Source organism: Chenopodium quinoa, unplaced genomic scaffold, assembly GCF_001683475.1.
Source record: "Chenopodium quinoa cultivar QQ74 unplaced genomic scaffold, ASM168347v1, whole genome shotgun sequence".
Classification (NCBI taxonomy): Eukaryota; Viridiplantae; Streptophyta; class Magnoliopsida; order Caryophyllales; family Amaranthaceae; genus Chenopodium; species Chenopodium quinoa.
In genome coordinates, this window is record NW_018742205.1 from 7,574,132 (window position 1) to 7,783,332 (window position 209,201).

A 209,201-nucleotide genomic window follows, 5' to 3' on the forward strand; every position below is an offset into this window, starting at 1 on the left:
TTTATTAAAACTTGTGCGAGCATGAGGTCCACATATGCAATTGACGTTAATTTGAACACAATAACTTAGTGACCTTTAATACGGAGTATTTATATTACCCAGTATATTAAAATTTTCATTATAATATAAACGAATCTCTTAACCTTTATACTTCCTCTATTCTAGTAATATTGTAACAACTAGACTTTTGCACTATTCATCACGATTGTTTGAACACATATTATTAATTTATACGTAAAGTAAAATATAGTCATGTGGGGTTTTGTTAGATTCGTCTCGTAAAATACTTTCACAATATCAACTTTTTATAATTTTTACTCTTGTATAATTATGGATATTTAACACATAAAATGTGCTTTGGGATGCGTAATTTCATCCTTGTTGCAATATTTGTGGAACAGAATAAGTATAACTAACACATTGTCTTTTATTTTAACATAATAACCCTTTTTTTTTTATTAACATCTTTACCTTTTTTTTTACTGAATATATAAAAACCCTTAGGTTTAAATAACAATATATTTAAATAGAGAAATTTGTCTATAACTACCCGGAAGATAGGCTCATTTGTGAACAACTACCCATTTTAATTTTTTTTATTTGTTTACAACTACCCGCAAGTTTGAAAACATTTGGGTAGCACTACCCATTAACGTTTTCCATCCAAAAAACCGTTAGGGGCCCCCACATTGTACACGTGTCATTTATTTATTAGATAAAAAATAAAAAATGGATAAAAAAATAAAAAAAAAAGAAAAAAAAACCTACCCACCCCAACCACCGTGAAACCCTAGCCCCTACCCCTAGCCACCACCTAAAACCGGCCGGCGACCCTCCTTAACCTCCGAAAACGGCCGGCCACCAACCCTTCACCCCAACCCGACACGTACCAGTCCCACGACCCTCCCTCTATCTCCTTCGACCCACGACCCACACTAGGGTCACTCGCCGCACCGCCCTCTCTCTTCTTTGACAAGCCACCTGGATTCGAACCACCCTCCCCCAAACCCAGACCCGAAACCGAATCCCTTCTTACCAGAAATCGAAACCACCACATACAATCGAAATCGGGTCGGTGTTCAAAATGGTGTGCGATGGTGGGTTTTGGTGTTGTCAGAGGATAGAAAGGGAGGAGAGGCGGTGGTTTGGGAGGGTTCGTGGGTCTTGGGTTAGGGTCGCCTGCATTGAAAGGGGGTGGCAGTGGCTGGTAGGTTTGGAGATGGTGGCGTGGGTGGTTGATTAATGGTCAGGGGGTTCCGGCCGACCGTTTCGGAAGTTTAGGGTGGCAGCCGGCCGGTTTTTGGTGGTGGCTGGGGATAGGGGCTAGGGTTTCACGGTGGTTGGGGTGGCTGGGTTTTTTTTTTTATTTTTTTTTATCCAATAAATAAATGACACGTGTACAATGTGGGGCCCACTAACGGTTTTTTGGATGGAAAACTCAATGGGTAGTGCTACCCAAACGTTTTCAAACTTGCGGGTAGTTGTAAACAAATAAAAAAAATGGGTAGTTGTTAACAAATGAGCCTATCTTCCAGGTAGTTCTAAACAAATTTCCCATTTAAATATAGTGACCCTTGTTTAGGGTAAAAATTACCCTTGACACGTGGCCCTATAGGGGTCTGACACGTGTCATCACCTTATTGCGCCATGGGCATCCAACCAATGGATGCCACGTGGTATTGTACCCCCAATGGGGGAGCAGACCCATCTGCTATAAATAGAGGAATCTACCTCATTTATTGATATTCATATATACGCCCACAAAAACCCGAGCAATATTAATTGCGGAATCTCCCGCAATCCGAGAGAACCAATTTACCTTCCGTACGTAATTTCATCCGGAATCATACTAACTTGACCGTCGGAGGCGGAACTCCACCTAACCGGAGTTTCGTGGTTTTGCAGGTATAGAAGTCAGGCGTACATTCCCGGTGCTGTAACTCTCCCGTAGGACACCTAAAAAAACTCCGAAACATTTGGCGACGTCTGTGGGGAGAGTACCACTTGGATGGCATCTGAAAATGTACCAAACGTAGAGGGCAGCTGGCCCACGGCTGACCCTGAGGTCCACACGGACCATGAAGGCGGAAGTGGGGACGACTACAATGTCGAAACCTATATGGCCCCAGACGGGTCTTTCCGCTCTAGGCGCACCCGTTCCAAAGAAAAGAAGGAACGGGGTCAAGACAAGGCTTGCCCCAACAACCCAGGCGGCAAGCATACCGGACAACCCCAGGCGGCGGAGGGGTCGGCCCCCGTCACCAGAGAGGAGCTCATGAACCTCATGAGTAGCTTCAAAGGGGAAATCACCGACATCATCAAAAAGTCAGCTAGTTCCAGCAAGGGCCAGTCGGCCAAGAGGGCTTCAGTAAAGAAGCTAATCAAAGACCGGGTGCCTACTCCTCACCCGAAGCCTAAAGGGGGGGATGGGCCCCTAATTGACCTTTCAAAAATTCATTTCCCTGAATCAGGGCTGCGAAAGGCCATCCGGCAAATACAGCCGGGTGGGTCAAAGAAGACCTTCACAGATGCCCGGTTGTTTATCCAGGATAAGAAAGGTCAGAGTATGTCCCAGACGGATTTTACGTCGACATACCCAGACAGTTTTTGTAATTCTTCGATCAAGCATTCGGAAACTCACCCTATGAGCCAGACGCACGGCACGTCCGTCCGTACTGCTCCTCACGTGATCCACCAGGCTCCATTTGTGCCTCAGCAACCATATGGAGCTGGATCGCCATACATGCAGCATTCTCCTTTTGGGGGAATGGCGGCAAACACCGTCCAGCCCATGGACTGGCAGCTCAGGCTGCTAAACCTAGGGGAACAGCCTTCGGCTTTCTCCCGCAAAATAACCGAGGCGGCACAGCCGGCTAAGGTTAAGAATGTGTTGGTAGGTACCTTCGACGGTACCACCAACCCAGAAGACCATTTGATGGCCTACACCAACCTCATGTACCTACAGGGGTTGGACGACGCCGCTTGGTGTCGATGCTTCCCGGCAACACTAAAGGGCATAGCCCAACAGTGGTTCGGCAACCTGCCGGCTGGGTGCATCAATAACTTTAAGACGCTTGCATATTTGTTTGCGTCTAACTTCTCCATGAACATCCCGGCCAAGAAAACCAGTCTCGACCTAGGGGCGATCCGGCAGGGTGACAAGGAGGGACTTCAGTCCTATGTCAGGTGGTTCAATCTGATGAGAATTCAGATACAAGGACTGTCTGACGAAGTTGCGTACACAGACTTCTTCAAGGGTTTGAAAGATGGGTCGACTTTCAAGTTCGACCTAGTTCGCAAGAGGGTTGCTACCCTCTAGGAGGCACTAATGGAGGCTGAAGCCTATATACAGGCGACGGAGCTCTGTGCCGTCAAGCACCCGTCAGAACCTAGGCGGTCTGACGTAAAGGAAAGCCGGTTCCATCAGCCGACCAGAAAAGAAGAAAAGAAAAGAAAAGAAGTCTGGGCAGCTGACCGCCCAGGTCAGTCATCCCAGAAGAAGCAAAAGAAGTTAGAACCGTACGTCCCCAAGTACGAGTTCAACAAGGACTGCTCCTCCATCCTCATGGAGATAAAACACCGCTTGACCATTAAAAAGCCGGCTCCTCTAAAGAGCGCTGTCAAGAATCGGGATAAGAGCAAGTATTGCCAATTCCATGAGGACATTGGCCATGACACCAATGGTTTCTACAGCCTCAGGCTGCTATTGGACCGATTGGCTGATGAGGGGGCTTTGGAGTCCTATCTGACAAAGTCCAAGGGTAACCCTACAAATGGAGGGCAATCGTCTAAGAAGCCGGTGGTGAGCTCTGACACAGATGAAGAGCATATCTACACCATTGCAGGCAGCTTCGCTAGTGGTGGCCCCACCATTCGGGGTGCCAAGGACAACATCAGGAAGTTGTCCGCCTCAGAGGATGAAGGCCAGGCGTCGAAAGACGTCTTCCCAGAGGTCTTCATCTTTGAGAAAGACAGGGGTACGGTCAGGCGGCCCCACGATGACCCCATTGTCATCGAATGTAAAGTTGCCAATCAAAGAGTTGGTCGGATCCTAATCGATACCGGGAGCTCGTCTGACCTGATAAGCTATCGCTGCTTGGCGAAGCTGAAATACAAGCCCAACAATATGCACAAGGCCCCCCACCCCCTAGTCGGCTTTGGAGGTGGGGTAGTGCATCCGGTAGGTAGGATAGACCTACCCATCCGGCTGGGAGGCAAGGGGGAAGGGCGGCACATGGTCGTCAAGTTTTTGGTAGCCGAAGAGCTGACTGCCTACAACCTCATATTGGGACGTCCAACCCTCAATGAGTCCAAGGCGGTAATCATTCCCTCCCTCATGCTGATAAAATTCGAGAGGGATGATGGGTCAGTAGGCTCCCTAAGCGGGGACCAAAAGGCGGCTAGAGAGTGCTATCTCTCAGACGTTAGGCTGACTGCCCATGCAGCCGACCCCAACGAGGAACCTACTGACCTCGATGACAAAGAAGCCGAGCCTGTCCCTAGGGCAGGCGATACAAAGAGAAAGGCGGACCAATTGGCCCCCGCCAAGAAAATGAAATAGCAATCACTAGCTGGGGACAGGTCGGATGACCCCCGGCCCCAGCCGGCTGGTGAAAGCATTGATGTCGTCCTGGACGACAGCCGTCCTGACAGAACAATTAAAGTTGAGATGGTTGCTTTTGAAAAGTTGGGGGCAGACTTGCTCCAACTCCTGAGAGAGTTCAAAGACCTCTTCGCCTTTGAAGTGGAGGAGATGCTAGGCGTCAGCCCGGATCTAGCCGTCCACAAGCTAGCTGTTGATCCCAAAATAAAGCCAGTTAGGCAAAAGAAGAGGGATCATGGCGAGGATTGGGTAGCTACCAGGATTGGGTAGCTAATGTGGTCCTTGTCAAAAAACCGAATGGTACCTGGCGGATGTGTGTAGACTACACTGACCTGAACAGGGCATGTCCAAAGGATAGCTATCCACTTCCTAAGATAGACAATCTGGTTGACTCTACAGCCGGCCATGCCCTGATGAGTTTCATGGATGCCTACTCAGACTTCCATCAAATTCCCCTATGGAAGAAGGATCAGGAAAAGACGGCCTTCGTCACTGATCAGGGGCTGTACTGCTACACGGTGATGCCGTTTGGGTTGAAGAATGCGCCTGCTACTTTCCAACGAATGATCAACACGGTTTTCGCCCATCAAATTGGAAGGAATGTAGAGGTGTATATAGACGACATGATAGTCAAATCCAAGCTCCAGGCGGATCACCTAGCTGACCTCCGAGAAACCTTCACCACACTCAGGCGGCACAAGGTCATGCTTAACCCCAAGAAGTGTGTCTTTGGTGTTGAGTCTGGGAAGTTTCTCGGATTCTTGAATGATCAAAGAGGCATAGAGGCCAATCCGGAGAAGGTCCAGGCGGTGATTGACATGCAGTCACCCCGAACCGTCAAGGAAGCCCAAAAGTTAACCGGTTGCCTGGCGGCATTAGGAAGATTCCTCAGCCGGTCAGGCGACAAGTGCCTTTACTTCTTCCAAGCAATCAGGAAGAGCTCCAGGTTTGAATGGGGAGAAGAGGCTGAGGCGACATTCCAAAGGTTAAAGAAACACCTGCACTCGTTGCCTAGACTAGTTAGCCCCCTGCCCAAGGAGGTTCTCTACATGTATCTAGCCGTCTCAGATCACTCCCTTAGTGTCGTTCTCCTCGCTGAGAGAGACGGCAAGCAGCTTCCAGTGTATTTCATCAGCCATATTCTTAGAAATGCTGAACTCCGGTACCCAATGATTGAAAAATTTGGGCTGGCTCTCTACAAAGCAGTCAAGCGGCTGAAGCCATACTTCTTGGCTCATCCGATAACTGTCTATACTGATCAGCCACTCAAGCGACCAATGACCATCATGGAGTCATCCGGCCGAATGATCAAATGGGCTGTTGAAATTCAGAGCCTGGAAATAACTTTTGAGCCTAGGCGTGCAGTAAAGGGTCAAGCTTTTGCTGACTTCATTGTCGAAATGACTAGGCCCGCTCAGCCGGAGGATGCTGGCCAGGTTTGGAAGTTATTTGTAGACGGAAGCTCTACGGTAAACGGCTGTGGTGTAGGCGTAATTTGCAAATCTCCAGAAGGAGATACATACGAATATGCACTGCGGTTCAAATTTCAAGCTTCAAACAATGAAGCTGAGTATGAGGCCCTGCTAGCCGGTATACGCATGTGTAAGGCGGCAGGGGCAAGGAAAGTTGATGCCTGCTCCGACTCTCAATTGATCGTCAGCCAATTCAATGGTGACTACGAGGCCACTCATTCGGCAATGATCAAAAACTTGCAGGCGGTAAAAGAGGAGGCGGGGGAATTTGATGAGTTCCATTTGGAACAAGTGCCCCGGTCCGAGAACAACCAGGCGGATGCCTTGTCCAAACTGGCCTCATCCGCCACTTGTGACACGCTTAGGTCAGTCTTTTGGGAGGTCATGGAAAAAAGAAGTATCGAGCACGATCCCATTGGAATCTTAGACCGAAGCTCCACCTGGATGGACCCCATCCGGGACTATTTGGTAGACGGCACCCTGCCGGATGCCTCTTCAGAAGCGGCAGCGCTTTAAAAGCAAGCTCTAAGCTTTGAAATGTTCAAGGGGGAACTCTTTAGAAAGGGGTACCTCCAGCCGTTGCTGAAGTGCGTAACCCCATAACGGGGAAGAGAGGTGTTAGAGGATCTGCATGCGGGCTTTTGTGCTTCACATATAGGCGGCATGACTCTAGCAAGGAGAGCCAGACGGCAAGGTTATTTCTGGCCGACCCTTAAGGCGGATGCCATGGACTTAGTGAAAAAGTGTGACAAATGTCAGAAGTTTGGCCGTCTTATACACCGTCCGGCAACCGACCTGACGGCAATCTACAGCCCGGTTCCCTTTGTAAAGTGGGGCATGGACATCTTGGGTCCATACACGCCTGCCTCAGGAAGTAGAAGATATATTCTGGTGGCTGTAGATTACTTCACTAAGTGGGTTGAGGCCGAGGCGGTCAAAGGCATCAAGACGAAGGATGTCATCTCCTTTATTTGGAGAAACATCATCACCCGGTTTGGGGTGCCTATGTCTATGGTTTTTGACAACGGTCCTCAGTTTGAAACGCCTGCCCTTAAGTATTGGTTAGGAGATCAGGGGATCTCGCATTATTTTGCATCTGTTGGCCGGCCCCAAGCAAACGGTCAGGTTGAAGCCTTTAACAAGCTCATCTCAGACGGCATAAAAAAGAAGATCGAAAGAGCCGGTGGTCTTTGGGCGGATGAGTTACCTCACATCCTTTGGGCCATCAGAACGACTGAGAAAGGGGCAACCGGTGAAACCCCGTTTCTAATGACGTACGACACTGAAGCAGTCCTGCCAATAGAGCTCTATGAGCCAACACTCCGAGTCATGCTTTATGACGAGGAGGCTAACTGGGAAGCCATGCGCCTAGCATTGGATTCACTCCTAGAACGCAGGGGCAATGCCGCCTTACGTCATAAAATATACCGTCTGAGAATGACGAGGGCTTACAACAAAAGAGTATGCAAGCGCCCTCTCAAAGTTGGGGACTTCGTACTACGAAAGATGGAGGCCACTGGCAGGGCAAATGAGCAAGGGAAGCTTACCCCCAATTGGGAAGGCCCCTATCGGATATATGATGAAGTCAGAGGCGGCACCTACCGCCTGGAAACTCCAGACGGTAGGAAGCTACCTAGGACCTGGAATGTGGATAACTTGAAAAAGTACTACTTCTAGGAAGATGTAGTCATTTTTTGTAAATAGAGTAAATTAATGACAAATACTTTATTTCAATTTCTTTGTGTACCAAAGCCCCGATGTGAACAACACGTCCGGGTATTTTTTAAGATCGGGTAACCGTTTGCCCCAAACATAAGCAAAAAAACGCTAAGTACCTAACTTAGTCGGTTAAACGGCACAAAGCCTACAATAAACCGTCTGTTCAACCTCCGAACAGACATCCGGCAACGCCCATCCGGGTGAATTTGTCGAAGAGAACATCTCCCTTCCGGGTGGTATATTGTTCTAAGCGTCAAAACGTCGGACGGTCTTAACCGGCTAGGTTAAGCCCATGACCGTCCGAATGACCTATTGCAAACAAGATAGAGCCGGTTATTTCCCCCAAGGCAATACAGGCGGCAAAATTAAATCTTGTTGGGCAGACAACTATTGCCAAAAAGCAACCTAGCCGGCTAATGCGCCCATTAATCAACTTTTAACAGATCTTCACCGACTGTTACCCCATGGTACCCCAGAGGGGGAAATTACAATTCAAGCCACAGCCTTCTTTGCCTCAAGGCAACTAAGGCGGCGAAAATTTTATCTAATTTACTTCCCACCAATTTGGGAAAGATTCAATATGGCTGTTACCCCAAGGTAACCCAGCCGGTAAGAAGTCTATAGTCAGCCGGCATAGGCTGGCTCAGACTTCTCGCGCAAGCGGTCACATAGACCCCTATTTCGCTCTCTAAGTGCGACTCAAGCGACAATCAGCACATTAACATGCGTCTGACCTAAACCCGCCTGATCCAGATCGGTTGATTATTGATCTAGGACATGTATGGGCGGCTATTTGCTTAGTGTTTGCACTAAAACAATCACCCACCCAGGGGCAGGCATAGTCAACCCATTTGGCATTGTCAGTTCAAAAAAAAAAAAAAAAAAAAAAAAAAAAAGAGAAGCATACAAACAATGAAAAGCAAAAAATAGAACAAGTGTTGCAAAGATGACCGACTCAGTCGGCATAAAATTATATTAACATCAACTTTAAAACTTGTTCAATTGTTAGCCGGACCCTTGTCCGGTAAAAGATACAATGGAAACATACGGCACGTAGGCCGAAAAATATGACTAAGAGCTTAAGGCTGAGGAGGAGGTTGATCCTGATCCTGGCTCTGCAAGGCGACTCCTGGGACAGGAGGGACAATCTCCTCTTGATTCTCTCCCCCTTCTAAGCCGTTCTCCGCCTGCATGGCCTCAATTTGCTTTTGGACCCACTCCTCATAAGGCTCCGGAGCCGGCTGGTTCGTTTCTTGCGCATCAATGGCAAGATCTGCGTATTTGTAGGCAAGTTCCCAGACGGTGTATTCCGCGTCCGGATGGACCAGGGACCAAGCCTTCTTCATTCGAGCGATGCAGTCTTGCTCATTCTCTTCGATGAGCCGACTCTGTTCAGCCTCCAGCGTATCCTTGAAATTGTCGCTGGCCTTGGCTGCCGCCTCCTTCAAGCGGAAGTTGTCAGCAAGGAGATTTATGTTCTCCTTCCTAGCCACCTTTAGGAGTTTGGAAGAGTCGTTCACCTTCTTCAGCTCCGCCTCGGCATTATCCTTTTCCGCCTTGAGGTTGTGGATCTTGGTGCCGGCTTCATCGAGCGCCTTTTGGAGCCGCTTGATGTTGTCCGCCTGTTGCATGATTATGCTTTTAGTTTTTAATTCATGCATAATCATGAAATACTGGGCAACGTTATGGGCGTCAGACGCATCCCGTTTAGCCCGTCTTACTTGCTCACACTTGCGGGCATAAGCCTTCTTGAGCCCTTCCACGCGCAGCATTGACTTCAAAAGCCCAAACGGTGTCAGAAGTGACCAGGCGGCATAATAACTTAAAAAACAAATTGAAGGATTATGTACCTCAGACAGGCCGGCCAGAACCTGGTCGGCATTGAAGAAATGGATCCCTGGGATTGCCTCCTTCTCCTCTTTTGGGTTGGCCTGCAGCATGGCCTAAGCGTACCTTTGTACATCCGGCCAGTGAGGGGAGTGATCTGCACCAGAAATAGATGGTGAGAAGGCAACATACTTCCCTCCTATCGACTGCCGGCTGCCAGAAGAGTCTTCTGGCTGGAGCTGGGAGTGCGACTTGACCCGCATAGGCTTGCCAAGCAAAGAAGGGTTGAAGGGGTCAAGATTACCTTGGGTGGTAGGTTGAGGGTCGTGACTGCCCTCAGCCGGTATTGAAGCACCGGATGCCCTAGGCGGTGCCGTCTCCTTTTCAGGAACATTCGGTTGCCTCTTTGACATATCGAACCCCAGGACGAGGTTCTTGAGAGTTTTACCCCCAATCGTCAGACGGCTGGGTACCGTCAAAGAGGAAGTCTTCCTCGCCTTGTTCAGGGCAGGCGACTCCTCTCCAGGCCTAGGCCTGATTATTTTGGAAACGGAATGGGGCACCTTGCTCCCATCCTAAAAACAAACATAGCAATCAGGCGGCATCGAAGCCAAACAGAAATATATGTAAAAAGAAAAAAGGAAAAGCAAGATACCTTCTTCGCCGCCTGAGCAGCGAGTTTTTTCTCCGCATTAGCCTTGCGGATTTCAGCGGCTGACTTGGCGGGTGTCCTTTCAGCAGGCAACATTGCTAATCCACGCACTGCACAAAAGAACCCATCTGGTCAGAGAAACAAATAAAACAAGGAACAAGATATTACAAAATAAAATAGGGGCAATCTCTAATGTGACCTACGTTTGTCAAACTGAGTGCTAAGCTTACAGACGGACATAAACGCCTCGTCTCGAAGAAACTCGTGCCTAGGTACCCAATTTCTGGGTACACTTATTAAGTCCCCATTGGAGAGGGTGGCGGTGGTCTGTTCAAAGAACTTGGACTCTATTATTCACTCATAGTCCTCATCCGGAACACGAGGTTTTTTGCACTTGTGACCCAGAAGGCTGGCTTCCGGTTGTATACCCTATACTCCCGGTTCTCCGCCTTAGTAGGGGCGGAGATTAAGTAAAACCTGTTCTTCCAGTCGGACCACTTAGACGGTTTGTCTAAAGTCATCAGGTACTGGGGATAGGTGGTCAGTGTGTACCAGGCTCTCCAACCGCCTGGACTTCTGCTCAAGTAGTGCATGTGAGCAAAAGCCTCCCATCCGGGGTTGATTTCCTGCATCTCGCAGACGGCAATGTAACCCAATACGTTAACCCATGAATTGGGGGTTAACTGTCAAATACCAAGGCCATATCCTCGAAGGATGGCCTTTATTGTGTTATGAAGGGGGAAGCAGAGACCAGCTAGGAATGCCGCCTCATAGCAGCCGAAATATCCGTCCGCATTGGGCTGCTCGTCTTCCCAAACAATAGTGCCCAACTCAGGCGGCACAATTATTTTCCAGTCCCTCCCAAGCGGGCGAATTTTTACAAAGTCCTCCAAGTTATTGGCCATGCTTGCCCTATCCTTGGCAGAGACGGTGATGAGGAACGGGTCACCTTTATTATTCCAATTAGGCCTTTCCTCCGCCTCTCTATCAGCATCCGGTGTCAAGAGGCTGCTGCTGCTGCTGCTCTGCTCTCTACCGGATGAGGAGGCAGTCTCGTCGTCGCTGGCACCCTCTTGGTGTTCCAGCTCAACTTTAGAAGGCGAGGCGACATCTTCGTCACCTCCCATTCCTATTCCTAAAATCCCATCACTGGGAGTGCTTGGGGTGCGAGGCGGAGAATCTCTTACTCTGTCTGGCTGGGGTCAGGCGGCAGCTCGCCTGAGTCTGCCTCTCTGTACTCTGGATCGAAGGCAGTCTTTTTTGTGCGAGCCATTGCGTCCTGCACAGAGACAGAGACGGTCGGTTTCGGAGATGAACAAGGAGACTCCCCGTACCCAGAGGCGGCACCCCCAGTCCTAGACTCAGCCGTACCAGGAGACCGGCTGACCTCTAAATTGTGGTGTGCCGTGTGTGTGATGGGTGAGGTCATTATTAAGGTATTTACAGCCAAAGGATTCAAAAATAAACTCCAAAAAAGACAAGGAACCAAGACGTGACCTTGAGATTGGACAGAAGTTTGGAGACGGTTGTTGACCAAAGATACCTCAAACGGTATCACTTTGAGCAAACTGCAAATTGGCAAAAGGAAAATTAATCACCAATATTTCCCAAAGATACCACAGGCGGGAAAAGCCGGTTGGGTAAGATCGGCAAAAGCAAATAATCTGGGATTTTTATCAGATTGAGCAAAGATCCCCCAGTCGGCATAAACCGGCTGAGTTTCACAAGAAGACAGCTCAAAAAAAGAGATAAACCAACACAGGCGGCCAGAAGGCCGGCTGTGCATTCGTTAAGATGAGAAGACTGTTTGAAGGCACCCCAGGCGGCAAAGACCGGTCAGGGGTTCCAACAAAACAGTTTAGAAGGGAATTGCTTGCTCACCCCCCAGACGGTATGAGACTGGCTGGGAAAACAGCAAGGCAGGCCAAAAGAAATTCTGATCAAAGATACCCCAGACGGTTTACACCGGCTGAGGGTCTATTGAATGCAACTCACCAATGAGATTGCTTGAAGATACTCCAGACGGTTTACACCGGCCGAGGGTCTATTGAATGCAACTCACCAATGAGATTGCTTGTTTGATGCCCCAGACGGTGTAAACCGACTGAGGGTCTATTGAGTGCAACTTCAATAAGTGCCAGAAGATAACTCAGACGGTCTACACCGGCTGAGATTTTCAATAGACGCAATTTATAATAAATTGCCTAAAAAGCTCCAGACGGCAAAAGCCAGTTGCAGCATAATCAAACATCCAATCAAAGACCGATTGAGTCAGAAGGATACCTTAGTGAGACGGACTGCGTAACTCAAGCGGTATCCGGAAGAACGGCTGTTTGCACAAGTAAGCAGGCGGGGTCAAGAGCTCTCGCTTTTTCTCTCAAGAAATATCTCAAAAATGACAAAGTGAGAAATGAGAGGAGGGGGATGCCTATTTATAGGAGATCTCAGAAGGTGAACCGTCATCTCCTCTTTCTCCTTAGTTTGAAATTTGAAAAAAGAGGGGGAGGGAGGCGAATCGTCGCCTTCCTGCTTGGTTGGCACGTGTCACAGGTGCCACGTGGCATAGCCACGTCAGCACCCGTGAAGGGAAATGTTTAGGGTAAAAATTACCCTTGACACGTGGCCCTATAGGGGTCTGACACGTGTCATCACCTTATTGTGCCATGGGCATCCAACCAATGGATGCCACATGGCATTGTACCCCCAATAGGGGAGCAGACCCATCTGCTATAAATAGAGGAATCTACCTCATTTATGATATTCATATATACGCCCACAAAAACCCGAGCAATATTAATTGCGGAATCTCCCGGAATCCGAGAGAACCAATTTACCTTCCGTACGTAATTTCATCCGGAATCATACTAACTTGACCGTCGGAGGCGGAACTCCACCCAACCGGAGTTTCGTGGTTTTGCAGGTACAGAAGTCAGGAGTACATTCCCGGTGCTGTAACTCTCCCGTAGGACACCTCAAAAAACCCTAATATTAGTGGTGCACAATAAAATAGTGTGAACCGAGTATTTAAAAATTTGTATAGATCAAAGTATATTACATAATGGATATTGTCAATAAACCTGTTTAATAAGTCGAGTCAGAGGTGAAGTGGGTCAATTCTCGGAGAGTCACGAAAAAGACAGGTCACATTAAAATTTAATCGTTATATTGAAAAAAAAAAAAAAACCATTAGTATTTAATCGGGGTGGGTCGGGTCGAGACCTATCATTTTGTGAAACGCTAAACATCGCCCGCAATTTACCATATAAAGCCCACAAATATGATATGATTTGACCATTATGCCCTTTTTCTAAAATTGAAATAATCTCGGTGTAACAAATGTGGAGCCGTACTGGCTCGCCGGGGGAGACCGGATGGCAGGCCGGAGATGCGGGGGACGCCGGAGGTACGTCGTCGTCGACGGAAAACGAGGTAAGTCACCGTTAAAATTCACGGTTTACCGTCGGAGTGGCTCCGGCGCCTAGGGTGGACGCCCAAACCGTAGCCTGGACGTCCAAGCCGGACGCCACAACCACCAGAATGGCGTCCAGCCCAGACGCCCAGACCACCAGACTGGCGTCCTGGCAGACGCCACTCCACTGGGTGAGGCGGCCCTGCCAGGCGCCAGTCCAGTGGCTGTGGCAGCCCTGGCAGACGCCACCTTTAATAATTAATTTTTTTTTCTTTTTTGATTTTGTTGTTTTTTATTTAATTTTTTTGTAAAAAAAAAAAATCGAAAATGATTTTTTAAAAAAATTCGAAATAGGTTTTTTGTAAATTAAATTTGAAAATTCGAAATAGGTTTTTTTAAAATTAAATTTGAAAATTCGAAATGGTATATTTTTAAATTTAGTTTGAAAATTCGAATTGGGTTTTTATAAAAATTAAGTTTGATTATATATAATTATGTTTTTTTTTGTGTTAATTCTGTGGAAATATAGAAATTAAATGTATTATCCGTTAAATGTATATATTGTAATATATAATTGATGCAGGAATATGGTGGAGACGGAAATGATTACAGTGGGATATTTGGACATGATGGTCCATTCGAAGAAGCTCAACAGGCGATTGATTGGGCAAAACAGGTTGCAATTGCAGGTGGATTTTGCTTGGTAGTAGCAACTCATAAATCTCAACGGGATGGTAGAATGGATCGCATTTTGAGATGTGACCGTTATCGCAAAAGAGAAGAAAGAGATTTTCGTACAGCCACTCGGTTTGACACAAAGCGGAAAGGTTGTGGGTGTGAGTTCAGAGTAAAGGTTCGACAACTACGGAGTCGTGACGGTTGGGAAGTGAGAGGTTACTCTAAATGGGGGTATCACAACCATGAGATGATAGTATATGAAGAGGGTCATCGACAACTGAGCGGCTCCAACGAACCAGAACTTTCTGATTGGTCATGCAATCATCAGGGATGAGACGGCTCCAAGTTATTATTGGGTGTTGGAGAAGCTGAGAAACTACATCGGGCCTAATGTTCATCCAGCAGCCATCGTCAGCGACTGTGAGGGAGGTCTCTTTGCCCCCATAGCAGAGTTGTTTCCCGAATCGAACCACTTATTGTGCACATGGCACATCAACAACTGCGTGAAAGTGAAAGCCTACAACCTTTTCAAGAAGAATTTGGAAATGGCAGAGAGATTGGTGAATGGTAAGTGGCGGAAGATCCTACAGGCTACCACAGAGGAAGCGTATGAGCGAGCATTGGCTAACTTCAGGCATTCGTACCAGTGGTGTCCGGCACTGGTGGACTATGTGATGCATCAATGGGTCCCTCACAGGGAAAAGTTTGTCAAATATTGGACAAACCAGGTACTTCATTTTGGGAACACTACAACATGTAGAGTTGAGAGCGCTCATAGAGCTACCAAGGACTGGATTGATTCATCGACCGCTGCTTTGGATACACTATTCGCTAGACTGAACAAGTCAATTGAAACTCAGAAGAACGACATCAGGAACTCTCTAGAGGACTCCAGACGACGACATGGTACGATGTATAGCCATTTTATATTTAAGATTCTCCAAGGTCGTGTGTCGCACTACTGCTTGGGGTTGATTCTCACTGAGCTGAACAGGGTGAGGGACTTGGCTGACGAAGTGTATACTCGGTGTGGGTGTACTATTTCAGTAACTCATGGATTACCTTGCGCATGCACCATTCACCGCGTTATTACAGAAGAAAGGGCGTCGTTACATGTTGATCAGGTCCATTCATTCTGGAGGACGCTTGTTATTGGTGAGCATGCAGACAATCAAACGGCCGACCGTGAACAGGAGGAGTTGGAGCAGTTCCGTTCGATGTACGACCGAGTGTCCTCCAGCCATCCTTCTATTATTCGTGACGCTACTCATGTACTTCATGACATGTTCCACCCGTCTAACTTAGATTATGAGGAACCCGAAGGAGTTGACCGTCCTCGAGGTCGACAACGGCGGAACAGGAGTGCGTTTGAGTATATCCGTGGTCTTGGTCGTGGTCCTTCTCGTGGTCGGACATCGTCATCTAGTCGTAGTCAATCTTCATCGTCTGGGAGTGCATAGTCAAGCTTATTATCCTTGTACCACGGTTCTCCCTTGGCGGTCGCGTGAGACTGTCACCACACCGGTCAGAGAGCTAGCTATTGCGTTTCTTGGGTCGTCATACAGACATTTCATCCGACTAGACATGTCAACCGATTTTCCGGTGCCACCGATTATACCTCGGTGGTACAACATTCGCACAGCGAGCGTAGAGGGTTGGGATGCGCTATATAATGACCGGATCCACGAATGGAACACCCTAGCTGCATTTTAGTTTTTCATGTTTACATTCTTTATTTGTAATCTTATTTGTACGTTGCTCTTTTAATGAGAACATTAATATTTTATATTGTATTGCTTACTGCATTCTATATGTTGCATGGGTAATTTGCGCGGATCCACGAACGGTTATATCAAAATTTAAAAACAGCACTGATAATATGTTTAAGTTGGAAGCTAAAAGAACAATCTAAAATGTTACAATTTTACAACATAATGTCCAACATAATGCTCTATATATAAAATACAATAACCATCAGTAATCCCTCCTCGACGACGACTCCCACTGCGCAAGGGTCTGTTCCAGACTATCAACAACAGCTCTCCCTGTTGCACTCATGCTGTCCTTCTCAAGAGAGAGTTTCTGTACGTCTTGCATTATCTTTCCCATCCACTGCATACAACAAAAAACAGAAGATGAAATACAATAACAACAAATAAAACTTAATTAAAAGACAACGATAAATATAATAAAAGACATACCGCTTCCGTGGCAGTAGGCGGTGGCACATAATCATCATCGCTGTGGTCGAGATCAGCGATCAACCTCGGGTGCGAATACCGGTTGAACCATTCCATGTAGTAATGGTCACACATGGGAGTAACCCCAGAGGGCGGCCGCTGCAACTCCGCAGTCCATAAGCGGGCCACCATCGGAAACTGGTCCCACGTCCCGGCCATGATATCCGGCCATTCCACGACGTAGTCCCTCGACGATGCAGGTCGGACCGCCTTCATCGGGCACGCCGGGGGAGGAGGGACAACTTGGACAAATCCAAGCTGGCGAAGACAACGCTGGGGCATGTACGCCTCGACGATGTCACGATACTGAATGAGTCCCGTGTACAGGGTCCTGGGTACCCTAACACTAGGGTTCGGGCCGAAAGGCATCCAGTTCACCTGTACAATAACAACATATAAAATTTAATAACATGAATATAATATGTGCAAATAATAAAATGTAGACTCTATAAATAAACGTTACCTCTAAGGGGGACAGCCTGTCCAGCAATAACCGTATCGATCGGAGGCGGTCAACGGACTTCTTCTCCGAGCGCGGACTCCACGCACAAGCACGCGGCATCCCCTCATCAATAGGAACTGGGTCACGATGTGGTCGCAATGCAGGAAAGTACTCGTATATCCAGGTCTGCAATAGAGTCAGACACCCAGTGATACCTGCCGCGTCAGCCCGACTCGCAAATCCTAGTTGGCGATACAAATACGCCAACGTAGCCGATCCCCAGGAAAACTGGCCTACACTGTCGGGGTCACACGCCTCTACAATGTCGCGTGGCCTGAGCTTGTTTCCGCCGCTCTTATCTGGAAACAAGGTACATCCGAGGAGTAGAAAAACATAAGCACTCAGCTGTGCGTCGGGCGTCCTACGTGCACTCGGGTACAAACACCGCTGCAACACGGATGCGATCTTCACACCTCCGTGTTCCCAAACACCTAGCGCCTCGGTGTACAGTGCAGCCCTGTCCACCGCCAACAACTCCGCCAGCGAATCTGCCTGATCCGCATCAGCCACAACACAAAGTCGTTTACCCTCAACACGAATCCCCAGAATGGCCTCGACGTCATGTAACATGATCGTCATCTCACCGAACGGAAGGTGGAAAGAGTTTGTATCCGGCTGCCATCGCTCAATGAAAGCCGTGATCAGCGTACTGTCAATCTTATCGTGCATGGTGGCAGGAACGTGCTTCACCCCAGTGCCCTCCAGTCGCTCGAACATCTCGCTCTCCGCCGGCCAGGCCTCAGCCCATGTACGCAAAAAGCTACAAGTCTTTTCCCGGGTATGACATTTCAACAACCCCGTAACTGAAGGCCTCTCCTGGTCCTCCCAAATACGGGAAGCTATGTGTCCTAGAAAGCTAGGAATCACACTCCCGTCAACAGGCCCACCGGGCACCTCACTCCTAACAACCCAAGAATCATTACCGGCCCTCGACCGTTTCCTGATTGCCCCAGATACAGTGGACGCAGATGATGTGCCAGATCTACTAACAAACCTACCACCCCTACCCTTACGCACCTCCACCATATGCGTCTCGTACATGTCATCAACCCTCTGACTGAATGGACCGTAATCATCATACGGTCCACTGCCATCGTCCACATCCTCATCCTCATCTGCGCCCTCCTCCTGCTCCTCCTCCTGGTCACCCTCCTCAGCATCATCATCGTCATCGTCATCCTCATCCCGACGGTGGATCCGTTCTCTACGAACTGAGGCCGAAATACCACGGGATCTGACATGTCTATGCCCCGACCTCTCCACTGAATAACTTCTACTAAGAAGCTCTATATTCTTCCCCGCACCATGACGACCCAGTGAATTCTACACAAAATTTTAAAATATATAAACATACAAAAATTTATACGATAAATAATCATCATCGCAAATCAAATAAACTAAAAACATACAAATAATTGTAAACAAAATATAAACGTAGAAAAAATACAACGAAATTGAAAAAATTTATAAAAATAAACAACAAAATATAAAAACAATTCAAAATTATATTACAAAAAAAAAAAAAAAAAATGGGGGGGGGGCGCCCTGGCTGGACGCCCAGCCAGCGGTGGTGGCGCCAGCTGCAGACGCCGCCACCAGTTGGCTGGCGCCTGGGCTGGACGCCACAGCCACGGCTGCGGCGCCTAGAATAAACGCCACAACCGTGGCTGTGGCGTCCAGCCCAGGCGCCAGCCAACTGGTGGCGGCGTCTGCATCTGGCGCCACCACCGCTGGCTGGGCGTCCAGCCAGGGCGCCCACCGCGTTCACGACGGTTTTTCCCTTTTTTTTTTTTAAACAAAATGTACCTTTCCTCCTTGGGACATCCTTCCCTCCGCCGCCGCCGCCAATTCCTTGCCTTGCCGCCTCGACATTGCCGTTATTTGAATTTTTTTTTTTAGAGAGGTTGAAAGAAGATGAGCAATGAGAGTGTGAGTGATGAGAGTGTGAGTGATGAGAGTGTGAGTGTTTTTTTTTAAGGTCAAGGGCAATTTTGGCAAACCAAGTGAATTTTGTGGGCTTTATACGGGCGATGTTTAACAAATCCCATCATTTTTGCCCCGACCCTTTTACTTTTATTAACGGGGGCTTCATTGCTGCAATCCATTGAATTGCTCGTCTCTATCTCCTCCTCCTCCATTGAAGCGCACTCAACACGCACTTGACGTTCTCCATCACAAAATATTTGTTCTCAGCAGCTTCTGAGGTAAGTTGTTTCTTTTAGTAATCATCAAATCAATTTCACAATCTAGGGTTCATCTTTCATCTAATTTAATTGTCAAAAATCTGAACTTTTAGTTTTAAATACTAAGATTATGAAAGATGATAACCAGTGATTATGTTGCTAGAACAGAAATTACGAGCCTTAATTGAATCACATATCCCTAAAATTATGTGATAATTGAATCAAATTTGCTTGCTAATGTATTGCACTACCCTTTATTGTTGCTGACAAATTTTCTTATTAAATTTTTGGTAGAATTCTTATTGAAGAAGGCAAAGTAGAACACTGAATTGAAGAGAGTAGAGAAAGATGGGAGAAAGGAAGGTGTTAAACAAATACTATCCACCTGATTTTGATCCCGCCAAAATTCCGAGGCGTAGGCAGCCCAAGAATCAGCAAATCAAAGTCCGAATGATGTTGCCGATGTCTATTCGCTGCAATACTTGTGGTAACTACATCTATAAAGGAACCAAGTTCAATTCTAGGAAGGAAGATGTCATCGGCGAGGTATCCTATATCCTTCAATTTATAAACCTAAGCTATGTGTTGGAGTTTGGTTGATTTAGTTGAATTTCATGCTACTTGTAGGTTTATGTTGGTGTTTGATTTGATGGGTATGGCTTATTTTATGATAATTTGCATTACAAGTAGAGTAGATGTGATTCTCTAACTTGGAATTTCATTCTAAACAATTCAGACATATTTGGGCATCCAAGTTTTCCGATTTTACTTCAAATGTACAAAATGTTCGGCCGAGCTGGCAATGAAGACAGACCCACAAAACTCAGATTATGTGGTTGAGGCGGGTGCCACACGGAATTTCGAACCTTGGCGGGATAAAGATGAGGTGGGTTATGCTAGATGTCCACTGTTTTACTTGAGCTTTGTAAAATGATATTTGAGTTCTGAGAGTTTTTGGAATGTGTATTGTTTGATTCTGATTTAGAATATGTAATTTTTGTTGGCTTCAGGAAATTGAGAAGGAGAAAATGAAACGAGATTCTGAAGAAATGGGAGATGCAATGAAATCTTTAGAGAATAGAACTTTGGACTCAAAACGGGAAATGGATATACTGGCAACTCTTGATGAAATGAAGTCTATGAGGGTACCTTACCTGTGTCAGAATTTGGATATAATATTTGGTTTTATTGTATTTTCTCTACGGCAGATGTCTGTTTCAAGTTTGTTTATGTTAATCTTTACCGTGTTCTTTCCAGTCAAGGCATGCAACAGTCAGTGTAGATGCAATGCTAGAGGCCTTGCAGCGCACGGGTGAGGACAAGGTATAATTACATGCTGTTGCTTTGGATTTGGTTAATCATACTAAGTACAGGGGATCGTGTGCATTTATTTGTTTTAAGTTTGATTAATTGATTGATATTACGCTGTATTTTTTGGTTTTCCTCAAAATACACTGGCTCTTCCAAAATAAGGGGTGCAACCTATTTAATTTAGAATTCTTTTCCTGTTAATGCATTAGAAGTTTTATTGGTTTAAGATGGAGCTTCGTATTTAGAGAGACTTCAGTAAAATTAGGCAAGCATATACTAGTATATTCTGTTTCCTAAATTTACTATCCTTTTTCTATTAGGTTTCCGAGTTCTAATATTGGTGGTGGATACCGGAAACAAATCAGAGCTGATGTCGGTTGATTGTACCGTTGGATGGCAGCTTAAATGTGGAAATTAGCATGTACTCGTGTGTGTATTGGCCATATGGACCTCTTGGTATACAATCAGAAATGAATCTATATATGTTGCCTGCCCTTAACTGACCACGTATTGGTTATGGTTACACCTCATTTGTACTCATTAGAAAGTTTAAGATCTTGTTTGGGCTTAGGTGCTGGAAAACCAAATAGGAATTATGCATTCACATGAGAAGAGAGAATATAAGCTAATAAATTGGCAATCAGAGAAAGAAAAATACGAACTGAGCCCCGAATCCGGATTAGCCCGAAGGGTGAACTGGGTGGGAACACCAAAAAAAGAAAAAAGAAAAAAAAACACTATTCTATATATTTATTTCATGATTCACCCATGGTATTATAGTTGCTAGTGTTTTAACATGTTATAAATCATTCGTTAATGCACCGTAATCATACCAGTGTATATGCTAATTGAACTTATTTATATGATGAATGCATACATGCTTATTCTTGAACTGAGATGAAGCCAGTTGTAAAGTACTTAGAAGTTACTAATTCTTGTGGAGGTTTGACGATACTTGTATATCTTGTTCATGTTTATGTCATTTGTATCTGTCTTGAAGCTTACTTGCTCATCGGTTAGGAAATATGTATCTGCATTGCTTTGTCTATGTTTACCTTGCTCTGTTGATGTTACAACCCCCTTTCTTTCGCTTGTTTGTTAAGTAGTGAGCTGACCTAGTTGAACTATGCTACAGGAAAAGAAGTTGGATGAAGAGGATGAGGCCCTTATCAAATCAATATTCAATGTCAGTATAGGAATTGATAATCCTCTATGCCTCATCCTTTGGCCTTTAATATCTGTTCTTTTTTCATTTTGTAACTAAAATTTTCATTATTTTTTTTCTGGTGTAACATCTTTTTCAGGGGCCCAAACAGTATGTGCGAAGGATTGATGATGAAGAGTGGGATGATGACAATGATGAGATAGCAAATGACAGCGTGAAGGTATAGTGCGGTTTAGTTTCAGTCATAGTATAAACAGAACCATTCTGTGGTCTCTTTGTGATGCTGATGCTTTTCAGCTGGCCTTACTGATGTCTCATTGCGGTGTTTGCCTCTTTCTTTCAAAACACAATTATGTGCTACTCCCTCTGGCCACATTAGCTCAATAAGTACTATTCTGTAGTTATTGAAGATATTGTGGTTTTGCTTATCTATTGTTATTTTAATAAAAAATTAGATGATATGGGAGTTAGTGGGGGTATTTGTATGTTTATTTTGATGGAAAAGTCGGTGTGAAAAGGAGATGGTGGGTCCAAAAGAAAGGTAATAATTAATAGATAATAATTAATTAGCAAGAGATTAATGCCTTTACTAGAGGGAGTACGACTCCCTCTGTTTTTTTTATTTAAGTGCTCCATATGCCGATGTAGAATTTTGACCAATAATATCTTTAGTTATCAATATATATAAATTATAACAATTGAAAATCAACAAACTATCCATTGAGACGATTTCAACAATTTCCCACAAGACTATTTTTTCTTATGTATAGATAACTACATTTGGTCAAAGTAGGTAAGGTGAATAGAAGCTTGCCTAGGCGCAAGGCGTAGTCAGGCACGAGAGCTGGCACCTTAGCTCTGCCAAGTGCAATGACCTACAAAAGGCACATGCCTATACACTTTTTTGAAGGCTGCAAGGCTTTTTTGCCTTTGCGCCATATGTTGTAAGATCAGTAGCTGATGTGTAAGAATTTTTTTTTTTTTTTTAAATAATTTACCTTGTGACTTTTCAACGGTCATATATACCTTAAGTGATTAAATCCTTAATACTATAGTAGAGTGAAACCCCATATCCCCCAATTCCATTCGAAGAACCCTAGCTGTTGCAGGCCCTTTTACTTTTTGTCATAATTCTTTTTTTAGAATTTAATACTTCCTCCGTTTTTTACTTGCAACACTTTGACTTTTGCAGTATTCATATACTCCACTTTTACTAGCTGTAATGATTTATAGTTTAGGATAAATTTAGTCATGTGGGATCTTGTTAGTTTGTCTCGATTTATACTTTTATAATATCATGTATTTATAGTTTATACATATTGGTAATCAAATTAATTATTGATTGAAATAATGTATTGACAAGTGTGAAATAAGAAGTGTTGCAAGTAAAAAAAAAAAAAGCATTGAGGAAGTAGAAATTAATTGATAGTTTTGTATATAAATTTAGTGCTCCTCACCTACAAAAGGTGCACGCCTTCGCCTTGTGCCTAGGGTCCAAGTACTTTTGCACCTTGGTGTGCTTCATGCCTTTTAAAACAAAGGCTGTGTACGCTTTAACTTATGATAAGCTACTACAATTTCTCATGTAGGCCTTTAAATTAACTTTCCTTTTCTATTACAATTTACAGACTTTGATTGGAAAAATTAAATTTGCGTAATTTCTTATTAGCTTAACAAATTTCTCAGATAAGAAGGATTTTATCTTGTTTTTGTTTAAAGGAGAACGTAATGTTAAATGTTAAGCACAGAGCATTAACATTGAAAATACTTTGTTTTTCCTCCTAAGTGTTAAAGTTTATAAATTGCTATCTCCTGGAGTCCATATCAATTATTTTGGACACAGAAATGTATCCTTGTCTTTTATTTTTGAAACTTTCATGTCCAACTGTAGATCCACACACAACCAAGTGTGACACCTATTTCCGAGTTTGAACATAATAAGCTCTAAGGTTCAGTACTGCAGTTGTACTATCTCTGGTTCTTGATTGTGTGCTATCACTGCTATCTGCCCCTTCACATGTAATACGCTGGCTCCAATAATTGTTTGTCAAATATTTTATTAGTTTTGGTTCTATAGCTTGATGAGGAATTGTGGATTTCTGAGGTCAGCATCTCACTACATCTATTTCTTACATTGCAACTTCCTGCTTATATTAGAACAAGTTATTTAATTGGTAATCCGTACCTGTAAGAATTGCAATTGGTAGCAAATGAACCTAAGGTCACAGGTTGAAACCCCTACTGAATAAATTATGTTGCTCATGCGTACAAGTACTTTAAGTTGTCTAATAATGAAGCCTGTGTACGGTGCTGAAATTCATTCTTGGAGCATAGGGACATTGGTGTGAATTAGTATGCTTATGGTTATTGAATTTAAATAGTAAATGGGCTCCTTGTGATCATTCACATTTCTATGTCGAGTTATTGCATCTCACTGATTTAAATAGCAAATGGGCTCCTTGTGATCATTCACATTTAAATTCAATAGTATTGCATCCTAATTTAAATAGTTTGGTAATTTAAAGTTACATTATTGGGCTATCTGAAGCTATGGTATTGAGTGTTTAGTTTCATAAGCACAATAGTGTAAGCTTGGATAAATGTTGGAGCAGAAAGCTAAGCTATCTGATAGTTATAGATACTCTATATATATTCATCAATTTCACCTTAGAAGGGGATTGTGGGAAAATCATTTCTGTTGCTGATTATTGTGTGATCTATTTTATGTATTGTGTTGTGGGGGTTTCTGTATTTGTTTGTGGTGTTATCCTGCTTTAGTTTGTATATAGCTCCTTCAGCTCTTCTGTTCGGAAGCTTGTTCAATGGAAACTTAGTTTCAAAAATTCCAAGGTATGCCCTCAAATTCGATGCTCAAAGTGTGTGGTGAGAGGCAGAAGTGCAAGGTTTACAACAGTCACATAATCTAAGAGTTTACATTGACAAATTAGGATTTCTGAATTAAGGGAAAAGAGGATCTAAGGTTGGATATTGTTGTGAACTAGGGGTGCACCTCACTGATGAGATGCAATGGTCACCAATTCCTTTTGAAGGCGTGCCAACTAAGAATAAAAATGTTTAGACTTATTTGGGATTAGGTTAATAATCTTATCTTTGTGCTTACTAAGGTGTTGTTTGGTTCACATGGGAATTAGAACTTCCCATGAATTGCAAATTCATGGGAATTAATTTCCTATCATCAAATTCATGGGAATTTCCTAAAATTGTTTGGTTAACAATGAGGAAAGTAACTTCCCATGGGAATTTCCACTTACCTAGGAGGGGTTAGGTAAGTAAGTTCCTACATTTTGTTGGAACTCAAAATTCCTAGGAAGTTCCACTTCTCCCATTTCACCAAATTTTTGTCAACCAAACAACACATGAAACTTGCAATTTCTAGGAAGTTTCACTTCCCATGTTTTTTTATGTCAAACAAACAAGCCCTAAGAATAAATCTTTGTGCTCTTGAGTTTTGTGTTGAAATACAAAAAATACCCATGCGGACGTATTTCTGAGATGGTAACTGACCAATTTCAATCAATCCAGAAGATTAAGAATGCTTCTTTTTTGTTTTAACAATTGCCAATCTCCCCTCTTTTTATAGAGGTTGTGAGAGTGTTCTCTGCTAATGTGGAAACCAGACTTACCAGAGTATGAATTATTTGAATGTTAAACTTTTATCTCTACCTCGGTGTACTTGATCTATGCTTGTGATTTGTGAGAATCAGGCTATTGACATGATTCTTTGTCTATTGTGATGCAGAGACAAAAACTTTCAGATGATGCTAGTAAACCTACAGATGTGTTGACAAAGAGTAATATATCTGAAGATTCGAGTAACAAAGGTATAGTATTTTATTACTTCATCCTCTTCTTTGAATAACAGCAATTGTCACAAATAGAGGGAGGATTATTTTGCTCTTCATGTTTTGGATATACAGTGTAAGAAATGCAATTGAGGCAACAGAATGTTATGCTTTTAGAGGTGTGGCAAAATGGGAAGGAAGATTTAGCCCAAAATGGCATTGATCACAAATGTATAATAAACTCTGTTGGCCAAAAAGGAAACAATGGGTCATAAAGTAAGAGCACAATGCCATTTAACAACCTCAGGATTCCTAAATTACCAGTGCTGAATTCACAATGGATTTATTTTAGCGGGTTTTGTTGATTCCAAGAAGGAAACACTCGTTTAGCTAGAATGCTTTGTTTTAAGTTGTAGAGATAATTTTTTATTACTATTATTATTTTAAATTTTCTATATTTCAGTCATTCTAATTTCTCCACTGGTTCTCACACTTATTCACTATCCATATATTTTTTGATTTGTGTTACATAAGTTTTTTTCTACCTTCATTTCATTTTATGTGCAACTTTTACTAAAAACGGATGTTACACATTATGTGCAACGAATGTTTTCTTTCCTTTGTCATTTCTATCTCTCTCTCCTAATCACATGCATCTATATCTTTCTCTCACCATTTAACACACACACACACACACACATATATTTTATCTAGGAGTCCGTGTTTAGGCTTTTGTTGCACATAATACGAAAGGGAGGTAGTATATCGAATTTCATCATTGTGATTTCTACTGTCATCTGCATGACTCTCATTCACAAGTCATCGTATGCAGCCATTATTTTAGAGTAAATTGAATAACTTTTACAGCCCAATAATATAACTTGATCTTGCCAATATAGGGGTTTTGAAAGTCCACCTCTTCAGGACAATATAGGACTATATTGTTATGAACTGGATAATGCTGAGTGGATTAGTTGGTAAGAATTCTTAAATGATCTGGAAGTATATTATGGTGTATCTTTTGAAGTATCATGATGTCAGATTAGGAAAACAGAAAAAGATATATAGGTTTGCCAATGGACAGGCCTTGTTGGTTTGACGTTATTATACGAAGTGGTTGTCATAACCTGAAACCAACATAGTGCTTCATGTTATATCAACACCCCAGGCCTCCGGTCTTAAATTAGATAAAGAAATAAATAAATAAAAAGAAAAGAATGTGAAGCAGCCTGCAAGAAGTTTGAACTTCATTATCTGATACCATGTTCCACTTTTTTTGAGCAATAAATCATTCTAGAAGCTATGTCTGTGCTGATTGAGTTGTTTTTCATTTGTGTTTAGCAGAACCTTCAGATAGTAAACAACCCACCTTGCAGACTTCAGCAGTCAGATTCTTGGTGAAGAAGAAACTAAATACAGAACCTTTGAAAAAGGAAGATACTAAATCGCATGAAAGCACAACCTCTAATGGTGTACTCCAGTCTCTTTGTCAATATGACAGTGATGACAGTGAATAAGCACAACTTAGGACAGTTTGCACTAGATTGCTGTATTTTACGGATTCAGAACTAGTTGTCTTTCAAATTCATTTTAATTGGCTGTTTCTTGTATCTATGATAGCTTGTGCTGAATGCTGGGTAGAAATTGTACAATGCTTGAGGCATTAAGGATAAAGTTAAGGAAAAGATGATGAACAAAGAGGATAATGAGGCCCTTATTAAATCAATATTTTATGTGCGAAGGATTCATGATGATGACAATGGTGAGATTTGACTATGATTTTTAGTGACATGTTAGGGTTTGTTATTAATCCGTTTAGTATCATGCCTAGGATCTTGCTATCAATCATGTTTTGATGAGATTATATCCATTATGATGTTATAATGATGATTTGTTGTGTCAATTAATAATTATTACATTGCTTGATTATTTATTATTCATTGTTATTGCTTGATCACGTTCTTTTTGCAGGTTTAAAGAGAATTTGTACTTGAAATCACGCCTAATAAGATAATTTTTGATTTTAGGTTTAATATGATTTTAATTCAAGTGATCACCAATAATAGATTTATTTTTGCATTAATAATAAACCAACGTAGATTAAACAGGTTTAGGGCTAACTTGTTGGATGTATGTTGATCGGAAAGTGCACATGATTATTATAAGAATTAAGTAGATGTCGATTTAGGGCGGGTTTAATCTCTTTTAGGTTGGATTCGTACCATCATCCCCAAATATCTAGTCATGATTCCGGACCACTATGTAGTTAGCAATCTCCGTGATCGTGAATAGGGTGTAACCTTCATACCCGTGAACAGTTTACAAGTTCCTAAAACTTGTTGACGACTCTTTTATCTCTAGTTTCCTTCCCTTTGGACGTCACCATGCTTAAATGCATGATCACAGTGGGGCTCAAAGTTGATGTTTGAAATATTTCCTACACTCGCAAAATTAACAAAGAGAGCAAAGCGCAAGACTAAGTAAAAAAGGCAAGGCAAGTGGAAGAGAAAGCAGTGCATCTAAAGCAAATAGATTATGCTCGGATCACCGAGCTACATCAAATCAAATCAAGTTCAGGAAACTTAAGAAACCAAATACTAATCGGCAGCCGTCCACAAGACGGATAAAAGCAGCTGCCGAACTAAGTGCAAATACTCAAAAACTAAATAAAGAGTTTGTACATTAAGACAAGCTGAAGCAAAAGGGTTCAAAAGGCAAAAACAGATGCGACACATTCTAAAATTAAGAGCAAGTTAACCCGCAAGACTCTGTAGACGACTACCCGAGTTCCTATGCTTCAGCACTCGCAGGACCAGGCTGAGGAGCAACGACATCTTGGCCACCTGAAGCTTCAGCACCAGCAGCGGATGAGGCAAGCTGGGAAAGAGCTTTCTCAGGTTCTTTCTTCTGAGCCGCTTCCTTCTCTTTCTTCTCAGCTTCTTCTCGTTCTCGAGCCTCAGCTTCATCCTAGCGAGTCAAGAAATCAATCTCAGCTTGACTGGTAGTGGTTAGGTGAACATCCTTTTCATCTGAAGCCCAGACCTCCACTTGATCCCAGTCAATGTTAGGATCAACGTGGAATGCCAGACGCCGAGCCATATTGAATCCATTCTCATAACCCTCGTCATATTCGGCTTGGGTGTAGATTCGGACTGCTAGTAGCTTCTGAGCTCGAAGCTCGGTCTGAGTCTGGGCAACCCCCTCCTTCTGTGCATTCAGTAAATCCTGAGCCTCCTTGAGCTCATCTCGAGACTTGGAGGACTCCACCTGTTTGGCGTTCAGCTCGTTCGAAAGCCGCTGAATCTCATTTTGCAGCTCAGTCTGCCTTCTCAGCGACTCCTCGCCGGTAGCGATTGATCTTTGTTTGAACTCCTCAACCATGATTCGTTGAGTTTCCTCTTGCCGTTGCTGCATCTCCTTAATCTGAGATTCAAGGCCAGGGATGTCCTCAGCCCCATACTTCTTCAGCAACTTGGACCCCTCATCCAAAATAGGGAATATGTAATTCTCCCAGTTCTGGACCATGGTCTCCGAGGCTTACCTCGCTGCAGCAGCTTTTCCTCAGCAGCTTTGGCCTTGAGTTCAGCAAGACCAGCTCGAGCTTCGGCGTCATATTTTTTGAACCTTAGCTCCTCGTTCATCTCCACAGCCAGGGCGTGGCTTTGAATAGCCTGTAGAGGTAAAGAATCTGTCAGTCGAAGTAAAAAAAAAAAAAGCTTAAGTAAAATGTGTAAGTGTCAAACGCCTTACCTGCATCAGCAGCTTCTGAGTTTCAACAAAGGGATCTAGAACCCTCACAAAAGGCTCAGCTATCCCAGTTGTAGCTCGAAGGGACCAATTCCTTGCCCTCTCCAACTCAGATTTGCTTGACAGGTCGTCGAAGAAGTCCACGGCCGAGTCTCGGTGCGACCAGAGAATCTCCCTCGTGCTATCAGAGACATGGAGAAGAGGGGCTGAAGGGAAACCCATGTCAGCAGATTGGAAGGTCTTGAAAGACTGATTCGGTGAAGGTGAAGGCATTTCCTCGGTTTCTTTCTCGGCCTCAGCATCCTTCTTCAAGCCCTCATCATCAAAATCCTCTAGTTCCTCGCCCAGAACCTTCACATCGTCCTCGGGTTGATGGAGCAAAAGAGCATCAGTTTCCCATTGAATATCATTAGTGAAAAGTCCTTCCCGAGGCGAGGACGAGGAGCGCAGAGGAGGAGTCTTCCACTACAAGAAAACAGCTTGATTCCGACGGACAAAAAAAATCTGACGGAAACATCGGAAATTCCGTCGAAAAATGGTCTTCCGACGGAATTCCGTCGAAATCAGTCTGTCGCAAAGCCATTTGTAGGAAATTCGACCTTTTCCGACGGAATTTCCGACGTATTTATTTATGTCGGCTTTTTTTTACTTTAATTGAAATTCCGTCGCAATGTTCTGACGGAAATTTCCGTCGCAATGTTCTGACGGAAATTTCCGTCGGAGTTGGAGAGGTTTCCGACGGAAATTTCGTCGGAAGAGGTATATTCCAACAAAAAATTTCGTTGTAAAAAAAAAAAAAAAAAAAAAATAGCCCCACCCCTAGCCCACCCCACCTGCCCAGAAAAACCCCCACCCACACCCACCCACACCACCGTACTTCACCCACCCCACCTAACCAAACCGAACCCACCCCACCTGCACAGAAAAAACCACCACCACACCCACCCAGACCACCTAACCATCCCCCTAACCCAACCACCTAGAAAAAACGAAAAAAAAAACAAATCGAAAAAGCGCAAAAAAATCCAGAACACCCAAATCGTAAAAACCAAATCGAAACAAAAACCAAAAAATCGAAAAAACCAAACCCAGATCCACCCCGAAATCCCTTACCCACAACCCACTACCACCGAAACCACAAGCCCCAAAATAAAAAAAAACACCCACACAAAATAAATTCAGAGATCTGAAAAAAATTTAACAAAAACAATTGAAATCGAACAAAATAAATAAATATACAATTATCTTCTGAAATTAATAAAAAAAATTACAATTATATCAAAAATTAATTATAATCAGAATTGTTTTTTTTTTTTTAAAAAAAAAAAAAAAAAAAAAAAACCTAGATCTACAATGTTGTTGTTGTTGTCGTTGCTGCTGGTGTCGTTGTTATCGTTGCGATGGTGTCGTTGCTACTAGTGTCGTCGTTGTCGTTGTCGTTGCGCGGTGGTGTGGTTGTTGTCGTCGTTGAAGTGGTCAGAAAAGGGGAAAGAAGAGGAGAGAACGAGGAGATCGAAGAAGAGGAGAGAAGGAGGAGATCGAAGAAGATAGAGAAGGAGAATGAGACGACTAGAGAAAAAGAGAAGGGGAAAGAACGAGGAGAGAGAACCAGAAGAAGAGAGGAGAGAGAACCAGAAGAGAGGAGAGGAGAGAGAAAAAGAAGAAGAGAGGAGAGAGAACCAGAAGAGAGGCGGAAAGAGAGAATAGGAGAGGAATGAGAAATGAATAGGGCTGGGGGAGGGGGACCGTTTATTTAGGGTTAAGTTTTTTTTTTTTTTTTTTTTAAAAAAAAATTTAATTCCGTCGGAAATGGTTTAAAATCCGTCGGAAATTTCCGACGGATTTTAAATCTGTCAGAAATTTATTATTTTCCGACGGATTTTTTTCCCTCGGAATTTACTGCTTCCGACGGAATATTCCGTCGGAATCAGTAAATTCTCGAGGGAAAAAAAATTCGTCGGAAATTCCGAGGGATTTTCCGTCGCAACATACCTTTTCCGGCGGAATTTTCTGACAGACTCAAATTCCGTCAAAAAATTCAAAATTTTCGACGGAAATTTCGTCCGTCGGAAAACGACCTATTTCTAGTAGTGTTCTCTCTGGATTCAGTCTGCTGAACGCTGACCAATGGTTCAGGAGGAGGATTTTTTTTGCTGGACTTTTTCTTCGGCGAGAGTCTCTAGAGGAGGAGGAGTTTTCTCCTTAGTCTCTTCTATTTTCTCTTCCACTAGCCGAGGCTTCTTTGCTGGAACAGGAGCAACTTGAAATTGCCCCGGCTTGATAACAACTCTCCTCTTCCTCGGCCCAGACATTTCATCGTCTGAGGATGACTCTGGACAGTTTCAGCAAGTTCGTCCTCGTTCTCTTCTTCCTCGTCTGACTGCAGAAGAAGGAACATGGGGGGCAAGGAGCCATGTAAGTACAAAAAAAACACACAAAAAAAAAATAAAAAAAAAAAAAAACCAGTCAAGTTTGAAAGTTTATCGAATTTTTGAGCAGACGCTCGTCTTCGTCTTCACTTCCTTCAACTCTTGGAGCAGCTGTTTCAGCTCATTCGGCAACAGGAGCAGAAGTCCCAGCAGCAGCAGAGGCACGAGCTGCAGCAGCTTGCTCCTTGGCAGTCAGAACAAAGAAGGGGTCACTCTTCTTCCACCAAGGTTTATGTTGCTGATACTCAGCCGCTCTGACTATCTAAAACCACTTCTCGTGCAAACTAAGAGGTCGATCCTTCAAATCTGTTATTTTCGGAGTATTGGTGATCGGATTCCTCCTGAGTGATCTCGAGCACCTCGTAATCGATGCTCGAGTTCTCTTCGTACAACACTGAAAAGACAAAACAATAGTTAGCTTCGGCAAAGCAAATAAACATCGAAGAACAAAAAAATAGAAAATAGTCCTCGGCCTCAGCCGAGCTCCTTACCGCCTTGGTATCTTCGGCTGAGGCCGACGACAGCAAGCATCTTCTCTTGGAAGATGTAATGGCAACAGGGCAGCTAGGTAGTAGGGACAGTCTTCATTCGCCCAGCAGCCCCGCGCACGGTGGACCGGCCGAAATGTTCTATTTGCTTCTGGTCCAATTCCGAGAACACGTCAGGACCAATATTGGCCAATTCGGGATCAGGCTGCCTCAGATTCCTCGGCGCACCAAAGCAGTTTGGGTGTTCTTCGTCGTAAGGCGCCCTTACCAGATCCATTGACCCCTCTAGTCCTTGTCCGAAGTGTCATTCGGCCAAACCGAAAAGTAGCCTTTTTCGTCCTCAATCTGCCACCAACCAAGACCATGGCGCTTGTTGGCCTGAACATTCGGGACTAACTTATGCGTGCAACGGAAGCAATTGACGCTCGGCGTAAGCCCAAAAAACAAACACACTCAAAGATACGACATCAGCCTTCGGATGCACACAGGGGTTAGCTGGCACGACGAGATGTTGTACTCATTTAGCACCGAAGTTACAACAGAATGAAGTGGGAACCAAAATTCGTACTGCAACTGACGGGTGTAAACCCCAATGTAACCTGGCGGAGGGTGATGAATCCTTTCATCCAAAAAGGGTATTCGGCACCAATACCCATCTTCCTCCATAATTCTGTAGCAAATCTCAATCTGCTCGGCAAAGTAGAACTTGGCGTCGTTTCTAATCCACCAGCTATAAGAGGGAGACGACATGATGCCCGCATTCGCCACCGGGTCTAGACATTCCCTTTTCTCGGGAGGCAGAGGCCTAGATGCTGAAGCCATGCTTCGGGTGGAGGTGCTAGCCGATCCCAAGGCCCAAGGCGGCAGAGTCGTCAAAGGAACGACACTAATTGTAGAGCCGCTAGAAGCGACGACAGCACCAGTCCTAACCCTAAGGTTCTGGTCGCTAAGGGGAGGCATCATCGCCAACGGGCGGTTTCGTTGCGTAACCAACTGCGGAACCTCCTCCTCCTCTTCGATACTCGGCTCAGCTTCTACCTTTTTATTTCCACGGTCGCCGGCCATTGTCGAAGGTGGTTGCGCGAAAGAGGGAAAAAGAGGGGGTACTTGGAAAAGCAAGAAAACCGAAGAAAATTTGAAGAAAATTACCTTGGTCAGATGCGGAATTTGCCGATCTATAAGTTCGGAGCAACAAATTTCAATTTCAAGCCTCAGGTTGCAGAATATGAGTGAAAAAAGGAAAAGGGTTTAGCAGCGAAGATTAGCGAGAAGAAATTGGAAATTAGCAAAGTGAAATAAGGAGAAAGAATGGGACGAGTGGCTTAAATACCTTCCAGAAATGGGAATCTTGGGAATTCGCGCCAGTAAAACCCCAACTAACTCCACTTCAATGCTCCACCTTTTCGTCTTCTTCTCTAATTAACTGCCCACTAAACCATTCACATCCTCCATTAACTCCAAACATCCATTATAACCTCAATAAACTCAAAAATTTAAATGCTAATTAAATCATTTACTTCCCTCCAATTTTCAAGTCAAAACCCACTTCGTCACCATTCCGAACCGGGTTTGGGGGGCAAGTTGTCTAGGTCCAATTCACTCCAATTTGGCCAGTCCACAAATGATTCAATTACAAAGCCCAATGAAGGTTCAACTCTCCTAAAAACATGCTAGGTCAATCAAAGGCTCGGTCAACATGGCAAGCCCATTTGACTTCAAGGCCCAAGTTATCTATTTGAGCAAGGTATAAAAGTCTTGACTTCCCTCTCTCTCATTTCATTCACTTCAAGCCTCAAGCACTAACTCTCTTGCATAGCTTTCTCTTTCTAAACACTGTACTGACTTTGGCATCGGAGGGGCCTTCCTCGGCACAACCCCCGAGACCAGTCTACGTGTGTTTGCTGTGCAGGAAACCCTCGTCCCAGTCATCACTTGGGCCGAGTTCAGTCTTCAGCCCACAAGAAAGATCCAGGCGAAGGACCTATTGTTTTCACTCGAAACACTCGTAACAATGGAGCTCCTTCCCTTTCATATCTTTGGTAGTAAATTGATTTTTTTTTCTTTTTCTTTCCATTGGTAGTAATTATTAGTACAAAGCATAATGTATCCCTAAAATTTGAATATCATTTCTATTGGAAACGTTTAATGTGTAGAGGTACTTCTATGTTGAATAAGATAAGATGTAACTAATCACATAAGGCTCACTCTTCTTAAATATTGTGAAAAAAATTTGTGTTACAAGTATTAAGAAACGGAGGAAGATGTTATTGTTGTGAAGCATGGTGAGTTATTTGACTTTGAATAATAAGTAGTAGAGCAGCGATAACTAGTAGTATCATTTAAAGTTATTAAGGAGGATGTCCCAGTTTCTAATAGTAAGAAACAAAATTTGTTTCTCACATGACATTTTTGTAAATAAACCAACAACTTTATTCAACTTTATTCAATTGTGGAGCCCACAATAATAAAAAAGTTTTTGATTTATTCACGAAAATGCCTCCCTGAGAAACAAATTTCGTTTCTCACTAGGAAAAACAGGGAATTTTCCGTTATTAAGTGATTATTAATTTGATTATTTAATACGATTGAAAAATAATTAATACTATCAGCTGTTGTCTATGCATTACCAAATACCGTGATTGCATAAAACGGTAATGTCCAGTCTGTAGTCACTTGGTAGTTGTCAAAGGCGCCCACCACTTGGGAATGATTTATCATCTCCCCTAAACCAGATCTGAGAAAAGGATTTTCCGATTATAATAATCCCAAAAGATTATATATACATAATATGCGTGTAAGTATTACAGGCAGCATGAAGGTATAACAAAAATTAAAAGGGTGCAAATGTGCGATTACAGGAGAAAGTCAACCCCCTTTGATGAAAGTTTGGCGTGAATATTGACAATGGTGAGCAATCTATTTATTTAGGTTAGTTATTAATTTTTCAAGTAGGTAAGGAGAGGATGCTCTAATCGGATCGGAATTGAACCTTTCACATGTCAATCCGGTTGGATGGCAGTCTTTTTAATCCCAAAGTGTCCCTAGTGAAAATTGTTCATACAAACTCATGATTGTGAGATAAAATCCATATCACCCGCCAAGTAGTACTAAATCATATATGTGCAGGCCTAAATTTTTGTTGCTAGTCTAATACGCATGATTATGCACTACGCAGGACATTGAAACGCATGGGCCATATGGTCTGAACAGAGATCCAAACTGGAAATTGGTGCTTGACGATAAAGAAAGTGTAAAAGAAGTGATAATTTATGTTCGCAATGACAGTGGATTGGCTAGCGGGATTAATTTTGTAGTAGCTGATCATAATGGCAATTTAACCAATCAGCGGTTAGGCTACACTGATATTACTAATACTTACCCTACGACTTCCAATCGGGTAAGCATCTGCACATTTTATTTTTTTGGTAAAGTCTAGAATAGATCCGGTGCATAATAACTTATTGTACATCTAACCATCTAGTAATTTTTTTGTTAAATTGTTGACTAAACAGTTTTAAATTTTGTTTTGATACAGATTATCCTGCATAGTGGTGAATATCTAACACAGGTACACGGGACACATGCATTTAGAACTTATGATAGACAACCGAGCTTTATATATTCCATCGGCTTTTGCACCAACTTACGTCGATATGAAGCATATGGAAATTTAAAGGAATCAGCATGTCATCCGGACTTTTTGGGTTCACACAAAACTGTCAAGTATGAGAGTCCACTTCTATCAGTTCATGAACCCATAGTTGAAATTTTTTCAAAGTACAAGCCCGAAATTGGTATTTATAACATTGGAGTTCGTATAAGAAAGGTAAGATTTATACCTACACACACTTTGTTCCATTTACATTGATTTTTTCATTTGATGTTGCTTGGTTAAGCCTTATTTAATTCAACTTAAACTAAATAATATTTAGTAACAAGAATTTCGCAGTTCACTAAAAATTACACAATGAAGAATCAATAAAAACCAAGTTTTAACCATTAAAATTAATTTTAGCTAAATCTATTTTTATTTACTACACATATTGAGGCTCTACTAGTTTAGATCACGTGCCATGCACGGTTATTGTTAAAGTTATCATATCATTAATCATTTTGACTTAACAAAACATCTTATATCAATCACTAATTATAGTTTTATGAAAATTATTATATACACTCTGGTTCAAAAGTATTTCTTGCCCATTTGATAATTAAATGAACAATATTTTACAAAATACGCAAAACATAATCTTGAGTACACATTACACCCAAGTAAATATAAGAATCTCTGTCACTTTTCTTGATTTGACTTTTGCATAATTTACATACATCACATTAACCAACGTTTGTTATAATCTTATCAATGCATAGTTTTCGAACATTTATAAAAAATAGAGGGAGTATAATCTTCATATTTCAAAGGTTATTTAACACAGTAAATAAAAGAAGTTGACTCAGACAAAAAAAAAAAAGTAATATCCTAAATTCCTCATACATTAGCTATATTATCGACGACAATAATTCTATTGTAATGTACTCCGTAGCTCAGGTTGGATTATTTAAAGAATAATCAAAAGGTTTGATTATTGATCTAACCGACTAAAACTTTGCTTATTTTCGACAATTGTTTAATACAAAATTTATTTATATCCATATAGCAAACTCATGGAAAGGATTAATATTGCAGTAAAAACAATATTAATCTAAAAATACCTTAATAAATAAAATATTTATAATTTCCAAACTTTTATTAATATAAGATGTACTACTTTCCCAATCTATGTGATATTTTTCTAATATAGATCTACTATATTTTTTCATACGAAGTATAAGGATTTTTTAAGTTTTGTAAATTTAGAATATATAGGGGAAAAAAATCATATCAATAATAATATATTTCTTATAGTATAACATGTCATAGAATATGTCTAAAATCTTATCACAAAGTACCTTTTTATTTATAATTGTCATTATTGTATATTAAAATATACGGAGTATATTAAATCTTTTATTTTAAATGATTATTATATTAACGAATTGAAGATAGTTATTATGTGAGTAAAAGATCTTTTTAAAATTGTTTTTCTTAAATAATTAAATTAAGGACACACCAAAAAATGACACGTGTCATTATTGGTGTGTCTTTTAGTATATAGTTATTGATTTATTTAACGTAGTACATTTTTAATGAAAAATGTTTTTTTTCCTTTTTTTTATATAGAAATATACTTTCATGGAAAACCACACTATATAGCAATATTTTTTATTTCTTTTATTATTTTCCTTACAAGAAAACTATAGCAGATTGTTAAAGGACTAAATTAACCAAAAGCTTAAATTAAGCTGATAGTTAAGGTCCAGAATACACTACTAGAATTAGGTCGATTTCCGACGGACAGTTTTCGACGGACACGTATTTCCGTCGGAAAAATCAGAATTTCCGATGGATTTTTATTTAATAGGTATTCCGTAGGAAATTTCCGACGGAATATATATCCGTAGGAAAATATAGGCTTTCCAACGGAATATTCCGTCGGAACATTAAACTTCCCCCTAAAACCCATCGGAAGTTTCCGACGGAATACTCTGTCGGAACATTACACTACTAGAAAACAGGTCATTTCGGACGAAAATTTTCCATCAGAAACACCCTGAATTCCGTCGAAAAACCCGTTTCCGACTGAAATTCCGTCGGAACAGGTTGTCATAAAACTATTTGTAGGAAAAACGGCCTTTTCTGTCGGAACAATATTTTCCGACGGAATTAGCTCATCGGAAGAGGAGTTCCGGCCATCGGAAAGTCCGTCGAAAATTTCCGACGGGGTATAAATCCGCCGGAAACTTCCGACGGAAATTCCGTCGGAAACAGCATAAAAAAAATAAAAAAAAAACCCAGCACCACCCCAACCACCCTATCCAGCCACCACTTCCCCACCTTAACCCACCTCAACAGACCCACCCACCTCACCAGACCACCCCACCTGACGTAAACCCACCTCCCCACCTCACCAGACCACCCCACCTGACGTAAACCCACCTCCCCACCTCACCAGACCCACCCACCTCCCCACCTCACTAGACCACCCCACCTGACGTAAACCCACCTCCCCACCTCATCAGACCCACCCAGCATCACCCACCCAGCACCAACCCCCAGACCACTACCCACCCAGACCACCCCCCACCTACCACCACACCTACGAACCGAACTCCCCCCCCCCCACCCACCCAACCCAGATTAAAACCCACCCTGAACAACCACCCTAACCAACCACCTAACCCACCCATCGAAAAAACCCAAATCGAAACAACCACCAAAAACCAAAACAACAACCAATTCCCTTACCCATAAGCCCATTACCACCGAAATCACAACCCCAAAATCGAAACAACAACCAAAAATCGATAAAACTAAAAAAAAAATTGAAATCAAACAAAATAAATAAATATACAATTACCTTATGAAATTAATCAAATAACATTACAATTATATCAAAAATTAATTACAATCTGAATTGTTAAAAAAAAAAAAAAAAAAAAAAAAAAAAAAAAAAAAAAACTAGATCTAAAGGAGGAACGAGAAGCCGTTGTCGACTTGTCGTTGTTGCTTGGGCTCAAACCACCAGCCGTTGTTGCTTGGATACCTCACACCACTACACCACCAGCCGTGAAACGCCGGATCTAAAGGTGAGAACAAGAGGAATTTTATTAAAAAAAATAGAGAACTAGAATGAAGGAGAAGGAGAAAGTGGGGAAGAGGAAAGAGGAGTGAGGCGGCGAGGAGAAGCCTGGAAAGGAAGGAGAAAGAGGGGAAGAGGAAAGAAGAGAGGAGAGAGAAAGAGAGAAGAGAGGCGGGGAGAGAAGAGAAGAGGAGAGGAGAGGGTTTTTAAAGGTTTATTTAGGTATTTAAGGGGTTTTTTTTATTATTTAATTATATTCCGACGGAATATTGCGTCGGAAAATTATTACGACGGATTTTATTTCCGTCGAAAAATAATTGTTTCGACGAAATAATCTGTCGGAAATTTCCGACGGATTTTATTTCCGTCAAAACATTAAGTTTCCGACGGAATATTCCTTCGGAAAGCCTAAAAATTCCAACGGATTTGTATTCCGTAGGAAATCCATCGTGAATTTCCGACGGAATAAAAATCCGTCGGAATTTATGACGGAAAAAACATGTCCGTCAGAAATTGTCCGTCGTAAATCGGCTTATTTCTAGTAATGTTAAACTTCCTACAGAAATAAAACCCGTAGGAAATTTCCTACGAAATATTCCGTCGGAACATTAAATTTCTCACGAAATTTAATGCCTATTCTGACGGAATTTAGGCTTTTTTTTTTTTAAAAAAAAAAAACTACCTTAATTAAAAACCCGGAACCCTAACCTTCCCCTCCCCCTATCATTTCTCTTTTCTCTCTCCTCTCCTCACCGCCTCTCTTCTCTTTCTCTCTCCTCTCCCTCTCTCCTCTCTTCTTTCCTCTTCTCTTCAAATCTCTGTACTCAGCTCCTCCATTCCTACATTCCTTCATTCCGCCCTCTCTCTTCTCCTTCCTTATCCTTATTCGTCCTCTATGTTCTTCTTCGTCCCCTTCGTCCTTCTTCGTCCCCTTCGTCTTCTTCGTCCACCACAACCGGTGACGCAACAACACCACCACCACAGCAACGACACCAACAACGACAACCAACAACGACACCAACCTAACGGCGACACATTGTAGTTCTAGGTTTTTTTTTTAATTTTTTTCGAATCTCTATTAATTTCCGAAGATAAATGCATATATATTTCTTTTGTTTGATTTCATTTTTTTTTTGGTATTTTCTTCGGATCTCTATTGTACGATTTGGGTGATATGATTTTTTTTTTTTTGTTTTTTTTCGATTTTTGATTTTACGAATTGGTTTTTGTTATTTTTTTGGATTTGGGTTAGGCTGTTGGTGGTGTCTAGACAGGGTGGGGTAGGGTTGGGGTCTGGTCAGGGTGGTGGGGGAGCTTTAGTTAGGGTGGGTGGGTGGGTGGCGTTGGGGAGGTTTGGACAGGTGGATGTGGGAGGTTTGGATGGGGGGTCTAGGTGGGGTGGGGTCCATGGGGTGTGGGTTATTAGGTGGCTCTGGGTCTGGGCTGGGTGGGGGTCTGGGTGAGGTGGGGTGTGAGTTATTAGGTGGGTCTGGGTCTAGGTGGGGATCTGGGTAGGGTGGGGTGGGGTGGGGTGGGGTGTGGATTATTAGGTGGATCTGGATTTAGTTTGGTGGGTCTGGGTCTGGGTTAGGTGGAGGTGGTTGGGTGGTGTGGGGTTAAGCGTGGTGTGGGTGTGGGTGGGTTGGAGGTTGGTCAGGCGTGGTGTGGGTGTGGGTAGGTTGGAGGTGGTTAGGCGTTGTGGTGGGTGTGGGTTGGTTAGGTGGGGAAGTAGTGGCTGGATAGGGTGGGGTAGGGTGGGGCTGGTTTTTTTTTAATTTTTTTTCTGCTTTTTTCGACGGAATTTTCGTCGGAAATTTTTTGCGGATTTGTATTCCGTCGGAAATTTCTGACGGACTTACCGGTGGCCGGAACACCTCTTCCAACGAGAAAATTCCGTTGGAATTTCGTCGAAAAACACTGTTCCGACGGAATTTCCGTCGGAAAAGGCCGTTTGTCCTACAAATGGGTTTACTTTAGCTTGTCCCGACGGAATTTTCGTCGGAACAGTGTTTTCCGACGGATTTCAGTGTGATTCCGACGAAATATGTTCTATACTCTATCAATAATAAGGTCCTGTTCAATTCACTTTTTAAAAAAAAATAACATTTAGTAAAAGAAAAAAAATATTCATTAATAATAATTTCAGTTTAGTAAATTTAATTTTAGTTTGAGTGAAAAATTAGTAACTCTAATCTAAAAAGAAATATAACAGAGAGTGAAAATAATTTCAGTTTTTGCAAAAATAATTTCAATTGAGTAAAAATATGTTCAGTTCTAAAAATAAAGTGAAGTGAACAAGGCTTAAGAGTGAAAAGGTGAGAATGGATGAGAGGGGAAAATTTTCGGAAATAAGGAGTGAAGAAACTGTGGCTTCCATTCCCTTTTAAAGGTAAAATGTTTTCCAATTTTGATAGTGTAATTTTCCACCCATTCACAAGCCATATATAAAGAGAAAAATGAGGGGAAATGGGTATATAAATGTTGAGAGTTCATTTCAAACCGTTTGGAAAATGGGTAATTTATTCATGAAATCTTTGTACTCCATGACCCTGAAATTAACAAACTCCGTATGAGTTAATATAAACTGTCCTACTGCTTTAATTTGATATCAAATTCAGGGACCTAAGGTGGAAGAGAAAAAAGAAAACAAGGTAGAAGAGAACTCTGAAGAAAAGATGGAAGAGAAGAAAACAGAGAAAATACAAGTAATAGATACGGAAGAGAAGAGAGGTAGCCTAGCGTTCTTCGCAACCTATCGTCCACCGGTGCCATTAGACATCTACTCAGCCAATTATCCACCCATGTCGGCGAGAGATGAAGAGCTGATGACAGATGGAAAGTCGTACAACTACAATGGTCAAGTAATTCCACCTACGGCTCTCAAAACTATTCTTCAGCGTCCACTATTACGTGACTTAGGCACAGATCATGATGTGGATTCAGGAAGTCTATCGGGCATGATTTTTGTGTCTGAAAGAACACAAAACCTCGAAACCCTTCACATAGCTATCCTATTCCGAGACAAAGAACCCAAAGTACAAGTGTTCAATTTTGCTCAAGTTTACGACACCTTCAAGGGTGTTCGAATGGAAGATAGTGGTTGCATTGCTGGCAACTACCTTGTATATGTCTCTACTATGGAGCCTGCCTCTGAGCCTTGTTGAGTCCCTTAGGTTTTGATTGATAGTTTTGAATGATGACAAACAGCTAAGGGAAACAGGTCCTTGAAAGTGTTCGATACAGTTGGGGGAACCAGCTAACATAGAACACTGTTTTCCCAGACAAGTTATTACTTACATGAGTTTTCTTATTGAACTAACTTGTCTTTATACAGGGAACAGTTATATGATAAAAGTGTTATGTACTGGTAGGGAACCAGTATGTACTGTTTCCATGGTTGCTACGTGGTAAAGCAGTCACATACTCTTTATTGTGCATTAACCATGTTACATGTGCAGTAGTTGAGTTGATTCCAAGACTTGGAGCATAGAAGCCTTTCGAAGATATTTCGAAGAAAGATTGTTTGCTCATAATAGAAGTATTCAAGGAAGATTCAAGTCTTGAAGATTACATGAAGAAAAGACGATTTATGCTTTAATATGTTATCTAGGTTTTCATGTAATATGCTCCGTAGTATGCTTGCATGTTTGGGTTATATAAGTGCTTAAAAGTATATTGAAGTATGATATGAAATCTGGTACAAAGTTGGAACAGGTTTCATAACATGTTTCAATTCAGGGAACCAGGTCGGGGAACCAGGTTCACTGTATTCGAGCTGCCGTTTTGGAAAAAGATTTTACAAAAAGATTTTTTCGAAAAGATTATTTTGAAAATATTTTGTGCAGCTGGAAATAAGATGAAATATTCTTGGTTACCTAAAAACTAGGAGTATTTATCTTAATTGATTCTATCTTTGTGATTAAATCAAATAAGATAAAAACTTTCCTAAAATTACATTATATCTTATTCTCTAAGATTGTGTGATTTAAGGAAACTAGGTTTTAGGAATCTAAGCTTATATAAACTCATCTTATTTCACATATTTCGTGTGCCTCTCCAGAAATTAAAAGAGCAATTATTTGAGAGCATATACTTAAGCACTAATCCCATTCATCAAGTCATATACAAGAGCATTCTAGTACTTAAACGTTTTCTCTTAATTAGCTTCGTAGAAGTGAGATCAAAGGGGAGTTCTTGATTCTTGTATTGAGTCTTTAACAAAGGGGTTAAAGGCTGGGTGAGTGTTTGTGAGTTCAAACATATTGGGCTTACGAGTGTAAGTTGAGAGCACACTCGGAGTAGAGTGTGGGGTTTGCTGGTTCCCGGAGTAGGGAACAGCAGAGTGTTCTTTGTCTTTGTTTTTCGGAGTAGATCAATAAAGAACTTAGGATAGGAGGACGTAGGCCTGAGTTGGCTGAACCTCGTTAAATTTGTTGTGTTCTTTATTGCTTTGTTTCGTTAAATTTGTTGTCTTCTTTATTGCTTATTTATATTCCGCTGCGTACGGGAACCAGCACAACTGGTTCCTCACACATAATCCGAAAAGAAGCAAAATTAGCCAACGATTACTTAACACTCAATTCACCCCCCCCCCCTCTTGAGTGCCCATTGAACCTTCAATTGGTATCAGAGCCTAAGCTTCTCGAAAGAGTAACATCTAGAGGAGTTAAGAATGAGTACTCAAGAATTAAGTGCAATCGGTTATGACAACAAGTCACCCAAGTTTAATGGAAATAATTATGCTTGGTGGAAGAACAGGATCCAGAATGTTATCATGGGTATTGATTATGAATGCTGGCTCGTAGTTAAAAATGGTCCTAATATCATTCTCAAGACAGATGTTGAGGGGAACCAGGTTCCCAAGAAAGATAGCGAATTGGTCACTGCTGATTACAAGTTGCTGGAGAAGAATGCTAAGGCAATGTCAATACTACAACAAGCAATAGGTGAGACCGAAACAAATCGTATATCTGGCTGCAGTAGTGCTAAGGAGATATGGGACACCCTTGAACTTGCGTTTGAGGGAACCAGTGAGGTAAAACGGTCTAAAATTGATTTAATCATGTCTAAATATGAATTGTTTGCCATGAATAAAAATGAAAAAATCAATGATTGCTTTCGTAGGTTTATGACTATTGTAAATGATCTTAGATCTCTTGGTAAAAATTTATCTGACGAGGATCTTGTGAGAAAATTATTGCGTAGTTTAACAGATGCATGGACAGCCAAGGTAACAGCAGTATATGAAGCAAAGGATCTGTCTACCTTGTCTCTGGAACAGCTGATTGGTTCCCTTATGACTCATGAGATGCTGATTGACTCTAAGTCTGAGAAGGAACCAGCAAGAGGCATGGCGCTTAAGGGAACAGTAGAAGATGATGAAGATGAAATTAGCATGATTGCAAAAAGATTTGAGAGATCTCTTCGAGATCAAAGAAAGAATTTCAAAGGTAAGCATTTTAAAAACTATAAAAAATCTAACTCTAATTCTTCTTCTACAGGATGTTTCAAGTGTGGAGAAAAAGGACATCTTATTCGAGATTGTCCTAAGTGGAATGACAAACAGTCTAAATCCGGAGATAAACAAGCATACAAGAATGCCATGATAGCTTCCATGTGGGGAGACTCTGACTCAGGGTCAGATGAGGAAGAAGGATCACCCAACTCAGATGTTTGCCTAACTGCCTTTACAAACATCAAGGAAAACAGCACTGGTCCAGGAACCAGAGGGGGAACCAGTACATTCAACAAATGCTTTATGGCAAAGAAGGATGTACTACATGAACGCAAGGTAAGCTTAGAGCAAATTAGAGAAGATATGCATGAATATGATAGAGAAAATATGCTTGCTTGTATTGATTCCTTACTAGATGAATGCTATAAACTAAGTGAAACATACATAACTTGCAAAAGAGAATTAAAAGAAAAACGTGGTGAATGTAATATTGCTATTGCTAGTTGTGATCATCTAGAAGGAGTCTGTTATGAACTAAAAAATCAAGTAGCAGAACTAGAGGTTGAATTGGACAAGTGTAAAGTGGAACTAGAAAAGGAAAGATCGTTTGAACCAATTGATGGTGAAGAGGATCTGACCTCCTGGTTCCCTAGAGACTTATCAACCACTAGTGATACTCTTGATTTTTCAGTAGCTATAAGTAAAGCAAATTCGTGTACTAGAACTTCCTTGTTGAAGGCCTTTGAAACATTGGCTTACAACCTGGAAAACTCTCACAAGGAAATTGCTTCACTTAAAGCTGCACAGTTCACTGTTTCCCCTACAGGTACCAGTGTAGATGTCAGTAATACGATTGATAAGTATGAAAGTAATATTTGTGATTTGCATGCGGAAATCAATCAACTGAAAAAGGACAAGCAACCAGTGGTTGTTGACATGTCTATTGACTCTATGGTTTCAAAGCTTAATCTACAATTCGAAGCTTTAAAAAGTAACTTTGATTTTCTTAAAGAGAAAAACGAATTGTTAACTAAAACACTTGAAACCAGAGAAAAAGAACTTAATGATAGTCATAGACATGTGGACAAATTATTGAATGCTCAAGAATCCTTAAATTACCTGACTTCATCAAGAGGAAACAGAGGAAAAGTGGGTCTTGGTTATATTAGACAGAGAACCAGGACTAACTGGTCTCCCAGAGAAACCACCTGGATCAAAGAATATCAACGAGGCAAGTATGTCATGACTAAAGAGATGCATGTGTGTTTTCATTGTGGTAAAAATGGACATAAAATGCATGAATGTCCAGCTAAGAAAATTAGTGCTAATAAGAACAGCAAGGGTGTAAAATATGTATGGAGAAGAAAGGATCAACAAGATGTTAATGTTGTTGAAAAGGGACCCAAGTATGTTTGGGTTCCTAAAACTAATGTTTGATTTGCTCTTGCAGGCTAGAGTGAAGGGAGACACCTATTGGTATTTGGACAGTGGTTGCTCAAGACACATGTCCGGGGATAAAGATCAATTCCTTTCACTAGTGGCCTTTGATGGAGGAAGTGTCACCTTTGGGGATAACAGCAAGGGAACCATCACTGGTTTAGGTAAGGTTGGTAAGACACTTTCTAACGCAATAGATGATGTTTATTATGTTGAAGGCTTGCAACATAATCTCTTGAGTATTTCTCAATTATGTGACAAAGGTAATATAGTTGAGTTTCAAGCCAACCTATGTCACATAGTTAACTCACAAACAGGAGAACTTGTATGTGAGGGAACCAGGAAGCATGATGTTTACATCACCTTCTTAGATAAAATCCCTCAAGACAAGTCCATCTGTTTGAAAGCTGTTTCTGACAATAATCAATGGATTTGGCATAAGAGGTTTGGACATGCTAGCCTAACACTTCTAAACAAACTTAAAACACGTGACTTAGTTGTAGGCCTTCCTAACATTAAGTATGAAGCTGATAAAGTTTGTTCTGAATGTGTAAGGGGGAAACAGGTCAAAATCTCTTTTAAGCCTAAAACTGTTTTGAGTACCAGCAGACCCTTCGAACTTGTACACATTGATTTGTGTGGTCCCATGAGAGTACAAAGTCGAAGAGGTCATAGATATGTCTGTGTTATGGTTGATGATTATTCTAGGTACACTTGGGTAATGATGTTACACACAAAGGATGAAACGTTTGAAGAATGGGTAACATTGGTGAAACAAGTGGAGAACCAGCTCACCCACAAGCTGGTCTCGGTAAGATCAGACCATGGTACTGAATTTGATAATGCTAACTTTATTGATTATTGTAGGGAACATGGAGTTAATCACAACTTCTCAGCCCCTAGAACACCTCAACAAAATGGTGTTGTAGAAAGGAAGAATAGAACTCTTGAGGAGATGGCGAGGACGATGCTCATTGAGAGTGGTCTCCCAAAGAGTTTTTGGGGAGAAGCTGTTGACACTGCTTGCTATATATTGAATAGAGGTCTCATTAGACCAAAGTTAAATAAGACTCCCTATGAACTTCTTAAAGGTCGAAAGCCCAACATTACATATTTTCGCATTTTTGGATGTAAATGTTATGTGCATAATAATGGGAAGGACCAGCTTGATAAATTTGATCCTAGAAGTGATGAGGGAATCTTCCTTGGATACTCTTCTCACAGCAAAGCATATAGAGTCTTTAATAAAAGGACTCTTCGTGTTGAGGAGAGTGTCCATGTCATTTTTGATGAATTTAACATGTCTTCTGAGATTGCGCAGGTACAACCTGATGAAGTGATTGGATTGATGGATTTCACGGGGAACCAGTATACTGGTCCCACGGATGAAGTGCAAGCAGATCTAGGCCTACCAAATACTCCACCAGATGATAATGATGAAGTGCCTAGAGAAGAAAATGAAGATAATGAGGACTCTGAAGGGGAACCAAGTCCTGATGGTTCCTCAAATAATAGACAGGTAATGAGTTCAGGGGGAACAGAAGAAGGTACCACCCCTGAACCTGAGGTAAGTAATGATAGAGGAAACAGCATGAATGTGAATCCTCCTGGCTCCTCAGAAGAAGGAGAGATCCATGAACATGCTGGTTCCCAACTTAATGAGAAAGCACAAAACAGTCTTAATTTTAAAAGTTATAGATATCAATCTTCTCATCCCACTGATCAAATAATTAGTGATATAAATAAGGGGATTCAAACGAGAACAAATGTTTTTCAAAACTTTTGTGCTTTCTATTCTTTCCTGTCTAATGTAGAGCCTACTGACTATAAAATGGCATTGACTGATCCTGATTGGGTACTAGCTATGCAAGATGAGTTAAATCAGTTTCAGAGGAACCAGGTTTGGCACCTGGTTCCCCGTCCCAAGGAAAGATCAGTCATTGGCACTAGATGGGTCTTTAGAAACAAGTTAGATGACCTTGGTACTATAGTCAGAAACAAAGCAAGGCTAGTGGTGCAAGGGTACAATCAACAAGAAGGAATTGACTATGATGAGACGTTTGCACCAGTAGCTAGGCTAGAGGCTATTAGGATTTTAATTGCTTATGCTGCTCACATGAATTTTAAGCTGTTTCAGATGGATGTAAAGACTGCCTTCCTCAATGGATATTTAAAGGAAGAAGTATATGTGGAGCAGCCACCTGGTTTTGAAGATGCACTGTTCCCCCAACATGTGTACAAGTTGGACAAAGCATTATATGGGTTGAAACAAGCTCCGAGGGCTTGGTATGAAAGATTGTCCAATTTCTTGATGGCAAATGATTACAAGAGGGGAACAGTAGACAAGACCCTGTTCATAAGAACCAGGGGGAAACACTTGATTGTAGTACAAATTTATGTTGATGATATTTTATTTGGTGCTACTAATCAGGTTTTATGTGATGAATTTGCTAATCTTATGCAGAGTGAATTTGAAATGAGCATGATGGGAGAACTAGGATTCTTCCTAGGGCTGCAGATTAAGCAAATGGATGATGGAATAATGATCCATCAACAAAAGTACTTAAAAGAGTTGCTGAAAAAAATTCGGCATGGAGAACAGCAAAGCTTATGATACACCTGTTCCCCCATCTACAAAATTAGATGCTGATCTTAAGGGAAAAGATGTTGAAGCTTCTCTTTATAGAGGAATGATAGGTTCTCTACTTTACCTAACAGCTAGTAGACCTGACATTGTGTTTTCTGTTGGTTTGTGTGCTAGGTTTCAAAGCAATCCAAAGGAATCTCACTTGAAGGCTGTTAGAAGGATACTTAGGTATCTTGTAGGAACAGCAAATCTGGGATTGTGGTACCCCAAAGGCAGTACCATTGATCTTATTGGATACACAGATGCAGATTATGCTGGTTTCTTAGTTGATAGAAAGAGCACATCAGGTATGGCACACTTTCTTGGCTCTTGTCTAATTTCATGGGGTTCTAAAAAGCAAAATTCAGTGGCCCTATCCACAGCAGAGTCTGAATATATAGCTGCAGCTTCATGCTGTTCCCAGCTACTGTGGATAAGGAACCAGCTGAAAGATTTTGGTGTTATTTATAAAAGTGTTCCTATTTTCTGTGATAACACTAGTGCAATCAATATTTCAAAGAATCCTGTGCAACACTCCAAGACAAAACACATTGAAATAAGACACCATTTTTTAAGAGACAATGTGGAAAAAGGATTGGTGGAGATGTTGTTTTGTAAAAGTGAAGATCAAATTGCTGATATCTTCACAAAGCCTTTGTGTAGAGAGTCTTTTTGTAGGTTAAGAGTCCTTTTAGGTCTGGTTAGATTTTAGGTATTGGCTTCAATTACTTCCTTCAATGATTGGTTAGAATGGTATTCTCTTGTATAGTGTGTGTACATACTTATGTTGATATCTTTCAAGTGTTGTGTAGATGGTTCAAAATCTCAAAAGGATTGAGAATCATTGTTGTAAGAAACAGGTGAAATCAGGCTGAATTGCCAGAAACAGCGTGACATGGTTCTATACAGGTACCAGCAAAGGGAAACAGCAGACCAGCTCTGATATGTCATCCGATAATATCTTTTATTTTCGGAAGATTACTATAAGATATTTCCTTTTGGAAGGAATTTATCTTATTTCAGTTATTTAATCCCATATAAAAGGCAAACATATCATATGCCTTATTTATAGTTGGTTGAGATAATTATGGTAAAAGATAATTACCAAATTTTTGATTTCAATTTAAAAATATCCTTTACAGTTGCTTTTTATTGGCTCAACTAACTCTTTTCTTTCCTTCTTCTCTCTTTGTGCTTCATTGTTAAAAATATACACTAACCCTTTGTGCAGATCATCAATCATCATCACTCGAAATTCTCTTTCTCTCTCTCGTATGCTTTAAATTCATCATTGTTCATTCGGTTACTGTTCACTCAAGGAACCAGCTCAGTCTCAGGGGGAACATCAGAAGGAAGCATAAATGTCCTTAAGCCCGAAGTTGGAGGAAATTCAGAAAAGTCAGAGTGAAAAGGATGAAATAGAGGTTGTTGGTTATTATGAGGAGACACCCACTGCTAAGACCATGGTACGAAGTAGAATAACTCAATTAAAGAAGTTCACTGAGAAGGTGCAGGAGGAACAGTCCATTGACGCTGTTCCAGGAACCAAGAGAAAAAGGGTACCAGCAAGAACCTCTTTGCTTGATTGATGTGATGCTAGTTTTGCACTCGTTATGCAACAAGGAGAACAGTTTTGCACTCGTTATGCAACAAGGAGAACATTCTGAATCAGTACATATCTCTCATGCTTTCTTTAAAAAAAAAAAAATAAAAAAATAAAAAAAATAAAAAAATAAAAAAATAAAAAGAAATAGAGGAACCAGCAGGTCAGGAAGTGGTTTTGAAACAGATTGGGGAATCACAAGAATATGCTTAGCAATATAATGATTTTGGTTTAAGCAGAGCATGGTGACAAGGATGAAGAGGAATCAGATGATAATACAGAAGATGTTGCAAAGTTCGAGGAGGAGGAAGGGAACGAGAATGATGATGAGGAGTGATGCTGTTTCTGTTCTTGTTTCCTCACCCTCATGTTTATTCTAAAATAACTGATTTTGTTGGTCTGTCTACTTCTCTCCATTCCATGAACTTTCTTTTTGGATGGATTTGGGCTTCTTTGGTTGAACTTTGTTGGCTTGTATGAACTACTAACTCTGCTATGGTATGAACTGTTTGGCTAATCTCTTTTTGCAGCATAATGCTTGAATGGTGGTTGATGCCATTGTATGGATAAGCACATTAACTTGTGCACATTGCTTTTACTTGTGGATACTTTTTAATGATGCCAAAAGGGGGAAGTAGTCTGAAGTTGAAGCCTAAGGTTTAGCTAGTTTAGATTGAGTCAGTTTGAGTCTTTTTATTTCGTATTTTCTATTTTCTGTTTAGGGAACCAGTTGGCCTAACTGACTTGTTCCAAAGAGTCTTGAGTCCTTGAAGTTTTTGACGGTTTTCCTTTTGAGCATGTTCACAGGTTCAGGAACTTCAAAAGTTTGTCATCATCAAAAAGGGGGAATTTGTTGAGTCCCTTAGGTTTTGATTGATAGTTTTGAATGATGACAAACAGCTAAGGGAAACAGGTCCTTGAAAGTGTTCGATACAGTTGGGGGAACCAGCTAACATAGAACACTGTTTCCCCAGACAAGTTATTACTTACATGAGTTTTCTTATTGAACTAACTTGTCTTTATACAGGGAACAGTTATATGATAAAAGTGTTATGTACTGGTAGGGAACCAGTATGTACTGTTTCCATGGTTGCTACGTGGTAAAGCAGTCACATACTCTTTATTGTGCATTAACCATGTTACATGTGCAGTAGTTGAGTTGATTCCAAGACTTGGAGCATAGAAGCCTTTCGAAGATATTTCGAAGAAAGATTGTTTGCTCATAATAGAAGTATTCAAGGAAGATTCAAGTCTTGAAGATTACATGAAGAAAAGACGATTTATGCTTTAATATGTTATCTAGGTTTTCATGTAATATGCTCCGTAGTATGCTTGCATGTTTGGGTTATATAAGTGCTTAAAAGTATATTGAAGTATGATATGAAATCTGGTACAAAGTTGGAACAGGTTTCATAACATGTTTCAATTCAGGGAACCAGGTCGGGGAACCAGGTTCACTGTATTCGAGCTGCCGTTTTGGAAAAAGATTTTACAAAAAGATTTTTTCGAAAAGATTATTTTGAAAATATTTTGTGCAGCTGGAAATAAGATGAAATATTCTTGGTTACCTAAAAACTAGGAGTATTTATCTTAATTGATTCTATCTTTGTGATTAAATCAAATAAGATAAAAACTTTCCTAAAATTACATTATATCTTATTCTCTAAGATTGTGTGATTTAAGGAAACTAGGTTTTAGGAATCTAAGCTTATATAAACTCATCTTATTTCACATATTTCGTGTGCCTCTCCAGAAATTAAAAGAGCAATTATTTGAGAGCATATACTTAAGCACTAATCCCATTCATCAAGTCATATACAAGAGCATTCTAGTACTTAAACGTTTTCTCTTAATTAGCTTCGTAGAAGTGAGATCAAAGGGGAGTTCTTGATTCTTGTATTGAGTCTTTAACAAAGGGGTTAAAGGCTGGGTGAGTGTTTGTGAGTTCAAACATATTGGGCTTACGAGTGTAAGTTGAGAGCACACTCGGAGTAGAGTGTGGGGTTTGCTGGTTCCCGGAGTAGGGAACAGCAGAGTGTTCTTTGTCTTTGTTTTTTCGGAGTAGATCAATAAAGAACTTAGGATAGGAGGACGTAGGCCTGAGTTGGCTGAACCTCGTTAAATTTGTTGTGTTCTTTATTGCTTTGTTTCGTTAAATTTGTTGTCTTCTTTATTGCTTATTTATATTCCGCTGCGTACGGGAACCAGCACAACTGGTTCCTCACACATAATCCGAAAAGAAGCAAAATTAGCCAACGATTACTTAACACTCAATTCACCCCCCCCCCCTCTTGAGTGCCCATTGAACCTTCAAGCCTCATCAGCCTTGGACTGCCGTTTATAAGACCCATCTCAGGACTGGGAAAACTGAACGCCTCACTCTACAAGGTACATACTGTTGTTTTTATTTTATGCATAACAACATATAATTGAGTTAACACTATTACAATCAACAGGGCAAGCAGATATGAGTCCATCAGTCTCGCCGGATGGAAAGAGGATAGCGGTCGCCACATTCCAAATAAAGGCTGCAGGTTGGGATGGTGAAATCGAGGATTTGAGGACTAGCATTTGCGTTATGGATATAGAGGAGCCCTTAAACCGGGAGTTTGTCGTCATAGATGGAGGTTGGCCAACATGGGGAAGTAATGATGTCCTATATTTCCACCGTAATGTTGACAAGGTCAAAATCGAAAAACGTTGGGGGGTGTTCAGAGTACACCTTCACGAAGGTCCTACGTCTGTAACTCGTGTGACTCCCGAGGACATTAGTGCCAGTTGCCACTCTTCGTCGAAGATTCACATTCAATATGCAAGATGAGCGGAAAGAAAATCAATATCGACACATTGAGATTTTTGATACAAACAAACCAAAACACGAATCCATAGAAATTACTCGAAAGACTAGACCCAAGGCTGACCATTTTAATCCTTTTGTGATCAAAGACAACAAGGGTGGAATTAAGCGTATTGGTTACCATCGCTGCCATAGTGACAAAGTTAACACTGTATGTTACTAACAACCAACGAATCACTACTCACTTCATTCCTTAATTTTAGACTTTATACTATGTGTTCTAATAAAGCTTTGCATTGTTTTGTTAATCATACATGACAGTATAGCACCGTTGAGAAAGATTTCTACAAGCTACAATCTCCGGATCCCGAAATAGGAGTTTTCAGGGTGTCAGGAGTATTTCCATCAATTTCAGAATGCGGCAAGAATCTTGCATTTGTTGACAATGAGTTTGTTATAAACGGAATTGCACAATTAAAATAGTAAGAACAATGTTACCGAGAATAAGACTGAGTCGCGGACTATGTCGCTCTCTTTAGAACATTCGCGGCACTGCCTCAAACTTGTGCAAGCAGCTCGTACCAAACCGGATGCCCCCAGGATAAAACAGTCTTTCACAAGTATAAAATACCGGCGGTTTTTGCACCGAACCACCGGACAACGGAACACCAGAAAATCAGAAAGAAACTGCTCGACTGTTTTGAGAGGAAGAGAAAATATATAGGTAAAGATACGTAACAGCTTAAGCATGAAAACGGGAGAAAGATTAGCAACGTTTACTGCAATTAGTGTATCCGTTAAGCAAGAATCAAGGCATTAAATCAGTGTAACGGTGCAACGTTTAGCAATAAAACAGCAACGAGAATCAAGCAATGTAACGGAAAAAATTTAAACCAAAACAGTAAAACGTTTTGTAACTGAATATTAATCAAACTGGTAAACAAAAATTAAGTTTGTTTAATAACCCAAACCCGACCCAGCCCGGTTCGGTTCGGCGCGCGTGTGTGATATATGGTTTACCATATAGGTCCTCCTCTCCACAAATGTGGGTAGCCCAAGGGCCACACCCCTTTAGCCCACTCTCTATATTATAAAGAGAGTAAAACTCTCATTTCCCACCAATGTGGGACTTTTGAGTTTTTTCACAAAATTCACACACTACACACTTGTTGTTCCAACAGAGTTCAAGGCCGTTTGGGTAGCCGACGATACCGGTTTGCATATGGTTTACGAGGTATTATAAAAATCTATATCTGATGAGTATTGATTTGGTAATTACAAATGGAGTATGAGTATATATTGGTAGGAAGTTTTGTTCTTTAATTATATCTTCCCGCATAAACTTTTTCGTCGTACACAAAAATTATTGTAATAATTGACACATTGGACTTTTTTCACTACTTGTATATCCCTCCGTCCCACAATAAATTAGACGTAGAAGTTTTTTTTCACTATTCATATATTAGCTTTTACTAACAATATAATAAAAACATATTCTGTCATAAAATATGTTGTTAGATAGGTATAAATATAAAGTTTTATGATATAACTTTTATTATAGCTTTCATTAATGTTTAATTATATAAAAATAAGTATCGGCATGTGTGTAAAGGTTTACTGTGTCAATTTTATTTTTGGGACACATGGAGTATTAACTTTGATTATAATGTTATATTAACACGATAAATATGAGATATACTGTTAGATAAATATTATATTGATAGTCAGTTATTCTGGGACATAAACTTTTGTCATGTGGATGTTTATTGACGAGTATGTTTCGGTGTATATAAAAAGCCGGAGGACAAGAAGCCAAACAGCGTATTAGTGGAACCGCAAAAAGGACATACTTTATGTTTGCGTCGGACCTTCTTTTGACGCAAAGAAGACAGTTAAAATAGTGGCGATAATTGATGTTTCCACACCTAACAGAAAACCTATGGATCTAACACATGAAGGCTACAATAGTGCATTTCCATCGACCAACCCAGACGGTAATGTACAATATCCCTTAGAGTAATTTTACTACTACCTCCGTTAATTTTTTATATCTCACAAATAATAATACTACTTTTTTTGCAACTAAAAATTAACGGAGATAGTATAAATCTGTAATGCTTAATAATAATCTTTGAAGCAAGGTTTGAAAATTGGAATGAAATACAGGAACAAATTAGTTTATCGATCTACCAAAGGAAAACGGGCACAAGAATTTATACATAATGGAGAAGGCAGAATTAGGGGAGAAGCTGGATTAACAAGGACTAACAGAAGGAAATTGGACGGACACGCATTGCCAATGGTCCCCTAGGCAAGATTGGATCGTGTTCTCTTCTAACCGTTCGTATCCCACAGCAAAATAACTCGAAGACTTACCTGATGGAGGACACTTTGGGGTGTACCTGGTGAAGGTAAATGATAAAAATGTGGTGGTCAAAGTGATAGACAGCGGATACTCAAGAATAGGAGGAATGTTTGCAGGACATGTAAACCATCCATGCTTTAGTCCAGATGGAAGGAGCCTTGTTCTAACTGCGGATCTTGCTGGGGTTTCGTGTGATCCTGTATCGATGCCTCTGTTCGTGCACTCGGTAAGACCCTATGGAGATATCTTTATCATCGATATCGACCCAGATGACATCTATAAGAATAGTAATGTGAAGAGGTTCACTCGTGTCACACATAGTAGATACGAGAATGCTACGGCTACTTGGACTATGGTTTCTTCTAAGGATTTGCATACGAAATGGAAGGTTAATATTGCTGGCACTGATGTCAAGATGTATTCACCGAAATGTCCGTTTGTGCATCAAAGTGAAGCTGAAAGCTTTCACATGACCGGTCACTTACTCTTGCAAGCTAAACGTTGTTGTTGACTTCACTTCCTTAATTACTTTAAGATTTATGTTTTCTTGTCTTCCATTTCATTTGGTTTGTTTGAATTTGAAAACTCGTAAACAATGGAGCTCATATCTTTGGTAGTTTTTTCTATTTTTTTTTCTTTGGTAGTAATTGTTAGTACAAAGTATAATGTTTCCCTAAAATTTGTTGAATACCATTTCTATTGGAAATATTTAATGTGTAGAGGTACTTCTATGGAGAATAAGATACGATGCAATTGAACTAAATGGATAGTAAAATGTGTAATTGAACTAATCTGATAGACCAAGCAATTGGGTTAAACTATCTGTTGGGCTGTGTGCATAAAAGGGAGCTGGACAGAAGACTAATTCTTAGATGGTTTTAAAGCCCTGCCGTGTAGGCTCATGTGCCATGCTTGCTTGCCTCGTTCTCAAGCCTTAATCTTTCAAAACAAGAGCCCATGCATGTCCGTGCCATCCCAGTGGACCTCAATAAGTTTTATAGTTATGTTAACTCGTAAAAATTAAGCGGACTGCCCCATCGCGCTCATCTCAAGCTCACACAATTTTGTTGTTTTTAATCATTAAAAACTAAGTCTATTTATATAATAACATACATATTACGGAGTAATACTGATTATGGTGAAACAAAAAATAGATGATAAGCAAAGCATGTTAAACAATCAGGGACCAAAAATCTTGGTCTCTTTCTATATTTCGTTTAAGTTTGGACATGAGCAAATACGAACAATATGAGTTGTGTTAAATCCTACAAAATCTGCTTACTACAAGTTTACATCTCACAAGTCACCACGTGTTGTTGTCGCCTTTCCTTTCACCCCTTCACATTTGACACGACCTGCTCAATAATTTGTCAAAATTCATCATTTTATTTTGGGGACGAAAAGCCATCAAATTATTCTATTCATTACCTCGTATTTTGTATGTGTATTCGTTTTGGCCCTTCCCTCAAATATATCGTTCCGACTTCCGACCCCTTTCCCTCCACCATTGCATTATTTGCATGCTTCCATCACTTTCACATTTGCCATTGATTTCCTCTATCCCCGTCCTCCACATCTTCACCATTACCACAACCAAAAAAACAAAATTAAACAAAACAAAAACAATCAATCCAATAACCTACTACAACTGCGACAATTACCATAGGTCCATAAATTGTTTGTAATTAGATTTAAAAAAAAAAAACAAATAACTTGTTCTTGTTTTGGACCGTTGAAATTCTTATTACGGAAGGTACAAATACAATTTGAGATTTCGACCGTGCATCAATTTAAGTTTTTAGTTGAACGATAAAATATGTATATTTTATCGTAATGTTTCTTCAAATTAATTAAATTTGGATGAAATTCATCTTAATGGGCCCAATCTCTCCTACAATGAATGGCCCATTACACCCTAATTTTCTCAAAATAATTTTGGGAAAATTCTCAATGATGACCCCCAACTTTTACTACGCACCAATGATGACCTCCCTTTTTTTCAATTATACAAAATGACCCTAATTAAGAAATTTTTCTCACTTATGACATTATTGAGTGTTATCTAGAAAAAAAAAAAAAAAAAAAAAACTATGGTTAGCTTTGAAAAAAAAAAAAAAAAACCACCAATCAGCCACCACCACCACCTACATCCCCCACTAGACGTAGCCAGCAACACCTCCACCCTCACCGCAATCACCAAACCCCCTCTCTAAAACCTAACCTCACAACTCTCTCTCCTCTAACTGAAAAAGTTGAATTAGTTAAAGATTGAAGATTAAACTCTGGGTTTTCAATTGGTTGAAGATTGAAAATGTTGAATGTCAAATTGCTGCAATTGGAGACCGAAAATGTAATTGTTGGTGGCCAATTTGTTGATTGGAAGTCGAATAGTGGAGGTAGAGTGGTGGTTGTTGTGCGATTCGTTGTTTGGTGGTCTCGGTGGCTGGAAATTTGTGGCTGCCGTTGCGTGTGCTACAGGAGGTGCGCAATTGGTAGTGGTGGTGGTAGGTGGCTGGTTCGTGCGGTGGTGTGTAAGGTGGTTATTGCAAGTTGCACCAGGGATAAGGTGGCCAATTGGTGGTTGGGCGGTGAATGTGGTTGCGAGGGGATGAAGTAGCGTGGCTGGGATGGTGGTGATAGTGGTTGTTGCGGGGCTGCTTGCTGGGACGGTAAGTGTGTGGGCTGATGAGGGAGCTGTGGTGTTTTGTGTGGTGGTGCGCAGCTGGTTGGTGGTTTGGGTTTGGCGATCTAGTGGTGGTGACGGTGAGAAGGGAGGAGAGAGAAGGAGGGTCGTGGGTGGGGATTTGGGAATCTGAATTGGTGGTGGTCAAGGTGGAGTTGGCGCAGCTTCATCGGCGGTTGGAGGATCCTAGGGTAGTGTCACTGAAAAAAGAGATGGTGGCTGGGCAGGTGGGGGTGGCTGATTTTGGTGGTTGGGTTAATTTTTTTTTAGTAAAAAGATATAAATCTAACCATAGTTAATATTTAATGAAATAAGGTTACGAGTGAGATGAAATTATTAACTAAGATCATTTTGTATAATTGAAAAAAAAGAAAGGTCACTATTGATACGTAGCAAAAATTAGGGGCCATTATTGAAAATTTCCCATAACTTATCCATTCATACAAGTGGTTCCAAGTAATTTCTAATATGAACAGAAAGTGATGGATATGTTGGTACTAACTAATTCTCTAATACCGTCTGTCACACTCCCTTTCGCTTTCCTTGTCTAACATGAGGTGTTTTAGTTTTGGGGCAACTTTATCTCCATTCACTTTTTCTACACATTGTCCATGAAACTACCTCTGCATTTCTTAGCACGTACCCTCTACAATCTCTAATGAGTAATGATTGTTACATTTCATTTTTGGGGTCGTTTGTGAAAAACTTATCTACTACCTTCGTTTCATATTATTTGTAATTTTTGAATTATGAGTATTTTATGTCTCACAAATAATATTTAAAAAATACAAATAATATAAAACGGAGGTAATATAACTTTTTTAGTTGATACATTTAGTTACACTTTTTTTTTTTTTTTCTATATATATTAGATTAGACTACACGTACAACAACTAATTTACCCACTCTTTTTTTGAGCCACAAAGGCGAGTGATGAGAATCGATCCCAGGATCACCTGAAACCGGGAGGGGAACTCTAACCACCCATTTATTAAAGTAAAAGAAAGTAATAAGATAATTAATCTTTAAAGGACGGACAAAGTGCCGTGTCATAATATTAATAGCCCCATCAACAAATGAGATATATTTGGGCAACATCAAGATATATTCAGTAAAAAGACGCAATGAAACATTACATAAAGTAAGTATTTGATGTGAAATGTTCGTCCAATCATCTTGACTACTTCTTGTGGTTAATTCATCAAAAAATGGACCAACATGCGTGCACCTAATTAAAAAAATAATCTTCATAATATTTCGGTGATCTGTATGACTAAATTTCTTGACCTTGTGTTAATTAGGTGGATTATTGTAGGATTTTGAGTATCATAAAGCGGACAATTAAGCCAAATTTAGCAATACAAAAATATAGTTGATTACTTGATCCCACTTGTTAACACATAAATTATTCGTTAAGGGTCAAAATCATTCTTCAAGATTGGAGAAAAAAGGTTTAATTGGGAACTAGATGCATTGTCACAATTGAATTGAAGTGCCATCATTCTTCACCATTCTTGTACATGGTGATGGTGGCCTGGTGGGTCTAAGTTTCTACATGAAGCAGGTGAAGTATACTGTGTGCAAAAAGCAAAACAAGGAATTTGATCATATCTTGCTTTATATACAAAAGTCACATAATAAAGAAGAATGGACGATCGCAACCATATAGATAAGATTTTGAAAGTATATTTTGTGTAACTGTTAAAATAACATGCATGTTACGTTTATTAAAGATAAGATAATATGTATTGAAATTTATTATAATTAATAACATCCGTATATATAGACATAGAATATTGAGACAATTTTTTTGCAACCAAAACAACATCTTAAGATTGTACTACGTTACTCTATTACAACTTCAATAATCTTGTCGTGAATGTAGTGATTTATTACTTTGCATCTTTCATTAAAGTGAAATTAAAGCTTTTACAATCTGTGTAATAGGTGTTCAAATTGAAAATTTTATGAAAGAAATAAACTAAACTCTTTTGAGATTATATCTCTTTTCAATCATTATATGAAATCAATTTAATGATAAGAAACTCGTGTCATAGATGAGAAGAACAAACCATGGTGTTTAAGGATATAGACTTAGCTTAGCTTCCACATGTGACTTGGCTAGGCAAGTTAACATTATCTCAACTTGATTTGATAAGTACTAACCCGTCGCGAGTCAACCTAAAGCCAAGAGGAGGGACTCGAGCAAGTATTCTGATCTTTCATTGTCAAGAGTTTAAAATTATAATTTATTTTTTACTTCTCCTCAAGATTATGTAGGAAATTTTTTGGGGTATGCAAAACCATAAATTAATTGATGGGTGTTTACTGTATATTATTATGTAGCATAGGTCAAATATGTGCACGTCAACAGGTCATGCCTCCTTCTAAAGTTGTAATATAACCACGACGGATATATTGTTTGTCAGTTACTCTCTGTCTCTAGTTTTAATTATTTTTTTATTTTATTTTTATTTTTGCTATTATTATTATTATTATAATTAACAGCCGCCCACTATAATAAGCTGGGATCGGTTATAAATTTTTTTATAACAAAATTAAAAGGATAGATGGTCCATGTAATTGTATGTCTTGCTTGGTGGTCAGGTTTTTAGCGCAACAACGTTGTTCTGACAACTGACTCACTTGTAACAACTGCTAATGATACGGCGGGACGTGCCTGTCCATTTTTTTTCCTTTTTCTTTTTCTCACTTTATTTTCGTGTATGAGCGACCCGATTAGCTTTCAAACTCATACAATACACACTTAAAAAAAAGTCCCATGCGTAATACATTATTGAAGAAATGATACTAGTCCATATGAATTTATATTTCATACTTCGTAATATTTGCTTGGGCTTGTAAGTTTATCATCAAAATACTAATTAGTTTGATTTTAAGTGTTTTTTTTTTTTAACGTAAGAGGAACGACTCAAGTTTGAGGGTTAGCCATTTTGAGAGTGAGGGAATAGTAAGAGAATTCCAATTTCCCACCCACAAAGTGTTCTTAATGAGAATTGAACCTCTAACTTTAAGGTTGAAGGTTCTTTCCTTACTACTGGGCTAACAGTTGATTGGTATCTACTATTAAGCTTACCCAGGGAAGCTTGATCTAGTATGGCGTTTAGTTTGTAAAGGACGTCCTGTTATCCATGGTGCATGTTAGATGATATGAGCTAGCTAGTTAAAGTAAAGTATCAAGTATATGCATTTTTGTGATGTAAATTTGAGTCTCTTGCATACCGTGTGAGTTAAGGTGGGAAATTAACTAAGAACAGTATAATGGGGTTGCAAATTAAAAGTTGGACTTTATAATCTCAAATTGCATGAAAATTTCATATACATGTATATGCTTTTCACTATTTTAATCTAATTGCTTTATGAAAAGCACTGTGTCTTTTCTTTTCTCTGAGCTGTTATTTTCTAAACTTTTTGTTTTTAAAAAATACATAACTCAATTGTTAAACTCATAACCTTATATTCAATTAATTTTAAGATAAAACACCTTTAAACTCGTATTTGATTGTAAGACATTTGATCTTCCAAAGTTCTATAATACACATAGCTTTTGTATGTAGGACCATTGAAGATTGTCGAGATCTAATATGTATGTCATGTAGTATAGATTGCAGAATCTTGAATTTAAACAAGTGCAACATATTGAGAAATTATCACACATAAATTAATTTTACGCTATCAATTAATGAAAAAAAAAAAACTAGGAAACATAGCACCTCACAAAATTTGGTACATTCTACCAACATGTAAACTACATATCAAGACGAATCTTACACTAGATAGCACAATCAGTGCCAAGTACTCCTTATTTTTCTCCATTCCTTAGTCTTAGACTATTCTTAGATAATATACATGGTAAAGAAAAAAAGGGGGGCGGGGAATTTTTAAATATATAGCTAGGTAAATAATTCTAGCTAGATGAAATTTGTGGCTTTAATTTACATCATGTCCACATAAAATTTACTGCAAAAAAACTTTAGGTTTATGCTCATAAATTATCCAACAATCCATCAAGGGAAGCAAATTGATCCATGGTTAATAACTTGATCCAGTCGTTTTCATCCATATCGTCGTAGGATTCAGCCGTAGAGGCGTTAACCTCGGGCGCCAAAGACGAGTTCACATCGCCCTGCTCGGAAACAGGGGTTGATGGAAATCCTATGCTTGTTATATCAGAGGTTGGTGAGTTCTGGTTGATGGTTGCCCCTGAATGAGGATCATGGGTGGTAGCTGAGGGCGGCGACTCTACCTTGATGGGAGCGTACTCTTGTTTCACCATGGTAGTATTGGCATGGAAGGGTGATTTTGGGAATAAGGCAGGGTTAATGGGACGTTTGGCTACTAGGTGGTTGTTTGTCTCAAAGCTCAAGAAAAAGGAGGAGTTTTCTTCAAGGGAATCATCTATTATGATTGAAGGGGTTTTGTGGGGGTTTTTGCATGTGTGTTGACCTTGGTAGATGATCTTGTATTTTGTGGGGTTTTCTGAAATTTGTTGGACTTGTTTTAGTGCTTGGCAATTTTGATCATTCTTGTGGGTGCACCTATAATAATTCCTGTATAAATAAACATATAAAATTTATTAGTATAAGATAAATTATTAAAGTTTTCTCCATGTTATTGCCTATAAAATACTTCAATAGGTAAAGAATAATCAATTTATTAGTTGGGAGTGCTAATTAAGAGTTTGACAATTATGTGGCCTGGTTTTGCAAATCATAGTTTACAAGCTGTTCTATAGTCTATACATTGGCCGTCCATTAATTAGTCAGTTTATACAACTAGCTAAATTTCAACTAATGAGCCAGTGGGATTATTCAACTAAAAAGTTAGGTTGTATGTAGACAGTTTGTTAAAAATGTATAAATGAAATATAATGATTCAAATTGTTATTTATAGTATTAAAGTAATAATAGATTCTATGGTTCCATCCTTTAAGAAAAAGATTCCTATGGTTCTAATTGTAAATAGGATTAGATTAACTAAGCTCCTTATGTGTTATCACTTGCACACATAAGTGGTGTCTTATTATCAATATTGGACCAACAATCCACATAAATGCAGAGTCAAGAAAGGTATGTGCAATAAACATGCTAAAAAAAGTAATTCTTTTTATTATAATGGTATAAACTTTACAGGAAATTATAAGGATATTGATATACACAGAATATGATCTACATCTTGAACTCGACTTTCATGACTTTAACAACCAATTAAGATAATGATCAGCGTCACATAGATTCATAGTGATCAAAAGTGCACAACTTGAAAGATCAAGAATAATACCTTGGGTAATTTGTGTTGAGGATTCCTTTTTGCCCATATTTCCTCCAAGCATGACCATCATCAGTTAGATTGTTAACCTCCAAAATTAGTGATTGGCCAGTCTTCCTGCAAATCATATCAATGACAAACTTATTATTCCCTTTTCAAATATTATTTTGTTTCTTATTCCATAAAAATTATTGCTTACAATAACTTTTGTTAAGAATAATAAAACATTGAAACCCTCCAACTATAAAATGTCAAATTGTCTCTAGATATTAATTTGTATTCATCACTAGCCAATAAGTATCCATATAATCATTTAGACCAAAACACCCTTGAAATTGACAAAAAATTTTAATTCCTAACAACAAAAATATAGCCAATTTCCCCACATAATGAATTAGAAAGAACGACTCATTAACTCAGGGTAGGTCGGAATAAATTGGGTGAAACTTGATTTGCAATAACTTAACGGACCCACAGACTCGAACCCGGATCCTACAACAGACAAGACGGTCTGATTAGGTCCGGGTCCGGGTCCGGGTCTTAAATGAAAAAGGGCCAGGAGAGGATTGAAGATAGACATACCTCCTTTTGTAGCATCCTCTTCTTTCTTTAGAAACAACATTTCCACCACCAATATTATCCTCAGACTTAGACTGATCAGGACATTCCAACTCAAATTTACGCTTCTTGATCAAGACTTGATCATCCTGATCAATATCAGGAGCGTTCAAAATAGAAAGAACAGTTTCAAAAGAATTCAAAGTCGCCCAAGAATGATGATCTAAAGCCTCACGGTCTTCAGCTTTCAATCCTAGCCGTTCATTAATGAAGCTTCGAATCTGATGAGCAGATTCTTTGCCTTTTTCCAAAAAAGTAGTGATATTTTCCATCAAATCATTTTTTGGCGAAATGGGTGATGAAGAAGATGAATTGGGTTGCTCAATTTTGCTGACTACTTGCATTTTTTATTTTTTATTTTTTTTGTTGTAAGATTTTTTTTTGTTTGGAAATTTCAATGTAGTTCTTTGTTTTCTCTGTATTTTCTCAAGTGAAGTGGTAAGAAGATAAGAAGAGAAGAGTGAGTCTTAATTATAAAAGAAGTGGAGAGAGAAAAAAAGGTGATGATATTAAATTATTTGTGGGTTAAGCAAATTCAAGGGAAAGGGGAAGGAACCTTGAAAGAAATTTTGTCCTCCTACTTGGAAGGCCTTTCTTTATTTTTACATTTTGCAAGAACCACGCGCCCTACTGTACTTGTTTCTTGAACAGCAGTGTACTAGTGTTTATTCTAGATATTGAGAGGAGGATGATGTCTACCTTTGGGTTGTTCTATTCTTCTCCCATATAAAATTAGTAATTAAATTGCAGGATTGTAAGTAGTACTTCCTTTTTTTTTTTTTTTTAGTTGCAACAGTTTGACTTTTACATTATTTATGTATTCCACTTTGACTACGTTTGGGGTAATTTATAGCTATACAAAATTATAGTTATGTGGAATCTTGTTAGATTCGTCTTGATTTATACTATTTTAATATCAAATGTTTATAATTTTTACATATTGATAATTAAAGATATTAACGATTGAAATCATGCATCGACAAGCGTGAAAAGAGAAGTATTGCAACAAAAAAAACAGAGGAAGTAGATGATATAAACAATCGGCTAAGGCCTGTCAGATTGGGTCAAGGAGTCGGGTTCAGATTAGATTTCGGATCGTGCTAAAAAATCTATCTCAATTAATGTAAAACATAAATATCATTACAAAATTTGATAAATGGGTCAAATCGGGTTGAGTTTGGGTTGTTGGGTTAGGTTGAGATGAGTTCGAGTTCTCTCTTAGTAACTTCATAACGGGTCGAGTTAGGAATTAATAGCTCTACATGCAACTCTTTACTATCAATGAAACATAATTCTGAAATACCTACATAACCAAATCGAACTCACTATCAGGATTTTATAAACGTATTAATTGGTCTCTTATAGATGCCTCCAAACCAACTTATATGACCCAGGGAGACACCCCTACGCATTCACTTCAATTTTAAAAATATATTTTTAGTACCCTGAAGTGTTACTCCCTGCTAATACGAAATGCTTGTATTATGTATTTAGAATATTTCGTATTTAATCTAAGGTTTAACAAATAGGTAAAAGTTGCATCCAACCTTTCGTTATGTGCCCGTTTCCTTATGGTGGAGTCATTAGTTTTTATTAGTTTAGTGGTTTGTGTTTTCTTTAGTGTTTTTATGAGTTTAGGGCTTATAATTTGTTTTTCTTTAGTGTTTTTATGTGTATTACGGCTTATATATATATAAAGTAATCATCTTTTGCCTATTATCAGTTCGTTGATAAAATTTGTTCGAGATCGCTACGGTTATCGAATTCTCAAATACGTTCAAGCAAATCATATAATTATCATCCTTACGACTACAACAAATAGTTAGACCGTCTTTTCTAACAGGTTGTATATTTCAGCAATGTATGTAAGAGATGTATCACAGTGCAAGATCTATTCAACTAGTTTTGATAAGGAAATTTTTATTTGATTCTATTATATATATTTTTTAATAATTTAGATTTCAATTGTAGATGTCTTATGACTTTTTATTTCTCTTTAGTATGTGAGTAATAAATGTTAGAAATAGGCACGTAGTTAAGGGATGGAGGGTGTAATGAATTGATTTTGTTAAAAAAAAATTAAATAAATAAATAATTAAACAAATAAATAAATAAATTGTTATGTCCATCCTACGGACTAATTCCTATAATAAAGATTAATTCTAGAACATCAGTAAAATAAAAAGGCAAAGGTAGTTAAGGGATGGAGGGAGTAATGAATTGATTTTGTTAAAAAATAAATAAATAAATAAATTGTTATGTCCATCCTATGGACTAATTCCTATAATATAGATTAATTCTAGAACATCAGTAAAATAAAAAGGCAAAGGTAGATTCCAATTTTCTAACTAGCTTTTGCTTTGGAGAGTAAGGTTCACGCGCCATACAGAAGAGGTGAGACTTGTAAATGTGATTATTTGATCATCTTCATGACGAAACGGCTTTGATGTCATCTAATATAACGTCATTTCGCGCAGGCTAAACTCCGATAAATTTTTTAATATTTTAGTACTCCATTTATTATTTGTATTTTTTTTTTTTGTACTCTATAGGCAATTAATTACATTATTCACCTTATTATTTTATGAGGGAATCATCTATCCACTTAAGAGCATCAACACTCGTGGTATAATTTTATTAGATCGATTTATTATTTGTATTTTTCTTTTTGTACTCTATAGGCAATTAATTACATTATTCACCTTATTATTTTATGAGGGAATCACCTATCCACCTAAAAGCATCAACACTCGTGGTATAATTTTAAGGCTGCATATAAGAAGCTAAAAGTGAAAAGAATAGACAATAAATAAACATTTATTACACCGCTTTACTCGTGAATTGTCGATAAATTCCCAACTTAATACTAAAAAATAAAGTATATTAAATGTTTATATACAGCCCTAAGGGCTGCATATAGCATCCCAATTTTATACCACGGTGTAAATATTCATCCAAAATCTGATAATTTTTACTACAATGGTGGTGTAAAAGTATAACATGGAATGGTATATACCATCACTTGGTACAAATTTTGCATTAGTCGTGTGAAGTGAGACCCGTTGGCTGCTGTAATTTTTTTTATTTTTTTTCCCTACATCAGATATAAAATGATGCGTTCTGATGTGTTTGGTCACCAAAATGATGTGTTTTGCTATTGCAAAAGCCAAAAGCTGAAGCTCACATGAGTATATTTATTTAATTATTATTATTACTGTTGTTTTATTATTATTATTATTATTATTATTATTATTATTATTATTATTATTGTTGTTTTATTATTATTATTATTATTGTTGTTGTTTGTTATTATTATTATTATTATTATTATTATTATTATTATTGTCATTGTTATTAATGTTATTGTCATTATTATTATTTTTTTATTATTAGATTATTATTAATAATAACAAAGCTAAATGTAAATTATTTTTATGGTAATTAAAATTAGTTTGACCTTTTTATTTTAACAATTTTTGTATAAATATCTTAACTATAATTAGAGTGATTAAATAAGTTATTTAATAGAAGTATGATGTAATACATACAGGAGAGAGAAAATGTGATGGGGTATGAAAAGTAAAAGAGAAGGGGGAATGATATACTTTTTCTATACCATGGGTAGGATGCTATTTGGAGAAAGTACTTCGTATATTGTTTTATGGTATAGATGACGTGGAGGAGTGAGAAAGTGGTAGAGAGAGAGAGGGATGGTTAAATTTTTATACCATGAGTGAAAATGGTCTAAGAGCACCATTTTCCGTCTGACAAAACTCAACATTTTTTTTAATTTTTTTAATGCAATTTTTTTTTTTTTTGGCACCAATTGTATTAAGGGAAATATTTATCTAAGATCTGACCATCGTGACAAAACTGAACATGAATAATTGAGTACAAAATACTAAAATTAAATAATACTATTCCTAAATGTCAGTCGATAAGATCAATTAAACATTCAAACACATGTGCGCCAACCTAAACGAATGAGTTGAAATTTGCATTATTGCTGGAGACCATTCATGCAAATATGCAATGATTAAATCGGGATGAAGCTAAAAGCATCAATCCCAGTAACTTTATGTGTCACGTCAATGATTTCCAAAATGCAAGTAATCTGGGAACTACCTCTTAATTAGATAGCTACAACTTCATGTATGTTTGTAGAGATTGCTTTCATACAAATAGATTATACGGACTTGCGATGAATATATTAATTTTGGTTTAAAGAATTGAAATGAAAAACATCTAAATTTTTTTACTTCTATCTTTGAAAATCCATTTTTTTTTATTTTTTTTATTAATTCTGTTTTTCTTTTTAATTTGATTTAATTTTCAATTACAGTTCGCTATAGATTTTTTTTTTTTTTTTTTTGCATAAATGTATTACGAAGTATTTAATAAATGTGTTTTTCATATAAAAAATTACAAACAAAATCTACAAAATGCCTATTATTAACTCACCATTTGCTTGTCATTTTTGCCACCTATTCCTCCAAGCAAAAACAACCTATATAGCTCCATATTGGCTATTACTTGGCTAGCATGTAGCTACAAAACTCCTAGAAGGCTACAAGTCTTCATTATTTGCAAGCATGTTGTTCCAATTCACAGCTAATGCGGAAGCTTAAGTCCTATAATTGTAGCTTGGAACTTGCTTGTAATTTTCAAAAGTCTATAACTCCTACCTTAGCTTGATCATTGGAACTAAAATATACAATTATATTAATCGGCTAAGCATGCAAATTAGCTTGTAAAAAACTTTCCAAAAGATGGAAAATTGTTAATTAATAAAATTAGGCCCTTTTCACTTCACCTTATTTTTGGTGAAGGTGAACTGAAATTAATTTTCCTGGTTCTCTATTATATTTCTTCTTTGAAAGTAGATTTTTTAAAATATAAGGTCTCGTTCACTTCACCTTATTTTTGTTGAACTGAAATTAATTTTACTAAACTTAAATTTTTTGCTGAACTTAAATTATTTTTACTAAACTGAAATTATTTTTACTGATCTGAAAATATTTTATCGATTTTCTATTATATTTCTTCTTTAGAGCTACTGATTTTTGCAGAACTGAAATTATTTTTACTGAACTGAAATTATTTTTACTTAACTGAACTTATTATATTTTTGCTGAACTGAAATTATTTTTACTAAATATTATTTTTGTAAGGTGAACTGAGCAGAGCCTTATTTTTACTGAACTGAAATTATTTTACTGAATTGAACTTATTTTTACTGAACTATTGAAATTATTTATATTGAATATTATTTTTACAAGGTAAAGTGAACGAGACCTTATATTTTAAAAAATAATTAAGAAAGTGATCTAGGATGGCTCATTTTAATATTAATACTCTGTTCATTGACACCCCTAAATTACAGCTCTACAAACGAAATCAAAGTAGAACAAACTTGATCTTTCTATTATCAATCGATATTCATTTACGTACTTATGAATTGTTAAGGGGTTCAAAGCTTTTTTTTTTTTGGAAACATTAAGGGGTTCATATCTAAAGTCTCCCATACAATGTGAAATATATATATATATATATATATATATATATATATATATATATATATGGATTGTGTGGAATGAGTCTACAAGTGAAAAATTAAGGGGTTCAAATTAAAATTGGTATATTAATAAGAGAGGTTTAATTAGCGTATTAGTCGCCGCGCTATTGGATCATCGATGTGGGGATCGCTTGGTCTTGCTGTTTTGAAGCTTGAAAGGACAATTAGTATAATTGATTATGATTTAATTATAATTATAAATTTGTCTTTTTCTCATTATGTTTTCAAGACTTGTTGTTGAAACCCTCCATATGGTTTACATCTAATCCTCTCCTTAGAAGATACCTTAGCTTATTAAGTAATTAAATTGATTATTAATAGTAATACACTTTATGGTAACTATAAATCTTGTCGTTTTCTCTGACCTAAATTTCAAGTATTAGTGTATCTTTATCATGCGTTTTTATATTAATTGTCTTCTATAGCTGCACACTAGATTTTAGAATGTAATAGTTTAATTGTTTTTATCTTAAATTGTATTGTAAGGGAGGCAGAGAATATATTCTTAACTAACAAATTGTTGTTTCATACTCTAGAATATTCCATTTGGAAGGAATTTTTTATTTATTTTACTACAATATATATAGATTTATATAACAAAAAAATATTAATAATAATTATTTTTTACTATAATACATAGTTGAAATATTAATGATCAATTATATACTACCTCTGTTACATATTATAACTTTTGGGTATTATTTGTGAGATATAAAAAATTTAAAAGTTACACATAATATGTAATAGAGGTAGTATATGGAAAACTATGTACTCCGTAAAAGACCAAATAAAACAAATAAAAGGCTAGTAGTGCATTGCTATTTTAACAAATGACAAATAGTGTATCGATTTTTTTAAAGGAGGTATATTTGTTATGACTATTAGTGTGCAATTGCCTAAGTTATTTTCCTCCTGGAGATAATATTTTGGTTTAGTTAGTTTACCATGATCTTAACATCGATCTTTCCTTTACAAATGCTACTGTAATTAAAAAAAGTATTTATGTTCATAAAAAATGAATTATAATATTAATCCGAAATCATATAACTTTAACTACTAACTACGATAGGGACGTCATCTACGAAGTAATGCATTACATATATATTTATATAGCTAGGCTGGACACGTTGGAGATTAAATATAATTAAAAATAAAAATAAAATAAATAAATTATCCTAGGGATATTTAAAAATAAAGTGAGTAATATTTAAAGACACGTAGTATGAAACCCTGGGAATTTCCATGCATCAATGTAGAAAATTAAGTGATAAATAATACTCTGTAGGGAATAATGAATGGTTACCAAATAATGGGAATAATGAATGGGGGCCACTACAATTGCCATTCATCAACTACTGTATCAAGTAAAACAACCCAAAGTTTAATTTAATCAAAGGGGTAAATGGCAAATGCATGAACTTTGGCTTCATTCCTATTTGAATTTGGTGTTGTACAATTTCTTGTTTATTGCAAATAGATGGTGACAGACTGATCAACAAAACCTGCGCAAGTAACGCTATTGTCGCCATATCCCATTTTCTACGACTACCCCGGCGCCCCCCTTATTCCTATTTTATCATATACCGCTTTAATCACATATGGAGTACGAGTTAACATTAACAAGTGTTTGTACAAGATACTCTCTTTGACTCTTCATTTTTTAATGGTTGTCTCGTTTAGAATGTTCATAATTTTTAAGGTATATGAGTACATCTTTAAATTATGTACTCTATAAATTGATAAATATATCCATTTTTGAAGTTCCACTCTTCAAATAGAACATTTTAAAAGATGGGATAAATATAAAGAAGCAAGATGAGTTTTAATGAAACAGGTTATATAAATTACTTTAAGAAAAAAAAAAAAAAAAACTATTGTAATTAAACGAAAAATATAAGACTATTAATAAGTAATACTCCTTTTGTATCTAGAAACAAAGCATCAAGTGGTGGATTCAACTATCCAAGGATATTTAGATTGCATACTTGTATTTGTATAATTGAATGGTAATAAATGAACAATTTAAAAGGGACATTTTGACATTATAACACATGACAGTGACACACAGGCACACAGCTAATAGTATTATCCCATGTGAGACGTGACTCCTCTTATCCTCATGGATGAACTATTTGTCATGACATATTAGCCAATGACATACATAATAGCCCTCATTATTTTATTTTTTGTGATTAGCCAATTTGGGCCCTTTGTAATGTAATTACACCAATTGGCATACTCTCAAAGGCTAAAAGTGTAGTATTTTTTTAAAAGAGTGTGAATGCAAAGATTTTTCTTTGAACTACCATTTAAGACTAGATTTGGATCTAGGAATAATGCTCCTAGTTAAGTTCACACCATGATATGTGGAAGAATCTTCCCATGAAGTACTATTAATATAGGCACTTAAAAGTAAAGGGGTTCACATCATGATTAAGGAATATTTAATTGCTTTTATGACTTAAATGTATCAATGCTAATGCACGGGCAGAGACGGTATAATCTTTGTAGATAAAAGTCATTAGACAAGCTATTATGGCATAAAGCTTTTTGGAGAGTTATGGTTATAAGCCGAAAAACTAATAAACTTATAAGGAAAAAAAATGGAGGTAGTATGTAGGATTTTATGTCTTACATAATACTAAAAAAAAGTAATGAAGTATAGTGGTATCTTTCAGTTAGGAATAGTTTTAGACAAGGATAAGACAACTAATCTTGATGTAAATGAATTTAAGATTACAATTAGGTCACGTTAGTCAAAAGGTATTGTTTATTCATTAACATAATAATTTAGGAATTATATATTACCAAAGTGATGACAAGGATTGATGAACCTAATCTAGTTATAATAATAGTAGTAGCATTATGATTTATGATGTTTGTTACAAATTAATCCGTATAAGAAGGTATTGTACTGTAGGATTGCATATGCTGAAAAGCTAAGTGTCAAAAGTATACAAGTCAATCAATTCATTAAGTAACGCACATGGCTTGGTCAATGAAAGAAAAGGCTGTTCAATCATTGGAAAAGAAAGAGATAAACTGTGACTAATATATTTTCTTCTCCATTTATTTATTGTCCTAATCTTTTATAATTAAGAAGACACGATCATTTTCTTAAGATATTCTTTGAAATATTTGTCATTTGCTATCCAATCAATTAAGGTATAATATGTTTCAACATGTGATGAATATATATATATATATATATATATATATATATATATATATATATATATATATATATATATATATATATATATATATATATTTTTGTGCCAGTTTTAATCGGAGGTCCATATTAGTATGCTTTCTTTGAGCTTATATACACATATTAAGTGGTTTTTAGGCCGAAAAAAGTAGGTCTGTATAAAACTATCCGAGAATTCGAAAATCCGATAATTCGATCCGCAACCGATTTGAATTTTTGGATATACGATCCGAGTTTTCATTTTGGATCGGATATTCGATCCGAAAAGGCGGATATCGTATGCGGATTTGGATATTGATTTTCAAAATTTTGGATATCCAATATTCGAAATATAAATGCTGAAATAGAGAGATATATATAAATTTTTTAAATTGTTCATATAAAACTAACCCTTTATTATTAACTTATTATAATGTTCTTAATATATTTGATGATAATATTTATTGCAAAAAGACTACTATTTTGTTAAAATATGTTGTACAACTTAGCGATAAAAAGCGGTAAAATTAGAGAAATTTAGAAAGTAATCATAATCGATTTTACTTAATATTGGATATGATAATGGATATCCGAAGCATCCGATCAAAAATTTTTGGATATCCGAAAATTTCGGATCGGATTAGGTATCAATTTCTTATATCCAATCCGTGAACAGGTTTAGAAAAAAGTGTGAGTAGTGTTTGTCTCACATTAAAAAAAGAAAACAAAGGACTTTCACTTTATTAATCCAAGCGGGCTACTCATCCTATTGCCAATTAGTTGAAAATTTCAATTGATAGAAAAAAAGTTTTATACCTAGAATAAAAAGGGGAAAAAAGGAAGGTAGTAGGAATTGTTGTATGAAAATCCTAGCAAATTCTGGTTCAATCAAGAGGCCCACTTTAGTTTGTCTTTTCTTGGTTATAGCAAAATGCACTAACCAAATGTTCTTAAACTTCCTTAATTTTTCAAGTTCAGTAAATAAGGTAGCTTTTACGTAGTATAATTAAGCCACAGATAGTGTAAGATTATTAATTATTATTACACCAATACAAGGACCAATTCAAAACATTGTATTGGCCGGTACGGTGGAGTTTATGCCTCACACTCACATCAACAAAATCTATTAATTATCTTTGTAAAACGACACAATTAATAAAGAACGGAGAAACTATTATTAATTGCTTACCTTAAATTTTAGAGTTTCTTTTACTCCTATTACATTATATGGTGTCGAATAGGTTTATTCTAGTATTCCTTCCCGGTTTTGTTTAATTACTAGCTAGCTATGTCTATACATACTATATTTTCATGGACTATGGACTTATGGAGTGATGTAATTGATAAAAACGTTGAAAAAAATAAATGAGCTAATAAACATCAATTTGCATATAGCTAACACCTACGTATTTTCACACGGTTTCTAGTCTAGCTAGTCAATAACAGAAACATATTTATTCCAAATTATGAAAGACAAAAATATAAGTGAAGAGAGGTGTGAAGAATCTAAGATTGACCACACATATGATATGCAACCTTTTAAATAATGTTAGTTTGACTAAAGAAAGAATTCAGAATTATTTGTCTTAGTGTAACAAGATTATTTTTATAATTCAAATATGTAGCTTTGAGGCAAGGCATTTAGGGTACCATCAATTTATTTTTATTTTTTAAAAAAATATTTTAAAAATTTACTTTAAAATTTTTAATCTCAAAATACAAGCAACAATTCAGAGCATTGTCTGGACAACTAAGCCAATATATATTCACATAATTTCATATGTTGTTATATAAATTGTTCAAATACTGATGGTTATTATCCCAAAAATAATTAATACGGTAACACTTGTAGATTTAAACCAATACGATACCAAAAATCTCATAAGTACCTTAAATGTATTTCCTACAAGTTACAACCCCATTAATATTTATTAAAACGCTTATCTAACAGAATCTATGCAAATGATGATCTAAGAATACGGTTACTAATTAATATGGCGCAGACACAATTTGTAAAGAGAAAAAATTTAAAGTAGAGTCAAAAAGTAATGTCCCAGGTGTTGGTGGGAGAGTTGGTATTAAGTTGTCTTTGAACTTTGACCCCCACACGTTCAAGTCTTCACATAGGATTGATAAGAATATAGGAGATGTCATGAAGTTGGTCTACTCTTCATTTTTCTTGGATGAGCAATAATTTTCAAATAATTTATGCAAGACTCGTAAAAGATGTATTTTGAGCCATTGTCGAGATGAATTATATTGAGTTATTTAGTAAAAGAAAGTCGATTTGTGTTAATCTTTTAATAATTTGTTTTAATAGTGTAAATGTTTTTCATCTTATTCATAATTATGTGAGTACATATTAGAAAAATTGACTTTTATTACAATCCAAACATGAAACAATATTAACGAATCGATCAATTATTCAATCATCCACCATACCGAAAAGAGCAAGCAACTCAACTAACCCTAACTTCGGCAAAGGGAGACTAACAATCAATGACATTTCTTTTAGTTGTTTCTAAACCATTCAACTAATCCAAAAATGTTTTGTTGGGGGTCAGAGCAACAAATAAACACAATATCGGGAAGAATAATTAAATACGGAACAACAAAAACAACACACAACATTTTTACGTGGAAAACCCCTCCTCAACAATAAGGGGAAAAACCGCGGTCCGGATCTCCACGGACGAAAACAACTTTACTAGCAATAATTTCGGGAGTACAATGACCACTACTACAATTACAATATTAGATACGAAGTATTCTTAGGACAGTCTACACTAGTACCCTTAACATTGGTACTTATACTAATTCTAAAATACCCCTCACACTAATGTTGTGTTTGCCTTTCCGTCACTTCCTCCTTCACAACTACAGCAATGTATCTCCTTCTCTTTGAGATTATTGCTGCTCTACTTCTTTTTGCATGTAGCTTCTTCTACTTCACACCCTCAATACTCCCAGCACATTACACATATATACACATATATGTGCAAAGCTTCTTAAATAAGGTTTCTACCACATGCCATAATTGCAAGCCACCAAAAATCAATACCTATTGCTTAGCACTAGTACACTAGGCTTATCATGACACTATCATAATCATATCACTACTACTTATGACATCATTTTTTTCAATTTTTACTTATTTTTCTTTTCTCTTACTACATAATTATTATTACTAACAATAATAATAAAACTACCTAACAAATTGGGATTTGGGGAGATTAACCCAACAAATTCCTCCCTCGACCCAAATCACCAAACACTTCTACTTCATCACAAAAACGGGGACCCTTTTCTCAAAATTTTTCACGGTCTTCATTTTGTGGTCTTGAACTACTCGGCCCTTCAAATAACAAATATTGTTATTCACCTTCTTGCCTTGCAACACTAAGCCGTTGCCTTGGTACACCTTATACCACCTTCCACTATCAACGTACCTATGTTCGTGCTTTGTCAACTCTCCCAATTAACAATATCAAGTTGGCACGTGCACTAGGTATAAACCTCACATTTTGAATGGTACGAACTACACCATCATGGAACCTTAACCGCACACTACCCATGCCTTCAACTTTGAGGTTATGTCCCATGTTAATGTTCCCGAACTCACCTTCTTGTTGTAAGGTGTCAAATATCGCCTTGTCTCGACACACATGTATCGAAGCGGCCAAATCTAGCACCCACTTATCTTGACTCACACTCTCTTTATCACCGTGAGTCAACAACAACTCCTCACCACATACAACATTAGAGGAACCACCTTCATCATCCACCTTCATTTTGCCCATCTTCCCTTACAACTGCCTCAAGGTCTTCAAATCTTCCTTAATCTTTGGAAAATTAAATTGTAAATGATCCTTCTCATGAAAATAATAGCACTCAACATTACTATAATCTCTCGGCCGAGATTTCAATCTACTCCTTTGGTCATCTCTCCTTGACTTGTTCCTCCCTCTCTCGGAACCCTCCACTGCTAGTCCTTGATAATGTATTGTTTTTCTTAAAAAAAAAAAAAACCTGAAGAACGTGCCAGGCACGTGGGCTGGCCAGCACGTGGGTCGTGCCGTGCCGTGGATTGGCCTGGTGGAAATGGAGGCACGGCACAGCCCGTCGCCATGGCTGGCCTGCGACGGTACGACCCGACCTGCTGCCCATCTTTAGTTGTATGAGACACCTCCATCAATTTGTGTCAGCATATGCTCATTCTCCCTCACAATTGTTATTGCTTCATCTAGAGTAATCTTCTCCTTTCCCACAAGCAATGTCTACACAATCGGCCTATAGGACTTCGGTAGTGAAGCCAATAACAAGAGGGCTTGCTCTTGATCTGAATTTTCTCATCGGCATTCGGCAATTGGCAATTGGTACAACTCCCACCGTAAACACAATCGGTTGGTTAATGACTTTGAAGCATAAATGCTCTGCAACTTTTCTAACAAGACCTTTGGATCTGTCTCAGTTAGAAAATTATACTTAATTTCCGAAGCAACCGCTAACCGGAGCGTACTCACTGCCTTCTTCTTCTTGGATGCCCACGCGGCATCATCCAATTTTGCAGGTTTCTCCTTCTCCAAAGCTTCATCCAAATTCTGTTGCACCAACATGTCTTCAATGGTGCTCTTCCATATCATAAAATTGATTTTCTCGTCAAATAAGGGAATTTCAAATTTTGGTGCACTCGTGCCCATCGTACTTTATCAGTTCTTCCCCTACGCGTTACTCTTCCCCCTACGACGGATCTTCTAACCTCGGTTCTGATACCAATTGTTTTACATAGCAACATATGTTTTTTATATATTGGTAAAAAATATAGAAAGTAACCATATGAATAATGCAAAAGTTAAAGTGTTGACATTATTACGCGTCGATCGGTATAAAATTGAGACGTTCGTTAGCTTTTGCCAACATAATTTAATTTCATAAAAAATAAAAAACGACTTTGTTATAAGTACGCGTTAGAAATATTTAGATTGTTGTGTATAAAATTCCTAATTAGTCCACCAAACTATCTGGGAGGAAATAAAGCATCCAAATGGAAGTCGTACCAAATGTGTGATTAGACTTTCCATATTCGAACTCTTTGGCACTTACTAGTTACTACTACCGTACTAATTATCCACCAAATACTTTCAAGTGGACTAAACAATCTTATTATAATTGATTACAATAATAGATAATATAGACAGTAGCCCCATTCTCATTCCACTGAATTTGGTAAGATTGTGCTATACCCTCACCATCCGTCCATCCCTCTTCCTGATAAAAGAATTAGTGGATACAAATGTCGGAAATAGGATAAAAATAAATTCCTTCGTTCTTTAAATATGATGATAAATATACTTCCTTCGTTGTTTAAATATGATAATGTTTGGACGTTTGTACACATTTCCATTTTTTTTTTATTATGTTTTTATCAAAGTAAAAGCTAACAAACACCCCCTATCAAATTAAAATGAGCATTAATTAAACTGATCGACGCGTAATTTTAGCATACATTCCCAAATTAATATTATTTAAGAAATATTTTGAACGTTTATCCAACGCCCCGGGGCGTTATTTAGCAAGATCCTTTTATCAATAATATTTTATCTTGGCTAAATGTTATTTAAACTCAACTTTCATATACATTGTATGAGTAAATGTCAAATCAATATGAGAATTTTCGTGCCCTTTTGAGTTTTGATGTTACTGAAAAACAACAATCAACAAGCAACTTTGATTACAAAAGCGCTCTTTTCATTTCGATCGTGACAGTTTAGATAAATTGACAGACCTAATCTTTACATGAAGCTAACAATTTTATGTACTATACTATTTTTTTTTCTTTCTATCTACGGGTCTTTCCGTATGAACAAACCCCTGGGCAACAAATTGCTGCCAATGTATCCTGTACTGAGAATTGTGTCGATGCAGATACATACAATTATTTCCCCCTTCCTCGAACCACCTGTTATAATCATGCCTTGAGTCTTGACTCGTCCAGAAAAAAACTCTCCTGAGATGGGATTTTTATTAAATGGTACATCCCCTTGAATTCTCTGAAATTCTTGTTTCTGCTCTGGTCAACTGTGCCTAATCATAAATTGAAACGACCGCCATATCAGTACATTGATCCGAAAGCCTGCATAACACCACCTGGATATAAAGAATAATTATAATAAGAAAATAAAAGAAAATGGAGGATCTAAATAATTGCATTCATGCTTAGAATGGCTTCAAATAAAAATATACAACAGCAGAATAGTTCTAAAACCCAACCAGAGGATGACATGAACTGTTGCAAAAGCAACTACTGCATCAAACTTGATTGGAATATGAGCACCACCATTGGAGCTCGCCTCTAGCCAGACTGTATGCAGTATCCTTAACCAAATTAGAGTGGTAGAGAATTTCTGAAATACACTATATAGAAGCTTATAGCCTTATACGTAGTGCTCCTATTGTGCTTCGCAGAAAAGAAAACCACACTTAAATACTTTGCTCCACAATTCACTGTAATATGTTCACGAGTGAAACCAGATCAACAAGACTGGTTAAAAACAACACACAAACAATTGAGTCCAGATTGGAATATCAGTAACTTCTCCGAATTATAGGCAAACAAATAGTTGAATCGAGACAAGAGAGTTGTGTCCTCTCTGGCATGTTCCTTAAAAGTCATTGATGGCCATGAGAGAATTTGATGCTCTCATTTGATAGAGTTTATCTTTCTCAACTCTTGCTTTGTCTGATGCCTTGTCTGATGCTTTTCTCTTGCACAATGTAAGTGATAATACGCCTAGTTGCTAGTTCTGTCACTACTTCAGTTGCTCAACTTGAAGTTTTCTATTTATATCAGAAGATAAATGCTTAATAACAGATAAAAATCTTAAAGTTCTGACAGACTTGTATAAGCTACCAAGAGCTGGATTACTGAACAAAAATACACACTAGTCGACTCTAGCCCTAATCATCCAACTGTTGACTTTGCGAACACATATCAACCGAAAATTGTCATCTGTTGGCTTTATGAATTTGTTTTAGTCTAATATTGTTGACCCAATTTCCAAAAGCAAACTTTAGGTGCCCATTTGGATAAATAAAATTTCTGGGACTTGCTATTGCCCTTTGATAATTGTAGGCCACAAGAATTGATTCAGCAAAGAGAGGGAGGAACAATAAAAAATTTGAATCTCATTGCATACCAGAGCTCCCAGTGCATATCCATAAGATCAGTCAGCCCAACAAGCCTATTGATGTTGTATGAAACATATAGTACTAGCCTAATTTGAATATTGACTACACCTTAGTCGCTCCAATAAAAAAGTGAGAGGAAAAAAAAAAAAAAAAAAAAGGGTATCTCCGAACTAGGGCTGAGCAAAACTATCTGAAGATTCGAAAATCCGATGATCCGATCCGATCCGAAAATTATGGATATCTGATCCGAATTTGATTTCGGATCAGATATCCGATCCGGATTTTTCGGATATCGGATATCCAAATTTTGGATTTAGGATATCCGATATCCGAAAAAAGTCGGATATCCGAAAAAATACCCCATTAGCCAAACCCTAAAACTTTAGACCCTCAATCCCCACTTCCCCAGACCCCCACCCGCCTCTCTTCTTCTCTTTCTCTCTGGCTTTCTCTCTCCTTTCCTCATCTTTGAAACTACCTCCTATCCTCCATGGCTCCATCCTTTTCTTCCCTCATTCTCTAAACTTTTCCATCTTCTTCTCTACTTCCTCTCTCCTCTTTTCAAAGAAAGTGTGTTCTTTTTCGTTCATAACCACCACCACCCTTCCATAAGCACCACCACATCACCACCTAACTCCCACCCCACCACCTTTATTCTCTCTCCTAACCTCGACCACCCACCACAGCTAACCCTGATCCCGACCACCCACAAAACCCCCCAACTCCAACCACCCCAGCCACCCTGAAACTCCGACCACCAACCAACCTGAAACCCGAGCACCATACCCCAGCTACCCACGAAACATGCCCCCTATTTACTCTTCACCCCAGACACTCTTTTCTTCAAGTCCAGAGACTGGAGATGTGCTATGGTGGCTTGGAGGTCGGGCTACTGATGCCATTGATGTTGTTGCTTGCTGAGTTGCTGATGTAGTTGGAGGTCGGGTGAGAGGGGGTTTTGATTTCGGGTCTGGGTGAGAGGGGGTTTCGATTTCAGGTCTGGGTGGAGGGGGGTCAAATCTTGGGTGGGGGTGATGGTGTTGGCAGCTAAGGTGGGGTTGGTGGTTTCGGTTCAAGTGGGGTGGGGGAGGTTGGTTAGGGATGAGGGTGAGGTGGTGGTGGCAGAAGTGGTGGTTGGGTGGTGGGTGGGTTGGTTTGTTTTATAAATTTGATTTTTCTGTTTATTTTTTTAAAAATGAACCATAGTAAATCAATTTATGAACATAAGGTCATTTGTGGGAATAAATTGTTAATTATTTTTTTTTTTTGAATAAATTGTTAATTAAGAAGTTTAATTACTATCAATTGGCCTCTACAACAAATAATTTCAAAAAAAGAACAAATAATTTTTGCCAAATAATTAGAATTTTAACTGCATTATAAAAAGGGTCGGATATTGGATATCCGAGTTATCCGATCCGAAAATTTCGGATATACGGATATCGGATATCCGAAATTTTCGGATCGGATATCAAATATCTGGATTTTCAGATACGGATATCCGATCCGAAATCGGATTTCTACTAGGTATAATCTGATATGCAGCAGGTTTGTTCTAGGTCTTCAGTGGCAGTAATTGAACTAGATGGGGAATGGAATATACAGCTCAAATATCTATATAATAATTAAACAGTTTTTTTGGTCTTTTCCAAATTCCAATCACAAGCTTTCAAAACTAAAATTCTCAAAATCTAAGCACTGCCTTTTTTGTTTGTATTTTAATTTAAATGACCTCCAAATAACTTCCAACCTTCCACAAAAAAAAAAAAAAAAAATAATAATAATAATAAAAATAATAATAAAAATTTATAATTTCCACTTCAACTTTTTTTTTTTTTAAACATACATACATTACATAGCACGGATACACTGTAGTTTGGTTATAGTTTTGTAAAAATATATTCATAAACGAGTCTTTGAAGCAAGTGAACATGAAAGGCATCATGATCTGCAGCAGCAATTGATTTCATGAAAACAGAAGAACAATGAAGATAGGTACTTCTCTATCAACAATGATGCATTCAGAACACAAAAGGTTGATTAACTTTCATACAGGTTGCATTTATCCATGGCTCTGAAATCTAGTTAGTTTTTTCTGATTAAAGGGTGAATAACATACAGCCAAGTTTTAGGATAATGCATGTCACACCTAGCCATTAATATGTATAATAAATAAAACATCATACCAATAATTATTATTGAATATTGAAGAAATTCACACACAAAAAAAAAAAAAAAAATACATATATATATATATATAAAAAAATCAGATGCTTACTGGTGGATACTGAGGGCTGTGGGCAATATATAAAATTAGTGCACAATCAGGGGTAGTGGAGTGATCTCAACAACTAAGCCTGTACGTTTGTGCATTATACACATCAGCTGGCATACTCTGCTTTTGCATCCAGTTTTTTCCGTTTGCTCGTTATCTCAGCTTCCCTGGCTATTTGAATATCGGAAGGCCAAAACATTTGATACACAGCTTTGCAAAGAAAGCGGGGAAGCAATGCCACGACTAATATCAATGCAATTGTTAGCCAATAGGTAGGTGTAACTGCAAGATGATAAATGGTCCTGTAATGCAAAGAGGATGGATAAGACTTTACATAAATAGTCCACACAATTAAATTAAATTATGATGAATTTCAAACAGCAAAATTGAGAACTGACCAGTAGTTTGGAAAAACAGGTATTGAATCCAAAACCACCATACATACACAAGTAATAATAATTGATCCCCATACAGCAGCATGAGTGATAATTACCCAGCGTTGAATGTCCATCGCCAAGTGCATATTAACAAGGAGTACAACAGAAATAGTCCACAAACTGCCCAAACTCCAGATATCAAGGGTGCTATCAAAATACGTATACAGGGGAACATAAAAGAGAACAAGACTCTGCCATAAGGTGTCAAGCATTGTTATCCAAAATAGCTGCAAATTATAGCTCTCTTGTCTGTGCCCAGCACTGTAGAGCTTTGGGTGCTCGAGCAATGTCTTATGACTCAAGTCCTTGTCCAAAATTCCAACAACAATAGTAGGCACAGAAGTGTATATAACAGAATAAAAGACACTGCTCCAATCAGTCAACGCTTGAGTTGTTGAAAAAGCAGTGCACAATATATACCTGAGACAACCAAAGGTGAATGTTAAAACTAATATAATTGGTTGGAACAAAGGCCTATATCTGATAGCTTGAGACTTCAGAACAGATCATGTCATAGGCAATTACGAACATTCAACAACGAAAAGGCCAAAAGTTATACATTCCAATCACAGAATATTTGAAGGATATTTCAGAAGAATTCTCTTGTGCTCGTACAATGTTCATTAGGTATAATTTGTATAATTTTTTGAGTAAAATGTGTAATTTGATTAAAAGATGAAAAAATGTTGACAAAGAAGACAATATCAAAATTTCTAGCATGGGCTACTCATAATAGCTACCTAGATTTGCTTACAATATGTATGACGAGCCCCTAGAGCATCAAAGAACTTAGAAAACAAAAGGACACTGCAATTATCCTTGTGTCATAGTAAGAAGATTAAATAGCATCATTCATTCTACAATACATCAAAGTGACAGCCCACTATAATTCCCTTGTGCAGCATATAGATACAAAATGGAACAACATATCCAGATCAGATTACTAAATTTTACATTTAGAATCAACCAGCAAGAATATGATGCCCCTCAAAGAAACAAAACATTCTAACCATAGGATTACTAACTTTTACATCTAGTAACAACCAGCAAGGATATGATGCCCCTTCAAAGAAACGATTATCTAACCATAGGATACGTCACTTCCAAGACATACTAAATACCGAATCACAAAATTTACCCATACCCACAATAAAACTTCATGGTAGATGTCCTCCTGATAGGATTATACGAAACAACAAATACAGACAAAAATGCTTGCATTTATTAGAAAAAGAGATGATACATGCAGACGATGCAGCTATGCTTACTGAATATCAGACACATTGATAAAAGCTAAGATATACTCGATGGTTAGATTGATAACTGATATACTAGGACCCAAACCAGGTTGCACATACCAGAACAGCATGAGTACAAAAACTGCATTTCTGTAGAAATTGTAGAGAACCAGATAACCAACACGATGATAGTTCCAATGTCCATGCACCAAGAGAAGTCTTTTCAGAAACCGAAATTGTCCCATAGCAAAATCAGATGCCATAACCGCCTGGCGTCCTTCCTGACCACAGATTCCAACCCCAACATCTGCCATTTGAATCATTGAAACATCGTTTGCACCTAGATTCATAAGTTCACTTTGCATAAGAAAGGTGATTCTTAACTTAATATATTCCTTTTAAACAAACAAGGAATATATTTTACACATAATAGGTTTTGTACCAAATCCCAAATCAAAACCAAGCATGCTCCAGTACCTTAAAACTAAGGCTTCTATTTAAGTTGGCAATAAAATGAAAATATTTTACAAGTCTAGTGAAAATAGAGTAACTTGTCAGTAAAATTATACAGTATTTCAAATCCATAAATAACAAACTTCCATCAAAACATGGGGAATGGATTAGCCGGGACGGGGTAGCTATGTAACTTATTTTGCAATACTTCTTTTTCATGAGATCATGAAAATTAAAGCCTAAACAATGGTACAAAAGTAATAATCAGAAAACCTAACTTACCATCACCAATAGCCAGTGTCAAATCATCAGTGCGACTCTTGATTAAATCAACAATCCCAGCCTTTTGCAAGGGTGCAACACGACAGCAAACCACAACTTGACAAGAAGTTGCAAGATAAAAAAGCTGTAACAAGCAAAATAGACTAATAATTATAATAATCATGAGATTCTCTCATACATATTAAAATAGATTTTAAGCTTTATAGTATGAAAAAGCGCCACTGCAGCAGAAGTGATAACTATAGAATCAAAATTTCAAAACTGCATGACTAATATCCAACACCAAAAGGTAATGAACTAAAATACTACCATAAAGACGGCTTAGTCAAAATATTTACACACCTGTGACTCAAGATCTTTCTCAAGTATGTAAACCAAACTATTCCCATCAATAATTAGCGCCAGTGAAGAATTTGGCAGTTCTTCTTCCTTTCCTGGGTTCCATGACACTATATCTACATTCTTTGAATCATCTGGGATCTCAACATAAACATTTGCAGCGTCCTTTTTCCGTATCAATCTCTGTTCCCCAGAACATTCTGATGTGACAAAATATTTAGATTGCGCCTCAGCTAAGAGGCTTCTGCACTCTTGTTCTGAAGTGCCGTTGATAATGATCTGCTGCATATCAGAGGTCAAGAGTTTGCAGGAAAGTCCAATGGAAATTGCAGTCTCTTGCTTATCACCAGTTAAAACCCAAACTTTAATGCCCGCCTGACGAAGTGACTCAATAGCTTCAGGTACACCAACTTGTAATTTATCCTCAATACCAGTAGCCCCAAGTAATCTCAAGTCACGTTCAATCAAAGCTGCTGTTTGACGTAGCTTTGCAGATCTATCAGTCAAAGATGTACTAGCATCCTCGTACTTTTTCTGCCACTCCTCAAGTTCTCCATCTGTTAGATCTCGTGCAGCCACAACTAATGTGCGTAAACCAAACGAAGAATATTCAAGAAGATGAGCATGAGTAGCAGTTTCTACTTGATCATCCCTGTCCATTCCTTTGGCCAAAATAGAGTACATAGATGTATCAGCACCTTTTACTAATACTTTGACAGAATTGTCAGGAAATCTAATCACAACCGACATCCTTTTCCGAACACTATCAAATTCATGCAGACCCAACACATCCAGCCTACAAAATAGAAAACCTGATTAGTGTTGGTAAGAAACATGTATGTATATATGTATGTAATCTGAAATCTGCAACTATTTTGCTTAGATGTAGATAGAAGAGTTGTAGAACGAGACAAGGAAAAAAGGTCACACTTTACATTTTGAGGTCAAAGTTTTATATATTTGACCAAGTATTTCTACTCAAACAAACATCAAAATATTATATTATCATCACGTGGGGTACTGTTTGATTCATTTTAATGAGTGATTTAAATAAAAAAAATTAAAAAAAAATTAAAAAATAAAAACTTTATACTAGTATATTTTTTACAAATATACATAATTAAAGATAATAAAGCATCCAGCAAGTGACTTAAGAAGAACCCAAAAAAAAATGTATACTACGTATATTAATCCCTTATGATAAATAATTCAATTAAATCCATAAAGACATTGCATCAATTTTGTGATAAATGACATTATCATCTGTCCATCACCAAGGTCATCTGGAATCAGGAAAAATGGCTGGTAAAGATGGGAAACTATTTATACAGATATTTAATTTTTGAATAGAATTAATATGAGCATTCCAAATTTCATTAGAAACCAAACTTTCAATAGTTCTGTTTATTGAGGAAAAATGGAACATTGTATGTTGGGAAGAATGTTAAGATTTATGTATGGAAGATTCTGTATACTACCCCTTCTATGTTTGACAATTCCATGCATAAGACCAAAATTATTTAAATTTACATTGCGCCCTTTAATTTTGACTAACTTTATCCAATAGCATTTTGTTAAGTGTTATGATGGCTTACAATAACAGTTAAAGCACCTCACCTTTCAACTGGATGGGAAAAAGACAAACCCCCCACCCCTCTCCCCCATTGGAATTTAGTAAATCCAAAGGACAGTTCACAGTGTCATTAAACAGGACATCTTTGAAGGTGGGTCTTCAGAAACCATTTTAGTTCTCACTGTTTAATGATTACACATACAAACACAATAATAATGGAGAAAGCATATAAAAACTTCCACAGCGAACAATGGAATACAAATTACGCAATACCAGTCCATAAAGCTTAGTAGCACTGTATATCATGATATGGTCAAATACCCAGAAAAAAAGAAAAAAGAAAAAAAAAAAAAAAAAAAAGACCAACAACTGACATGCTAATGGAGGGAAGGAGAGAGAAACTAGGTGCATTTCTTCTATCTCCAGCATACTGATTGCTGAGTCTTACAATTGTAAATCAAACTGAATATAAACTCTTACCTGAGCTTCTCCCCATTGACATCTATCACAATGTGACCAGAAGTGCGCTCAAAAAGGGTATATCCATATGCAGAAGCAGCAGCAACAAGGGCTTGCTCATCAGGAGATTCACCCTGGTAATCAATTGCCTCAGCATCTACTTCAGCGTCATTTCCTACATGCTCCAGAGCAGCACTTTGATTGAAAATAGGAATGACAGTGTTACATGCAGCCAATGTCAAGAAGAACTCATGGGCTGCATTTCGGTCATCCCCTTCCAATTCTTTATGCAACAATTCCATAAGTTCAAAATCAACACCAACTTCAGATTTCAGTTTCCACTTTTTTCTAGGCACATAGGTCACACCACCGACTCCTGCAAATATACAAAGAGGAATTATTAAGAGACTCAGAGATTTACCATTAAAACTTCAAAAGTTCAGGGACTTACTCCCCCTACTGATCTAAATCTGCAGGATTATCAACCGATCTACAAACCAACAAGATACTAATGAACAAAAAGATGCAGTAGCTCAAGACATTCAAATGCAATTAAAAGAATATAATTGTCATATATGAGAACGTAAGGCACATTAACTTGGCTCAAGTTACAAAAGTTTGTAACCTTCTATGCCTCCGGTTTTTTTCAACCCACTTTCCCAATTTCTGTGAGTTGTTTCGTTATCTACTTACCTTCTACCTTCTACCTTTTATAACCTTCTATGCCTCCGATTTTTTTCAACCCACTTTCCCACTTTCTGTTTTGAGTTGTTTCGTTATCTACTTACCTTCTACCTTTTATAACCTTCTATGCCTCCGATTCAACCCACTTTCTGTTTTGAGTTGTTTCGTTATCTACTTACCCACTCTCTCTCTCCCCCTCCCCCTCCCTCCCTCCCTCCCTCCCCCTCCCCCCCCCCCCCTCTCTCTCTCTCTCTCTCTCTCTCCCTCCCTCTGACATTAATTTATTCATTTCGCTACGTATGTGGAGCTAAAGGCCAACTGTAAGCGTTCAAACTCTACAGAGTAAAGGGATTGTACTGATTAATATACATACAACATATGCATCTTCAAAGCCCTTTGCTGAAATGCATGCTTCAGTGCATCATATATAATTTTTAACTGATGACATAAAAAATTTGAACTGTGACTTTATTATATAAATCAATCAATATTTGCAACTTCAATAGCTTAAATCCTTGCACGCAAAACCTCTATGAAAGTACTTCGGCATAAATCGCATATCTGCCAAAAACACAACAAAGCTTCTTCACACAGGCATGGACCCATAATTTAATATTCACACACTAAGATTAGTTTCAATTCCCCAATACTAGCTAAATAATCAAGATTTTTCTCTTCGGTAACAGGCTGGGTTACATAATTATAAATTCATTTTTGTTACTGTAAATAGGTCTTCAAAGTGGATGAAATTGAAGAGATAGAATTTTTCCAAAGGAAGGCAATTAACTGGCCTCAATAATCTTTTCAAGCAGTCACATACTCGCATACAAATTTAAACAAAGAATATGTAGTTAAATTTGCAAAACACTCAACACAAGCTCCAAACAAATCACAGAACCTGCTGTAAACTGGAGATTGATACTAAAAATGCTGCATAGGTGATTACGTGGTCATAATATAGTAATATTTGAAAAGATTCAAAAAGAAAAAGAAAAAATTGAGGATTTACATCAGCTTACTGACATTTATTAAAATAATAATAAACACTACGGCTAAAAAATTAAACAAGAAAGATAGTACGCCATAACTATGTGAATATAATCAGAGAAGAAAAATGAAGAGTAGTACGGAGAAGGAAAAATAAAAGTGCTAAACAATCAGGAGACTAGCTCAGTATATACAATAATCAATTTGAAATACATCTAGAAACTCAAGAAGAACATGCATCATAAAAACAGACCACTGATTACCTGAAAGACTCTGGCCTGATGAAGGTGCAGCAGAAAAAGATAAAGTCCCGTACATCTTTCCATAAATACTAGCTGTCCTAAATTCCATTTTGTTTTGTGTAAGTGTCCCAGTCTTATCTGAGAATATGTAACGTATCTGGCCCAAGTCCTCATTTATGTTCAATGATCTACATTGGAACCTTGAGTCACTACTGCTATCGTACATATGCTTATCTCCTATCATGAAATAGGATTGTCCAAGCCTAACCAACTCCATTGTGATATAAAGTGAGATAGGTATCATTATCTGAAAGACTATAATGGAACTCAAGAACGCAAAGAAAGTCTCCATAGCAATCCCATAAAACTTGTAATTTTTTCCTTCCTTTCGTCCGCCAGTAAAATATCTTTTTCGATAGTAAGGTAAAGTGTCAAGCTGCTCCTTGTGGCGCTCAAGCCACAGGCCCATTCCAAGAGCCACAACAGAGCACATGATAAGAAGAAAAAACGACAACCATAGGGTTTCCCGATTCATGTGACTTTCCAATTTGCTTCTCTTAGCAGGGGAAGCTGCACTATTCAACATTGCTTTAGTTTCCTGACCAGTATAAACTACAACACCGATCACCCATTCTGTGTTTTTCAGCTGACAACCACGCAAGATAATATTTGATTGACTGAGGGGAAACTTATTCCCTCTAAAATCCAAATTGGCAGTGAACTCATAGATATTCCTATTTGGTTGTTCACATCTGACCAGCCCTGAAATTGTTCCTCCTTCTGCAACAACTGATGCTGTTTCTTGTCTCGCGTACCTGGTCTTCAAATTAGACTCACCATCTAAATTCATTGTTTGAATGTAGGCAATACCGCTAGCATCACTCGTTCCCAGCAATACCATGTCACAAGGAATTGTTTCATTAGAAAATATCTTCACAATCTCACCAGCCTGGATATCCTTCCACTTCTTCATCTCATAAAACCCTGATTGAAGCACAAGAGCGTCCCTGTTATTCTCTTTTTTGTCTGACCTGTGTCTCCGCCAGTCTTCATAACCATCTTTTATGGCAGTTACACTAAGCACAAACAGGAGAGGAAAGAGAGACACTGTCCTTCCGAAGACTGCAAGCGGAGGAAGTTGGTTCAGAGCAGCTATGGCTAAGAAATACAGATAAGCAACCCGGTGGAACTGGATGAAGAGATTCTTGGGCAAGAAATTGAACAATGTATATTTGCTAGTACGGATCTCATTACTTGAAAATTCATACTTATTGTTTGTCCTCTGTGGATCATCAATATAGACTAACCTTGGACTTTGATCACAGAAAATATTATCATCCAACTGCCCACTCTTATAGAAAACAGCTTGAGACTTTCTTAATTTTTCCTGCACCCTAGATGCAGTACCAGAAATCTCAAAACTAGCAGGACGACTTACTTGCTCCATTCCACCCCACGACACGAGGCGCTTGCGGTCTAGTGTGGGGTGTTACAGAGAAGATAGCTCAAGGAGAGAGCCAACAGAATAAGATTGTTTATTTTCTATAGCCAGGAATAGGAGGCCTCACAACCACCCTCTTAGCAAAACTATCGTCAATAATGAAACTGGTCTTGTGTACTCTTCCACATCGAATAAGTCAGTCTCGGCCTCAAAAGTTGAAAACGAAAATGAGGCATGTGTACAAAGATAACCCGTTTACTAGCTATAGACCAATCCTACACACTGCATACAAAGAAGGTTCAGCTTACCTAAGTAAACAGCTCAACAACAGAAATCATACAGAATTCTAAAGTGCACATTAAAGAAGCACTCACAAAATAACTTCCACCAGTCTAAAAAGCTACAGAATGTAGAAGCTCCAAAGCACAATTTGATCAATTTCTCTTTTTCTTCTTCTCCCTCATTCAAGAATTAGAAAGAGCTGATTATTTCAAGCATCCCTCAATCTTAATAGTGATCATTTCACAACTAATTCCCCAAAGTTCAACTGATTCGTTACGAAGTATCCACCATCGTCAAACTACATCTGCAACAACAGTAAAGCTCGAATCAATGTAACGGACAGATATAATTATTAACAAACAATTATATTAAAATTTAAAATGCTGATCAGAACTATATAATTCTCTCGATAACAGTAATTGCATTTCCACCAAAATTAGTTAATCACTCAATTATATATCCTCTTCTCACCTCCAAATTGCCAAATCAGAAATTCCAGATATAACTAAGAAAAGCGGTTGAACAAGAACCCTAATTTCACCCAATGTACATTATAAATCAAGCTACTACAATAATTGATTGCAGTAAAAAAGAAAATACAAAAAGAGAAGCTCAAAACAGCTACTGAAAGCTAAGTAAGAGAAGGAGGAGGAGAGAGAAAGTGACTAACCGGTGTTGTGAGGTAAAGATCAAAGCGTCGATCCAAAAAGGTAAAAAACAATCACAAATTTGAGAGGGCGATAAGCCCTAAACAATTCGCTTCGATAATTGTGTTAAATCAGCCAAAAAAACAGAAAGATTTGTCCTTCAAATTCAATTTGTGGCACTGAACACGATAACAAATTTCAATCAGTCGAGCAAAAAAAATTGCAGACTTTAATCAAACAATTTCTCTGATTCAATGACACCAGATCTGATCGCGAAGTTTCAGATCAAATTGTGATTTTCATTAATAATTTTTTTAATTTTTTGGCACTTAGGTGTAATTTTGCGTGCAGTGTATAAGACAAAAATATCAAATCAATCGAATTATACCTCGAAAAAACAAAAAAATTGGGATCGAAATTAGAAAAATTAGGGTTTAGAGAAAATTTGATCAAAAAAATTGGATCGAATTTCCAGAATGTAGGTGATGGATGATGAAGGTGGAGTGGATTGCACGAAGAGAGAGGAGAGAGAAAAAATGGATGGAGGAACACAAATCGCGCCTCTGTTAGATGTTAATTAAAAAATTAAAGGTAAATTTGGGTGTATTTATTGTGTCTTTGTCAAATTACTATTTTGCCCCCTCAGATATTATGGTCCACTTCACACTTTCACTACTCTCTTGTTCAAAAGAAGAAGATACATTCATGTACACATGTACTCCATCCGTTCCTCAGGTTTTGCCTCATTGTATATATTTGGTTTAAAATTTTACTACTTTTATTTCATATTTTTTACAATTTTGAAATATTTTATATTTTATAAATTATATTCTAAAATTGCAAAAAAAAATATAAAACGGAGGTAGTAATATTTTATACTTGTAAATTTGATTATGAAATTAATCATCACATGGTATGTTTTATTAATTTCAAATTTTAATCATATTTATGTATAGAAATGAAGATATATGCATTTATAGACTCCTTTTCAAAAAAGAAAATCAATAGTGTCCTGAAAATTGTGAAAAGTCAAATTAGACACAAAAAAAAAAAAAAAAAAAAAAAAAAAGGATAGAGGATTGGAGTTGCGTCTTTTTCTTGCCTTCACTTTGTTAATGGAGTAATCAGTTGTTGCTATTTAGTTTAGGCTTTGTTATTAATAATTCAATCTTTTTGATTACTAAAGTTTAGGTCACCACTCAATCTGAGTTTTCAATCCATTCATTAACTAAACTAAACTCATCTTTTGGTAATTGATTGAGACTCGTTTAAAGTAATTTTTTTTTTTAAACCATCCATATAAGTATCTGTTATGGACAAAAGTTATTCAAATTTAGAACTTGTGTATTAAATTGATAGGTTTTTTTTAAAAAAATAAATAATGGTGTAAACTTGCTAGAGTGGTACGGAGTAGCTCTTAATCATAGCAATATTAAAAGATATTTACGTATACATTGAATTATTGAAATTTTGAAAGAGATTATTGTACTCTTAAGGATTAAGGAAGCTCTTCATCTTTTAATAGATGTACAATACTTTTGTGATTTTATCTTTTGATAATAATACCATACAATACTTTTGCAATATCATTGACATGTGTTATTGGCATCAATCTAAATCGCTCCCTTCGTCCTAACAATAGTTAATAAGTTGAGGGACTTTAGGCTAATAAGACAAGATAAAATAAGATAAAATGAAATTAAAGCGAAAAGAAACCAAATTGGAATAATAATATAAGGCCATTTCTTTGTTTACATTATTTTGACAAAAATATTGTATGAGTCTAGGCTAGGTGAGACGAACATAAGTTATTGGATGTTCATATGAAATTTAAAACCTATCAACTTTTGATTTATAGATAAAAGTTTTTGGAATTATATAAGCTTTTGAAAATTTCATATTATGTGCAGCATTACTAAACACGGATGTTACACATTATTTACAACAAATATTTAAATTTCTTTTTAGGTTGTCATTTCTTTCGATTTCTCTCCTCATCATATGCATCTCTATATATGTCTCTCCTCATTATATGCATCTCTATGTCTCTCCCTTTAAAGTCACAAACAAATTTTGCCTAGAAACTCTTGTAAACTCATTTGTTGCAAATATTATAAAACTGGGATTGTATAATTTATTAGACATAGCCGTATTTGGAATTGGGTGGATGGATGGATTAACGCTTAAATGAACTCACCCATATGCCCATTCCAATACTTTGTATTTTTTAAACTTATAATTACACTAGGAAGTAGAATTGTATTCAATTTAATAAAATATACCCTTTTTCTTTTCTTTTTCATTCTTTTTTCTTCCTTAAGATTTATTCTCCATAGGAAATTTTGTGTAGATCTTTAACTAACGAATTTTGAGTGCAATAGGTGAATAGTGCTCAAAGCTTTGATCCAAATTTAAGGGTCTAGAATTAAAGAAGAAAGCTAATCCACTAAGAAGGGAATTACGTACCATGTATGGCAATATGGATAAGCCCATGCAGTAGAATTATTCTCCTACTATTTATTGTATGACGTGTAAAAGTGAAACTGTGAATGTGTGATTAGTCATTAGCTAATACTATATTTAATTCACATTATTTTAATACCTTATTATTCAAAGTTTTGATCATATTAGAAAAATAAGTTTATTTTAAATCAGATTAAAAAAAATAATACTATAGTAATATTTGGGGTAAAACTGCTAAAACCATTAGCGATTTTACCCTAAAACTGCTATTACAAGTTTGCCAGCAATGTTTATCAAGGAGATATTGTATATTCGGATATTCCCAAAGAAAATAACTTCACATTATTCACTTCAATTCATTATTGGAATAGCATTATACTAGGTTATACACTAATTGTTTTTTTTAATGCTTTGCTACTAATTAAGCAAGGCATGTGGGTATTCGGAAAAAAAAAAAAAAAAAAAAAAGCAAGGCATTTGGAGTACTTATTAAAAAAATAGAAACATAAGTAATTTTTTTTAAACAAATGAAAACAGAAAGCGTTAATTACAATAATTTATTGAAATGAGAGTAGCATAAAATATTGGAATTTGTTTATATATCTACCTTTTTTATTTAACAGGAGCAAAGAGCAACTAATGTGACAAAGTTGAAAGTAATCAAAATTAAAAAGATATTTGGCTACTAATTAAGCAAGGTGATTTATCTCTATTATTCAAGGCAACCAAATTTTTAATAGTTTGATATCCACACATAAAACAAGTAAATAGCCTTGAATAGTTAAATACCCCCATATATAATACAATTTTTGTTTTAATTCTAAGGTAGACAATGTTAGCTGTCATATATAAATATTTTTTGTATAAATTTTACGTGTGCATGTAATTCTAGTAAAAGCGTACATAATCATCTTGTTATCATTATATGTGGCCTCCTTTACAGGTAGTGGCGGATCCAGGATTTTATGAGTGATGGGTCACCGCCAACCATCGACTGCTTAGTTTCTCCTGTGTAAAATAAGCGGAATTGTGTTTTTGGTTTTCAATTTCTGTCTCCTTATTACTCTTGGTTATCATTACATTTATACACAAAGAGCTATGATAAATAAGGAAATACAGCTAAGCAGAATATATTCCTAACATAATTACAACCTAATTAACTCCTTTGATTAAGGAGAATCACTTATTTCCTACACTCCCCCTCAAGTTGGGCATCCAGTACTCCAATGCCTAACTTGCTAAGTGCTTCTTTAAAGGCCTCAGAGTTGACCGCTTTGGTCAAGATATCTGCCAGTTGATCTTTTGATCGAACAAATGGAAGTTCAACAATTCCCCCTTCTAATTTCTCTTTGATGAAGTGTCGATCAATTTCTACATGTTTCGTTCTATCATGTTGCACTGGATTTTCCGAAATCCTTATAGCTGCTTTGTTATCACAAAACAGTTTACATGCTGTCTTCTGAGGAAAGCCAAGTTCATTCATTAGCTTCCGAATCCATAGAATTTCAGTTATCCCTTTTGCAATTCCTCTGAATTCTGCTTCTGCGCTTGATAAGGCTACAACATTCTGCTTCTTACTTCTCCAAGTGACCAGATTTCCTCCTACCAAGGTAAAGTACCCTGAAGTCGATTTTCTACCATCCCGGTCTCCTGCCCAATCTGCATCAGTGTATGCAACTAAATCCAGGTTATCATTCTTGTCAAAGTAGATCCCAGTGGTGCTAGTATTTTTCAGGTATCTCAATATTCTCATTACAGCTGTCATGTGGTGAACTTGAGGCATATGCATAAATCTACTCACAACCCCTACTGCGTAGGCAATATCTGGCCTTGTGTGGGCTAGATAAATGAGTTTCCCTACAATCTTCTGATACTGTTCTCTGTTGGTTGCTTTCTCTCCTTCTAAGATTTGAAGTCCATGATTTGCAACAATCGGTGTTTCTGCTGGTTTACACCCTAACATTCCTGTTTCGGCCAATAGATCAAGTATATATTTCCTTTGATGAATAAAGATCCCTTGTTTAGATCTTAGTACTTCTATTCCTAGGAAATATTTCAGGTTACCCAAATCTTTCATTTCAAATTCCTGGAACAGTTTTTTCTTCAAATTAGTTATTTCTTCCTCATCGTCACCAGTAATGATCATATCATCCACATAGATGATTAAGCATGTGATTTTTCCCTTTGTTTTCTTCAAAAATAGAGTATGATCAGAGTTACTTTGAGAGTACCCAAAAACTTTCATGGCCTTTGTAAATCTCCCAAACCATGCCCTAGGAGATTGTTTTAAGCCATATAGAGCCTTCTTCAATCTGCACCCTTCTCCTACTTCAAATGTTTCAGCATATCCTGGGGGAGCTTCCATGTAGACTTCTTCAGCAAGGTTCCCGTGAAGGAAAGCGTTTTTTACATCGAATTGATAAAGAGGCCAATCTTGGTTTGCTGCAATAGAGAACAGAACCCGAATAGTATCTAATTTTGCTACTGGTGAAAAAGTCTCCGAATAGTCAATTCCATATGTCTGAGTGTAACCTTTTGCTACCAGCCTTGCTTTGTGTCTCTCAATTGTACCATCTGCCCGGTACTTCACAGTAAAAACCCACTTGCACCCCACAGTTCTTTTTCCCTTTGGGAGAACACATTTCTCCCAAGTTTCATTCTTCTCTAGAGCCAAGTATTCATCTTCCATAGCCTTTCTCCAATCCTTACTAGCAAGAGCTTCTTCCACTGTTTTAGGAATCTCAGTAGAGTATAGGGAAGCTGTAAATGCGATAGCATTACTGGCAAGATTCTCGTTGCTGATTTTTCCTATAGGATATCTGGATCGGGAATCCTCATATTCTGGATCATACCTCTTTGGAGGAACTCCTCTAGTTCTCCTAGGAGGTAACTCATATCTGTTCGGACAATTTTCACTAGGAACAACAGGATCAGTTATAGGTAAATCACAAAGGTCAGAATTTTCTGTGTTTACCTCACTTGATATAACTACATCCTCGGTTGGATGCTCAGTAGGTGAATCTGGTGTGGACTGAAGAGGAGATGAGGGAACTGTTACCTCTGGAGAAGCAACATCGGTGGTACTGTCTACTTGGGTTGTTGGATCCTCAAGGTCCATCACTTCTGGATATGTCAACCAGCTAAGGTCATCACTACTAGTCTCCCCCTGAGGACCAGGCTGGGTGTAATAATAGGATTTTTCAAAAAACTCACAGTCAAGGGTAGTGTGTATTTTCCTTGTAGTCGGATCATAGCATCGGTATCCTTTCTGGTGAACCCCATATCCGATAAAGACACATTTAATAGCCCTTGGTTCCAGTTTGTTTCTATAAATCTTTGGTAGGTGGACATATACAACACATCCAAACACTCTTGGTGGTAGGGAGTGAGAGGATGGGATGGTGGTGTGTGAAGAAAGGGTGTCAAGGGGAGTTTCGTAGTCAAGGGTTTTTGTGGGAAGTCTGTTTGTAAGGTATGTGGAGGTAGCTATGGCTTCAGGCCAAAGAAAAACAGGAACTCCCGATTCAATCATAATTGCCCTTGTAATTTCTAATAAAGTCCTGTTTTTCCTTTCTGCTACTCCATTTTGTTGAGGGGTATCACGACAGGATGTTTGGTGAACAAGTCCCTGGTCAGCAATAAATTGTTCCATATCTAGGTTTATATATTCCCCCCCATTATCTGATCTAAGAATTTGTGGTTTTGCATTAAATTGGGTACGAATCATATTATAGTATTTAACAAACACATCAAATACTTCAGATTTGTGTTTCAAGAAATATACCCAACTCATACGAGTACAGTCATCCACAAATAAAACAAAGTATGAAAAATTATGGATTGCAAACTCTGGGGCAGGACCCCAAACATCTGAGTGAATAAGCATAAAAGGTTTGATAGCATGAGTCAAACTAGGAGAATAAGTATGTTTATGACTTTTGGCTAAGGCACACGATTCACAGTCCAAAGTTACATCAATGTTTTTAAAAGAAGGAAATAGTCGTTTAAGATAACCTACAGAAGGGTGACCTAGCCGGCGATGCCACATCCATAGTTGATATTCCGGGGACCCATGAGCAAGAAAAGCATTGCCGTGTTGAGTCGCCTCATCCAAGAAGTACAATCCTCCTCGTTCAGTACCACTCCCAATAATCCGTCCCGTCTGAGCTTCCTGTACCATACAACCAGAGGATGTTAGTAAAACAGTACAATCAAGTTCCTTAGTTAATTGACTAACAGATAAGAGTTTATGAGAAAGACTAGGAATTAAAAGACAGTCGTTTAAATGAATATTGGGTGAAACATCAACTTTTCCGGCTCGATCAATAGGAATTAATTCCCCATTAGCAGTTTGTATTTGGGTACGTTTAGTGGGATGGAAAGATATAAAGTCGGATGGGTCATAAGACATAGTGTCTGTTGCCCCACAATCTAAAATCCAGCCCATTGATTTACATAAGAGGCCCATATTTCCGGATTGGATAAATGAGTTTTCTGAATTTTTATCTGAATAAAAGGAATTTCTTGGTTGGGTTTCAATGTGGGTCGTGTGTTTTTGATGGGAATTAATAGGAGTTGAAATTGTGGGTTGTTTTATTGTGTGGGCCATAGGTTTTTGATGGAAATTCTTTGAGAAACCCTCAGATTCCTTTGCCTCCTCGTAAATAGTTTCTTTTCCAGAAACTTTCCCAAACCTTTCATCCTCTTCCGTCACTTTCCCTTTCTCTTTCATTGTTTCACCATGAAAATTGGCGATGAGGTTGATACCTGTACCTGTTGATTTTCCGGGTGTGTTTTTGGTTGTGGGTGAGCTTCCATCGTCACCGTCGATTTCCCTTTCAGAAGCAACAAAATTTGCCTTGCCACCGGTCCGGTTTCCGGTAGCCTTGGCGGCGGCTTTTCGTTGTCTCAATTCGTCCCACCACTCAGGGTAACCGATGAGTTTAAAACACCCACTCTTGGTGTGTTTGGTTCCCCCGCAGTGGCTGCATTTTAACATCGTCTTGTCTTCTAACCGGGATGACTTTTCCGACCGGTTTTGCGCCACCAAGCCACTCCCAATTTCTGAGGGACTCTGTCCCGATGATGAGTCGCCGGTCATTATGCCGCGACGGGCAATTTCCCGTCGAATTGTAGCATAAGCGGCATCTAGGGTTGGGAGTGGGTCTAAATACAGTAAATCCCTTTTCTCTTTGTCCAAAGAATTATCAATTCCGGCTAGGAATTGATAAAGCCGTTGTCTCTGAATGAAAGAATTGAACAGAGTAATGTCCTCTGAACATTTCATCGGATTTGGCATTCGTCTGTCAATTTCCTTCCATAATATATTCAGTTTACTGAAATACATTTCTATGGTGTCTCTCCCTTGTTTAATTGATGCTGCCTTCAAGTTCAGATCATAGATTTGAAGTTCGTCTCTCCCACTACTCAAGAGAGTCTCTATTCCTTTCTAGAGATCTCTGGAAGTTTTATAATCAAGGAATTGATTAACTAGATCTCCGTCGATATTCTCGATTATCCACGAGAACACTATTGAGTCCCGTTGGGCCCATTGGGCGTATTCTGGGTTGTCTGATGTTAAAGGGTTGCCTGTGATGTGGTCGAGTCTTCCTCGGCCACCAATTGCAATTTGCATCAACTTACACCATTTGGTGTAATTTGTGTAATTGAGTTTTTCTGAAATACGCACACTTTGTGCATTTCCAGATTCTGGGTTGATTGGGTTTTTGTTTAATTTTTGAAACATCTGGAACATTTGTTCCATCTGCTCTATTGAAATCAGTTTTTTGTTGTCGTCCGGTGAGTCCCCCATTTTAAGGTAACCTTCCGGTAGATGATGAGACTAAATAGGTTTCGGTTTCCCGAAGATCGGAACCTTACGGCTCTGATACCATGTGTAAAATAAGCGGAATTGTGTTTTTGGTTTTCAATTTCTGTCTCCTTATTACTCTTGGTTATCATTACATTTATACACAAAGAGCTATGATAAATAAGGAAATACAGCTAAGCAGAATATATTCCTAACATAATTACAACCTAATTAACTCCTTTGATTAAGGAGAATCACTTATTTCCTACATCTCCAAAATCCAAACCCCTAAAGCGGAGGTTAAATACTGCAAGACAATCAACAGTCCAAGATAATTTAATCGAATAATTGCATATTTATTTATCACAGCTAGTAAAATTGAACAAAGAGCATACCCATTTACAAAATTGCATAACATTGCTTTGTAGCCTTCTGGAGTTCTGGTCATAGAATTTCACCTGATTTGGGTCAAAAGTAGTCAAATGCATCAAAATTTGATACTCCGTATACCCATATGAAATTTCTTGTTCTTTTGACAAAATACAACATTGGGATTAATGGGTAGATCTAAATTGCAAAAAATCACAACCAAATCTGACTAACAAAATTAGAAATACTCTGATAAGACTTGGTTAATCAAAGAACATCCACTATTATAATACTACCCAGGCCATAGTAGTATTGCATAGATAATTTAAATTAGTTGATTGATGTATGTGCAAAATAAAATGTGAGGAAAAAAAAAAAATTGGAAAAAAACAAAAATTATATCATATATGCTTCTCTATGGTTCAGCGGTTGAAAGCTTTGATGATATAATTGCTTTTAATTTCGTTTTAACTCTAAATTTTCCTGGGTCACGTGACTCAGCATGAACAACGCTGGGTCCGCCACTGTTTACAAGTTACGTAGAAGATTGAAGGCAATCCCAAATTCCCACTAGTCCACTACCCCAATAACAAAGAAAAAAAAAGGTCTTTTTCATTCACTAACATTATAAGCAAAGTAGCAAAATGGCAGACGCATAAAACAAGTTTGATTTGTAGTGCCGAAAGCTTTTGGTTGCAGCTCGGCTGATGTGATTTAAATTATGCGCAACAATCACAACCTTAGCTTGTTTCTTATTATGTGCCTTTTCATTTTGTATTCTCGTCCTTTGTTGCGGTTTATGTGGCTAAAAAATCATTCTGTAAATCTCTCAAATATGAAGCTTGTAGAAGAACAATGGCTACATTACGTATACCACTATTTTTTATTTATTTTTGTAGCATGAATAATTTTAGTATTATTTCGAATTAATAGTCCGTTCATTTTTGAATTATACCTTTTGAGGTCACGTTACCATTTGGATATTTTTTGAACACATTTTAGATTTGATTAGGTAAAATATGGATTGCGTTTTGCAAACAAAAAATTTTATCTTTTCACCTAATTAATTCTACTAATTTGAACAAATCTAACCTTAACTTAATTATTTTGTGATTTGAGCTTAATTTTTCTATTTAATCTCTTCACCTTATATTCACTTATTTCGGGTTAATAAGTTAATGTAATTCTAAGATTTTTGTTGACCCTCTTAGTATTTTGATGATTGACAGAACAAACAAACTCTGACTAATGATGTTTGTTAAGTCTTGGTAGAACAGAAGGATTCATGCATAAATAACATGTTGCGGAGTAGGAGCAAAAGGATTGGAAGTCTTGATGATGAATATGCAAGCTTTCAAGAGAAAGAGCAAATTCCAGTCTTAGATTCTCTGTAAGCACTAGAGTATTAATGTGTAGAGGAACTCAGTAAATAACCTTGTGTTTCTTAAGGAACTTAATATTTTAATATAAAAGCAGAAAATGTTTTTACGTAAGTTTTTTAAATCAGTTTATTCCTTAATTAAAGGATAAAATAAAATCAGTTTTTAAAGAGATATATTTTCTGTAAATAAATAAAAGATAAATAATTGTTTAATTAAAAGATAAGTTTGTTATTTTTAAATTAAATAATTATTTAAAGTTTTATCTTTTTTAATAAATATCTTTAACTGATTTTTGACCAAATAAAATTGGTTACGTTGGCTGCTTGAGAGAAAAGCCAGGGAGACCATATTCCTCACTCCCTCAACGTTCACTTTGACTCCCCCAGTTAAGGTGTACGTGAGATCATGGGAGGAGTGGGAACATGGTTGAGGCTCCTTAGATCTCTCTATAAAAGCATGCACCGAAGTTCTGATTTGATATATGAGCAATAACGTAAAACATTCAGCTCATAGAGTCTTAAGTTTGCAAAGAGCCTTCTCATTTTAAACTAAGAGTGTTGAGTTCCTTCCTGCCTTAATCTTCTCTAGTGCATTAGGAAACTCTGTAATTACTTTTGTAATTGGGATTGAGGTTTGTGAGTGTTGTAATTGAGAGACTTGAGTGAGTCTATCACAAAGTTGTAAGTGATTCAGAGTCGAATCACTTAGAGAGTTAAGCTGCGGTTGAGGGACCGTAGTTGGGATACTTGAGTTCCTAGAGGAACTTAAGTGTAGGCTGAATATTCACAGTTGTAAATGAGTTTTTGCATAGTGAAATAATTCGAAAAGTCATCTCGTGTGTTCTCTCTTTTTATACTTAGTTTAATTTCCGCATAAAGTTCATAAATTTTTATAAATTACAATTCACCCCCCTTCTTGAAGTAGACATCATTCTAACAATTTTTCATTGAGGGGAAATGTAATTATAAGATATTGTAACATTATTGCTAATAAGTTCAAATGTGTTCATATAAGATAAGATAAAAACTAATAATTAAATTGTAATAATATAGCTTTAGGCTTCATAAGATAAGTTAGGTGAAACTTAATTGGATGAAGAGAACATTAGTTGCCTTATTCCCTTAAATTAAAAGTGAAATGAATATGCTTAAATTAGGAGTCAAAGTGAACGTTGAGTGTTATGCCGTTGCCTACAAGTACCTAATGTAAAATAACTTTTCGTAATCCTATTTGAACTCGATATTTACTAGTAGTATAGTATTTGATTTCATCAATACGATACGAGCAAAATTATGAATCCATATCCTATTAGCACAACAAGATTATTAAAGGCAAAGAAGAGTATCAACGTTTTGTTCATGATGTGTCAAAGACGGTAAATTACTCCATAAAAATATATTTTTGTGAAAAATATTTATTATATGAAATAATTTTTTATTTATTAACGAGGTTTTAGCTTGACAATAAATGCACCACAGTGACTTCCCCACTACATCCACAGATCCACCCTTCTATTAGCTGAGGTACTTGTTGCTACAGGAACATCCGCTTGGTGCCTTGTGTTAAACTCCTATGTACGGTTATGGTTAGGAAGGTCACAAGTTCGAATACTACCACTAGTACGTAGTCTCCAGCCTAAATGCTATTAAGATTGATAGCATGAATAGCACGAAAACAAGTTGCCTATGTACACAACTACACATAAAAAATCAAGCATAATCCAAAGCAAATTGATATCACCATAAATTGCAGCATATATATAACAAGATATTACATACGTTTGCCTGAATAAATTAGCAATTGGGAACATAATCTAAAATCAATCAATCAACCATGGTTGAAAATGTACTACTTGTGTATGTTTCCTCTTATCACTTTATACATTGTTACTTATCATCCAATGCACTTTCCAACCCCAACCCCAACCTTAACCGAATTGGCAACAATTTTGAACTCGCTGTCGACTTTGAATTGGAATTGGATGTGGAAGTGATTGATGCTGATGATTTCGTGCTCGAAAAACTCGGGGTTGGACTCTCTGAAGTGCTGTTCTCATCCACCATTTCCTCCTTATTTTCCTCTGATTTCTCAGACGATTCACTCTATAAAATTTACAAATAAAATAACAAAATTAATCAGTCTCAAAATAAATAGATTAATAAATAAAATGTATACAAGAATGAAAGAGCACATACAATAGTGAGCTCAGGCTGTGATTCCTTGTTCTTCTTCTCCATTTCTTTTTCCCTCAATGACCGAATTGGAGACATCCTCTGCTTCAATTCAATATTCCGCAAAATTTAAAAAATAAATCCACCAATATTAAAGTTATTTGGGAGTTTATTAATTTGCATAATTACATACCGTGCAAGCGAGCTTGAGATGCTTCAATCGGTAAAGTCGATCGACTTCGATTTCGAGCTCCTTCTGAAACTCTCCACGGTGATTAAGCTCAGTCATTTGAATCTCAAGAGTACGGTCTCGCTCTCGAAGCATTTTATCAGTCTTATCTTTCTCAAACTTGAGGCGTTCTAGCTTCTGCTTGACCGCGGTCAGCTCATTAGCTAAGGAAGCATCCATGGATTCAATGAGAGGGGTGGTCGGATCCCAGTTCTCCTTATTAGAATCATTGATGATAATAATGGGTGATAATGTTGGGATAGAAAGTTGATGATTTGTTTTTGGTTTTTGAGCGGAATCATAGTGATTGTTGTTGATGACAATGCTGTTTTTGGGTTGTAAAGGTTTTCGGCCACCGGGTTTTGGGTGGCGGAGGTGGGGAGATGCGGAGGGGGGCTCCGCGGCGAGCATCGGGAATGGAAGACGGGAGAGAAAGGATGTGTGTAGGGAGTGTAAGTAGGGAGGAGATAGTCAAATAAATGGAGGTGGTGATTATGAAATATTTTGATGGACAATTTATATATGATTATTTTAATGTATGGAAAAGTATGATTGCTAATTTGAATTTGAATTGAGAGGGGGCGGGCAACGGCTATTAGGGGATTAGGTGCAAATGTATGTCTTTTCCGTGAAACGATAATTAGTGTCCCAATGTTACGACAAAAAACACATTATTAAGGAGGGAGTATCAGAATTTTGTACAGTTGTTTTAAAATGAGAGAATCTAAGGAATTTGTTATATTACTGTACTTTTCTTATACTAGAATCTCTGACATAAAGGCCTATTAGCTCAGCTGGTTAGAGCGTCGTGCTAATAACGCGAAGGCCAATTTTTTTAAAAATTCTGCATCACAGAAAAATCAACAAATTATTGAATTAAAATCTTATTTATAGACCAAATACTTCACAGAAAAGAAATTAAAATGGTTTTATTTCACAATTGAATTATTCTCTGTATATTTGTTCAATATAATAGGCAGCGTAGCAGAAAGTATGATTGTATGAATATTACAAACATCTAGAGTATGATAATAATTACAAAGGGAGGGAGGAAGGAGAAATTTTTTATATCAATAATTAGTATTTACTACATGTAATCCATAGGGAGATCAAAGTCATTGTCCAGATCCCTAGTTCCTGGGTAGAATTTTCGCTTACTTGGTTTCCTTCTTGGTTTACGATATTTATCAGATTGTGTAGAATCTAATTCCATGTCGCGGTTCTTGAGATTAATGCTTGATGTCTCGCCGATCTTTGTGCCTAACAATCCCTGGCAAGCGAATAAGAAAAGAATTCAACCAACATGGATGTGTCGTGTGTAAAAACTGTGCATATAAACATATTTGCTTTTGATGGCAGTTTAAAGGTTTAGGAAGAGCTTTCCAAGGAAATTATTCCTTCATAGCGGTCTTTTGTTTATGCACATGTGATTTGCTGATATTACTTTTTAGCATTAGTACTGTAGAGTGTTCTGGTACAGATAGGGAGCATTCCCTATCATCCTTTGAAAGAAAATGAGGCGGGAGAAGGATTCATAAAGAACCCTGAAGGTTTGAGTAAAGTTTGCTGCAGTTTTTTTCTCCATCAAAACAACTAGTCTATTATCAGGGTCCATTGCTAATTTGCCGCTTCACAGCCTAAAGTAATAGAAAGGAGAATTGATAAGTGACAACCTAAATCCTAGGCAAGACGTATCATCGCCATTAAGAGGAACCCTAAAATGTTGGACATGAGCCTAAAAGTTGAGGCAATGCAGTGATCCAAATCACCAACTCCTCAAATAAATGATTACTGTACACCATAATTTAGTTCATTGCATTAAGAAAAACTCAAGTCATTACCTTGGTTAACCTTTGGATGCGTGAGGCTGCTGCTTCATGCACTATGATAAGATCTGAGACTACCTCAAGTACATCATCACTGAATAAGGCATAAGTGCTTACCTGAAATCATCAAGATGAACCAATAGCTCATTAAATAGGACGACTTAATCTTGGTCTCAAGCCTTGGGATAGACAGTCTATCTAATACTACATAATCATAAGAAAAGCTTATGAAAGTTCCAATCACATAATAACAGGTAGTCATTAAATCTGGTCCTCCACTCTCGCTAAAAAATGGAAACCTTTATGCAAATTATGAAAGGAAGAGATGATAATTGATCAACCATATGTCATAAAAAGTCACTGTCACCCATAAGATGATATTCAAGGGGTTTGTCGGCTTTTTGGTCACTTCATTATTGAAGTGCATGTTCAGAAGTGTGGTGGGCCTTGTCTAATAATCAAAGCCAGATTTATCAAGTTATAATTAAGCCTATACTAACCAATGATGTGCAAGTTTGAACTATACTATAAAAGCACAGATGACCTACCAGACTTGACGGAATAACTGAATACCCGAATGCATCGAGCTCAAGAGACTCCACACTACCAGAGTTGATGTTGAAAGTGTAGCCACGAACCTACAAGAATGAACAGAAAGTAATTGCAATTGAACCAGAGTTAATTTGTCCCCTAAATCAAGCATGGATTAGACACACTCACCTTTCCCAAATTTCTTTGTCCAGGTGTTACAACACTGTACCCTACCTAACAGAAAGGCAAAAGTCAGGTCTCATTACTGGATGCAAATATTACAAGAATTCAAATGTATAATTAACAAACCTCATATATCCTACCTAATCACACAAATATATTTATGTAACAGATCATACTTATATTCTGTAAAAAGTTATTTTGCTGTAATATTGTATTAGCAAGCAGTATCCTCACAAAACTTTTTTTATGAAGAGTAAATGGTATATTCCTACAACTTACAATACTCTGTATGACCCCCCACTCATGACTGATTTTCATACATTTTTCCAGGGGCACCCCTGGACACCAACAACCCCCCCCCCCCCCTCTCCCAAAAAAAAAAAAAAAAAAAAGAAAAGTAAAGAATAAAGGAGAGGGATTAACTGAGAAGACAATTTACATAGCCCCAGAGCCCCCTGCCCCATCCCTACTCCCTGAACAAATTTCTCAAAGTTATCTGTAAATTAGTTTTAGCTATTTTCTATCCACCACAACATCAACTCAATGTGGGAGTTCATGTATTTAGAAGCAGATTATCTATATCACCGCACTTCCATACATTACAGTGCATGTCTTTGACTATGCTAACATCATTGTTTGTCAGCTGCATGCCCGCATTCACCCATTTTTTTTACCATAATACCAGCTGATTAACACTTCAAATGCAGTTGGAAGAGTAATCACAGAACATACCAAGGTTTCCAGTCCAACTGTTCTAAATTCATTCTGTATAAAGTTATCCTCCTGTACAAGCACCACATCACCAACCTGTAGACATTTAAAAATTCATACATAAATGACAACAGCATAATTGCTATACAATTAATAAAGAGTATTACTTGTGTTGCTTCAACAATTGCTTTCATTAATGTCAGAAACATGATAAAAATGGCCTGTAGGTGAATCTCATAACCAAGGGAGACATAATTGAAGTCTATTCAGCATGACAATACTTGTGGTTAGCCACACAATTTGTCTTCCACCAATGTAACAATACTTAGTAGAGGGAACTGTCAAAGATAGAAAGTTTAAATCCATGCTACTCTAAGCATATAATTTACATAGATTTCATTTCAAGAAGCATTCATGGTTGTACAAAACAAATAAGTGAATCAAGATGGTAACTTTCAGCCACACATTTTTCTCACCAGACCAGTCTCAAAACAATACTTTGCATGAATACCTGAAATTTAAACAAGTGGAACAGAACCATAGGACAGGCAAACCAAAAGCACATACATGATCCAAGCATAAGTCCAGCTATAAACGTGATTAAATTACATAATCTGAAGTGGGCAGATGAAAAAAGAGAGCTGTTATGGTGGTAAAGGTGCATTGCAACAATAGGCAGCTGAATTGTTCAAATTTGTATGCTACTTTACCTAGACATGTTAAAGCCAAAACTTTCAAAAGAAGGAAGCTATATACCTTTTTAATATCTTCAAGAAGAAATTTTACTGAATCCGAAGAAAGCAAGTTTGGCCTGACTTCAACCTCCATTACTGCCCACTGAAATGCATAAACAACAAAAGCAAAGGGGGCTTTAAAAGGCCAAAGTACATATGTCATAAAAAGAAGGAGATTTATGCAGTTTTCAGGTGTATATTTAGTCACAGAAATTAAAATCTGCAAGAACTGAATAGTCAGGCTTCAGATTTTCAACTCATACACAAATCCAAGATATAGGAGTGCCACCCCATTGATAAAATCCATAGTCAATAAAGCAACAGCGTATACTTATATGCTAAACAAGTAATTGCTTGGTCATTTAGCTTAAGATGATAAATACATCATATCTTTTTGACTTATACCGCGCCACTTGCTTATAAAGAAAAAATCTAAAATTCAAACAAGCATCTTATTCAATATGATTAAAGTATCAAAGACCAACGTTTTAAAGATGACAATCATCCAGCATGAAATCACTGGAAGAAAATAAACTAGTCAAAGAACAGACCAAAGTGCAAAGAGAACTATATGAGGCTTAATCACTAACCGTGCAGTGGAAAAAAACCCATGACCGACATTTGAGAATGGAAATTGCTTGTTTAGCTTTACTAAGAAAGTTTTTGGTTAACAAGAAAAGAGAGAAGGCTGGAAGAGGAGGTGAGGGGAAGACAAGGAAGGAAAAGGGATGGGAGGGGCAAAAGAGGGGACTTGCATTATTCTGCTAACAACGTTAGAAAGATTTGGTTAATTAGATCAGGAAGGAAAACAGATCTCTCTAATCCCCTTCCCTCCGTCAACACTCTTCATCCAAACAAGTGAATATAGAGTAATGGACTCCTCACTGTTCCCTCCCACCAAAACCCTTCAACTAAAGCCAAACACACTGCCTATTTTAGAAATCATGTATGTAATGTGGTTAATTCCATGTTACTCACACTCTTTGCAGTCTTCCAATGATTTCTCTTACTGCAGATTTCATCGATCAAATCAAACTACAGTATCCATTTGAGGTGTCAAATTAGTGTTTATGTGACACACCTGACACAAGTAATGCAATTTTAATTGAAGAATGTGCATAGAAGAGAGAATTGTTGCAAATCTTCGGGCCAAGATACTAATCAATTTTTCAAGAAAGCAAAGGGTGCATGTAACCGATGTAAGTTAATATATATATATATATATATATATATATATATATATATATATATATATATATATATATGTATATATTGGGAATGTACTCAGATTTAAAACACACGAGGTAAAGGATAGTATGAGCGTACAGTTGCAGTATCAACCCACAGCTGTGAAACAAATCCCAAACTGCAAGCCGATTCAATCCCTATCACTTGTTTTGCAAGAATGCTTGATCTCTTTGCTAACTGCTTTCTACTCCTAAATTTCACCTTCCTCTCTAGCTTATTCTTTGGCTTTGACTTGGACTGTTGAAGCTCCTCGACTTGGTCATCACCCAACTCCAAATCCTCATTCTTCCCATCACCTTTAAAAGACATTAAATCTTCAGCTTTTGAAACTATGCCTTCACCTTCTTCCTGTAAGAGTTCGTCAAAACTCAAATGCCCAAGCTCACCATTCTGATTTTTCTCGCTACTCATGTCATCATAATTTCTTGTATTATCAATAGCTTCATTTTCACCAATCAAACCTAGCTTCAAGTCTTGAAGCTTCTCTTCACCATTTCGCAAACCCAATACAAAATCCTCATCCCCTTCCTCTTTTAGCCTCAGGTCAGAACTGGAATCAAATGCATTTGAACCAAACACACCCAAATTTGTCACAACTCTTCTATCCATAATAACCACCTCATGCCTAAAAATCCTTCTGCATTTTCTGTTTGACAGTTTATTCATAACAGAACAATCTTTGTACCCGGTTAATACTTCTGATGCCAGAAACACTGGCTTGCTATTCCAACCACATTGAGATTGACCTAATATTCGAATTCGAGTGCTGCTAAATCGGTTTGCTATGATAGCAGCTGACTGAACACAGTCACACATGACTAAACTTTATGACAATATGTGAAGATTCAAGTTGAAATATAATGCAAAATTCTTCAACTTTGAATTACAATTTCAGTTCAACTTCATATTGAACACTCAACCCTGGCCAACAGCAAAAAGCAAAGGAGCAAACATTCAATAATTGAATTAACTTATACTATAAAAGTACCAATTACAGTATATAAATGAAGTAAATTGTCACAAAATACATGAAATTGAAATCAAATCCCATTAACAACACAAAACTAACATCAATTTGTATTATTTGGAAATCCATTTCAGTATAATTAAAAGAAATTATAAGAGGGGAATTCCAATATTATACGAGTAATTATAAAAACTCCAAGAAAAAAAAAAAAAAAACAAAACTTGAAATTAATATCGTAGATGAACTTATACTGAGGTTTTGGAGATTAGGTAGGAGAGAGAAAATACCGAAGTCAGTGACTGTTGCAGATTTGCAGCATTGCTAAGGTGATTGATGGAGGACGAAGTATAATTACAGCAACAACAAAAAAAAAAAAGGCACATAAATAGCAACGGATTTTACCGACAGATAAAAAACCGTTGGTAAAAATAATTAGCGACGGATCAACAAATTCGCTATTTCAATTTATTTTTAATTTTCACAAATAAATTTCTTTAAAAAAAAAATTTAAATAAAATAATTTTCAGAAATAATAACGAGCTCTTTCCCAAATTAAAGTCAAGAAGAACCGCAATTCCCAAATTGCAGCCAAAGTTTTAAGAATTCCCAAAGTACCGTCCACGTCACCGGTTCAGGGGGAAGAAATTTTAAATCCGGTCTACAGCAAAACCGCTACCTGAAGTAGCGGTTTTTACTAATAAACCGCTACTTCAGGTAGCGGTTTCTTTTTAATAAACCGCTACTTCAAGTAGCGGTTTTTGTTTAATAAACCGCTACTTCAAGTAGCGGTTTTCTAGCAGGTATAATTTCCCGATTTCACTTTCCTCTTTCATTTTCGTCTTCTCACCAAAATCCCATCCACGCCTTCCACCAAAATCACACCTCCTTCAACGGAAGCCGGCGCAGCCAAGGAATCCACCGACGCCGCCGGAGCATTCCTCAGCAACGAAGGCCGCCGCTGTTGACGCCGAGGGTTCGACTTTAGTGGTCGGCTTCGCTAATTTCAGAAGAAACGTGCTAATCTTCTTGTTTGTGGTAAGTGCCCTAATTATTTTTTGTATTCAGTTATTGGGTTTGTTGTTGTTATTGAGTTTGTTGTTGTTATTGAGTTTCAGAATTGTATGTATGTGTTGTTGTTGTTGGTTTTGGTTGTGTTGTTGTTGTTAGTGTTCTTGTTTATTGTTGTTGTTATTGAGTTTCGGTTTTGGTTGTGTTGTTGTTGTTAGTGTTCTTGTTTATTGTTGTTGTTATTGAGTTTCAGAATTGTATGTATGTTTGTGGTTGGTTTTGGTTGTTGTTGTTGATTTACTTACCTTACATATAACCCTTGTAGAATTATTAATGGTTTCGATCACATTACTCAGTTTAGGTTGCTATAATTGCTGATTTTGAAAGTGAAAATAGAGCTTCTATACACAAAGTACATGAGCTCAAAGTACATGTAGTCATGACTTATGCCCATGTTGAGCTTCAAGAGGTATTAAGACCTTCATAGCTCAGTTTAGGTTGCTATAATTGTGTAGTTTGCTTGCTTGATGTTAGGACATTGCCACACTGTTAATGAATTTTTGCAATCTAATATCTTTGATTAATAATGGTCTTTTCTAGAATGAAACATGGAGGTTCCGAACTACCCTCTATATTGCTATTGGGGTGGAGAAATTGTCCACAAAGATAGCGATATAACGTATAGGGGTGGGAATCAAAAATTTGTGTTTGTACATTCTGCGATGACATATTCACAAGTTCTGAACAAGCTATATGAAGAATTGAGTGTTGATCCTAGAGGTGTGGAGTTGAAGGTGGTTATGCGTTATCCAATGGCTGGGGCATATGTTGCAATTCCGTTAAATGACGACAACGTTGTTAGAGCTATGTGGATTGCTGTGACTCAGAGTTCTTCTGTTGCAATGCAATTGTTCATTGAACAAGTTCCAAAGGAGCCAGTTGTGCAAACTAACACTGGTTCCTTTCCGGGGATGGATTTTTTTGGTAGTGTGGATCAACCGTTTTCCACTGGTGTTCAAAGTGTGGGCATAGGGTCATTCACAAGAATGCTTGTTGATCCACATTATGTCAATGACCATCTCTCACAGTTTAGGTCTCCGGCCTCATCGCCTAATGTTGGAACCTCGACAAGCACACAACCACAAGGCATTCTTGATTCTCTTGACCCAAACAATGTTGATGTATTTGGCGATGCAGAGATGAATGACACTGATGAAGATGATGATGAAGAGGTAATTGAAGCTCGTGATAAGGCAATTAAAGGAAGCGCCCCCACTTCAGACTTCAATGAAGTGGCGCAAGTTGATCCTCGTTTGAATAACTCATGGATGTCTTGGTTAGGAAATGAGACATATAACAATGGGGGAGAATTTGAGGTTGGTCAGCAGTTTGACTCATTGCAACAACTGAAAGATGCTGTGAAATCTTACTCCATAGCTAGAAATCAAACAATTCGAGTTGTGGAGGCAGAGCCAGAGTGAAAGTCTAACTGGCTAATACAAGAGGGGGGGTGAATTGTATTTGAGGTGAAATCTAAAAACTTTTTGCGGAATTTAACTAAATGAAATAGTGACGAGAGAAGATATAGGCTTTTCTAAATTTCCACTAAGTAATCAAACTCTTTACAAGTGAAGATTCAAACCCGTTAACAAGTTCCACAAATTAGGAACTTGTTCCCAACTCTCACAGAAGACTTCAGCAACGAAGCTTCCTTGACCTCACTTTACAAACTCACAATCCCAACCCCTAAGTACTTGAATACAATCTGTGATTACAAATACCTATTGCACTCAAGAATATATGAAGGAAAATAACTCTCTTTATGTTATTAGATGGCTACTGGAATTTTTATGCTCAAGAGTTATGTTTTTCTGAGATAGTTTGCATGAGTATTTATAGAGAAGGCTTAGTCATTAACCTCCACCATAATCACGTCCACATGTCAACAACCCACTAACAACTTGTGGAGTTATCTTGACAGATTGTGATCATGAAGAGGTTTCCTAGCCTTATCTAATTAAATCACTATCCTAACAACTTGATAACCATTAGCCGTATAAAAGATTTTCTCACAGAAAAACCACTTGCTAACTTTATCAAATATTTATTTAAAAGATTATCAAAAGTTTGTTTAAAAAGATTTTATTTGAAAAGATAAATTTATTATTTATTAAAACAACTAGATAATTATCTTCGATAATTATCTTTATTAAAACTTTTACAAATTATCTTTTCTTTAAGAAATTATCTTTTAAAACTAACTTTTATTCCAGTAGTCTTTAACATAAGTCATTGAGTTCCTTTCCGACTTTATATTATTGAGTGCTCACAATTAAAACTAGAACGTGAGATTTGCACGAGGCTTTTTAAAGAATGCTACTCCGCATCCAAGTTCCTACTCCGGAACGAACTTTGCTTGAACCCTTTATTCACCAAAGACTCAAAACATTCATTAGTCGAGTTTGTCAATTTGTCCATCAAAATCAAAAGGCTCAACAAATTCCCCCTTTTTGATGATGACAAACATTGACAAACTTAAGTAAATAAAATCATCCAGGCATGCAACAGAAATTTAAAGTAAGACATGAAAACAAAAAAAAACAGAGTAATTAAAGAACTTAAAAAAAAGCTAAAAAGTATTTATTTTAAAAAGACTGAGCAAAAGAGAAAAAATTAACAAAGACTTTAAAATCTTAGAAAAAGTTTAAAAACTTAGATTACTAGGACTTTATTAACTTAGAAAAGTTTGTACCTTCGATGTGTGAGTTCCTTGGTAAACACTTTAGCCGCCATGAAGTTTGTCTTTTCCCCCTTTTGGCATTATCAAAAGATTGAAAAAAAACATTTTGCTATACTCCCACTAGACTACGTAGGGAATAGTGAGCTCAAATAATGCAAGGCAAAAATAAGTTAGGTACTAAATCATCAGCAACCTCACACAATCATATGAAAAATACGAGCCAAGTTCCGATTTAGGAAATAGAAGAGGAACATAGAGAATGTAGCAAAGGATAAAGGCGTACAAACCAAAGTTCAGAGAGATTAAACAAGACCAAAATAAAATTGTTCAACATATGAAATTAGAATAAGTGCAATCAAGGATTTAAAAGGCTGCATTGGTAGGATCAAGGGTTGGATTTGTGGGATCAATAGAGTCTTCCTCGACTTCCTCAAAGGCTACTCTGTTGATAGTTTCCAAGATCTCCTTGTTGCCTTCACTAAACTTGCCTTCAGCCTGTGCAAGCTTTGCCTCTACGCCTGCAAATCCGGTTGCTTGAGAATCTGCCAGAGCCTGCACCTGGCCTTTAAGAGAAAGCAGTTCCGAGGCCATTTCCTCCAGTTTCTTGCTCACCAGAGTAGTCAACTTCTCCATATCTGCTTGAACCTGTTGAAAATCATAAACAGACACACGAGTTCCAGAGAAAGCAGCAAAGCCAGTAGGCTGAAATGGAGGAGGAGAAGGTGAATGAGAAGGCTGCCTAGTAGGTGAGACAGGAATAGAAGAGGGTTCAGTGGAAGAGGGAACTTGGGTAGGTTTGAAGGTGGAATCAGATTTGTCTGAGGAGCTGATGGTTTCTACAGTCACAGGGTGTGTAGTAGAAAGGGCAGGCTTGACCACATTCCTCTTACTCCTTCTAAGGCCCCCTGTAAACACAGGAATGACAGGTGGTCCAGCTGTGCTCTCAGAGTCTGTGGTATGTTCCCTCTCACTTTGATCAGTTCCCTGCCCCTCATGTAAGTCAGATTGTCGAGCTTCCCCCTCAGAAACTTCCATATGTTCCCCCTCAGAATCTTCCTGTTTTTCTCCTTGCACATCTCCCTCAAGTATTTTTTCTTTGTTTTTCTCTCCGTTAGAACTTTTTTCTTCTTCCTTATCTCCCTCAGAATCACTGGAGGTGGTAGCACCCTCACTAGCCTCCTCACTACCCTGGTCACTGCTTGCATCACATTCTTCCTTAGCTTCTTTCCCTTTCCCTTTCTTTTTCTCCCCTCCTTTCCGAGGCACAAAACATACTTTGCCATTTGTAAGCCTAAGACTCAGTCTAAGTAATGATTGTTCAGAGAGGATATTATCGGGTTTGAGATATGTTGGGGATTCACATTCAACATCAATACCAAAAGATTTGAACAACACAGTAAGGAAAGAGCCATATGGAATTGTGGTCTTTTGAGCATAAAAATTCAAGTGTTCAATCATTAGAGCAGGGAAATTAATCTGTATTTTGCATGCAAGACAGAATATGAGGGAGGCATCCAAGAGTGATACGGTACTCCGTTTTTGTAAACGGGGTACTATACCCTTCCAGGTGAAGGTAAACAGTAGCTTATGAAGGGGTGTTAGGGCATGATGGTGAGTAGTTTTCACTTTCGGATTTCCTCCAATAAATTGAAGGATTTTGCATTCATCATTATGGCCAATGTTTACAGATTGTTTGTGCTTTAAATAAGAACAATAGCCTTTAACAGGAACTTGAAATAGATTTCCAAGATAATTGGCATCAAACGAAATTGGAATATCATTAACTACGGCCGAGCACACACCATTATCACATTGAAAGGTATTTTTGAACTCATAAATAAATTTAGGATAAACAGGGTAATGAGAACAATTCTGGAACAAGTGAGTCCATTTTTGATAATCAATTAAAGAAGTAAATTCAGTGAACTTACTCGCCACACACCAATCATAGTTGATGTGATATCCGAGAGTGTAATTCCATGATGGGAATTTGGTGGTTGCGCGCCGTTTCCTGTCGCCGCCCTTCACAGCCTTAGCCTTCCTCTTTGGCTGAGCAGATGGATGCACCACCGCAATTGGCACCGGTTGTGGAGACCCCGTGTTTGAGGAGGGTTTGAATGGTGGTGATCGGGTTTTTGGGGTGGTGTTTCGGTTGGTTTTCATGGTGTTGAAGATAAAATGAAGGGAAGGAGAAGATGAATAGTGTGAATAGGAAGGAGAGAGAGTGAGGCCGGTTATGGGAGTGTATGGGGAATTTAATTGATTTGATAGGTGAAGGTGGAGTGAAAAGAAGAAAAAGAGTTTAATGGGGAGGAGTGAGAAAGAAAAGTGACGGTTTAAACTGTGAGGTAGTGGGGTAGTTTTAGAGGTAGTAGGATTTAATTTGGTGAAATAATTGCACTCATCTAATTCAATGTTGATAAAATAAAATCGTAAGTTAAGAAGTTGATATACATGCTTCTTATCTTACGTAGCAAATAAGATCTTTTTGTATTTTTGAATTCTATGAGGAATAGAAAAATTCATCATGAAAAAATAAGGAAGGAAAAAGATAAGAATAAAAAATAAGATAGAAATAAAAGATAAGAAAGAAAATAACAAGAAGAAAAATAAAAAAACGAAAAAGATAAATGAGAGCAGATTGATTGTAAATTATGATGATAATTTACGTGATCATGATACAGAGAGTAAAGAATGATGAAAAAGGAACTTGAAACAACATGGCTCAATACTTTTAACATATTAAAAGTATGTATAAGTGACTTTTCAATACTTCACAAATCTTTCCCCTGGGTAATTTCAGCTGTGTTATTCACACAAGATTGAGCGTAGCATTGTTAGTTACATCCGATTTTACCTTAGGGGTTCCAAACAAAAATCACTTGAGCCGTAGCATCCCCAATTCCACACGCATCTTTTCAAACTTGTCTCTGCTTAAAGGCTTAGTTAAAATGTCAGCAATTTGAAATTCAGTAGAAATAAAATCTAGCTTAATTAAGCCCTTTTCAACATTATCTTTCAAAAAGTGATGCCTTATATGTATATGCTTAACTTTAGAGTGTTGTACTGGATCTTTAGAAATGCAAATGGCACTTGTGTTATCACAATGAATAGGAACGCACTCTAAAATAATGCCATAGTCACGCAACTGTTGTTTTATCCATAGCAATTGAGAGCAACATGCAGCAGCAGCCACATATTCTGCTTCGGCAGTGGATAGAGCAACAGTGTTTTGTTTCTTGGAACTCCAAGAAACCATGCAAGAGCCTAAGAATTGGACTATACCTGATGTGCTTTTACGATTGACCAAATCTCCTGCATAGTCAGCATCAGCATATCCTTTTAGGTCAAACGAGTCACTTTTTGGATAAAACAGACACAAGTCTTCCGTCCCTTTCAAGTATCGTAGAATTCTTTTGACGGCTGTTAGATGCGATTCCTTTGGATCCGATTGAAATCTAGCACAAAGACCTACACTAAACGAAATGTCAGGTCTGCTGGCAGTTAAATATAACAAGGAACCAATCATACCTCTGTATTTTGTTTGATCCACACGAGTTCCCTTGGGGTCTTGGTCCAACCTTGTGGTTGTTCCCATGGGAGTGTGGTTTATCTTTGTGCTTTCCATACCGTATTTTTTTAATAACTCCTTCACATATTTCTGCTGATGGATCATTATTCCTTCGTTAGTTTGCTTAATTTGGAGCCCAAGGAAGAAGTTGAGTTCCCCCATCATGCTCATCTCAAACTCACTGCTCATTAAATCAGCAAAGTACTTGCACAAGGATTCATTAGTTGCACCAAAAATAATATCATCAACATAAATTTGTACAATTAATAAATGAGTTCCTTTTGATTTTAAGAACAAAGTTTTGTCAACTTTTCCTCTTTTAAAATCATTTTGTAAAAGGAATTTTGAAAGTCTTTCATACCATGCTCTTGGAGCTTGTTTTAATCCATACAGTGCTTTATCAAGTTTAAAAATATGGTTAGGAAAGTTTGGATCCTCAAATCCAGGTGGTTGTTCAACATAGACGTCTTCCTTTAAAAAACCATTTAAAAAAGCACATTTGACGTCCATTTGATAAAGTTTAAAACCCATAAATGCAGCAAATGCAATTAAAATACGAATTGCTTCTAATCTAGCTACAGGAGCAAAAGTCTCCTCAAAATCGATACCTTCCTGCTGATTGTAGCCTTTAACAACTAATCTTGCCTTGTTCCTTACAATTGTGCCATGTTCATCTAGCTTATTCCTGTATACCCATTTGAGACCAATAACCTTTTGATTTGTTGGTTTGGGTTCAAGGTGCCACACTTTGTTTCTTTCGAATTCATTTAATTCCTCTTGCATGGCAACAATCCAATCAGCATCTTCCAAGGCTTCTTTGTGATTTCGAGGTTCCAGTGTTGATAAGAAGGCGTTGAATGCACAGAAGTTTCTCAGTTGGGATCTCGTCTGAGTTCCCTTGCTTAGGTCACTTATAATTTTATCCAGGGGGTGTGACCTTTGATGTTTCCATGGCTTTGGTTGGAATGATTGAGCTGGTATAAAAGTGTTATTTTGAGTTGCTCTTTCTTCCATTTCTTCATGGTGTTCTGCTTCTGCATTTGCTTCGCCTTCTGTATTTTCTGTTTCTTCTGTATTTTGATCAGAGGCTTCAGTATTATTTGGAACTTCAGTAGGTTCCTTATTAGTATTTTCAGTAATTCGAACATGCTGCTTTCTGGGAATTAATTCTTCATCTTGGTCTGTTGAACGAGTGAGACCAATTTCAAAATCTCCATCTTCATATTCCTGTATACAACCATAATTATTAGTTTCATCAAAAATCACATGTATACTTTCTTCTACACACATAGTCCTCTTATTGTAAACTCTATAAGCTTTACTATTAGATGCATATCCTAAAAAGACTGCTTCATCACTCCTTTCATCAAATTTTCCAAGATTTCTTTTATCATTATTGTGAACAAAACATTTGCATCCAAAAGCTCTTAAATGAGCAATATTAGGTTTTCTCCCTTTTAACAGTTCATAAGGTGTCTTGTCCAACATTGGTCTGAGCATGGCTCGGTTGACGATATAGCATGCTGTGTTGACGGCTTCTGCCCAAAAATTTCTTGGAAGCCCACTTGCTATTAGCATTGTTCTTGCCATGTCTTCCAATGTTCGGTTCTTCCTCTCAACCACACCATTTTGTTGTGGTGTTCTTGGCGCTGAGAAATTGTGACTTATTCCCTGTTCTCTGCAAAATTCATCAAACTTGGAATTTTCGAATTCCGTACCATGGTCAGTTCTCATATGAATAAGTTGATTACCTATTGATTTTTGTGTCTTTTTCAAGAAAGTCATAAACATATCAAAAGTTTCATCTTTACTATGTAAGAATATGACCCAAGTAAATCTAGAATAATCATCCACAAGAACTAAGACATATCTTTTTCCACTTCTACTTTGAATTCTAACGGGGCCACACAAATCCATATGAATGAGTTCCAATGGTTTTGTGGTGCTTACCATTTTCTTTGATTTAAATGATGATCGAACATGCTTTCCTTTGATGCAGGCTTCACAAATTTTGTCATTTAGGAATTTGATAGAAGGTAATCCGATTACCAAGTCCTTTGACCTTAATTTGTCAAGCAATGAAAGACTAGCATGTCCAAAACGTTTATGCCATAGAAGTGGATCATCCTCAATAACACTTAAACAAGATAGATTGTATTTTGGAACTTTGTTAAGGTCCACGGTATATGTGTTCCCTTTACGAGTTCCTTCCAAAACGATTTTACCAGTGTTATTGTTGATGATTTTGCATTTTTCAGAAGAAAAGCTTACAAAGTTTCCTTTATCACAAAACTGAGAAATACTGAGTAGATTATGCTTCAAACCCTCGACTAAAAATACATTGTCAATTGCATGGGAACTTGACCTTCCTACTTTGCCAACAGCAACAATGTTGCCTTTCTTATTGTCTCCAAAGGTCACTGTTCCCCCTGTATAGGCCGTCAGTGAGAGAAATCTGGATTCATCTCCTGTCATGTGCTTAGAACAACCGCTATCGAGGTACCACTGGTTGTTCCCCCTCACTTCGACCTGCAAAAGAAATTAAGAGTTAGTAGTAGGAACCCTTTCATTCATGGGTTCCTGTGTTGACACATTTAAATCAGATTTCTTCTGCCAAACATAATTCACATTCTTATTGTACAGATTTGCTTTCTTAGTACATTCTTCACTGCGATGTTCCTTTTTACCACAGAAAGAACAAACGGTCTCACTAGGTAAGTTCACATATTTCTTTTTCTTTCCAGTGGACTTCTTCTTATGAACATAGCCTAGACCTTCTGTTCTTTTTGTCTGAGCTTCCTTTACCCACTTGGGAACACCCGTGCTTGCTGTATTTTTACTTTTTCTTGCAATTTCTAGGTCCTTTTCTAGTTTCTCATTTTTATCATTGGTTTCCTTTATCTCTTTCTTAACATGCTCTAGTTCATTATTAAACATGATTAAAGGAACTTCAGTAGACCTGCAAGAATCAATGTTAGTACACAACATTTTATATTGAGTCAATTCAATATTCAGCATGATATTCTCACTCTTGACTCTTTCAAGGGATTCTTTTAGCATAATATTTTTATCTAACAATTCAAAGAATCTGCCTTGAACATCATTTCTTAAGCTATTCAGATACTTAACATGATCTCTACAAATTCCAGTTGCCTTTTCGGCTTGCCTTAGTTTTGCACATAATTCTTTATATTCATCTAAGGTTTCTAACAATAAAGAGATTAATTTATCCTTTGAGAGAGATTTCAAATAATTAGGTTGAATGACTACCTCATCATCATGCTTTGCCATTAGACAGAGATTGGCTACTTCATCGTCTGTGTGTTCCTGTTCCTCTTCTTCGGAACTTGATTCTCCCCACGTGGAAATCATTGCTTTCCTGAAATTTGTTTTAGAAAAGTTAGGCTTGGAATTTCTGCTTTGATCAGCTTCTTTTCCCTTGCCTTTCTCAGATTCCCATAATGGACACTCTTTGATGAAGTGGTTGGTGCTTCCACATTTGTGACAAGAAGACTTGGCTTTGGGTTCCTGATTTCTTTTACTGTATCCTTTCTTCTTGTCTAAAAACTTGTTGTTACGGTAGAATTTTTTCAGCCTTCTCACCAACATTGCAGCTTCTTCTTCATCGATGTCAGACTTCTCTTCGGATTCTTCATTAGCTCTTAATGCTAGCCCTTGACTTTTGACAGTCTCCTGAGTCCGATTGTTCGACTGGATCTCGTGAGTAATGAGGGAACCCGCAAGATGTTCCAGATTGAACTTGGTGAAGTCTTTTGATTCCTGCACCGCTGCAACCTTTGCTCTCCATCTGTCATTGTCTGGAAGACTTCTTAAGACTTTTCTGACCTGCTCATCTATAGGAATTATCTTGCCAAGACACGTTAGTTCGTTAGTAATACCTTTAAATCGAGTAAACATGTCTTTAATGGATTCTTTGTTTCCCATTTCAAAGCGCTCATACTGAGACAAAAGAATGTCTATTTTGGAACGTTTAACATCTGACGTTCCTTCATGTGTAACTTCCAGAAGATCCCAAATTTCCTTTGCGGACTTGCACCCTTTGACACGAGTATGTTCATCGGGTCCAAGTCCCCAAATTAAAAACTTTTTGGCAGTAGCATTCATTTCAAGTTTTTCAAAATCAGTTTTTTCATACTCATCCATAGGTTTAGGGATTACCTCATTATTAGCATTCGTTTTCGTAATTTCGTAATCTCCTACTTGTATAATTCGCCATACCTGATAATTCTCTGCTTGGATAAAGATTTCCATCTTATCCTTCCAATAAGGATAAAATTTGCCGTTGAAGTATGGAGGCCTTTGAATGGATGTACTCCCGAATTCCTTTTCCTCTGTGTAAGCCATTTTCCAGGAACTTACTCAACAGGGTTGCCTGCGTGTTCTGAGTTCCTGCTCTGATACCAACTGAAAGTCTAACTGGCTAATACAAGAGGGGGGGTGAATTGTATTTGAGGTGAAATCTAAAAACTTTTTGCGGAATTTAACTAAATGAAATAGTGACGAGAGAAGATATAGGCTTTTCTAAATTTCCACTAAGTAATCAAACTCTTTACAAGTGAAGATTCAAACCCGTTAACAAGTTCCACAAATTAGGAACTTGTTCCCAACTCTCACAGAAGACTTCAGCAACGAAGCTTCCTTGACCTCACTTTACAAACTCACAATCCCAACCCCTAAGTACTTGAATACAATCTGTGATTACAAATACCTATTGCACTCAAGAATATATGAAGGAAAATAACTCTCTTTATGTTATTAGATGGCTACTGGAATTTTTATGCTCAAGAGTTATGTTTTTCTGAGATAGTTTGCATGAGTATTTATAGAGAAGGCTTAGTCATTAACCTCCACCATAATCACGTCCACATGTCAACAACCCACTAACAACTTGTGGAGTTATCTTGACAGATTGTGATCATGAAGAGGTTTCCTAGCCTTATCTAATTAAATCACTATCCTAACAACTTGATAACCATTAGCCGTATAAAAGATTTTCTCACAGAAAAACCACTTGCTAACTTTATCAAATATTTATTTAAAAGATTATCAAAAGTTTGTTTAAAAAGATTTTATTTGAAAAGATAAATTTATTATTTATTAAAACAACTAGATAATTATCTTCGATAATTATCTTTATTAAAACTTTTACAAATTATCTTTTCTTTAAGAAATTATCTTTTAAAACTAACTTTTATTCCAGTAGTCTTTAACATAAGTCATTGAGTTCCTTTCCGACTTTATATTATTGAGTGCTCACAATTAAAACTAGAACGTGAGATTTGCACGAGGCTTTTTAAAGAATGCTACTCCGCATCCAAGTTCCTACTCCGGAACGAACTTTGCTTGAACCCTTTATTCACCAAAGACTCAAAACATTCATTAGTCGAGTTTGTCAATTTGTCCATCAAAATCAAAAGGCTCAACACAGAGAAATATGTTGTTGAGTGCAAGAGGAAAGAACAATGTAGTTGTTCGTGGAGGCTTAGAGGAGTGAAAGATCCAACACTCTCTACGTTTAAAATTGTGAGGTACAACGGCCCTCATGCAAGTAACTGTGTTGGTGACATTGACTCGGGAGATCATAAGCTACTGACTTCCGAGTTCGTTTGCAATGCTCTTCTAGATGTCATTCGCGTTGATCCTTCATTGAAAATCAAGACAATGGTGCAACTTGTGAAAGAGAAATTTGATGGATTCCAAATAACCTACAAGAGAGCATGGCTAGCGAAACAAAAGGCAATAAAACTCATTTATGGGGATTGGGAGGGTTCATATGAACAGTTGCCTAAGTACATGCAAGCTCTCAAGGAATCAAATCCTGGAACTGTTGTTGAGTGGAGGTTGTTAGAGTGTACGGTTCCTGGAACACATGTTTTTCAACGAGTCTTTTGGGCATTCAAGCCATGTATTGATGGATTCCGTCACTGCAGACCCCTTATCACCATTGATGGCACTCATTTATATGGCAAATACAAAGGCACTCTACTCATTGCTATGGGAACGGATGCCAATTTTCAACTATTCCCCCATGCTTTTGCGGTTGTCGAAGGAGAGAACAATGATAGTTGGTCTTGGTTCATGGCTTGTATTCGTGCTCGAGTTACAGATAGGAAAGGGCTATGTGTGATATCTGACAGACATGCTGGTATTTTAGCAGCAATGGAAGAAGTTGGAAGTGGTTGGGAGGAGCCCAATGCCTACCACAAGTACTGTACACGACACTTGGCTTCTAATGTGAACTCAAAATTTAAAAGTGTCGTCATAAAGAACCTCTTTGGCAAAGCAGCTACTGCAAGGCAGAAGAAGAAGTTTGATTACTACATCAACAAAATTGGTGACTTGAATGTAGAGGCCCGTAGGTACTTGGTGGAAATTCCGTACAGTAAGTGGTCCATTCATCATGATGGTGGTTTCAGGTTTGGTGTGAAGACTACAAACATGTCGGAAGTTTTCAACGGAGTCTTAAAGGGGGCTCGATGTCTCCCGATAACCGCTTTAGTGCAAATGACCTTTTTCCGGATTAACTCCTATTTTGCAACTAGAAGAAGTTGGAGTAAAAGAAGACTTGAAGAGGGCCATGAGTTATCGGAAAAGGCTAAGAAGACAATAGAAGCCAACATGGAGAAAGCCACGCACCATGAGGTTGTTGCTTTTGACTATGATGCCATCGGGTTGTATCAGGTTAGGACCGGTCGTGGAAGAAGAAAAGCTGGTAAAGGTGGTAACTCCCACACTGTGAATCTGTTGAGCAAGACATGTACTTGTGAGAAATTGAGAATATACAAGCTCCCATGCTCTCATGTACTAGCAATTTGTCGTCATAGAAGCCTATCACATGCAGACTTTGTGGATTCTTTTTTCATGACCGCCGAATATAGGCGTTCATACGCGAAGTGTTTCGCACCAGTTCCTGATCCTTGCCACTGGTCAGCTTACAATGGTCCTACTACTATTGCCAACCCAGATTTGAAAAGAGGCCCAGGCCGACGGTCCACTAGAATTCGAAATGAAATGGATGAGCGTCCCAATCGTGTGAAGAAGGCATGCAGTGTTTGTCGGCGACCTGGGCATAACAAGAAGACATGTCCTACTCTTATTGGTGGATTTGGATCATCTGGGTAACATGATTAATTATATATTCTTGTTTAATATTTATGTTTTTTCTCGAACGCTTAACATTAATTCAATTTTTTGTTATCGTGTAGGTCCCATGGAGCCGGTGATTCGTCCAGGCCCAGTTGATCCATCTGTTCTACGCTTGCAGACTTCCCATAGGATCCACGATGTTTGGAGTGGCGTAGCTGATAGAGTTCTCTCAGTTAGGGAGCATATGGTCAGCGTGGGACGTGAGTGGAGGGTAGATGGCGGAGTACTAGAGTACTTTAGGCTTGCTGGGTTTTACGGTGTACATAGGATTTTGGGAGGAGGGTTTTTGCTTGATCGATCTCTTCTTACGGCGTTGGTTGAGAGGTGGAGGCAGGAGACACATACTTTCCACCTAGTGGTAGGTGAGGCCACCATTACTTTACAGGATGTCTCCGTCCTGTTAGGTCTGAGAGTGCACGGCCCTCCTGTCATTGGACCTCCATTTGAGAGATGGCATGACCTAGTTGAGGAGTTGCTGGGAGTTCGACCTGGCCATGATGATAACGGTAAGCCGTTTCTGGAGGGATCTACTTTGAAGTTGACGTGGCTCAGACGTCACTTCTCACAGATGCCAGAGGGAGCTGATGACTTGATAGTTCAGCGCCATAGCCGTGCTTACATTCTCACTCTCATGGGATCTATTCTGTTCGCCGACAAGAGTGGCGATGCTGTGTCACTCTACTACTTGCCGTTCCTTCGAGACTGGGGGACAGCTTCGACCTACAGCTGGGGGAGTGCGACTCTTGGTTTTTTGTATCGGCAGCTATGTCGAGGATGTCAGCGAGATTCAAGACAGATTGGAGGCCCGCTCATCCTACTACAGTTGTGGTCGTGGGAGCATATTACTATTGGCCGACCATACATTAGGAGGCCTCGAGATCCGCCACAGGAGGACCCTGAGGCTGAGGATGAGGATGACATTTTGGGGACTCAGCATCAGCGAGGTGTTGACCCTTTGGCGTGCAGGTACAATGTTTGCTTCAAGTTCATGTTCTTACAATTCTATCTTTCAAGAATTATTATTAACATGTCTTTACAGGTGGTTACGTGTCCATCTATCGTGTGCGCATACTGCTTCTGGACTACCATACTACAGAGATGCGTTTGACCATCAGCGCGAGGACCAGGTACAATCGGTGTTTCTTTTTTTTGTGCATTGTATTTCTTCCATTATGTTAGTCATATACATGTTGACATACTTGTTTTGGGAATTAGATGATTTGGCAGCCATATACTGAGGCGGTGATGGATCGACTTCCGGAGATTTGTCGCTCAGACATGCACATTTGGCGTTCACGGGCACCTCTGATATGCTTTGACGTCGTTGAGTTCCACCTCCCAGACCGAGTCCTTCGTCAGTTCGGGTTAGACCAGCCGATCCCACAGGATGTAGACACGGACGTTGCTCTACACAGGAAGGATCGAAGGGGACAGCGTAATTGGGAGATTCGGCATTCGGACCATGTACACGAGTGGAGTCGACGTGAGGCATTAGTCGTCCAGGGATACCCGTTCACTAGGACTTCTTCCCCGGCCATGACAGAGTACATGGCTTGGTACCGTCGCATCACGAGACTGGTCATTACTCCACCTTCGCAGGAGCGCCCCCCGAGTCATTACCAGCCAGCTACCTCTGACCTCCTGCTTGTATGAACTTCACTTCATTTCAATCTAGTTCTTACGTTTTTGATTTCATTTTACTAACATTAAAACTACACTTAAATGTAGGCACATGCATTTGCTGATTTGCACGTCCATATGGTCAGCACGTGCCTTCCGTCCACCGACTCCTTCTCAGCATACTATCATGACATCTCCTCCACTAGTGCATCGCCAGTATCAGAGAAACCGACGGCGTAGCAACACTACGTCTGGGGTTGGAGTTGGCCTGGATGACATTCCAGAGGAGACAGCTGCATCATCTTCATCGTCACCTCATGGGAAGAAGCAACGCCCGAGCTAAGTGTATATTTTGGAACTAAACTAATTTTTTTGTAAATGCTTAGAATTGGATTTTGTTATATTTAATCAATTGAAAAATATTCGACTTTGCAATTTCGACTTCCTTAGATCTTCATAAACTTGTTATTTATGGTGGTTGTGTTGAAAATATGCTATATATCTCATGTTTTACAGGTACACAACCAGGTTTTTTTTTGAGTGATTATGCAAGTTTGAAAAAAAAACCAGTCCAGGGTAAACCGCTACTTCAAGTAGCGGTTTTTCAAAGTAAACCGCTACTTGAAGTAGCGGTTTTCCAAAATAAACCGCTACATTAAATAGCGGTTTTTTGTAAACAAGCCGCTACTTCAAGTAGCGGTTTTAAACTAAGAAACCGCTACTTGAAGTGGCGGTTTATTGCAAAGAAACCGCTACTTCAAGTAGCGGTTTACCCTGGACCGGAAAAAAAAAACCGATTTTTTAACCAGTGCTTACGTGGACGGTAGAATGGGAAAACTTAAAACTTTGGCTGCAATTTGGGAATTGCGGTTCTTCTTGACTTTAATTTGGGAAAGAGCTCAATAATAACGACCGATTTTACGACAGTTTTGAAACTATCGGTGCAATGCGACTAAAAATTACTGACCCAGCAGATTCTTCAGTAGCCAAACTTTACTTCTGAAAAAAAAATTGAAAGGGACGACTCATTAGGAGAGAGAAAGAAGATATTCACCGCCGTCGCCGCCGTCTGTGGCTGCCGGATTCTATCCTTCCTTACTCATGGTAGATAATCCCTCTTATTTTATACATTTTTTATTTTTTTGTTGTAAATTTACCCAAGTATTTCCAAACCCTAATTCTAAAATTTTTGATTTCTAATGAAGTAATTTAACTTTGTTTCAAGTGTTTTTTGTAAGCATTTTCCAAACACTCTAACTCCCTTCTTGTCTTTCTTTTTTTTTTTTTCTTTTTTTTTTCTCTGTAGATCTTTACAATTAACTTTCTTGATTGAAGCCAATAATCCAGGTTAATTAGAGGTAAGTAATTTCATGTTTTTTTTCTTCAGATTTTGTTTGATGAAACTCCTAATCTGTATGTTTCTTCAGATTTTGTTTGATGAAATTTTTATTTTGTACCTAATCTGTATGTTCGTGGTAGTTGTGTAATTAAACTTATTTGTGTTATGGAGTAGGAAAGTGTGTTATAATTTGGGTGTTTATACTTTAGGGGTTCATCATAATGGGTTAGGCTCTGTTATCATATATGCTTAGTGTTAGATACAATGTGTCTTATTATACTAAGTTGTGTTATTAGACTAAGTTTTGCAATAATTTGGGTGTTGATTACGTAGTATTGTATTAAGTTGTAAATAATTCTGTGTTGAATAGTAATGTATAGGAAATTTAACTCTTTGTAGGAGCATCATGAGTCAATAGTAATTACATTGAATGGTTTTATATATGCTAGATTTTAGATTTGTTATTCATTCCTGCTCACCCAATAAGCCTAATTATATAAACAGAATGCTCTCACTGTGTTGCCATAAGTGATTAAGTGGTGTGATGTCATGACTAAAACACAGACTCACTTTAGTTGGGTTTATTTTTTACATGACTTTCTTAAGTGGTCATTTGTGACATTGTTTGTGTGGTGTGTAGAATTTGTTATCATGAAACGGAGGGAGCGCAACTGGATGTATGATAGGCTTAATGGGCGTAATCTTAAGCTCGGGTTCTTGAAAGGGGTTGAAGACTTCCTTGAGTATTGCAGACAAAATCCTGAGAGCTCAAACGTAGATGAAGTTAGATGCCCTTGTTCTAAATGTAAGAACTTACGTCTCTACGATGCGAAGACAGTCAAAGATCACTTACACAAGAAGGGATTTATTCCTGACTACTATGATTGGTATTGCCACGGGGAAAGTTTTTCAGATCTAGACCAGGGGAATTCTTCTTCTCAGAAACTGGTTGGGAATTCTTCTTCTCAGAAACTGGTTGGGAATTCTTCTTTTCAGAAACTGGTTGGGAATTCTTCTCAGAAACTGGTTGGGAATTCTTCTTCTCCGAAACTGGTTGGGAATTTATCTTCTCAGAAACTGGTTGTGAATTCTTCTTCTCAGAAACAGGTTGGGAATTCTTCTTCTCAGAAACTGGTTGTTAATGTTAATAAAAATAACCAGGAACTGTTGGCTACAGGAAACTCAAGTGCCGTGGAAGAAGAGCCAAATGTGGAAGCAAAGCAGTTTTTTGACCTTCTGAAGGCAGCAGAGCAACCACTTTATGATGGGAGTACCATGTCTGTGTTGGAGATGGCATCTAAAATAACAAGTCTGAAATGTGTGTACAACTTGCAACACAAGTGTGTTGATGGATTTGCTTCTTTGCTAAGTGAAGCGATTCCAGACAGCAACAACATTGGTAGGACTTTCCTCGAAACAAAGAAAGTTATTAAGGGGTTGGAACTTCCTCATGAGAAGATACATGCATGCCCTAAGGGTTGTATGCTGTTTTGGAGAGGTGATGCTCACTTAGACAAATGTAGATTGTGTGATAGTGATAGATACAAGAAGACTTCTAAGGGTGCCTTGGTTCCTTCAAAAGTTCTAATATATTTTCCAATCACACCAAGGTTGCAAAGGTTGTTTGCAACTAAGAGCATTTCAAAGGACATGACATGGCATGCCAAGAAACCCCGAGTCCAAAACCAAATGGTTCATCCTAGGGACAGTGAAGCTTGGAAGCATTTGGATAGATCTTTTCCTGATTTCGCCTCCGAGCCTCGTAATGTTCGACTTGGTATGTGCACCAATGGATTTGCACCACATGACAAATTTGGAGGGCAATATGTGCCCGTCACTCTAACCCCATACAACTTGCCTCCGTCATTGTGTATGAAAAAGCCTTTCATGTTCCTTTCATTGCTTGTACCTGGTTCGAAAAAATTGAAAAGAAACTTGGATGTGTACATGCAACCGCTAGTTGAAGAGCTGAAACAATTGTGGGAGAATGGTGCCACTACTTATGACATCTCAAGGAAACAAAATTTCAATCTCCGGGCAGCCATCTTATGGACCATTAGTGATTTTCCAGCATATGGAATACTATCTGGATGGTCTACTTCGGGGAAAAAGGCATGTCCTTACTGTTTGGACAAATGCAAAGCCTTTTGGCTTGACTATGGGGGCAAAGTTTCTTGGTTTGACTGTCATCGTCAATTTCTCTCTCCTGATCACCCCTTTCGAAACAATAAAATAGCATTTTGTAAGAATAGAGTTGAAAAGAACTCCCCTCCGTACATCATGTCCGGAGAAGAGTTGTGGCGTTGTGTGAAGGACATGCCAAAAGCTATTGATGGGCCGGAAGCACTTAAAAGGATAAAAAAGGCAAAAAAGGGTTGGTTTAAACAAAGCATACTTTGGGAGCTTCCGTATTGGAAGAATTTGCTAATTCGTCACAACCTAGATGTTATGCACATTGAAAAAAACTTTTTTAATCAATTTATTAACACTGTGATGGATGTGAAAAAACATACCTCGGACACGGTGGCTGCTAGAAAAGACATGGCACGTGTTTGCAAACGAACACAACTAGAGCTCACGGTAGATGACAGAGGAAAAGAAAGCATGCCAAAAGCACCTTTTACACTTGACAAGGCTCAAAAGAAGGTGCTGTGTGAGTGGGTTCGAGATTTGCGGTTTCCAGATGGATATGCTTCAAACTTGACCAGATTTGTTGATCTACAAACTTGTAAGCTTCGCGGCATGAAAAGTCATGATTGTCATGTCTTTATGGAGAGGTTACTTCCAGTTGCTTTGAAGGAATTGCTCCCAGAGCATGTTTGGAAACCAATTACAGAGATCAGTCAATTCTTTCGAGACCTGTGTTCCTCTACCATCAAAATGAGTGACATGGAGCGCTTAGAACACAACATTGCTGAGATCCTTTGCAAGCTTGAAGTGATTTTTCCCCCGGCATTTTTTGACTCTATGGAACACTTACCGTTGCATTTGCCATACGAGGCCAAGGTGGGTGGTCCTGTACAATATCGGTGGATGTACCCATTTGAAAGGTAATAGGAGCTTCGGTTTTAAATTGTTTAAATGTTCCTTACATTCTAGTTTCCATATTCATAGTGGTCCATTAAATTTCTCAAGCACTATTTACCTTTTTGCTAGGTTTCTTCACCATCTGAAACGCAAGGTCGGAAACAAGTCTCGTATCAAAAGTTCAATATGCAATGCTTACTTAAACGAGGAGATTGCAAACTTTTGTTCACATTACTTTCAGTCAGAAGTGGACACAAAAGCACTGGACTTAGGAAAGAATGTGAATTCAAAAGTTGAAAGACATTTGCAAGAAAAAGATGTCCCAGAATTGTTTAAGGCTGTTTGCGGTCGTGCACCTAATGAAGGCAGTCGTCGTTTCTTGGAAGACGTTGAGTATCAACATGCACATATGTTTGTGTTAGCAAACTGTGGCATCTTAGGTGACTACGAGAAGTAAGTAACTAAATACATATCATTGTTTGAGATCTATATGGCCTTTCAAAGACTTACAGCCACGTGATAAATTTGGAATTAAACAGGAGGTTTGAGGAGCACATTGTTCGTACTCGACCGGGTGTAGTTTTGGAGGACGTTTGGGAAAAATGCGAAGCTGAATTTTCTGAGTGGTTCAAGTCACAGGTGAGTGAAGTTCAAAATATTCTTGAATTTTTAATTTTTTAAACATCCATTATAATTTCAATTTATATGTATTCACATTCGTTACCATTGGCTATTTCAAATTAGGTACTTCGATCAATGACAACCAGTGATGTGATGCGTGCTTTGGCGATGGGTCCATGCAAACAAGCTCAGACATGGAGTCAATTTTCTGTTAATGGTTTCAGTTTTCAAACATATGAGTATGGCAAACACAAGTCGACCATGAATTATGGAGTTTGTGTGTCCCATCAAGATGGATCAGAGTTCGGCATTTTGGATGATGTGATTGAACTTGTTTACACCGGAAATCTTGGAGTGTATAAGACAATATTGTTCAAATGCAGTTGGATGGAGGATATTAATATTCATGAACAGTACAAGCTTGTTGAGGTCAACCATGTGAAGAAAAACCCAAACTGTAATCCTTTTGTGTTGCCATACCAAGTAAGGCAAGTGTACTTTGCACCTTATCCCAGCCTTAAGAAGGATTGTGCTCAATGGTGGGCTGTGTTTAAGACAAAGGCAAAGTCAGTGATTGATGGTCAGGTTGACTCAGACATTTTTCAGGAGGCAACTATTGAGGTTCCACCAGCTCTATGTGCTCCAGATGAGATTCCAGAATATAATGATGAAGAAGGTATTTCGCAGGACGAGGATGATGGTGTTGAGGGAATGCTAGTGGATGCTGAAGAAGAGGCTGATGACGATGAGTCTAGCTGTGATTCAAGTGATGACAGCGGTGCTGCTGATGATGATGATGAGGATGATGATTCTGATTTGTTTTGTTGAATTTAGTGTTGATTTGGATTACTTAATTTGTATTTTGACATGATTAGTGACCTTGAAATAGGATGTATTGCTTTTTTTTGTATGTTGACATGATTAATGATCTCGAAAACCTTGTTTCTTCACTGTGTCTCATGCTGTTTTAAAACGACGAGAGAAATTAGTAGGATGCAGAACTTGTATTGGACAAAGTTGAGTCCATTGTGTCCTAGTTTTGTCCCTATGTGAACTTTTTTCTTGATAAAATGATTGTAAAGGTTCAAAAAATTCCAACATGGGACAATGCAGAAAAGTTTGTGTTTCAACAGAAAGCTGCCCCTTGAGTCTCTACTATGAAAAAGATACTGTCTTAAAAAAGAGGTGAAGCGAGTTGAAGACCTGCTATCCCAAGGTGGACCCCAGGTTTGTTTTGCCCTTTTGAATTTTAGCAATGATGGTTTTGGGCTCTGAGATGTTGCATGTATCAAAAGAAGTAGCCGTTCATCATATTAATACTTTTTGTTTGACAATCTATGTAGTATCTGTATATCATGCGCAGAGTCTTTATTTTTAGTATTGTAATCACTCATCTGTTCTTTAAAGTTTCTGCTAATTTTTGTACGTTTCTTTTCAGATGTTCCAAAACCACATGTCCTTGTAAATACTTTAAATCTGCTCCTCTCTATTTGGTTATTTTTGTATTTGAAATTCAATCCCTACGTTTGATTTCTTGATTACCTGTGTTTAATTCTGTTTTGGGTTTCTTTGGTTTGATGTGATTGATTTTGATTTGGTGCTATTGGGAATTTAGGGAAACAAATCTAAGGTTTAATTAGGATTATTAGATGATTTTGGTTGGAAATTTATTGCGTTTGCTGGGCATTTTGTGGTTGCTGGTCTTTTAAAATTTGATTATGATACTTTTGATTTATGATTTACTTTGGTTAGTAAATTAGGATTGACTTCTGTCCACTTCCTCCAAAGAAAAGCAAGCCCTGCACAATTTTACTCGTAGTTGTTATCCCTGCATCTGGGAATGAGGTCCCTGTGCACTTTTCGGTTCTTGCAGACTAGAAACTAATTTTGAGCATAGGAAGTCTATTGAGTTCGAATTTGGTCTTAACTTTTATAAATATGCTATTGTTGTATTGGAACTAGGGGACTCTTTTGTTGTTATGGTTCCCATTAGCTTTGTTGTGTAGCGCTTGCCTAGATGTAATGGCCTTTGCAGCTCATGCTCTTTACAAGACAATCTTGTTGTGTAGTTGCTACTGCATTTTGACCTTTAGAAGTACTTATGTACTATATCAGCTCTTATGAAATATAGGCTAGTTTTGATGTGCTTGGTTCTTTCTTTAGAATTACCATAGCCCTTTAATATGTTGTTCAGCAGCTGCATTATGAGTTTTCAATGGCTTTGCTCTTATTATTGGTTTATTGTTACCAAAACCACTCTCTTTGTTAAATTAGATAGTTTCACTTGGTTTTCTACGTCTGTTTCTACTGCTTATATTAGTTCTGCATGTAGTTTCTGTACCAGAAATTTGAACCGCGTACATTTTTCTTCCCTGCCAGGAAGCACGCTGAATTTCTGCAAGGTCAGGAGATTGAGGCGTATTTTACTCCCCAAAGCTGATGGCCTCACCTCAAGTGTTACAGGCAGGAAACTGAAAAGACCATAGGATAGCAAAATCTGTCCTTTAAATCTGCCATTGCAGTACTAGCGTCATTAAGCATAATATGGATGTGTGCATGCAGCACATTATCACAAATCGTATGAGAGAATCTTCACTTGTTTGTCGCATAATTTCCCTAGAGATTCAACAACTATTCTACAGAGAATCTTTTGCTTTTATGCGCAGTATATAAATGATTTTATAGAGAATTCTTTGCATTTATGCGTGGTATAGGGAATTATTTGAATTGTGTTTCCAGAAAGAATGCATATAGCATTTGCATTACTGATTGATTGAGTCTTGTAGATCTGTTTCATCTGACTTCATTAGCTTGTCATGTAGACGATTACGGGTGGCACACGTGCTTTTTAGCTGATACTGGTGTGGGATGCTTTTTAGAAATTATCTCTTGTGTTTTAGCTGATGGTAACCATTCTGCAAAACGCCTTACAGAACATATTCCAGAATGTTGGCTAGGATATGTGACACTTGGCTTTTATATGTTTCATGAAGTTGCTAGGATTCAAGTTTGTTTTTTGCCCATATACGAAGTGTAAACTAATACGGAGTACAATATATTATTGGCTTAGATTCATCTATAGGATTCATATATGTTTCCTTATTTACCTGATATCAACTCAGTGTATACAGCTTCTTTTTTTTTTTTTTTTTGAAGGAAACCCAGTTTATACAGCTATAGGAGCTAAATTGTATATGACAGTTCTTAGCCAGAGTTATGACCCAAATACAGTTGGGACTGTTTTAAGACCATTATAGCCTATATTAAGGCCTGATAATTCTCAGTAAGCTCCTAACTTTGGTTACCATCATAGGATTTTATCCCCTGGATCGCGGTGTCTGATGGTTACATGTTTTTATTCAGCTGTAGTCGTCTTTCTGTATTTATTTCACTGTAGCCACCTGTGCTTCTGTATGCCTCGTTGTGTGGGTTAAGCAAGAAGTGTTGTTATTTGAATCTCCTAAGCATTGCCAGAGGCGGACCTACATAGTAACAAAGGGTAGCACTTGCTACCTCCGGGAAAAAAAATTGTTAATTAAAGAGACCTGGTTTTTGAAATAACAGATCTCTTTGTTGATTCCATAGATATCTAACCTGCGCGCTTCCCCTTCCAAACCTAAAGACCAGTTATGTATAAAACAGGTCTCTTAGGTTGTCTTCTTTTTTTTTTCATTTATTTTTACTTTTTTCTATTGACTTTATTTTTTCTTATTGTTATTTTTTACTTTTTCTTCTACTTGTATGTGTTGATGTGTGCACAATTAATTTTGTATTCATCCATTTTTTTTCTATCTTTTTTATTTAAATAGTAAAATCTATGTTTTTTAAGTAATAATATAAATTTATATTCAAACTTTAATTATTTACTAAATATTGGCATGATGCCCAATATAAAGAAAAAATATATAAAATGAGTAGCTTATTCTCTTTATATTAAGACCTGTTCATTTGATAAAATGCTTTCCATTTTAATTGCACTTCTTATTTTTTTCAATGCACATATTTGATAAGTAATATATCTACTAATTAGCTTTATACTTTTATATGGGTAATAATTTCTTTCTACTTATAGTATGACAGTATATATTATCATATAATTTTTAACCTTATGAATAATAGATGCGGAGTACATATAAAAGTAATTTATCGAACATATGGAATACTTTTAAATTTGATCATTGTATTAATTATATTGACAGTTATAATATAAATTTTTCTATATTTGTACAATAAATATTTATCCACCAAAATAAATTTAAAAATTTTAAAGTTAATCATCAAACGATAATAATGTATACTAAGTATATAATATCTCGTTTCTATTTTTTTTTTCCCTTCTTATTGTAAAATGTTACCCCTCGTTAGAAATCCTGGATCAGTAATGTTGTCATTTGAATTATAGCTTTCGGTCATTCATTGAAATTGAAAGGCACCAATATTTACGGTTATTTCACAATATGTCTAAGTTTTCAATTTTTCACCATATATCATTGAGTTTTCACAAATATGCACCAAGTACCCTTAATGACTATTGAACGTTAGCTTTGTTAGTAATTCATTATGCCCCAAAACCAATCTATGCCTAGATGTCAGATCCATGTATAACTCAAATGATTAATAAAGCATAAAATATTCTCAAGCTCCATAATTAATTGAACCATATATTGTAATAATACACTTGGCCACTACAATATTGTCCAATTTTTAAATTATTGTCCACTTATAAAATATATATTGCCATTTAAAACAAACAACGTTGTCATTTGAACTACTTCCTCCGTTTTTATTTAGTTGACACGTTTATTTTAGGCACAAATATTAAGGAGAGGAGAGAGTGTGAGAAAGAATGGTAAAGCAAGTGGGGATTAATAAATGCAAGGTATAAAATTTACCCAAAAATGAAACGTGTTAATTAAAAGTAAATAAATTTCTTAAAGAGGAATACGTGTAAACTAAAAAAGCGGAGGTAAGTATAATTTTCGGTCATTCAATCAACAACGAAAGGTAAACCAAAGTTGTTTATGCTTTGTTAGTAATTCATTATGCCCCAAAACCAATCTAAAAAATTTCGTTCGTGAAAATTGCAAATTTGCAAGTTATTGGTTATACTCAATTTTGGTATTGTGAATTTATGAGGTTTTGGGGTAGGGTGTTTTGTTTGCGAATCAACATAGCGTTAAGGCAAAATTGATTTCCAATATTGTTGAGAAGATGATTAATTAGAATGGTGCATGACGCTATTGTTCTTACTACTTATTTGAGGGAAAACTGGGTTTCTATACATTCAAATGAAAGTTTTTTTTTTTTTTTAAAAAAAAATTTTTTTTTTAAAGGATTCATATGCAAGTTTATTAAATGTAATAGGGTATAAATTATGGTTTTAGATTTGAATGCATGTTTGAGAAGCATTTTGTTTGGTTTTAAGGTTTTACTCGAATTGATTTAATGTGAACTTCAAAAAAAATTATTTTCTCAACAAATTAACTTGAGTTCAAGTGTTAATCCAATTAAGTTACTTGAATTATCTCTCACTCTCATCTATCATTTTTTATAAGTGGGTTCAATACATTACAAAAATTATATTTTGATTATTCATAAATTAACAAATTACGTGAAACTATACATTTATTATTGATACAAAGTAGATGTTAGATTACTCATAATTTTTATGCTGTCTTTTTTATCATATTACTCAAATTTAAATAATTCAACAACATCTCTTACTTGTTCAGTTCTAACATGTCTCCTCCCTGAACGTTGTTGTCTTTGAATAACCTAAGTCTGAGCATCTCTTCTCTGACGAGGAGGAGAAGGTATATTCTCTTATTGTATGTCATCTGCTCCTCCATCATCGTCTACATTCACACACACAGATTGTTAGTTGTTAATATTGAACCCCCATTAAAATATTTTTTTCTAGTTTATACATTATATTACCTCGATGGTTTCCAGAAGCATCATCACTTCCTTGTTCAGTTTGTTGTTGATCTTCCCCACCCTCACGATCTTGACCAGAAGAAGATATATTACCTCCTTGTTGTCTCTTTTGTCTCTTACCACGTTGTTGTCTCCCCTCAACTTGAATCGTTTAGTTTATATCGCTGATTTGGCAATCGTTGAAATTGGTAGAAAGACCCAATGTCTTGCAATAAAGTATTGCAGACCTGTACTTGAGACTCATGTTGATGGATATACGCATTATTAAATTGTTGCAGGGAATGTAGTCTAATCCCCCTATTCTCTTCCATACAAAAATTATATTTTGATTATTCATAAATTAACAAATTACATGAAACTATATATTTATTATTGATACAAAGTAGATATTAGATTACTCATAATTTTTATGCTGTCTTTTTTATCATATTATTCCTTGTTCAGTTTGCTGTTGATCTTCCCCACCCTCACGATCTTGACCAGAAGAAGATCTATTACCTCCTTGTTGTCTCTTCTGTCTCTTACCACGTCGTTGTCTCCCCTCAACTTGAATCGTATTTAGTCTATGTCGCTGATTTGGCAATCGTTGAATTCGGTAGAAAGACCGAATGTCTTGCAATAAAGTATTGCAGACCTGTACTTGAGACTCATGTTGATGGCTATACGCATTATTAAATTGTTGCAGGGAATGTAGTCTGATCCCCCTATTCTCTTCCATACAAAAATTATATTTTGATTATTCATAAATTAACAAATTACATGAAACTATATATTTATTATTGATACAAAGTAGATATTAGATTACTCATAATTTTTATGCTGTCTTTTTTATCATATTATTCAATCATTAGGATCAGTAATGTTGTCATTGAATTATAGCTTTCGGTCATTCATTGAAATTGCAAGGTACTAATATTTACGGTTATTTCACAATATGTCGAAGTTTTCAATTTTTCACCATATATCATTGAGTTTTCATAAATATGCACCAAGTACCCTTAATGACTATTGAACGTTAGCTTTGTTAGTAATTCATTATGCCCCAAAACCAAACTATGCCTAGATGCCAGATCCATGCATAACTCAAATGATTAATAAAACATAAATTATTCTCAAGCTCCGTAATTAACTGAACCATATATTGTAATAATACACTTGGCCACTAAAATATTGTCCAATTTTTAAATTATTGTCCACTTATAAAGCATATATTACCATTTAAAACAAACAACGTTGTCATTTGTACTACTTCCTCCGTTTTTATTTAGTTGACACGTTTATTTTAGGCACACATATTAAGGAGAGGAGAGAGTGTGAGAAAGAATGGTAAAGCAAGCGGGGAAATTAATAAATGTAAGGTATAAAACTTACCCAAAAATGAAACGTGTTAATTAAAAATAAATACACTTCCTGAAGAGGAATACGTGTAAACTAAAAAAAGCGGAGGTAAGTATAATTTTCGGTCATTCAATCAACAACAAAAGGTAAACCAAAGTTGTTTATGCTTCAAAATATAAATAAAGAAGGTGTTTTAATTTTTTAGCATCGTTTAAGGGTATAGTTCAAACGAAATTATTAAACAATTTTGGAATAATGAGAAGCTTCACATAACGAATAACAATATAATTATGCTGCTAAAGAATATGATTTATATCAACAAATGGAATACTCTATCCTACACGAATTAAATGTAACAAAATTCATCAAATTTCTTAATTATATTGTCAATTACACTCCAAAATAGTGTTCTTTGAACAACATCTTACCAATCAGATGATAGTCTTATTTATCTTTACCCTTGTAATATTGTCAATTTTTATTCCATTGTCACTATATAACACATATATATTGTCATTTAAAGCAAACTAAGTGATCATTTAAATTATAACTATAACTTAATAAAGGAATTATTTTAGGAGGATTTACTTCAAAATAGAGGGAGAACTATTTCTTTAATCTGTTTAGCAGGTTAACTAAGAAGTGAGACTAATTAGAGAAGCAACCTATAATACACCAAGAAGAGGGTGCTTGATATCAGGAAATCGAGGGCGGGATTGAGAGTTTTAATCCCAAATGGTATCAAAACACTCATATTAGTACACGGGATTATGAATTTAGAGGTGGATTGGGAATGAGAATCCAACAAAATTATTACCTAGGGGTATGTAATAAAGGTTGGAATAAAATAAGTGGCAAGTTAACAAATATGCCATTAATGAAAAAAAAGAGTGGAAAATATACGTGGGTATTTTTGTAATTGCATGATTTATTCTCAATCTATTTCAAATTCTATTTCCAATTTATGTCAAACAATGGTGTACTGTGCACCCGGGTATATATAACAATCTATCGGATATATGAGGTTATTGTAGTTAAATTTGTAAAATTATTGGCAAAACCGCTATTTTTCAACTAGCGGGTTACCCTAAAGCCACTAATTCAAGTTGTGGTTTTGCTGATAAACAATACTTTGTAATAAAAATACATTTATTTACAACCGTACCATTTAAGAAATATACTCTATAATTTGTTTCTCGTGTTAGAAACTTGGAATTTTCGAGGATTTATAATTTATACAAGTACGTCATAATCCCTTAAGTGATGTCAAAATACAATCATTAGCGTACTAGGAAGCTTCTATATACCCTGACTCCATAGAGTTATACTAGTATATAGTCTCGTTTTTATTTTTCCCTCCAAAATTTTTTGGCCAGTTTTATTCATCTTCCTTTTCATTCCCCAAATTCAAAGATGAACTGGGAACAATCATTTTATCTTTTCTAAATTCATTTGTAATCATTTTTTTTTATTCAACACAATTTCTCTATTTTTCTTACTCAAATTCCTTGCTTTTATTGATTATAGTTTTACTATCACAAACATTTTTTTTTCTTCAATAATTTTTAAGATTAGGGTATTCTGTAATTCAATAATCAAATGAATTCCAACAACAAGAGAATCAATTTCAGAGGCAATGTCAATTTTTCAAGCAAAAAGAAGAAGATTTCTGCTGTTTGGATTGACCTAATTCAATTAGGTCACAAAATTGATGACAGTATTTCTGGGGGTTTTGAGTCTATTTGATTCTTTGGTTAAGAAATTGTACCTTTTTAATGGCGTTTTTTCTTCTTCTACTTGTAATTGTAGCAATAATGATAAATTTTGTATTGTTAACCAATTTAGGGATAGATTGATTGTTAAGGATAATAAAATAATGGAGCAAAAAGAATTTTCTTTATTAGTTTTAAGGCTTCTTTGAATGGAGTGTTTGTTAATGGTGTTAAGATTAATGAGGGTATGGCTGTGGAGTTGTGTGTTGGGGATGAGGTTATGCTTGTTTGTGGAGACACAAATGGTGTTTGTGGTGGGTTGAATTTTTGGATTGGGTTTATGGTTCGGAGGGTTGTTTTCCAAGAGGAGCTCGTGACCCTTGTTGCCGGGTAAGGTGAACAAGAGGGTTTTTGCCACCTTGAGAGTGAGAGATTTGAAGTCCTTGAGTTTGGGGTGTGATGAAGTTGTCAGACGAGCAAAGTCTCTTTCGGCTTGTTGCAATCAAATTTTACATAGTGATGATCCTGTATCTCATATTAGACGATGTATAGAAACTATAGATTCCTGCTCTTCAGTTGGCAGGTCATTTGATTGCGTCATTGAGGGAAATAGATTTAAAGGCATTGAGCCAAACAATAATATCAAAACTATGACGAGGAGATTTGAGACTCTTGGTGTGAAGGACATAAGAGATTTGAGGGATACAGTAAGTAATACTACAGTTTTGAGTGAAAAGATAGTATCGTCGATGTTAAAAGCTCACACTTCAGATCCAAACGGGTGTACTGGTAACACTGCTAATTCTTCAGAACCTATCTGCATAAATGGGAGAAATTCTCCTCTTTGTGAAGCTATGAGTAAGACTGAATGCCAGGAGAAGATTCCTTCACCACCCGGGAAGAATTTTTACTTAAATGACCTTAATTGCGTGCATCTAGACAAAATAAAGTTGTTTCCTTACCAGAAATCCTGCACCCTGTTGATAGCATACTGAGAATGTTTATTGCAACCTTTACAAGTGATATTGAATGGTAAAGTGTCTTGTTCTTCTTTTTCTGTGGAGCTAGTCTTCTCTCTTTGTCATATCTGTATATTGTGATTTACTAATTACTAGTCTAATATTACATTAATGGCACATCTGCCAGTTACAGTGGCATGCCATAATACTGAGAGATGCTGGAGCGGGGACCCCAGTAAGAGATCTTGTGCGCCTTACCCTAACTTCCCCAATCTAGTTGTAGTGTGAGTTGACCTCCCTCAATATTTTTTTCCTAATAACTATTACGAGAATATTTGTTAATAGCCTGAAGTGCTTGCTTGATGTTGTACACCTGTCAACATACTGTATTGGCTCTTTGTTGTGATAGTTACCCTCCTTTTCCTGAAGTAATAGCCTTTGGTAAGGATCGGAAGAATCGGGGCGTTGGTTGTCATCATCCAAAGTTGCTGGTTTTGCAAAGAGAGGATAGTATGCGTGTCATAATTACGTCTGCCAATCTGGTTGCTAAGCAGGTAATCACTAAGTTTATGTATAATTTTGTTTTCCTTCTAGAAGCCATTGCATATTAAACAACCCCTTGGGATTTCACTTCATAATCAAATAGTATACACTGGTTAAGACTAACTAACTTCAAGACTTTTTTCATTTCAGCAGGAAACAACACTAAGATAATTATAACAAGATCAAAGAGCTTATTTCATTGTATAATTATGTTCACCAATTCTGCTGATGTCCTACCTAGCACTTGAAGTCTATAAGTTCTATGTTAATATCAGTCTACTCAGGACAGCTTTTCAGATTTTAGACACCTGCAGCCTGCACACACCACTATGCAAGAAACTTCAATTGTTGTGCAAAAAGCTGGTTCCAATTTAAATTGTAAAGCAATTGATGATTACAGATTGAATTCTGCTACCCTGTCAGCTCGTTCTTTTGTAATTCTTTGTCAGTTTTTCCTCACTGGTTACAAGACGTATTAACAATTTCTATTCCTTCCCCTTTTCCAATACTCCAATTTTCCACCAACATTATTAGTCGACAAAATATTAGGAAACTTCCTTACAAAAAAAAAAAAAATTAGGAAACTCTCTTGACACCTAATCCAAATTTATGATATGATATAGATCGAAGATAATTTGAGTATTTATAGAGAAAAAAAAAAAGAGGAGGAAAAGTAATCAAGATAATTTTATTCCTCCAAAAACAATTGCTACCCCACACAATTTTGAGATGGATCGGTTTTGAGCAACATCAATCTAAACAAAGTAATAAAAAGAGGTGTATTTGCAAAAAGTCAAAACTAAATAAAGTCAAAGCATATATTAGTGGACGTAAATGTCAAACAAATACATTACATTTAAATATAATAGTATTATAAAGTCAACTCCAGTGCTAATTGACCCTTTATTTTTATAATTATAGGAGCTAATTGATGTAATGTAAAATAACTTTGAGCTTTTGGCAGAATTGATTGGCCTTATTGGAGAAGATGGCCAAACCATCATATATTAGTGGAGTAAGAGTAATAAATTTAATTTGGATACCATACTTTTACAAAGCAGGGTTAGCAGAACCATCTCATTTTGATGACTTAAACTTAACCATTGTGTATGTGGGACCCTGTCTTTTTGTCTTCTGCTCACAACGTAACTAATCTTTTTCCATTGAATTAAGAACAGTTTAACTACTCCTTAATGGACACTTATAAATGTTATAATTGCTACTGTAATGCAGTGCTCATAATAAAGGTGTAGAGATTTTATTTTTTTTTTCTATTTCTTTTCATGTAGCTCACTAGCTCTAGATAGTTAGTAAGAAAAAAAAAATCAAAGTATTCTAGTATGATATATACCCATAACCGTACTTTCTTTAGATAGTTCAAAAAAGACTTTGATATTTACCACGTATACACTAATGAGTGCTCTTTACCATATATTGTCGATTAGGGGTGGGACTTTTCAAACCGAACCGTGAAACCGCCCGTTACCGAACCGAACCATCACGGACCGATCCGTTTATAAACCGATAAATGTAAACCGAAAACCGAACTGAACCGTTCAATATCAAACCGAAACCGAATTGAACCGCTCAATGTCAACCCGTTACGGACCGTAAACCGATAACAAACCAAACTGCGCAAATCCGAACCGAAACGAAACCGAACCGAATGGTTTATAAACCCGTTAATGACCCGAACCGTTTATAAACCAAAACCGTTTAAACCGAAAAAAAAACCGTTTAAACCGAACCATTTGTAACCCGCTAACCGTTTAAACCGACCCGTTTATGAACCGAAACCGTTTAAACCGCACGTATAAACCGAACCGTTATAATCCGCTAACCGTCTAAACAGAACTGCCATAACCCGTTAAACCGTTAAAATCGAACTGTTTTCGAATCGCAACCTGTTTAAACTTATCCAATTACAAACTGCTTAATTCAAATTGAATTATTTACAACCTAAATGGCTAAATAGTAAATACAATTAAATAATTAATGTTAATAAATGTAGATCTAATCAAACGGCTTAGGTTTATACAAAGGTTTATATCACCTAGATCTAGGCCAACGACATTATTAATATCGTTTTAGATTACTTATTTATTTTAATTACAAGATATATCATTTGTATCTTTTCATTCCAGTAATAAAGTCCACCCAAATTTTCTTCATTGTTCCTTGATATTCATGATCATCCAATAAGATAACATAAGATTGGAGATAAATAACATTAAAATTAGAGTAATATCAACAAGCAATTAAAAAAAGTCACCATTTTCATTGATTAAAATTCACAATACATATACCAATACATAATGAAACTACTATCACTACTACCCAGATTAGATTTCAGATTTATCAACTGAAACATCATCAAGTTTAGGGTTGCAAAAAATGATACATGATAAGATGAAGGGAGGAGTGAGAATGTGAGTGATTTGGGAGCAGAATCTTGAAGCAGAATCTTGAAGCAGCAGCCCAGCACCCAAGAGCAGAGGAAATAGCAGCAACAAGCAGGAACCAGCACACGCAATAACAGATCAGCAACTTATCCGAAGCAAGGAATAATATAAGCAGAAGGGACTCAACAGGAACTTATTTTTGTTTTTCAAAATTGCTCTCAGATTTACGTTTATCGTATCATCACTGAGCAATGGTTGTTTTAACTTAAAACTTGAAAAATGCTGCCAGCAAGTACATATACATTGAAGTCTCAACATAAATGACAAGGGCAACGATGATTCAAGAAAAATTAAAACAGCAAGCATAAGAAACAGCAGCAACAAAACTTATCATAAATTCATAACACAAAAGGCAGCAACACAGCACCTCAAGCTGGCAGGAGGCAGGAACCAGCTCATGCAGGCAACAATATAGGCAATAACAACTCAGCAGAGAAAACAACCAAAAGGAAAAAGCACTACCAGCAGGCAGCAGCTCATAACAAGTTCAAGCAACTTCAAAATTATAGCTTTTGTTTTTTAAAATTGCTCTCAGATTTGCACTAGTCAATGTTTCAAAATTCAGAATTATACAACAAACGTGATTACAACATATATCCTAACAGAATATAGAAAGTTATATACGATACAGTCACATATGTGTACATTTTAAGTACTAACTTTAAGCCAATCATATACAATGCTTGTATTCCAACAATATGGGTTAAAAATATAAAGCTAAAATCCCAATAAATAAACAATGCATGTATTCCACAATAATAATCACATAATCTGAACAACCCATCATCATTACTTTTAAATCGAGCATAATAAACAACAAAACAGCACAAATCTACCATTTTCCCGTAAAAAACAAAAATACAATCAACAACAGATTTTACTCATTTTAGGCATATTTCGACTATATTCAAGCAAGAACAACAACAATAATCAAATACAAAAACAGAAAAACTGTATTAAAAAAAACAAAAAGGAAAAAGTAATTACCTTTGACGGCTTGAAGGAGATTTGAAGATGGAGAACTACCTGAACTGGAGATCAAAAGAAAAAATCAAGAATGTAGATTATCAGAACTTGAAATAAAAAAAAAACCGAAACGAAAACGAAAAAAATCGAATAAATTAACAAAAAAATTACCTTAGGGTTTGACGGCTTGAAGGAGAGGAAGATTTGAAATCAGAAATCAGAAATCAGAACTTAGATCCAAAACAAAAATGAAACGAAAACAAAAACCCTAAATAAACAAACCGAAACAAAAACGAAAAAAATCAAAACGAAAACAACAAAAATTAACAAAAAAACGAGAATGTAAAGCGAGAAATCAGAAATGTAGATCCAAAACACAAATGAAACGAAAACAAAAACCCTAAATAAACAAACCGGAACAAAAACGAAAAAAATCAAAACGAAAACACAAAAATTAACAAAAAAACGAGAATGTAAAGCTAGAAATCAGAAATGTAGATCCAAAACACAAATGAAACGAAATTGAGCTTGAGATTCTTGAGAATTTCAGAACGAAAGAGTGAGAAACTGAGAAGTTAGAGAGAGAAACTATGACAGATTGTGAGATTGAGAGAGAAACGGCTGAATGAGTGAATGAGAATGGCTGAGAGAGTGAGAGTGGGTTTTTTTTCTAGGTTTAGGTTTTACTTCAGTTGATCTAACCGTCCATATTCAATCTCAACATCTAAGTTAGATCTAACCGTTCATTTTTTTTTTTTTTTTGTAGATTCTAGAATATTCATCTAGATCTAACGGTCTAGATTTTCTTTGTGCTTTTCTAGGTCTTTTTGACCGTTTTTTTAATTATTTATTATTATTATTATTATTGTTAGTATAATTATTTGTTAATATTATTATTATTACTAGTTTACTACTACTATTATTATAATATTATTAAGTGATTCAATCCATAAGGAAATCATGGGATATGATCATCATTAAGTGTGTTGTACTAGGTGTCGATTCAATCCGTAGGGACATTGGCATTGATGTATGAGATGTGGCTTAGTTGATAGAAGTGGAGAAAGATTTTAAAAGTATACACTCTAAATGGGGGAGGATTGTTAGTAATTTAAAGTGTATGTGGGGAAGCCCTCTCCAAGGGGTGTCGCGCCAGCGATGGCTGGGGAGAGTCCTCTCCCAGCCCGCGACCAGCCTTCTCCAGAATTTAGAGGGTGAATTGAATTTCACCCTATCCGCGCCCGCAGCGTGGACCGCTGCGCCCGTGGCTCTTCGGCAGTTTGCGGTTTCTTTCGTTCTTTTTATTGTAAAATTGAAACGAAGAAAGAGATGATTTCAGTTTTTCTCTCCTCCCCAAAGTTATTCTCTTCACACTTTATTTGAAGAAACTTGCAATCTCTTCATCTAAATCTCTTTCAATTAAGTTTTCCTTTGAGAATTTAATCATCTTACTACAAATCTTAGTGCAAAAATAGTAGTGTCGTCTACTATATCTCAAAGTGGCTTTTACGGTTCACCCCAAGCACCGTTGTGGGAGAAATAATCACTTTAGGAAAGTGTTTACACGCCTTAGACGAGTATCAAGCATTGGAGACTTACGTGGTCGCATCTATTCTCGTGTTCTTGTTGTTTTTCGTTGGCTTGGAGTAATGCAAGTTATTTTCTTTCACACTTGTAGTTTAGTTCGTGATTTTTCTGTAATTTACTTTAATTAAAATTGTTAGTGCTTGGTTTGTATATTAATATTCGTAATTAAACATTGTTTTTTAGGTTTTGTTCACACAAATTTGTAGTACTAGAAGTTTTGTACTAAGAGAAAACCACATTTTTCCTAAATACCACATCTATTTGGTTGAGATTAACACTTTGACCCGATGCTCTTGCATAGACTTCGTATATTATAAGTAGAATAGTGATGGTTGTATATTTTTGGCTTCATTACTTGTTCCATGTTTTGTTTCATTATCCTAGTTGTTTAGACATTGACCCAAGAGTTAGGGGTGAGCAAACTTTGTTTATTTAATTACATGGATCTACTAAAACTATAAACCTTACTGATATAACTATGAGTCTATGAACATGCATATTATGATGGAGTTTGTGATCGGTGATACGAAGTACCCCGTATTTACTCAAAAATAAAATTTATAGCCTAAAAACCTATACACCGGATTTGTTTCCGTTCAATATTAATGTACATATATATATTAGATTTTTTTTTTTTTTTTTGACAATAAGAAAAAGGATTTCATTAATGAAAAATAGTCAAACGGCACTTACAAATCTTAGAAAAATTAGAATTCCAATGCAAGTACAAATCACCTTAGAAATAGATACATCGCAGATTCGATCAACAATCGCCTTAATTAAAAAACTTCATCCGAAGCAATACAATCTGTGAGTTAGCACTAATTCGGCTTGAGATCCACTAATGAATAGTTGTTTGAGTGAAAATACTCATATGGTTTTCTAGATATTTCCGAAGATTACGAAGCCCTAAATATTCAAACTTCGGGAGACAAACCAAAAAAGAAATTAACCCTCATATCATAACTACCATCTCAAAGATGGGATCCATTTATTGAAAGTAAATTAAAAAGTTTTTTGGGGCTTACCACCGATCAAACATCGATGGAAGCCCCTACAAAGATTCACAAAAGAGATCCAAAGAAAAGAGATGAAAGAAAAAAAAAAAGAAAAAAGGAGAAGAGTGAAGGAAAACCTTCAAAAAAAACTAGAAAAAATCTAGCAATGGAGGCTAGAAAAACTCTCCCAAGGGAGAAATCCTAGAGGGAACCAAAAAAACCCTTCCAAGAAAAAACCCTAGAGGAAACCTAATGTACATATATATTTTAGGGCTAACTATTATGAGTAATGATAAATTTTACATTGCATTTCTAAATTGATAACACATACTTATATTAGGTTACGGATCGAGTATAACTATGATAAATTAGAAGCGCGTGCATTATTTGTTTTTATCAATGTCTAGTTAGGGTTAAATTCTTTTTTTTATTTTTTAATTTTTTTTAATATCAATTTCTAAAATTTTAGCAAAGTTTGTTATACATGAACCATTTTTGAACCTTTGCTTAGACCTATCATCCTATGTTTTGGTCATTGACTTTTCTCATAATAGGGAGAGTATGAAATACAGTATTTCATAGATTCAGTCCAATCAGATAAAAAAGCATAGACCATATTAAGTCAATCTCGTAAAAATTACGTACATGAACACCGAACACATGCAAATCCCCCTAACTTTCGTTGGACTCATAAATCATTTATTCAAAAAGCTGTCCTAAATCTCTTAATTAAGCTAATCCACCTCTTTATATATCTAGCTATAAAATCAAACTTATGCTTACATAATTCATTATTTCTCAATAGTCAAGATTTACACTAATTAAAACTCATTATGGATGAATAATGAGTATATTTAATTCCTTCTAGACTGTCGATACAATTTCAAATATTTATTTATCTGCCTTTAATAAAGATGGTTCTACGAGTAGTATTTATATTCATCTACATAGTATTTCATATAAAAAATGTTGAAAAGTTTTTAAACAAGTATATGCCGTTTAGTGTGAATATATATTTCATATCCAAATAAATATATATCTATATACTTTATCCTTTGTTAAGTTTTAACGGCCCTTAATATCTAATTAAGCATTTTTCTTATAAAATAAACAGAATTTTGTGTGAAAAAAAGCTGAGAATTGATTAAAGATGAGTTTTTATCCTTAGCTGAAAGATCATATCTTCCACTTTACTCATCTTCATTACCACTCTACTAGACAAAATGCCATGCCAAAAAGGGAAATAATAAGTAAATTACATAGGAAATGCCACGTGGCGCCATTGTCTTTAACATGTCATAACCTTGTTAGACAAAGCTGGCCACTACTAATGCATTAACCTCAACATTCTCCATGTTTTATACGAGTACAAATTTTGACTTGACTTTTTTATTTTATTTTATTTTATTTTTCTTTTCCTAAAGTTTACTAGTGATCTTTTGTCCCAGGTGTTTTTTCATTTACCAAAATCAAATCATATAACCCAAGAAACTATTTGCTGATCCAAAACCTTCATATTTTGTCTCAATCAATTTGATGGACAAGTCTTTCATCACTTGTCAAAATATTTAATACTTATGTATACTAAGCTAATATATGAGCTATCAACTTGTTTCGTATTAATAGATATTACTACTCTATATATGTAAATGCATGGTATAATTAATGTTTTCTTCGTTGTCAATTAGATTTGGAATATATACTTGGATCGTGCACTTGGACTTATTCTCACCTATTGATTAATTATTCTAAATTAATTGTAAACTTGTAACTGTCTATAATGTTTTCTTTTGTGATCACATGTAAATTTTGAAAATAAAGTGAATAAATTTTTATTTGAATCATGATTATTCGATCTTTCTTATATCATAGCTTGATTTGGCAAAATGTTTTTTTAATTGGACCTATTTTGTTATCAACTTTCAAAAAGAACTTTGTGACTTTAAGTAAATTAAAAGGTTATTTAAATAAGATAATTCACTATACATGCAACTAAAAGATGAATATATGGGGAAGAAACATGATGAGATGATTGTATTACAGTACATGAGTGATATGATACTGTTCAATTTCTAAATAATTAGTGATAAGTTCCTTTTCTAAATGTGTCTAGCAACTCGATTATAATACTAGAATGGCTAACGTACGCGATGCGCGCAGAGGGGGACCTTCTACCGGGGTCATTTGGGGTTTGGCCCCCAGTAATTTATTGTAATTAATTAGTTAATAAACTTAAATAAACTTATTTAACTCATAACATAGTAATTAGCTAGTTTTGAGCGAGAGGTAAAAGATTCAAATCCCGGCCCCTCTAATATTTTTGGCCAAGATCCGCCACTGAATTCTCGCGTCATAATTAGTTATATTTGACGAGCTTTTTCAGTTATTGATTATGTTTATTAGTCATAATTAGTCATATTTAGAGAGCTTTTTCGCAATTAAAACTATCATTACAAAAAACTAGTTTTGCCAAACATGACCGTAGTTAACGACAGTAGAGTAGTAGAGCACGCATCAAAGGCACCTCCCCCACATCCGAATTGCTTTATCTTTTATATTCGTTATAACCAACTTTAAATGTCAACGCCCACCAACATTATAAACCAATAAAATAATATCCTTATATTCAAATAACTCATAACCCACTATCTAAAAGTCAACTCTTCTCTCCCCCTTTTTTTTGATTCCCCCCAAACTCCACATATCATAACTTAACATAACTCCCCCCTTCTCTCAATTTCCTCTCTCTCAACCTTCTTCTCACACACTCCATCAAAATGAATACCACCAAAATTCTTCTTCTGTAAATCCATCCTTTCTTGATTATTATTATTGTGATTCATCTTTTGGATAATTTGAATCAATTAAAAAAATGGGCAACGCGGCCGGGAAGCTAACCCCGTGTCTATGTCCGGCGAGCGGCGGCGGAGATATCTCTCAACGGCACGACATCGCTATCATCCTCAGCAACCCGCTTCACGACGAAGGCTTAGGCCATTCCTTTTGTTACATCCCACCACCACCTGATCACCACCACCAATTTTTCAGCGGAAGCCTTACCACCACCGCAGCAATATCATCTCCGGCAGCAATATTCAAAAATCTTTCCGGCGCTTCGTTAAGCGCCAACACTTCAACACCACTATCAACTACTCTGCTGTTAGATGACTACCCATCAACTATGGATCGTGCTTCTTCTTTTGAGAGTTCGTCTTCTTTTGCTTCGGTTCCTTTGCAGCCTATTCCTCGGAACCTCATCAATTCCGGCCCACTTCCTTTGAGTCGGTACTCGGGTTCGGGTTCCGGATTAATCGAACGAGGGTTCTTATCGGGTCCGATCGAAAGAGGGGTTCTCTCTGGTCCAATTGATCAGCAAAAGTGTAATCCAAAATTGGAGAAGATTAAGTCTAAGTATGAGTTTAACAAGTGGGGTTCAATCAAAGGGATTAAAGATTCAATCTTGAGCACTATTTGGGGAAATGGTAAAGAAAATCATAAAACAGGGTATGATTCCATTAAAGAATTGGAAAGCTACAATAATTTAGATAGTGTTGGGAAAAATAGTAACGTAACGAATTTTAGTTGTAGAATGAGCTTAGAAGAAGAAAACGAGGTTGAAAGTTTGAATGGAAATGGAGGCATTGGAATGGAGTCTGAGAATGTTCAATGGGCGCAGGGGAAAGCAGGGGAAGACAGAGTTCATATTGTTGTTTCTGAAAATTATGGTTGGGTTTTTGTAGGGATCTATGATGGTTTTAATGGTCCTGATGCTCCTGATTTCTTACTTTCTAATCTTTCTTCTGCTGTCAATAAAGAGCTTCAGGGTTTGCTCTATCATGATTGTAGATCGGAATCGGAATTGGAATCGGTTTCTGCCTCTAATCAATCTACTATATCTAAGGATTCCGAGGAGGAAGTCAACGATTGCTCTAGAAGAATGAGTGGGTTGGATTGTTGCTCGTCTATTGATCAAGATGAAGAGGTCAATAGTAATGTTGATATAAGTATGAAGAAAAAACTAAGGAATAAGAATAGTTTTGCTACTAATAATAGTATTGGTAGGCAAATATTGGAGATAGATGAAAAGGTAAAGGAAAAGCTTAAGCAAATGTCGAGTAAAATCAAGCATTCGGATGTACTAAAGGCGCTTTCGAATGCCTTAAGGAAGACGGAGGAAGCGTATTTGGATATTGCTGATAAGATGGTGAAGGAAAACCCTGAGCTTTCTTTGATGGGTTCCTGTGTTTTGGCTATGTTGATGATGGGAGAAGATATTTACTTGATGAATGTTGGTGATAGTAGAGCTGTTTTAGGCCAAAAACCAGCTTCTGAGACCGAGTTTTCAGAAGAGTTTCCTCACATATCTTCCCTTCAATTGACAGTGGATCACAACACCTATGTCAAAGAGGTATTCCCAATACTTGCATAGATCATTCTAGCATTATGGGTAGTGTTCTGTTATGTTATGTCCTCAATACATACGCAATTAGTAGTCACGTTGATAGTGTATTGACATGTACGTTCTTGACTTGGATTGCTGCAGGAAGTTCAAAGAATTAGAAGAGGACACCTAGATGATCCATTCGCGGTGGTAAATAACCGTGTGAAAGGATCCTTGAAGGTCACTCGTGCATTTGGTGCAGGATTTCTCAAACAGGTACCAAACAAAATGCTTAGATACATTCATATAGCTTATAAAAGTTTTTTTCCCTGTTAAATAAGATAGGAGGATTATGGATTTCATTTATTCAGCAGAACATATAATTCCTAGGATTAATTTGTTAATAATTGATGTTTTTACAGCCAAAATGGAATGATGCTTTACTAGAAATGTTCAGAATTGACTACATTGGTAGCTCACCTTATCTAACATGTTCACCATCACTTCACCACCACAAAGTAAGTCCAAGGGACAGGTTCTTGATCCTATCCTCTGATGGACTTTACCAATATTTCACCAACGAAGAAGCCGTGTCTGAAGTCGAGCTTTTCATGGCATCCACACCTGAGGGAGATCCCGCTCAACATCTCATAGAAGAAGTCTTGTTTCGAGCTGCTAAAAAAGCCGGTATGTTACACAATGTAATGTGTATTTTTTATGCTTAAAGAGGACTGAAGTCAGGTCGAGTTGAGTTAGTAACAACAACTAAAAGAATTGTAATATGTTTTTGCAGGAATGGATTTCTATGACTTGATAGAAATTCCACAGGGCGAAAGACGAAGGTACCATGATGATGTGTCCCTTATTGTCATATCATTAGAAGGAAAAATATGGCGTTCACCCATGTAAATAGAAACAACTACTCCATAATTAAGCACATATATATATAATTCATACAAGCTAAGAGATTGCAATTAGATAGATTCTACCAATTTTGTTATAAAACTCCCCCCCCCCCCCCACCCGAAAAAAAAAAAAAGGGTTTTGGTTGTGTTGAACTACTACAGTACTTCCCTATGTTTGGTATAAATTGTCACATCTACAGTATAATTTATAACACTGATGTGACAACCAATATTCGGATGAAGATTGTACTCGTAAAATACTATAGTTGAAACTTCATCAAGATAGCTCCGGCGAGCTTTTCTTTTGATTTAGATAGCATGCATCATGGTTAGAGTGTAGGAGTATATGTTGTAAAAAAAACAAAAATACTTTACTATGGAGTACTTGACATTCTTTTATTGTGTTTTCTTTCGGTTCATATTGTGTACAAAATAATGAAATATGGTATTGTGGTGCATCATTGACTAAGATTGGTTGATTGTCAAAATGTCCAATAAACTAAGAATTGATAGTAGAAGAAAATCTGATTGGTAAAATCTTTGTTCATAGTACAATAATCCAATAAAGTGGCAAATTGTTGTAAAAGGTAATCCAATTGGCTAGAAAATAGGCTAATTAATAGAGTGAGTTAGTAAAGTCAAATCTAACAATAATTAAGACTACCAAATATTTCTGCAGCTTTGTGATTTGTTAAATCTCTACTAACTAATGTTCTGTCAATCTACTGGAAGCTGCCAAACATTGCATGACACCATCTTAAAATAATAATTACAGTAAATAAATTAAACCAGAGTCTTCTTTTGACCTCCAATATTTTATTATTTTTTTTCAGGACAAACAGTTGTTATTCAAATTTTTTTGTTGAATCTGGCCAGATTATTCTTAGCCAGCTTCACGTGAATTGGTTATATAAGCTTTGCAAAATCATACAGAATCAAACCAAGATTAAACTATTCTCAATTGAAAAAAAAAAAAAAAAAAAAAAAAAAAGTGATATAGAGTACGGAGTAGTATTTTTAGAAATACTTCTTTGGTTTTATGTCTTTTATTTATATACTACGTATTAATTATCGTGTTTTACCGTAAAGACATATTACTCTTTGATAATCAATTGTGATTTTAATATAAGAAAATTTTGTTCATATATATAAGAGTAGGTGCATTTTATATACACTTTTGACATAGCATAACAACGTACAAAGTAAATACTATATTAATAATATGCTATGTCAATGGAATATTAAAAAAATATAGCTAAATTTTGAATAACCATACTTTGTCTTGAAGTTTAAGCTCCTACCATTTTGAATAAGTTGATTAAGTTTTGGATAATTCTCACTCAATCAGCCGGATTATATAAGACTTGTTCAAAATATACTACCTCCGTTTTTTATTAGTTGACACGTTTTGATTTTAACACTATTCACATATTTCACTTTGACCGTATTTTGTGCTTTATTCATAATGAAAAATATAGTCATGTAGTATTTTGTTAGATTCGTCCTAATACCTATTTTCAAAATATCAACTTTTTATAATTTTTGCTTATCGGTAATTTATGATATTAATGGTTGAGTTTGTGCATTGGCAAACGTGACTAAAGAAACGTGTCAACTAAAAAAACGGAAGAAGTATATATTTACAATTTACTGGTAATAAATATTTTGAAATAGTGTAATTGAGTACTTAACACTTTTTAAATAACATAAAATATCAACGGGGAAGGCACTAATTTAACCACAGAAGTCAACGGCTTTGAAGGCATGAATAAGAATACTTGAATAAGATAGTGTAGTGGCTAATTATACGTAGCTCATTTAGGCCAAGTAGTTTAGGTGTTGCCAAAGAATCAAATGTGCATGGGAGGGGTAGGAGATATTTTTCTGATTTGGCAAATACATGTTGGTTAGAAGTTGAGTTAAATGAACATAGTATAGTCTAGATCAGATTAAGTTCGGACTCGTTTGGAGTATTATGTGTAGGTGTCTAGGTGATGAATTATTTAGTACTAATTAATTTAATTATGATTTATGTATGTTTGGTCATATTTAATTATGTAGTGAAGTTAAATATTACCGTCAATAAATAAATCACAGTCATGTGTATTATTTTATCTTCGGCTTGACTTAGGATGATCAATTTCATGTCACATAATTTAATACTTCCACAGTTTGGATTCAAATTAGATAATTTCAATTAAAAGCCACTATGGTAGGTCATCTTTTGGTACACTACTATTTAGTTCGTATGTGATGTACGGTTTTAAACAAATACATTTTGAGATTTGTTTGTTATACAGAGAAAGAAAGTTTTCTACTCTGTAATTTTTTTTTATTTTTTATTTTTTTTATACATGATAAGTAATTTCTACGGTAGGATATTACTTGCGCAATACCAAAAGAAAAATCACAATGAACACTTTTGAACATTGAAATATTAACATAAAAAAATAAAAAATAAATAAAAAAGAACTCGGTAGGGACAAAGCTAGGATAGAACATATGAAAGGTTTATTAAATAAAAAAAAAAAAAAACAAAGGTAAGAGTTAATAATAATAATAATAATAATAATAATAATAATAATAATAATAATAATAATAATAATAATAATAATAATAATGACATCATCATAGCAAATTGGCGGGAAATTTTTTTATGTGAAAGTGACATGTGTACAATTTGAAGAAGGAATGATGTTAGCAATGTTTTGTTTTATTATTAGTTAATAGATTTTATTGGCTTCCTAGTGAAAAAAATATGCTCGTATGTACTACAAAGTATTTATTACCATGCAAAAGTCAAATAAACATTCAAAATGAGTAAAACCTAACTAATACAACTTTTTAGCTAGCTTGATTAACCAAAGATAATGTAAAGTGTACATATACATTTTGACTTCTAACATCCAACGACTTATTATACCAATTATCATTATAGACAAGTAATGCTAACAGCTAACTAAATCTGATCAATTCCAACAATTAATTCTATCAATTTGCCAAACAAATTATTCAACAACCAACAAATGACAAGCATCAATTTTTGCCAAACAACTAAACAAGCCATGCAATTATACTAGTACTCCAAAGAACACAGTGGGCTTTATAAGGGCTTTTTTTCCCTTGAATGAGCAATACTATGTTTAGTTTACCTTAGTTTATGTAACAACCTTATTATTTATTTTAGATCAGATGAGAAAAATAAGTTGAGGTCATACTTAATCGTTTTATTTATGACTTTTTATTGCTAAATATTTTTAATTCCGATCCATAATGAAACAAATTATGAAAAATTACATATGGAGCTACACATTAATAAAAATCTAATAAGAGCCATTTGATTTTTTTTTAGATTAGTGTACATATAAGGTCAAAATTTAGTCAAATCGATTAATTGAATCATATTAGATAAGATAAATAAGTTTAGATCAAATAAGAAAAGCTAAATTTAGAATAGATTAAAAAAACTAAAAAAAAATAAAAAAAAATAAAAAAAAAAAGTTCAACTAAACATTACCTAAATTTTAGGCCTTCTATTTCATCCATTGGGATTTTAATAAAAAAATTTAATAAGGTCATGACATAATTGAGGCTAGCCTAGTTTGTCAAAGGAATGCTAATTTTGTTGCCTACCACCTTATGAATTTTACTATGTGTTTTATTTACTTGATTAATACTTGAACTTACCTTGCCTTATCTGATCTTATTTAAATGTAATTGAACATATACTTAAGTTTTTCATAACTTATTATAAATTATTTTAGTTATAAAATGAACTTTGATTTGGATATCCCTTATCAACGTTATCAACAATTATTTGAACTTATTCTTCCAAAATTTAAAACTTATTAAAACTTATATGTTTTCTGAAATATGTATATTATAAATGAGGTTTTATAATAAAAATTATGTGATAAAATACAAATATAGATTAAATTAGTTACATTTACTCAGTACTCGTACGATTAAAATATATTATATTTCCAATCATTGTTGAACATCAAAACATATCATCCAATATCTAGTATTTAAAATTATTAATTTGCTTCGTTCAACTTCAATCTATGAATATAATTAATTCTTCTTAACAAAACATTGTAGATATGAGATGTGTCATTGGAGTAGTGGTTGAATTAAGGTTATCGGTTCGAACGTTAATGATAATCATTATTAGTTTTTAATGAATTACAGTAATTACATGACATGGGGGGGGGGGGGACACCCACCCACTTGATTTAAATAATGGAAAAAATTATGAAAATTTGATAATATATGTTGAAATTAACCTAATAACAATAAAATTAATGACATTTATCATTGTACATTGGTAGTTAAAACTTAAAAATGGTCAAATTTAGAATTTAATAGTGTAAAAAGTCAAAGTGATGCGTCTATTAAGAAAAAAGAGGTAGTATAGATTAGTAACTAGATTAGACTCGTGCGTTGCATGACTTAAATAATTTTATTATTGTGCATAAAAAATAGTTTTTATCATTTATGTAAAAGAGTGACAATTATTTTTTGTTTGAAAAATATAATATAAATGTAGATTAAAAAAATTAATAATTGACGACTCACTCAGAGAAATGAAGGGAAATTTTTTAACGTGATAATGACACGTAAAATAAATTAGAGGTTGATAATGTCAACAATGTTTTATTTTAGTAATTATTAATAGATAAACTTGTATAAATGATTCCACGATATTAAATGAATAGAGGTGAATGGGCTTAAGCTTGTATAAAATGATGGGATAAGTTACGCCAAGTGATCTTTTATGTAATTTATTTCATTCTCCAAGTGTTCTTAATAATTCTAAAGAGAAACTACGCATACAAAAGTTAACTAGAGAATCTTCTCTCTATTTATCCTTAATATTTTCTTAAAGTACACAATTATTTTCTCTCTATTTCTTAACCCGTTTTGTTTGAGTATTCTTTTTCCTTTTTTTTCTTTGTGCTTATATTATTCCTTTTTGGGACATCCCTTTTAGATTTCACCATTATTCAAATACATAGTAGTATAAATTCTCACTTGCACCACTTGCTCTACCTTTCTCCCCAATAACTCCATTTGTAAGAATTGTGTTTTAGGTGAAAACAATGTGAACCTGAGAAGTCCTTTGTCAGTGGGCTGAAGACGAGATCGGTTTGAGTGATGACTGGGCCGAAGGTTTCATGTACAACAAAGCACGTAAACTAGTCTCGGGGATTTTGCCGAAGAATGCCCATCCGATACCAAAGTCAATACACTTAATACGAGAGAAATATTAAATACTATGTAAGAGAATTGAATATATTCTTGAGGCTTGAATTGAATACCTTTACTTGGGTGAATTGAGGAGTACTTATACCTTGCTTGAATGGACAAATGGACCCTTAAGACATATATGGGCACTCAACTGATTTGGCATGTACTTTGACATTTGGAGGGTTGAACCCTTTGGCATTCGGCCATTTAATGACGGACCCAAATAAGTTATTTGGACCTAAACAAAGTATAACCCCATAGACAACACTTTTACTTCAATTCTTAAAAGAATGTTAAACTTTGTTATATATACCCAGGTGTACCGTACACCCAACTAACCAAAGTTAGTTTTTTATCTTCAATTGATGATTAAATGAAAAACAATCATCAAAATGAGAACAAAATACTCATGGGCGTACGGTACACCCGGGTATATATAACAATCTCTCAATCAAAACTAAGGGACCGAAGGTTAGAGACTTAAAAAAAGTCTATACAAAACCTTACATCACCTCATGGAGAATAATGAAGCAGGCTACAATATTATACAAGTATTTTTTTTTAAAAAAAAATAATAGTCGTTTTGTGTACGGATAGCCACACTATGTGATTGGACAAAGTAACCCCTATAGTGATCAAGTAACCCTTGTAATACCTACTGAATAACCTCTAACGCTGATAGTGTAACCTCTATAACAATAATGAAGTAACCCTTATAACACTGATCAAGTAACCCTTATAACACTAAAGATTCAATCTCTATAATAATTGGCCACATGGTGTGACTACTGATCAGCGACAATTAAAAGTTTGAAAAATTATAGGCAAAATTGGTCGCAACACCCTAAAGTATGACTAAGGTGCACTGAGCACCTTGAACTTTGTGTAGTAGCCAAAACACCACCAACTATGGTGTTAGGTGCGACACGTGCCTTAAATGAAAAATTCCAACCACTTATTTACTGGAGGAGGTAAATCCGCGTGTGCTAAGTGGATGAGAAATGTTCACCATTTCTGTAAACTGTTCTAGAGAGTGAAGATTCACTTCCTCCGGTGAAATAAGTGAGTAGAAATTTTCATTTAAGGCACGTGATACACCTAACACTATAGTTGGTGGTGTTTTGACTACTACGCAAAGTTTATAGTGCTTAGTGCACCTAAGCCATACTTGTTGCAGCTAATTTTGCCAAAATTAAATTAAAGAAAGTAAAGTAAAGAAAAGAAAAGGAAATGCATGGCTAAGTAACGTTAGCAACCAATAAGTAGCATATTCTAAAATTTGGCATTAAAAGAGAGGCCATAAAAGCATATTCTATAATTTTGAGAATTCATAATAAGTGGCTCACCATCCACTACCACTAGAATGTCATTCACGTGTTACAAATTATAAAGCGTCAAACGTATGAAAGCGCAGTTAATTAACTAATTTAAGATCTAAAAAATAAAATAAAATTTTCAAAGAAATATAAAGACGAGTTGACAGGAAACGAAGTTAGAAGGATACGCCACAAATCTGTTCCGATTCATTGCATTTCCGTTTCTCTCTCCTCGCACACCCTTCTTCTCAGGTGATCCTCTCATCTTTTATTTTTTGAATTTTGTTTACTTTGCTTATTTTATTTATGAATTTGCTACTATATCTTGTTCTTTTTGTTGATTTCAACCTGCATTAAAGGTTGGTTTTTTTTTTTTTTTTTTTTTTTTTTTTTTTTTTTTTTTGGTGGGTTTGTTCTTTGTTTACTGTAATTTAGAAGAGATCTGTTTGAATTTATGTTTTATAATTATGAAGTATTGTAGTTTTATTGAAATTATGAGTTGGGTTTCATGAAATGCTACTTGGGTACCTTAGATGTGTTTCTTAATTGCTAAATCGAATGCTGTTTTAGGATTTTCTGAATTAGGGTTTTTAGACATTTCTTGGTGTCGGTGTCTTAAATTAGGGGTGGTTTGTTTTGAGCTCTAATTTGTGTTAGAACACAGATTGATAAAAATTAAAGGAAAAAAGAGTGAGGATTGAGGAGTTTGATTGCATATCAGTGATTGAGAACCAGGGATTTTCAAATGAAACTGTATCATCTTTTTGTTGATTGTAATTCGGGTGCAGCGGTTAAATTATACTCAGATTGTTTGAATTACGAGTGCTTGCTTGGATATTTGCTGCTTTGCACCTTTTTCAATGATATGAAACCATGGTATATGAAGTTTTGCAAATTGTTCACAACTCACAAGTGTTAAGAATAATTCTTGTTCCTTTTGCTGTAGTCTTTACTTTTGGCGCAATCAATCATTTTGCAACAGTTCTTTCCACTTACATGTTATCTATAAATTGTAATGCAGATTTGGTACCTGTACTTCATGAATTCGAGAACATCTGTGACATCCGTAGTTTCCTGCCTTCCGGGAAACAATAACAGTTTCTTTCTCTGGATTTTGGTATCTCTACTGGCTAAGTTTTTGGGAGATCTTATTGTTTACGTGAACTTCCTTCTAGTCCAGGCCATTGACAGGAGTCCATCAGCATTACGCCTATTGTCTATTGTTCCTTAGTTGTGCGTGGACTCTGCCATCTGCATCACTTATCCTTGTCTTGTAATTTGACAGCATGGTTTCTTCTCAGTTCTCTGCTTTGAGTGAGAGCCACAAATCCTTTCGGAGCCAGTTTCTGCGTCCTGTTAACCCTCCAAATGCTATTCCTGCCGATGATGATGAGTTTGATTTTTCTGATGTTTTTGGTCCTCTACCAGGGCAGTTTCCTGTCGAAGTGAATGAAGGGGATTTAGAAACTACAGGTGCTGATGTGAGTGAACTTGTATATGATGACCCAGTTGTTGTGTACAGGCGATCACATTCTCTGGTTGGGCCTACTGCTTGTGTTAGTCACTCGTTGAAAATAAGTAAGCTCTGTCTTGAGACCGAGGAAGCAGATGTCTTAATGGAGTGTGAAAATGGCAAAACTATTGATGAATTTTCAGAAATCTCTACTGACGATGATGCAAATCCTTTGGACTCCCTGAATGATGATCTATTGACAAAGGACCAGAAAGTTGGCCTTGATGATTTTGAGATAATGAAAGTGGTCGGGCAAGGTGCATTTGGTAAGGTATACCAGGTGCTCAAGAAGGGTACTTCGGAAATATATGCAATGAAGGTCATGCGAAAGGATAAGATAATGGAAAAGAACCATGCTGAGTATATGAAAGCAGAGAGGGACATTTTGACGAAGATTGGTCATCCTTTCATTGTCCAGCTCAGATACTCATTTCAAGTAATTCCAATCTTGTTATGTCACTTATGTTCTTTTTTACAATGCCTTCTAGTCCTTATATGTTCCTATTCATCCAATAGAGGTTCAATTTATATGTTCTTTAGGACTGTTCAATTTATTTAAGAAAATAGAGGTGGTTGTTACCCGATGTAAAATTGTAGAGTCAGTTAATGTTATACTTTTACTTAGCCTTTCTTTTGCTTGCCTGCAGACCAAATACAGACTGTACCTTGTGCTGGATTTTATAAATGGGGGACACCTTTTCTTTCAGCTTGAGAAACATGGACTTTTCAGGTGAATACCTCTTTTAGATACTGTTTGTTGATAGCTGGTACTGTTCTGTGCAAAATCAATTAAAAAATGTTATGCTTTCAGGGAAGATCTAGCTCGTATCTACGCTGCCGAAATTGTCTCTGCAGTTTCTCATCTCCATGCGAATGGTATAATGCACAGAGATCTGAAGCCTGAAAATATCCTACTTGATGCAGATGGCCATGTATATTTCTTACAGCTTCTCTGTAATATAACATCGTTGCTGTTTTTCAAGCTGTGTTGACTTTATCTTTATGTTGCAGGTTGTGTTAACTGATTTTGGTCTTGCTAAAGAAATGGAAGAGAATGGGAGGTCGAACTCTTTGTGCGGGACAGTGGAGTATATGGCACCTGAAATTGTTCTTGGGAAGGGCCATGACAAGGCTGCAGACTGGTGGAGTGTAGGTGTCTTGATATTTGAGATGCTTACTGGTCAGGTATAGCGGACTCATGAATGCATTAATGCATAGTTATGTATGTTCTTCCTGCATTTAGTGAAATAGATGCACCTTTAGAATCTAAATTATAAAATCATCCACTTTTAAAATGCTCTGTGAGAAACAATTCAGATATTATGTATCAAATTCGTGATAGGTGGTTATACTGCTCGTAGCATCTTTAGCTTGAGTGTTCAGAAATTACAATTGGACAGGTGGTTATACTGCTGTTAGCATCTTTATGCAATTGCAACCTGATTCTTAGTAATGCTGTGCTGGCTGTAAAAAAATTCATTTTATGTATATAAATGTGTGTTTGATCCTTTAGCCCATATTTGAAAACTATTATCTATGTCTTATAGATGACTGTGTTGCTTGTGCAGCCTCCTTTCTTTGGTGGTAATAGGGACAAGATCCAGAAGAAGATTATAAAAGATAAGATCAAGCTACCAGCTTTCTTAACTAGTGAAGCGCATTCTCTGTTAAAAGGGGTAAATATACTTTTATATTGTCCTGAACTTATTTATAAAGAGAAAGAAATCGATAACTCTGCTTGCTTTTTATATGTTGAAGAAGGTTCTGAATGAGCATTGTTGTTTCGCAGCTGTTGCAAAAAGATCCAACCAAGCGTCTAGGCAATGGAGTAATGGCAAGCGAGGAAGTGAAGCTCCATAAGTGGTTTAAGCCAATTAACTGGAAGAAACTAGAAGCAAGGCAACTTCCACCAAGCTTCTGCCCAGAAGTTGATGGAAAACTCTGTACTGCTAACTTCGAAAAGTGCTGGACTGACATGCCTGTTGTGATTTCTCCTGCCGCAAGTCCCAACGGCAATGGGAATCTACTCTTCAAGGACTTTACATACGTGAGACCAGCTGCAAGTTTCCTTCAGAGGATGAGTCCCCTGAACGAGCGTGCTTGACCTCAGCTCCCTGCTTTTATATGTCTAAATCTCCCTTGGAGATGCTCTATGTATGAATCAATTGGACTATTTTAGCCCTTTGGGTAGTGTATTCTCCACTGTGTTTAATTGTATCCAAAGCAAACTTTCCATCATGACTGATGGTTTCCAAAGTTTTATGTGAGACTTAATCCTAATTTAAGGTTGTGCAATCATTAATGTGTGCCTCTATATGTACTATAAGGTTGTTTTTTGTTGTTACCATGACCAACATCAGAGATATAGACAGACCAACAGGAACAGTTAAACAAATTTTGGGCCTTTTTTTTTACCACCAAGGGTCAAGAAAGGTTATAATGGTCCTAATCAGAAGATGCCATCAGAAGTTTTGCTATCTTCAGACTTTGAGGAATTTGCTGTTTTATCTTTCTCCACATGTAGTTATTTAAGTGGATAATATAGGGACTGACACGTGGCAAAAGATCATCCACTGCTGACAGTTCTATTGTGCATCTCAGTTTACCACCCAAACATCATCAAGCTCTTCTTTGGAAACCTATGGCTTCTGCTTTGCTTTCTCCAGCTACAAGTGCACATCCTAAGTCCCTTTCTCTCTCCTTCACTAAACCCATCAAGCAAAACCATTTCTTTTCCTTCATCAACCGACCGAAAAGAATCAATATCAAGTGCAATGCATTTTCAGATAATATAATAGATGGGTTGGCAGATACAGTTGCTTCTTTACCGGTTATTGGTTCTAGTTTTGTAGAAATACAGGAGATTGCTGATACATTACCGGAATCTGAAAAGTGGGGAATCGCGGTGTTTGCTGGTTTGGCTTGGATATACCTGACTGCAAGGCCTGGAGTGCTTATTGGAGCCGTTGATGCATACATCCTAGCTCCTTTGCAAGTGGGTCTTGATACCTTGACAGGCAGAAGGAGACTAAAGAGGTCAGATTTTCTGATTACTGATAAGATAGGTGAGGGTTCCTTTGGTGTGGTCTATTCTGGGGTGGTTCTGCCGAAGAATGTAAATGTGGGAGAAAATGTGTCTAAGAGAAGCATGGCAAAAGTTCTTGAATCTGACAAGAGATTCAAGGAAAAGGTTATATTAAAGCAGGTAAGTTTAAATTTTCCCATTTGTTATCAAGTTATCAGCATTTGTGGAATTGGTTAGCTATATGGTTTTAGACTTGAAAGTTGGTTAGTCAGTTTGGCTTTGAGTAGTAAATTACAATCATCTCTTCAAACTTGATCAAGCTTTTGGCTTTTCTCATCTAGATTGTTACAGCATTATTCAAATGATGGTGCATAGCGAGAACTATTGTTTGTCATCAGCATCAATATTGCGAATTAGGTTGTTAGATAATTATTTTCTTTATATCATTCATCTGTTAGGTAAAGCTTGGAGTTAAAGGGGCCAAAGAATGTGGTGATTTTGAGGAGTGGTTTAATTACAGGTTATCAAGAGCTGCTCCAGAAACCTGTGCTGATTTTCTTGGAAGCTTTATAGCTGACAAAACAAACTCACAGTATACAAAAGGTGGAAAGTGCCTTGTTTGGAAATTTGAGGTATCCCATCCCCCACACACATAGAAAAGAAAAAAAGGAAAAGTTTAATTTGCAGGAGTTGCTTTTACAAAGTAGCTAAGATAACAATACTCTCTACACAGGGAGATCTAGACCTTGCAGATTACATGAAAGACCGTAACTTTCCTGTAAATTTAGAGAATATCATGTTTGGTCGAGCATTAGAAGGAATGGATTCTCTTGAGCGCAATGCATTGATCATCAAGCAAATAATGAGACAGATAATCACTTCTCTGAAGAAAATTCATGACACTGGCATTGTTCATCGGGATGTAAAGCCAGCAAACTTAGTAGTGACAAAGAAAGGACAGATCAAGCTCATAGATTTTGGGGCCGCAGCTGATCTTCGTATAGGTAAGAACTATGTCCCAGATCGTGGCCTGCTGGACCCTGACTATTGCCCTCCTGAACTGTATGTACTCCCAGAGGAAACCCCAAGGCCGCCTCCAGAGCCCATTGCTGCATTACTCTCTCCCATTTTATGGCAGGTATCTAAAATTTCTTTTATTATTTTTTTCATGTGAAAAGAAATATATCTAAATTGGTTAGAATGATGGTTCTAAGACTGCTTTTTATCCTATTTCCATTTGCAGTAATTGTCAAAATTCTACTCAAGCTTTTGATTTCTTTTCTTTTCTTTTTTTTTTATCTATATTCTAATGTTGATATCTGCCGCATTTTATTTGCAGCTCAATAGCCCTGATCTATTTGACATGTATTCAGCTGGGATAGTTCTTCTGCAAATGGCTGTACCATCTCTGAGGTCCACAGCAGGCTTAAAAAACTTTAACAATGAATTGAAGTCTGTAGGATATGATTTAAACCGCTGGAGGGAGCGCACTCGAAGTAGGCCTGATCTAAGGATATTAGATCTGGACAGGGGAAGAGGATGGGACCTTGTAACAAAGCTTATCTCAGAGGGGGGATCCTTTAGACAAGGTCGTTTATCAGCCGCTGCTGCTCTTAGACATCCTTATTTCTTGCTTGGTGGTGATCAAGCAGCTGCAGTTCTCTCTAGATTGAGCTTGACCAGATAGTAATCCTTCAGGATCTTGTGCACCTGTTTTTTCAAGGCTCTTTTCATTTTTGTAAGTATCATCAGTAATATCCTCCTACCTATTTCATTGCAACTTTTTCCAATATGAATATACAAATAACAAACAGAGCTTTTGTTGAGAGCTTACACACACTTGTTTCACAGAAATTTCTTCCCTGAATTCGTGTTAACTTTTAAAACACATCAGAAGAAAAATCTTTCTTTCGTTTACTGGTCTTGAGTTTTGAAGAACAATGAATTAACTAATTACTTTTTAATGTTACCTCAAAGATGGTAGATGAAAAGAGGTTGGTTCTGTCAATTTTATCAGATCAGCTAGACTCTGATCACGCGTAAGGATGATCGTCTTTTCCTTGCTATATACAACAGGAGGCATGTGTAATTCGTTAAAACTTCGTATATCAATATATTTTTCTTTCCCTCTATGGAATACATAAACATCTATAGTTGTTGATTGTCATTATTGACAGTCAAGGAAAATCAAATGAGTGACTTCCTTTTTATCCGGAAGTTCTGTATGTACTCAGGCAAGTCTTTTCCTTGCTACATTTTTGAATTTTAATTAATCAAGTACTAAATGCTTTATCTTTTGTTCTTATATTAACCTGCCAAAAGCAGCTTATTTATGAAAAGGGAGTTGCTTGCATTCTATAATCTAATTGACCCAAATAGTAAATCTTGCTTAAGTTTTATTCTGTTGCTCACTTTGATTGTACTTTTAGCAATTTACACTCGTCCAGAAGTTTGCAGTGACATTGTCAAGTGACTTTTGATACTCTATGGTTTTGTTATTAGTGATTGACCTCATTTATTTTTAATTTTTTGATATTAATAATGATTTTGATTTACACAACCTTAAGGGCTATATGTAACCATGAAATATATTTCCTATTATTATACTTTTTAAGTATTAGTTTAGGAAATTATGATAACTTATATAGTCAATTGTTGATATTAATGTATAGTTGATACATTATGTTTCTTACTTTTAACTTCTTGCTAATTATACTATAATATCCTCTTATAACTGCTGTATTATGTTGCAATCTTGTAACCTGGAACTTAGTTTTGTGGATGAAGTATCTACAAGTAGTGTATTGTGTATACATGTGCCTTTTAAAAGGCCTTCCTGTTTACAATGCTTACAAGAAGAAGCCATAATCACTTGATCAGTATTTGATAATTTTAGCCTACTAATAAGCTTGCCAGAACCTTACACAGCGCCATTAGAGTACTGCCGGATCTAGACCAAGCAGCCTTTTCTTGCAACCCCAGCGACAGTTCCAAGCACATACTGAGCTAATGAGCTCTAGCCTTGCAGAATTAAGTGCAATCATGTCTGCTAAAGATTGAGATTTGGTCAGAACAATTGCATATCCATCATCCATGTAATCGGTGCCCTCAGGGAAGAGCTGCCACAGAAGGCTTCCAGCTCCACTTCCTCCTTTTTTAGCTGAATTCACCAAAGCTTTATACACTGTTAAAAATTGTGTCCCTGAAAGAAGCGTTGTACCCAGGATCTTTCACAGATACACCAAATTCTGCAAACACAACAGGCATCCCGATTGACTTCTCTGCATCTTCTATGTGGGCTTGCAACCATGACTGATAGAACTGGAGATGTGCATCGGTTATTGTAGGTGATATCCTAAGTCAAAAAATTTGTTTCAGTACAGTATAAACGTAAAACTATATAAGATGCGCAAATAACAGTTGTAATGCTACTTACCAAGAATCTGCATATATATGAACAGAAGCAAAATCAACACCTAAAACCTGATGGTTCCTCACAAAGTCAGTTCCCACTTGTGTAGCGTATGTATTTGGATTAACCTGAGCCCTCTCAGGGGTCGAGGGACCATAAAATCCTTCCATCCCTATCTCAAGCAAGTGCTTTGGATCAATACTTTTCACATAGGCAGCCATCTCTTGTATCCAAGCCTATGAACATATGGAAAATGACTTTTAACATTCACTTTAAGAGCTGAAAGAGTGTGGGACACTAGAAATGGGTGAATCAGACGAACCTGTAGTTTATCGCCAGAGGGGTCAGAGGTGCAGCGAGGCTCATTCATCAGCTCCCAAGCGAAAATGGTTGGATCATCTTTGTATGTGACATTGGTAAAGGTATTGACTCTGTTTAGCACCATCTATAAATAACATTACAGTAAAGAAAACATGCCATCAGATGAAAGCACCTGTGGTTTTTTTATAAGCTATGTTACTGACTCTTCATTCATCTCAAGTATTTGTGTCAGATCCTTTATATTTGGACATGTGTATGGACACTTAACACTTTTTTTTTTTTTTTGAGGAAAACTTAACACTTTATTTTGAAAAAGTGGAAATATTTTCATATATAAGCTTGACACATACCAGTGTCTAACACCAATAACCCGAGTCCAATCAGTAAACGATCATAAGATTTCTAAAGAGCTAACCTTGATGTGGTTTTTGTAGTAGGTCTTGAGAGTAGCATCAGAGAAGAAGTCATCATCAGAGCTCAAATTCAAGCCAGCATCTTTTCCCCATTTAACATATTGTGGTTTGCCCCCATAGTCACTCCAGTTGTTCACCAAGGATAAAATCAGCCTGATATTGTACTTCTTTGCTTCACTCACAACAAAATCTAAGCCCTGTGAGAAATTTAGACGGATTTATTTTTGTAGTTACATTTAACAGATCTTATTTATGCTTAGCATAAAATCTTGAACAGAAACAAAGAAGAAAAGGACCTTAAAAACTTCTTCATCATAGACTGAAGGGGATTTCTGAAGAGCTCGGTATTGGCCATCGTTAAAAGCCCACGTCCTGCAGACTGATAAACCAACAGAGGATGCTTGTTTGAAGACTTCGGTTACCTTTCCACGAGTAGATTGATCTGAAGCGAAGACCATTAGCCAGTAGGTGTTGAACCCATTGAAGTAGAAAGGTTTACCATTAACAATGAATTGGCTCCCTTTCCTCTCCACCATTGTCCATGCATTCTCATCCAATACAGACAGCCTAATCACATTATTAAATATAGCCATTGTTAGAAGTGTTTCGAACATAACATACCAACAAAATTAAACAACAACAATGATAAAGATTGTTTATAGTAATTGTTTACCCTGCATCAATCTCGTCATCAGCAGGAGCCATTCCACACTGATTGTCTGCACTGATACCATGTAGCAAAAACATCGGCATCAATAAAAAGATTGTGAAGCCCTTAAGTTTTGTGAGGCTTGCCATGTTGTCACACCAAGCCATGTCAGAGGAATATGATCAGCTAACTTTATATAATAATGCATACAATGCAAGTGGCTTTATATTTGGTTAAACTCTTCAGGAGAAAGAGAGATATAGGGGGTTGCAGTATTCTTTGAAGCAAAGTTAGTAAAGATTTCTTTATTTCTTTTCAAGACTTTGGTTGTGCTTGCATCACACTTACTAAATTGTGCAAACACAATCGTTACTTATTGCTAATTGGTCACATGCATAGAAGATTTGGTGCATCAGCACTCTAATAAAACTAACTTATCATAGGGCTTCTCTTTTGGACAATGCTACATCGCCTATATGGGCAATATGGATACATGAACACTTAATCAAAACTAACTTATCATACTGCATGTTTTGTATTAATCCAGGAACTAAAATCTAAGAAGAAGAGAAAACGAGAAAATATATACCTAAGGAAAGTAATCTCTTGTTGTATCAAACTGATTAAGGATTGAGGAAGAAAACAATTTTGCTACCATAGCATTGAAACAGGTAACAACTGGGTAGTAATGATAGATTACCCTTAGAAAACAATTGGTAACGGAGATGGTTAATTGAATTCATTTCCACTAGCACAATGCAATGTACCAAACTTGCTCTTAATGTATATCTAACATTTCCTTTCTTTTATTGGTTCACCAAAACTTTTTTATTAACCAAATTATAAGGTTTCTTTGGAATAGTGGCAAATGCTTCACTATAAGATCTTGTAACCAAAATATAAGGTTTCTTTGGAATAGTGGCAAGTGCTTCGCTATAAGATCTTGAGGTTACAAGGTTAAGTCCTACTAGGGTCCTTAAATTATAGGGGTAAGTGCTTCGCCATAAGATCTGAGGTTACAAGGTTAAGCCCTACTAGTTCCACACATGCGCATTTGAATTAACCAAGGTCCTTAACTAGTTTATATAAATCAAATGCACATTTTGGGGATAAATGTACCATACTGCAACCGGTGCTTAAGTGAGGAGTACATATATAAATGAAACAAAACAAAATAAAAGGATAACATACAAATCAAGATAAGAGATGATGTGTACTTTTTATGTGATCCACACATTGCACACAAGCTAAGGTACCAAGTCGAAGTCACTTGGGATGAAAGGCCAAAAGATAAACAATACATTAGCTAGGCTTATAGATTGTTCCATAGCTCCTGTAACAAAGAGAGATACAAGGCAAGTGGAGTAGTGCTTGCTAATTAAGATGAAAGTTTGCTTCAAAGATAGTGCCATTCTACTTCTATTTATTTTGTGAAGACCTTACAATTCACTCTTTTAACATTTGCAATATAAGTAATGCTTAATTGCTAATATGAAATTGGAAATGAAATTTTTACCAAAATGTAAGATTATAATAAAATGTTACCTGCCATAATCCAGTTGCAAAAACTGCCACTATTGATATTGATCACATTGAAACAACAGCAAATAAACTTGAAGTGGTTAAAATTTGTAATTAGATGAAAATGAAGGTAATTTGGAGTTGGTTGTTTAAAATATAGGGAGCACCAAAGCAGAATACAAAAGGTGCAGCTGGTAGTTAGCATTTGCTCTTCAAGCTTCTTTCTTTCATACAACATTAATGATAATGGTAACTAAAAAATATCCCCTTTATTTGCATTTGTGGTCATAGATCTTTATCTTCATGTAATACTCAAGCTTTTTCATGAATATTGGTTAAGTTGCTTTCTTTAAAGGAATACTACCTCTGTTTCATATTATTTGTAACGATTAGACATTTTCTACTCACATTTTATTTTAAATCGTTGCAAATAATATGAATCAGATGTAGTATATTATTCAAGTAATTAAGTTGGTAATTTGTGTTGTTGCCCTTAATTATAAGCTTCTAAACTTTGAATCAACAATAAATAATACATAGGAGAATAAAAGATAATTCGAATTTAATGTAGGAAAACGTAAACATAAAGTATAATTTTTTTTGCAAAAATGTATGGTAGACAATGTGGATGACTTTGGTGGAATCATATCTTTCCAAATAAGGAATCATATCTTGTTCCAATCTTAAAATTTAAACGATTATTCAAATATATTTAAACTCAAAAAGTTTATTAATAAGCCGTCTTAGCTCAGTGGTAGAGCGCGTGGCTTTTAACCACGTGGTCGTGGGTTCGATCCCCACAGACGGCGTATAATTACTTTTTGAAAATCCATTTTTTTTATTTTTTATTTCAAAGTATCACCTTGTTCTAATATCGTTTAAGGTGTAGTTTAGATTTGAACTTTTTAATCAACATTGGATTGGCATTCAGATCAAGTCGAGCTATCGTTAACCTCCTCGGGTTCCTAAGTAAGGATTAATAGCAGCCAGCCAATGTGCCCATCATCACACAGATTGCAATGTAAACCTCAATCCCCATTTTATTGTTCAGCTTAATCTTTTAAGATTTCAAAATTAAAAGTACTAAATTGAGCTGCTAATTGTACACTCATGCAAAATTAATACAGTACTTCGTAATATATAAGGCCAGCGACAAGTCTAGAGCAAGAGTATGGGAGACAGTTGAGGTTGAAGACGAAGCTAATACGGAGTACATGACACCAAAACTGCAACATCTATTATGCACCCAAGTGTAACTAGATTTAGGTGAATGCAATATCTATTATACAGCTCTAAATTAGCAGATATAATAGCACCAATATGAGTAGCAAAATAGTACTCGGATGATGCACAGAGGATGCTCTGCATTGAAATTGGCAAGATAATCTAGGATTGTTCTCGAGTCAGTGTTTTAAACAAAAAAATTTCTTGCAAACTGAACCCAGAGGAATCGATTACAGCCAGGGAAAACTGTTTAAGATGCTCATCTCGAGGCCTTTGTATGATGCAACCTTGCAGACCTGGATAATGTCGCAAGCTCTTGTATTTCAACCTTCCAAAGTGCTCACTTTCTTAATTCCAAACCAGTGCATTTAAATTGTATTCAAAGGGATGAAATCAGAGCTTCAGGTGAGCAGGAAAAAGTAATATACTGTGTAACTGCCGCAAACTGCAGAAGATAATCACTGCAGTTTACGTTCCAGTTTTCCTACGCTCTGAGCGAATACCGTTACCAGCTCCTATGGGAGCCACAGATAGTTCAGAACCACACTGTAAATATATAAATTATGTCATCAAAAGAGAGAACACAGCAAATACCACCCTAATAAATAATAATCAGAATTACAAGTCAAACCAGCTATACAGCAACAGCCGACAAAAGAAATTGTCTGAGAGATCAAGGAAGCGGTTGTCGCATTATATCCTAAGAAACCAAAAAAAAAAAAAAAAAAAAAAAAAAGGGAAGCTTACCAGCTCACACTGGAGAAGGAAAATGTGGTTTTCTTTTGAAAGAATTGTGTCTGGAGTTCTACAAATACTGCAAAGGACATATTCATCTGTAAAAAGGAGCAAATAAATGCATCAACAATGAATCCACAAACAGAACAATCACGTTTGTAAGAGTGTCATAGTCAATAATCTCAAATATCATGTATAAATTATAGGGACTCACTGATATATCTTTGCAATAAATCTTCTAAACTTTTAGGAGCAAATCTTCCCCTAATAATCAATCTGTTATCCTCATCTAATGATCCACTAGTGCCCAGTTTGATTAACAGGAAATTTATAAGTTGTTCCGGTTGCCTATGCATCCTGAAAATACCAAAAATATTATCAAAATAAGCACTCTTTTTTAAAAATAAAGGTTACTTGATGGGAAAAGATGAATATTAACTTGAGATTGCATGATCACATTGACAACGTCAAACGTGACAACATTTCAAGACCAATATCATCAGGGGAAAATGAGTCTCCTGGGCAGGGGAAGGGGCAAATAATAAATTTCTACAACCTACGGAGTAGCAGGGATTAGAATAGCTGTAATTAGTCAACTGAGATAACCATTGTGACAATAAAACATTACAGCATAAACCCATCTTTTATACGACGTATTAAGTACTCCGCAGTGGTTGAAGACTTACGTTTTACATAGATCCATGATATTGACGAAGACTGTCTGTGTGGAGCCTTCTGAGAAAATTAGTGGTGGCCTTAAAACTGACCTTCGCTTATCTTCAGCAAGCTGAGGATTATGTTCCAGCAGAAAACTATACACTCTTTGTAGCAGCTGCAATTCAGTAAACACGTGATTATCCACGAAATCGTGAATTAAAATCTATAGGCATTGATGGAAAAAGAATTTTACCAAGTAAAACATTGTTGAGATTGTGGCCAGCAAATGCTAGAACAAACTGATTCATAACTGAGAAATACACATTGAAGACAGGCCAGCTAGCTGAGTGACACAACAATACAGGCACACCAGCTTATTTGATGAACAAATATCTACCAGGGTACGAGTGCTATACATATCTACAAGGAAGCTCCCTTGGTATATTGCTTATTGTTTACAAAGTTTGAAGCTACTATTATCTTGCCAAAGTCTTCACTATAATGCAATAAACCAGCGAAATGTACACTCAAAAGATTAGGTGTAGTGAACCAGCCACCTGTGGTCCTCCCGTATGTCAGAAGGAAGAAGAAAGCAGGCACCAAGGCACCAATACAGCAGCAGGATGTGAGTATTGGGCAAGGGAATGAGTGACAGCACATAGGGACAAAAGAGCAGAACATGTGAAGACAAAATGCAATCATCAGCCACCGAATCAGTCTGGGAACTTGTGTATATATATGAAAGAGGGGGAAAGCTTTAGGAAGGCATTTTTGTATTAGAGTTATCTCTGAGTGTTGTGGGCTAAACCCACTACTGAGAGTTGTAGGCTAAACCTACTAATGTGTGAAACTTATTGCTGCCATTGTTAAATATAATCAAGCTTGAAGCTTTCTTCCTTATTTGTTCTGTTTCTCTATATTTCTGTTCTGAGTCCATTACATTAGGCAAAAGCTTGAAGCTTCAATTTAGATCAAGCTTGAAGCTTTCTTCCTAGTAGAACAGTGATAGACAAAAGCTCTTCCAACAAAACCATGATCATAATATTCTAGCATAAAAGTGCAAAAAGGAGTACCTCTTTATACTCATAATCACGTTCATTTCCTTCCAAAGGGTACCCAGATTGTTGAATAACCAAATCTTCTTCCCCATCCTCCTCACCAAGATGTACTGAAAAGGAAAAAAATATTTAGTTTTACAAAGCCAAAACTACCTTTCTTGTGATAATGAGTAGAGAACGCAATGCAAATGAACATTAAAAACTTTCTGCTATAGGAAACCTCATAGTAAGCAATCTGCTTGCCAAGAGCTAAAGAGAATTCAAGCCTTAGGATCACGCGCATATACTATTTAGAAAACACTGTGCACTACTACCTCAAGGTTAAAATATAAGTAGCTATGGTACCACCCATTAATCTCAAATAAAATAAATCTGAGATCCTCTGAAACATTTTAAAGCAAAACACTAGTACAGGAAGGCTAAGTTTACCATACATGGCTCCTGCAGCATCAGAATCATAGCTAAGCAATTTACTGGTTCCTTCCTGCAATTGACAATATCTTCATCAACCAACAATGTTTGATAGCAGCTAGATCTATTTAAAAACTATGTAGAATTTTTAAACTTACTGATCCTTTGTTCTCTGTTAAACCAAGAAAGAAATTTCTTCCACCTTCATTCACTGAAACAAAGAAAATGATAGTCACGCAGAATATTACTGATAGTGAGTGCCTAGAGATGTAAAATCCATGAAACCAAACTTCACAAACAAATGTGCTGAATAATCAGGAAAAGATATAAATCTCGTGAAGGTTTTTTACAGACATCGCGAAAAATCATCTCTCTCCACATTTTGTTGGATGGCAACTTTCTTCTTCTTCTTCTTCTTCTTCTTCTTCTTCTTCTTCTTGGTTGGGTCAAAAGGCACAATCTGTATTGTGGAATTATAGTCATAAATTAACACAATGTAAGAAGAACTACTTAATCAATATGTTTACTGGTTTAACTCTTCTCAAAACCATCAATTATTTAATTTCTTTGAAACTTTACTCCCCCTGTTCCACATGATTTCACACATCATCTTTATATATAGTCCTATATTAGTTGCACACAAACCATTTCAACTTTCAAGTAAACTCCGCCTTATTATTTCTGCCATATTATTTCAGTCCAAACCACTCTATCGCTTTTACTCTCTCGTTCCTCTATTCTTAATCTTTAAGCCAAAGGCATGCTTGTAAAATGGGCAAAGGGAGAAACAAGATCTTGTAAAATTTATCCTTTTGTGTTTTCATCCATCCATTACAACCTTTATATACCCCTATAGTCCATAGTCCAGTGATAAGTGTAAAATAATCTCATGGATACCCTTACAAATAGTCATGTTCTTCCCACCCTCTCTACATAATTCCATTTCAGTGGAAGTCAATGTTTGTAAAGGCACAAGGTACAATAAGGCAAAGGGGGTTTTCTGGTGTTGAAAACTCACGGGATGGTAGGAGATGCATCCCGAGGTCTTATAATATTGTTTGGAACCATATACAACCATTAGTTGATAACATAAAAGCCCGTGGTGGCCTTGAGTTAATGAAGGGAGACTTGTACGTAAACGTCTAAATTGTCAATTTAATAGGCAAAGTGGACGGTTCCAACCACCCACACATCCTCCCGATGTATTGTGGCCTTGTAGGATCCATGGGGAAGCACCATAACCTCTTTTATTTTCGAATTCAACATAATCGAAAATGGTCCAAATCTGAAGGCTATAATCCACAACTTCAAACAAAATTTAGAAAATTTTCAAAAATTTTAAGTAAATGTGTGGATGTCTCCTAGGGCCATATAAGGTGGTTTTGCACAATAACAAGCCTATTAGCCTACCAATAAATCTATAAAGTTGCGAGAATGAGTTTGGTTTAAATTTATGTTGCATTGGTAGTTAAGAATTGCAAGAGACGGTTTCAATAACCATTGATCGGTCACATATAAGATCGTGGTGGCCTTGAGTTAATATAGGGAGACTTGTATATAAACAACTAAGTTGACAAGATTAAAAGCAATGTGGATGGTTCCAACCACTCATATAGCCTCTCGAGGTATCGTGGGGTCCATGGAAAGTACTTCGCCCTCTTTCTATTCCAATTTCGAAAAAGTTGAAAATTGTCCAAATTTGAAGGCTATAATCCACACTATTAGGCAAAATTCGGGAAATTTTCCAAAAATTAAAGTGAATGTGTGGGATGTCCCTCAAGGTCATATAAGTCAGTTTGGAACCATAATAAGCCTACCAATAAGTCAATAAAGTCCTGAAAATGAGTTAGTTCAGCTATGTGGCTATTTTGAAATTATATTGCATTTTTATTTAAGACTTAAGAGCTGCAACAGAAGGTTCCAACCACCAACTTGGCATCACGAGGTCATATAATGTTGATTGGAATTGTGCAAGGTCATTAGTCGGTCACTTAAAAGCAATGTGGATGGTTCCAACCACTCACATAGTCACATGGCCTTTGTAAACAATGCCCATGCCTCATCTCCAACATAAATAACCCTTCCTTCCCACAATCACCTTAACTATGCACCTCAGCACCCAAGAAGCACCAGAAGTGTCAGATAACCATCCTCATATTCCCCCTTCCCTCTATAGTTTTCCTACGCTCGGTGGCCGGTGGGAGTGATTGTGATTGTGATTGTGATTGTGATTGTGATTGTGATTGTAAGCAGTATTTTCCATAACTTGGAAAAACCACTTAAAAGTAATTCGCTAAATGTAAAGCTGCATCAATGATAATTGAGGCTCAAAAGAACCACAATCCAAGTTTGCACATCCAAGAAATTGGTTTGAAAATGTGAGGCAATTGGATGACACTCAACTGAGAGCCTGAGGCGATAAAATGAAGCACCCTATTTAAGACACTTTCACCTGTTTTTGACACACAAAATATTTCATTCCCATAACATCTTACAGACTTACAGTCCTGTACAGTAACTAGTATTTGACACAGTATCCGCCACAACAGAAGAGCAGATATAGATATTGGCGGCTTTAAACTGATTCACATTAGCAGAAAACAGTCTTCACCTTCCTATGAGGATAAGTGACATATTTGTCAATGACTCCGCGACAGACTCCAGAATCATCAACAAAGCCTTTTGGCACTACTAAAATCCAATCCTCAAGTCAACAAAATCATCAGTCCCTTTCCCTGATTTCCAACCAGGTGATACTCAGATCACTATCATGTTGATCCTTAATACTCCCTCCATCCAGAAATAATTGTCATATTAACCCAACCCCTCTTAACTAAGAACAAAACATACATAATTTCACAAAAAAGACATTTCCTTCTACTTAAATAGTGTGTTCTCATGCTCCCAAATCTCAAACATTCAATCTAGGTAACGAAATAATGGGAAAAAAAGATCGGAATACTATCCAAAATAAAGGAGACATCCTTTCTCAAGCATCCTAAGAATAGTAAATCCATAATGTAGCTATCAGTTAACCATCACATCATTCAAACACCTGCAAAATTCCACATTCAAATTTCAAAAGCATCAGGGAATAGCTGTCTGTTTCAGTGAGTAATAGACAACACGTTTCGATCATTGTTGGATAATGTTAAGTTAGCCATTAGTCAAGGCTACAGCTAGCTCCAATTCAGTACGAAGTATTTAGTATTCAGCATTACCCCAAGCCACAAAACGACCCCGAAATAAAACCCTTCTAAATATAGTATATATAACAAAAATAAATAAAAATTAATGGTACTCACTTCGGGTATATGTAAATCCCCCATTGCTTGTTGTAATGAGGTTCCATCAGTCATGTTTCAACCAAAATCTACAAGAAATTAATCCAACCTTTCAGCAAAACTAATAATTCTGATGCCCCATATGAAATTATAGCTCAAAATTTTAATTTAATTAATGAGCATGTAAATGAAATTAATACGGAATTACGAAGTCTAAGTTACAGGAACAACTGATCAAAATACTCAACCGAATTGAAATAGATTTGTAAGTTGGTAGGCTTAAACCCTAAAAATTAAACTAAGCAATAGTAAATTCTGACCTTGAGAATGCCAAACTAAACAAATGCGGCAGTGGCTCAATAAGCATGGAATACTTGAGAATAATAGCGACTAGTCTACGAATTTTTGACACAAATGGAGGCGTTTTGGAGGAACATCTAACTAGTGGAAGTTGTTTAGTATTGGTAGTTTGATTAGTTAGTTTTTTTTTTCGGTGTTACACCCGGTTCCCCTTGGGCCTAATCCAGATTCGCAGATCAGTTTGATTAGTTAGTTATGTCGCCCTTTTGCTTGTTCTACCGTGGTTTTCCAATATTTTGGTTGCTAGTGTTGAATTGTTAATGACCGGAATCAAAAGACTAATAAAGGTATCAAAAATTAACTCGATTCAAAATTATTTTGTAGAGTATATTTTTACTTTTATTAAGTAAGGACAAATGTTTTATTGAGCCAGAACCTCTCACGGGTTAATCTGACCTGGATTAGCGAGCTAGGTTCTTTGGGATTGTAGGGAAGTGTAAGGGAATCCTGACCCCAAAGTGTCTCCAGTTTGATCTCAAAGCGCCTCCAATTTAAAAGGTGGTTTATGATAAAATTCCTTTATTATTAACTAGTTTTGTGCCCTGTATAATGCTCGGGTTGTTTATTAAATTTTATGATAAATTTTTAATTTATATGTCAAATTTTAAAATATATCATTGATACAAAATTAGTTAGGAATTGATGTGCTTTTGTGATGATTTGGTATCTAGTAGGCATGTAATGACTAATAATAATGTTGGTGGAAATGTTCGATTTAATCTATCCAACGTGGCGCGACACTTGGCGAAAAGTTGGAATGCCAAGTGTCGCTGCCTCGTGACCTAGTTAAAAGTTTAGCTTTATATATTAGTTATATAATATGAGAGATGTTGGGTTAAATTCATACATTGATATATATGTTAAATTTGACTAAGTCGATTATTGAGGAACAAAGAAGCATTTATATTACTAACAAAAAAAAAATAACTTCAAAGTCATTCATTGTAACACCCCGACCCCAAACAAATTAGGGAGGGGCCTATTGTCATGAGATGCGCATCAAGGGCCAACAACTGTCTCCACAGACCAAGAAAAGTCCTTCCGGCGCATTTTGTCGTCACTCATGCGCACCCCGAGAAAACTTCGCAATCATGAGGGGTATTACATACACCCCCACTTGAGAACAGCAACGCCCTCGTTGCGCCTGGAAAGCTAGGGAATCTAGTATTACGCCTAATGGCAACTGGGTAGCCAAAGTGTTACATCCAGTCTGGATACGGCCAAATAGCCCCAGAATTCTCCCCCGCTAGGCGACTGACATAAGATTAATTATCCACGATCAATACGCGGTCCCAGGGTTGCTCTGGTACCATTTGTAACACCCTGGCCCTAAATAAATTAGGGAGGGGCCTATTGTCATGAAATGCGCATCAAGGGCCAATATTTGTCCACACATACCAACACAAGTCCTTCCGGCACATTTTGTCCTCACTCATGTGCACCCCGAGAAAACTTTTCAGGAGGTCACCCATCCTAAGACTACTCCCAGCCAAGGACGCTTAACTGTGGAGTATTTTAGCATATGAGCTCCTTAAATGGAAGATGTATCTTATTGATATGAGTAGTATATCAAATCCTTTTTAAAGCAATTATGACGGGTATTACATTTATAGTATGAAATAAATTCAAAGGCACAAGTTAAAAAGGAAGTTGGGGCAAGCAAAAGACGGCTTGGTTCATTTACACCCCTAGATAAGGCAACATCACCAGCGCGGCAATAGGACCACCCCAGCTTTTTGCTAGCTTATCACAATTCCAAACATACATGTCTATTTTTAAATGTATCTCCTATAATCTCAAGATTTTTCGACATCAGACCTCGAAACCTCCAAAATTCCTCAAAAAGCGTGGATAATAGCCTTCAATTTTGGAATTTTTTGACTATTTTTCGCCCGGTAATAAAAATTGCCGAGATGCTTACCATGGTCCCTAATACCCTCCGGGAGTCCAATTGGGTGGGTGGAACCATCCAATTTGCCTTTAAACTGTCAATTTACCTGTTTACAACTTGCACCGATTTCATTAACTCAAGCCTACTACGAACGTTTATGACAACATATAATGATCATATATGCTTCCAAACGGCATTATATGACCCCGAGATGTAACCCCTAGAATCTCAAAACTTTTCGACACCGGGCCCCGAAACTTCCAAAATTCCTCAAAAAGCGTGGATAATAGCCTTCAATTTTGGAATTTTTTGACTTCATTTCGCCCGGAAATAAAAATTGCCAAGATGTTTACCATGGTCCCTAATACCCTCCGGGAGTCTAATTGGGTGGGTGGAACCATCCAATTTGCCTTTAAGAATCCAATTTACCGGCATTCGTACACGCCTCTTGTATTGGCTATAAGCTTTCACGGTGCCTTTACGTAGCCGAATAATGGTCATATATGGGTCGAAACAATATTATCTGACCCCGGGATGCATCCCGTAGTGTTCCGTGGACTTCCGACACCGGGTCCCGACACCTCCTAAATTGCTCCCGATTTCGTGTATTATAGCCTTCATATTTGGCTTCCGTATATCATTTTTTCACCTGGCGAGATTATGCATCTAAGTAATTCCATGAGTTCCCAAAAGGCCTTGGGAGTCATAAATAGTGCGCGGAATAATCTCATTCTAATGCCTTCGCCCTCAATTAACCATAAGAAATAATGTAGAAATTAAATAAATGGTTAACCTTAATAAGACGAGTGTTTTTCATGTGAAATATATTAGCACTTGACATGATTTTCGATTAGAAATTCTTTTTTTTTTTTGTTTGGAAAGATAAGATACGGGTTGAGATTAGGGGTGAAAGTTCGGTTTTCGGTTTGGTTTTTGGCCCAAACCGAAACTGAACCACCATATTTCGGTTTCTTGATTTTGCAAACCACACCGCACCACTTTCTCTTTGAAACCGAACCGAACCAAACCACCTAAATTTCGGTTTTCTTAAAAAAAAACCAAACCGCACCGAATTTTCCTATCAAGCATCATGAACATCAAATTTTGCAAAAAAAACCGAACCGAACCAAACCAATTAAAACCGAACCAAACAAAACCAAACCAATCCAGGGTATTAATTATTACCATCCCACCTTATCACCACCAACACCCACCCACCACCCATCACCCATCACCCTGACCACCTAAAACCCACCCACCACCCACCCTAACCTACCAAAACCACCGAAACTCACCACCCATCCCCCAAAACCACCCGAAACCCACCCGCCATCCACCCTAACCCATCAAAAACCACCCGAAACCCACTCATCATGCATCAACCCGAATCCATCAAAAACCACCCCTCCACCCACCAAAAACTGAAGAAACCCACCATCCATCCTGACCACCCGAAACCCACCCAAAACTACCTACCACCACCACAATTCAATCATACACCACCATAAAAATAAAAAACTCAAACCAAATTAAAAGAAAGAAAAAGAGGACATACCTCACATTCCACCGAAAAACCTCGAATTTGGGTTTTAAAGGTCAAATTCGACCATGAAAACACTAGATCTAGTGTTTTCATGGTCGAATTTGACATGAAAACCTTTAGAATGTGAACACTGGTGCCCAGGTGGTCGTCCTTGCCTCCTTGGTCGTACTGTCGAAGAGGAGAAGAGAGTGAAAGTGGAGAAGAGATCGAAGAGGAAAGAGAAAGGACAGAGTAGAGAACTAGAGATTGGAGAAGATAAGAAGAGGAAAGGAGAAAGAGAGAACCGAGAGGGAGAAAGCTCACAAATGGAGAAAAGAGAAGAGGATTAGAGGAGAGAGAAAGGGCGGAAAGAGAAGAGGAGAGAGTGAGAGGCTGAGAAGAGTGATTAGGTTTTTTTTTTTTTTGCCTTATATAGTATGGGCCGAAATTCGGTTCGGTTTCGGTTTTCATTTCTCGAAACCGAAACCGAACCATACAATTTCGGTTTCTTGATTTTACAAACCGAAACCGAACCACTTAAGAAAAAAACCGAACCATATTCCTAATTCGGTTCGGTTTTCGGTTCGGTTTGGTTTTAAACCAAATTTGTTTCACCCCTAGTTGAGATTAGGAGCGTCTTTTTGCAAGATCGTAATCTAATTTATCTAGAAGTAATTGCTATCCAAAAAAGGTGGATATCCTGATAGATTGGAGTAGAATAGTCTAGAGAAATAACATGATATGCTGCCCGATTTCCTTCATGGTGCACATGATGAGACTTGAATGTTGAGAAAGTCTTTAAAAAATAGTGTTGGTGTCCATTTGCCGTCAAAAGATGAAGCTTCCACAAACAATTGTATTAACCCTGCAAAATATAAATTACAATAAGATTATTACCTTCGATAGGATAGAAATATGAGAAGTGTGTTGGAGAGTACGTGTGAAGTGTTTAATAATGGGGAAGATATGACAATTGCATGTCATTTAGTCATTTATTTCGATCGGCTGAATTGTACATTGTTAGTTACATTTATGCCCTCAATATGCACTTAAATGTACCATTTTATCCCTTGATAAACCAACAACTTGTTTGTTTGTAGGGTTATTGATGGGATAAGGATTTAAAATCTCTTATGTTCTATTATTTCTTGTTTGTTTGAGAGAATACAAGTTATCCCATATAAAAGGGATGTGGATAAAATAGGGGCTTATTCCTCTATTTCTGACACGCATGTATAAGTTTTGGGGTTAAAAATTGAAAGATAAAAGATAGTTTTACCCTTGATGAAAAGGGAAAGAAGAGGAGAGAATAGAAGGTTAGTTGAATAATTTTACTATTTATTCCAATAAAATTCTCAAATCATACCAAACAATGGATAACATAACTTTAATCCTTATCCCACCTACTAATGCCATATTCTAATTCTACCTTTTTATGTTCATTAATGTCATTATCTCCGTCCTTATTGCCAAATGCCCCGCAAGGTTATAAAACTTAAATCTTCTCGATAAATAATTAATGAATATTGAGGTGGCAATCACAAAAATTTTAAGTCAATAAAATGATTGGGAAGGAATAAACTGGAAAAAAAAAACGCGTAAGACTGTACCACAGATAATAATACGCGCTTCAGCCGTTCTGTCTAATGGGACGTCATTATAGTATTAGTACTTAGTAGAGGCATCAAATCAATCATAAACACCATCAATGGCAAATCTGGAATTACCACCTTTAACCCATCCTCTTTTCGTCATTTTTGTCAAACTTGCTGTTTCTTTCCTACGGAGTACAAGCAAGTTGTTCTTGTTGGTCTTAATTATATATGCATATTACTTCATCTAATCACATTTGCCTTTTGTCTTAATTCATTTTTCTTTTATTATTGTCATATTTTGACTTTTTTTTTTACTATGAACCGACACAAATAAATGTATAGGTCAATCATCAAACAATATATATACTCTCTCCATCTCTTAATTATATGCCTATTTCTTTCATTTATTACTTACATAATAGAGAGAAATAAGCATATAATTAAGGGATGGAGGGAGTATTTTTTTTGACGAAAATTATTCAAACAATATAAATTTGGCCGAAGTAGTGACTGTTTGGTTGATATAAGAAATTACTCCGTATTAAGTTGTTTGATAAATCCTCCACAATTTGTTTACTTAGTCCAACTTGTAGTGATAAATTTTACTTTACGCAATTAGTCAAATAACTTATAAAATTTACAGTAAATAACATGAAAAAACAACTTTGTAAATGAATTATTTCCAACCAAACTACAACTAAATAAACAATCATGAGTCTTAATTAAACTCGACCTAAACAAGAAGAACAACGAACTTCTCCTCAGACTTCCATTTACAAAAGGTAGGATGGCGAAATATAAATAAACGACAAAAAAAGGAATATAAACAAAATCTTGTAATACTGTATGATATAAAAGTCACAGCTCATATTAATAATAAAAAAAATAAAATAAAAAAGGTAACTACTGCTACTACAAAAGTCTAAAGCTTGCAATTAGCAGTTAATCCCCCCTTTCTCCGGTCCCCACTCCCAGCAATGCAGCAGTAGTAGCATTTAAAAAGAGCTAAACAATTAATTACACGATAATACACAATTATAAATTTTAAATTAAATAAAAATTGGCAATGAGACACCTTCAATTCCGGTTTTTGTAGCCTCTTCCTTCTTTCTACCTCCGTTACCAACTTCCCTCTAACCCTAAACTTTCTCTCTCCTTCAAATTTCCCAGATTTTCGATTTCAACCTTCTATTTCACTTTACTTATGATTTGATCATCTTTCTTCTTTCTCCATTTTCTAGAAACTTCTTAGCTTCTGCATCTGGGGTTGGATTCTGCTTCTTTCTTTGAGCTTTGAGATCGTCAAAGTTAAGTTTCTCTGAGCTCAATTTGCTGCTGATTTTCCATTTTCAGCTCTATTTCAGCTTTATTTTACCTGGTTAGTTGTAGTTTACCCCAATTTTTAATTTTTTTTTCCTGCTTGAATTTGATATGAATTGAATTATTTAGCTCCCCAAAAAAAAAAAAAAAAAAAGTTAAGATCTTGATGAAATGGGGAGAAAATTAGCTTTGATTCTATGGTTATCTGTATTAGTAAAAGTGATAGTAGCTCAAAATTATACACCAAAAGATAATATTCTGTTGAATTGTGGGGCCACCGACAAACAGACCACCGATTCCGATGGTCGGAAATGGAACTCCGACAATGGATCTAAGTTCTTGTCTTCAACCAAAAACACAACCACAGCTCCGGCTGACAGTCAAGCACCTGATGTTGCTGAGGTTCCTTTCTTGACTGCTAGAATTTTTCAATCTGAATTTTCCTATAATATTGCTGTTGCCCCTGGTCGGAAATTTGTCCGTCTTTACTTTTATCCCAATACTTATGCCGGTCATAATACCACCAATGCTATCTTCTCGGTCGCGGCCGGGCCGTTCACTTTGCTTAGCAATTTTAGTGCTGCCCAGACCACTGAAGCCCTTAACTATGATTACCTTATCAAAGAGTATTCTATCAATGTCGAGGGTGATACTTTGACCTTAACCTTTACGCCCTCATCCAATTATACCAATTCCTTTGCCTTTATTAATGGTATTGAGGTTGTGTCTATGCCTGATATCTATCAAGATGCTGATGGTACACCCTTTGTTGGTGGAGGTGTCAATTTTAATATCGATAACTCCACCGCCCTTGAGGGTTTGTATCGGCTTAATGTGGGTGGAAATTACATTCCTCCTACTAAGGATACCGGCCTATTTAGGTCGTGGTCTGATGATACTCCTTATATATTCGGGGCTGCAACAGGAACCACTAATGTTGCTGATGTTAATGTCACTTATCCTGATTCTATACCCTCGTATACTGCCCCTGTCGATGTTTACTCCACTGCAAGGTTCATGACAATGAACAATTCAATCAATGTCAACTTTAACTTGACATGGTTGTTTACGGTTGATACTGGGTTCAGTTACTTGGTTAGGCTGCATTTCTGTGAGATCTTTTCCAATATAACAAAGGACAACCAGATTGTGTTCAATATCTTCCTCAACAATCAGACTGCGACTCCTGGATACGACATCATTGCCTTGGCAGGCAGTAATGGGACACCTAATATTCAGGACTTTGTGGTGATTCCTCCCCCTAGTAAAGACCCCCAGCAGGATCTCTGGCTTGATCTGCATCCAGACACCAGTTCGAAGCCGAACTACTATAATGCATTTCTGAATGGAGTAGAGGTATTCAAGATAAACGGCACTGATGGTAGTCTTGCTGGGCAGAATCCAATTCCTGCCCCTACGCAGGAGGTTGTTTTCTCTCCATCAGGCTCGTCCCATTCAACTAGTCATGCTGCAGTTATTGGTGGAGTTGTTGGAGGTGTTGGACTATTCTTCCTGGTTGCTCTATTGGCCTGTTTCATCTCTCGCCGCCGGAGGTATGGAAAGGTCTCCAACCCAAGTGATGGTCCATCTGGTTGGCTTCCCCTTTCCCTGTACGGAAATTCACATACCTCTGGATCTGCAAAGACGACTACCACTGGAAGCTATGCTTCTTCTCTTCCTTCAAATCTCTGCCGCCATTTCTCTTTCGCAGAGATCAAATCTGCCACCAAAAATTTTGACGAGTCTCGTGTCCTTGGAGTTGGAGGTTTTGGCAAAGTTTACAGGGGAGAAATTGATGGTGGGACGATGAAAGTAGCTATCAAGCGTGGGAACCCACTGTCTGAGCAAGGTATACATGAGTTCCAAACAGAAATTGAGATGCTTTCCAAGCTTCGTCACCGTCACCTTGTCTCTCTGCTTGGTTACTGTGAAGAAAATGGAGAAATGATCCTTGTGTATGATTACATGGCTTACGGAACCCTTCGTGAGCATCTCTACAAAACCCAAAAGCCCCCTCTGCCGTGGAAGCAAAGGCTCGAAATTTGCATTGGTTCTGCTCGTGGATTGCATTACCTCCACACTGGTGCCAAGCACACTATTATTCATCGTGATGTCAAGACAACCAACATTCTGTTGGATGAGAAGTGGGTGGCCAAGGTTTCTGACTTTGGCCTGTCCAAGACAGGGCCTTCGTTGGATCACACCCACGTTAGTACTGTTGTGAAAGGTAGTTTTGGATATCTGGACCCTGAGTACTTTAGGAGGCAACAACTCACTGACAAGTCAGATGTTTACTCATTTGGGGTTGTTTTATTTGAGATCTTGTGTGCTCGGCCTGCCCTGAACCCGTCGCTTCCAAAGGAGCAAGTTAGCTTGGCAGAGTGGGCAGTATATTGCTACAAGAAGGGTATACTTGATCAGATTATGGATCCTTATCTGAAGGGAAAGATTGCTCCTGAATGCTTCAAGAAGTTTGCTGAGACCGCTATGAAATGTGTGTCAGATCAGAGTATTGATAGACCGTCCATGGGTGATGTGCTGTGGAACCTCGAGTTTGCTTTGCAGCTTCAGGAGAGTGCAGAAGAGAGCGGTAAGGATCTTGGCGATGTTGCTGGGATAGACTTTGTTGAAGGCAAATTTGACGTCGAGTGTGGAAAGAAGGATCCAAATGAATCCCGAACCTTTGATGGAAACGTGACAGACTCAAGGAGTACAATGAGCATCGGAGGTCGCAGTCTTGCAAGTGAAGATTCTGATGGTCTGACACCAAGTGCTGTGTTCTCTCAGATTATGAATCCCAAGGGACGTTAGATACATGTCCAATGCTTGGGAATTTCATCACCGAAATTTGGTGTTCCAGTCCTATTTTTCTGCCTAATCAAAGCAGGTTTGGTAATCAGTTTGTAAGCAACCAAAACACACAAGGAACTCCATTTCGTCATCAGACTAATAACACTATCCAAAATTTTCATCAATATACAATATCTTCGTTCATCGGTCCATGGCTATTTTTATTTAATTTCCATCTTTGATCTAGCAGTAAGTTGTATCTATAGTTCTATTTAAAGAGTGAAACTGAAATTGTTTTATATACCATATGTACTGATCTTTCTTGTGTATTTCAGTAATTTATGGTTCATTTTAGTGGGATTCATTTATTCTTCTAAACTCGCTAATCGGATTCGAGTTTTCATGCTTTAGTCCTTTGTTATGTTTGTTATAATTATATGTATGATTATTGCAATCTTGTTATCATGCATAATAATAATATAGAGTGCTTAATACTCGGTACTCGTATAATGTGAAAGTGGGTATGTAAATGTAATCGTGAATATGATGGTGACCCAAGGATAAGAAAGTAAATGCACTACCACTTAATACGGTTGTCAAATGTCAAGACACACATGGATGGGACCCATGTTGAGTTGATCGTTGTTACAGCCTAATTAGAAAAAGGCAAAATGGAAGGACGGCAATCAAGAAAGAAAGAGTAAGATAATTGACATGTCAAATAATTAAAATGGCTGGAATTAGGCTGGACATTATACAATAATAATTATGTTATATTCTTATGAGTATGACACCCCATACTAATTGTTTTACATGTCTTAATGTTTTGCATTTGATAGCTACTACGACTACTTGCTACTTAGTCCATTGGACGAATTCAATTCTAAACGATTTTCACTATTAAGACTTAGAGCAACATAATACTCTTTCCGTTTTTTAATTATCCTCGCACTAGTTATCCAATATTTATCTCATACTTCAACTTTTTATTGGCTAAAGAATGTAACGTAAATTGTATAGGAAGTGGAAATGAGAGTGGAAGGAAGGAGGATGAGAGGATAAAATTAGAGTGGAGAATGTGACATTCCTTTGTTTTATGTAAAACTAAATTTTGAAGACGTGGCATTTCAATATTGCACAAGACTAATCTATTTACGTGTATAAATTATAAATGAAGCTTTTAAAAACACGAGAAAATAATTGGTTAATACTCCCTCTATCCCTATTTTTTTGCTCCATTGTCACAATATGAGTCAAACTTAGAAAACTTTGACTACAGATTCCCGTTGTTCTACTAAATGAAATATAGTCATGTGAGATCTTGTTTGGTTCGTCTTATTGTAAATTTAATTAATATCAATTTTTTATAATTTTTACGCGTATGAAAATGAAAATATAAACGTTTTAACACATGTCTTGGAGACCGCGTACAGTTAAATAGGTCAAAAATAGAGGGACAGAGAGAGTACTTGATCTATCATACAATGATACAAAGCACTTCGTAATAGTTTTGGAATTTCCTTATCTCGTTGCACGCAAAAATGAGTCAAATATCTAAAGTCTAAACAAAAAAAACTACCCTCTTATTAAGGAAATACAAATAAAAAACTACATTTTATTCCAAATTTGCTATATGCTTGGAAATATTACTTTGTGCTCATAGCATATAGTGACGTAAAATTATATGTAAAATTATATACTTGTTTTGATGTTAGAATTGTAAATTATGAATCTCGGATTTTTTGAAAATCTGCCACTAGTACTCGTATAAGTTTATTATTTAAATTACGTGCAAATAGACGGTTGGGCAAGAGGACTCGATGGTTACTTGTATATGTAACAAAAGGTATAGAAGCCAATGTCATCACAAGATTATGATGACCCACCAAGAAGAAGAATGGGACTCTTCAAAAGAAATTACTCCTTCCGTCTCTAATTGTTTGCTCCATTGTCAATATTTGGATCAAATTTAAGTTTTTATAATACTTGAGCGGATAGATATCTAATACGCATATTAAAGACCGTAAAAAATCAAATGGGCCAAACAAGTAAGGACAAAAGTAATATAACTTTGTATTCATATACTTTCTACAAGCTTCAAGTGAGCAAATGATTAATTATCACCAGTCGAATCACATAGTCAAGAGATAGCTCATAGACTATCCATTTCTTTCAAAAAAAAAAAAAAAAAATCTTTTTAGTTAATTAGCTCATAATTCAAAGTGTATATGTGTAATGCCACTGAATATTGGATATACAAAATTAACAAGCACCATACAAAATGCAGCGTTTTAATAATGCTTGTAAATGACAATTGAGCAATTACTCTCAGATACAAGTAAAACAAATAACACTCATCTAATGCTTTTCACAACTTTACAAGAAAAAGGGAGATTGGGTAAATATAGAGGCATAGTTGATTGCACCTTGATCACAAGTCCAAACACCATGTACCACAATCCACAGATAGGTCATAGAATAGTTTCATTAAAATGGCCGGCCCTGTGCATCTACAATGGCAGTTATCTTCTTTAGTAGTTCAGCCTTGTTGGAGCCTACAAGCTTGTCAATTTCCTGTCCATTTTGGAGGAAGAAGAAACTTGGAGTGGCTTTGATATCAAACGAGGTGCTAAGATCCTGCACCACAGTAATCTTCACTTAATAACTAATGGAGAATATAGCATAATTGCAGCAAAAGGACATAAGTAATCAAAAGAGACAAGGACCACGAGGATCATGAATATTCTATTCAACAGTCTAATATAGCAGTGTGAGGATCATAAATATTCTATTCTATGGTCTAATATAGCGATATGAGAATCAGGAATATTCTATGGTTCACTATCAAATTACTTCACCATCAAAAAGAAGAATTTAGCACCAATCAGCATGGAGCAAACTTGTCTCAATTCAATTTTTAAATGTGTTGAGATAGATCCACCATCACATCCCTAGTTTCAGAGTTAATTATTGCAACTGTCCAACCCTTCCCATATCCAACCAACATATATCATAAACATAAGTCTGCTTGATAGCAGCAGTTTTGAATATGCTATAAAGAAAAAGTCTACTATGTCCCTTCTAAGTTCTATCAGAATGAATTGTATTACTTACGGGAAGCTCATCAACATCAATAGTGAGGAACATCAAAGAAGTATATTTCCGAGACAATTCACAATAATATGATGCAATCATCTTGCAGGGTCCGCACCAAGCTGCACTAAAATTTGCTATGATCTGTCAGGAAAAAACAAACAAACTTCAGCATGTTTAAGTAGAGCTTATTGTGATTTGTGAGAGGGGAGTAGGGAACCGATTAGCTGGTTAAAATACGAATAAGTTGCTTTGGCAGCATAAAGTCAAAACATGAGACAGTGATATTGACCTCATATAAGCTTTAGATAGATTCAACAATACCACTTTATAGCATAATACAATGAACAAAATAATTTTGTCATGACACACACTAATGATGTCATTGCATGAAAGAATATTGTACAAGAGTACAGTAATTAATAAAATTCACCAAATTACCACACTAATAACCCATTAAAATATCATTGTCTTAGACATAAACAATAAGACTAGGGCTACATCCTAGATGTATTTTTGTAATGACACTTACACAGTTATACACTCCTTCCCCTAAAAATAAAAAGGAAAAAGAAAGATAGTAAAAAAGAAAAGGGAAAAACTTGTGATGCCAGATGCCCTAAAGTTCTGTCAAAACATTTAAATACATACAAGAAATGCAAGCCTATCATAACCATGATAACGAAGCAAGTAGTTCCCTATTCCAGGACAAAGTATAGGACATAAAAATGAGGTACATAAGAAGGCAGCAGTTTCTAGAAAACAAGTGGAACAAGCTCATAGGCTAGCAACGAAGGCTACAATAATTTAACTTTGTTTGACTTGATGGCCAAAAAAAAAAAAAAAAAAAAAAAAAAAAAAAGAAAAGAAAAAGGTGATTGCACATTGGAAACCAGGAAGATTAAGGGTAAGGTGACAGCAAGTGAGACTGTGAGAGTAGTCATAAGGGAGATAAGCAAGCCCTCTAGCCTCATACCTCAAATTTAACTTAAATCTCTATTCATATTCCAAAATTATATCCCCTTCTAGTTTCTAATTTCATACATTAGGCTGCTGAAATACCTAAATTATGACAATGAGCTCTTTCCCACACAGCTCGGGACAAACAAATAGCTATTAAAATGTAAAGGCTAATAAAGGTTGATTTACACGTTTTGTAAGAACTAAGAAGAGAAGCACCATAAACACCAAAAAAAATTGTACAATTGAAAGATCTTTCCTTTGAAAATCTTAAGTGATAAAACTTACAATCTTGTCTTGTTGATTTGCAAGCATCAACTTTTCCTCCCAAGCTGCAATTGTTGTAATAAGGTGCACATTTCCATCGGCCATAATATAATGAGCAGAAGAATCATCATCGTCATCCTGCACCCAAAATCACTACATTTAAGTAAAACTGTCATGTCACTGTGTGATGCCAGTGCCAAATGCTCAACACCGCAACATGAAACACAAAAATCTCAAATTGATAGCGCAAAGCCATTGCTTGACAAGCCCTACCAAAGATGCAAGTCCTTACCATCTGACATCTTCAATAGCTAAAGGCTATTATTCAAATCAGAACTCAAAGAACAATCACCAAAAAACCAAAGAAAACAATTATTATGCCATCCCAATTCTCAATCAGAAATCCAATTAAGCTATCCTGCCATTGCTACTACACATACACACTCATCTAGTAAAAGATAATAATACCTTAAGAAAATGAGAATGGATTTTTTATTTTTATTTTTTTTTTAAGTGGTTTGGTTTACAATATCCCACATGAATATCAATTCAGGGTAATGCATCTCCACTCACAAACACCCTTGTTATCGCTCGAAACCATCTTACCACAAGTTAGTAAGTGGAGAGCATTTGCCTGAGACATCATATATCAAACGACACACGATAAACATTCTCTTATTTACACAAAACGTGCCAGTAATGCAGAACCTGTAAAATTTTCGTATGTAAGAGGGATCTCAGTTTAAAGGTTGTTGGTTAATCACTTAGGCAGTGAACTTAATGATTAAAAAAAGTGACCAAAAATAGCATTGGTAGAATAACATAATATAAATATCTGACTATCCAAGAATAGCTTAGGTCCATAAAAACTTACTCGTGAAGCACACAATCCCATTTTACAGCCTCCGCAGCACAATTTACTAAAGATGCGAGCCAGGGTGCTGCTGTCAGAATTGCCTGAAATAAATATAATCAGGAAATTTAGCAGGATCCAATTTTACAATCAGCAGTCCATCAATTAAATAGAGCAAGCAATTCATCCTTTTATTAGTAACACCAGCAATATAATAATTTAAATAACACCTTTTTAATATTTTTTTTGTAGAAGAATTAAGAAGCCAAAGGAAACTGTCAAAATATATAATAGTATGACAAAGTTTCTAACACTTTAAATACTGAATTTATACGAAAAAAAAAAAGATAGGGGATTTCTGCAGGCAAATCAGTGAAGATAATCAAATAAAAGTGACATGATACCTTAGATTAGATAGGATTTAACTAAACACTCAATTTTAGAAGAATTCACAAAAAGAAGAAAACTTTAGCACCCATAAATTAGATCTGCAATAGTTAGAAGATAATGAATGAATCATATGAGACAGCAAAGATCGAAATTGGTGGATGCAAACCTTTGAACAGGGGAAACCCAAAACCCTAATCTTCTGAAATCGACGAGAATTACAAGACTGAGAGAAAAAATCTAGGAAGAATTTAAACTGGGAAATGGAAAAAACGAGGAAAAATAAGAAGATAAATTGGGGGATTTGGAGTTTGTAGTGTTGTAGAAAAAGGTAAGTGATGCATAAATTGTAGCGGAAGACTAGTTAACATAATTAGACCAAGTGCACAAGTGCTGTGATACATACACCTACAAATCAACTTTACTTTCCATTTTTACTTTTTGGGTCAAAAATTATAGGTTTTAGTGTGAACACCTAAGTTGGACTAGTCCTTTCTTGGAGTATTTCTTACGAACTTGGATTTTAGCATATGCATCATGTGCCCAATTCTACTAATCTTGCCCAATCTTTACCTAATAACCTAATTTAATACTTCTACTATTTTTTAATAATTGAAACACTTCTCTTTTCACGTTTGTCAATACACTATTTCAATTGTTAATATCTTTAATGACCAATGTGTAAAAATTACGTATAAAAATTTGATATTATGAAAGTATAAATCGAGAAGAGTATAACAAGATCCCACATGACTATACTTTTTCTAACCTATAAATCACCAAAACTAGTCAAAGTGAGATATGTGAATAGTGTAAAAGTCAAAATGTTGCAAGTAAAAAAAACGGAAGAAGTACAAAGTAGGTAATGATGCAATTTCAAATATGTACTTTGTATGACTAGGGTTATTTATCAATTTTAAATCCTATCAAATCGGCTCACTCCAAATTGAATTGAACATCGGAAAACCAAAAGTATAAAAATTTAAGATTTGAAGATCAGTCGATTATGTTAAGACTAATACTAGACTAGCCTAATATAATTAGTCTAAAACCTAAACTAAATTGAATATAGACTTTATCCCCCCCCCCTCCTCCTTTACAGATATTGAAAGGAAAGACTAATTTTTAAAATACACATAACCTTCGATATCTTTTCACCATCCTTATTAAGTTTTCAAAACAACCATGCATATGTAAAATGTTTGCCTAACTCTACTTTGTTACTACCCCTTGGTCTCTTTTTGTTGTTTTTGATTGAGGCTTCGCATTTCCTTTTCAACTAGAGAACAAAATTCAACTTAATCTCAAATTTCATCCTCATTATCTCACATTTATTTTCTTACGTTTTAATTTTGATAACATTAATATTGAATCTCCTCTATCACGTATATTAATACAATATCTATTGTATATTTATTGGTAACTTGTATATAAGAAAAATAAAATAAAATTACTTGTCCGAAATATGTCAACCTGTCCCGAATTAGTTGACTAGACAATTCGAGAGTATGTGAAAAGTGTAAGGGTCTTAGCCTTAAATTGCTTCTAGTGAGATTGAACAAGGGATGGCAATGGGCCGAATCTGGACCGGATCTGTCTGGATCCAGATCCATATCCGTTTTCAGACCTTGGATCCAGATCCGTCGGATCTGGATCTGGATCTGAACACTAGAATCCATATCCAGATTCACCGGATCTGCTGGATCCGGGTCCAAAACGGATCCTTTTGCTTTTATATGAATTTCTTAATAAAAACAAAAATTTTTATAAAACAAAATCCAATAATCCCAACATTCCCAAGAATCAAGCTTAGCAAAGTAGCTGAATCTAATAGCAAAATAGCAACCACTAGCCAGCATTAGGATTGAAAGTTTAAAACACAGCAACACCAAAGGACAACAGCAGCACTAAAAAGATCACCAAAACAACAAACAACAAAGCAGCTCTCTGAATTGTTAAAACTCTACTTGTTTCTACTTGGGTGATAGCAATTAGTACAGACCATAAACATTGAGAGCCAAAGAGTAAATGAAATCCATAGTAAGTTAGAAAAGAGATATGTTTTTTTTAAAAAACAGGTAAACGGATCCAAATCCGGATCTCAGAGTGAGATTCGGATCCAGATCCTTTTCGTATCCGACGGGTCCAAATTTTCAGGATCCAGATCCGTCAAAAACGGATACGGGTCCGCGGATCCGGGTCAGATCTGGATCCATTGCCATCTCTAGAATGAACCAAAGGTTGCTAAATACAATTGGGTGTATGGTGCACCTAATGTATTTTTTTTGCTTATTTATACTTATATATTAAAAAGCGTTCCTAAAACAGAATATGTTCCATGTGTCACCTTTTTATAAGTCCTATAAATATGACATGTCAGCAATATGTGCCACGTGTCACTATAATCATGACATGCCACCTTCACAACATGTATTAGATATGACATTTAAAAAATGCTTATAGCAAGACTTGAACTTGAGACCAACAAGTCTTACCATCTTAGCCATTTATTTATTGTGTTTTTTAATCTAACAAAATTATAGTTAACTTAAATAAGATAATTAGTGTTTTATTATACTATTTGTTTCCATTATGTAATGATTGAGTTTGACAACTAAAAAATGCTTATAGCAAGACTTGAACTCAAGACAACAAGTCTTACTATCTTAGCCATTTATTTATTGTTCTTTTCAGTCCAACAAAATAATAGTTAATTTACATAAATAATTAGTGTTTTTTTTATATTATTTGTTTTCATTATGTAATGATCATAAGACGATTTAACAACTTAAGATTTGAAGTTTGAAAAACTGTATATGAAAAATAATAATTTTAATTTTCTATTAAATAGTAATATATCATAACATATCATATATTGAATATGGTTCTCAATACAAATCTTTTTTCAACTTATGAAATTTTAAGATGATTATCAAGACACTAAGAAAAAACAATCGAAATTGATTAGCAAACTAAACAAGTACAAATTAGCAACTTGGGGTATTGCCCGAGCCACACACTAGTTATTATGATTAAATTAGAGGACAGTTATTACACATATAATCATCAAAAGAGAAAAAAAAAAATAACTTTTGTGTATATTACAGGCGTGTATGTAAAATTTTCAAAATCGAACCCTAGTTAACCCAATGAACAAAGTGGATGAGGTATGCGATTCAAAGTACTCCATAACCCATATGTTGATACGAATATAGAAATAAATTACAGAACGGAATAAGCGTGAAGAATAAACAATGACCCTCTGTATTAATTTTTGAATTAATCTGATGAAAGAAAGCACCATTTATTCCGAGTACTAATTACGTAAATTACAACACTTGAAATATCGAACAATTGCACACACACAGCAAAGACACCTTCTCTTCTCCGAAGCACCAAAAGCGTGGACTTTCTCTCTCTCATCTTAGATCTCCCAGGTATCATCCATTTCTCTCTCTCTCCCACACTCGCATTGCATTTCTTCATCTAAATCGCTGTTCCATAGGTAGGTTTTCACGAATTCAATCGATCAAATTGCCGTTTTTTTTTATTATTATTTGGAATTTTAATTCAGTTTTAGGTTGAATTTGGGATCATCCAAGAATGATGGAGGACGATAAAAAGAAGAAGAAAAATAAGAAGAAGAAGAATAAACAACAAGCCAAAACAACAGCAGCAGCCGACGATTCGGCGTCGTCTAATGCTGGAGAGACAAGTTCTGTTTGTGGCGAACAAGATAATTTGTCAAATGTAGTAATTGATGATGATAAACAACCTCAATATTCTAATGGCGTAAGTTTATTTGTTTTTGTTGCTGTTGTATAACTGCATTTTCATCATCTCCATTACAGTGATTGTATATTAATATCGAATTTGCTTGTATGTGAATTAGACATTTTACTGTGCTACCTGTGAATGTGCAAAAGTATCAAAGACTAGAAAAATTCCAATTTTGTTGGGTTTTATTTCTCTGATTTATTGGTTACTATTCTTTACAATCCTACAAAATAGGGTTATAGAAATCCCTATGATATACATATTATATACAAGGAAGCCCTTTTAAAAAGGCACTAAGCTGTACAAAAAGACAAAACAGTAAAAACAAGAGTAGTAACCACTTAGGATCAATACAAAACATATAGGAGAAACTAATTACATAGAGAGAGGTGTATGAAAATGTCATGTGCTTCTTCAATCTTCTCAATATTTCCCCCCTTTAGTTGAAGCTGTGTTAAACAATCCTAACACAGAGAGAAGATTGTGCTGTTGCTCATTTAGACATTTAGTCGTCAAGTTTATGAATTGAACAAAGGACTTGATGTGAAGCACATTTATGAAATTGCTAGTGATGTTATCTCTAACATAGTGGAAGTCCACCTTTTTAGTTGTTGGGGTTTTTCATAAAAGGTTAGATTATGGCAGATTGGTTGTTGCATAATAAATCAAATTTCAGTTTTCCAGGATATAAGAGACTATCCCAAGAAGACACAGTATCAAGTCAATGATCTTGCATTGAATGCTCAGTTTTCTAGTCATAGTCACAAAATCTAGTTATTAAATCAGTTGAATAGAAAATTCTGTGATATATATAGTACGAACAAGGTACTTGTCTACTTGATCACATGAAGTGTTGCATCATGAATTGACTCAATTCTTGCACTTTGGTTTGGTGAGGTTCAAGTATAACAATCATCCTATGATTCTTTTGCATACCTAGGGTCCTCCAAAATCTCTCCTTCATCTATTGACAACTTTACACCTTTGGGAAAAATGACATTTTGTTGGTTCAACCTTCTTCAAAATGTCAATTTATAAACTCTCTTATTCAACATGATCTAAACTACTCTATCGGTAAAGACCTTGACCTTAGCTTCTTTCAAGTTCCATCATCTTGTACTTGGTTCACCTTGACTTTTGGTCCTTATATGAGCATTCAAGACCAAAACCCTAAGTAGCTACACTCTCCCCTATAATAACCTTACAATTTTTTGGCTCCTAGAGCTATTTTTATGCTTCCCATTGGTAATGTGCTTTCATTTACAACAAATAAAGAGAGTGTTGTACATAGAACAGAGGCTTCAGTTCTTCCTATGAGTCTATGACCATGATGTTTTGAAAATAAAGATTGAAACTTTTCTTTGCTTTGATATTGATAAAGCCTTTGAATCTTTTCTTCTTGCTAGATCTTTCACAATCCTGCTGTGATACCGTATAATTCCAGTTAATGATCTTTTCATTTTCAAAATCAAAGGCTCTACCTTTTTGATTTTCTACTGGAAGAATAATTCCAGTTTTTCATTGTTTTTATTTCTCTTCATTTTTTGGTAACTATTCTTACTAAATATACAGGTGTACCACCCCCCCCCCCAAAAAAAAAAAAAAAAAAAAAAAAAATCTATGCAAAAGGCACTAAGCTATACGTAATGGCAAAAAAACAGAAGAAACATGACCAGTATCCTCCTAGGATCAATACAAAACGTCTATCAGATAGAATAATTACATTGAGAGAGGTATATGGGATATCATGTGCTTAAGCATTCTTCTCAGTAGAATGCATTACCATATTGAGTTAGATTCAAATTCTCTCAATAAACAAATATCAATCTTTGATAGCATCTCAGCATAATTCAAACATAAGTATATAAAACAGCACACACCGTTTCGATTGCTGCTCCCTTATGAGATAAGAAATTAGGCAAGGCTTTTTTTGGCCTGCCAAATTAATTGCTTTTCTGCAAGAATGAAGCTTATGTACGATCTCATGCAGATTACTGATTTTGTTATTATCTGATACCTATTATTTTAACTTGATTGTCTTTACAAAGATAGATTTTTGATTCTCTATTAGAATACTATGCTGTGAAAAACTGGACACAATGATGATGTTCGTTAGGTTTTGAATGAAACATCATCCTCATTAATTTTGGCATGGAAGAAAATGACAGAATATCTTTCATAATACAAACGCTCAAATTTTATCTCATCATCTAATGCCTCTTTAAATTTTCTTTGGCAGTGTGTTACAGTTAACAGTGAAAAGCAAAATTCGTTGCAAGGAGAGGTGATATATGTCAGATCAGTTGAAGTTTCTTGTAAATTTTACAAGGCTTTTGCTTATGCTTCACTATGGGTTGCATCCCTGTCATGATAATTTTTTTTCCTTTTGTATTTTTTAGGCTAGATTAAGAGATATGGTCAAACAACTACTTTATGAAAAAGACTCCTACATACAAAGACAGGTATTGATTTATGACATGTAATATGGGATATATGGTTATATATCACAGTGCAAACAAAAATCTTTGTGATGAAAATACTCAATTTGCTTCAATTGTTTTCCCCTCTTTTTGCAGGCCGACCTAGAGATGAAAATTAAGCAATTACAGACTGAAAATGACTCCTGGCATGAGAAAGAGGTAATGTTGGGTGGATTGTGTTGCATTGATTTCTGGCATGCTTGTACTGTTTGGCCTGGAACATTGTTACAATTCTTTGGAGTAGGGGGGTGGGGGGTTAAGAAACCAACACTCACAGTTATACTTATTCTCTAATTCTCAGGTGAGCCTGGAGCAGAGAATCAGCCAGCTGTTACAGGAGAATGCTGCTTTGAGTTTTGAACAGGTGAGAGTTAGGAAGACTATTTTTGTCGTAAACTATATGTGCTTTTTCCGTACTACCTCAGTTTTCCTGAATTCTACTAAGTAATTGTCGCTACAAAATTTAAGAACTTAATAGGGATTACTCATGTGGTTCCTTTCACTTTATGGAGAGTGATGAAGTGTTTGGGATTCAATTAAATAAATAGGTTCGCATAGGGTGGGGTAGGAGCTGCTAGAAAAAAGATTCCCCATGAAGAATACTCCCTCCGTCCCATAATACTTGGGACGTTGGGGTGGACACGTAGTTTAAGAAAATTACAAGTGGGTTCATTTAAAACATTTGTTTATTTTATAAAAGATTCTCTTTTGTATTTTTATATTGTAAAAAAACAAAAAGTGGGGGTGGTGGGGGTAGTGAGGAGAGAGAAAATGTAGGATTTGATTGGTTTTGGGGTTTGTGGTCCTAAAGAGAGTATAGGAAAATATTTTTTTATTAGTGGTCTCATTCCATATTTAGTAACGTGTCAAGTATTGTGGGACGGACGAAAATGGTAACTATGTCAAGTATTATGGGAAGGAGGGAGTAAAAAGTAAAATTGAGTAGAATACATAAAAACGGATGAAAACAGATAGTGATTAAAATTTAGGAAACGTGGGTAGTGGTCATTTACATATGTTTCTCTTCCTCATGTTTTAATGCACATGTCATTATTGTGGTAGCCTATGACTTCAGAATGAACTGTCTATTCAATGACTAAATTAATTATCTATTGTTTCAGAGGAATTTGCTGGAAAAATATCAGCATGTTGAGAAGGAGAAACATTCTCTTGTTGACACAGAGGTAAGATTTTCTATCTTGATGATTATTACTCCGTACTACTCATATTTTTATACTTGCCTAGCTTGATCTTTTTTCTGGTTTCCCCCCATCAAAAAACCTTCTGCACTGTTGCTTTCAGAACTTATTGTTGTCTTGTCATCATCACTGTATTTGTCAGTCAACTTCTAAGTCACCCAAAGCCTTTACTGTCATCCTATAGTTCTACTTTGTCATAGTATTTATTTACTTGCCTCAACCTCAGTTCACCTTCTGCTGCCTTCTTCGGTTAAAGATGGGAAGCTAAATACATATGTTTTTGTTATCCTTCCCTTAATGTGCAGAACTTAGACAAGGAAATGATCACGACTCTGAATTCTGAGAACGCAAAGTTGAAAATGCAGGTATGTAATGTGTTATGCCAGTTTGTGATAAATAATGTTGAAAAGCTAATTGTACTTGATTATTAGATGATTAACAAGTCAAGCATGTTACAGCATAGAAAGGAGGTTCATCTTCTTTGTTGGATAAGATTATTAAATTGGATTTAATATGTATCAGTCATGTACTTGAACCAAATTTATTTATCTATTGCATGTTGGTATATACACTTATTGAGAAAAATTAGGATTTCATGCACCATTTAGTTTTTTTACCAAAGCAATTTGCTTCCTCCGTTACTTTTCAGTTGCAACCAAAAACTTGGTGCACAAACCAAGGGATAGGAGAAAGTTAAAGGAGCATTATATACCACTTATATACCACTCCTACCTTTCTCTACCTCCCCTCCGTGAACCCATCATTACCTTCACAATTGGAATGGGTCATTACTGTTTCTCTCTTTAATAATCCACCCTCACCAGCACTTCAATTCCCTTAAAGGGCACAATTTCTACTTCACTCCCTTTGAACTTGCTGAGTTGCTGGCAAACACAACTCCTTTGACCACCAGATCTGAAATCACCACCATCGAGTGGTTTTTATTTTTGCAAATATTGATTTTTGGTGGTGTGTTGTTGTGCTCTAGTCTGTCTAATTGTGGGGTGCCAACATAATTGTTAAGTGTAGGCTTTTGGTAGTTTATTAGTGTTGTTGGGGTGGCCTTCTCGCTTTCCCTTTCTGGTTTATTGAAGTTTTGGTAGTGGTGGATTTTGTATGGCCGAGCAAAACTTTCCGAAAATCCGATGATCCGATCTGAAAATTATGGATATCCGATTTTCTATCGGATATCCAAATTTTGTATTTCGGATATCCGATATCCGAAAAAATCACTTAATTTTTTACGGAGTCTTTTTTAATGAAGACTTACTCTATATACTCCACAAAGGCCCAAAAGGCCTAAACCAACTAACCCTAATCATTCCCTCAAAAACTCCCCCCACCGCTCCCCTCTCTCTTATCTGATTCTCTATCTTCTCTCTCCTCTCTTTCCTCTTAGAATCTCATTGACTATTCTTTTTTAAGATTTCCCTCAGTTCACCTCCATCAACATCTGCAACCAGCCAACCACCAACAGCTTGCCCATCTTCCCCCCTAGATCCTCACGCGTCGCTCCACCCTCCTCCAGCCACACCGCCATCAACATCCGCAACCACGACGACTTCCCTCGAGTTGCAACATCACGTCAGCCCATCATCGCATATCACCACCATCGACAGCGCCCGCTCTCAAATCCCACTCCCTCAATCTCACGGCCGCTCCACGCCTCCACCAGCGACGGCTTCTCTTCTCAATGATAATTATTTTAATTTTTTTTTGTTCTGTAATTTGTGACAATGTGTAAAATTTCTTTGTTTTGAAATTGGTGAAATTAGTTGTTGGATTTTAAAATTTTCTAGTCTATTTGATCTTCTCATTTTAGCTCAATTTCAATATACAAGTACTCTGTTTATCAATTTTCCTTAACAAAAAGTTAATTTGGCCATTAAATGAATTTTTAAACAATAATTTGAAAAAGTTGGATATCGGATATCCGAAAATTTCGGATCGGATACGGATATCAAATATAGGAATTTTCGGATACGGATATCCGATCCGAAAACCAATTTCGGATCGGATATCCGATCCATGCTCACCCCTAGGATTTTGGTAGTATTGGGGTAGGTGTTGGTTTTAGTTGCTTGATGTCTATGTAGTTGCCTGGGAGTGGAGGCCGGAAAGTTGAACTATAGGGGAGGAGGCGAGGCTGGAGAGTATTGGGGTAGGCACTAGGCAGTTCACTTGGAAGGGGTGGGAGGTGCTTGAGGCTTTCAGATGGTGCAGTTGCCTGCTTAGTTGGGGTTGGGGTGTACTTGATTTATTGGCTAATGGTAAGGGGAAGACTAAGGAGAGCTAGAGGAATTAGTTAGTTGAGGTAGGGGTCATTAGATGTTATAGTTGGATAAACAGGGGCAACCTTTTTAATTTTATTTTTGGGTGCAAATTTGTGTATGTACTTAAAAAAAAAAAAAAAAAAAAAAAAAAAAAAAAAAGGAAGAAGAAGTAACATTGCAACTATTTTAAAATTTCCTGTAAGGATTGCGTGCTAACTAAAAAGAAACGGAGGAAGTACATATTTTTTCTGATGCTAAATTGAAAACAAAGCCTGGCAGGTTTTGGAGTTGGAAGGAGCTAGGAATAGTCTCTCACAAGAAAAGCAGCAGTTGTTAGACAACATTTCTAACTTACAGACACGAGTTCACGATGTTGAAATGAGTTTGGCAACTCCAGTGCCTCCAACTGATGCTCAAAAGGTTTGCTCCTTCTACCTTCTTCTTGATGTGCGTTTACACGCGGTCATTGCATATTGGGGAAGTCATGAGATGATCTGCCAATTTGAGTAGTGATGCAAATTAAGCATTCTATCTTGTGTGGCACACAATGAAAGTATCTCTCATACAGATATTTTGAAAGAATCTTTGTTAATGTCTATGTTGGGTTTTGACTTTCTGATATAGGATGCCTCTGAGAAAGAGAACTTGAATACTGAGATGGAAGAAATGTATGCATTGATTGGGAAATTGATGGCAGAAAATGCAGATCTTGTTGAAAAGGTAATTCATGAGTGCCACATGCAGTGTATGATGGTTTAGTTGCCTATTAAGATTATGAGCAGTCATTGTTATTTTGCAAGTACCTTTTCTTTAAAAAAAAAAACCTTTTTCCTTTTTTTTAGGGGGGGTGGGGGTTCTTTTGTATGTATAGTTTTATAATTTGGATACCTGAAACCTCTCCCTTCCTTCTTGAACCCCAAGATTTAAACCTCATTCACTAATCCTTAGGGCAAGAGAATGAGCAATTCTGCTCATTTTTTTCTTTGACATTTTTTCCTGTGATTGTGATTTGTTTTAGGTGAATCAGATGTCCATGGAGCTTGGTCAACTAGCTGTAGTGCCTGATATTACTTCAGTGGACATACCTGATTATTCCTCTGCAAATCCTGTGTCTAGATCCACTGAGGATATTCAAGAGGATAACTCCTTGTCAACAAAGAATCTCGAGTCTTTTGGAACAGCTCCAATCAGAGATGAGCAAAGAGTAATGGATGAAATAAACTCAGAACATGCTAATATAGTCCGGCATTCATCAGAAACCAGTCTGGCTGGAGAAATAGTGCAAATTTCATTAGATGAAAATGAAAGTCAGGATATAGAAGCACAAGCTTCTGTAGGTGTAGGAGATGAGAGTGTGCCACTTGCTGATGCTCCTCTGATCGGTGCTCCTTTTAGGCTTATTTCTTTTTTTGCGAATTATGTAAGTGGTGCCGATCTAGTCAACAAGGGTCCAGCAAACTCACCGCAGTAATCTAAAATATGTTCTAACTTGTAGAAGGTCCGTTGAGATAGAAAGGAAATAGATGGTCAGACTACATATTTGAGTTGTTTTACAGTAAACATTTTTTAACACAAGATTGGACTACAGACTTTACTGTCCTATTACTTTTTTGTTGTTGGCCATTTTTTATTTTTGGTTATAATGGCCAACCTGTATCACCTGATATCATTGAAATTTTGATTTAAATCGATTTTGGGGAAGTAGAATTAAGTTATTTTGTTCGACTTCAATATTGGAACCATGATTTGCTTGATAATGAGTCACGTAATCATGCATGTAGATTTATTAAAAATAGCATCAAACCACACGCCCTCCCCCTTTTTTTTGTCACTCCAATTAGTGTATGTCAAACTTATTTTGTCAGAATCTAATTGATTGTAATACTAATTTGAGAACAGATACACTTATACAAGATGTCAGTAACACCAATAAAAAAGACAAATGTTTGAATCAAATTTAGCTACAACACCCCTCCTATACTGATCAACAAATAAAAACCTGAGAAAAAAGAACAGAAAAGAATGACACAATTTGAGTTTCTAATTTATAACCCTAAAAGAATCACTGAATGGCTGGGACCTCATTAGCAGCAAGTACCAAGATTTTGAGCTATGTACAGTCCTTTGTTAGTAGCCTCCTTTTTCACTAAAAGATGAAATCAAAAGAACAATTGAATGCTGTTTGTTGCTTTTACGGTGTAATGGTATCTGAAGCCTTAGACTTTGATCCCTCAGCCTCTGGTGATGGTCTGCTTGAAGAATCCGACTGCCTGGTCTCCTCGACCATCTTCACCACTTCTCCCATGTCAGGTCTTAAATCTGGCACCTTGGAAACACAAGCCATGGCAATTTGAAGCATTTGAACCAACTCTTCTTCAATATTCTGATTTCTCATTAGCTCTGCGTCGAAAACTTCCGCGGTCCATTCCTCCCGAACAACTGACTGCACCCACCTTGGGAGATCAACTACATCATCACGTCCAGGTGATTGCACTGGCGTCTTCCCCGTAAGCAACTCAAGAAGGAGAACACCAAAGCTATAAACATCAGTTTTTTGGGAGGTTTTCCTTGTCTCTATTGTTTCTGGTGCTCTGTAGCCGGCAGTTCTCGGAGGGACAGCAGGGAAGCTCATGAGGGGAGCCAGACCAAAATCTGATATGCAACCATTATGGTCCTCGGAAAGAAAAACATTGGAGGACTTAATATTCCCGTGTGTGAACTTGCCACCACCAGCTGAATGGATGTGGGCTATTCCTTTAGCAGCTCCCAGTAAAATTTTTATCCTGGATTCCCAGTCCAGTGGTGGTTTTTCACCATCCTTGCTACCTGAAAATATCATTCATTGTTTTGTTTATTTAAGCTCTTGAGGACAGTAATTGCTAAGTTGAACAGGGTTCTACTTTTTAAAATATCATTTCTCATTTTCAGAATTGACACTTAAGAAACAAAAAGGATAAACAAAGAGAACAGAGAGCATACCATGCAAACGTGCCAACAGGCTACCAGCTGATACATAGTCGTAAACAAGAAGTTTTTCATCCTTAGAGTAGTAATAAGCCCGTAGGGGAATAACATTAGGGTGCTGACCAACCCTTCCAACTGTTTCCATCTGCTGCTCAAACTCTCTTTTGCCAACCACAACCTCCTTCAATCTCTTGACAACTACTGTCGTTCCGTCCTCCAAGATGGCCTTGTAAGTTGTACCATAGCTTCCCTTTCCCAGCACTTCAGCAGAGGCCCTTAGTAGATCTTCAAGATCAAAATTGAAGGAACAACCTTCAAAGAAAACCAATTTGTTCTTCTCAGACTCCTGGACCCCACTCCCAAAATCTTCCTTGGGCTTTTCAGTCCTTCCAGCACCAAAAGCCTTGCCTTTAAGAACACCATGTCCTTCACTATCCTTTTTCCTTAAACAGCAAAAGACAGCCATTAGCAGAAGAAGAAAAAGTGCCACACCTCCTCCTACCGCAATGGCAATGATAGCCACTTTGCTTAGTCCCTTTTTCGAGTGTTTTTTTTCATGAGCAGCAGGTGTAGGACCCATGTTATCTGAAGGAGACACAGCGGGAGCAGAAGCAGGAGAAACTCCAGAGCACTGTTTAAGTGGAGGTCCACACAAGCCTGTGTTTCCCTGAAATGACGAATTGGGAAAGCCACTAAGAGCCAATGGGATTGAGCCATTAAGGTGATTGTTGCTCAAATTCAGATACTTAAGACTTTGATTATTTAATTTGGGGATGGATCCAGTAAGAGCATTATCTTGAAGGAACAATTTATTTAAATTAGTCAGATTTTGAACAGATGATGGAATTTCGCCCTCCAGGGAGTTAGAAGCGAGATCTAATGTGTTGAGTTGCGGGGATAATGAAGATGGTATTTTTCCAGATAAGTTATTTTGCTGTAGGTATACATACTGGAGAGAAGGAAGGGACAGCAGATCAGATGGAAGACTCCCCGAGAGGAGGTTTGACCGGAGGCTGAGGGTCGTAAGGTGATCCAACTTCCCAAGGGTGTTATTAGGGATAAGACCTTTAAGTCCAACCCCAGGTAGCCTGACAGCAACTACACTATTGTTATCCGAGCTGCAGGTAATGCCCACCCAAGCAGTGCATACTGGGGCAGAAGAAGTCCAGTTCACTTTCCGGCCATGAGGGATTGAAGCAGCAAACTGAAGCAAAGCTTGCTTGTCATTTTCCAGATCAGCATGATTTGGAGGTGGAAAAATGAGCAAGAAAAGCGACACCAATGTCAAAAGAAAGAAGAGCCTCATAGATATCCTGCTGGTGTAGGTTCAATAGGATAATGGTTGGTCTGTTGCAGCGATTCTCTGGTAATGCCTGGCATAAGAAAGAATAGGCTATCAGCAGTCTGATCATATTTCCTATGAATACAAACTAAAGCAAGCACTGCATGCATGTGAAGCAGAGAGTTTACAAAAACTAAGAAAATTCACTCAAATAGCAAGTATGCAAAAAAAAAAAAAAACAAAAAAAAAAAAAGACTGAACATGCACTCAAAGCAAAATGCTGTAAAAGACTAGTTATCTCTTTTAGATAAACAATAATCTAGACAAATAACAATGTAGTAAAGTTAGAACAAAGATACTTGCAACAACACGAGTGATATACAAAATGCAGAAACCGTATATTGAGAGGTTAGATATGAATTACCGGATAAAAGGGAATACAATTATATGGGACAACAAGCAGGATATAAAAGCATCAAGCGGAATCTCATAATCTCTATTGCAATTAAAGAGAAGGTACAGATACTTCACCTAAGTACCAACGAACAATTCAAGGATTAAATGTACACCAGAATGGGAGCCACATGTTAGCAAAGAAGCTGCCTTTGATTGAAGACTAATTTGTGGACCAACAGAATGAATGCTAGATTAATACCAGACCCCAGTGTGTTTCTAAGGAATTCATCCGCCGGGTCCAGTCATTAACACCAGTCCACCCACCCTTGGAATTAAACAACTTTAAGCATCAAATTAAAATGAGTGGAGAAGAAAGAATAGGATTAACGGAAAATTTTTGTACCAAAGCATAAATGCCACTATTTATGAAAACAAAGAAATGTCCAGTTCAATTCTCGTCTGACAGTCATTATACAATCTTTAGGATTAGTATAAAAAGGCAGTACTCCATAATACATTTATCAAAAAGTAAGCATACAGCTAAAGCGCTAAAGAAAGCAATAAAGCATGGGAGTTCTTTTTGGATAAAGAAGGGAGCACTAATAAGTATGCAAGGGTTAGTTGATAATAAAGATGAGTCTTTTTCTGTTTACAACACTAATTATCACTCATGATCAATGTTCTCCTACTGCCCTTCCATGCTTTCACCTTCTAAATTTAAGAGTGGATTGCATGAAGCATTAGTCAAATCCCACAAGTAAAAGATTCTCTTTTTTCTTTTCCCTTAAAAAACAGCAATTAGTATACTTCTACTAAATTGGGAAGGATGATATACTGGGTGGGTTTCACTTCTCACTAATGGTATCCAAAGTATACCAAATTGAAGGTCCCCTTTCAAATTACCGAATCTAATCAACTCGAACCCTATGTCCCTCTCATTCCCCTCCTAGAGATATTAAGAGTAAATTTGCATGAATGATTATTCCAATTTCTAGTCTCACATTTTTGCCTTAGGAGCAAAAAGACTAACTAGCAACAATTCATAGAGTAATTAAACTGTATTTATATAACTTATGATGAATTGAAGGATCCAGTTGAATTGTAATAATTAATAAAATGAAGAACAGATCAGGGTATAATGAAGATTTTAGTAAACATGAGCCTGAAAATGGGAAAGCTGAAAATTTTGATAAATTCATAGAAAGAAGAAGAATTTACTATTTTTAGCAATCAAATTAATAGTTGAACTAAAATTAAAGGAAATAAATTTCAAGAAAGGAAATGTAACAAAAATCAAACAAAATATAACAGTATATCAATTCAAAGAGATATTGAAAGAGGAAATTACCTTAGAAAGATAAATGGGTCAAATTAGAGCACCCATCAACAAAATTATCTGCACAACAAGAAATAGAGGTACAGATCCATGAAATTGATGAATCAAATATAGAAACAGAAATATTCCCAAATGAATAGAGTTTGACACATTTTATTTGATGCAGAAATGAAGCTAACAAGTTGAATAAAATGTGAGAGAGAGAAAAAAGAAAAGGGTACCTGGAAAGAAGCAGCATTTGCAGCAACAACAACATATTTGAGTTTAAGAAAGAGAAAGAAAAAGAGAGAAAAAAAGGTGAAAAAATGGGGTTTAAAAAGAAAGCAATTATCAACGGCAAAACTTGAAGAATACACTGAATCTGAGTTGGTATTAGTTTAGAGAGAAACAGGTTCAATTTGTGTCCTAACTTCTCAAACCCAAAATCTTCCGTAAAGTTAACGGCATAAAAGTAACCTCCCCTGAAAATGGGGGGTTTTGGGTTTTAGACACACGGATCTCGATGAGTTTCTTCTCTGTTTCAGAGTTTTTGTTGTTCGGAATTTCCAAGTAAGGAAGAAGGCAGGTGCAGAACCCAGGAAGTTGGTCTGCACAGCTGTAATTTTTGAGAAGAAAGACCTTTTCTTTCTTTTTGTTAACAACATTAACATAACATTTTTACGTTTCTGTTTTTCTTACCAACACAATACCAGCTCATTCTTTACCCCCATTATCTTAACATTTTTAAACGGACTGCTACTGGCATTTTTATTAATCGTACGTGTATCAATGCAAAATTTTGACCATTTTTGTTTATAATTGATAGAGTGTATAAAACATATTTCTGGGCCTAAACCATCAACCACACGAGAACCCGTTGGGCATAAAGTGTGGATGCAGCATGCGCCCTCCTCATATGCTGCGCGAAATATTCTACTTGAAAATGGGGGGTGGATGAGATTTGAAACCGTGACCTTTGAGTCACGCTAACTCCGATACCATATTAACGGACCAACTCAACCAAAAGCTTAATTTATACATTAGCAAGAACTCTAAAGTTGGTATAATGAATGAAGAGTTAAGACTAACCAAAAATAATTTGCACGACAAC

At 36.8% G+C, this 209,201-nt stretch overlaps 16 protein-coding genes, 1 non-coding gene and 1 pseudogene across 28 annotated transcripts; 10 read left to right on the plus strand and 8 right to left on the minus strand.

Moving 5' to 3' along the window:
• The first annotated feature begins 19,143 nt into the window (after positions 1 to 19,143).
• LOC110731542 (coiled-coil domain-containing protein 94 homolog) lies at positions 19,144 to 27,355 on the plus strand. 3 transcript variants are annotated; one of them, XM_021911400.1, is made up of 9 exons: positions 19,144 to 19,306; positions 19,580 to 19,831; positions 20,022 to 20,171; positions 20,296 to 20,430; positions 20,543 to 20,608; positions 21,732 to 21,782; positions 21,901 to 21,981; positions 25,522 to 25,603; positions 26,906 to 27,355. In XM_021911400.1, the coding sequence occupies exons 2-9, from the start codon at positions 19,634 to 19,636 to the stop codon at positions 27,079 to 27,081; spliced, it is 939 nt and encodes a 312-aa protein (XP_021767092.1). In that variant the 5' UTR covers positions 19,144 to 19,306; positions 19,580 to 19,633; the 3' UTR covers positions 27,082 to 27,355. The 3 variants fall into 3 exon arrangements, with proteins under 3 accessions (XP_021767092.1, XP_021767100.1, XP_021767109.1); XM_021911408.1 differs by having other exon boundaries at positions 26,909 to 27,355; XM_021911417.1 differs by lacking the exon at positions 26,906 to 27,355 and adding an exon at positions 25,700 to 26,030.
• A 34,265-nt stretch (positions 27,356 to 61,620) lies between these two features.
• LOC110731563 (probable WRKY transcription factor 30) lies at positions 61,621 to 64,468 on the minus strand. Its single transcript, XM_021911427.1, has 3 exons — positions 63,746 to 64,468; positions 63,176 to 63,280; positions 61,621 to 62,445 (listed from the first exon to the last, which is right to left on the minus strand). The coding sequence occupies exons 1-3, from the start codon at positions 64,123 to 64,125 to the stop codon at positions 61,881 to 61,883; spliced, it is 1,050 nt and encodes a 349-aa protein (XP_021767119.1). The 5' UTR covers positions 64,126 to 64,468; the 3' UTR covers positions 61,621 to 61,880.
• A 13,779-nt stretch (positions 64,469 to 78,247) lies between these two features.
• LOC110731571 (phospholipid-transporting ATPase 1-like) lies at positions 78,248 to 91,670 on the minus strand. 4 transcript variants are annotated; one of them, XM_021911463.1, is made up of 10 exons: positions 91,097 to 91,670; positions 90,519 to 90,730; positions 88,725 to 90,426; positions 86,812 to 87,166; positions 84,762 to 85,554; positions 84,420 to 84,543; positions 83,805 to 83,991; positions 82,408 to 82,866; positions 82,013 to 82,311; positions 78,248 to 78,693 (listed from the first exon to the last, which is right to left on the minus strand). In XM_021911463.1, the coding sequence occupies exons 3-9, from the start codon at positions 90,148 to 90,150 to the stop codon at positions 82,116 to 82,118; spliced, it is 3,540 nt and encodes a 1,179-aa protein (XP_021767155.1). In that variant the 5' UTR covers positions 90,151 to 90,426; positions 90,519 to 90,730; positions 91,097 to 91,670; the 3' UTR covers positions 78,248 to 78,693; positions 82,013 to 82,115. The 4 variants fall into 4 exon arrangements, with proteins under 4 accessions (XP_021767155.1, XP_021767140.1, XP_021767131.1 ...); XM_021911448.1 differs by having other exon boundaries at positions 78,248 to 78,630; positions 83,805 to 84,024; positions 91,097 to 91,669; XM_021911439.1 differs by having other exon boundaries at positions 83,805 to 84,024; positions 91,097 to 91,667.
• An 11,109-nt stretch (positions 91,671 to 102,779) lies between these two features.
• Positions 102,780 to 104,113, minus strand: LOC110731615. The gene is made up of 3 exons (XM_021911491.1): positions 103,461 to 104,113; positions 103,292 to 103,369; positions 102,780 to 103,198 (listed from the first exon to the last, which is right to left on the minus strand). The coding sequence occupies exons 1-3, from the start codon at positions 103,905 to 103,907 to the stop codon at positions 102,983 to 102,985; spliced, it is 741 nt and encodes a 246-aa protein (XP_021767183.1). The 5' UTR covers positions 103,908 to 104,113; the 3' UTR covers positions 102,780 to 102,982.
• Positions 104,114 to 104,189: 76 nt separating this feature from the next.
• Positions 104,190 to 110,054, minus strand: LOC110731601. 2 transcript variants are annotated; one of them, XM_021911480.1, is made up of 9 exons: positions 109,984 to 110,054; positions 108,808 to 109,650; positions 107,504 to 107,584; positions 106,769 to 106,843; positions 106,043 to 106,087; positions 105,871 to 105,960; positions 105,338 to 105,439; positions 104,655 to 104,766; positions 104,190 to 104,340 (listed from the first exon to the last, which is right to left on the minus strand). In XM_021911480.1, exons 2-9 carry the CDS (start codon positions 109,543 to 109,545, stop codon positions 104,282 to 104,284), a joined length of 1,302 nt encoding a protein of 433 aa, XP_021767172.1. In that variant the 5' UTR covers positions 109,546 to 109,650; positions 109,984 to 110,054; the 3' UTR covers positions 104,190 to 104,281. The 2 variants fall into 2 exon arrangements, with proteins under 2 accessions (XP_021767172.1, XP_021767166.1); XM_021911474.1 differs by lacking the exon at positions 104,190 to 104,340 and having other exon boundaries at positions 104,430 to 104,766.
• Positions 110,055 to 122,697: 12,643 nt separating this feature from the next.
• LOC110732929 lies at positions 122,698 to 124,158 on the plus strand. Its single transcript, XM_021912916.1, has one exon. It carries the CDS (start codon positions 122,698 to 122,700, stop codon positions 124,156 to 124,158), a length of 1,461 nt encoding a protein of 486 aa, XP_021768608.1.
• A 56-nt stretch (positions 124,159 to 124,214) lies between these two features.
• LOC110732937 (serine/threonine-protein phosphatase 7 long form homolog) lies at positions 124,215 to 126,042 on the plus strand. The gene is made up of 4 exons (XM_021912925.1): positions 124,215 to 125,148; positions 125,222 to 125,309; positions 125,398 to 125,829; positions 125,911 to 126,042. Exons 1-4 carry the CDS (start codon positions 124,247 to 124,249, stop codon positions 126,040 to 126,042), a joined length of 1,554 nt encoding a protein of 517 aa, XP_021768617.1. The 5' UTR covers positions 124,215 to 124,246.
• Positions 126,043 to 126,605: 563 nt separating this feature from the next.
• LOC110731626 lies at positions 126,606 to 131,874 on the plus strand. Its single transcript, XM_021911500.1, has 6 exons — positions 126,606 to 126,906; positions 127,109 to 127,160; positions 127,782 to 130,191; positions 130,298 to 130,621; positions 130,708 to 130,807; positions 130,913 to 131,874. Exons 3-6 carry the CDS (start codon positions 127,793 to 127,795, stop codon positions 131,615 to 131,617), a joined length of 3,528 nt encoding a protein of 1,175 aa, XP_021767192.1. The 5' UTR covers positions 126,606 to 126,906; positions 127,109 to 127,160; positions 127,782 to 127,792; the 3' UTR covers positions 131,618 to 131,874.
• A 17,972-nt stretch (positions 131,875 to 149,846) lies between these two features.
• Positions 149,847 to 152,985, plus strand: LOC110731632 (probable protein phosphatase 2C 4). The gene is made up of 4 exons (XM_021911506.1): positions 149,847 to 151,699; positions 151,835 to 151,948; positions 152,095 to 152,359; positions 152,466 to 152,985. The coding sequence occupies exons 1-4, from the start codon at positions 150,164 to 150,166 to the stop codon at positions 152,579 to 152,581; spliced, it is 2,031 nt and encodes a 676-aa protein (XP_021767198.1). The 5' UTR covers positions 149,847 to 150,163; the 3' UTR covers positions 152,582 to 152,985.
• A 6,254-nt stretch (positions 152,986 to 159,239) lies between these two features.
• LOC110731651 (serine/threonine-protein kinase AtPK1/AtPK6-like) lies at positions 159,240 to 162,970 on the plus strand. Its single transcript, XM_021911528.1, has 7 exons — positions 159,240 to 159,395; positions 160,165 to 161,092; positions 161,304 to 161,386; positions 161,468 to 161,588; positions 161,668 to 161,841; positions 162,225 to 162,332; positions 162,446 to 162,970. Exons 2-7 carry the CDS (start codon positions 160,430 to 160,432, stop codon positions 162,758 to 162,760), a joined length of 1,464 nt encoding a protein of 487 aa, XP_021767220.1. The 5' UTR covers positions 159,240 to 159,395; positions 160,165 to 160,429; the 3' UTR covers positions 162,761 to 162,970.
• A 221-nt stretch (positions 162,971 to 163,191) lies between these two features.
• On the plus strand, positions 163,192 to 165,514 carry LOC110731641 (serine/threonine-protein kinase STN8, chloroplastic). The gene is made up of 4 exons (XM_021911515.1): positions 163,192 to 163,861; positions 164,140 to 164,313; positions 164,415 to 164,819; positions 165,021 to 165,514. The coding sequence occupies exons 1-4, from the start codon at positions 163,298 to 163,300 to the stop codon at positions 165,366 to 165,368; spliced, it is 1,491 nt and encodes a 496-aa protein (XP_021767207.1). The 5' UTR covers positions 163,192 to 163,297; the 3' UTR covers positions 165,369 to 165,514.
• A 949-nt stretch (positions 165,515 to 166,463) lies between these two features.
• On the minus strand, positions 166,464 to 169,553 carry LOC110731657 (annotated as a pseudogene).
• A 1,181-nt stretch (positions 169,554 to 170,734) lies between these two features.
• Positions 170,735 to 170,806, plus strand: TRNAK-UUU. Its single transcript has one exon. It is a non-coding gene; the product is annotated as a tRNA-Lys (tRNA).
• A 406-nt stretch (positions 170,807 to 171,212) lies between these two features.
• Positions 171,213 to 177,919, minus strand: LOC110731675 (eukaryotic translation initiation factor 2 subunit beta-like). Of its 2 annotated transcripts, none has more exons than XM_021911563.1 (10): positions 177,687 to 177,919; positions 177,388 to 177,455; positions 174,433 to 174,542; positions 174,241 to 174,293; positions 174,101 to 174,155; positions 173,687 to 173,781; positions 172,643 to 172,788; positions 172,171 to 172,313; positions 171,969 to 172,054; positions 171,213 to 171,767 (listed from the first exon to the last, which is right to left on the minus strand). In XM_021911563.1, the coding sequence occupies exons 2-10, from the start codon at positions 177,432 to 177,434 to the stop codon at positions 171,690 to 171,692; spliced, it is 813 nt and encodes a 270-aa protein (XP_021767255.1). In that variant the 5' UTR covers positions 177,435 to 177,455; positions 177,687 to 177,919; the 3' UTR covers positions 171,213 to 171,689. The 2 variants fall into 2 exon arrangements, with proteins under 2 accessions (XP_021767255.1, XP_021767248.1); XM_021911556.1 differs by having other exon boundaries at positions 174,437 to 174,542; positions 177,687 to 177,916.
• A 5,819-nt stretch (positions 177,920 to 183,738) lies between these two features.
• LOC110731665 (receptor-like protein kinase FERONIA) lies at positions 183,739 to 187,227 on the plus strand. The gene has a single exon (XM_021911547.1). The coding sequence runs from the start codon at positions 184,226 to 184,228 to the stop codon at positions 186,863 to 186,865; it is 2,640 nt and encodes an 879-aa protein (XP_021767239.1). The 5' UTR covers positions 183,739 to 184,225; the 3' UTR covers positions 186,866 to 187,227.
• A 1,719-nt stretch (positions 187,228 to 188,946) lies between these two features.
• Positions 188,947 to 192,792, minus strand: LOC110731691 (thioredoxin H-type-like). Its single transcript, XM_021911572.1, has 5 exons — positions 192,574 to 192,792; positions 192,039 to 192,121; positions 191,186 to 191,302; positions 189,959 to 190,081; positions 188,947 to 189,481 (listed from the first exon to the last, which is right to left on the minus strand). Exons 2-5 carry the CDS (start codon positions 192,057 to 192,059, stop codon positions 189,332 to 189,334), a joined length of 411 nt encoding a protein of 136 aa, XP_021767264.1. The 5' UTR covers positions 192,060 to 192,121; positions 192,574 to 192,792; the 3' UTR covers positions 188,947 to 189,331.
• A 2,761-nt stretch (positions 192,793 to 195,553) lies between these two features.
• On the plus strand, positions 195,554 to 203,824 carry LOC110731717 (interactor of constitutive active ROPs 2, chloroplastic-like). Of its 4 annotated transcripts, none has more exons than XM_021911618.1 (11): positions 195,554 to 195,841; positions 196,007 to 196,196; positions 198,421 to 198,465; positions 198,581 to 198,643; positions 198,758 to 198,820; positions 198,963 to 199,025; positions 199,783 to 199,845; positions 200,166 to 200,225; positions 202,413 to 202,553; positions 202,758 to 202,853; positions 203,152 to 203,824. In XM_021911618.1, the coding sequence occupies exons 2-11, from the start codon at positions 196,008 to 196,010 to the stop codon at positions 203,602 to 203,604; spliced, it is 1,236 nt and encodes a 411-aa protein (XP_021767310.1). In that variant the 5' UTR covers positions 195,554 to 195,841; position 196,007; the 3' UTR covers positions 203,605 to 203,824. The 4 variants fall into 4 exon arrangements, with proteins under 4 accessions (XP_021767310.1, XP_021767303.1, XP_021767294.1 ...); XM_021911611.1 differs by having other exon boundaries at positions 195,555 to 195,841; positions 195,985 to 196,196; XM_021911602.1 differs by having other exon boundaries at positions 195,558 to 195,841; positions 195,979 to 196,196.
• Positions 203,825 to 203,947: 123 nt separating this feature from the next.
• Positions 203,948 to 208,804, minus strand: LOC110731699 (probable inactive receptor kinase At5g58300). Of its 2 annotated transcripts, XM_021911583.1 has the most exons (4): positions 208,333 to 208,804; positions 208,124 to 208,171; positions 205,113 to 206,470; positions 203,948 to 204,959 (listed from the first exon to the last, which is right to left on the minus strand). In XM_021911583.1, the coding sequence occupies exons 3-4, from the start codon at positions 206,401 to 206,403 to the stop codon at positions 204,325 to 204,327; spliced, it is 1,926 nt and encodes a 641-aa protein (XP_021767275.1). In that variant the 5' UTR covers positions 206,404 to 206,470; positions 208,124 to 208,171; positions 208,333 to 208,804; the 3' UTR covers positions 203,948 to 204,324. The 2 variants fall into 2 exon arrangements, with proteins under 2 accessions (XP_021767275.1, XP_021767282.1); XM_021911590.1 differs by lacking the exons at positions 208,124 to 208,171; positions 208,333 to 208,804 and adding an exon at positions 206,911 to 207,287.
• Positions 208,805 to 209,201: the final 397 nt, after the last annotated feature.

What these genes read in the sequence shown, in the direction of transcription:
- LOC110731542 (XM_021911400.1), top strand. Translation starts at nt 19,634, where the DNA reads ATGGGAGAAAGGAAGGTGTTAAACAAATACTATCCACCTGATTTTGAT. An exon ending in CTTGGCGGGATAAAGATGAG is followed by an intron (nt 20,172 to 20,295) that starts GTGGGTTATGCT and finishes TGTTGGCTTCAG; the next exon opens with GAAATTGAGAAGGAGAAAAT. An exon ending in TGAAGATTCGAGTAACAAAG is followed by an intron (nt 25,604 to 26,905) that starts GTATAGTATTTT and finishes ATTTGTGTTTAG; the next exon opens with CAGAACCTTCAGATAGTAAA.
- LOC110731563 (XM_021911427.1), bottom strand. Translation starts at nt 64,125, where the DNA reads ATGCAAGTAGTCAGCAAAATTGAGCAACCCAATTCATCTTCTTCATCA. An exon ending in AGAGGATGCTACAAAAGGAG is followed by an intron (nt 63,281 to 63,745) that starts GTATGTCTATCT and finishes TATGATTTGCAG; the next exon opens with GAAGACTGGCCAATCACTAA. An exon ending in CTCAACACAAATTACCCAAG is followed by an intron (nt 62,446 to 63,175) that starts GTATTATTCTTG and finishes TTATTTATACAG; the next exon opens with GAATTATTATAGGTGCACCC.
- LOC110731571 (XM_021911448.1), bottom strand. Translation starts at nt 90,150, where the DNA reads ATGGAGCAAGTAAGTCGTCCTGCTAGTTTTGAGATTTCTGGTACTGCA. An exon ending in ATCAGGCCAGAGTCTTTCAG is followed by an intron (nt 87,167 to 88,724) that starts GTAATCAGTGGT and finishes GTATATTTGCAG; the next exon opens with GAGTCGGTGGTGTGACCTAT. An exon ending in GTCAATGGGGAGAAGCTCAG is followed by an intron (nt 85,555 to 86,811) that starts GTAAGAGTTTAT and finishes TCTATTTTGTAG; the next exon opens with GCTGGATGTGTTGGGTCTGC.
- LOC110731615 (XM_021911491.1), bottom strand. Translation starts at nt 103,907, where the DNA reads ATGCTCGCCGCGGAGCCCCCCTCCGCATCTCCCCACCTCCGCCACCCA. An exon ending in ATCTCAAGCTCGCTTGCACG is followed by an intron (nt 103,370 to 103,460) that starts GTATGTAATTAT and finishes GAATTGAAGCAG; the next exon opens with AGGATGTCTCCAATTCGGTC. An exon ending in CACAGCCTGAGCTCACTATT is followed by an intron (nt 103,199 to 103,291) that starts GTATGTGCTCTT and finishes TAAATTTTATAG; the next exon opens with AGTGAATCGTCTGAGAAATC.
- LOC110731601 (XM_021911474.1), bottom strand. Translation starts at nt 109,545, where the DNA reads ATGTGTGACTGTGTTCAGTCAGCTGCTATCATAGCAAACCGATTTAGC. An exon ending in TGTGGGTTGATACTGCAACT is followed by an intron (nt 107,585 to 108,807) that starts GTACGCTCATAC and finishes TATGCATTTCAG; the next exon opens with TGGGCAGTAATGGAGGTTGA. An exon ending in CAGTTGGACTGGAAACCTTG is followed by an intron (nt 106,088 to 106,768) that starts GTATGTTCTGTG and finishes CCTTTCTGTTAG; the next exon opens with GTAGGGTACAGTGTTGTAAC.
- LOC110732929 (XM_021912916.1), top strand. Translation starts at nt 122,698, where the DNA reads ATGGTGCAACTTGTGAAAGAGAAATTTGATGGATTCCAAATAACCTAC.
- LOC110732937 (XM_021912925.1), top strand. Translation starts at nt 124,247, where the DNA reads ATGGAGCCGGTGATTCGTCCAGGCCCAGTTGATCCATCTGTTCTACGC. An exon ending in ACCATCAGCGCGAGGACCAG is followed by an intron (nt 125,310 to 125,397) that starts GTACAATCGGTG and finishes TTTGGGAATTAG; the next exon opens with ATGATTTGGCAGCCATATAC. An exon ending in CTACCTCTGACCTCCTGCTT is followed by an intron (nt 125,830 to 125,910) that starts GTATGAACTTCA and finishes ACTTAAATGTAG; the next exon opens with GCACATGCATTTGCTGATTT.
- LOC110731626 (XM_021911500.1), top strand. Translation starts at nt 127,793, where the DNA reads ATGAAACGGAGGGAGCGCAACTGGATGTATGATAGGCTTAATGGGCGT. An exon ending in TGGATGTACCCATTTGAAAG is followed by an intron (nt 130,192 to 130,297) that starts GTAATAGGAGCT and finishes CCTTTTTGCTAG; the next exon opens with GTTTCTTCACCATCTGAAAC. An exon ending in CTGAGTGGTTCAAGTCACAG is followed by an intron (nt 130,808 to 130,912) that starts GTGAGTGAAGTT and finishes ATTTCAAATTAG; the next exon opens with GTACTTCGATCAATGACAAC.
- LOC110731632 (XM_021911506.1), top strand. Translation starts at nt 150,164, where the DNA reads ATGGGCAACGCGGCCGGGAAGCTAACCCCGTGTCTATGTCCGGCGAGC. An exon ending in GTGCAGGATTTCTCAAACAG is followed by an intron (nt 151,949 to 152,094) that starts GTACCAAACAAA and finishes ATGTTTTTACAG; the next exon opens with CCAAAATGGAATGATGCTTT. An exon ending in TCGAGCTGCTAAAAAAGCCG is followed by an intron (nt 152,360 to 152,465) that starts GTATGTTACACA and finishes ATGTTTTTGCAG; the next exon opens with GAATGGATTTCTATGACTTG.
- LOC110731651 (XM_021911528.1), top strand. Translation starts at nt 160,430, where the DNA reads ATGGTTTCTTCTCAGTTCTCTGCTTTGAGTGAGAGCCACAAATCCTTT. An exon ending in GAGAAACATGGACTTTTCAG is followed by an intron (nt 161,387 to 161,467) that starts GTGAATACCTCT and finishes TTATGCTTTCAG; the next exon opens with GGAAGATCTAGCTCGTATCT. An exon ending in TACTTGATGCAGATGGCCAT is followed by an intron (nt 161,589 to 161,667) that starts GTATATTTCTTA and finishes TTTATGTTGCAG; the next exon opens with GTTGTGTTAACTGATTTTGG.
- LOC110731641 (XM_021911515.1), top strand. Translation starts at nt 163,298, where the DNA reads ATGGCTTCTGCTTTGCTTTCTCCAGCTACAAGTGCACATCCTAAGTCC. An exon ending in AAAAGGTTATATTAAAGCAG is followed by an intron (nt 163,862 to 164,139) that starts GTAAGTTTAAAT and finishes TTCATCTGTTAG; the next exon opens with GTAAAGCTTGGAGTTAAAGG. An exon ending in GCCTTGTTTGGAAATTTGAG is followed by an intron (nt 164,314 to 164,414) that starts GTATCCCATCCC and finishes CTCTCTACACAG; the next exon opens with GGAGATCTAGACCTTGCAGA.
- LOC110731675 (XM_021911556.1), bottom strand. Translation starts at nt 177,441, where the DNA reads ATGACTGATGGAACCTCATTACAACAAGCAATGGGGGATTTACATATA. An exon ending in TAACAGAGAACAAAGGATCA is followed by an intron (nt 174,156 to 174,240) that starts GTAAGTTTAAAA and finishes TGTCAATTGCAG; the next exon opens with GAAGGAACCAGTAAATTGCT. An exon ending in TGCTGCAGGAGCCATGTATG is followed by an intron (nt 173,782 to 174,100) that starts GTAAACTTAGCC and finishes TTTCCTTTTCAG; the next exon opens with TACATCTTGGTGAGGAGGAT.
- LOC110731665 (XM_021911547.1), top strand. Translation starts at nt 184,226, where the DNA reads ATGGGGAGAAAATTAGCTTTGATTCTATGGTTATCTGTATTAGTAAAA.
- LOC110731691 (XM_021911572.1), bottom strand. Translation starts at nt 192,059, where the DNA reads ATGGGATTGTGTGCTTCACGA. An exon ending in CAAATCAACAAGACAAGATT is followed by an intron (nt 190,082 to 191,185) that starts GTAAGTTTTATC and finishes TTTTCCTGACAG; the next exon opens with ATCATAGCAAATTTTAGTGC. An exon ending in TTGATGTTGATGAGCTTCCC is followed by an intron (nt 189,482 to 189,958) that starts GTAAGTAATACA and finishes ACTGTGGTGCAG; the next exon opens with GATCTTAGCACCTCGTTTGA.
- LOC110731717 (XM_021911618.1), top strand. Translation starts at nt 196,008, where the DNA reads ATGATGGAGGACGATAAAAAGAAGAAGAAAAATAAGAAGAAGAAGAAT. An exon ending in CTCCAACTGATGCTCAAAAG is followed by an intron (nt 202,554 to 202,757) that starts GTTTGCTCCTTC and finishes TTTCTGATATAG; the next exon opens with GATGCCTCTGAGAAAGAGAA. An exon ending in ATGCAGATCTTGTTGAAAAG is followed by an intron (nt 202,854 to 203,151) that starts GTAATTCATGAG and finishes GATTTGTTTTAG; the next exon opens with GTGAATCAGATGTCCATGGA.
- LOC110731699 (XM_021911583.1), bottom strand. Translation starts at nt 206,403, where the DNA reads ATGAGGCTCTTCTTTCTTTTGACATTGGTGTCGCTTTTCTTGCTCATT. An exon ending in CCTGTTGGCACGTTTGCATG is followed by an intron (nt 204,960 to 205,112) that starts GTATGCTCTCTG and finishes TGATATTTTCAG; the next exon opens with GTAGCAAGGATGGTGAAAAA.